The sequence below is a fragment of the Lutra lutra genome, chromosome 2 (assembly GCF_902655055.1).
Source record: "Lutra lutra chromosome 2, mLutLut1.2, whole genome shotgun sequence".
NCBI classification, from domain to species: domain Eukaryota; kingdom Metazoa; phylum Chordata; class Mammalia; order Carnivora; family Mustelidae; genus Lutra; species Lutra lutra.
The window spans coordinates 123,791,947-124,080,304 of NC_062279.1; the positions used below are offsets into that span (position 1 = coordinate 123,791,947).

The following is a 288,358-nucleotide window of genomic DNA, read 5'->3' on the forward strand; positions in this document are numbered from 1 at the left end:
TTAAATCAGTTGACTGAATAAAGCAGAATGCCCACCCTAATATAGGCAGACTTCATCCAATGAGTTGAAGATCTGAATAAAATGAAAAGCTGAGTAAAAGAGAATTCTTTTTGCCTAGCTGTGTTAGAGTTGGGACATTGTTTTTTCCTGTCTTTGGCCTCAAATTGAAATCAGGTTTCAGTTTGCTTACAGAAAGTCTTTGAACTTGTCAGTTTCCATAACTGCCAATCCCTTATAATATATATGTATACGTAATATATACATATAATTATACATTATATGCATATACACACACTTTGGTTCTGTTTCTCTCAAGAAACATAATATTTAATTAATTTTGTTTGAAGAAAATCAATGCTAAAAATTAAAATGAAGATGAAATTCAAATTCCTTCCTATGACCAAAATGATTCACCCCCACAACCCTGTTAGCTCTCTATCTCATTCTCTCTCTCTCTCTCTTTTTCTCATTTGTTTCACTCCATCCACCTCGGCTTTCTTGTTCTTTGAATATGCCAGAGACATTATTGTTTCAGGATCTTTGCATTTCCACCAGGCATTCACAGATCAGGTATCTGATTTTCTGCTAAATAGTCACAGGAGAAACACCAAATGCTTCAGATTTTTATTCAAATGTCTTTCTTTGTTGTTGTAAGATTCTCCCTCATCCTTCTATTTAATATTCCAAGAGACTAACCAAGAATTGACTTAATTGTAACCCCCTACCTTTGCTGCTTTATTTTTTCTCCTTAATATTTATCAGTATATAATATACTATGTGTAATATGTGATAACATATATAGTAAATATTAGGTAGATCCATAGACACATAGATTTTAGTGGAGAGACAATAAACTATATTTACATCTACCTCAATCTATTCTATTTTCTTTATTGCTATATGCCTAGTAATGAGAACGGTGATTGACAATGAGTAGACGCTAACAAATATTGAATAAATGAATGACTCCTCTATGTTGAAGGTGAGCTGTATGTAGGAAACTATGTACAAAACTATATACAACAAACAACAGACATTTCAATAATTAAGAAACTAAAAGAACAGTAATGATGATATTGATTAAAACCAATTAATGTAATCCCACACATAGTCTAATTAAGAAATACTAACTGATAATATCAATAGATGAAGAAAAAAACCTTTAATAAAATCCAACATCCATTCATGATAACAACTCTCAGAAAAATAAGAATGGAAGGACACTTCCTCAACTTGATTAAAAAAAATTTGACCAAAAAGTGTACAGTTAATATCATACTTAAAGGTGACAAACATGAAGCTTTCCTGCTTTAAACAAAGAAGTTCAAGGTAATGCAATAAAACAAAGAAAGGAAACAAATGGCATACCAATTGGGAAGGAAGATATAAAATTGTCTTTGGGCACAGATGACATAATCATCTAAGTAGGAAATCCAAAAGCATCAACAAAAAAATTCTTAGAATTAATACATGATTATTACAAGGTTGCAGGATATAACTTCAATACACAAAAAGCAATGGCTTCCTATATAACATCAATAAACACTGGAATTTGAAGTTAAAAACACATTACTATTTACATTAGCCCCATAGAAATGAAATATTTTGATATAAAACTAACAAAATGTGTTTAAGAACTATGAGGAAAACTACAAAACTCTATGAAAGGTATCAAAGAAGAACCAAATAAATGGAGAGATAATTCGATGTGCAAAAATAGGAAGATGTAATACTGATTCTAAAGTTTTTATGGAAAGGCAGTAGACTGAGAACATCCAACTCAGTGTTGAAGGAGAAAAAGAAAGTTGAAGGTCTAACACTCCCCAACTTGATGATTCACTATGAAGCTATAATAATCAAGAGAGTGTGATATTAACAGTAAATAAATAGACAAATTAGACAATGGAACAGAAGAGACAATCCAGAAATACATCCACACAAATATAAACAACTGATCTTTGACAACAGAGTAAAGACAATATTACGGAACGGAGATAGTATTTTCAAAAAATAATGCTGAAAAACTAGACATTCACATGGGGAAAAAAAAATGAGTCTAGACACAGACCTCATATCCTTCTCAAAAACTGACTCAAAATAGATTGTAAACCTAAACGTTAAACTAAGTTATAATACTCTTGAAGATAATGTAGGAGAAAACCCAGACAATTTTGGTAATGGTAATGACTTTTTAGATACAACACAATGTATGGTCAATGAAAGAAATAATTGATAAGCCATACCTTGTTAAACTGAAAAACTTCAGCTCTGTGACAGACAATGTCAAAAGATTGAAAAGACAAACCATAGACAGGGAAAAAATATTTGTAAAAGATTCATTTGTTAAATGACTATTATTAAATATACAAAGAAATCTTAAATCCAATAATAAGAAAATAAGTAACCCAATTAAAAAAATGGACCAAAGACTTGAACAGACACTTTACCGAGGAAGATACGCAGATGGCAAGTAAGCATATGAAAAGATGTTCATCATCCTATGTCATTAAGAAACTGCCAATTAAAACCACAATGAGGTACCACTACAAACCTATTATGGCTTAAATCTAAAATGGATTTAAGTTTACCCTCAATGGCTAAAGTCCAGAATGCTGATAACACTAAATGCTGATAAAGGTAGAAGCAACAGGAACTCTCAATCATTGCTGTTGGAAATATGAAAGGATACACCCATTTTGGAAGACAGTTTGGCAGTTTCTTACAAAGCTTAACATACTCTCACTCTGTGATCCAGCAAGTGCGCTTCCTGATATTTACCTAGACAAGTTGAAAACTTAAGTCCACCCAAAATTCTGCTCACAGCTATTTATCATAGTTTCATTTGTAACTGCCAAAAATTAGAAGTCCTTCAGTAAGTGAGTAGATGAATAAACAGTGATACATCCGGGCAATGGAATATCATTCAGCATTATAAAATAATCAGCTATCAGGCCATGAAAGACATGAGGAATCTTCAAAACATATTACTAAGTGAAAAAAGCCAATCCAGAAAGGCTACATATTCCAACTACAGGACATTCTGGAAAAGACAAAACTATGGAGACTGTAAAAAGATCTATGGTTACCAGGGGCTGGTTATGAGGGAATAAGAGATGAATAAGCAGAGTACAGATGACCAAACTATTGTGTAGGATACTACAGGGGTGGATGTATGTCATTGTACATTTGCCCAAACCCATAGAATATACATCAATAGTGAACCTTAATATAAACTATAGACTTGGAACGATTATGATTTATCAATACAGGTTCATCTGTTATAACAAATGTACTACTGTGGTGTGTAATGTTGATACTGAGGGAGCTTGTGCTTGTATGTGGGTGGAGAGTATGTGCCCTTCTCTCAATTTTGCTTCAGCCTAAAACTGCTCTACAGAATAAAGTCTATTCACTAAAAAAAGAGAGAGAGAGAAGACAGAGAGACACTATTGAGAAGCCATCAACAGAGTATCATGATTTTAGTTTCAAATGGTGACTCTGCTTAAAAATTGCTTTCTCTTTGTTCTTTTATTCTCGTTTCCTCATTTTCCATTCCAAGTGATCAGAATTGTTTGTAAGTCTCTGATATAGCCTTTTAGAATATTGATAAGAATCTTATATATAGCATAAATCAATTCCCTCCAAACTTTTTCCTATTTTTTCACAAATTCATTTATGTTGTATATAGCCTAGTAATTTAAACACAGTCAATATTTATTAAAATATTGATTGATTTTATAAGAGACTGATATACTTGATGTGTTCACTAATTCTATTGCTCAATACTAAATTATAAGTTAATACCCACATGAATTCTATACTGTGATGGTCTTATCTCACAAAGTACATTTTAAAATATTAGATTTAAAAATAAATCTTTATCAGTAAAATACAGTTATCTAAAGATCTTCTTATTTCTTTAAAACAATCTCAAAGAAGGTCTTTGCTTAAATTTTCTAGGTCTCGTTTCTAAAATTTTGCATCACCAACTCCAAGATTGCATTATGTGCTTTTTAAAGATAACCCTAGCTCCATAAAGATATGTTATTATTGTTACAGAACAGTTCGGGATCATTTTATTTGCTTGTTTGTTTATTTATTTATTTATTTTAACAAGTTTTATTTATTTGTTTATTTGCTACAGAAAGAGTGGGGCGGGGGATGGGGGGCAGGAGAGGGAGAGAGAGAATCTGAAGCAAGCTCCATGCTGCGCACAGAGTCCAACCTGGGGCTTCATCCTAGCCCTGGGAGATCACGACCTAAGCTGAAACCAAAAGTCCAACCTTTAACTGACTGAGTCACCCAGATTCATTTTATTTTTAGTTAAACAACTGAGTAATAATGATTTACTTCACAGGGCACCATACCAAGCTTCAGGATGCATGAATTCAAAACCGGTTCTTCGGCTTACTAGCTCTGTTGGCTTAGGTGAATCATTTTACTTACTTCAGTCTGACGTCCCTCATATGTTGGATTGGAATAGGTTATTTCCAAAGTTCCTCCCAATGCTAATGCTCAACTATTCCAGTTTAAGAGAACTGACATTTCTCGATACTAATCTTCAAACTATATCAAAATACCATCAACCCAACATAATAATGTGTATTTGCTAGTTTTAACCATCCCAAAGTTTTTACAAAAGTCATTTTTTTTCTTCTGTAGCATTCCAGAATTAACAAATTTGGCCTGCAGCAATGTAAAAAATAATACCAGAGAAACTTTAAAAGTGTGTTTTAATTTTCTTCCTTGGCTTGTCTGTTTGTCTTTGTCTTATGAAGAGCCTCACTTTTCTATCTTATTATAGACAAATCCTCTGTCCTCTGTTCCTAGTTTAATATCATTATCTGCTAAATGTTGCTTTTTAAAATGTTTGCTGGTTCATTTTGGGGCCCTAAGTTAAGTAAGAATTGGAGAACTACAAAGTGTGGTTTAAATAAAGATGACTTGCTTTAGTACAAAATACTTTAACCTGAAACATCTGTAAATATTGTGGGTTTATAAACAAATAGAAATAAATCCTTTTCAACACAGTTAACTTTTTTACAAAAATTTGTATTTTTATTTATTTATTTATTTTTAAAGATTTTATTTATTTATTTGACAGAGACCACAAGTATGCAGAGAGGCAGGCAGAGAGAGAGAGAGAGAGGAGAAAGCAGTCTCCCTGCTGAGCAGAGAGCCTGATGCGGGGCTCGATCCCAGGACCCTGAGATCATGACCTGAGCCAAAGGCAGAGGCTTAACCCACTGAGCCACCCCGGCGCCCCCCAAATTTGTATTTTTAATAGAAAACACTGGTTAACTAGTATAACTGAATGGTTCTAAACAGCATCCACTATTAATATATTTCTTATTAAAAATATATAGTGAGTTACTTTTATGTGCACAATGTTAGTTGGCAATGTGCTAAAGAAAAATAAAATGATATAAACCCTTCCCATAAATAAGATATAACCTGCTTGATGACAACAGTGAAAAATAACAATACATATGAATGACAGAAAATGATTAAGTGCCAAATGAATATTGTAGATATATAATTTTAGGCATTAGGAAAGGAACTTTTCACAATTGCCTTGGCCTAGGTTCTTTAGAAAGCAGACCCTGAGTGTTAGATTAAGTAGTGACCCTTTATTTGGGAGATATAAACAAGACTAGGATGATGAAAAAAAATAAGAAAAGAAAACAAGACTCAGATGAAATGCTATGTGTGTGATAAGCAGCATGATAGTACTGGCTCTTTCTTCAAGACAATCTCTGAGATACAGTAGGTCACTGGGAGCCATGTTTACCCAGCACAAGGGACATTAATAATTTGACAGTGAGGGGGAGCTACTCTCGGATCCATGGGAGAGAGAAAGGGGAAGGAATTTATCTCCTATTTTCAATCAGTCAAGCTTCACCCAGGGGGAGGGGGCCAACTCCACATTTCTGGCTTCCATAATGGTGCCCCTGAAAGCCAGCTCAGTTCCCAGTATCCCAAGCTCCTAGGGGTCACCCACGTCTGCAAGAAAAAGCAACTTAGCTTGGATGGTGTGCCAACTAAGAGAAAGAATAAGCCAGTTTAGGAAGTAAGTCTGAGAATATAACAGGTTTGAAAGGTCAGGGAAAACTTGTAAGCTTTGGGATAGGTAAAATTTGGAGAGAATTTTTTTTAAAAAAGAGAATGTTCTGACAGGGAAAACACTGTAGGTAAAGTAGTAAAGAGAAGAATGCACATAGAACATTATAAACAGACTGAGTAGCTAGAGAGAAAGCTTTGGATAAAGAAGTGACTCAACAGAGGGTTTGGTGAAGAGTTTGGATGGGATTGATTGTTAGGCCGAAACATTTACATTTGACTTCCACCAAGGAAGCTCTGCTAATCTGTAAGTTAACTAGACATGTGATTGGTGTGGGATATTTAGAGCATCAATCTGATAGTAGGGTAGAGGGCCAATTTGAGGAGTGAGAGTGGAGATGTCTTAAAACCTACCATTTATTAAATTAGCTTAATAGGATAGAAACTATGCTAAGCATTTTTATGTGTTATCTTATTTAATTCTATGCCATAACAATTGTTTTTATTCCCTCTTAAAGATGATGAAAAGGAGACCCTGAAGTTAAGTAACTTCTCACAGCTAATAATAATCCCATCCTGCACTCAGATACAGACCAGCTATGAAGTTTATATTTTAACTACTAAACAACTGTCTAAAATTTTTATTGCACACTGTTTTCAGTTTAATAAAATCCAAATAGGTATAGCATAAGATTTAAATGTGACATTCCCATTGTATTAAAGACTTACAAAAATCCCAGCTGTTGAGGTCAATGTACGAAACCCTGAAAACCTTCATATTCTAAAGTGAGGTAATGGGCCACCTATTCAGAACACTTTGATTTTATTTCTCTTAGCATCAGTGCATCACCCATACCCAGGTTACAGAAGAGAAGACCAGGAGCAGATTTGAAGTTGAATTTTGAAAAGTTCATTTGTCATGCCTTTCCCAGTACCCAACCTCCTCCACAGAGGTGAGTAGGGCTGTATGCCATTTCACCTTAGGTGAAGTCAGAGGGAAGGTTTGATGTGTGTGCTCCAGAATAAATAAGAAAGAGACAGATCTAGAAAGTCTGAAATTAAAGGGTTATTTATAGAGTGAGCATTTCAGGAGAAGTCCCTCTGGGATTGATCTATACATTCCCTGACAGAGAACAAGAGGTGTGATGGTCATGTGTCATTTGTGGACATCTGGGTGAAAGCAAGTATGCTCAAATAGGATGCATTCAAAAAGTTTTCCTGAGAAGAGGAAGATGACTTCAGCAGAGAGGGTATGGACATTAAGTGTGATAATGGAATGGGGGGTTGTAAGCGAGCAGCTGATAAAGGCAGCACCCACAGAGAACTTCAGCTGGAGGACCACAGCACAGAGTCTCTAAGGAGACCTGAGAGGGAGCTATGGACATCTGTCCCCTCTGATTGCAATTCTGCCACTTAAGAAGACATAAGAAAGGAAAGAAAGAAGGAAGGAAGGAAAGAAAGAAAGAAAGAGAGAGAGAGAGAGAGAGAGAGAGAAAGGAAGAAAGAAAGAAAGAAAGGAAAGAAAAGAAGATGACTTCTTTTTTAAAAAAGACGAAGACTTCTTTTTTAAAAAAGATTTATTTATTTGAGAGAGAGAGATCACGTGTTGGGGAGGGGCAGAGGGAGAAAATCTCAAGCAGGCTCTTGACTAAGCAGAGCTAGATGTGGGACTCAATCCCATAAGCCAGGAGATCATAACCTGAGCCGAAGTCCCAAGTTGGACACTTAACTGACTGAGTCACCAGGACCCTAAGAAGAAAAAGACTTCTGTCCTTCACTGCTACTCCTCCTCCCTATTCTCCAAACCTGGAGATAGAACAGCACAAATAGAATAGCATGAAGCAAAGAGAAATTGTCAACCACTACCTTCTCAGCACATGGCCAATGTATATATTTGAGGCAGACCCAAGGTAGGGCAGTAAGAAATGCTTTAAATTGGCAGATAGTCCGAAGATTTTATACTAAATTGAACTGTTTTTGAAAATACCCGAAACACTCCAACTCCTCAAGATTTTATTCAAATGACTGGAGAGAAAGTAGACTGTAGATGGGGTCCAAGGAGGCAGTAGATATGAAAAAAAGTGAAATTGTTTTCTGCTAGCTCTCTTCAGAGACCAGAACTTTCAGTGACAACTAATATCCTAATTTACTTTTCTTATAGCTGCTTTTCTAGTACTTTTAAAACCATACTAGCATATAAAATGCAAATAATATATATCTTCAATAAGATTGTAGAGAAGATTAAAATTAATAGAAACCCTAACATTGTAATTTCACTTTGGAACTTAGTCTACTGTATTAATTTCCATATAAGACAATGAGTATATATTCTATATATACTGTACTGTAACAATTTCCATGTAAGACAATGAGCATATTGTATATTTTGGTGGGGGCAGTGATGTGTAATAGGAGAGAGAGAGGACTGTTTTATACATATGACATGAAGGAAAAACGATTAGGAAAATTACTTGGAGTAATTTTCAAATTACTTTGAGTAAAAGGTAAAATCTAGACTAGTGGTGGACTATTATAATACATTGTGATACACAATCATATGTGAATTGAGCTTTTGAAGAAACGTTTAATAAAAAGGAGACAATTTTTTTTTTAAAATAGATAATAGTGAGTTTTTAGTAAAATGAGTTAAGGGAAAGAAAGTAAATGTTATATACTCTAGACAATTTTTTTCTAGTTTTTCGTGGTCATTCATGAAATGCTTGTACCATGGAGAAAGTGTTACCCTCCTTATAAATGCAACTTAATTCATCCTGTGCCACGTAATCAATTTATGAATTTTCAACTATAGCTAATCCTTTTTATTATTTTATATAATTGTTTCAAATAATAGGAATTTCTGTTCCTTGTCATATTGTTTAGTAATTACCATATGCAATGTGTTCAATTAACTTTCATCCTATTTCAGTTTTCCGTTCTCCCAGCTTTTCCAGTAGCTAAACCATCACATCCGTGTTTGGATCCATCACTAAACCATCACATCCATGTTTGCTCAAACTGCACACACAGACATAGACTCAGAGAAACCCCTGGCTTCTAAGTCACAACAGGGTCTCATGAATGCTTTTTGTATGAATAGATGGATAAGTAAATGAATGAAAGAAGGAAGAAATTAACAGTGTGTTTATATTTAACTCTCTCTATGATAATAAAAAGGCCATTCTAATTTAAATTCTTAGAGTCCATCTCAGGTGGGATAAGAAAAATGGAACAAATGTATAATTTCAACTGGCCATCTCTGTTCCTTAATGGCCATTCTTTTTGTGGCTTTTCTTCCCATAACTTCTGGGCCCCAACAACTATCTTCTTTTACCAATTATAGTGAATTCTGAGAAAGATAGAAAATTCTAAGTTCCACACTGATGTATTCCTTTCCATCTCTCTACGCTGAGAACACTGAGTAGAAGTTGAGAAAAGAGAAGATTTGCTATAGTGGCATTTTTTTTTCAACCTTCTTTTATTTATAGCTTAGACACATGATTCAGTATCTCTATTGGACAACTGTCTTTGTTTTTAAATTCTCACCATAGTATTCTTATTCTTTGATATTTCCAGATGCAATGCCCTATATTATTCCTTTTTTCAGCTGTTGTGTGCATACATGTGTGTCTGTGTGTCCATGAAGGGAGTCATGGCTACATGGGATGGGTATGAATGAGGAACAAAAGAGCAGAATGATAACTTGGGAAGGAAAAGGGAAAATGTGCTGGTGGGAGCTTTCCAGACACTGAGCTGTTCCAAAATTCTGTACATCAACTGTTTTCTGTGACATTTTCCTAATTTTCAGATATCTGTGATAAGTCTAATAGCCCTTCCTTCATTTCTTCCCATCCTTTCGTTAATGATAACTAATATTAATGATAATAACAGCATGCATTGTGTGTTTGCTTTATGCAAGTCTTTACTAAGTGCTCTGCGTGTATATTCAATTCCCACAACAAACCTTTGAGGCAACTGCTCCGGTTCTTTTTGTTTGCTTTTGTTTTTATTTTTTTAAATTAACATGTAATGTATTATATGCCCCAGGGGTATAGGTCTGTGAATCATCAGGCTTACACACTTCACAGCACTCACCATAACACATACCCTCCCCAATGTCCATAACCCAATCACCCTATCTCTACCCACCCACGCCCCTCAACCCTCAGTTTATTTTGTGAGAGTAAGACTCTCTTATGGTTTTATTCTCATTTTACAAATAAGAGAACCGAGGCAAGAAACATTAACGAACTTGCCTGAGGTCACTCAAGAATGTAAAGAGTAAAGCCAGAATAAGAACCTACTAATTTTTGTGATTTTGATTTTAATAATCATGTTCTTAAACACTTATAATACAATTGATTTTTTTCTGTTAGGCAGAACCTGTCTCCACTTTGTTTAAAAAAAAAAAAAAAAAAGAGATTTGGCGGAGAAAAACTATCCAGTGAAAGGAAATGAGTATCTTCTACCCTCCTGAGCAACCTCTGGAACACACGGAAGAGCCCTCTGCCACACCCAATCTGATACCAAAACAGAATTCTCCTTAATACTTGAAATTCTCTTTTTACATTTTGAACTATAAAGATGAGTAAAGATATAGCGTCTGTTCTGGGTTTAATTTTAAAAACTTTCGGCTTTTACAAATCTAAAGAAAAAGATGATATTGCAAATGGCTTTTATAGAAATGTCGTCCCTTTTCGGTTGAAGTCTGCCACCATGTGGCTACTTTGAAAAACAACATTGTTAGACGTTCTTTTTTTTTTTTTTTTTTTTTTTTTTTTAAGATTTTTATTTATTTATTTCACAGAGAGAGATCACAAGTAGGCAGAGAGGCAGGCAGAGAGAGAGATAGAGGAGGAAGCAGGTTCTCCGCTGAGCAGAGAGCCCGATGCGGGACTCGATCCCAGGATCCTGGGATCATGACCTGAGCCGAAGGCAGAGGCTTAACCCACTGAGCCACCCAGGTGCCCAAGATGTTCTTTTTTTTAAGCATTTAGATCTGTCTGGGAGGGAAGACCGCAGGGTGTTAATTTAATCAGCGTAGAGAGCCTGTTTGTGGGAACATTATTACTGTGTAAAGCACTATTTATCTCTTACTACCTGCTTTTGAGGTAGATACATATACCTTGTCTATGGCTTGCATGTACTGTTTCCTTCATCCGTCATTGAGTACTGACTGACACAAGCCCTGGGCAGGGATCTTTAGATTCCAAATGGGTCTCTAATGTCAAAGAACTGTAGCATCTGTGATCTGTAGCATCACATGACCACTACATGTCAGAATTGGATTTTAACCCACTTCTGCCTCACACTGAAACTAGGTATAGAGGGGCCTAACCTTTTTTCCCCCAATGACTTTAAGTTTCTAGGCATTTTTTTAGTATATTAATTATATTTGTCAAATAACCAAAATATCTAAGATTCATTTTACTAGGTTGACATAAACTAATAGTAGTACTAGTTTTAGTATAGTATAGTATGAATAGTGGAAGGACAAATATTATCATCTTTTTAAGAGTTAGTATCTAAGGATTTCAAAGTTGTTGTTTTTTTTTCACATTATGTCAAACCAAAACAAAACCAAAAGAAAATAACACCCATTTATCATATGAACTTGGTATCAACAAATACATATATTGTGTTTGTGTTGTGAACTTCCTACTAAAATAAGAAATCATTTTCACTATTTAAAATAGTATCAATAATACAATTAAGAGCAATCTACAGCAATCTACATTAATTAAGGATTATTACTAATTGTTAAGATTTATGTCTTGGACCCGCAAAACAAATCTTGTAAGGTGTGGTTGCCTATTTCTTATCCTCAGAATTATCTACACCATGAACCACAATGGTCCCCCACATTTCATAGAATGACATCATTGAAAGATTCTATTTCTATAAGATCTAATTATATATGTTTTACTTTTCACTGTAAACATTATTTTAATTGTTGAACAATTAAGGTAAAGGATCAGTCAAGGAAAAGATAATGTACTTTACCTAAAGCTTTTCCTTTTTCTCTTCTCTTTCTTTTCTGAGAAATTTGCATACTTTGTTTTTATAAGTCACACCAAAAAAATTACCAAATCTAAGACTTGCTGTTCTGACTTGATCTTCCACACTTTTAAGCCCATGCTTAAAAACTTAATGTACAATGCTCTTAGTATTTGCTATACTCAGGATTAAAGTTGATTTGACACCAGAGACATCAATTTCCCTCATTTTCTGTAGTAAAAAAAAAAATCCATTTTTGTTGCTCCTTCCTTGTATTCAATTTATACTACAATTTTCTATAACTGTCTACAACCATCATAGGAAAGTGATCTTGAAAGCTGCTTACATTGCAGGTAAAGAAGCTTCTCACAATTCAGGTGGGGAGGATAGAATTAGTAACGATATACTTTGTGCTTATTCACATGATACACGTTTGCTAAATATTTACTTTCAATGGTATTGATTGTTCTAAGTACTAGGGAGAGAGCTTCATTATGTTACAGTTTTCATCCACATGAAGCTGATGGTCTAGTGGATCAAACAGGTGGTCAACAGGTAAACAAATAGAATAACTTCAGGTAGTGACAAGTGCATTAAAGAATATTAAGTAAACACTCTAATAGTGAATGCCTATTGGAAGGCAATGTTAATTATGGTAATTATATAAGGGATTTCTGACCTGCTGGAGGATTAAATGGTAGGAAAGAGTGAGTTATAGAAGCCTCTGAGAGGAGGGCATTAAGCTAGAAAGAATTAGAAAGTTAAAAGAATCTCATTTGGTTTGGGGGGTAGGAAAAGAATAAATGAAACAAGATGGGATCAGGAGGGAGACTCTTAATCTCACAAAACAAACTGAGGGTTGGGGAGTGGGAGGGAAAGGGTGGTGGGGTTATGGACATTGGGGAAGGTATGTGCTATGATGAGTGCTGTGAAGTGTGTAAACCTGGAGATTCACAAACCTGTACCCCTGGGGCTAATAATCCATTATAAATTAATAAAAAAATGATAACAAATTATCTAATTTGGGGTGGTTGGGGTTGTGGGGAGACAAGGTAATTGTATCAAAGAAATGAATAGTGCATACATTGGCTTAACATGTGGTTTTTTTGCTTTACTAGTCACTTTGTCAATTGTTTTAAGAAATTCAACACTAAAAGACTGGACTGTCATTAAGAATTATATAGACCAATATATTTCAAAGTACTTCTCAAAGTTTTTCTCACAATTGAATGTACTTGGCATCATGTAAAAATGTAGTTTTGATTCAGTAAGTTCTGGTACTCAGGTAGTTGCTCCAAGATTGTTTTCTAATAAAACTCCTACTTGCCAGTGCTACCACTCTGTGGATCCTTTTTGACTGTAGGCTCTGTGGTTCTCCATCTTTTATGTGCATTTCTTAAAGGTGAAGATTTGGGTTTCTACTTCTGAGTTCCTGTTTCCATCAGATACAGAAATATGTATTTTTTTTAATTTTATTTATTTATTTGACACACAGATTGAGAGAAAGAGAGATCACAAGTAGGCAGAGAGGCAGGCAGAGAGATTGGGAAGCAGGCTCCCTGATGAGCAGAGAGCCTGATGTGGGGCTCGATCCCAGAATCCTGAGATCATGACCTGAGCTGAAGGCAGAGGCTTAACCCACACCCAGGTGCCCCTAGAAATATGTATTTTAACAAAGAATTCCAGGTAATTTTGATAAAGATGATCCATGTACAGTGTTGTGGAAAGCACAGAATTGAACATCATAAACTCTAATATTCCTTTTTTCTCTGATATTTATTTTCAGAAACATTTAGCAATATCATGAAAAACTACTTTGTCCTGGCCTATACCAGTGAATATTCATCCAAATAATATTTATTGAATATTTACTCAATAAATATTGCTAGGTGGCTTTTGCCTTTAAGAACTACACAGTTGGAGATAAGTAGCTCCAAGAATACAGCAGAATTAATAAGAATATGGATTTTAGGGGTGCCTGGGTGGCTCAGTGGGTTGGACCTCTACCTTCGGCTCAGGTCATGATCTTGGGGTCCTGGGATTACTCTTTTGGTATTCTCATCTATAAAATGAGTATCAATATTCTATAATCTTATGTAAGGATTAAATGGCATGATCTACGTGAAGTGATCAGTATACTGTGTAGCATAAAGTGAGTACAGAAATAGTATTGGGTCATTGGGTATTGGGAATCTGAAGATACTAACGATTATTTTTAATTTTGTTGAATGTGATAATGACAACCTGGATATGTAAAACTCAATAGCCTTTAAGAGTTAGAGATTAGAGGGGTAAATGTGTTGAATCTTGTGAATGAAATGATATAGCTGACATTTCTACCTGACAAAACTTGAAAGAATTTTTTTGAAGAGATAGACAAGATTAGGAAAATGCTGATGATTTTTTTCAGCCGAGTGACAGGTAATATCTATATTTTTGTGTACCTTTTTAAAATTTCCATTAAAAATTAAGAAAAGCATATTCAGCAAGCCAAAGTTGAATACAATAATTCTAGCACTTATTCACTTCTGTGGAGGGTAATAGCAGAATGAAAATTCTGTAAGATCGAAGGTAATGTCCAAAAATGAACTATTTAATATTAACTTAAATTTACTAAAAATTTTATTTAAAATTTGATGTTATATATATAGTTTCCTATTTTTGCTTACAAACAAAGTTCTATGGTTTTTTTTTAAGATTTTATTTATTTATTTGACACAGAGAGAGAGAGAGAGATCACAAGTAGGCAGAGAGGTAGGTGGGGATGGGGGGGGAGCAGGCTCCCTGCTGAGCAGAGAGCCCTTTGTGGGGTTTGATCCCAGGACTCTGAGATCATAGCCTGAGCCAAAGGCAGAGGCTTAAGCCACTGAGCCACTCAGGTGCCCAAGTTCTATGTTTTTGAGGAAAATTTTAATTCATTTTATTTTTTAATATACAGATTCTAGGAGTACCTGAGTGGCTCAGTAGGTTAAGCAGCTGCCTTCAGTTCAGAGCATGGTCCCATCAGTCTCCCTGCTCAGTAGAGAGCCTGCTTCTCTCTCTACCTGCTGTTCCCCTGCTGGTGCTCTCTCACTCTCGTTCTATCTCAAATAAATAATAAAATCTTTAAAAAATAATAGAACAAAATACAGATTCTGAACCTGTCCATGGAAAGAGCCTGGAGACAGTAACATCCAGAAGCAATGAGCACATGTACACAGAAACCTTTATTTCTAAATATATTTCACATTAAAGGGAGCCTGAGTCCCATGGGGAAATGGCAGATTAGGGTATCAGGGGGGAAAGTATAAAGTGAGACTTGACATCTTGGAAGTACCAGAAACTAAGGAAGCACCAAAGGAAGAATGTCAAAAGGACAAAGAAACCAGTTTAATGGGCTCCCACTGCCCAAATTTGGGACATTTTAAGCAAAGAAAATAATAGTAAGTGTATTTAATTATAAAATACTCTACTAATTAAATGCATATGTTCATAATGATACTTGTAGACAGAGGGGAATTGAAAGGGGTGGGGGAAAGGAGGGAAGAGAAGAGAAATCTATTTTTCCACCACCTAGAGGGACTATTATAATACTTTAATATAAAAATTCTTAATTAATGATTAAGTACTAGCACTTACTCTGACTTTTGGAGAAAATGTAGTACATCTCAAGTTGGTGAAGGAAAGATTTTATTCTAGAAGTATTCTCAATAATAAATGTGAAAAGAGCAATAGATTTAGAAAAATCACTTTTAGTGACACCCAGTGAAATAGTCAATTCAGGCAAGGATCATCTATGGATGCTGAAGTAGTTCCAAAATATTACTTTAAAGATTGCATGCTAATTCAAAAGGATAATTAACATTTTTTATAATTAACTTTTATAATGGATGAATCTGGTAGTCAACACCTTAACTTATCAAATTTAGCATCACTAATACCAAGAAATATCTGATATTATGTGCCCCCTATTGTGATGCATTATGATGAAACAGTCTGAAAATAATGGAACCTTTAATCTCTTTTCCAGTAGAGGTAAAATAAAAGGATAGAGAAATAAATATCAACAACATGACAACAAACAAATCAGAAAAATCCCAAAGAAAAATGGTCTTGTCTCTTTAATGGTCAACGACTTGAGACTTCTGGTTTCTAGTCCAAGCATGTAAGGAGCTTGGAAGTCACCACTTTGTCTTAACAAACAAAAAGCTGAACAAACTGCAAAATCAACAATTCCTCTTGGATCCATCAGAAGTGAGGTCACAGGGCAAATTATTGCCCTCAAAAATGGAAAGACAGAAGGGCTTGCAGATACAGAGAATCATAACTTACCTGAGCAGAAACTTACCTGGGAACCAGTACCAGGATAAAAAAACCTAAACTCTAATTGAGGAATTGTTGGAGGCTCAGTGTGGACAAGTCTGAGAGTTAAAAACTCCAGGGATTCCCAGTCATAGGGAGGTCCCCACCCACTTAAGAATTTTACCTTCAGGGCTTGACCGGGTTCTCACGCAAATATTGGAGAAAAATCTCTTCACCTTTAGCCGGGGTCGTGGAAAAGCAACCAATTTTGAAATACACCAGAGCATTCTGTTCTTAACAGAATTAAAGCTTGCCCTCAAGATAAACTATTTTACCAGATCCTAACCACAGCAATTTTTTCAGTGCCTAACTGACCAGGAAAAAGGGATATAACTCAACTCTAGCCCTTTCTGACTATCTGTAATGGACTTAATAGGGTTCTCCTAAAATTCATATGTTGATGCCCTAATCTGCAATGTGATTATATTTTGAAATAAGGCTTTCAGAAGGTAATTAGGCTAAATGAGGTCATAAGGGTTAGGTCCTACTATAAACTGAATACTTATGTCCCCCCAAAATTCCTATCTTGAAACCTAATCCCTATTTGGAGAATTTGGAGAATTTGTCCTTATAAAGGAGGCCCCACGAAGCTCTCTTTTTATTTCTGCCATGTGAGGACACAGCAAAAAGTGATTGTCTACAAACCATGACAAAGGCTCTCATCAGACATCAAATCTGTCAGCATTTTGATCTGGAACTTTCCAACCTCCAGATTGTGAGAAATGAATTTCTTCTTATGAGCCATCCAGTCTATGGTATTTTTGTTATAGCAGTCTTAACAGACTGAGGTGGGTTCTAATTCCATAGGCTTTTTGGTCTTGTCAGTAGAGGAAGAAAGAAAGAGATCTCTCTCCATGTGCACGCACTGAAGAATGGACAAAGGTGAAAACAAATCTCGTTTTCAAAAGGCCAGATGGTCTTCACCTGAAATCTTGAGAACAGGACCACTTTATGAGACTTAGAGGTAGGACTACCTGGTAGAAACATGGGGATGGAATAAACTGGAGTCATGGGGAAGGGACCACCCAGCAGTGCCTTGGGAGCAGGATGGCCTGGCATAGCTGCAGAGGCAGAACCCTCTCTCTCTTAGAGCCATGAGATAATACGGCCATCCCAGCTGGCCTAGAGTACAGAGCATCAAACCACAGAGGATTATTCTCAATTCTTAAGATCTAATGAAATTTGTAAAAAAAAAAATGTGTCTGCTAGGTTTTAGAGTTGCTTGGTAACTCATATTTCTCCCTTTGGAATGAGGATGTCTATCTTATGCCTATCCTATCGTTGTAATTTGAAAACATGTAACTTGTTTACTTTCACAGGTTCACACTTGGAGAGGAATTTTGCCTCAGGATAAATTGTACCTCAAGTCAGCCATGCCTGATTTAGATGATATTTAGACTAGATGATATGAGACTTTGGAGTTTAGGTTCTACTGTTGATGCGGGAATGAGCTAAGACTTTCAGGGCTGTTGAAATGGAATGAATGTAGTTTACATGTGTTGAAGACTTGAATTCTAGAAGACAAGGGACTGAATGTTATGAACTGAATTTTGCCCCCCCGCAATTCATATGTTGAAGCTGTAATCCCCAATGGGATTTTATTTTGAAATAAGGATTTTAGAAGGTAATCAAGGTTAAATAGGGTTGGGATCTCATCCAACAGAATTGGTACCTTAAGAGTAAGAGCATTCTCTCTCACCCTTACGCTCTGCATGTGTATGTGTATATGCACCAAAAATAGGCCATGTATGGACATAGAAGGCAGCTATCATTAGGAACGAGTAAGCCAGAATCTTTAACAGACTTCTAAGGCTCCAGAATATCCAGGGATCCAGGTTCAACCAGGTACCAGGAACCAGGTTCAAACAGGGAAGTTCACTTGATCCTTAATGTCCAAGGATTTTTTGGGGAGGTAAGTCAAGCAGGCATGAAACACCTGCATAACTGACCCTAGTTACTCAGTCTCCAGGCCCCCAGATGTCAGTCTGATACAGCATGACCCATGACTTCTGGCACACAAAAACCGGAACTCACTGTAAATCATATTGTTAGCATAAACTGATCAAACTTAAATAGTGTGGTCCTAGACTTTGAGCATACAAAATCACTATCATCAGAAAGGATATTATAAGCTCTTGGAGGTTATCTCCTAGTGGTTGGGTAACAACCAGGCCCTTCTGAAGACAAACCTTTCTTCGGAATGTGCAGGGTTTGAGTGATCTTCATCTGTTGAGTTAACTCTTTACTGCATGGTTATTAAGGTAATTCTGTCCTCATTGAATGTGCTAGAATGTGTTCCATCTAGTTTTGGAAGGTACTTTATAGAATTAGTATCATCTCTTCCTTAAATGTTTGATAGAATTCACCAGTGAAAACATCTGGCTCTGGGTTTCTCTTTTGTGGAAAGTTATTCATTGTTGATTCCTTTTTTTTTTTTTAACAGATATAGGCCAATTTATTTATTTCTTTGTATTAATTCTGATAATTGGTATCTTTCAATGAGCTGGTCCATTTTATCTAGTAAATAAAATCATGGGCAGAAAATTATTTGGCATTCTTTCGTTGTCTTTTTGGCACTCACAGAACCAGTAGTGATAACTCCTATTTCATTTCTAATATTGATAATTTATGTCCTCTTTTTTCTCTTTTAGACTGGTTGAACGTTTATCAATTTCATGAATTTTTTCAGAGAACCAGCTTTTGGTTATGCTGATATTCCCTATTTTGTCTCTTTTCAGTTTCACTGATTTCTGTGTCATATTGTATTATTTCCTTCTGCCTCCTTCAGTCTTCAGTTGCTATTCTTTCCCTAGCTTCTTAGGGTGGAAATTTAGGTCACTGATATTATATATTCTTTTCTAGTACATGAATTTAATGTTACATTATTTGTTACATAATGCTACATAAATTTTCTTCTAAGCACTGATTTTATTACATCCTACATATTTTGATATTATATTTTCATTTACATTCATGTCAAAATAGTTTAAATTTCCCTTGAGACACTTCTATGACTCATGTATTACTTCAAAGTACCTTGTTTAATTCCAAATATTTGATAATTTCCTAGCTATCTTTTTATTTTGATTTCTAGTTTAATTTCATAGTGACCTGAGAAAGACGTATGATTTCTATTCTTATAAATTTGTTAAGATGTCTTTTATGACCAAGAATATGGTATATTTTTTACAAATGCCATGTGAGCTTGAGAAAGTTTTTCAGCTATCATTAAATAGAGCATTCTGTAAAGTTCAATTTGATCATGTTGACTGTTAGTGGTTTTCAGGTAAACTATAACATTAGTGTTTTTATGCTTCTGAGATTTATCAACCACTGGGGGAGGTGTGTTGAAGACCCCAACTATAGCACTTGTTTGTCTGTTATTCCTTTCAGTTATATCACTTGTTGCTTCACATCTTTTGATGCTTTGTTGGTAAGTACACACATGTTTAAGACTGTGATAACTGGGGCGCCTGGGTGGCTCAGTGGGTTAAAGCCTCTGCCTTCGGCTCGGGTCATGATCCCAGGGTCCTGGGATCGAGCCCCACATCGGGCTCTCTGCTCAGCAGGAGGCCCGCTTCCTCCTCTCTCTCTGCCTGCCTCTCTGCCTACTTGTGATTTCTGTCTGTCAAATAAATAAATCTTTAAAAAAAAAAAAAAAGACTGTGATAACTTCTTGAAGAATTAATTCCTTTATTAGTACACGGTGCTCCTCATCATCCTTGATAATTTTCCTTGTCCTGGAGTCTGCTCTTTCTGAAAGTGATACATGTATTCCAGTTTTCTTTTAATCATTGTTAACACTGTGTATACTTTCCTCCATCCAGTAATTTTAACCTTGCTGAGTTTTTATATTTAGAATGGGTTTCCTGTAGACAACATGTAGTTTCATTCACTCTGACAATCTATGTCTCTTAACTGGTGCATTAAGACCACCATCACTTACATTGATTATTGATTGAGCTAGAGTAGTATCTACCCTGTATGTAACTTTTTAATATTACATTTGTTCTTTGTTTACTTTTCCCTGTCTTTTTCTGCTTTCTTAGGATTCCATTAAGCTTATTATATAATTTGAGTTTTCCCTCCTTTCTTGACATATAAATTATGCTATTTAAAAAAGGTTTAATTTTCCTGAGAGTTTGAAATATATATTTAAATTATTCAAAGTCACTTCCAAATATTACTATACCACATCATGTGTAAGATGGCTTATCCTATGAAGCGTATTCACAATTTTTCCATCCTTCCCTTCCCTTCCCATTTCTGTCACTCATTTCACTTATCTATATGCTATAATCACCAAATACCTTGTTACTACTATTCTTATAAACAGCTATATTTTAGATCTATTAAGTAAGAAAAATAGAATATTTTATTTTCATTCATTCATTCATTCATCCATCCCACAACCTTTTTCTTTATTTAGATCTGAGTTTCAGACTCACATTATTTTCCTCTCCTTAAAGAACTTCTTTTAAAATTTCCTTCAGGACAAGGGTTCTGAGGTGAATTCCCTTAGTTGTGGTTGTGATACGGGTGGTGTGTATGTACATACACGAGACAAAGGCACAGAAAGTCTTTATGTTCTTTGAAAGGACATCCTTCTGAAGGGTAATCTCATGGGATATAGAATTCTAGACATTTTTTTTCTTTCAATAATTTGAGTATTTCATTTTCCTCTTCTTGTTTGTATGATTTCTGATGTGACGTTCATAGTGATTCTTTTTTGTTGTTGTTTTGTTTGTTTAGTAGGTAGAATATTTCCTCTCCCTCCCTTCTGTCTTCTTTAAAGATTTGCTTCTTTTTCTTTGGTTTTCTATAGTGTGAATATATGCTTGGGTATAGTTTTAATTTGTTTGTTTGTTTTATATTTATCCTGTCTTATTCTCTGAGATTCCTGGATCTGTAGTCTGGTGTCAGCTATTAATTTTGAAGCTTTTCTGTCTATTATTACTTCAAATATTTCTTATGCTCCATAGTGTCTCTTTCTTCTTCTGGTATTCCTAATATATATATGTTAATTTTTGAAATGTCCCAAGTTCTTGGAGTTTCTCTTTTTTCTTTCTTTCTTTCTTTCTTTCTTTCTTTCTTTCTTTCTTTCTTTCTTTCTTTTTATCTTCCTTTCTTTCTTTCAACTCTTTGCATTTCAGTTTGGGAAGTTCTATTTTCCTGTAGTAAAGCTCACTGAATCCTTCCTTAGTGTTTCCATACTGATGAGAGATTTAAAGAATGAAGAAGGTATTCTTCATTTGTGTTACTATGTTTTTGATTTCTAGCATTTCCTTTGGAACCTTCATAGAGTTTCCACCTGTCTGCTCACATTAACATCTCTTCTTGAATATGGACTAGTGTTTTCAGTTGGAGCACTTAACACGCAATTCATAGTTATCTTAAATTGTTTTTCTGATAATTCCAAAATTTGTGTCATATCTGAGTCTGGTACTAGTGTTTGCTTGTCTCTTTGAATTTTTTTTTTTTCTTGCTTTTTGGCATCCTTATAATTTTTTGTTCAGCATGAGTCATGGTATATTAGGGAATAGGAACTGAGGTAAATAGGTCTTGGGGTGAACATGTATGCTAATCTGGGTAGAAGTTGAGCAGTGATTAATGTTTGCTGTGGCTGTACGTGCCAGTGGCTTTAAATTATTTTGTATCATGTTATTAATTTTGTCTCCCTCCTTCACTTGGGGCTTCCTAGGTACTCCCTCCTCAGAGTATGTCTGCAGTTTGCAGCTCTTTCTTTTCTTTTTCTTTCTTCTTCTTTTTTAAATTTTGTTTATTTATCTGACAGAGAGAGAGAGAGAGATGATAAGTAGGCAGAGGGGCAGGCAGAGACAGAGGGGGAAGCAGGCTCCCTGCTAAGCAGAGAGCCTGACACGAGGCTCCATCCCAGGACCCTGAGATCATGACCTGAGCCAAAGACAGAGGCTTAACCCACTGAGCCACCCTGGCGCCTCAGCTTGCAGCTCTTTCAACTATATTCTGCTATCATTACACTAGAATCCAGCGTGTGTGGGGCTAGGATGTGGGTCACGAGAACCATCCTGTCACGATTAAATCTTGGTCTTTCAGTGAGCCTGTAACTCTGAGCTAAGACCTTGATGGTGCTTCTGAAGTTAGCTTTTCCCCCACCACCTTAAGTTAAACTGGAAGGCAAGAGATAGCTGGAGTGGGAAAAATTCCCTTCCCTTATCCAGGATAAGGCTCTGGGTAGTCTTTTCCTCATGAAAAGTAGGACTTTGTTATGAAGAATACTCTAGGCAGATTTCACAATGATTATTCTTCCCCTCTTTCAGCTAAAGTCACAAGGTCAGAGAGCTTTTATGTTCACTGTGAGAACCTAGTGAAGCTCCTGGAAATAAAACCTGTGAAAGTGTGGGGGTCATCCAAGACTGCAGCCCCCTTGAGCTTCTTACTCTCACACTACCCTCCTTCAGCCTCCAGCAATTCTTCAAAATTACCATCTAAGCATCCTTCTCAGTTTACGGCTTCAGCAGTTTCTGATCCAGGTGAGCAGAGCAGAGGTGACTCTCCAGATTTGCATGTCTCTCCAGTTTTCAGAGCAGCAAGTTTCCTGGTAATCTTGGTCTCTGATGTGTCCAAGAAAAGTCATGATTTTCAGTTTGTTCTCCCTTTTCTTGTAGTCATAGGACTGACAACTTACAAGTTCTTTATACATTGGAGTTTGGAGTGGAACTCTCACATGATCACATTTATTGTGGTGTTCATCAGGCTTCTTTTTATGAGACAGAAGCATCTCTGTGAGTTCATCACATATAGAAGATTTCCATGGAGAAAAGCTAATTTGCCTAGGGTCTTCTAATTTAGGTTTATCAAACAAATAAACAGTGTACATAGAAGTGTCGTCAAACATTTTACATTCAGAAAGCTGAGTATCTCTTCATCTAGTGCTATAGCCTCTGGGTTTAGGAACTGTGCTGTTTCAATTCTCCATGGATTAATAAATACTTAACAACTACGTTTATGGTTCCACTTGCGTTTTACAAATGTTCTCTGCATACCTAGATCACCCAAGTTAGGATCAACTGGCTGTCAATGAAAGAAATATCAAACCCCTTCATGAACGGTCACCATCTGGGTAGTTACCACATAAACAGTGTAAACTGAAATATACTATCTTGGTAAAGCCCATATGAATGTTACTCCAAACTGCACTAATGAAGGGCTATAGAATGGCTACACATAGATACCAGGTAACTTCTCTGCAAGAAAAGAGTATTTCAGATCCAAGTGTCTGTAAAAGTGTGTGTGACATCTGTTTACTGCTGGAGTGGAAGATACAGTTTTAGTTGGGAGGCAAGCAGTTTTGAGAATAGAAGGCAGCTATATTTTTTGGAGCTGTGTGTGAAGTTCTGGTTTTCATGTCCTGTTGTAGTATTTTGCTGACTGCCAGATCATTTGCACACAGAACTTGTAGACAAGTTCCAGAAAATGGTTCAAAACATGTTTCAAACAAAGAAAGTAAATGATCTGTGTCACCAATTTCATTCAACCTCATCAACCATTTTTCCAGTTGACCTATGCTGCACCTCATCTTGATGCCTTCAATACAGTGCTCTTGGCACTTGATGGTCCTTCCTTATAGCTTATCTGGTCATAGAGCAAACCTGGTTTCCACCCACTCCCTTACCACCATTCCATTTTATATGAATTACTCTTAATTAACAAAAATATTTAAAAGATTGTCCAAAGCCGGGGCGGGGACATACTGAATATATCAAATAAACAGCAAATACTGTAATTAAGTCTTTATTTGGAACTTAAATGTGTTACAATATTGAAATTGATATTACTTCTGCCCTCCATTTTCTAGTCTGAAATAATAATATTCATAAATATTAATTTATTGTGAACTCTAAAGTGACATGCAAACCAAGATATTAACTCTTTCCAATGCTTTAGTACCGAAAAAATTTTTACAATAGAGCTTTTATCCCCTCAAATGTTTTAATAAGAAAGAACTATTTCTCATTATGAAAGGGTAACAAGAAAGATATTAGTGAATTTAAACAATGAAATACAGCTACTGTTTTGTGATTTTTGTTCTTACGGAATGTTGTAGGTAGACTCTAGGGTGGCCCTCATTATCCATGCCCCCTGATGTTCTTGTTTTGTCTAGTACTTTTCCTTTTAGTGTGGGTGGGACTTTTGAATTGTTTCTAATTAATAAAATATGACAAAAGTGACACGATGTGCTTACTAGATTATGTGTATATATTATAAAATACTGTAACTTATTTTCCTAGAAGATTCTCTTGCTGGATTTGAAGCAAGCTGTCATATTGTGAGCTACCACATAAAGGAGATATGGCAAGAAGCTAAGGATGACCTCTGGTCCACACTCTGGCAAACTACAAGGAACTGAATTCTACCAACAAGACTGTAAGTTAAAAAGTCGGGCCTCTTGCAGTCAAGTCTCAAATGAGATCACCACTTGGCTGACACCTTGATCACAGCTTTATCACACCCTAAGCTAAGCTGTGCCCAGAATCCTGACCCAGAGAAACTGTGAGGCAATAAATGTGTGTTGTAGGAAGCCACTAAGTTTGAGTACTATCATTAAACAGTAGCAGATAAAAAATACACTGAGTTTTAAAATGCTCTTTTTTAAAGACTGAATACAACTTCTGTGGATGATTTTATTCATTTGCTCTAAATGAACACTCTTGTCAAATTTTGTCATATAATGGGAATAATAACTAACATTTATTAAACTCTTCCTAGGTACCAGCATGCACTATCTACGTTATGGGTATTGTCTCATTCATTCTGTTTTCCAGCATGGAAGATCTGTCTCTCCATCATCATCTATTAAATCAATCAATCAATCTGAAAATCACAGTGTACCTCCAATACAGATAGAAAAAAAAAATACCTAATTCTCAGAAATATCTGGTGGACTGTAAGGATTAGAATTCACTGAGCACAAAACTAATAATACAGAATTATTGAAAACAAAAGTATCCATAAACTCTGGCAAAATTATGAAAGACATAAACAATTAAATCAGCATGACACTTAGATCATCTCATTCATCCTTCTTAATAACATCAATTTAATATCTTGAGTTATGAAATTATATGATAAGTATAATCATCAAAAAGGGATGAAAAACAAAGAGACAGATTTACCATTTGCAAACCTTAGTCTCCAATAAGGCAATAATACAACCACCAAGAGGAAAAGATGAACTACAAGTTATCAAAGCAAAGATATTTATTTCAAATCATAGTGTTCTTTTAAGAAAATGCTTTAAAAAAGAAACAAATAACATGTCACAGACCTACTGGGGATCAGAAAGAGTTTGGACCATCCCCTTAACATGCTTGAAATAAACATTACTACCAATCTCCTGACTAAAAAGCAACAAAACAGTTTCATAAAATATTGTTCAAATTACTACATAGATTATAAAAAGAACCTGGTGATATAATCATAGAGTAGTATTTTGGTTATATTCAGTGACATATTTGCTTTTACTAAAAGTATTAGCATATTAGAATTTCTTCAAATGTATTTTTTATTTGGAGACAATAAAACTTTTAGTTTTTTTCTGAAATATTTGTCATATGTAGTCTTCTGTTCAACTTTATATGGTTATTGTTTACTTTCAACTAACTTTTATTAACATGTTGTCCTGTCTGAATCTACTTCATTGAGATTCATTCAAATTCATTTTAAAAACAAATATATTTAGTAATTGTATTTCCTTTAGTATTTAGTGTTTCCTTTCTCACAACCATATTACCATGAGATTTTACTTACCTATAAATAATTCAATGTATTTTTTTATTTTTCTCATTTTGCTCCAAGTTTATGGAAATTTACTATAAATTTAAAAAATCTATATATGTACATATGTTACAGTTTTTAAATTAATAGAACTGTTTCCTTTCCATAAAAATTAGAATTATATCTTCAACTTTTCCCTAATATAGGTAAGATTAATCATCTAGAACTTTTTCTAATTAAACTGAGGTATATCTCACACTCTGGCAGATGGTAACTTACAGTGACCACATGAGCTGTGGAATATTCAAATGACTTACACTTGACCCAGTAGAGAGTAGGAAGCAGAGTCAGGATTAGATCCAATGATTGTGAGATTCTTAAAATTCAACTTTATTTAAGTGCAAAAGTTAAGAGTCTTGACTACAATACTATCTCATTTGTGTTTGTCTATATTATTTTGGCTTAACATTGTTTTATAAATATTAAACTGTCACTTTTTATTTGTTTGTTTCTCCAGAAACATTTCTTTAGTATAGCCATATGTAAATATTACAACTGAGAAGTAATTTATTTCCCAGGCCTCGTTTGTTTACTTTGTGCTTACAGTTTTCTTGCCTCTTGTTATGAGTTCATGGGTAGAGTGGAAAGGAAGGGGTTAATATGTTCTACCACTCCAAAATTACTATCCACAACCAAAATCATAGCTTAGTTTCTTCTCAAAACACATGTTTGCCATTTTTAATCACAGACTCAGTGATTAAGAATGGAATGAAAAAGAGACATGACTAAGGAGCAATTCAAATAAACAAAGAATTAAGATGTTGTGATATGTTTATAAAGACCAGAGACATCTGGAATATTCCAACTAAATAGTACAGATAATGCACCCTTTCTTTTAATAAGAGCTTTGAGTCCTATAAAATATCAAATTGCTTAAATATTCCTGAATTATTTTTCCTTTGTTTTCTAGTGTATTCCAAGTTCCAAGTTTTTTCTTTCTTCCAATGTGTATTGTGTTCACTACTTCTGATTCATGAGACTTGAACCTTCTTTATTAAAGAGAGTCTGTATTGTGTTCAAACAATATCATATTAATCAAATCTTGAATTAGATATGCTTGTTCTGTAGGACGATTCACTTAGACCACTCTATTCAAAAGGAAGATATGAGATGTAAATAGGAGGTAAACATTCCAATACCTTAGAATTTCTCTTTCACTTGAAAGAGAAATGAAAGTGGAATAGCTTTTATTACCTGTGATGGACTCAGTTAAGATCCAAGTGCAGGAACTCTGAGGCAGTTTAGCTGTTTCAGTAAAGACATGTAGGGAATGAGTGACTTTCCGAATTATTGTGATGGTGATAGAAACAGAAATGTCCCACTGTGGGCACTGTGACTTCTGCCACATCAATCAAAAGGTAGAAAAACAGGGGGCCACGTGGAATAATTAACTTCAGCAAAACACCAAAGTAAATGTGATCCAGAGGTTTGGAATTAGCTGCAGCTACAAATGATATAATTGTTGCTTCTCAATACACACAAATTAGATCCTGGCACACCAGTGTGGACATGCATCCATGGTTGTGTTGGCTAACAGATTCCATGTGCATGCATTTAAATAGAGGAACACTGTGTGAAGAACCATGGATGAGAAAAGGTCTGAAAAAAGGCCACTAGAAATGCATACTAAAGGTAGGCTGGAAGGTTTGAATTTGGAAAGTGAATGTCAAGCTATAATACCCATGCTAGTGTTTTGGTATTTTTGTTTTTTCTCATTTGTTGTACAGTTTAATATCGTCTTCTGAGCCCCTTAGATTTATCTGTGAGGACCAACCTTTACCACATTTTAGAAAACAATGTTTTAGACTGTAGCATTAAACCAATTTATTATTGCTTTTTAAAATTTTTATTTTAAATTTTAGGCATCCTTTGTGGGCTGAAATTTTATAGGCGTTTGTTGAAAACTACCTGAATTCCAGGCATCATCCTAGGTTCAGAGGAAACAAAATTATTTATTTTCCCTGCCCTGCCACTCAATACAACATAATAAAGACAAAAGAGTAAAAGGAAAAACAGAAAGAGGAAACTAGAATTAAAGATTTATGAGCATTTATTTAGTCTCTGCATAAGGGAAAGAATTATAAATTTTAAAAGGGTAGGTGTTTATAAAGGAAAACAAATAGATTTAACAACAATAGCAGTAATGACAACAACAAAAAATCTGAGACCCCCACTGATGAGGGCAACAAGCATGAATGATTTCATTAAAAAGCGAAAACAAATAGCTAATACATAAAATAGAATAGAAATGCATGTTGAAGGAAACCACACATTTTTACCTCTTAAATGGGTCAGGATTTAAGATGTTATATTCAAATATACTTGTTCTTTGCTTTTGCTGGGAGAATTCTGATATACTGTGGTTTTGATTATAAATTGGCATATCATTTTTGGAAAGTAACTTGGAAACAAGTATTAAGCGTCATTAAAAGTTCAGATTCTTGGGACGCCTGGGTGGTTTGTTAGTTAAGCATTGTATTCTTGGTTTCAGCTCAGGTTGTGATCTCAGGGTCTTGAGATCCAGCCCAGAACTGGGCTCTGTCCTCAGGAGGGAATTTGCTTAGGATTCTCTTCCTCCCTCCCCCCCTCCCTCTGCCCCTCCTCCCTATGTGCATGCATGTGTGCTCTCTCTACAATAAGTAAATCTTTTTTTAAAAAGGCTTAGATTCCTTTTTTTTATAATTTGACTCAACATGGTAGAAATTGTATATCTGTTTTCTCATCTCTGTATCTTGTCTTGCTTCTAAAGTACCAGACATGCAGTTATTTTTCAATAAATTTTGCTGGATGAATGAATTATGATTTATCAAAGCATAAATTTCAATAACAAGATAACCTAAAATTTTCCGATTGTCAACATTAAAGGAAAAATTAATTTTTGGCCTATTTATATGGCAAAATGTTATCCAGCCAATAAAATAATATGCATATAAACTTATTATAATGCCAAGGGAATGCTCATTAAGCAATAATACAAAATAAAGTAGTCTTATAGTAATCTATATTTCATTATCTCAAATAAATTTAAAATAGGAAATATGATAACATTTTAGCTGTGGGCCAAAGTTACTTGTGTTTTTAGAATCAGCTCTTCTGGAGGGAATCTCCTAATTCTCCACTTCCCTGCTGATGATGGAAATTACAGTTCGAATTGCTTAGTATTTTCAAAATTTTTCATTCACTAAAAGTCTAGTAAGCCTAGATTGATTATCATATTATTCTACTTAACATTTTTTTGACAAGACAAATATATATAAATTACCTGTAAATCAAAGACATCCATTGTTTTTATTCTATTGTTCACTGTTTTTATTCTAGCATGAAATTCAATGTCAGATTCATTTTAATATTAAGGCAGTTTTTTACTATTTCCCATATTAATATATTTTCAGTTTGAGATAAATTGGTAGTTATACCTGTAAAGATAAAATATGACCAACACTTGACATATTACGTATTTCAACAAAAGAGTAGATTGTCACAAGCAGTTGTTGGACTGAACAGTTTCTCCAAATTATGGTATGTAATTACTAGTTTGTGGCAAATGCCACAATATTGAGAAACCTAGTCTCACATTTAGTATAAGCAATTTCCATTCCAGTGGGTTTGCTCACATACTCACATGTACTATATTATGAAGGATTTTAAAGCTAACCCTTCATTTTGCTTCTCCCATAAGTGTGATGTTAAAAAAATATGATTTTAGTTTCCATCATGTAGTTTCAGATTTATTTACATACACTGGTGGTTCCACATAATCTTTGGAAATTGAACACTGGCCAGAATTTTTAAAAATGAGCAAACATACATATTATATAGTTGTGTGTGTGTGTGTGTGTATGCATGTGTGTGTAAAACACAGAGATATAGATAATGGAAAAAGAAAGCTAAGTACCAAATAATATAGGCCAAAAAAATTTATGAAAGACTAGACAAGATAAGTATTTAGAAAAAAATAATTTGTCTCTACCCTATGTTGACTTGAGGCAATTACTGCCCGCTTCTTACAGAAATTGGCAGCAACAGCCTAGACATCCATGTCCTCATGAAATAAGTATAGACTGACCAGTTGCCTTTAGGCACTGAATATCCCACTCTATTATCTAAAAATCCCTAGTGCTGTGGGCTACAATTTAGGGAGATTGTTACTTCCCAATCATACTATACCTCACAGTTTAAAATTCAAGACTACAGAGGGTCAGAAGGTAAAAAGAAAAAAAAAGTGCAATTGATGTAAAACAGATATCAAAATTTTGAATCATATTCAAAATATGACTTTATACATGTACACACATATATATGTTAAACAACAGATTACAATTGGGAACAATTAACAACAGTCATCTGGTGGAGTTTTCAGTACAAATCTTATCTCTCATGCTCTAAAACAGTGGCCAGCAAATGTCAACCTGCAGGCCAAATTGGGCCTACATCTTGTTTTTGTAAATAAAGTTTTATTGGAACATAGCCATACCCAATAATTTCTATATTATCTATAGCTGCTGTCACATTACAAAGCAAGTTTAATAAGTAGTGTGACAGAAATTGTCTGGTTCTCAAAACCTAAAATATTTACTATCTTGCCTTCTATAGAAAACTTTTGCTAATCCCTGCCCTAAACTCACGGACTGAAGCCTGGCTTTTGATTCCTTCTCAGCAAACATTACATGTTACACACACAGCCAACACCTACCAGAGCAAGAGCTCACAAGCCAAAATAACTAAACACATGAGAAAAAGCAGTACCTCAGAGAAAGTCAGACTAGACAAGACAGGCCATAAGAAGGAGAGAATTTTGATAGAGTAAGAATCTAAAATTAGTACATTAAAAATAAAAAGATAATTGATGGATATTGTCAATACCAAACAAGAATTAAAATTATTTTAAAATGAAATAGACAAGGGCCCCTGGGTGGCTCAGTTGGTTAAGTGACCAACTTTTGATCTCAGCTCAGGTCTTGATCTCAGGGTTGTAAGTTCAAGACCCCTGTTGGGCTCCAGACTGTGCATGGAACCTAGTTAATAAAAAATAAATAAAAATAAGTAAGTAAGTAAATAAATAAATAAAATGAAGTAGACGATATTAGGTATAAAAATATGAGTTGATATAAAGAGAACTGAAAGTTAAATAGTGGTAGATTAGATGGCTATATTTGAGTAGTGAAATACTGAGTTGGAACATCAGATTGAGGAATTTTCCCAGAAGGCAGCAAGAAAAGTTAAAGCTGGCTTATGGATAAGCACCAAGAAATAAGATTTTTCCAAAGGAGGAAAAAATGGAAAATGAAAAACATTCCAAGAGATAAAGGGGTTTGAGGGCATCTGGACAGCTCAGTCAACTAAACATCTCACTCTTAAATTCAGCTCAGGTCTTGCTCTCAGGGTCTTGAGTTTAAGCCCTGCATTGGGCTCCATGCTGGGTGTGGAGCCTACTAAAAACAAACAAACAAACAAAAAACAAGAAAAAAAATGTTTTTTGTTTTTGTTTTTATTCTATAATATGCCAGGTTATTATTTACTGCTAAAATTATTTTTTAAATTATTAAAATAATAATATAGATTAATGACAGTATTGAAAATAATTATTTAATAATTATTAAAATAATAAATAAATTATTAAAATAAAAGTTCTCCATTGAGATAACTAGATACCTATACCTAGTCACCCCACCTTCTCCAAAACACTGAAAATAAAGATGCTTTGGAACTGACTGGAATAGGCAATGGAGAAAGAAACATCCGTAAGAGTTGAAGTGACAAGGCACTTCTTAAAATCACATGGTAGCGTAGGGGAAAAACAAAACAAGCAAGCAAAAAAAAAACAAAAAAGAACAACAAAACTCTAGTTATGAAGTAACTGTATGTATTCCAAGATTCACTTTTCACTGTTAGAGGGAGGGCAATCCCATTTTAACATTTAGCAATTAGAATGTATATTATATTTGCTAAAGGCCCAGCAGCAGTTGTGACTTAATTATCATCAACTGTATAAGAACATCAAACGTGCAGTGTCAGCATGTTAGGAAAAAAAAAAATCAAAGACAAAATAATGGAGCATTTTTTCAATAAATATTCACTTTGAGCTGATTTTCAATGTGAAAAAAACTTAAGTATATTTTGTCTGGTTTATCTTGCTTATAGCTTCCTTTTGATACATATAAAAGATTGACATATAACAACAATCTAAATTAGTTTAAAGATGTCTTTAGGGGTGCCTGGGTGGCTCAGTGGTTTAAGCCGCTGCCTTCGGCTCAGGTCATGATCTCAGAGTCCTGGGATCGAGTCCCGCATCGGGCTCTCTGCTCAGCAGGGAGCCTGCTTCCCTCTCTCTCTCTCTCTCTGCCTGCTTCTCCGTCTACTTGTGATCCCTCTTTGTCAAATAAATAAATAAATAAAAACTTAAAAGATGTCTTTAAATAAAACCCAGTTATGGGAAAGCATTTTTTTTTTTTTGACAGCATTACTTAGGGATTTATAAAATACTACTGCTTTTTATTGTTTTTATTGTTTTATTTATTTATTTTTTTAACTTTAGCTTCAACGAAAACAATAGTGGTTGAAGACTAATAGTAACCCATATGCAACAAACAGAAGTATAATCAGATCTTTGTTATAGAAGCACACCTATCTTAAGCCTCAAGAACATCACAGATAATTTGCCAATTATAATGAACAGTTAAGGCCCAAACTTAACTAGTTAAATAAAGAAACAATTTACTATGAGCAAAAACTAGCAATAACAATGGAAAGCAGAAACAGATGATTACATATTTCTGATATTGAAATTGACACATATTTAAAACAGTATCAAAACTATGTTTAATATATTCAAATAAATAGAAAACAAGCTTGCAAACATCTGTGGGATATATTGAACTACAAAACACAACAGGATTTTAAGGTGTAAGAATTCAGTAATTAAACTGAAAAACAAATGGATGAGTTTGGAAGTAGGTTAGACACAGGTGAAAAGAGAATTGGCGAATTGGAATACAAGTCAAAAAAATCACTCAGAATTAAGCATAGAGAAGATGAAAGAGAAAAACATTAAACTGATATAAGACATAAAAGATATCATGAGAATTACTAATATATGTCTAAGTAGAGTTACAGAAGGAAGAACAAGGAGAAAGAAACCCAGAGTAATATCTGAAAATATAATGGCTGAACATTTCCCAGAAATAATGAAAGAGAGATCTGTATCATGTAGACTTCAATTTCCAAGCAGGATTACAAACCACTTCATATCTATATATACCAAAATAAAAGTGCAAAATACCAAAAATAAGGAGGCATTTTAACAGTTGTAAGTAAAAAATATCTCTTGAACAAGAGATAAAAAGAAATCAAAACAAGATTAACAGCAAAATAAAAGTCAAACTTCTGTATAACTGAACTGTGTTTATAAATATGAATAATGATTTTGAGAAAAGAAGATTCCTGTGAATTGAGTTACCAATGTATGGTATTAGAAATACTCTTAATTTCTTTTCTTTCTTTCTTTCTTTTTTTTTTTTTTTGTATTTTCACTAGAATGGCACATGACAAAAAAAAAAACTTCGTCTAAATGACTTTAAAATAATTTTGAATTTTGAATTTTATTCTTAAAGAAAAAAGTCTTCCAAGAACAGGGGCACTATAAAGTATTTTTACCAGCAGCTTCTATTTTAAAGGAAATTCAAAAAGATATATTTCAAACAGAATGCAAATGGCCCAGGATAGAATGCTTGTGTTAGAAGACAGATTGAAAAGAAAGAAATGCATGAGATACATTATTGTCTTTTTAAAAACAAAAATCCTGTGAAAGGTTAAAATAAAATGAAGAATTGAAAAGCAATATCAAATTAAGATGTAAATTGGAAAGTAAATGAATGTGTATAAAATGTATTGTTCAAGAAGAAGCCTCTTTTTTTCCTTAAGGTATTGAATTATTATAAAATTTGAGAAAATTTATTTTATAATTTCTATAGGTAAAACAAAAATAGACAAAATAGAACATATATCAGCCATTGTACTACCATTGTAGTAGAGGAAAGTGAAAGAAATATCTAATTAATAAAAAGCAGGTAAGAAACACAGAAATAAGCAAAAACATAAAATGAGAGAAAAAAATAACAAAATTACATAAGAGATAGAAATATAAGAGTAATTATATTAAATGTAAATAGATAAAATGCTCCAGTAAAAGATAATGATAATTAGAATGTTGATTAAAAAATGAACATAATTTCAAAAATAATGTTGTGCCAAAAGACATGTTTAAAACATTAGGGTACAAACAATAGTTGATGAAAGAATAGAAAAGAATTTTCCATAATGATACTAAAGAATACCAGTTACCTGTTCATATATTACACAAAAGTAGACTTTTAAGAAAGTACATTATTTCAAATAGAGAATCACATCTGAATTAGAAAACGTTTAAGTCACGAAAAATACATAAAAATTTTATACATAATATACATATATGATGTCTTAAAATGCAGAACAAGAATAGCTGTATAGCCATAAGGAGATTAAATTTTTTGATCAAAAATACAGATTTAACATTCCTCTTTTAGTAACAACACATCAGTAATGATATACAACCTTTGAATAGCATAACTAATAAACAACTTAATGGTTGTGGATGGAACATTGCACCTAAAAACTGCAGAATTCACATTCTTTTTGGAGTGTTACCAGTTTATTTGAAGTCTTGAGACAGGATGAGATCACCAAGGCACTGAGAGCTTAGAAAAGAGAAGGGAAAAACTTGTCTGTTCAACTCTGGGGTGCTAATACCAAAACATCTGAGACTGAAAACTAGTGGTCCATCAAACAGGATGGTGTCCTGAAAGGCAAATGAGTAAAGTTAATCATGGAGGAATAAGTGCTCATCAACTGCCACCTTGGTAGGAAAAAATTCAGTAGGGAGCCTGGGTGGCTCAGTCAGTTAAGTGTCTGCCTTCGGCTCATGGCATGAGCCCAGGGTCCTGGGATCAAACCCCTCGTTGGGCTCCCTGCTCAGGGGGACCCTGCTTCTCCCTCTACCTCTGCTCCTCCCCTCCCACTTGTGTTCTCTCTCTCTCTCTCTCAAATAAATGAATAAAATCTTTTAAAAAATAGCAAAAGTTAAATATAAAAAGAGAATCTTAAAGACATCAGGAGAAAAACAAATAGTCATATATGAGAGAAACTCTATGATTGTCAGGTGATTCTTTACCAGAAACATTACAGGCAAGAAGAAAGTGGCAGGGAATGCCTGAGTGGGTTGGTTGGTTAAGTGTCTGACTGTTTGTCTCAGCTCAGGGCTTGATCCCAGGGTTCTGTGATCTCAGGGTTGGGTGTTCAAGCCCCATGTTGGGTGTGGATCTTACTTAAACAAAACAAAAAAGCAGGGAGTGGCAGGATATATTCAAAGTGCTGAAAAAGAAAAAAAAAATACAACCAAGAATAATTTGCTTGGCAAGATTATCATTCAAAAGTGAAGGAGAGATAAAGAGTTTCCTAGAAAACCAAACCTAAGGGAGTTTAACACAACTAAACCAGCCTTATAAGAAATGTTAAAGGATCTTTTTTAAGCAGAAAAAAAAAGGGGGGGTCCTTAACTAAACATAGGAAAATAATATGAAAGAAAAAAAAACTCACTAGTTTAGCAAGTCTATAGTAAAGGCAAAGAATCAGCCTCTAAGAAAGAAAGAAAGAAGAAAGAAAGGAAGGAAAAAAAGTAAAGAAAAAAATGTCAATAGATTGCTTTAAGTAGGTTAAGAAAATATGAGAGGATGAAAATTAAAGATTTCTTTCTATTACAGAGTATCGATTTTTAATATAACACATTGAACAAATGATACAAAGAGATATAGATTCTATGTACCAAGGAAGGTGGTGAAAAGTAGCAGTGCTTGCTGAAGGAGAGAGCTCTTAATTAGTTCTCACATATTTGGAAACGTAATTATATATTAATATATAATCTTGTCCTACAGAGGAAACCATAAAATAAATTACCAAATATTTAAAAGTGAATGATAATGGAATCACTACACATAATATTTTATAATTAAACTTTGTGTGTCTGTGTTGGTGTGTGTGTGGAGTAAGACTAATTTAGTGCTTTGAGGGAACTTTATAGCTTTAAATATATTTATCAGGAATTAAAAAAATCTAAAATACTGAATTAAACATTTAGTGCAAAAAGTTGGAAAGCAACAGAACCAAACAAAGAAATAAGAATGAGACATAATACAGGTAAGGACAAAAATCTTGTCCACTTGTGTCAATGTTATCAAGAATTGGTTTATAAGTACCAGTATTAAGACCATTCCAAACCATTGTTAAATTCACAATTGTAACTGTACATCTGAAATTCAGCCTATTTGTGAAAACTGTAGTCTAGTAACTTCAATTCCACAGCTAAAAGTTAACCAGTCTCAAACTTCTCCTGTTTCTCAAAGTTTGTCATCTCTGATGGCCATGCTTTACCAAACCTCAGATCAGTTCTCTTCTTTGCTCAGAAATATAGTGTCCTACAAATGCAGCTCTCGCTTGTTCAGCAAGTAACCAGCTATATATTTTGGGTATGGAGTAGAAGCTTCTTCTTTGACATTATGTATCCTGAAGATATTTATTTCCATATGGGGGCAATTACAAGGGTATTCATTGCAGACTAATTTGTGATGTCAAGGAGTTGGAAGCAAACTGGATGTCTACAATTGTGTAAGTAGATACAGGTTAAGGGTAATGGATGCATTCCTAATAGTAAAAGGCAAAAGTCAGAAACAATAGTTTAAATGTACATGTACAATAACAACACATAGAAATCTTTAGAACATAGTGTTAGGCAAAAAAGATAAGAAATAGGATAAGACACATACAAAATATAATCCAAGTCATCTATCTCAGTCAAAAATACAGGACAATTATATAATACATATTTTTCAAAAATATGGAAACAAAAAGATACACTTTCCCCTCATTAGAATATTTGCCTCTGGGAGTCCTGTTATGAGAGTGAGAGTAAGGTAGAATAGAGTAAAATAAAGTAAGCCAAGTAGAGTGAAAAGTAAAGGGAGGAAAACAAGAGGGAGAGGAAGGGAGAGGAGAGGAGAGGAGAAAAGAAAGCCTAGGGGAGAAAAAGGAAGGGAGGGGAGGGAATGAGAAGGGAAGAGAAAAGAGTGGAAGGGAGAGGAGCAGAAGCAAGAGAGGGAAAGAAAAGGGAAGAGAACAACAGGGAGAGAAGGACAAGGAAGAGAGGGGAGAGGGGAAGGAAAAGGAATAGAAGAGAAGGGGGAAGAGAGAAGAAAAGGAGGAAGTAGGAAGGAGAATACTTTTCCGGACAGTGTTGCTAATGTGTTATAATTTTAAATTTTTTAATTTACTTGATAGAGAGATCACAAGTAGGCAGAGAGGCAGGCAGAGGGAGAAAGGGAAGCAGGCTCCCGCTGAGCAGAGAGCCCGATGCGGGGCTTGAATCCAGGACCCTGGGATCATGATGTGAGCCAAAGGCAGACGCTTAGCCCACCGAGCCACCTAGGCGCCCCAATTGTAAACATATGACTAACCTAAGCTCTTTTACTTGGAGTCCAAAATGTGAAAAAAAAAAAAATTCAGACAATTAATGAAGTAATGATGGCAAATGTGTGCAGATCAGAGTAACAAATTACTATAACACTATTCATTTTAGTATATATTCTAAGACTCAAATAAGCTGCATTCTTTAGTTTCTTTCATGCCTGGACAAAAAATATAATTCCCCATAGAGTCTATTAAAATTGATCAATATTTTCTCTCTTAAAAGCATCTATTTTCAGCTACCCTATGACCCAGTGATTGCGTTACTGGGTATATACCCTAAAGATACAAACGTGGTGCTCTGAAGGGGCACATGCACCCAAATGTTTATAGCAGCAATGTTCACAGGAGCCAAACTCTGGAAAGAACCTTTATATCCATCAACAGATGAATGGATAAAGAAGATGTGGTATATATACACAATGGAATACTATGCAGCCATCAAAAGAAATGAAATCTTGCCATTTGCAATGAGGTGGATGGAACTAGAGGGTATTAAGCTTAGCAAAATAAATCAATCTGAGAAAGACAACTATCATATGATCTCCCTGATATGAGGAAGTGGAGATGCAACGTGGGGGTTTGAGGGGTAGGAAAAGAAAAAACGAAAGAAGATGGAATAGGGAGGGAGACAAACCATAAAAGACTCAATCTCACAAAACAGGCTGAGGGTTGCTGGGGGGAGAGGGGTTGAGAGAGGGTGGTGGGGTTATGGACATTGGGGAGGGTATGTGCTATGGTGAGTGCTGTGAAATGTGTAAACCTGGTGATTCACAGTCCTATACCCCTGGGGATAAAAATATATTAATGTTTATTAAAAATTTTAAAAAATTAACAAAAAAGCATCTATTTTCATGTTTCTTGAAAGCTTTCACTAAGTAATTCTTTTCTTAAATGAACTTTTGGTGGAAAACCAAGATAAACTAAAATTTATTTTTTCATAAATACAGTCTCTATGTGTCTTTATTTTCTTTTATTTAACTTTTTTGGGGGGGCATCTTTATTTTTCATCATGCACTATATTGTAATTTTTTTTGTAAAGATTTTATTTATTTATTTGACAGACAGAGATCACAAGTAGGCAGAGAGACAGTCAGAGAGAGGAGGAAGCAGGCTCCCCGCTGAGCAGAGAGCCCGATGTGGGGCTCGATCCCAGGACCCTGGGATCATGACCTGAGCTGAAGGCAGAGGCTTTAACCCACTGAGCCACCCAGGCGCCCCTATATTGTAATTTTTGAAACTCAAGAGAATAAAATAAAATAAAGCTTTTATCCCTTGTCTTTCAGTATAACCTTTTTTCTATATTGTATTTTAAATTATGTACTTATGTATACATAGACTGTAATTTTATGAATAGGTGTTATCTATAAATGAATGTGTTACTTTAAAGTAATTATCATGGAAAACTTCCACTTATTCAAATAACAATACCATAGTATGGATTATTTTTGATAATCCTCTTTCAGAATTGTTCAAAAAGTTATTTTATAATACTGAATATATACACATTTACAGAAATATTACTTAATTGTGCCATATTTCATTTTTTAAAAATTAAAAACAATATATAATCCACAAAATGAACACCCCCCCATTCCACAAAATGAATGATTTTAACCTGTTCTCCCAAATTAAATCCACTTATAAATGACTAAATTTAAAACTATGGAGACTTGGGGCACCTGGGTGGCTCAGTGGGTTAAGCCTCTGCCTTCAGCTCAGGTCATGATCTCAGGAGCCTGGGATCGAGCCCCGCATCGGGCTCTCTGCTCAGCAGGGAGCCTGCTTCCCCTTCTCTCTCTGCCTGCTTGTGATCTCTCTCTCTGTCAAATAAATGAATAAAATCTTAAAAAAATAATAAAAAATAAAACTATGGAGACTAAATATGAAGATTACTCCACAGGTTCTACAAACAAACAAACAAAACAAAACAAAAGTACCTGTTCTCTTACAACAAGTATCTAAATGTTTTCTTCTTTCCTATCTGAGTGATTGAATTGTGGTGCATAAGCAACAACAATAAACAAACAAAAAATCCAAATATTCTTTTAAAATCATGTATCATAGCCATGGCTTGGTCCCACAAAGAAAAAAAGAAGCAAACAATAATATAGACTCTTAAATGTAAAGAACAAACTGATGGTTACTAGGGGGTCGCTTGGTTGGGGGTGAGTGAAAAAGTTTTAGGGACTAAGAGTAAACTTACCATGATGAGCACAGAGTAATGTATAGACTTGTTGAACCATTATATGATACACCTGAAATTGATATAACACTGTATGTCAATTATACTTGAATTTTTAAAAAGGGAAGAAAAAAACTTTTAGTTCTGCTTCAATTAATCTACAAATCTTTGTTGGCTTAATTACACCAGAAAAGTGGTATTTAGATTGTAATATGTTGGCAAAGATATGGGTTTGAGAAAAGGCTTAAAAATGTCTCTCTTAAAGGGGAACCCTCCTACACTGTTGGTGGGAATGCAAGCTGGTGCAACCACTCTGGAAAACAGCATGGAGGTTCCTCAAAATGTTGAAAATAGAACTACCCTATGACCCAGCAATTGCACTGCTGGGTATTTACCCTAAAGATACAAACGTAGTGATCCGAAGGGGCACGTGCACCCGAATGTTTATAGCAGCAATGTCTACAATAGCCAAACTATGGAAAGAACCTAGATGTCCATCAACAGACGAATGGATAAAGAAGATGTGGTATATATACACAATGGAATACTATGCAGCCATCAAAAGAAATGAAATCTTGCCATTTGTGATGACGTGGATGGAACTAGAGGGTATCATGCTTAGCGAAATAAGTCAATCGGAGAAAGACAACTATCATATGATCTCCCTGATATGAGGGAGAGGAGATGCAACATGGGGGGTTAAGGGGGTAGGAGAAGAGTAAATGAAACAAGATGGGATTGGGAGGGAGACAAACCATAAGTGACTCTTAATCTCACAAAACAAACTGAGGGTTGATTGGGGGAGGGGATTTGGGAGGGGGAGGTGGGGTTATGGACATTGGGGAGGGTATGTGCTATGGTGAGTGCTGTGAAGTGTGTAAACCTGGCGATTCACAGACCTGTACCCCTGGGGATAAAAATATATGTTTATAAAAAACAAAATTAAAATAAAAAAAAGATTTTAAATAGTTAAGATATTATGTATAAAATGTTGTACACTATTTTTCAGCTAATAATGTACTATAATTACTTACTACAGAAAGAAACTTTCTATACAAGATTCTTTGCAAATATAATCTTAAAGCAGGATGGTGTTGCATTGAGGGATGTGTCATAATGTACTTAATAAATTCTCAATGTCTGGAAAAAAAAATGTCTCTCTTTTAAAAGAAAAGCTTCCAATATTTTAAAAAAGGTTTTAAGTCCTAAAAATACAAAAATGTTGAAATTTATCTTTCTTGTCAGAAACGTTGTAATTTAACTTTCTTGTCTGTTTCCAATTCACTCATTATATATGCTACATATGTCATTATATATGGTAGTGGAATATGCAAAAGTGATTTTTTTTTTTAGTGCTCTAACCTAAACAAAGGAATTGGTGAAGGCAGTTATAGTCTTCAGATTTCCATGTATCAATCTCCAATTACAGACTGTCTACATCAGAGGACTTGAATTTGCTATCTGCTCTATTGCTCTTAAACTTTTTTTTTACCTTTATAAGGAAAGGCACTAGGAGATTCCTAAAGATGCTTTTTTCTTTGCCGCTATCCCTAGGCAAGAAGGAGGAATTAGCCTTATAACCAGATCTTTTTAGTCTCTGTATTTAATTTTAAGCAAGAAACCAGACGATTAAAGGTGTAAGGCTGACAGAGAACAGCAGAGGGCAGTATTTACTCATAGCTGAATCATGTCAGGTCTCAAAGTTTTAAATTTGGTAGGGTCACTGTGGCAGAAATGTATGACATATGCCCTATATTTGCATTCCTTGGCTTAAATTTGTATTTTCTAAATGGTTTCCCTTAAAGGGGAAATAATACTCACCTGATTCCCAGTAACTTTTTTTTCTTTAGTGAAGCAGTATACGCCACCACAAAAATTAGTTACAGTGAATAACAGAATTAACACGAGTGCAGTACGTGGCATGTGGGCATTTTAAAATTTTAAATTTCGTTTTATTTATTTCTATTTTTCTCATTTCTATCCTTTCCCCAGACCCCCCCCCCAAAAAAAAGGAAAAAAAAAAAGAGAGAGAGAGAGAAAAGAAAGAAAGAAAAAAAAAAAAAGACACAACTTCATCAGGATTCCTTTGGCTGCAATATGTCAAGGGGGAAATACTCCAACAGAGATCAAAATTCCAAACGTTGCGACAGGAAAAGATTTCCATCTTTCCAAAGGCCTATCATTGTTATTGTTGAAACTGTAAGGTTAGCTACTGGCACCTGGGATCCATTTGGGAAGGGTAACAAAACAAACACTGAGTTCCCTTGGCTTTTCCTATAGGAAATCCAAAGTGGGATTGGTACTGAGGCCTTGGTGCCCCTAGTCACCTAGAAGGGCGGGGAAGGGGCAAATGGGTGCAAGTTTAGAGTCTGGCTCGCCCTGGGCTTCAAGGAACTCATTCTGTAGACAAAGGAGGAACGAGGGCGATTTTGTTTGGATTCTGTCGGGTCGCATTGTACAACAGCTCTCTCCCTCTCCTCCCATCGAAAGAGAGGAGGCAGGAAATGGTTAAAGCAAATCTGCACTGTGCATTCCCAGACAGGCTTTGCTTAATCCTTCCTCCCCGCTCTAACAGACCCTCACCCCCCGCCTTTCTTTTATTTCTCTCGACCCCCTTACCCTTGAGTTATTACTAGCATAACAACCTAACGGTCTTCCTTCAGACCCCGCCACTAAAGTTATTTATCTGCAAACCTGACCCCACCCCCATCTATCCTGTGGCAGCTTTTTGCTGTTATTGCTCTGACGCCGGCCAAGATTTGACCAAAAAGAAAGAAAGAAAGAAAGAAAGAAAGAAAGAAAGAAAGAAAGAAAGAAAGAAAGAAAGAAAAAAAAAAAGAAATCATCCCCCTTCTCAGCGCCTCCGACTCGCCGGGCTCCCACACCCGACCGCCTACAGTCCTCCGGGAGGCTGGAGTGATTAGCATCCCGAGAAGCCAGTCGGAGGCTCAAAGAGCCGGAGAGCGCTCGCGGTAGGAGCGCCAGGCGGGCCTGCCTCAGCTCCGGCCCAATGGGGCTGGGGAGAGGGAGGGGCAGTAGGTGACAGGACCGGGAGCTAGGGGGAGTCCGGGCGAACTAAAGTGCGGGGATCAATGAGCAGCGAGCAAAGTTTCTGAGTCCTGCCCCAGCTCGCGGTCTTCCCTCCCCCTCTGTTTGTGTTTCAGCGACGGTCGCTGTGTGTGCGTGCGTGCGTGTGTGTGTGTGTGTGTGTGTGTGTGCGCGCAGCGGGGAAGAGGCGGGGAGTGTGAGGGACCAGCCGGAGGTTGAGAGCGGCTCGCTGAGCTCCGGCTCCACAGCGGTACAACCTTCATCCCGGGCAGGCGAGAAGGAGAGCGCTGACAGGCGCCGTCCGGAGCTGCCGCGGGCGCCGCCACAGCCCCGCGCCGACTTCCCCGCCTCCACCGCCAACCGCGAAGGAGAAAGGGGGAGCAACCGACCCCCGCCCCAAACAAAAAGGCTTGTGGATTACAAAGTGAAACTGACACGGGACAATAAAGGCAAAGATAACGTGGGCAGGGGCGAGGCGCACTGGAGTGGGCTTCTGACGGGGGCCGCCGGAGAACGATCCCCCTGGCATGGTGAGGGGAGGGGACTCGGGGACCGCGCGCCGTTCCTGCTCGACCCCTGCGAGGCCGAGAAGAAAGGGGGACGGACCTGCACTCGATTTGGATGTACAAATAATGAGACTGCAGGCACCTCGGCAGAGGTAAAAAACCAAAACCAAAACAAAAATGCTGAAGAGCCCTGGATGGTGCCTGCGCGCGACCACCAGCTCGAAGCCGCAGCAGGGGCGGCGGCGGCGGCGGCGGCTGGAGGAGAAGGGACGAAGCTGAGCGCTCCTGGGTACCGGAGCCCTAGCTCCAACGCGAGCGCCTGGAACGCAATCGCTAGCGGCCAGCGCGCAGACGCCGGCGCCCGGGCCTCAGCGGCCACTTCTGCAGCCGTGTCGAAGGGGCCTCGCAGCCTTGTTATTGAGGAGTGAGGACTTGAGGAGATCCCTCGTCTTCAGCTTTTGGGAAAGGAATTCTATAATCTCCCGGGTCGCACCGCCCCCTCTCCTGTGCGCAATTGTTCTTGCCACACATCTCTGCCGAGGTTCGTTCTTCCCTCTTCAGTTTCTTCGCCGTGGTAAGTTCTAAAGTTTCTGGAGACAATTGTTTGCAATGATTCCTCATATACCTTAAATACAGGCAACCGCTCCCAATCCACACCCACCCAGGCGAAAACGCTCAGACTCTGGATTCAAAAAACAAAGTGAAGGGGGAAAATGTAGGAGGTTGGAGAAACTTTTCTGGGAATTCATCAGCGCACAGGAGTGTCCCGCGGAATTCCTTGCGGCTTTTCGCCCGGGCATCTCTCTCGTACTGTAAGTCCAAATGGCTACCTGGAGCCTTTCTCTGACGCGATTTGCTTCTGCTGGGCTGGAGGTTCTTTGAAATAGCAGAGCTCTGAGAGCCATCGGCTGCACTTTTTGCTGGGGCTACTTAATCCCTGCTGTTATTTTTTTTTGCTTCACTCTTCCTTCTTTTTATCACACCGTTCCAGGGAACCAGGACCATGGACTTAGCAGACAGGGCTCCTGGACGCCCATGGCTCCAGCTGCCCCCTCTATCAGTATTTCAGCTCCTTCGAGTCTTTTGGCTGCTATCACAGCTCCCTGGGCCGGCCCAGGTCAGCGGGGCCGAACAGCGCCAGGTGTTCCAAGTGCTGGAGGAGCAACCTCCCGGCACGCTGGTGGGCACCATCCAGACGCGCCCCGGCTTCACCTACCGGCTCAGCGAAAGCCACGCCCTGTTTGCCATAAACAGCAGCACCGGGGCCCTCTACACCACCGCCACCATCGACCGCGAGAGCTTGCCCAGCGACGTGATCAATCTGGTGGTCCTTTCCAGCTCTCCCACCTACCCCACCGAAGTGCGAGTGCTTGTGCGGGACCTCAATGACAACGCCCCCGTCTTCCCCGATCCCTCCATCGTGGTCACTTTCAAGGAGGACAGTAGCAGCGGGCGCCAAGTCATCTTGGATACGGCCACCGACTCGGACATCGGCTCCAATGGTGTGGACCATCGCTCTTACCGCATCATCCAGGGTAACGAGGCGGGTCGCTTCCGCCTGGATATCACCCTGAACCCGAGCGGCGAGGGTGCGTTTCTGCATCTGGTGTCCAAGGGCGGGCTGGACCGCGAGGTCACACCGCAGTACCAGCTATTGGTGGAAGTGGAGGACAAGGGTGAGCCGAAGCGGCGGGGCTACCTGCAGGTAAACGTGACTGTGCAAGACATAAATGACAACCCCCCAGTTTTTGGCAGTTCCCACTACCAGGCGGGGGTGCCTGAGGACGCCGCGGTGGGCTCCAGCGTCCTCCAGGTGGCGGCGGCGGACGCGGACGAGGGCACCAATGCGGACATCCGCTATAGACTGCAGGACGAGGGGACTCCCTTCCAAATGGACCCAGAAACGGGGCTTATCACCGTGCGGGAGCCCCTGGACTTCGAGGCCAGGCGTCAGTACTCGCTTACCGTGCAGGCTATGGACCGAGGCGTGCCTTCCCTTACTGGGCGTGCCGAAGCGCTCATTCAGCTTCTAGATGTCAACGACAATGACCCCGTGGTGAAATTCCGCTACTTCCCGGCCACCTCGCGCTATGCCTCTGTAGATGAGAACGCTCAAGTGGGCACTGTAGTGGCTCTGCTCACTGTGACGGACGCAGACTCACCCGCGGCCAACGGGAATATTTCTGTGCAGATTCTAGGGGGCAATGAGCAGCGCCACTTTGAGGTGCAGAGCAGCAAAGTGCCGAATCTGAGCCTCATCAAAGTGGCCAGCGCCCTAGACCGCGAGCGCATCCCTTCTTACAACCTCACAGTTTCGGTCTCTGATAACTACGGGGCGCCCCCTGGCGCAGCGGTCCAGGCGCGTTCTTCTGTGGCAAGCCTTGTGATTTTCGTAAATGACATCAATGACCACCCTCCTGTCTTTGCACAGCAAGTGTACAGAGTGAACCTGAGCGAGGAGGCGCCCCCGGGAAGCTATGTGAGTGGAGTGTCTGCCACTGATGGCGACTCTGGTCTCAATGCTAATCTGCGTTACAGCATCGTCTCTGGCAATGGACTAGGTTGGTTCCACATCAGTGAACACAGCGGCCTGGTGACCACTGGAGTTGCCGGGGGCTTGGACCGTGAACTGGCTTCTCAGATCGTATTGAACATCAGTGCTCGGGACCAGGGGGTTCACCCCAAGTTTTCCTATGCCCAGCTTGTAGTAACTCTCCTGGATGTTAATGATGAAAAGCCAGTATTTAGCCAGCCAGAAGGGTATGATGTGTCTGTGGTTGAGAATGCCCCAACAGGGACAGAACTACTGGTGCTTAGGGCAACTGATAGAGACCTGGGTGACAATGGGACAGTGCGCTTCTCCCTGCAAGAGGCCGAGACTGACCAGAGATCCTTCCGGCTGGATCCTGTGTCTGGAAGGTTGAGTACTATCGCCTCCTTGGACAGAGAGGAGCAAGCTTTCCATTCCCTGTTGGTTCTAGCCATGGATCTGGGCTCCCCTCCCCAGTCATCAATGGTTCGCATAAATGTGAGTCTCCTGGATGTGAATGACAACAGTCCTGTGTTTTACCCAATCCAATACTTTGCTCATATTCAGGAGAATGAGCCTGGAGGAAGTTACATCACTACAGTATCTGCCACTGACCCAGACTTGGGTCTCAATGGAACTATCAAATACAGTATATCCGCTGGGGACAGGTCTCGGTTTCAAGTCAATGCTCAAAGTGGGGTTATTTCTACCAGAATGGCCCTAGACAGAGAAGAAAAAACAGCCTACCAGTTGCAAATAGTGGCTACTGATGGTGGCAATTTACAGTCTCCCAACCAGGCAATAGTAACCATCACGGTACTGGACACTCAAGACAACCCACCTGTATTCAGCCAGGCTGCCTACAGCTTCGTGGTCTTTGAGAATGTGGCTCTGGGATATCATGTGGGTAGTGTGTCTGCATCCACCATGGATCTCAATTCCAACATCAGTTATCTCATTACTACTGGGGACCAGAAAGGTATGTTTGCTATCAACCAGGTCACTGGGCACCTTACCACAGCGAGTGTGATTGACAGAGAAGAGCAATCCTTTTATCAGCTGAAAGTAGTGGCCAGTGGGGGCACAGTGACTGGAGACACTATGGTTAACATAACTGTTAAGGATTTGAATGACAACTCTCCCCATTTCCTTCAGGCTGTAGAGAGCGTAAACGTGGTGGAGAATTGGCAGGCCGGTCACAGCATTTTCCAAGCCAAAGCTGTGGACCCTGATGAAGGTGTCAATGGCATGGTACTCTATAGCCTGAAGCAAAACCCCAAGAACCTGTTTACTATCGATGAAAAGAATGGTAATATTAGTTTGCTAGGACCCCTGGATGTTCATGCTGGTTCCTACCAAATAGAGATCTTGGCATCTGATATGGGTGTCCCACAGCTCTCCTCTAGTTTCATCTTAACCGTTTATGTCCATGATGTAAATGACAACCCACCAGTGTTTGATCAACTTTCTTATGAGGTCACCCTTTCTGAGTCAGAGCCCGTGAATTCTCGATTCTTTAAAGTGCAAGCTTTTGATAAGGATTCAGGAGCAAATGGTGAAATTGCATACAGCATTGCTGAAGGAAATACAGGGGATGCTTTTGGCATATTCCCAGATGGTCAATTGTATATAAAAAGTGAACTGGACCGTGAACTTCAAGACAGATATGTTTTACTGGTTGTTGCTTCTGACAGAGCAGTGGAACCCCTTAGTGCTACTGTGAATGTTACTGTAATTTTAGAAGATGTAAATGATAACAGGCCTCTTTTTAACAGTACCAATTACACGTTTTATTTTGAAGAGGAGCAGAAAGCTGGGTCATTGGTGGGCAAAGTAAATGCTATAGATAAAGACTTTGGGCCAAATGGAGAAGTAAGGTATTCCTTTGAAATGGTGCAGCCAGATTTTGAGTTGCATGCTGTTAGTGGGGAAATTACAAATACTCGTCAGTTTGACAGGGAGTCTCTTATGAGACAGAGAGGGACTGCAGTGTTTAGCTTTACAGTCATTGCAACAGATCAGGGGCTCCCTCAGCCTCTCAAGGATCAGGCCACAGTGCATGTTTACATGAAGGACATAAATGATAATGCTCCCAAATTTTTAAAAGACTTTTACCAAGCCACCATATCAGAGTCAGCAGCCAACCTGACACAAGTTTTAAGAGTATCTGCCTCAGATGTCGATGAAGGTAATAATGGACTTATTCATTATTCTGTAATGAAAGGAAATGAAGAAAGACAGTTTGCTATAGACAGTACCTCTGGTCAGGTGACACTAGTGGGCAAATTAGACTATGAAGCAACACCTGCCTATTCCCTTGTAATTCAAGCAGTGGATTCAGGTGCAGTCTCCCTCAACTCCACCTGTACCTTAAATATTGATATTTTAGATGAAAATGACAATACCCCTTCTTTCCCTAAATCAACGCTGTTTGTTGATGTTTTGGAAAACATGAGAATTGGTGAACTCGTGTCCTCTGTTACTGCAACTGATTCAGATTCAGGTGACAATGCTGATTTACATTATAGTATCACTGGAACTAACAACCATGGAACTTTTAGCATCAGCCCAAACACTGGGAGTATTTTCCTTGCCAAAAAATTGGACTTTGAGACACAGTCTTTGTACAAATTAAATATAACAGCAAAAGACCAAGGAAGGCCTCCTCGTTCGTCTACAATGTCAGTGGTTATACATGTGAGGGACTTTAATGACAATCCTCCTAGCTTTCCTCCTGGGGATATTTTCAAGTCCATTGTTGAGAACATTCCTATTGGAACATCTGTCATTTCAGTGACTGCACATGACCCTGATGCAGACATTAATGGGCAACTCTCCTATACAATCATTCAACAGATGCCCAGGGGCAACCACTTTGGCATAGATGAAGTCAAAGGCACTATATATACTAATGCTGAAATAGATCGGGAATTTGCCAATCTCTTTGAGTTAACCGTAAAAGCCAATGATCAAGCCGTGCCTATAGAAACGAGACGCTATGCTTTGAAAAATGTGACCATCTTGGTCACAGACCTCAATGACAACGTTCCAATGTTTATATCACAAAATGCCCTTGCTGCAGACCCTTCAGCTGTGATTGGTTCTGTTCTGACAACGATAATGGCTGCAGACCCAGATGAAGGGGCAAACGGAGAAGTGGAGTATGAGATCATCAATGGGGACACAGACACCTTCATTGTGGATCGTTATAGTGGAGACCTGAGAGTGGCTTCAGCACTGGTGCCTTCTCAGCTGATCTATAACCTCATAGTTTCAGCAACAGACCTTGGCCCTGAAAGGAGGAAATCAACCACTGAATTGACCATAATTCTTCAGGGCCTTGATGGACCTGTTTTTACTCAACCCAAATATATAACTATTTTGAAGGAAGGTGAACCCATTGGTACCAACGTAATATCCATAGAAGCAGCTAGCCCTAGAGGATCTGAAGCCCCAGTGGAGTATTATATTGTTTCAGTTCGTTGTGAAGAAAAAACAGTTGGACGCCTCTTTACTATTGGACGACAGACTGGCATAATTCAGACTGCAGCCATTCTGGACCGGGAGCAAGGAGCATGTCTTTACCTCGTGGATGTTTATGCCATAGAAAAATCAACCGCTTTTCCCAGAACCCAGAGAGCAGAGGTAATGATTTTGTAGTCATTTATGAATTATTTGTTGATGTGCCTTTTAGAAAGATTGTTCTCTCATATTTACTTTCCATAATGATTTACCTTCATTGTTTCTATTACTGACAGGACCGTATAAAATGTTCTGTCACAAAAAGAACAAGAATCACATAAAATTGAGCTTTCATCCTGGTCAAAACCAAACAACAAACAGCTTATATGCTTTACCTCATAGCAATCATATGCATAAGGCCAGGGAGAAATCTAGCCATTTCAGAAGTGGAAAAAAAAAAAAGCTGAATCAATGCACTAACTAGACACCTCTCAGTAAGGAAGTCTGCTAGAGAATGGGCAATTTCAGACTAAATTTCTGTTCCAAAACCAAAAACTCTGGTAGAAATCAGCATTAGAGCAAAGCTTTCTGGGAGGAGTGGCAAGACAGTACCGACTGGCAGTTTACATCAGGATAGTATTAACTTTCACATCCTCAGCAGTCTTGGCAGTTTCTTTATAGACAGTGACTAATTTTAACGTGCTGAGCCAAGTTTGGGGAGATTCCTGATTTCATCTGCTTTCACATTTGAGGCACCATCTTCTGACTTAGGGTAATCCCCTCTCTTCCCTCTTGAAGGAAAGCATGTAATGTGCTATGAATTATCAGAGATTAGAGAGTGTTTCTTGATACAAATCTGTGTTCAGTGCTATGGTATAGGCACATGTTGCTCTGTCTGCTGATGGGTAAGAGATTAGGGTTTCTAGCATATGCCTAAAACATTCCAAGCCTGGCCTTCCCTGGGCTGTACTTTAGGCTACTACCTCTGTGTTGCATTTTCATTGAACTGCTTCCAGTGTTGTTTTGATAATCAACTAGAAATCACATAGCTAGACTCTGGAAAGCTCTTGTTCTCTGTTTTCTGAGTTCCTTTCTCCCTCCTCCTCCCCTCAAAGACATTCTAGTGTCACTCAGCCAAAAACACAAAATATCAAATGTCATTTGGGATACTTGGCAGTAACCCAGACACAATATACTAGTGAGATTGAGGTTTACGTATTTGTTTTCTTGCTTGCTTTATTTGGGGTGGTGGGGTGGTGGTGGAGGGTGAGTAGTTTTCTTCATTTAAAATATTCACTTATTATTATTACCCTTTTGAATCCCTTGTGATTTTTTTTTCATAATAGCTAGCTATAGCTATTCTTGAGATAGAGCAGCATATTCATGGCCTAGAGGATATTAGAGATATAATTAGAGATATAATTCTTAATAGAGATACAATTCTTAGCGGTATAATGCTAACTGGAATTCAGTTTTATCTTATATACATAGCCCTGAAGGGACTTGTAACCCAAATGTCCTCTTTTCCTAATTAGATTTTTAAAGATCTTAACTTGGGTCTTACATGTTGAGCTATTTGGTTTAACTTAGGCCATGATTTACATACATTTTTATATTGATATCTGGTTGTCCCTCAAGTTAACTGACCCATTTCTACCTTCCTTCTCTGGGACTATTTATTAGATAAAGAGATTTAATTAGTTAGGAAACTGAAATATTTATTAAAGATAGGCAACTAAGCTTTCTAGACTTTAGATGAATTTGCTAAACAGTGAAACAAATTATGTTATTGGTTGTTGCTTGGTTCAGTGCATTATATTTTATTAGAACAACATGGAGAATGAGAATAAATACCCATTGGTATCATTAGATTTATTTTGCCTTCCTATTTAATCATTAAATATGCAAAGATTAGCTTGGCTTAAATTTATTAAATAGTGCTGGCTCTGCAGTAGGCATGAGGATCAAAAAGTAATAATTGTAAGTCATTTTGCTGGTCATAGGGGATAGTATTCCTGTTACTTTTTAAATATCAAATAACATCAATATAAAAAATTGTTCATATTTACTACACCCTATTTATCTAAAAATCTGGGGATAATTCATTATGGTGATTTTTTGTTAAGAAAAAAAAAAAACAAAAAAACCCAAAAAACTGCCAGGGTATTTTCTGTGAACTAAAGTGCTGAAATTGTAAACCAAGTTTGAGTTTCCAAGCTCCAACCACTCCTATAATTAAAAGCAAATGTGTTTCTCCAAAGAATATTGAAAGCCGTGGTTGGGAGCTAGAATTTCATATTATTATTGGTTGTATCTTTCAAGTATATACAGTAAAGTTCTTTTTTCCTTCTGCTCAAACAATTAATTTACTGTGATTGTGCAAAAATAAGTTATGTTACCTCTGGTTGTCAGAGGTGATTTTTCAGTTGTTTGTTTTCAAGTGCAAACTTTGTCCCAATACTTTTTTTTTTTTTTTTTTTTTAATTCATGTGCACTGATAGGGCTCTGGGTTGCTTACTTAGGTTTCTGGCTAGAGTCATAGCTGATCATTCCATGGGCAAGCAGAGGGTCAGTGGGTAAAAGAGAAATGATTTAATCTGCATTCTTTTTCAAGCTCTGATGCGTGTGGGGAGAGCAGAGGCCTGTGGCTCTGATCTTGCTCATTCCAGAGATCTTTCCAATTGTATACCTTCACTCACTCTCCTTATCATATCTAAACCTTTGGCCTGAATAGGAATTCTTCAAGGATGGCTTCTGAGTTGCAGACACAAGGTTTATTATAGTTTTGTGTCTTTGTATGCTTGGATGAATCTTGATTATGTTAGAACAGCTAGAGACTGTGGACTCTGAGAAAGAAACTGAGGGATTTGGAGGGGAAGGAGTGGTGGGGGGTTGGGTGAGCCTGGTGGTGGGTATTAAGGAAGGCACGTATTGCATGGAGCACTGGATGTGGTGCATAAACAATGAATCTTGGAACACTAATAAAATAAAATAAAATAACAAAAAATAAAATGGATAAAAAAAGAACAGCTCATATAAAGTTTGTACCATTTTTCTGGGTTCAAGAAAAAATAGGGATGCAGTCCTTCAAAAGACATTTCTTTTTTAATATGTGTTGTATAGAAACATGCAACTTAGGGACTTCGTTGTACCTCAACAAAACCGGAGGTTTTGTTTCATTGATCTTTGTTATCTCAGAGTCTAGTATATACCTGTGGTATAGCAGGTGCTCTGTACATGTTTGTTAAATGAGACTGTAGAAGAGTTAAGACCAGAATATGTTTTCTTTTGTATCAGGAATAACTCAACAGAGAGAAGCTGAGGGAACCGAGGAAATTAGTAAACTTGATTTTGATCATGAATTGAACTAAGGACATAAAGACATGCTAATTATGTCTGTTGTACAAGTGAATTGAGAATTGTCAGAAAACTCAGAGAGGAAGGAGAAACTTAGGTGGGTGGTCTTACATGGAACTTAGGGTTTAATGGAAGGACATACTATATTACTATATATGTGTCCAGCTCACAGTTCTCAAATTTGTCAGTCTAAGTACCCCTGTATGCTCTTAGAAATTATTAAGGACTTAAAAGAGCTTTTGTTTAGGTGTGTCTTCTCTATCAAAATTTGTCATTTTGATCATAAAACTGAGAAAAAAAATAAATATTTATTAATTTGTTTAAAAATCATATTAAACACACATTTTTACTTTATTAGAAAACTTTATTTTCCCAAACTTAAAAAGTAATGAAAAGAGATATTATTTTGTATTTTCATAAACACCTTTAATAGATGTCTTAAGATAACACAGCTGGATTCTCAAATCTTCATTCCATTGCAATAAATTATTTCAGTTAAAGTAGATGAAAAGAATCTATCCTCACTCAGATCTATGAAATTGGATAAGGGAGATATACTTTGGTATTCTTTTCAGATAATTGTTGATTTTCTTTTTATACTACACCAGAACTCCACAAGTGGCACTTTCTTAAAATTTACTTGGAATGTAGAATTTGAAATCCTATCAGTGAACTTTTTATACTTTGTTACATAAAAATACATTGATCTATCTTGCATTTTGAATGGATTTTTTAAAAACTATTCATGATTTAGAAATATCAAGAATTGATCATTTGAAGATTTTATTTATTTATTTGACAGAGAGAAATCACAAGTAAGCAGAGAGGCAGGCAGAGAGAGAGGAGGAAGCAGGCTCCCTGCTGAGCAGAAAGCCCGATGTGGGGCTCGAACCCAGGACCTGGGATCAAGACCTGAGCCGAAGGCAGCGGCTTAACCCACTGAGCCACCCAGGCGCCCCTCAAGAATTGAACATTTGGGGGCGCCTGGGTGGCTCAGTGGGTTAAGCCGCTGCCTTCGGCTCAGGTCATGATCCCAGGTCCTGGGTTCGAGCCCCACATCGGGCTTTCTGCTCAGCAGGGAGCCTGCTTCCTCCTCTCTCTCTGCCTGCCTCTCTGCCTACTTGTGATTTCTCTCTGTCAAATAAATAAATAAAATCTTAAAAAAAAAAAAAAAGAATTGATCATTTGGAAAATATTGTTATAAGTGCTCGGAATCTTATAAAAAACTTTAAATATATATTGACTCTCAACTTCATGGCAATGGTTAGAAGTTTTTCAAAATTGGAATTTTTACTCAAAATCTCAAATTTCATTATCAGTAACATATATTATTGTTTTCCTTCAAGTGTCAGGTGCCCTTTGTTCATTTGATAACAAACAAGTATCTGCCACATACTCAAGTCTAAAAAAATATAGTTTCCCTGTCAGTTGTTCTTTCAAACAAAAACTGTATTCCATAAGGAAAACAGCTGGTTTAGCTTGCATTTCATTCACATGCATGCTTTTCTTTGAGACAACTATAGTCCTTAGGTAAAAATTAGTGGTTTAGGTACATTTTACTGTTTGCCACACAAAATATTTTAAAAATTCAGATTTAAGTGCTTAGATTTAGTAATTTTGCTATTTCTTCAAAAGATTTTCTTCAGTTTTTAAATGAAACTGGCATTTTATTTTTACTGTGAATACCTAGCAGTGAAGAATACAATTACTGCTAGAATACTGGAGAGCTACTGCTTTAATTTGTGCTAAGGCACTAGCAGTTTTACCCATCATTGTTTTTGCACCTCTGGCGTACATGTCAATACAAAGAAAAAGGCAAGTAATGTTGTTCATTATTATGAAGACAGTGTTGACTTCCCAGGCCTCTTTAATGGGTCCCTGGTATGCCTCAAGCCCCATGTTGCACTGAAGAGAACCATTGGTCCAGGTAATAAGATTTTTACATCTCAGTTTAAGAAAAGCCATTAGAAATAGTCTATTAGAAGTGTGTTTATAATATTAGGTGCACAGACTATGACAGTAACAGAAATGAATTTTAGCAATTGGGTAGTAAATTAATTTATTTTCACAATGAACACCATCAAGATTTCTAAGAGAATGAGAAGACATTTATAAGATTAGTGCTGAATACCAAGTTTAGAAATGATTGTCTTCTAGAGGGTTTAGAATCAGAGTTAGTGAACCTTATATTAAACCTCTCTGTATCTTGTGTATCATCCCTCACAGGCAAAAAATAAGCAACAGAACTCAGTAAATAATAATAATAGTAATTATAATTATAATAATAATAATTATTATTACAATAACATTTATCAACTATTGCTATGTTCATTCATTGAGTTAAGTGCTAAGTTCTTGGAGAGTTTACCCTTTGAGCCTCATAACACTGTTAATATCATTTCCACTTCATAGCTCTGGAAACAGCCTCCGAAAAGTTAAATGATTTGCTTAAATTCAGATAGCTAGAAAGGAAAATCACACCCAGTCTGCATACATCCACTATTTATACTCATACTTACTATTCTAGAAAGCCAGGGAAATCTGTGGTTTCAGTTAAGAGAAGGGCCCTTTACTCTGTAGATATGAGTATGTATGCTTTTAATAATCCTGTTTTCAAGCCCTTATTTATTGTTAAAAATCTTTGAATTACAATTCCCTTAGTCTGAACTAAGGGAAATGGCTTTTGCTTGCCTCAATCCTGGCCATCAGCAGATGCTGTACATTTTTATGGGTCAGTTAGTGGTGGTAACTGTCCCCAATTGGGATGTGTGGAAGTGTTTCTAGAGCAGGAACGAAGGGTCAGAATACAAGAGAGGGGGGCTGGAGACAAGTGAAGGGCCCAGGTATTGGTAATCCCTCTTCTAATCCACAGTACCATACAATTTGGAAGTAGATGCTGTAATTTATGAAGGTGGAGAATCCATTTTTAGATTAACAGATGATAAATCTTACTCTCCTAGGGAATATGATAAAGTTGGAGTGGATGGCGAATGAAGATTCTATTAAAGGAGGAAAAGATTTTATTGCTTTTTCTTCTTTTGATCTCCAGAGTATTCTTTTTAAAAAGCAACCTGTGATTATTTTCTGATTTTATTTTGTCTTACTGATATGTTTCCAAATTTATTAAATAAGATATTATGATTCCATTTTCAGGACATGTACAAATGTGTATTACAATCAGCAATATTGATGGCCAGTTAAGCTTATGCTCCTTATTTATATATGGCTTCAGGATGCTTGATTTGGTCTCCCTGTTTTGGTAATAGATTTCCATGGACATAATTTATCTTCTGATTAATTTATTCTTTCTTTTTTTTTTCCCCTTGCCTTTATTTAAACACTAATCATTTTAATTCCTTGTTGTTCCAATAGATTTTGAGGCAACTACTCCAGGATTATTTTGGAAAAGTATACTTAGCATTTTGTGGAATCAATTCTTCCTTATATTGTTTACAGCTTGCGCTTTGTCATCATTACAATGAAAAACTGCCTAGGAACCTCATTAGTTGTGAGCGACTGTGGAATTAGTGACTGTAAAGGATTCCACAGGACTGAAGCTGTGTCCTGTATTCCAAGAATTAATACATCTAAAGTTCAGCTCTTTATAATACCCTCGAAAGTAGGTAGTATTCAGAATTAGGAGCATGTGAGTGAAATTAGGAAAAGAATAACCAGCAAATAATTTGGGCCAAGATGAATTTTAAAGTACTTTAAAGTAACCTAGATATAAAATGTGGTAATTTTCTAATGTTTTCAGTCTTTAAGCAGTCAGTGACAACAGTGGCCAATTTTAGTAGAAGGAGAAGGAGAACGTATAAAGAATGAAGACAAGTAAAAGCAATTCTTTAGACAAGTATTTTTTATAAGATACAGATACACAATATATTATTTATTAACATATATAAGATCATATGTTAGCATATATCCAACCATTATACAAAGACTGTTGGATTTTCTCTGGTGTTAAGATATGAGACAAAATGAGACAATCAATTCATGGAGAAGAAACATAATCTAATTGGCAGATAACTTATATGTGGTAATCAAGAATTGACTATAGCTCCAGTCTTTTCCAGTTTCCAGACATATATCCATATTTGAGAAGCAATCAGTGAGTAAAAACCAAATTTTAAGGAACATTATGAAACACTGAGGAGGGACGCTTGGATGGCTCAGTCGGTTAAGTGGCTGCCTTTGGCTCAAGTCCTGATTCCAGGGTCCTGGGATCAAGTCCAGCAACAGGCTCCTTGCTCAGCAGGGGGAGCCTGCTTCTCTCTCTGCCTCTGCCTGCCACTTTGCCTGCTGTGCTCTCTCACTTTCTCGCTCTCTGAAAAATGAATAAATTAAAAGAAAAGAAAAGAAAAGAAACATTGAGGAAATTTTAATGGACATTGACAGACCCTGCTGGTCAACTGGTAGTTGGGAACCATGGTGTTGTTACTGATTATTTATTTCAGACTATTTGATATTTTTCTGAAATATTTTGTCATTTACAGATGTATGTGAAGTGCTTACATTATGTCAGACAGTGGTAAGTACTGGGTATTATCTTGCCTTCACAATACTCTTGGAGGTATAACAACATCTCATTTTTCAACAAATGACACTACTGAGGCTAGTGAAGGTTAAGTTTATGGAGCTGGTTTACAGTGAAAGCAAGGTTTGAACCTAGCGGTCTGAATCCACAGTATGTACTTTTAATCCTCACACAGTACTGACTAACATTTTAAGAATGGTTGATACTTTCTGCAGTCTCATAGGCATGCAATTTTTGCTGGGTAAAAGGTTGTTTTCATATTTTGATACTTCTTCATACTGGTGACTTAAGAAATACTGGGTAAATTTTAATTTAGGTAATGATCAAGTAGTAGCATTACTCTAGCTCCCTATTAATCTTTATTTAGGTTAGGCTTCAATGAACGGACCTACAATTTGTAAGGTGCTTAAAGTTGAGGTGGGAATATATTTCCATTTTGATTTCTTAAACTTGAGATGGGAATGTATTTCCATTCTTCCAGTTACTGCCTCATTTATATTCTTCCCTTTACAGCAAAATTTCTTGGAAAAGTTGCATATACCTGCTTTCTTTCTTATTATCTCTTAAATTTGTCTCATCAGACTTAACTTCTGCCACTGCAATGAATGTTGCTCTTGCCAAGGCCACCATGATAGCCACATTTCTACATCCAATGGTCAGTTCTCAGTGCTCATTGTATACTTACTTCTAAGTCATCATACTGTGGATTTTTCATCCTATTTCTTAGAACAATTCCTTCTCAGCCTCCTTTACCAGTTTCTCTCCATGTCCTTAAATTCTAAATGTTGTAATGTCCATGGAATCCTTGAAAATACTCCTCTTTTCAATGCACACAAATTCTCTTGAGAATCTCAATCTTATGATTTTAAGTAACATATACATTGATGACTCCAAAATTTTGTCTCTACCCTATGTATTTCCCCTAAACCCCATATTTATATAACCAACTACTTACTCATTATGTTTAATTAGTTTCTTAATAGATATTTTAAATTAACATTTCCAAATTTGAGCTTCTATTATCTTCCCCAGCAAAGATCTATTGCACCCCTAATCATCTCCTTCTCAATTGATGGCAGTTCCAATCTTTAATTGTTCAAGTCAGAAAATTTGGAATCATCTTTGACTCCTTACCATCCTATACACAATCTGATTAGCTACTCCTGGATATCTTAAAAATATATCCAGCTACTCCTGGATATCTTAAAAATATATCCAGCTACTCCTGGATATCTTAAAAATATATCCAGAAACTGGATCATTTCTCATCACTTCTACCATTAGTAGTCTTTTTTTTTTTTTAAAGATTTTATTTGTTTATTTGACAGACAGAGATTATAAGTAGGCAGAGAGGCAGGCAGAGAGAGAGAGGAAGGGAAGCAGAGAGCCCGATGTGGGGCTCTATCCAAGGACCCTAGGATCATAACCTGAGCCAAGGGCAGAGGTTTTAACCCACTGAGCCACCCAGGCACCCCCCCCCCATTACTATCTTGATTTAAGACACTTTCTTTCCTTAGATCATTGAAGACATTTTATTATTGATTTCCAATATCCTTTCCTACTATTTTCTTCCCTTGCTTGTCTGCTTTACCCATACTGGTGTCTTGCTATTTCCAGGACTTGCTAGGAACATACCTGCCTTGGAGTCTTTCCTTCTGTATAAAATGTTCTTTCCTCTAGATATCTATTCAGATAATTTTATCCCATTTGGATAATTTCCTTCCTTTAAGTATCTCACACTGTAATTGAGAATTAATCTTCCTTTACTAACATCACTGTAGCACCATCTCATCCTGCCAGATCTCCATTTCTATGCTATAGTTTTTCATATTCCTCTTCCATAGGATTTAGCAGTCTCCTGAACCAGCCTCTTCTTATCTCCCAAATGCTAAATGTTGGAATACCCCTGGAATCAGTTCTCGAAATTCGTCCCTTTCTAATCTATACTATTCTGTTGAGGAGCTCAATCAATCTCATTAATTTCAAGTATCATCTATCTATCATCTATCTACCATCTACAGTACATGTGTAAGTGTGTGTGATATAATTTACTGATCTTTAATTTTCATTATGTTTTACCTGTCTTTCTCCCAGTAGGTCACCCTATGTGACCAGCTCTTGTCAGTTACTTTTGACTTTTTCCCCTCCCATCTCTCCTTACTGCACTTGCTCAGCAGCCACCGTGAGGGCCCCAGGTCCCAGCCTCAGCTGTTCCTGGCTCTGAGCCTTTGTGCTAGCTGTGCCCTCTGCCTGGAGTGGTTGCTTCTTGCTTCCCTCCCATCTTTTCTTTTCTTTTTTTTAATTTTTTTTTTATTTTTTAAAGATTTTATTTATTTGCCAGAGAGAGAGAGAGAGAGCAAGCGAGTACACACAAGCAGGCAGAGAGGCAGGCAGAGGCAGCGAGAGAAGCAGGTTCCCTGCCGAGCAAGGAGCCGGATGCGGGACTCGATCCCCGGACCCTGGGATCATGACCCGAGCCGAAGGCAGCGGCTCAACCCACTGAGCCACCCAGGCGTCCCCCCTCCCATCTTTTCTTGAAGTCACCTTGCCAAGTTCTCCTTCCCTTAACCTTCCTTTTTCTCTTTTCTTCTTTTTTTTCTACTTAGACTCTGTCATCACCCAACATAACACATATGTTACTTCTTTATTTTGTTTACGATATGTCTTCTCTCTAAAATATATGTTCCACGAGGGGAAAGGTTTTCATCTGTTTATTACTGCTGTATTCCCAGTACCTACAGACATTCAATTCAGACATTCAGTAAATATTTGATAAACTAAGGAATTACTGTTGAACACATTGCAAATAAACTGCTTGATGGCTAGGAACTCAGTCAGAGATGCATGCTGAAGTAAAGGAGTCATGTTTCATATCTCAAGCCAAGCTATGGAGCTTCTTCTGAAATTAGTGAAGCTAGCTAATTGGCAAGGACTGATTTTTTTGAATAAAATGACAGTGGCTGTAGGAGTTGACTGGCTAAGAGCCTTGTAACCCAATATTCAGAAGTCATTAATGTCTGAGGTACAGTGAGATCACTAAGGCTTATTTTATAGATATGTCAGTGAAGTAGAACATTTTTTAATATATATCACAATGTAGCTACACTATTACCATGTCTTCTCATTTTCTTGGAACTCATCTAATTTTGCTTCAGAGGGAAAATCTGAACTTATCATAAACCATGTTGCTCTTGAGCAAACAAATGAATACATAGACACTTTAAGAAATCAGTACTTTCAATATTAATACAATTAGGTACTGTTATTCTTTTTTTTTTTCAAATTTACCATCCCTGATCAACATTTGACATCAGCAATATTAGTAAATTTGATTAATAAAATACAACAGAGAAAATGTTGCTTAATAATTCATCTTGACTGAGGATTAGTTGGCAGAATGTATGCTCTTGATTTGGAAGGATCTCAATTCAAATATTGTCACAGCTACTCTCATCTTCCTCATCTGTAAAATCTGAATGACAATACCAATTTCACAGATTATTGCAAGGAGGGGTGGAAGATGTACTCAGTGAAGTTTGTAAGTTTCCTCCTCTTTTCTCCAAAGTTTTCCAAATTAACATTAAGAAAAAAAAAAAAACTTTTATTTCTAAAGTGTTTTGGGGTGCTCCCTTTCTTTTTTCTTGATTTCCCTAACAAGTCTGTAAGGAGGTAATTCAGACATTCTCTCCATCGAGGAAAAGGCAGAGAATTTCATGATTTGTGTGTGGTGATAAATCTAGACCACATCTGGGTTTTTCTAACTTTGGTCAAACATGCTTGACATTAAGCCATATTGTCCAGTCTGTGGTTAAATTAATGTTATTTATCCATCCACCATCTTATTGTTGTTGACATAATTCAATAATAGTTATATTCCCTTAAGTGAAGTAATTTATTAATCCAGAAACTTTGTTGAGAAGCTTAGTTGCTTAAGAAACATTAAAATATTAGATTGTTCATTGTCCATTTCATTTTTGAAGCCTTATCTTTGAGTTAGATGGAGAATGTTCGTCTTGCCATTTTTCAGTGATGGTGGTGAAATATCAAGTACCATGAAATTGTGTGTTTATTTGTGAATCTATTTTGAAAATAATTATTATAATCAGCTACCTAATGCAGTCCTCTTAACTGAAGTCAAATTTTCCTCATCAAATGAAGGTTAAACACTTTTATTCAAAACAATTTTGATTTTTATGAGACATATAAATTCTGGTAACTTCCTAAGTGAGAGTTTTGTAATTCATAGTTAAAACATTTCCCTAAAAAGAAAAATATTTTGCTACTTACTGAAAATTTCAAAATAAGCACATGCCCAGAGACAATGGGCTTCCCTCTTGGTTGGTGCAGTATTCTATTGCATATAACTCTATGGTCAAAATAATTACAGTTTATATTTATGTATACCTCCCTTCTACTCTACAATAGATTTGAAGCAGTTTGCAATAAAAGAAAAAATAATTTAATGAATCTCTTATTTATGTATGTGTATATATTTTTTTCTAAAACTAGGGGCCTAAGAGGAATTTGTCTCAATATGCTCAAAAAGAAATCTTTTTTAAGAGATGATTTTTTAAAAATGGTACCCTCACTAGTACATTGACAGATTTTCAACATCTTTTTTTTTTTGTGATATCTATTACTGTGGGTTTATGGCAAATTGTAATAAAAGTATGATTCTGACAAATTATTTACTTATGTATCCGAAGAGAGTCCCCATTGGTAAAGCACTTATGTTTGGCTTTATTTCATGTGGTGAGTTAATATTTTATAGCCATACAAAGAACATTCCTGTTGGGGTTTTCACATTAACATATCTGCAGCACATTACAGGGAAAACCTGACTTACAAGGGTTTTCAGTACAATTTTAACTTAATTTATGAGGAGACTGGTATTTTTAAAGGCAAAATTGGTTAATTTAAGGCAATCATTTAAAACACTGGGCACACATCTAGCAATCTGTTTCATGGATTGTGTCTGTTTTTTAGAAACAGATTCAAAGTTACTAAATGTTACTTGAATTGACTGTATTGCTTTATTGTAGCATTTTCCCTCAGCAATAGCCACTTGTCCTTTACTTGCTACAGAAAGTTAATTCATCCTCTATCTTCTAAGATGGTACATTAAATTCTCCACTAAGAAGATTAAAATACTAATTCATGTGTACAACTAAGCAGGACAGAACTGCTCATATTGCAATGCCAACTGAATATTTTATTACTTTGCATAATAAAATAGGGAAAATTATTTGTTTATCCATTGAGGTTGTAATTGGTTACAAGTAAATAATGAGTCCTTAGTATTTGAAGACCAGAGCCTGGCAGATTTAGTACACCGCTTGACTTCTGACTTTCTAGAAAATGAAGGAAGTAGGAGTAAAATTTTTCTTTATAGGACAAGACGATTTGGGATGGGAGAGACAATACAAGGTTGCCAAAAATTTGAGTCAACCTGAACACAGATGGCTGTGGCTGATAGAGGTGTCTAGTATTGTATCTTTTTCTCAGCATGTTTCTTTGTGTCAGTGCATTTATACTGAGATGAAGAATATTTTGTTGCTCAGCAACCAAGGGAAAATACATTCAGAGAATCCATTTTTGTTAAAAAAAAAAACAAAACAAAAGGTTGTAGTATATATTAGAGAGTGAAAGATTGGGCAGTATTTCCAGGAGATTCTTCTGGAGGGAAGTTTTTGTTACACATGTCTGAAATTAAATAAATCACTCTGTACATTTTACTTCTTAGCTTGTCTCTACCTTCTACCTCAAATACTATTTGGAAACAATGGCCTAAATAAATACTTATATTAGTCAATAGTATAAGTTATAATGCATAGGGTAAACATTTGAAGAAGTAAAACTACACTTAAATTTCACTTTCATAACTTCAATTTTTCTATTTTCTTTTCAAACTTTGATTAAGGGACTTAATGTGTATTTCACTTTCTGAAGGAGTTTTATGTTGTTCTTAATAATTGAGTGCAGTTGTGCATGCATGGTTAAACACTAAAATAAACATAAATTTGGGAGTCAGAATAACTATGTTCAAGTCTTGGTTTTATCCTTTAGTGCTGTGTGATCTTGAGGCAGAGGTTAAACTTCTCTGAGCCACAGTGTCTTCATCTGTTAAAGGCAGGGAATTCTAACCACTTACCTTATTAAGAGTTGTAACAAAAATGTCCACTACACATAGCAGTGCAGATTTTCCTGAAAGACTGTTTGGTTTACTTTTATTGATGCTACATTCAGTTACTCCTTGTGTGGTCCAGAAGGCAATGATTAAAAAGAAAAAAAAAAAAAGATAAACAGCTACTGGTATGTAAATAGCTACTGTTTATTCAGGAATTAGGATGACATTTCTAATGCTACCAAGCAGAAAGGAAACAAAACTAAACTTCTAAGTTCTATTTCCTAGTTTTAGGAAAATTAATAAAGACGCCTATTAAAAATTATCTCTGTGGTAATTTTCTTCATGATAATATAACAGATTGAAAAATAATTTTTAAGTGGCGGTGGCTATTGAGCTGAAAGACATAACTAAGGAAAGAAAGATTATTAAGTAAGATAGGGGAGTGATATAGTTTTCAAAATATCAAGTTTGCCCATGATTTAGGTAAATTGCAGCATTCTTTTAAAAATTTAAATATAATACAAAGCCAGATAAGCATTATCCAATTTATACACTATGTTCTGATAAAAGTATCAAATATTAAAGTCATTTTCTCAATATTTGGAGCTTTTCCAAGCAGCTCTGCAAAATAGATTTCACAAAAGAGGACATGGATGCTTTCATACCTATTTCACAGAGCTGCTTTGAGAAATAAAATAAATGTACACAGCATATTCCCCCCAAATATGTATTAGGTCACCTTTTTCATCTCCACAGATGGTAATTTTGTCTTTGAGTAGCCAAGATATCAATATAACATTGAGGACTGCATGAATGGAACCTCGTCTTTTCATTCCTTCTTTTAAATGAGAACAAGTTTGAGAGCTTTCTTGCAATTTTTCCCAATAGAGAATTCAATGTACTTAGGATTTCTAGTTTTCTTCTAAGATGGAATATGGGCATAGAAACAGAAGAGATATGAATCTTTTTCCTGGCCATTTGTCCTGATGTATATGTCCACCTCGCTAAATCTTTTTCTGCACATTGTCGCTTAGGCACTAACCAAAGACCTCTAAATTAGGACCTTGTTCTTATTATTTTTTAAGTTTTTATTTAAATTCCACTTACTTGATGTTAGCGTAACATTAGCTTCAATTGTACAATATTGTGACTCAACACTTCTGTAGGTCACCTGGTGCTCATCACAACAAGTGCCCTCCTTAATCCCCAATCCCTATTTCACCATTCCCCTGCCCCCCGTCCTTTGTGGTAACCATCAGTCTGTTCTCTATATTTAAGAGTCTGTTTCTTGATTAGGACTTTGTTCTTATTTTTCATTGTAAACAATTTATTTGCCTTTGTATTGCCTTGTTATTCTTAACTTTCATTCCATTGTTCAATATGCCAGACATCCTGTTCAGTACAGGAGATGCAAATTTGCATTTTCCAGATGCGTGCTTTTAAGAGACAACAGTGTAATAGGTAGACAAACATCACATAAAGAAAATGTAGAAAACTGCTATGATGAAAAAAAGTCTTACTGTTAACTGTAGTAACTTGCTCCATGCAATTGCAATTATTTATCCTACTTAACCATTCAATTTGTGTACTTCATAAGGGGTTGTCTGCATATTTTAAGCTATTTGAAGTAAAATTATTTTCATGCTCCATGCTCTGAGAAAACATCTGTGAAACAATACTTACCTTTGTTATTTTCTTATTTAAAAAAATATTTGATATAACACTACTTAACTAAATGGAGTTTGAGTTAACATAAGCCCACCATTGGGCTCAACCCAGAGATCCTGTAGTGTTCCTGGTCTCTGGCTACTTCTCAGTCCTAATGTGTGTCCCCTTCCTCACAGTTTGGACAAGGGTCCGTTCTGTGCCGCTACCATCTCTGACCTTAAGAGCTACCTTTGCTCTAAGATGCCTCTGCACATGTTTATATTTGATGACATATTTTCTTAGGAATTACATTTAATCATCTGTCTTCCACATTATTTCCATCTCTGGTAATGGTTATTAAACAATAACAACACGTTTATTAACTAATAATTATTGAACAATAATAGCAACTACCTCCTAAAACAATGTGAATTATTTATTAAGAATGGATGGCAATTCATGCTTTTTAATTCAAACCTCAAAATAATTCTGTGAAATAGATGCTGTTACTATCATTTTACAGATGAGAAAACTCAGGCTTAGGAAGGACAAATTTACTCACTTTGAGTCATACAATTAGAAAGACAGAGAGCAGAGATTGGAACCCAGGCATTAACTCCAAAACTTATCCCTGCCAATATGCAATTCAACTGAAGTTGCTGACCAAGGTATCAGTTTGGGAACTTAAAAAAAAGTTTGGGAACTTAAATATCTATCTATCTATCTATCTATCTATCTACCTATCTATCTATCTCTCTATCTATGTGTGTGTGTGTCTGTGTGTGTCTGTGTCTGTGTGTGTGTATATATAATAGTATGGATGCTTTTTCATGTATCACTTTTAAGTCTTCTTGGAATGAGTCAGATTTAAAAAATGTAGATGCAGGATTTTACGCAAATAAATCTGGAAAATATTTTTTAAAATATCACTGGTATCACTGGATACAGGAATATATAAAAATATTATTTCCTTCATCATTTTTTGAGACCTTTTGTTGTTTCTATTTAGAAATACTCAACTGAAGCAAAATTTAAACTTTTAAAAATATTTCAATTTTCATAGCTACTAAAAGTAGTTTGACTAGTTCTCAAAACTTAATGCACATAAGAATCCCTTATATGGATAATTATTTGAAATGCAGATTGTTTTTCAGAAGATTCAAGAAAAATCCTTGGAACCTGTCTTTTTTTTTTTTTTTTCCTCAGTTCTGCAAGTGATTCTGATGCAAATGGTCACAGAACTCATTGTAAGACGCCATTATTCTTTACTAGGTTAGGTTTTACACAAGCAATTAATCACACTTTTGCAAATTTGGAAAACTCTTCTCTGAACCAGCAGTGGTAGTATTATTGTAGGATCAACACAGGAGCATTGGTGTATAGATACATTTTCTAATTTGATATCTACTGAAAAAAGGTATGACAATATGACAATAGTTGACAAGATATAGCAAGTATGTATAACAACTAGTGAAATAATATAATGTAAATTGAAATAAAAATGTACACTCTCCTATTTATTGGTTAATTAAGCTCGTGTAAATGTGTTATAAATAGCTACATGACTTTCAGTATTCCCTTACTGTCTTCTCAGAAATTACTTTTAACAATATAGCTTTTATCTATCTACCTACCTTTAAATTTGTTATACATTTAGAAAGAAGATGAGAACAATAGATTTTTGTTAGAATATGTCAAATTTTAAGTGGTTAAAACTTCTTAGGAAAACAATATTTCACAAAGATACACAAGGAGAACAACAATATGGAAGAACTATGTAATATTCATGTGTCCATAGAGCCATTCCTAGGACAGTATATTTAAAAGGAACTGAAATAAAGATCTTTTGCTGAGAACAGAATGTATGAAGTGTATTTAAAAGTACATCAGGTGGCCTGAGGTGGTAGATATATAGGAATTTATGGTAATATTAGAGATTTAGACTTTAAAAGTTAATGATATATTATGAGCTTTACTAATTTGAGGATGACCTCTTTGTTTTCATATTATACTTCAATAACTGTTCTATTACTATTAGTGTAGAGTCTCAAAGTGTTCCTTATTTCTGAAGTTTTCTGAAAAGTGAAATCATGGGAGCATAAAAAATTCAGTTACGAGAAAATTGATTAATCATTAACAGAACTATTAAAGAAATTTAGGATCCATCATGTACTCAATTAAATCCATCATGCTCTCATTATCTTTTTTACATTCTGACTTTTATACTGTGTAATGCATTTCAATTTTATGTATATTCTCCCTTATCTAAAAGCATTTATGTTTATGAATAAGAGTATTTTTACCTCCAGCAATCAAGATACAATCAGTAGCTATACATGTAACATTCTATATGTAACAGAGTAAGAGAACACTTGAAAAAAAATGTAATTTCACTTAATTGAAACATGTGCCCAGCCATCTGGAACACTCCTGCATAATATAGAGACATTTGGCATTTTAAAGAAAGGATTTTGAATTAAACCAGAAATCTTTTGTGTCTTCAAAAGACATTGATTTATTGAGCCTATGTGTGGCTTTCCCTCATATACAAAAGATTAATGATTTCCTAAATGTCCTTTCATTCTTTCATTTTATAAAATGAATATGTACAGTTAAGCAAAATGACATCTTTGAGGTTCTGTGAACAAAGATGACAGGAAATATTCCAAAGTATTTTGTTTGAAAAATTCATCACATGGTAACAAAATATATTTTTCCCAAAATTAAAAAAAAAGATCTTGACATTATTGAATGATGGTTGAATGAATGGATGAATAAGTAAATAGATAACTATCTTAATATTACACATGAGTGATTTATATGAAGCACATTAGAGAGTACTATAAAATCATTCTACCCTGTGATCTATAAACATCTTAATTTTCAGCATGGTGATTGATGTTGATAAGCTTAAACATCAAGCATATCTTACCAGTATGAAGTAGTTTATAGGAAGATGTCTTCGAGAGTAAAATTTATTTAAGTTCAAATCAAAATCTTGTAATTCACGTATTAAAAAATATCTTTAATGTTATCAATTATGAAATTGAAATTGTTGCTATACTAGCTCTTGGTATTCAAATTTTTATGTTATTTTTGACTTTTATTTAGATTCTGTAAATGAAGTTATGCATGTATTATTTACACTTAAGAATCTTGAGTCCCCTCTTCAGTGGTCTGTTTTAATATATAATGTTCATGTAGAATGGTTACCAGAGACATAGATTTTGGTTATTTCTTGTCCAGGACACACACAAATCTTCATAATCAAGTAAATTAAAAGATTTTATATAATTACATACATACAGCGTTGGTGAAAAGGGTTATAGCAACAAAAATAGGAAAATAAATCTTAGGATCACCAATGAAACCCTGAAAACTCACTTGAACATGAATAAATTTAATCAATTAGCTCTTTATTGACTGATCAGAACTCTGTTTCATTGACCTACAGTTATATATTCTGAATTAAAAATATAAAAAGAAATACCTAACTATGTGTGCATAAAGGCTTCTTATGGTGTCTAAAATTGTTAATAAGTAGTTTATCTTATGACAGGGATTCATTAAGTTTACCAATAATTATAATTGTAGTGATTTGAGATTTTATAATTTCTTGATTTATCATTTTAAAATTCTCTATGTGAGAATTGCTGATTATCTCTTTCACTATATGTTTTCATGAGGAACACATTAACTTTGTAGAAAAATTAATAACTAAATTATTTTTAAGGTAAATAATTAAAATATTTTACTGGTCTTACCTAAAGTAAATGCATTTTAAGGGTAGACATAATAAAATAATAATCAGGCAATTTATTAAAGTATTATATGATATTTTATTTAGTTTTACAGTGTGCTTATGATTCTAATGTAAATATATCTAAATTAAAAAACAAACTAAAAATAGTATTTTTAATTTGAGAGCCTGAAGTATGTTATATACTTCTAAAAAAGTATTTTGGTTAGCATATGACTTTTTATTCAGTGTGCAAAAGATTTCTCCTAGGTTTTTTTTTTTTCATATTAAGAAATTCAGATTTTTATGTTCTCACTTTTTAAGGCTCTTTTCTATTTCAAACTGCTATTTCTGTATCCATTAGATTATTATTACTGAATGATGGCCATATTATCTTCTTCGGATTTTTACTTTCTATATTAGGCAATACATTTCAATCTGCATTATAAATCATCTCATTATGCTTGCTAAAATACTTCTTTTCTTAAGAAATTTATTTAGGCTGCTACTACAGAGAGCAAGATCAATGGCCAAGACTTGTTAGTCAAACTTTTTCCTGTTTCATATATATACAGTTTAATAACTATACTGTTATGTTTTATAATGTGTATGCATATACATCCACTAACCTAAAACATATTGATAAGTTCTTTGTGCATAGTTCATATTCTAAGCCAAATAAGTATGTGTTTGCCACTGTATTTTATTTTAATTTAGGCTTCTGAATTAAAAAGATGTTTTTTAAAAGACTTTTTTCTTTTCTTATTTACTATGAATATGCCCTTAAATATTAAAAAATTCCTTAAACAATGTATTTGTTACAATTTAATGTGATCATGACTAGCACTTAAATATTTTGTAGATGTCATCATACCCATATAATTTTATTCTTTATAATAAAAATAGTTGGTTGAAGAGCAAGACAAAATGTTGTATTACTCCATACCTAAGAATACTAAAATGAAATCTGAAATGCCACTGTGTAAAACTTTGTTCATTCATTTCAATGCTCTTTTAATTTCTTTGTTATTAAATTAAATCAGAGTTTTTAAAGAGAGAATGTTTCACCTATGTACAACTCTTCTGAGTAAATATCTAAAGCAAAAGAATCAATGCTATATAATTTTGAAACTGTACATTGGGTTATAATGAACTATACTGACTAAAATTAATTGTATAACTGCTTTAGTTATTAGAGAATAAATGTTCTGCAGCATTTTTACATAATTTCATGTAGAAGCTACATAAGTTTTTTAAGAAATCAATCATTTTGCAGTTTTATATTCTATCCAGTGAGTACTTTGAAAAACACCTGTTGTTCTTATATTTAGGACTGAATATTTTCCCGTAAAAGCTACAGTATGTCTTTTAAAATCTGCAAGTCCTCTTCTGCATATTGATAGCTTGCTCTCCTTTGGTTAGTGCAAATATTTTCAGGAACAAGTCAGTATTTTACTCTAGGTATGTTGTCCTGTATCTTCACTGGTTTAAAAACAATGATGAATGAAGCAGCTTCAGTTCAGGTGGTGTTTGCTTTTCAGTTTCCCGGGGCTGGGGCTGGAATTTATAGCCTTAGGATCAGACCCTTCCCACTTTTCCACCGTGTAGTCATCTGCTGACTGTTCTAATGGACCCCCTGTAGTCAATCAGGAACTTTTATCTAATGTAGAATTCCATTTAGTTAGAAGATGAAACTTTAATTTTATCTCTTAGTATAGTATTACTAGCAGTTCTTAATGATTTTTATTTATCTCAGACTTTTGAAGATACTTTTTAAAATTTGAGTTTGTGTACTGACTACCTAGTATGTGAAGAACTTCACTGCTTAGAAAATTAAATAAAAAAATAAATATTGGCCCTTCTCTGATAAAAAAATTTGAGAGGCCACAATATAGAAAAAAAGGAATGTAGCAACAACTTTTTGAGAGCAGACAGAGTAAATTAGTTGACCACATTACTAGGTGTGTTAACTTGGAAGGGCTTTCAGAAGAGAGGTTTGACCTTGGACTTACAGGAATTGCTAAATGCAAGTGGGGAGGGAGAAAACACCAGGCACTTTCCAAAGGCAAACCCAACCCAGAACTGTATAAAATGGGGATCAAGTACAGTTGCTGAGCTGCTTACAGAACATGTTCTGTTGTAATAGATGAACAGATAGAGATTTGGATTTTGATGGGAGTGGCAGGAAGTGAGCAGGAGAAGTGCATTAGGCAGAGAGATTTTCTTGACATGTTATACATTTTTTTAGTTCCCAGGGATCTCTCACAGCTCAATTACTGCATTGAAAGAAAGTTCCTTATGTCTCACATTCAGGTTTTTAATTCTTTTTGTACTTATTTTTGTGTAAGGGGTAAAAAAGTAATTATTCTTTTGTAATTAGATGTCCAGTTTTCCTAACACTATATTGAAAAGACTGTCTTTTCCCCATTAAATATTCTTGCTTCTCTGTCGCAGATTAAATGACCATATATGTGCAAGTTTATTTTTGGGTTCTCAATCTTGTTCCATTGATTGTGTTTATTTTTATGACAGTACCATACTATTTTGATTAGTATAGTTTTGTAGTATATTTTGGAATCTGGGGTTATGATGCCTCCAGCTTTGTTCTTTTTTAAGATTGCTTTGACTATTCAAGGTCTTTTGTAGTTCTACACAAGTTTTAGGATTATTTGCTCTAGTTCTGTGAAAAACACTATTGGTATTTTGACAGAGCTTGCATTAAATCTATAGTTTGCTTTGGGTAATACGGACATTTTAACAATATTAACCCCAAACACATGAGTTTATCTTTCCATTTATTATATGTGGAATCCAAAAAACAAAACAAAACAAAACAAACAAAAAACCAGACTTTTAAATACAGAAAATAAACTGGTGGTTGCTGAAGTGGGGATATGGGTGAAATAGGTGAAGGGGATTAAGAGGGATGAACTTCCAATTATAAAGTAGTCACAAAGGTGAAAACTACAGCATTAAGAGTATAAGCAATAATATTGTAATAATGTAGGTCACAGATGGTGATAGGCTTATTGTGGTGAGCACCAAGTAAAGTATGGTATTGTTGAATCAATATGTTGTACACCTGAAACTAATATAACATTGTATGTCAGTTATAATCCAGTAAAAAAAAAAAAAAACAAGGAGTTCCTGATAAAAGTTGAACAGTGCTGTAAATTTTACCTGAGCATATCCAAGAGATATTAAGTGTGGACTTTGAATAAAACATCTTTAGTGTCTACAGTGGTGCCTGGTATAGGGCAATGATCAATAAATTTAAAGAAATGAATTCATTGAAGTGAATTTTATGAATAACTGGGTTTAGCTTTTTTGGTGCTATTGTAGCTATTGCCTTCAGATTATTTTCTCTTCTAACTTTAGGAGGTATGTTTGTAATTTGGTCATATTTCAATTTCTGATAGAAACAAAGATCATTCTCTAACCACAGTCCTAGAATTGCTGACACTTTCTTGTACACATTATAGGTGATCAAAGATTTTGTGAAATTGGTGAACTAGGTGAATGTCCAGGTGTCTCCTGGAGGGAATAGGGAATGAAGTAGGTCATTATCCTGCTTACACAATGTATTTTTACACTGGAGTAAGCAGTGGAAAATAACAACTCTGTAAAAGAAGAAAATTGGGCAGTGAGGTTGCTGACTTTGCCTTCTCTGTGTTTTGGACTTGGAGATTCTAAGTTTGAAGTGATATCAGTAAAATTCAGGTTTCTTCTGCTATTAATCTTGTGCTTAAGGCCAAAGAGAATGTCTAAGGACCTTTTAAGAACCATTAGGGGAAAAAGGGATAATAATAATAATAAATGTTATTTTCCTTTTAATAAGTTATTTTCCTCTAATATTTTTCTGGGATTTTTGTTCATGTTGTTATTATAACCATTTTAGCTAATCTTAGAGGTTGCCTTTGATACCACAAAAAATGATACATAAGTTATGTGTTGGTTTCCTTCACTTTTTTTATTAGAAGAAAATATAATATAGAAAAATCTTATCTTTCACGCCTATAGCTAGTGTGTAGATTTTTTTAGTAGCACTTAATGATTTTCCTTTCTCCTAAATATTGTCTGGCATGCATTATTAATGAACTTTGATTTGCATTTGCATATTGGAATTTCTTATTGGTTTATAATTAGATTCGAGTACACACAGAGTTTCCAAGGGTTGTAGTTTACATATATATCTTATTTATATTTTATGGTTTATAATTTATACATATACAGATAGTCCTTTAAATGTTAATAGGCAGATTTTCCCAGCTTCCCAGCCAGAGAGCACAATACTCAGTATCACAGTTAAGCTGAGCTGCCTTATCTATATGAGATCAATCTTTTGGAGAAAGCAATAAAAGTTTCCTTATTTAATTTGCTTTCAACTAGACTTTTTTTCAGTTTTAAGTAATGCTCTTAGTAGATCATTAGACTTTGAGAGTTATTCACTTTGTTCGGCCTAACACTAAAACTTTGTGTCTTTTAACTCTGATTAGTGACACTTTAATAAAGTCATTTGAAGTTCAGTGGACTGAATTTTCCAATTTTTCTGATGTTTCTATGGTCACCGAAAAGCAACCTGTTTTGAAGCTGGTATACAATCTTTTAAATGCAAATCTTGGAAAACTGTGTGTAATTTTGTGTATCTGACTTCAACACCAACTGCAAAATGTGAAGGATTAGAATAAAAGCAGTAGCAGTGGTCCTTAATTTTTGCACGTTAAGTTGGGGTACAGTAAGTGGTGGGAAATAGAAAAGTTGTCACTTGGCTAAACTTGAGTCTTTGAGGAGAAAAAAATGTGTGGGTAAAACTTTTATGGCTACACTCTTTTTTTTTTTTTTTTGATAAATCAATAGCACAAAACCTCGTTTTCTTCCACATGATTAGGTAAGGGCAATGCAAAGCTATTGAATCGAAATTTTCTTAGAGATAGATCCTTGAGTTATTTTTTTCAGAAAAGTAAAGTTAAAGTATGTCCAATTGGCTATAATTAAATCATGCACGGTGAACTCACTTTGGAGGAATTAATGCATTTTTGTATTGGATTGTGGACTTGAGTGAACATTTACAACACGTGAGAATGGAAAGGATGAAAAATTATGGTTGTCTTTTAGTTCACAAGAAGCCAAGGAGGCAGGTCATTGACTTGATTTTCATGGGAAGACCGACTCTAGCCTGCTCACATATTCAGGGGCCGAACAACCTGGTATTGACAGCCCCAGTTTGGGAGGGGAACATGCAGGAGCATTGTGCCATGGTTTGTTGAGAAAAAACAAGGGAAGATTTAAAACAAAGCTGTGAAAGGAAACAGTAGTCCTTGTGTCTTGAAGCTGACTTTTCTCCTCAGTAGTGCTTCATGAAAGTGTTACCCTTTCTCTAAATAAGGTCTATACTGTGCTAAGAAAAATGTTTAATTTTAATTAATGTAATTCAGTGACTCTCAAGAGTGGAAGCACTTACATACATTCTTGTAGGAAATAAGGTGGGGGGCTATTAATTGCAAATGCCATAAAAAAAAAGCATGAGCCTGAGATGTAGGCTCAGGGCTAGTCAAAAAATATGTAAATATACCAAGAGATTCATTTTTCCAAACCAAGTAGGCTTGCATTTTTTAATATTTTTTATATTTCTAAATCTTGATATTAATACATTTGAATATTTGTGGTTATATATTCAATTATATAGGAAATATAGCTTAGCATTTAATTATTGCCTCAATGAATTTTTTCTTTTATATCAAGTTAATTAATCCATGGGTATTTTCTATGAATTAATTTTATGGAAACAATAGAAATGTTATTATGTAGGTAGAATCTAACACCAGAGATATACATTTATTTGCTAGGGATTAATACATGCTTGCGTTTAACAGGTGAGAACATCAATAAATTATGACAAAGTAATGGAGAAACTAGTGGCTAACAGTAAATATAGAGCTTTTTTGAATTTTTAGTGAGTAATAAGGTATATTGTGCAGTGTTGAAAGTGAATATTGATTTGTAATGAAGCAGTCTTCTGAAGACTAATAAAAGAACAAAGGCTTTCTTTGAATTGGTATTTTGGGAGAATAACTGATATTTTGGTTATTTTGGTTCCTAAAGCTTTAATTAACAAACATCTATCATAAAAAATATTACCAATTATATATACAATAGTTTATATCATATACATACATAATGCACATAATATATAATATATATTATCTCTCTGTATAAATATTTCAATCATTGACTTACTTTATATGTAGAGATAAAAACACATAGGTAGAAAGACCAACCCATTAATGGTGCTAATTAAAAATTATAAAATAAAAATAAAAGAAGAAAGATAAGCAAATACCGTATAGTAACATTTACAAATATTTTTAGAAGTACAAGTAAATGTCAGTTAAACTTCCAGTGGAAAAATAGTTTTCTATGACTACTTCTGTTACCAGTAACTCTTCAGTTTGTTGACTTAAAGAGATAACTGCTGACATTTAACTGAAACTGCTATTTGATATATAGGGATTTGAATGTTATATAGAAAATCTGTAACATTACTAGATCATAAATAACTGCTACTAAGTTACAATTTGTAAGAATTCTCACTTTGTTATATTGCCATTGTGGTTTGATCCATTGTTCGCTAGATTAAAATAGTAATCAAATTTATTTTAAAAATTAATATATCTTACCTAAAATGTTCAGATTATTTTCATACATATTTCCTAATGTTTTGAAGAGAGCCAAGACTTTATTTATATTCATTGAACCTGAGGGATACATGACTGAAAATGAATTGACTTTTGCATTTGGATATATAACCAATTCACTTAACCATTTTATTTATTTATTATTCATTCATTCATTTATTTATTTATTTTCAAAGATTTTATTTATTTATGTGAAAGAGAGAGAGCATGGGAGTGGGGATGGTCAGAGGGAGAAGGAGACTCTCCACTGAGCAGGGAGCCTGATGCTAGACTGATCCTGGGACTGCTGGATCATGACCTGAGCCAAAGGCAAACACTTAACCAACTGAACCAGCCAGGCATCCTCACTTAGACATTTTAAATTGTGTATACCAGTTGCTAAGAGTTAGCAATTTTATCATAATAATCATAGTGATGCCTAATAACCTTTGCATCTACTATTTGGAACTTTTAGAGTTGAAAAGAGTTAAACACAATATTAAAAGAGCTAGAAAGATAATAAATTTTGGAGTCAGGGGGGCTCAGGGCTCAAAATTCACATCACTTAGCCCCTGAACTAGCTGTACGACATTGTGGAAATTATTTAAAAATTTCTGGGCCTCGGTTTTTTGATTCTAAAATAATTATGTTAGCACATACCTTAGTTAGTTACTGTGCATCTTAATTTATGAATAGAGTAGCACATCTAATACAGTACTTTCTATACTGTAAGCAATATGCTTAAGGAAATAATTGTTTATCACATAAATTGGACATATCCTTTGATATTATAAGATGGTCCAATAAAAAAAAAAAAAACTTCGAAGGTCAGAGAACATCACAACACAATGTCAAAGTACCCACACCTATAATAGAATGGAGCTCTCTATCTGGAGGTACACTTTGCAAAGGTGAGGGATCTTTTCTGTCCCCATTTTTATGCTCATCATTGTAACCCCTGCAGTGAGGCAAATGCCTGACAGCTAAAGTGTTTTCAATAATCATTGATTGAGGAAGTGAATAAACACCACAGAATTAGAGTGGGAGAAAATTAATTAATGTGAAAACTATATTCTTAACCTAGATTGCACACTGGAGGGGCTATTTTTTTTTTTACTGTATGAATAAATAAAGTAATAATCCTGAAGAACATATATAAATAATTCAAGCAAATAATGAAACTTGGAACCATATAATGTTGGCTCTATGGATAATATAAGCAAAAATGATTTGATAATGTTACATTTTACTTATGACTGAAACAAGGCATTTTTTTTTTTGCTAAGATAGTGTGCAAAGTTTATTATAAAATTGAGGATGGCTTGTATTAAAATGATCACATCCGAGACAAAATTGCAGACATTTTATGATGCTAAAGAATATAGAAGAATCTGGGAATTCTATATAGATAATTCTTGGAAAATTATAGTTGTTTTCCAAAACTCCAAACAATATCAGGAAGAAGATCATATAGGAAATAATCAATGTGCTGTGAATATTATATACAGTTTTGGTTGCTACAATTGAGAGTGATGCAGCAAAGAGGACATAAATTATCCAGAGAGGATTAGAAGAGTATAATGAAAATAGAAAAATAAGAGTTCCCAAGTCTAGGGAAGAAAATAAAAAAAAACAATTTTTTGTTGAAATTTGTTCAGAATTTTATAGTATATTAAAGATAATGGCTAACATTTGTAGCTTGAAAGAGATGTATTTAGGGAAATTAATATAATATCCAGTATTCTTTTCTATATACTGTATTAACAGTATGTTATGGATTGAATTACATCAATATCATAAGAGATAAAATGAGTTGAAAGTTTAAAAGAGGTTTAAATTAGTTTGTGAATGGTTTTCATACCCTTCCACAAATGGCCCTGTGCTTCCATAGTCTGAGATAGAATATTGGACCCAATGCACTGAAGTCTTTGCATTCCAGGTTAAAGGTCTCACCTAGAGAGATTTACAGGGACTTAAACAGGAAAATAACACATGTAGATTTATATATGTGATATATGCCGTGGTGTGATTTAAAGTAATGCCTACTTTTAAACTTCTAAATATATCAGTAATACATTTTGGGAATATAATACTGAATTCACTTATAATATTTTGCTTGACATTTATATGTCACAAACTAGTTTCAAATTATATAAAGATGTGCAAAGGCCTATTTGAAATAAAAAACAAATAATTGTGATTGACTTATAAAGTGAAAGACAATAAAAACTGATTAAAAATGTGTTTTAGTACAATTCAGAGAGATTTCATAGACCCCCAACCTCAGTGAGAAATTTCAGACATGCATATTGAATTGACAATTACTGACTATATTAAATTTATTTTGTAACATCAGGTTTTCCACGTGTGAACCTATTACTTCCAATTAAATTTGGATTCAGTAAATTTCTATCCAGTAAACCTTGGTTGTTTGGCTCTTCATAAAAATGCACACTTCACATGAGTGTATAATTTATATTATGATTTCTCTTGGGTAGGACAGTTTCTTTTTTTTTTTTTTTGGGGGGGGTAGGACAGTTTCTTGAAGGAACACAAAGGAACAGTAAATTTTGATTCCAGCAATTCATGCACTTTAGAGCCAGTTGAATGTGGAAGTAACTTGGTTGTGTTTATCTTTGGTCACAGCCCCTTTCTTTCTTCCTTTCTTTCTTTCTCTCTCTCTCTCTCTCCCCTACAAGAAGAGAGACTTGAAGCTTTTTCTCTATTGGGCTATGTAAATTCAAAGAAATTGAGAAAACCATAGATTTGCAGACTGGCCCTATATTTGCTGTAATTTTATCATTGTTTTTTTCCAAATACAAAAGTCAAGCCTCATCCTACTTTATTCAGATGCTCTTCCAAAGTCCTGTTCCTTAATGCTGATGATTTTTTTAATCAGTTTCAAAGACTTAGTTTCTTGTATGCAACAGAAAGCATCCAGTTTGGTCTTTGTAAGGAGTGAAAGACTAGGAAGGAAGTATGTGTTGTATAGCCAGTATTTCGAATTAGTAGTTTTTGCTTTTGTTTACTGTGTTTCTCATTCAGCCCAAATGTCCCTATCTGTAACAGCTTTGGAGAAGCACCTTTGTCCCCAGGGCTGGCCTCCAGGAAGGCTTGGATCCTTGCAAGTTTGAAGAAATGGGTACTGGCTGTCATCCATAGGAAAACAGAACAAGTTTACAGAGCTCCTGCTGATTTCCTTGAAAGTTCTTGCCCCTCCTGCACTGCAGTAAGCCATTTAATGTTACTAGGGACGGACACTAGGCAGAAAGATTTCTGAGGTATCTATTCATCTTTTCCAGTCAAGCAGTCCATTACATTTGAAGAATGCCTGATACCCTAAGGCAGGGTGGTTCAACATATTCCCTGTTCTGGCAATTTGTCATGAGAAAACTCTTAAAATATTATTTTTACTATCAGATTAGAGGCACAGGAATGGTGGCTGAGGTTTCTCCATAGTAGATTACTGACTTCAGGTATCACTCAGCAGCCAACCAGAGCCAATGCTTAGTGGACTTGAGTATGGTCATATGATGTGATTTTATGCAGGGCAATTAGAGTATTCTGGAAGATTTTGATTACCTAAAGCAGTGATTTTCAAACTAGAGTTGAAGAGGCCTAAGGGCCAGGAGAAACTTATAGGTGTTTCTCTCCCTTCTCAATATTTTAAGCAGAGCAGTTCCAAGTTTAACTATTTTAAATTTTTTCTTCCACCTAATATTTACTTTTAATATAACAATTAATTTTTCAAGAAAGACTAAAAAAATTTTTGAGCAGAATATCTAATTACTAAGTGTTTTATTTGAAAATTTACGAGCATGCAGGTTGCCAACAGATTTGGGAAATGCATCTCTTGTGCTTGACTATTCCTCTTAGAGTTATTTTCTAGCTGTTTCTTTTCAAGCCTATTTGTCAGTATTTCCAAGTATACTGTACATATTAGAGTAAGGATGATTTTTAAAGTGGGAGTTGGGGTCCCTGATATCAGAGTGTTTCTTCAGGTTGCCTCTCCATCTGGGTAACTGACGATAATGGACACTATCCTCTATGAGTGCTGCCAGTTCTGTCCTTTGTAATTCCAACACATATGAGTTGTCCTTCAATGTAATGAAATAGGGGCTTTCCTATGCTTCTCTAACACATGGCAATCTTGGCATTAGATGGAAAAAAAGCTAGCATCAACTGTATAGGCTGCAAGACTATATTGGATACAGTGGTAGTATTAGAAAAATGATGCATTTCCATATTGTTCTGTCTGCAGCAGAGTACTTTGCACGTAACAGGCCCTCGATGAATGTGTTTCTAATTCACAATTATCCCTCTTCTGTACCATAATGTTAAAATATGATTCTACTCTAACTTGAAGATGTTTTCAAATCCTTCTGAAATTTTAGAAAGACACAAAAGGTGCATTCTTAAAAACTAATAAAGATTTTAAATGACCCAAACCAGATCTTATTTTTCAAGAAATGTTTGGCTCCATAGGAAGTTTGGCATTCAGTTAGAATGACTTCTTTATTAAAGCAGTTTTACAATAATTTGAAAATGAAAACCAGCCAGCTTTTAGTGATGATAGTCTACACAAGTTTCACCAAAACATTACTTCATCACAAACAAAGAAACTATTCATTGCCTGTTAGGCATCATCTCAACATCTGTCCACTATTGACTTGTCAATTTTATATTGTTTAAGAATATGATGAAAATTAAAATTTTCATTCTTTTCTTTTTACTTTAAAATTGTATTTTGCCTCCTTGGAATTGGCCCCAAAGTGAGACAAATACATTTTAAAGTAAACACTTTTCATAATATGCCTACTATTCTTTGTAAAGCTATTAGTTGGTCTAAGACTTGACGTTATCTTTAAAAGCATAAATGACTCTTTATCTTTAAAATAAATTAGTGCCTTAACAAAGGTTATGGCCACAAAGATTTGGAAGGATCATGGGTCTAGGCAAAAAGTTTCAGTGATTGTATTATGTCATAAAACAAGTCTGCTGTTTTTGTAGTATGGATTACATGTAGACAACTTTACTTTTAAATGAACATATGATACATTTTACACTAAAGTAAATTATTTAGTGGCTGAGAAATTATAAATGAACACTACATAGACTATGCTTTGGTTGAGCGCTGTGGCATTTGAGAATTTGCAAAGTCATCAATAAAGAATTGACCCAAAAGTCTCAGAAATGTTCTATAATCAATCATTCTTTCTTCAGATTAGATTTTAATCATCAGAGGAAGATAAATATCTATGCCATTACTAAACAAATATTTCCAAAGTGAGTGTAATTCGTAAGTTAAAAAGTAAATACTGAAAATACTTTACATTAAAAAATAGAAGGCTATGTCTATGTTACAAAACAAAAATCAGAAATTACATTGCTTTTTACAATATTTTAGAAAAATTCTATAAACCACTAAAGTGGTTTTGAAAAATTTTGCCCCATTTTTTTCATAGATTACCTATGGAAAAAATAAATTAACATTTTCTCAAATCAGTTGTTGCTAAAATTAATGGATTTTTTAAATGATCAGGGTTTTTTTTTTTTAATAAAGATGTCTATTTGTAACCTTCAACATATATTTTATATGCTTTGGATATAGTTTTTTTTTTTTTTTTTTTAAGATTTTATTTATTTATTTGACAGAGAGAGAGATCACAAGTAGACAGAGAGGCAGGCAGAGAGAGAGGAGGAAGCAGGCTCCCTGCCGAGCAGAGAGCCCGATGCGGGGCTCGATCCCAGGACCCTGAGATCATGACCTGAGCCGAAGGCAGCGGCTCAACCCACTGAGCCGCCCAGGCGCCCCTGGATATAGTTTTTGATCCAAATGCAGAAAGCAATAACTAAGATACTTTGGGGTTACACATAGATAGAGTCAACTTTCAAAATTCTACACATAGACTCTTTTTATTATGGCTTGTTGTAAGTGAACTTTTGATTATGAGTATGCTTGTGGAATGGTGAACAAATTATCTCTCCTTTTTCTTATCTATTGTATAGTCATAGTGCCTGCTAAGTAAGAAAAGAGAGTCTCAGGGCAATTTAAACAGGGATGAAATACACCATTCTTAGTCCCAAGAAGCCAGTTCAGTTAATTTTTCCCAAGAAAAATTAAACCACATTTGAGAGGGTCATAGGGTGTAACTGGGAAATGAATATCAAGCCTCAATTCTAACAGAAAAATAGAAATCAAGGAAGGACAGATTGGTAGATGGGAGAGTAGTGAACTAGCCATGCAGAGTTTAATGAAAGGAACTGATTGGAACAATTGGGTAGGAGGGAAAATATATTTAAAGTTTAGTTTTTAAGTTGATCAGCCATGGATCAAACATTATATCCTTAAAGAACTGTTCAAAGCAGTATTCTCAGAATTGTTTCTGAGACTTTCTGCATTTTTTTTGGATTCAGAAATATTGGAGAAAGTCCTAATAGCTTTGCTTCAACTGTACCTTTATATCATGGCAGCCTTTCCCATTATCCCACATGTTTTTTCATTCAGATATGCATATAAAGAACTTTAGTATAGTCTCTACTTATTAATAATTTTGATGCTTCACTTTCCTCAAAAAGTTTTTGCATGTCAATTATTTATATTTTTAGTCCATTTAGTTTTAGAGGACTTTCATGTTATATTGATACTGATAAGAAAGTTAAAGATCTTTTTAGAAAAATCAAGCAAATTTTCAAGCAAATGATTGATAAATACATTTATTAATTTTCTTTAATCTTAAAACATACTTCTCTACAGTAAAATTAAATAACCTCTAAGATACCTATTAGAATTATCTAGCTATTAACAGAATATTTAAAGGGGGCTCTTAGTAAATCAATAGCCTCTACATATATTAACATAACAAGATATAACAAAAATAAATTCTTTTATCCATTTCATTAAAAAATCCAGATCTGGTTCTAAATGCATTTAGGTATATGGAAAGGAAAAATAACCTTACAGTGATATGATGGAAAAATATCAGAGATGTGGTTTGAATCTCAGTACTTTTTACAGCTTTATGCTCTTGGTCAAGTTACTTAGCTTTTGTGAAGTTCAATTTTCTTAGCTGTGAAGTAGGAAAAACACCTATATTTAGGGTTTTGTAAATATTAAAGAATGCAATTTATGTATTGCACATGTAGCAGTGCTTTTTATGTTATTACAGGTAATATATTTTACATCTTTATCTCATTTGTTTCTGGTGATGTGGAGACAGTGGTTCAGTTTTTGTTTTGTTCTACATTGATCCATGCACCTAACTCAGTTGGAATGGGTGGTGCTTTATGGCAGAGGAAAAAAAATGTGACAATAATGGTAATGATGATGAAACTGATTTCCAGGATCCTTTTCTTTTTTTTTTTTTTCCTTTCCTTTCTTTTCCTTTTCTTTTCTTTCCATTCCCTTTCTTTTTCTTTTCTTTTTTTTCCTTCCCTTTCCTTCCCTTCCCTTTTCTCTTCTTCTTTTCCTTTTTTTTCTCCTCTCCTTTCCTTTCCCATCCTTTCTTTCTTTTCTTTTCTTTTTTCATTTTTAACAGATCATCTTGCTATAGGACCATTATCAATGTACCCAACACTCATATGTACAAGCACAAATAGTCCTTCTTTCCCTCTCCCTAATATATTTGTGTTAGAAGATTTTTCTCTATCACAGCTGCATCCCTTGATTGACATAATAATATCCTGTGAGTAGCAGCCCTGCTGTTTGGATCATGTTTTGTTTTCTGTCAGCAGTGTATCACAAGTATTTTCCTCAGTGGGCTAAATAGACCCCGAGTGGGAGGCCGATAAAAGCAGCCTCGTCTTCATGCATCACTTTGAATGATTTCAAAGAGAAAAGAAGCAGCTGTGACAGTGTTCATACGAGCCACTCAGGGTGGTCTTATCTTTGTAGTCTAACAATAATAGTACACCCTGGCTTGCATTCCTCAGCTTGAGCAGAGCAAAGTCGCCTAAGAGTCATACATTTTTATTCCTTGACATGTCTTAAAATTGGATCTGTGATAAAGGGAATGACATCTTTACCTCCCTGGGTAATTTGTCTTCAAAGTAAATGTGGAGAAGTGCTGTTTATGGATTTATTATAGCATGTCTGAATCAATATTTATTTTATACAGATACTTGAACTAATATGTAACAGATTGGTTTATATATGCAGTCTGGAGGTTTTTTTTTTTTTAATTTGATTAAGGGAATATGAAAGAAGTCTTCTATATATGCAGGAGATTATTATAGTAATAACGTTTTATCCTAAAATTGTAGATCAAAGTTTTTGCTATTTTACAAATCATGAGTCATGTTTACATATTTGGAAATGTCCTATGAAAGAATTATTTTCAAAAGTGACTATATAATACAAGTGCAAAGATCAGCTAATATAAGTAAGATATAGTTGAGTTGAAGAATGTTTTATACATTGTACATACAAATGGAAGTCATTCACCAATTGACGAGGCAGCATTGCATGAAATCTCCAATAGTTCTATGTGGAACATTCATGAACCTAAAGCAATGAAAATTAAATTCCCTGAGGGTGTCACTATGTCTTTAAATTTCTCCTATTTTATAATCTCACCACCCTCCCCAACATCTCCCATTGTCTTTTATCATACAAAACACATGGCAGTAATGATGAATGAATAAAATAAAAAGTGAACACACCATATGATGTGCTATATAAAATTCTGTATAAAGCAATATTCAAGTAGACATTATAATTGATCATCATTGTGCGCATGTGTAAAAGTCTGTGTTTCTGAGCATCTGTAAATAAAAAGAAGCATTAATACTTCTCAGGTGTCACAATATTATAGACTAAAATGTTTAATTTGTTTCTAGTGAATAAATGTCTGAATAAGAGAGTCTTGACTCCAGTTTTTATAATGAATTTCAGCTAGTATGCAATTTCTTGATCTATAATAAACATTGTTACTTGCTCACTTACATTAATACAGATTCTTATAGCTTAAAGGACCTATAACACAAGATCAAGGATATATTTATATTTTAATCCAGACAATTTCAGTCATTCAAGTAATAATATCAAAAGAAATAAAATCAAATGGAATTTTGGTACAAATTATATTAGTAAATGCGCTCACTAGTATTAGTTAAACAAAATATATTTAGTATCCCAGCTATATTCACTAATATTAGCTTTTCACACAAAGACACAGGAAATTTCATTTTACTACTCAGTCTTGTGGTTTTTACTCCTTTCACTGAAGAGAAAATGTTTTCTCTCCTCATTGTGGCTCAGATTTAAAATGTAACAACTAAAGCATAAATTGTTGAACACTGCAGGCATGTGCTCCATGGATATGTTTGAATCAAGGGCTTTTATAAAGGGCTCAGACCTTCCTCCCAGGGGGCTGTCATTTGCCATAGACACTCTTTTTCATTGTGAGGGACTAGCCTCTGAGAGCCTCTCAACATTGTTTGTCAAATCCTATAGATTAATGAACTGGGCCATATATCCCTTCCCCTTCACTTATGAAAGGAATAGCTAACTAATTCATAGAGCTGGAAGATTATGTCCTTTTGCCCTTTGATACTAGTTTCTTTGTAGTTTTGTAGTTATTTAATCTTTAAATACATAAATCCAACTGGAGTTCTTTTAAGTAAGCCAGCAAGGGAAAGGAAAAACACTATTATTATGAGTGTGTAGTCAGAAAAAATGTAAATGGAATTTCATTTGACTGATACCAGCCTCTTTTTTCTTTAGAAGAATTATGTTTAATTTTAAGTGTCTATTTTTTAAATAATTGGGACTTATTATGAACAAATTTCCTGTTATGTTGTGAGGTTAAATGATTTTCTGTTACTATTTATATCCACATTTTCTGTCTTTTGTGAGGATTTAGTGTGTGGTAATGGATTTTAAAGCTAAAAATTATATCTTTTAGAAGAAAGAATGCAACTGGAAGTGGAAAGTACAACCCATTACTTGTACTTTCTTTAGAACCCACATTCTAGGTATTATAAATTACAAACTTGTTTGCTGGATGAAGCATGACTGGGTATTTTACTATGGTTTATTTAGAAAGTAGTTAGTTGTGTGTGAGTCACCATTGTTGATTTGCCTATATTAAATTTATGATCAGACTTAGTAGCTAAATATTCAGCAAATAATAGAAGCAGCAGCATAAACACCTATGCAGCATTTACCAGATTTTGCCTTAGGATGTTGACACTTGGTTGCATATTTAAACCCGCAAAAGTCCTCTGCGGTAAGTACTGCTACTCTCTACATTTTGCCAATGAGAAAATTGTCATTGACAGGTAGAGATAATTCACCCAAGGTCATTATGGCTAAATGAAAAAAAATCTTCTTACTGCAGCTAATTAGGTTATTTGTTAAATATCCTTGATTTGGGGGATTTTTTTTTAACATATAATGTATTATTTGCCCCAGGGGTACAGGTCTGAGAATCAGGCTTACACATTTCACAGCACTCACCATACCACATATCCTCCCCAATGTCCATAACCCAATCACCCTATCCCTACTCCCCTCTCCCTGGCAACCCTCATTTTGTTTTGTGAGATTAAGTCTCTTAGGGTTTTCTCCCTCCTGATCCCATCTTGTTTCATTGTTTCCCTCCATACCCCCCACAACCCCCTGCCCTCCCTCTCAAATTCCTCATATCAGAGAGATCATATGATAATTATCTTTCTCTGATTGACTTACTTCACTTAGCATAATACCTTCTAGTTCCATCCATGTCATTGCAAATGGCAAGATTTTGGGGGTTTTTGTTGTTGTTGTTTTGTTTTTGTTTTATTGATGGGCATAGTATTCCATTGTATATATATAAACTCTTCTTTATCCATTCATCTGTTGATGGACATCTAGGTTCTTTCCTTAGTTTGGCTATTGTAGACATTGCTGCTAAAAACATTTGGGTGCATGTGCCCCTTCGGATCACTGCATTTGTATCTTTAGGGTAAATACCCAGTAGTGTGATTGCTGGGTTTTAAGATAGCTCTATTTTCAACTTTTTGAGGAACCTCCATACTGTTTTCCAGAATGACTGCACCAGCTTGCATTCCCACCAACAATCTAGGAGGGTTCCCCTTTCCACATATCCTCACCAACATCTGTTATTTCCTGACTTGCTCATTTTAGCCATTCTGACTGGTGTGAGGTAGTATCTCACCATGGTTTTGATTTGTATTTCCCTGGTGGAAAGTAATGTCGAGTACTTTTCATGTGTCTGTTGGCCATCTGGATGTCTTCTTTCAAAAATGTCTGTTCCTGTCTTCTGCCCATTTCTTGATTGGATTATTTGTTCTTTGGGTGTTGAGTTTGATAAGTTCTTTATAGATTTTAGATACCAGCCCTTTATCTATAATGTCATTTGGAAATATCTTCTCCCATTCTGGCATTTGTCTTTTGGTTTTGTTGACTGTTTCCTTTGCTGTGCAAAAGCTTTTAATCTTGATGAAGTCCCAATAGTTCATTTTTGCCCTTGCTTCCCTTGCTTTTGGTGATATTTCTAGAAAGAAGTTGCTGCAACTGAGGTCGAAGAGGTTGCTGCCTGTGTTCTCCTCAAGGATTTTGATGGATTCCTGTCTCACATTGAGGTCTTTCATCCATTATTTATTTATTTTTATTTATTTATTTGACACAGAGTGAGATCACAAGCAGGTAGAGAGGCAGACAGAGAGAAAGGGGGAAGCAGACTCCCTGCTGAGCAGAAAGCCCAATGCAGGGCTCAGTCCCAGGACCCCGAGGTCATGACTGGAGCCAAAGGCAGAGGCCCAACCCACTGAGCCACCCAGGTGCCCCCTTTCATCCATTTTGAGTCTATTTTTGTGTGTGGTATAAGGAAGTGGTCCAGTTTCATTCTTCTGCATGTAGCTGTCCAATTTTCCCAACACCATTTGTTGAAGACTGTCTTTTTCCATTGGACATTCTTTCCTGCTTTGTCAAAGATTAGTTGACCATAGAGTTGAGGGGCCATTTCTAGGCTCTCTATTCTGTTCCACTGATCTGTGTGTCTGTATTTGTGCCAGTACCATACGATCTTGATAATTACAGCTTTGTAATAGAATTTGAAGTCTGGAATTGTGATGCCACCAGCTTTGGTTTTCTTTTTCAACCTTCCTCTGGCTATTAGTGGTCTTTTCTTGTTCCATATAAATTTTAGGATTATTTGTTCCATTTCTTAAAAAAAAAATGATGGTGTTTTGATAGGGATTGCATTAAATGTGTAGATTGCTTTAGGTAGCATAGACATTTTCACAATATTTGTTCTTCTAATCCATGAGCATTGAACATTTTTCAATTTCTTTGTGTCTTCTTCAATATCTTTCATGAGTACTTTATAGTTTTCTGAGTACAGATTCTTTGCCTCTTTGGTTAGGTTTACCCCTATGTATCTTATGGTTTTGGTGCAATTATAAATGGGATTGACTCCTTAATTTCTCTTTCTTCTGTCTTGCTGTTGGTGTATAAAAATGCAACTGATTTCGGTGTATTGATTTATGTCCTGGCACTTTACTGAATTCCTGTATGAGTTCTAGTAGTTTTGGAGTGGAGTGTTTTAAGTTTTCCACATAAAGTATCATATCATCTGCAAAGAGAAAGAGTTTGACGTCTTTACTGATTCAGATACCTTTTATTTCTTTTTTGTTGTCTGATTGCTGAGGGTAGGACTTCTGGTACTATGTTGATTAGCAGTGGTGATAGTGGACAACCCTGCCATGTTCTTGAACTTAGGGGAAAGTCTCAGTTTTTCTCCATTGAGAATGATATTCACTGTGGGTTTTCTGTAGATGGCTTTGATGATATTGAGGTATGTGTTGGGATCCGTTATCAAAGGAATGAGACTGAGACAAAGTGAAAGTTATGCAAAGCTTTATTCTATGCCAAGCATTAGAAGTCAGACTGACCGGCCAGGGCTGCCTCCAAAGAGAGCGACCCTGTCCCGATCTCACAGGCTGGTTTTATAGAGCATAACCGCAGAACTCAAGGTATGTGGCTTCTATTGTTAGGGCGTTTACTCCTGGAATCGATACCCGGAACTGATACCAGGAACTACTGGGGTGTTCACTCCTGGAATGAAGTCCGCGGATGTAAACAACAATATGGCTACCTAGGCAATATGGAGTCGCTCTGGCTAAGCAGGCCCTAATAGTTAAACAGGTTTTAACATTAAATTGGCCCTAACAGTATGTACCCTCTCTCCCTACACTTTGAAGAGTTTTGATCAAGAAAGGATGCTGTACTTTGTCAAATGTTTCTTTCAGCATCTATTGAGAGTATCATATCGTTCTTGTTCTTTCTTTTATTAATGTATTGTATCACATTGGTTGATTTTTTGGATGTTGAACCAATCTTACAGCCCAGGAATAAATCTGAGTTGGTCATGGTGAATAATCCTTTTAATGTACTGTTGAATCTTATTGGCAAGTATTTTGGTGAGAATTTTCACATCCGTGTTCATCAAGGATATTGGTCTGTAATTCTCCTTTTTGGTGGGGTCTTTGTCTGGTTTAGGAATCTAAGGTAATGCTGACCTCATAAAATGAGTTTGGAAGTTTCCTTTCCATTTCTATTTTTTGGAACAGTTTCAGGAGAACAGGTATTAATACTTTAAATGTTTGGTAGAATTCCCCTGGGAAGCCACCTGGCCCTGGTCTCTTGTTTGTTGGGAGATTTTTGGTGATTGCTTCAATTTCCTTACTGATTATGGGTCCATTCAGGTTTTCTATTTCTTCCTGGCTCAATTTTGGTAGTTTATATGTCTCTAGGAATGCACCCATTTTTCCAGATTGTCCAATTTCCTGGTGTATAATTGCTCATAATATGTTCTTATAATTGTTTGTATTTCTTTGGTGTTGGTTGTGATCTCCCTTCCTTCATTCATAATTTTATTAATTTGGGTCATTTTTCATTTCTTTTTTATAAATCTGGCCAGGGGTTGTCAATCTTATTAATTCTTTCTAAGAACCAACTCTTAGTTTTGTTTATTTGTTCTGTTCTTCTTTTGGTTTCGATTTCATTGATTTCTGCTTTGATCTTTATTATTTCTCTTCTCCTGCTGGGTTTAGGCTTTCTTTGCTGTTCTTTCCCCAGCTCCTTTAGGTGTAGGGTTAGGCTGTATATTTGAGACCTTTCTTGTTTCTTGAGAAAGGTTTGTATTGCTATATATTTTCCTCTCGGGACTGCCTTTGCTGTGTCCCAGAGATTTTGAACAGTTGTGTTTTCATTTTCATTTGTTTCCATGAATTATTTTTTCAATTCTTCTTTAATTTCCTAGTTGCTCCATTCATTCTTAAGTAGGATGCTCTTTAGCCTCCATGTATTTAAGTTCTTTCCAACTTTCCGCTTTTGATTGAGTTCTAGTTTCAAGGCATTGTGGTCTGAAAATATGTAGGGAATGATCTTTTGGTACCAATTGAGACCTGATTTGTGACCCAGGATGTGATCTATTTTGGAGAATGTTCCATGTGCACTAGAGAAGAATGGGTATTCTGTTGTTTTGGATGGTTGTTCTAAATATTTGCATGTTGTTCTAAATATTCCTGTCATACTGGTCCAGTGTATCATTTAAAGCCTTTATTTCCTTGCTTATCTTTTGCTTAGATGATCTGTCCATTTTGGTGAGGGGGTGTTAAAGTCCCTTACAATTACTGTATCATTGTCAATGTGTTTCTTTGATTTTGTTATTAATTGCTTTCCATAATTGGCTGCTCCCATGTTAGTGACATAGATATTTAAGATATTTTTAGATCTTCTTGTTGGACAGACCCTTTAAGTATGATATAGTGTCCTTCCTCGTCTCTTATTATGGTCTTTGGCTTAAAATCTAATTTATCTGATTTAAGGATTACCACCCCAGCTTTCTTTTGATGTCCATTAGCATGGTAAATTGTTTTCCACCCCCTCACTTTAAATCTGGAGGGGTCTTTGGGTCTAAAATGAGTTTCTTGTAGATAGCATATTTATGGGTCTTGTTTTTCTTGTTTTTGTTTTTGTTTTTTGTTTGTTTGTTTGTTTTATCCATTCTGATACCCTGTGTCTTTTGATTGGGACATTTAGCACATTTACATTCAGGGTAACTATTGAAAGTTATGAATTTAGTGTCATTGTATTTCCTGTATGGTGAGTGGTACTGTATTTTGTCTCTGTTCCTTTCTGGTCTGTTACTTTTAGGTTCTCTCTTTGTTTAGAGGACCCCTTCAATATTTCCGGTAGGGCTGGTTTGGTATTTGCAAATTCTTTTAGTTTTTCTTTGTCCTGGAAAGTTTTTCTCTCTCTTACTATTTTCAATGACACTCTAGCTAGATATAGTATTCTTGGCTGCATATTTTTCTTGTTTAGTCCTCTGAATATATCACGCCTATCCTTTCTGACCTGCTAGGTCTCTGTGGATAGGTCTGCTGCCAATCTGATATTTCTAACATCATATGTTATAGACCTCTTCTTCCAAGCTGCTTTCAGGAATTTCCCTTTGTCACTGAGACTTGTAAGTTTTACTATCAGATATCAGGGTGTGGACCCATTTTGACTGATTTTGAGTAGTGTTCTCTGTGCCTCCTGGATTTTGATGCTTGTTCCTTTTGTCAAATTAGGGAAATTCTCTATTATAATTTGCTCCAATATACCTTCTGCCCCTCACTCTTTCTTCTTCTTCTGTGATCCCAATTATTCTAATATTGTTTCATCTTGTAGTATTACTTATCTCTCAAATTCTCTCCTTTTGGTCCAGTAGTTGTTTGTCTCTCGTTTTCTCAGCTTCTTTATTCTTCATCATTTGGTCTTCTATATCACTAATTCTCTCTTCTGCCTCATTTATCCTAGCAGTAAGAGCCTTCATTTTTTATTGCACCTTATCAATACCTTTTTTTATTTCATCTTTGTTAGATTTTAGGTTTTTTTATTTCTCCAGAATGGGATTTTATTTCTCGAGAAAAGATTCTCTAATATCTTCCATGATCTTTTGAGCCCAGGTAGCACCTTGATGATCATCATTCTAAACTCTAGTTCTGACATATTACTAATGTCCGTATTGATTAGCTCCCTACCCATCAATACTGACTCTTGTTCTTTTTTTTTTTTTTTGATGAGTTTTTCTGCCTTGTTTTTTTTTCCAGATAAGAATAGATGATTGAGAGAACAAAATACTAAAAAGGTAGCAACGACTTCAGAAAGATATATACTAACCAAATCAGAAGAGACCCAAAACTGGGGGGAGAAGGAAGGGAGAAGAAAAGAAAAAAGAAAAAAAATATATATATATATTAGACTGGTGAATAGAACAGAGCCACACACTTGATTTTGGATGTATTTTGTTCTGTTAGAAGAAACTGCCTCCCAAAATTTTAAAGAAAGAAAAACATATATACAAAAATAAGGGAAAACACGATGAGTGGATAGAATATAACTGTAAAGATGAAAATTTTAAAAATATTCTAAAAAAGGAATTGGTAAAAAGTTGTTTGAAAAAAGAAAAGACAAATAAAGAGGAAAAAATGTGATCGGTTTGGAGACTAGATCAAAGCCGTGTGCTAGATTTAAGGTATATTTTGATTTATTAGAAGAAATTGAACCCCAAAATTTAAAGAAACAAAAACCTATATGTATACAAAAAATAAGGTTAAATACAAGGAAGGGATACCTGATTATAACAATGAAAATTAAAAAAAAAAAGATTTTTAAAAAGGTATTGCTAAGGTAAAATAGTTAAAAAACATTAAAATAAGAAAGAGGAAAATTTTTAAAAAATAGAATAAGAAAAAATAAAATTAAAAATATTTAACTTTGAAAGACTGAAGGATCATCAGAAAGAAGGCATGATTGTATGCATTGCTTTCCCCTAGCTCTGGAGTTCCTTTGTTCTTATTGATTGGTGAACTTGGTCTTAGCTTAATGTTCTTGATGATCTTCTGGGAGATGGGCCTGTTGCAGTGATTCTCAAATGTTTTTACCCCAGGCAGAATTGCACTGTTCTTGCCAAGGGCCGAGCTAAGTAATCTGCTCAGTTTGGGTCTCTTGGGAGCTTTTGTTCCCTGAACGCTTTTCATACAACTTTGGAGGTTGGAAATGAAAATTGCACCCTCCCCATCTCTGGCCCCGTAGAAGCTAAGAGCTCGGGGTCTCACTCCTCAGTGTGGTCTCAGAGAAAAATCAGTCAATCCTTCCTGTCTCCTTGGTCTCTGGCCACACTCTATGTTCAGCCAGATGTGACCCAGTGTTTCCATCTCTGGTGCATGGCTCCCTTTGGAGTCTCCAAACCCAGCTGATTCATGCAGTTTGCTCCCATGCCACTCCTCCTGGAGGAAGAAGGTGAGTCTCCCCTGGATCAGCTGCCTGTTGGGTTCCTGCCCAAAGAGCAGTGGTCTGACTGTGCCACTGATCATGGCTTAAGGTAACCCTGAGCAGAGAACCCACTCTTCAGCTCCGTCTCTGCTGCTGGCTTCCCTGCTCTGATAACTGGGAGCTCTGCCACACTCAGACACTCCCAGTCTTTCTGTGACCCCAAGGGTCCTGAGACCACACTGTCCCCGTGAGAACTCCACCTCCACTTTCCTCTGGAGGGACATCCCTCAGTAGACTTCTAAAAATTCCGATTTTGTGCTCCACTGCTCTACTACTTGCCAGGAGACAGCCCTTACCCCACGGTCTGTCTTCCTGAATGTTGCCTTGGTTTCACTACTCCACATGTCCTACCTTCTGGAAAGTGGTCAATTTTCCCTTCCTAGAATTGTTGCTCTTTTTCTCTTCTCTCTCCTGCTGAGTCTGTAGCTGTTCAGAATAGTTTGTTCAGATAACTATCTAGATGAACTCCTGGGAACTGATGCTTTTTAGGTCTCCTACTCCTCTGCCATCTTGCTCCTCCCTCCTTCTGATTTGGGGAATATTAATTGTTTTCTTCATAAGTGAGTTCACTGTATTAGAATGCTTAACTGGTAATGCATGCTGACTATGGCAATATGTCCATCAAATACAGTAAGCTCATACATCTTTGCTAAATGGGATATTTAGATAATACGCTGCTTATATATTCAAATGAAAATCATTTACTTTAGGGTGGCTTGCAAACTGCTACTCAAGATATTGACTAGTGGTTAGTAGTGTAAGATTTATCAGTCCTTAAAATATATTTATTTATAAGATCTTTATTTGTAATTCTATTATTATCCAATTTTCATTTTAAATTAAAAACATGTATTCTTGTTGGTATGAGTATAGTAACCCCAAAGAAAATAGGAGCTTCAAAGAAAAAAGTGAAATAGTGGAGGATAACCATGAGAGGAAAATCATACTTGCATATAAATTCATATTGAAGGGGCACCTGGATGGCTCAGTGGGTTAAGCCGCTGCCTTCGGCTCAGGTCATGATCTCAGGGTCCTGGGATCGAGCCCCGCATCGGGCTCTCTGCTCAGCAGGGAGCCTGCTTCCTCCTCTCTCTCTGCCTGCCTCTCTGCCTGCTTGTGATCTCTCTCTGTCAAATAAATAAATAAAATCTTAAAAAAAAATAAATTCATATTGAAGCAGTAGTGCAGTACCAGCATTTAGGGTATGAATGCCCTTATATTTTTCCCTGGGGTGTGTGTGTGTGTGTATGTGTATGTGTGTGTTTGGGTATTTATTTATTTATTTATTTCCCCCTGTTTCTCTTTCTTTTATTATAGGCTCTCACCTGAATCTCTGGGCAGAAATAATTCTAGTTTACACTACTTAACCTTAGTCGAAAAACAGTACTTACTGACTTTCCACTGGTGTCTACTCACCCACATTTCCTTGGATGTGTGGTCCTCGCGACTCAGTAACCTTAGTTGAAGTGTTCTAAACTCCTCTTTCCTCCCTCCAGTCTTTGCCTATCCCTCAGTTTCTTCACTTCAACTCAGCTCATCTTTTACTCTTTTCTCTTAACCCTCTGATATTCTGAAGCACTCATGTTCTTCCACAATGTTCCTCCCTCACACATTCATAACACTAATACTTCTGTCAATGTGGGGATTATTCCCTTATTCCTCTTTCCAAAATGGTAAGATTCTGTAGTCTGGATTCACATCCTGCATTTACAGTTTACTGGTTTCGTGACCTTAGCAAGTCAGTTTAATTTTATTAAGCTTCCATTTCTTCTTCATGGATAACAATATTCCCCTCTTAGGCTTTCAGGGAGGATAAAATTATGTAATGAATACAAAGTTCTTAGCAGCAAGCCTGGTGCTAGATTGCATATTAGCTATTATTATTGTTGTTCCCATACTACAAACCCACTCTTAACTCCTTATTTCTTATATAATTAACTAACTCAGATTCTATTTAATCAAGCTGGTTATGTCCAAAGACCTGGGAAAACAGATATTGTCCTCATGGAGCTCACAGTCTGGTAGGGGAGGCTTGACCACATGAGGGATAATTGTAATGGGCCTAATCCTATTTCCATTGAATTGCAGTATATATGCACTTAGGTGTAGCTGTCCACCCCAATATTCTTATAAAACTTAACATACCTTTAGGGAGGAGTATGGATTACAGACTGAATATGGGATGAATAACCACCTTTACTTCATTAAAATTTTAATTTTCTAACATAAAAATTATAAGCATGTAAAATATGGTTTTGCTTAATTCTGGGATAAATATTTATGGATATGAGTACAGTAATATGTATTGTTCCAAATACTTTTTATTAAATTCAGTGTCAAATTACTAGTTACTTTATGGCTAAATATTACATTTTTTCCCTATAGGGCAAAGTTCAATTTAATTAGCCACAATGAATATGTATTAGATCTTAATTCTCTCAGAGAGGTACTGTGTTATATGTTAGAGGTAATAGAAGTAGAATAAAAAAGTGTCTGTTCTTTGGGATTTTTGGTCAATTATTAGCTAAGCATATAAAGCAGTTACATATATGAAGCAGTTCAGTATAACATGTAAAAGGAAAAAAAATAACAAGGTGTAGTGGGAAAAAAGGGAATGTGATCCATCAGATTGCAGTAGTCTGACAGGAATTGTGAGAGAGATGGCATTTGACAGAGTAAACAAGAGATGAAGCATTTTTTATAGTGATGGAGTAGAGACCCCATGCCCATAAAAGGTTTGGGAAATATAATTATTCTGTTTGTTTCAAATCTAGGTTGGTGTGCAGGCAGTAATGTTGAGAGGTGAGCTAACAAGTGTTCGTTTAAAACTTGCTACCTTGAACAGGGACTGTATTTGATGAAAAAGACACAAATTTGACCTAATAAGGAGGACAGGCAACTAAACAGTTTATTTTAAAGTTGTGATATTTGCAAACTTCTAAAAAATTTTATTTAAGTTCAATTAATTAACATACAGTGTTATTACATTCCATACAGTATTATTAGTTTCAGAGGTAAAGTTCAGTGATTCATCAGTTGTATATAGCACCCACTGCTCATTGTATCACATGCCCTCCTTAATGTCCATCACCAGTTACCCCATGCCTCCATCCACCTCCCCTCAAGCAACCCTCAGTTTGTTTTCTAGAGTTAAGAGTCTCTTACGTTTTGTCTCCCTCTCTGATTTCAGTCAAAAATCTAGACACTTCAAGAATATATTATTGGAAGTGACCCGAAACTAGACTGTGGCTCTCTCAAGGAGTAACTATAGAAGTGATATTTAAACTCCAGCTTGAATGATCACTTGAAATTAATTAGGCAAAGTTCAGTGGTCAGGAGGCAGTGTTCCAAGTAGAAAGAATAGCATGCTAAATACCCTGAGGTGGGAAAGGATATGACTCAGAGAAACTGAAAAATGAGAAGTCTAGTGAGCTGGCAGGTTGAGAGCTGAAATGAAAGAAGTGACAGGTGATCAGGAAGAGTGAGCAGCTCCAGAAGCCAGGTTAAAAATTTAATATTCCTCATGACAAAAGGGGAAGCTACTAAAGAGTTTTCATCAACGTATCAATTTGATCATATTTGTGTTTTATAAACAGTCTTTTAGCTGAATGGAACCAGTCTAGTTAGAGGTTGGAGATACTACATCTTAGTAGTTCAGCATAGAAAACATGGAGCTCTAGATTAGGAAGCAGCAGTGAGGTGGGCGGTCAGGCATTGATTTGAGATGCATCGATGAGGTGGTAGTGAGTGGTTCTTGGCCATGAATTGATGTACCTGTGGAGGATGATGGAAGTGGCAAGATGGCAGATTGCTGCCTTGAGCAGCAAAGTGGTTGGTGAGTTAGGGAGCACTGGAGGAGGGGCCATAACAGGAAGGTGATGCCTGTAGTTTGTTAAATGAGGCTATTCTGTGACACCCAGTGGAAATATCAGGCAGGTCAACACGTGAGCAGTCTAGGTTAAAATTTAGATCTGGAGTTTAGTATTCAGGACAGTGACATGAGAGCAGATATGTTATCCAAAGGAGGCTGGGCTCTATTATGATATTAAACATTATCATTACAAGCTCAAAACTTCAACTTTATGCTTTGACTCCTTGTTCCTCTTTCTTGCTCCCTGTATCTAAGGTGATTGTTGAGTCTTATTAGTTCAGGTTCCTATTTTCTTTCTCATTCATACTGCTGTTTCTATTTCCAATAGTCTAATTAGGTTCTTGTTACTTCTCAGCAGAACTATTATATGTTTGAGGGTAGTAAGACTGGTTGCCAGGAGAGTAACAGAATATTACAGTAAACTACTAGGAGAGTTATGACTGTCATTTGTACAAGGGTATTAGTCGTGGGGAAAGAGGAAAATGGATGGATTTAAGAAATGTAGGATATGGAAAGAAGGAATGGAAAATGAGTATTTGACTAAAACTAGCAGTTACAGAGCATTAGAAGCACCTTAGCATATGTGCATACTAGAACTTTTCCCCTTCATTTTTAATAAAACAAATTTATATCACATCATATCAGTATATTTTATCATACTGCTCTACATAAGCCTTATCTAGCAATAACAATTCTTTTAGGTAAAATTGATTTGAAGTAAATTTTAGTAGAGCTAGGACCAAGTATTTTCTAGACAATTTTTCTATACTTCATATATATTAAACCATTTAATATTTATAAAAATTCTTTGAAACACTTATATTATCACATCTAAAAAAATAAGGAAATTGAGGAACAGAAAGGTTATGGTGGATCTATTCTTAGATCATACAATTTGTCACTATCAAAAATAGCTTTGAGTCTAGATGTTCTATTTCCAGAGAATGTACTGTTATCTGCAAAAATAGAGGGTTGCATATGTTTTAAGCACTTATTAATGTATGATGAACAATGAGGTTTATGAGAAATGCATGACTTAATATTTAAATGCACATAGATATATAAAATATCTATTAAATATCCATCAAAATACATATAATATTTAAAAACTCATTGGAACAAAGACCAGAAAAGTGGTTGCCAGGGGAACCACTGGTAATGGGGGAAATAGAAAGAGGTAACAGTAAAAACTTTCAGCTGTAAGATAAAATTCTGAGGATCTAATGTAAAATATGGTGACTATAGGGGCACCTGGGTGGCTCAGAGGGTTAAGCCTCTGCCTGCAGCTCAGGTAATGATCTCAGGGTCCTGGGAACAAGCCCTGCATCGGACTCTCTACTCAGGGACTCTTCTACTCAAGCAGGGAAGCCTGCTTCCCCTCTCTCTCTGCCTGCTTCTCTGCCTACTTGTGTTCTCTGTCAAACAAATAAATAAAATCTTAGAAGACAAAACAAAACATGGTGACTATAGTTGATAGCACTGGATACTATAACTGAAATTTGCTTAGAGAGTACAACCTATATGTTCTCATACACACAAAAAAAAAAGAAGAAAGAAAAATAAGTATGTGAAGTGATGGATGTGTTAATTAACTAGATGGGGAGACTCCTTTCACAGTGTATACGTATATCAAATCACCATGATGTACACTTTAAACATATCTTACAAGTTTATATGTTAATTATGCCTCAATAAAGCTGAAATAAACTTACATACATACATAAGTCAATATATATTCACAGATTAATTATCAGGTTGGGGGATAAAAGGACACACTGTAATTGGTTTTAAAACCACATATCATAGGAACTTAAGTTATTTAGTTGTTCAAAGTGAGTTGAGTTCAATAAGAGATGGTTGAAATGAAAAAAAAAAAAGGTTTTCTGTAGGGGAAATTCAAGGGTGATCCTTATCATTTATATTCAGACATCTAAAAACATTCACCTTTCTTAAGTAGCATGTAAGGAAATTACTGCAAACTGGAAAGTCAAAAATCAGCTTTGGTGACTTGTCAACAAATTTACCATAGTTTTAAATCAGAAAAAAGAGTGCATGTCTGTGTGTGTGTGTGTGTGTGTGTGTGTGTGTGTGTGTGTGTGTGTATAAATCCTACCCTGTCTCAGGTAGGTAGATACTCTGTACAAAAGGGAAAAAGGCAATTTCCTACCTGATGGTGTGGAACTCTCTAGATCTGCCAGTCCAGTTTTTTTTTTTTTTTTTCTTTTCTGTTTTAGGTTTTATAGGACTTTCTAAATAGTCAATTTAGTATTTGTTACCAGTTTGGAAATTATTTTTCTGAAGCCAGTATGAAGTGTTAAGTATTTATAGACAGGAACTTTGGCAAAGAATCTAGAGAATCTTGAAATGGCCTTTCACTGTGGCAGAAGAGCTTGTACAGATTCAAGTGCAAATCCAGATTTGTAGAGAGTAAGTGAGAGTTTGTGGAAGTAAAGTGTATGATTGAGAAAGCTGGTTTTTCCAGTGTGACTTAGTGATTATTAAATAGCTGTGTGTTTTATACGAATTGCTTGTAGGGAAGCTCCATAACATTTAGTAGTAAACAATTTATGCAGTTAAAATATGAAAAAGACAAAGAAAAGCAAAGAAAAAGACGTTTTAGAGTAGAATGGGAATTGAGCCAATAAACCTGACTGGTAGAGTCTTTGGAGGGAAGCCAGGAAGTCTGTGATATTTCTCTAGTTAGTATGTATATATGGTATTGGATAAAAAAAATGTTAACTCTTTCTATTGAATTTGAGACATTCCTGTTTCTGAAACTCAAAACTGAATGCAAATTAAGGTTTTTTTTAAGAGTATGATTAAAAAAATACCACTGCATCCATGACATTTGGCAATGCCTTAGACCTCTCTAAAATGTCAAGATAGGAAAATATCCAAAACCTCTTTTTTTTTTTTTTTTTTTGAGAAAAAGAGAAAGTTGGCTTCTAGCCAAATGCCTGCTGAGGAATTCTTATGAGAATTTCTGGAAACTGTATTTTTTAAGGTAATCATGTTCTCTATGCTTGCATAGCCCCAAATGTTACTTGAGCGAATTTAAAGTCTCATCAATTTGTGCCTTATTGTTGTACATCCTTTAGACTTCAGTGGTCAAGTTTCACTTTGGCGAGGTGACAAAAAAGTATATTGTGTTTGGCACCACACAATCTAAGAAACTTGAAGAATAAATATGCCAAGAAAGAGTCATGTTTAGTAGTTTGAATTACATTTTTTATGTATGATATCTGTGTAACCTTATGTTAGACAAATCTTTATCAGCCTTTTGCTTTTCTCATTAAAATAAATAGACATCAGATACCTGATATACATATGAAATGGTTGGAGGGCAGAAATGAGATATGATTCCAGGTAAATAATGTAAAATCATCAGAGCTCTCACCTGAACTTAAAAGTTTTAAATCTTATCAACATAGCTTTTGCGGGACAGGGAACAACTGTCTACAGTCAGAAACGGCCAAGAAGAAAGATGCCTAACTTTTCTGCAACAATTTGGGAGATCACTACTATCACTTGTATTAATTAATTCATTCTGTTATTTAATATAGATGGTACACGTGTGCCCATAGCACTGAGTTTTTTCAAGTTCTGGTAAATTGTGCATAACATAAAATTTACCATTTTAACCACTTTTAAGTGTGTAGGTCCTTTGTCACCATTCATTTCCAGAACTTATTCATCTTCCCAAACTGGAACTCTGTGTCCGTAAGACACGAACTCTGTGTCCATAAGACACAAACACTCCTTCTCCCCAACCCCCAGCTCCTGACAACTGGCATTCTGATTCTGTTCCTATGAATTTGATTACTCTAGAAGCCTCACATAATCATATAATATTTGTCTTTAGTGACTGGATTATCTCACTTAATATAATGTCTTTAAGGTTCATGTGTTTTGTAGCACTTGTCAGAATTTCCTTTCTTTTTAAGGCCGAATACTACTTCATTGTATGTATTTACTACATTTTATTTATCTATTTGTTTGTCCAAAGGGCACTTGAGCTGCTTCCATCTTGTAGTACTGTGTGATTGCTTTATGTTATATGATCATTAAAAAGGGGAGCTGGGAAAGAAGGAGTGAGGAAGGTGAATGATGTATCTCTTTTGGGAGGATCAACTGTGGAAAAAGATGGAAGATAGTTGGACAAATTTATAAATTGAATAATTTTGCAGAATGAAAGATTTTATGAATAAAACTAAACATAGTGATGAAATGGAGAAAATTTGAGGTATATGGAGAATACCCTTTTCATAGGGTCATTTAGAGAATGCCTTTATGAGAATGAGGCATCTTAAATGATGGTTGTTCAACTAGTCCACTCCATCAAGGTGAGGACCATGTTTTCCTCATTGGCTAGTATATCTGCAGTGCCTTGCCCAGAGCCTGACACTTGACAGCATTCACTATTTATTGAATGTAAGAAGAGTGAAGTGGAGTGTCAGTAAATATGTCTTCACCATGTGAAGGAGCTGCCTCTACCTCCAATAGTTCTTTCTCTCATATCTCATCTGCCTTGTATGGTCCTTTTCTACACCTCTCTAGGCAGCCTAGGGAGAGTGATTGGTCAGCATTTGACAGAGGGAAGACAAATAAATTATTAAGGGGAAAAAATTGATAGCTTAACAAAAGTGATATCAATAGTAATGATACTGATACCAAAATATAGTACGATGATGTTTATAAGTGTAAGTCACTTTTTAAAATATTTTAATAGGTATCATTTTATTTCATATTTATTTTTTAAAGATTTATTTATCTAATTTAGGGAGAGAGAGAGTGTGTGTGCACCAGTGGGGGAGGGAGTAGAGGGAGAAAGCGGGGGAAGCAGACTCCCGGATGAGCAGGGAGCCCCACCTGGGTCTCCATCTCAAGACCCTGAGATCATGACCTGAGCCAAAACCAAGAATCAGATGCTCAACAGACTGAGCCACCCAGGTACCCCTTATTTCATCTTTAGGACTACCAGAGACAGTGTGACAGGAATTATATGAGAGGTAACTTCTGAGAGTTGAGTTACTTAGATTATGCAAACTAGTGAATGGAGGGCTGGCTTTTAAAAAAGGGGGAGAGAGCTTCTCAAAGAGTCTTTATTTTACATATACAACACAATGATTCATGATTAATTGTGTTATTGGGGTTGAGTTTGGAATTTTTAAAAGAATGCCAATCACATTCATGTACATAATAGTAGTAGACTGATTTCAAAGTGTTTTGATATATGCTTGTATTCTTCAGTGGTCCAATGAGAAAGACAACATTATCATATTCATGTCTATAAACATAGAGAAGTTGAGACAAAATTGTCTTGATCAATATCATATATAGCAAGTGGTAAACCCATGCTTTTAATCTAAGAATCTATGTTCTTATGGATTTCTTTATCTAGTCAGAATATTTCTTAAAAATCTTAAACCTAACATCTTTCTTTTTAAAAATAATATATATTACTTTTTCCTTTTTACAAAATGTTAGGTTTTTATTAGAACAAATTTAGAAAATACACAAAATAATGAAACAAGAATGATCACCATTAATAATCATCAGAATAATTGAACTTTCTTCCTAAAAATACTATATTTGAAATGTGTTATTCAATTTGTGCAGAAGCTTGAGGATGATTGGATTTAAATCTATTATTTAAATGTATTTTAACAAAGGGCACCTGGGTGACTCAGTAAGTTAAGCCTCTGCTTAGGCTCAGGTTCCTGGGATCAGCCCTGTGTCAGGCTCTCTTCTCAGCAGGGAGTCTGCTTCTCCTTCTCCCTCTGCAGTGCCCACCTTTCCACTCATGTTCTCTCTCTCTCTCTTTCACTTCTACTTTCTTTCTCTCTCTCTTTCAAACAAATAAAATCTTTAAAAAATTATTTAGTGAAATAATAGTAATTTATTAATGAATCATGTGAATCAGAATAGCCATGGATATAGTTCCACATATATGAAGCAAATCAACATTAAGAATATTTCCTACACTTTCCTTTTTATCTTGATTTTATCTTAATTGTTCTAAGAAAGACACTTTTTTTTTTCCCCAAAAAGAGGTTTAGAGATGAGAATAAATGTATAGGTTAAAAAAAAAATTGACATTTATCACTGTGTGCCTAAAAAATGTTTCTTCTAATAAATGAAATTTTATTTCTATAATCTGTATGTGTGTATATTGAATTTTTGTGTTCTGTTGCTTACAAAAGACACTTCAGCAGCACACTGTTCAATAATACTAGTATTAATATCAGCTTAATATCAGCTCTCTTTTAATGAGCACTATGTGCCATCCAGAATTCCATATGCTTTATACCCTTTATCTCACCCTACTCATCACAACAACTATATGAATAAGGTACTTCTATTGTGTCAAGGTTACTAATGAAGAAACAGGGACATATGCAGGTTAAATGATTTTTTAATGTCATACAGGTGAAAATGGCCAAGCCAGGATTTAAACCCACCAATAGGATTATAGCACCCATGCCTTCCTTTAGAAATTAATTGAGGTCAAGAAACAACCCTTGTTTAATATCTGACTTGATGTAGTATCTAGATGAAGATAACAAATCTATTGGAAAATAATGGGGACTGTATCCATTCAGTTTTAAATTATTCCCACTTTAAATAAATTAGGTTAAATGGCATGTTTGTTAAAGGGTGAAGTGTTAGGAAAAACCTCTAGTTCTAGTCATAGGCCTCTACTAACCCTGAAATTGGGGACACCACGTTAACTCTTTGGCCTCAGATTCTTTATTCACAGGAACCAGATGAGATGATCTCTGAATTCCTTGCCAACTCTAAAATTCTGTTGTCACCTTCTGTGTTGTCACTTGGTTTGTGAGCCATATAGAGTAGTGATAGTTTCAGTTTCCTCCGTGTTTCTCCTGCATCCTTACTTGTAAGAGTGAAACTGAATATAATGAAAAAAATGTAAACCATTGGTCGCATTTGGTTCTCATTGAAGTTCTCGCAGCATTCCAGAAGTTTGGTGACAAGCTCCTGTTTTTAAAGTGATGAAACATCAGCTTAAATCCGTGGCTTGACAATATTCCAGAACAGATTTCTGAAAATAGTCTTTGGAAAAACTCACAAAAAGAGGTAATATTTATAAGGAGCTATCTTGGCTTCAGTTCAAATAAGTTGTATGAAATAAACATCACTTTCTTATTCTGTAGATTTACTGATTTCAAAAGGCCTCTTACCTATTTTTAAGGGATCTAACAAGATATAATTCACATACCATAAAGTTCACCCCTTTAAAGGGTACAATTCAGTGGTTTTTAGTATATTTACAGGACTGTTCAGATTGGTCCTTATTTTCTCTTTGCTTGTCCAGAGCATCTATCCCAGAAAAGTGTGCAGCGCTGGCATTCTATCAACATTTGCTGAATGAACCGCTTAATGACTATAAGGGTATATATAACAGAAGGAGGCAGAAAATCCCAGCTAAACTCAGATGAAATCACTTGTAGAAAAACAAGGAGCGATTATGTATTCAGATATAGATTCCCAGAAGCATGCAAATAAATGATTAAAAGAACATGTTTATATGTAGTATTAACACCTAGAAAAACAATGTAGGCTTGTTAGCATGAGATAAGTTGTCAAGTCTGACATTTGTCCCTTATATATCTCGAATAATTTTATGTAGGACTTAAATTTACAGATACATCTTGGCATCTTCAGAGCAAAATGAATTAACACTTTGGAATTTTTCTTGTTGTTTTAACAGATTAGCACTTGAGAAAGGCAGTATCATGACATTCAGTGGAAACGTTTGGAATTTTCCTATGGGCCTTTGTGATTTAGCAACTCATAAAACCAATGAAAAGAAAGTTTGATCACTATTTTATGTCCCTTCTTGGTTATTCTAAATTGAAGGTACAGCAAAAATGTTTTCTGTGGCAACATCTTTTGTCTTAAGATTGAGTGGCGTAACACATTTGTGAAGCAGCTAAATTATTATTATTATTATTAAAGATTTTATTTATTTATTTGTCAGAGAGAGCACGAGAGCACAGCAGGCAGAAAGAGAAATAGGCTCCCTGCCGAGGAAGGAGCTCGAAGTGGGACTTGATGCCAGGACCCAAGCTAAATTATTGCACATGTACATGCTTGGTTGAGGTAATCATTACTACAGAGAAGGCAAACAAAACTTGAAGATCTTATTTACTTCCCTGTTTCACCTGTAGTTGCGGTGGACATTACCCGTATGTTAAAATCACTGAATGACCATTCCTTATATATCTGTTCAGGCCTTGGCAACCTACTTGGCTGCCCTAATGAGCTGGGTTCTCTGATGTTTGGGCCTGGAAATGTGTAGTTAAAAACCATTGCACTTGGATGAACTAAGCTCTTTTTTAGATCTCTGCTCTGGGTTTGGTAATTTTCGTTACCCAGTAGCTATATTTTGCAACTTGACTCAAAAGATTTTCTTGACTTTGATGCTTCCCATAAAAGCATTTTAAGGAACTATTTAATTACTACTTTTAACTGATTAAAAAATTGTGTAAGAAAAGTTTTAATGTATGATAATTGTATAAGCTTTTTATTTGAATAAGTAATTACTTAGACTTACAGTCACCTGCACTACAATTATACAAAACTTATTTTTATGATTATGTTATATTTACCTGATATCACACAAAATGTTATTCATTTTGCATCTGGGAACCCCATTACATATATGAACAAGTTGAGGCTTAGAAAAGGTGACAAGTGTTTGGATAAATAGAGTAAAAAATGTTGGCGAGTCCTCACAAACCAAAGCAAACTTAGGACATTTTCCTTGATTTTAGTATAACTTTAGCAAAAACAAAACAAAAAAAGTTGGATGTTTTAAAAATACTTATTAAAAGAAGAGAAAATTTTGTTCATTTATTGACACAATTATTCTCTCTAGTAGGCAAGGGAGTGTAAGTTATATGTTGTTGGTTCATTTAATAAACAGTTTACTCAAACAGAAAGCCTAAAGAAATTGCAGGCATACACTGGGTTGGAACAGCTTATTGATACCTGCAGAACACGACACTCCTCTATCAAACAGGATTTCCTGCCTGCCTGCCTGCCTACCTGCCTTCCTTCTTTCCTTCTTTCCTTCCCAACCTCCCTCCCTCCCTCCCTTTCTTTCTCACTTCCTCCCTTTCTTTCTTTCTCTCCTTCTCTGTTTTCTTTTCTTTTTTTTTTTTTTTAAGATTTTATTTATTTATTTGAGAGAGAGACAGTGAGAGAGAGAGCATGAGCAAGGAGAAGGTCAGAGGGAGAAGCAGACTCCCCATGGAGCTGGGAGCCTGATGCGGGACTCGATCCCGGAACTCCGGGATCATGACCTGAGCCAAAGGCAGTCCTCCAACCAACTGAGCCACTCAGGCGTCCCTCCTTCTCTGTTTTCTTTCCTTCCTTCCTTCCTTCCTTCCTTCCTTCCTTCCTTCCTTCCTTCCCTCTTTCTTTCTCTTTCTTTCTTTTAGAAAATATATTTATTCTCTCTTTCCTAGATTTATTTATTTATTTATTTATTTATTTGAGAGAGAGAGCGAGAGAATGTGGAATCAAGGAGAGGAGCAGAGGGAGAGGAAGAGAGAGAATTCTCAACAAGACTCCACCCTGGAGTGTGGAGCCCAAAGTAGGGCTCCATCCCAAGACCCTGAAACCATGACCTGACCCAAAATCAAGAATCAGGTGCTTAAGTGACTGAGCCACTCAGATGCTCCAAACATGTTATTAAAAAATTCATAGATATGAGAATAGCTGTTGTCAGATCAAAAGTATGCCAGCTCTATCCCACAGTAACAGACCACTACTGGTTGCATGTATTGTATTGAGTTGAACATATAAAGGAATGAATTTAAGAATATAGTCTTTTAAAACCTAAACTGTGTGTAGTAAAAGTAGTTGTAAGAGCCCAATAATAAAGGATAACTTGAAGAAAGTCATTAGAAAGTAAGGTGTATGAGGTCAAAAATGTGATTGTTTTTGTTTATTATTATACATCTACCACTTAGAATGGTACATAGTAGGCCCTAAATAAATATTTGTCATTCCTGCTCACCAAAACACACAGTGGAATTCCTCAAATTGATATGATCATGTTCTCTAATGTTAACAACATTCAAAATACTACCCAATAAATTAAGAGAAAAATTCTATGCTCTAAATTCACCATTGTTTTGTAACTTAAATTATTTTTTTCAATTGCCATTATGAAAATTTTAAATGTAAGAAGTGAACTGAACTGAAAAGATTAAGTTTTTCTAAAGGATAGTTTCATTGGCTGTGAAGTAAGTGAGAATTATATTCTCTATTATAAAATGCTTATGAACACTGCTTGATTTGCAACTTCATTTGTTGTATTGAGAGTTCATTCTGTACAAAAAAAAAGCATCTTGTGAAAAGAAATGTATCTACATAATGGTAAAAAAAAAACTTGATTAAGTGAAGTATAAAAAAATGGCTGTAAGCTCATTCTAATTTCTTTGAGTTTGAAGTTATTTAAAAGCATAATGCTTGTGTCTTAGTTCTGACAAAGAGTACACTTTCTGAAAATTGAGAACAAATTTTCTCTTATTTACATGGTTAAAAACATGCTAAAGAGAATAAAAAATATTACCATGTTAAACTAACTTTTGAGAAGTGAATGTAATAGATTATAGAACTCCTAAAGAAATGTCCATATTTTCTAGTAAATAAGTTATATGTATTTAATCTTTCTCTTCAAATTTTGAACTTATTTAATATATTTTAAAGAACTAAATTTATAACTTGTACTTGTTTTCCATGTTTTCATGGAATTTAATTCTTAGGGAAATTAAGTGGGTGAAGGTAATTATTAAAAAGACATAAATTAAAAGAGATAAACTTTGGTTGTTTTGAACAGTATTAAGACAATCGAGTGATAGTGTTAACCTACAAAAGCCAGGTCATTTTTGTCACAGTTGTCTACATTGAGGTTTTCTTCAGAAAATACTTTTGAAAAGAAAGAACTGTACAATGTAATGTATAAATGTTTATGGTAGTTTAAGGGAAATTTTATGTGAAAATTTTCCCAATGTTTTTTCAGATATAATATATAGAATATTTAAAAATATTGTCAATAAAAACACTTTGACAATGCTTAATCACTCTTTAATATTAGTAAAAACGTTAATAATGATTACTGAAACTGACCTATTCTCTCATAAGAAACTATTCTCTGATTAACTGAACAAATAATCACAGGCTCTAATATATAAATACAATCACTAGAGGAAAGGGATAGATTTCCTGTAACTTTTATTAACATATGAAGACTGTGAAAATTCTGTTAGTCTAGACAAGAGAACTGCCATATTTCTTTTGCCTTCCTTATTTTGACAGATTGAAGTGTTTGCAATTCTATACTACCGGGTTTCCATGAATCCCCTACTTAGATATAGTTTAATTTTTGCATACTTACCAGATGTTTAAAAACTGTGATTAGTTTCTTTTTTCTGCCTTTTTTTTAATGACTTATTTATTTTAGAGAGCAAGAGAGAGGGAGAGAGAGAGAGATTGCAGGAGTGGGAAGGGCAAAGAGAGAGGGAGAGAGAATTTCTAGCTGACTCCACACTGCGTGTAGGGTGTGAGGTAGGGCTCTGTCCCAGGACCCTGACCCAAAAGGAAATTGAGAGTCCAATGTGCAACCCCCTGTGCTGCCCAGCAACCCTCTTTTCTCTCTCTCTCTTTATTTTTGTTTGTTTGTTTCCAGTGGAGAGAGTATGCTTTGGTTTGAAAAATAAAATCAAAACATCTATAGATACCATACTACTCAGAGTTGTATTGTCATGAATTGAGGAGTGAGAGTGTAGTGACAAAATAATCAAACCATATTTCATGGAGATGGTTAGTTGTAGTCAGTACATATTCATAATTGGCAAGTCTTTTTCATGACTCTTGAGTCTTATGTCTTGCATAAGTATACAGATATTTCCTTGTATTTTGCATGATTTTGCATTTTACTGGGAGAATACATTTCTGTAGCAATTTAAAGAGTTCTTGAGAGTGAAACATTTTCTAAAGTTTACTGAGTTTCTTTTGATATTGCTATTTTGTTAAAAAATCTTTGGTAGCTCAGCTCTGACAATGAAAAATAGAGGACAAATGGCCTTCTGTACTGAAAATCTTTTTCATTTAATTTGTTGTTTATTTCTTTATTCTTGAAATTTAATAAATTTCCCTTCTGTTAATTAGTTATTATTTTCATAGTCAACAGGAGATCATTCTTAGGTTTTCATTAATTGATATTTTTGTGACAGTTGATGGTTCATCCCTGCTCTGAATTTTGCATGTAAAACACCATTTTGGGGGGACTGGGGTGGCTCAGTGGGTTAATCATCTGCCTTTGGCTCAGGTCTTGATCCCAAAGTCCTGAGCTCAAGCCTCACATTGGGCTCTTTGCCTGGCAGGGAGCCTGCTTCTCCCTCTCCCTCTGTCTGCCATTCCTCCTGCTTGTGCTCTCTCTTTCTCTGTGTCAGATAAATAAATAAAATCTTAAAAAAACAAAACAAAACACTGTTCTCTTCACTTGTGTGTATATAACAACAAAATGTGTTTCTGCAATGAGCATATGGGTTTACTTTTTTTTACATTTTGTATTTTTTAAAGTTTTTATTTAAATTCCAGTTAGTTAAGATATAGTATTGTATCAGTTTCTGTTATACAATGTAGTGATTCTACACTTACATAACATTACCCAGTGCTCATCACGACAACTGCACTCCTTAAGCCCCATCACCTATTTCATCCATCCTCCCAGCCCTTCTCCTCTGGTAACCATCAGTTTGTTCTCTATAATTAAGACTCTTTTTCTTGATTTATCTCTCTCTCTCTCCCTTATGATTTTTTGTTTTGTTTCTTAAATTCTTAAATTACACATGTGAGTGAAATCATGTGGTTTTTGTCTTGCTCTGACTGATTTTGCTTAGCATTATACTCTCTAGCACCATCCGTGTCATTGCAAATGGCAAGATTTCATTTTTACAGTTGAATAATATTACATTGATGTGTATATGTACAGGTATATGTGTATGTATTTGTGTATATATATATATATATATAGAGAGAGAGAGGATATATATACAAAGAGATGATACATATTTAAGATTTGAAATATATATAAATGCCTATATAGATAGATAGACAGATAGAGAAGATGTGGGATAGGATAGAGAAGATGTGGGTCATATATCTCACATCTTCTCTATCCATTCATCATTCAATGAGCACTTGGGCTGCTTTCATATCTTAGCTATTGTAAATAATGCTGCTATAAACACAGAGGTGCTTATATCCCTTTAAATTAGTGTTTTTGTATTCTTTGGGTAAATACCTATTACTGCAATTGCCAGATCATAGGGTAGTTCTATTTTTAACTTTTTGAGGACCCTTCATACTGTTTCCCACAGGAGCTACACCAGTTTGCATTCCCACCAACAGTGCATGAGGGTTCCTTTTTCTCCACACCCTTATCAACACTTATTGTTTCTTGTGTTGCTGATTTTAGCCATTTTGATATATGCGAGATGATATCTCACTGTAGTTTTTGATTTACATTTCCCCAATGCTAAGTTGATGAAATTCTTTTCAAGTGTCTGTTGGCCATATGTATTATGTCTTTTTTGGAGAAATGTCTGGCCATGTCTTCTGTCCATTTTTTTAATTGGGGTGCTTTTGGGTGTTGAATGTATAAGTTCTTTATATATTTTAGATACTAACACTTTATTGGCTATATCATTTATAAATATCTTTTCAATAGGCTGTCTTTTAGTTTGTTGATTGTTTCCTTCATTGCTAGAAGCTTTAATTTTGATGTCATGACAATAGTTTATTTTTGCTTTTGTTCCCCTTGCCTTAGGGGACCTATCTAGAAAAAAGTTGTTACTACTGATGTCAAAGAAGTTCCTGGCTGTGTTCTATTCTAAGATTTTTATGGTTTCAGGAGTCCTTATATTTTGAATTTATTTTTGTGTATGGTATAAGGAAGTGGTCCAGTTTCTTTCTTTTTCATGTTGCTGTCCTCTTTTCCCAGCACTTTTTGTTGAAAACACTATCTTTTTCCCATTGGATATTTTTAATAGCTTTGTCAAAAATTAATTTACTACATAGTTGTGCATTTATTTCCTAGCTTTCTATTTTGTTCTATTGATTTACATGTCTATTTTTGTGCCATTACCATACTGTTTTTATTACTGTAGCACTATAATATAACTTGAAGTTCAGAATCGTGATGCCTCCAGCTTTACTTTTCTTTTTCAAGATTGCTTGGCCATTTGAGGTCTTCTGTGGTTCATACAAATTTTAGGATTGTTTGTTCTAGTTCTGTGAAAAATGCTGTTGGTATTTTAATAGGGATGGGATTAAATGTGTAGATTTTTTTGGATAGACATTTTAAGAATATTTGTTCTTGCAGTCCATGAGTATGGAATGCCTTTCCATTTCTTTGTGTCATCTTGAATTTCTTTTATCAGTGTTTTACAGTTTTCAGAGTACAGGTCTTTCACCTTTTTGATTATGTTTATTCCTAGGTATCTTATTATTTTGAGTCCAAATATAAATTGTATTGCTTTCTTAATTTCTGTTTCTGCTGCTTCATTATTGGTGTAGAGAAATGCAACAAATTTCTGTATCTTGATTTTGTTCCTGCAACTTGCATGAATTTGTTTATCAGTTCTAGCAGTTTTCTTGTCAAGTCTTTTGGATTTTCTATATATAGTATCATATCATCTGCAAATAGTGAAAGTTTTACTTCTTCCTTACTGTTTTGGATCCTTTTTATTTCCTCTTGTTGTCTGATAGCTGTGGCTAGGACTTCTAGGACCATGTTGAATAAAAGTGAAGAGAGTGCACATCCCTGTCTTGTTTCTCATGTTAGAGGAAAAGCTCTTAGTTTTTCCCCATTAAAGATGATGTTAGCTGTGGGTTTTTCATATATAGCCTATATTATGTTGAAGTATATTCTCTCTAAACCTACTTTGTTGAGGGTTTTTGTTTGTTTGTTTGTTTTGCTTCTACTGAAATAATCTTGTGGTTCTTATCCCTTCTCTTATTGATGTGACCTATAACATTGACTTACTTTGGAGTACTGAATCACCATTGCAGCCCAAGAGTAAATCCTACTTGATCATGGTGAGTGATTTTTATAATGTATTGTTGGATTCAGTTGAGCTTTGCATCTACATTCTTAAGGATATTGGCCTGTAGTTCTCTTTTCTGGTGGAGATTTTATTTGGTTTTTCTATCTGGGTAATGAGTATATTGGCTTTTAAGTCATTGAATAAGCATATATTAAGTGCCTCCTGTATGAAAGACACTATGGTGGAAACTAAACATTGCCATCAAAGCTTAGAAAAGAAGCAGTATTTCTGAGTTCATTTAAAGGATTTCTCAATATAATTAAAGCACAGTACACTGTAAAAAATATTTTTGTTTTGACAGTGAGTTCAAGATTTTCAGAAACTATATATTTCCCATTAAGCAAAAACTATATTCATTCTTACGTATTGAAGAGCTAATGCTGTTTCAAATAAATTTAAATTTTATAGTTTTGAAGTAAAATAATAATCCCACACAACTCTAAAATGGGTTTTTAAAAAAATTTATTTATTTATTTGAGAGAGAGAGTATGAACAGGGTAGAGGCAGAGGAAGCGGGGGAAGCAGGCTCCCCACTGAGCAGGGAGCCAGATGTGAGGCTCAATCCCAGTACCTGAAGATTCCAGGACCCAAAGATCATGACCTGAGCCGAAGGCAGACACCCAACCATCTGAACCACCCAGGCAGCCCTCTAAAATAGGGTTTTAATTTTATAGTTTGAGATAGTTGTTTAAGATCTGTAAGGAAGTATAACAAATATACTAATAAATTAAACAACTAAAATAAAATAGATTGGCTGTAAGTCAAAACTGTATGTCATTTATGTCAAGTAATAGAAATTTCTTCACAGAGAAGACTAATGTGCAATTGACTAAAGGTGAAATTGAGCGGAGGGGTTATTTTGACATTGCAGTAAGTTCATTAAAAAAAGAAAGAGTGGTGGTGCCTGGGTCGCTCAGTGGGTTAAAGCCTCTGCCTTCAGCTCAGGTCATGATCCTAGAGTCCTGGGATCGAACCCCGAATCGTATTCTCTGCTCAGCAGGGAGCCTGCTTCCTCCTCTCTCTCTCTGTCTGCCTCTTTGCCTACTTGTGATCTCTGTCTGTCAAATAAATAAAATAAAATAAAATCTAAAAAATATATAAAAAAATAAAAAATAAAAAAATAAAAAAGTATATTTTTATTTAAATTCAATTAGCCAACATATAGTACATCATTATTTTTTGATGTAGTGCTCAATGATTCATTAGTTGTGTGTAACACCCAATGCTCTTCACACCACATGCCCTCTTTAATGCGCATTAAAAAAAGAGTGTAGTCAAGTCTAATGTGGGTACTAGAAAGCCACTAAAGATGGAGTGTATATATTTGTGGGAACTGCATTCTCTAATTGTAGTTCTGCCATTATTGTTCTCTTACAGATTTCCCATTTTTTCATAATTTTCTACTCTTCCATTACATTCTACTCTTTCTTAGGGCAATCTGATTGACTCAATCCAGTCATAATTTGCTCCTCGTGGGTCAAGTAGTCCTACCTTCCTCCCCCAGTCTTTGGTTTGGGTGGGGGAAGATTTGAAGGTAACATCTTGTTTTGAGTTTCCCTTCTAAAAGTTAAGGGTATGGTATGTGAAGTGAGAGTAGGAAGTTATACAGGTTAGGAAAATGTATTAATAGATCCATAGCAATAAAACTTAGCACACATTATAAGGTATATCACAGATTATAGATATTAGTATATATAATCTTTTATCTTTTTGCCTATTAAAAATAGTAATCTCTTATTTACAAATGAAGATTAAGTAAAATATTAAATTAATGTAGCCATTGTTTTGAATTGTGTATTTGTTAACTGTTGACACAATAATGTTGCATAATAACAAGCCACAAAAGTCTCAAAGGCCTACAGGAATGCACATCATTCTTGTGCACCTGCAGGTAGGGTGCATTTTGGCTGATCTAGGCTTGGTTCAACTGGGAGGCTCTGCTTCAAACCATACAAGTGTCTTAGCTGAGACTTGTCAACTCAGTACCTGTTGTTTTCATCCTGATACTAGAGGGACATATTGTTCTAGTGACCACGACAGATGTATAAGAGAGCAAGCATATTTCAAGTGCCCACCTGTGTCGTATATGTAAATATCTCATTGACCAAAACAGTTGGCCATTGTGGATGAGTCCAAAGCCAAGGGGTAAAGAGAGAAAGCCCACCTTTAGTGAGAAGCTATAAAGTTGCTTATAGAGAGGGGTGAAGAATCAGGGTCAGTGATTCAGTCTGACACAATTTCTAACTCAAATATAAGTCAAACTACTTTTCTGTTTTTAAGCAGTCTGAGTAGGAGTCTTATACATTTTATAAAATCCCTTGCTATAGGACAAAAATAAGTGTGAAAAGTGAAGAAATAAAAGGGTGGAATACTTTTATTTGTTTGTTTTATACTATGTTTTCCTTTTGATATATGTTTACCACATTCAGATTAACATCTTTTGAAAAGTATACTACAGGATGCTTCTGCAGGGTATTTGTTTTGAAGAATAGTATAAAAATTTCCATAAGTTTTGTATGCAACCACACATATTTCAACTTGATCCTTTATTCTGCATTTACTTTTGGGCGTCCTTAAGAATCTGTTAAAAGTCTGAAATTATGCAGTATTGATTTCAGGAAAAGTTGAAGTGGTTACACATGATTGCCTCTGCCTTAAAAGAAATCCTTATTTGGTTCTAATTTGAACAATATTGAAAGCACAACAAAACTAGCTTTCTATTATGTCACCACACATTTAGCAAGTTATGGAAAGCATTTTGTTTCAAGAATGGAGTTAACCATGTCTTGTCCGCACTTCTAGCCATTCTTGTCATTTCTGGCTACTCTCCAAGCCTGCCTGTTAACTCATACAGATTTCTTTCCTAGTTAGAAATGCATCGAAATCCCAGGAACATATGCTGCTGACTGCTAGAAGACTTCTAGTGATGAGAGATTAATGTAATTGCTTTTGTTTGAGAAATATAATTGGTCACAGTTACATACATGTAGCTTATATGAGAAATATGTTTTGTTTTAAACCTCATTATGTTTATTTTTACTTTGCTTTTAAAATTAAACTAAAAAGAAACTGAAATGTGCATGCTTCCTTCTTTTCTCATATTCCAGAACATTTGGAATAGAAACAGTACAAGTTTGTGTGAAATAAACACACAGGTATCTAAATATACACATAATTTAAAGTTAAAGTATAAAGTTTAAAATGACAAAATATTTGCTAGCCTAAGATTCCAAAAAGAGGAGATTATAATTCCCAAATTAAGTGTCATTTTCTTAAATATTATCATTATATCATGTTTACTTTACTAAATTGTTTTCTGTAAAACAATTTAATAAAACAGAATTTAGTGTACATATATATATATATATATATGGCATGTAAGTGCTCCTCTTCTAGTAAAATACAATAATTTTCCTGCTTTTTTTCATTCTAAAGAAAAACTATGCCTAAATACATAGATTTAATTTCTGATAAACTGAAACCTCAGCAAAGTTTGAGCCTGCAACAGACCTGTGTCCTCTAGAGTTCTGGTTCACTTACACATACATAGTGGTGGTGGCTCTGTTGGTTTTCCCTAATAGGTTCTACCCAGCCCCTGCCTGGCTTTCATAACATGGAATCATAGATCTTTTCTCCAAAGTCCCATTTCTCCCCTTTCTTTGAAGATTTGCATTTCAAAAGTTCAGAAATACCACCAGGTTGAGAGAGCATACTATTAGTACAGTTACCACATACTCTTTTGAATTAGGTCGAATATACATTATAAATAAGTAACTACCTAAAAACATTGTTCACAGAATATGATTAGACCTTGCATACCTACATAGTCCAAACATTACATTCCTGACATTTAGGACTTTTAAATGTAAACTGTTCTTTGCTAAGGCCTTCTCATAACTAAAATATGAGTCAGTCACAAACCATAATAGAGTTTGGCTCAGCAGCATGATGAAGTGTTCTGGATGTAGTGAAATGTTTCGCCCAGACTCATGGCAGCAGAATTCCCAGTGGTCACCCAAAATAGGGAAAGAAATGAAGAACAAAATTAAAGGAACTATGCAAACCCTGGCACTAACCTTTCATGGCTATACAGCGTTTTATTGTTGTTAAGAAATGAAAGTACTTAAGAGACTAAACCCATAAATAATAGTACATGTTGAATTTTCTCTTTCCTAATGAATTTAGCTCTCAAGTTGAAATTTTGAAAAAGAGTATATATGTATGTTCTACCAAATGAAATGATATAGTTAGTTCAATAAGAAAACGAACATAGAATGTCAACTTTCTGTTGAAATTTAATTAGAACTTCTGCTATGTAATCCTAGTATACATAGGCTTTAACATAAATTTACTAAATAAAACCTTGTTATTAGAAGACTGTATAGCACATAAAATGTGTCAATCTCATTGAATTAAATGAATCCTGTAATAGTCGACTTGAACTGAACAGTGACCATGTGAAGCTATTGCCAAACATTTAAAATATAAATTCGATTATTTATTTGAGCCGTGGTTTTGACATTTTTTCTCCTGATGTTTTTCTTTAATGAATGTTGTGCTCGAGTTTCAAATTTCATATCAAGTCCCAGAATATTCCTTTTTATACACCACCCGATGTGGTGACAGCAAGCTGTCCCCTAGCACGGAGCCTCTCACTGCACTGAGGGCAGACCGCTACTTTGCACAGTCTCCTCTCAGGCAGGAAAGGTGGAGTTTTCCTTTGCCAGGGTCAAAGGAAGTGACCGGCCAGGCATGATGGTTTTACTGATCATCGTGGGGATTTCAGCTTGGTTAATTTGGTTTCAACTTCAAGCCCTCACTTGAGCATGCATACAGAAAATGAAGTGGTAGGTGTCAGCATCTTGTTTTCACTCTGATGAATAAAAGTTGTTTTGAGTGTAAGATTAGACTTTTTCCCCCAGTGAATTTCAGTAGCCCTACACAGTATAAGTAGAGCATCATGTAGTAGAGTGCTCTTTGAGTGACATCATAATGACCTATTAAGGGTAATGCACATTTGAATGAGCTTAGTTATTCCTTCAGGTTTACTCATGATTTGTGTGGTGTTTTGTGTAGCTGTTTCTGAAGTAGTGATGGGTGTCTCCCAAGTGGGAGATTTTCTGAACAAAACATACATATTTGTCTGCGGCTCTTTTAAGTTATCATTCTGAGTATGAAGTTATTGAATTACCATCCAATATGGTCTCCCAAGTGGGAGATTTTCTGAACAAAACATACATATTTGTCTGCGGCTCTTTTAAGTTATCATTCTGAGTATGAAGTTATTGAATTACCATCCAATAGGATTTCATATCATAAAATTTACACATGATGGCATGAGAGGCAAACAAGAGCTAGGAAATCAATAGGATTTGGGTTGATTCTAAATATCATTGTGATATAAGGCAACTTTGATCAATGCACTTTTTTTTTTTTTTCCTGTTCTATTGCTTGGGGTCCTTTGTTTATCTTGGAATTATACACCAAGAAACAATGATGTTGCCTTCCAAAGCAATTGCTCTTATTTTTTTTTTTTAGATTTTATTTATTTATTTGACAGAGATCACAATTAGGCAGAGAGGCAGGCAGAGAGGGAAAGAGGAGGAAGCAGGCTCCCTGCTGAGCAGAGAGCCCGATGCGGGGCTCGATCCTGGGACCCTGAGATCATGACCTGAGCTGAAGGCAGAGGCTTTAACCCACTGAGCCACCCAGGCACCCCAAAGCAATTGCTCTTATTGACAGCTCTACAATTTTTCATTTTCTGTTAAGAAGTATTATCATTAAAGAGGACTAATATGCAAAGGGAATTAAGGTGAGGTGAACTGATTAGCAGATTTTCTTTTCTTTTTTTTATTATGTTCAATTAGCCAACATATAATACATCATTAGTTTTTGATGTAGTGTTCAACAATTCATTAGTTATGTATAACACCCAGCGCTCATCACAACACATGATCAATGTACTTTTTTTTTCTTTAAAGATTTATTTATTTATTTGACAGACAGAGAGAGAGAGAGAGAGAGATCACAAGTAGGCAGAGAGGCAGGCAGAGAGAGGTGGGGGTCGGGAAAGCAGGCTCCCTGCCGAGCAGAAAGCCCGATGTGGGGCTCGATCCAGGACCCTGAGATCATGACCTGAGCCGAAGGCAGAGGTTTAAGCCACTGAGCCACCCAGGCGCCCCTCAATGTACTTTTATATACTAGTAACATATCTACTGTATTAAATTTGCTGAACTTATGACTCTGATAAAAATGCAAAAATAACCTGGGTTTGCTTTTAAAAAATGGAAATCTCTCTAGGGTAAAAAGTATATGCTAGGCATGCATAAGTTGTAAGAATGAAAATCAAAATCTCAAGAGTTTAAAAGGCACTAATTTACTGAGCAGTATAAATGATCTTTGTAACATGAAGAGATTCTCACTGACCAATTCCTGTAATATACACCTTTTTTTGAAGAAATCAGAGCAACAAATTACTGTTGTTGAAATAATTTTTTTTTTTTTTTTGGCAGGACTGTTAGTTAAATAAGAGGTGTATTGAAAAACAATCTTTATGGGATTGTCACATCTTTGGAAACCATATGCATGTACTCTAAGCATCATTTTTGGTGTAATGCTCTGTCACAGTTTATGTGGTCTAGGTAATAATATTACTTGAGAAACTTAATTTTGGGGTGTCAGTTTCACAAAAGTAAAAAGACAACAATGTAAGTATTTTTGCCACTAAAAAAGCAACTAATCAAGTACTGTATGTCTTGATGCATCTTTTACTATTTTAGGATTTTGTGTACTTCATGTCTATCTCACCAACTATTTAGATTTTAGTCATTTCTGAAAAATGGATATTTATGATTGCATCTTTTAAGAAAAATAAACAAATTCTTTGTAGACATTTTTTTTTAAAGCGAATTTTCTTTTTTTTTAAGATTTTTTTTAATTTATTTATTTGACAGAGAGAGATCACAAGTAGACAGAGAGGCAGGCAGAGAGAGAGAGAGGGAAGCAGGCTCCCTGCTGAGCAGAGAGCCCGATGCGGGACTCGATCCCAGGACCCTGAGATCATGACCTGAGCCGAAGGCAGCAGCTTAACCCACTGAGCCACCCAGGCGCCCCACTTTGTAGACATTTTTAAAGCAGTAACTTTTATTGATATCTATAGAGAATTTATCTAGTTTCCTTACTTGTTATATATTCCTACCACTTTCCTACTCAATGATTAGTAGTTTTCAGTGGCATTGTTAAAGCAAACCTTCACAGATTATTTTCCCTTACTGTAAATAAGAAGAAACTTAAAAATGAAAAAAAAAACTGTAGATAAAATAGTGTTTGTAGAGTAGACATCAAATCTAAATTTCTTCAAAGTCATTTTCTTATCGATATCAAATGCATATTTTGTTTGAAAGCTCATTGTCTTCATGCACAGATTAGATGCTTTGGTCTAAGATATTCAGCTTGCATTCTAGCTCTGGCTCTGGCTCTTTTCACACACAGGTCTCTGGAAAAAATCAATGGACTCGAGATACGAAGCTGACCATTGCTTTTCTTAGATAAATGACTTGACATTTCAATGCCTTAATTTTGACTCTGTGTAAAATAAAGGAGATGGACTTGATGATATTTAATGTTCCTCCTAAAATTTTAATACACCTACCTGCAAATATATGGATTTCTGAGCTTTTAGTGTACTCTAAACTCTACAGTTACCAAAAGGAAAAAAAATGGGTTGTTTTTCATTCTTATTTATTAAGAACCATTTTATGTAGTTTGTAGGAAGGTTTGAATTAAAAAAAAATATGTTTTAGATATGTGTTCATCCTTATTCACTAAGAACCACTTTATTTATCTTGCAGAGATGTTATGAATTTAAGAACATGCTTTCAATTGTGGTTGATCTAGTAACCACAATGAAATTACTGATTTATTAACTGGGGGATCAGTTCATAAAGGACTCTGATATTTTAGTCAATTCCTTAACCTTGACTATAACATATTACCTTTGTTATTTCAATTTAAATCAGTGATATGCCATGTTTTATAGTTAGAGCTATATGTATGACTGATCTGATAATTGATATTGCTAATTAATGATTACTTACTGAGTATGCTGATTTATTCACTTAAAAATTAAAAATTAATACCCAACTTATAATATCATTCTTGATTCACTGCAGAATAAAATGACAGACTACATATTACCAAAAAAGGTTGAGAGAAGCTTTGTACTCATTTCATAGCAACTATTTACACAGTTTATAAATAATGAAATTTTTTCTTTTTAAATATCTATTTAACGATTCAGCAGCCAGAATATCAAGTACTCTTCCTTCAGCATAAAAAGTTTGGTGACAATACTTAAAGCCATATTTTTTTTAATTTAAATTTTACCTTTATTAAACCAACAAAAGACAGCCTGTTTTTAAGTTAATTGGTCATGAGCCTCCTTAATCTCAATCATGTTTTTGTTTCTAAATATAATCATTCATTTAGCAGGGTTTCACTGGGTAGGGATCAGGTGTCTCAGCCAAGAAAGTCATTATTCTGCAGGTCTTTAGAGGTGGTGGCATTGGACAATACCTATGGCTCAACCACTAGCTGCAGCTGATGTTTTGTTATGAGTAAGTCAACCACAAAGTTACCAACTGCCCTTGTAATTGTAGCAGGTGAAACCACATATGTTTTTGAAGCATCAACTACCTAAGCACAAAGGTCAATATTTGATAGGTGGCATAAATGTGCAAGTGCCTTATCTTCATGGTGTAATGTTTCTTTAACCTTTAAGAGTAAATTTTCACAAACTTTCAGAATAGATACCTTGAAAATGCCCCCTGGACTTAAATTATGGAAGCTGTTGACAGTTTCTGTTTTGTTTTTATTTTAAATAGAGCCACTTGTGAAGAAAGTTTTTGAGTTCAAAATGAGATTTTTATTTTATTTATTTTATTTTAATTTTGAAAGATGATTATTTTATTTTAATTTAGAAAAATGAATATTTAAATGCAATTATTTTATTTCAGGTCTAAACAATTGTAAAGATAAACATAAAACACTGAGTGGCAGTGCTAGGACTAAAAACTTAGCTGTGCAGTAGTTTTTGATTTGTCTCTTTAAGAGAAGAATGCATTTTTCAACATACACATTTCTTAGCTTGGGAACGATATTGTAAACTATTTTAAAATCTTAGAATTTTAAAACAAACTACTAATAGCCATTGTCTGTATTATGAAAGTGATCTCGTTTGTACTGAAAGAAATCTTTAAAAATTATAAAGTCTTAATTTTGTTTCCAGATATCTTTTCTAAACTATTAATGTTTCACTCCTGTGTTTTATATTTATATGATACCATATATCATATGATAAATGATATGCAAACAATTCATATCAAATCTGAGTCTGAAGAAAGCATCATAATGGAATAAGACTTTTAGGTTAGTGGCTGATCTAAGAGTTAGCCAAGCACATGTTAGGCTCTGGAGTCACTGGGAAGGTGGTAACTGGCAAGGGCAAAATGTAAGGCAGTTCAAAGAATTATCCATGGTGTGGGAGATAAACTTTTTGAGATCAAGATGTCGACAATATTTCTATTATCAAACCCCATTCCTTTCCTGCAAGGGATGAGACCTGTCTTGTTTTCTTCTGTAGTTTTAGTGATTAATATATGCCTGTTGTGTGATAGATTCTAAAATATTGAATGAATAAATAAATACTGGAATCAGTGAAAACCTCATCACAAACAGGGTCCATGGTCCTGAAATTCTTGGTAGGTAGAAAAATGGCACAGAGGAGCAGGAGAAGTGAAGGGATTGCAGGATGACACCTACCTGTGCTAAGGAGTTTGTTTCTCCTTTTCTACATAATTCATTACCCCGGGCTATTGGGAGAACTGAGAAAAGTCATGCTAAATACTTTTTGAGGATATCTGAGGAATTGTGGAATAAAAAAGAGATACAGAGCAATTAAGAGAAATATCTATATTTCAGTCCCCCCAGAAAGCAATAGGAAGTTCTTAACTTTTTAATTGGTAAGCTGACACTGATTTTAAGAAAAAGAATGGCCTGACATTAAATGAATGACATGGGGTATCTAAAAAATAACCTTTCCATATATCAGATGCAAAGATGAAATGTTCTAAATCTATTTTTATAATTGGTTGACTATAGATACATTCAGAAATGTTTAGTTTTGGACTGATTAATATTAAACTAAATTTATTCTTTCTAATAAAATAAGAAACTCAGGGGCACCTGGCTCATTTGGTTAAGTTAGTGTCATGATCCCAGGGTCCTGGGATTAAGCCCCGAGGTCCAGCTCCCTGCTCAGCGGGGAGTCTGTCCCTCTGTCTCCATCTGCCTGTCCTCCAGCTCATGCTCTTTCTCATTCTCTTAAAAAAATAAATAAAATCTTTAAATAAAATAGGAAAACTATTTCTATACCTAAAATAATGAAATTAGCCAAAATCTCATAGAGCATACATGATCAAAGACTTCTAGAGCTGTATCTAAGGATCAATAGAACAGTCTTCTTTTCTATTATTTCTATTTTTTCTTAAATTCTGACAGAGAGGGGCACCTGGGTGGCTCAGTTGGTTGAGCGATTGCCTTCAGCTCAGGTCATGATCCTGGGAGTCCCAGGATCGAGTCCCACATAGGGCTCCCTGCTCAACAGTGAGTCTGCTTCTCCTGCTGACCTTTCTCCACTCATGCTCTCTCTCTCTTTCTCTCTCTCATTCTCTCTCTCTCAAATAAATAAATAAAATCTTAAAAAAAAATTCTGACAGAGAGAGATTTATTGACTGACCCATGATTATATGGCTAGTTAGTTCATATGTAAGTGATTCAGATTTCCAGGCAGAAATAATATGTGCATTTGGTTGTGACATATTTTTCAAATATGATTCGTTGTGTTTATTGAACATACACACTTAGACATGAGAGAGACAAGTTTGCATGGCATTAGAGAAAATTACTTTTGAGCTCTGTGTCGTTGGGCAATTACTTAACCTCTTTACTTTTGTTAACTAGTTTCTCTACTGGGAACATAACGATATTTTCCTCATAGGGCTCTTTAGAGAACTTTTAAAGTGTGTGTATGTGTATGTATATGTATGTATGTACACACACATATAACTTAAAACTATGTCTAGCATTTAGCATATTAGTTACTTTGTTATAATTATTAAAATACAGAAGGGGCTTGTTCAATTCATGCACTCACCATTTTTAATGAGGTAACTTTCTGGAATCCCCAGCATGTTTCTAGTGCATGGTACTGTTTCCCGATGCATCTTTGATGTCATATTTAGTTGGTGCCAATATGGATTTCCCTTTTCCTCAACTAGTGTTCTTTCTTAAGCACATACACATGCACACACACTCCACACACTCACATCCACTTTGATAAACACACACATTCATATGCATATTCTCTCACAAATACACTTATAAAATATCTTTCTCTCTCTTTCACACACACACATGAGCATAAACAAGGTTGGCGTTTTGGTTTCCAATTAGACCAAATCATAAAACTACAGATGAAAGACAATTTAGAATTGAGAAAAAAATCTATTAAGTTAAAATGTCAGAGTTGAATAATGAGGTATTTCCATCCATTATCTCTTATTCATTTATTTTTCTACTGCGTTTGAAGGATTGTGTACACATATATGAAAATTTAGGCATCTACAATATGAAGATAATTATTAATTTCTAAAGACATTAATGGTTATATTTTTGGATGACCATTGGGTCATTGATTCTTAAATCCATATTTTTCAAGCTTTTGAAAAAAATATATCTATATATCTATATATATCAAAGCTCTTCCTACATGAAAACTTCATATGTACTCAGTATGTTCCAGAGATGAAATTATAATTTTGACTTTGGGTTGTAGGACCTGGAATTCTGATTTATAAAATCCTTTTCCTCAAAGTCTCTCCCTAGCTCTAAGGAACTCCTAGGTCTGTGTTCACACCTTCAAAACCAAGATTAACTTTTTATCAAACACTTCCCTACTATTAAGAGGTGGAATTAGAGGTATCATAATTCTTTAGTACTTAATTTTATATATTGTTTTCTGGGTTTTTCTTTTTATCATTTGCTCATCCATTTATTAGTCTAGCTATGTTATTGTTCCCATTCATTCCCTGTCAGAGAATAGTGACAGTCCTACCTCTTGCTTCCTCCTCAACCCCAACTCCACCTCCTCCCGGAAAAGAAGAAACCAGAATTCTTTTACTCTCTTCTCTTTTCTCATATTCATCTGCATTGCTCTGAGATCTGATGGAGTTTTTACAGTTTAACTATAAAATATGACATTTCATCCCATGAGAAAAATGTCTTAGTTATATCCTAGCTAAATGGCTGGATAGTTTTTCTCCATGACTTAATTTTGTGACCCAACTGGGGAAACTTGCAGTTTTATTAGCAGCTGTCTTCCCTTTTCTGATCAGATATATAGCTTTTAGCACCTAGCTCAAAAGAGAAAACACATGGTTTGAAGTTCGTATCTAGACTTCACAAACCCTTACTTCTAAACAATTTTTCTGAGGCAGAGAAGCAAACAAATAACGCTGACTGGGATCTTTCAAACAATACTGTTAATATTTGCAGTCTATATAAACAGTACATTTGAAAGGAATGATTAGCTGTAGTCACATTTAGAAGTGCTGATAGGAGGGGAACTAAAAAGAAAAGAAGATGCACGTATTTTTCCCCATGAGTTGGGAGTTCACTTTTTAAAGGGGAAAATGGTGAGTCTCTTAAAACTAAATGTGGACGTCTTTATTTCTCCCAGACATTGCTAATATGTAAACATTTCAGGAAGAAATTCTACACCCCCTCATTTGTGTGTCTGGTGACATTTAACGGTTGAATGGCAGGTGGTCCTAAGTCTGGGCAGTTCTTCCGTGTTGCACAAATCTGGGGATTAAATTAACAGTTGATCAGTGGGCCTTTTCTTGTATAAACTCCAAGGCGCCCCTGTAAAGTCAGTTACTATCAATAAGTCAAATGATTTTTACTTGGATTTTATAGTTTTTGTGAAGATTTCACAGCTTCCTTTAGGATATTTTCTGTTATTTGGGTGTTATATAAAGGTTCTGATTCCTTTTGGAAGGCTTAGCTGGCCAGTGGGGTCCTGGTATACGTCTTAACTGGTACCTTGCAGGCATGTGGGACATTCCTCTGTTGTTTCTTTCTCTCCTGGTAGGTTGAAATAACACTTCAGGATATCAATGACAACCCGCCAGTATTTCCAACAGACATGCTGGATCTTACTGTGGAGGAGAACATTGGAGATGGCTCTAAGATTATGCAACTGACAGCGATGGATGCTGATGAGGTAACTCAGAGCCTGAATTTGTCTTGAAACCTAATATTCCAGGGATCTATCGAATTTCTACTATATGTTGACCACTTTTGGTATCCAATAATCAAGGTTAAGCATTGTATGCTCTTTTCCAAAGAATGTTAATTGTTGAAATGTGATATAAGAGGGCTAAGATAGAGACTATCGAGAGGTAATTTTGCTTTGATCAGCAATTTATTCAGTTAATTGCTGGTTGCATTTAGACTTCTTAGTCAAATTATTTTCTCAAATAATAAAAAAAAATCTACAGATATAACCATGTATTTATGTCTTTATCATTCCAATTTGCTCTCATAGCAGCTAAAGATTGATGTTTTAATTTGCATTTGAAAAAAATAGGTTATTTAAAATTAAAGTATTTTAAAGTCTATCCTATAGTTTTTCACTTAATTTGCATATATCTGTAAAACAAAATAAATGATTTAATAATAGCCTTATATATTTTAAGGAAATTATCTAGGCAAGCTAATAATTTTTTCAAATCTGTTAAAAACCAGAAATTTCTTAGGGTGCCTGGGTGGCTCAGTCAGTTAAGCATCTCACTCAGTTTGGGCTCAGGTCATGATCTCAGGGTCCTGAGATAAAGCCCCACATTGGGCTCCGTGGTCAGTGCCGAGTCTGCTTGAGATTCTCTCTCCCTTCCCTTCTACTTCTCCCTGCCCCCACCCTGCCTCAAATAAATATTTTTTAAAAAGGAAACAGAAATTTCTTACTAATGGTGAATGTGAAATTTGGGGCACAATTTAGATTACTATCTTCTATATTTCTATTTCAAATTTAGCTATTTAATCACAGTGTTCTCAATGGCTAACGATTTATATTATTTGCAGTTTATGATTTTTCTGTGAAAAAAAAAAAGCCCATTGCCTGTTTTTTTTTCCTTCTTGCTAGATGAAGGAATTAATTAATGTTATGTAATTATGGAAAGAAGGATAACTTTCCCTGAACCAGCATCTCTTTTCACCTTAAGCTAAGCCCAACACACATCAGAGGATTTATTTTTTTAAATTTCCCTCCCTTAACAATGGTGTGGGAGATACTGATGATGGCATTATCTTTCCAGGCAAATGCCAGAGTAAAGGGAATAAAGAGAAGAAGAGAGGGTTTTATGTTTTATGTTTTATGTTTAGTTAGAGTGTGAAGTCTTGATCTGGCACCTTAGGAGGAAAGTATCTGCCTTGATGTCTGCTACTTCTCTTTCTAGTCAGTTGGACTTGGAGGTTTCCAGCATTTGTACAAGAACAGATCTCAAGTGGAGTTTTCTCTAACTGTGAGATGTTATTCCACAAGTCCCTGCAGTTTGGCTGCCATCTGAGTAGTGAGAAGGACGTGGTACAGTCTTTTCCAAGGAGATTGAAGGGACATCTTTGTTCTTAGCAATTCCAAATCAGAGTGATGAGAGAAAATTGGAAATGTTACTTTGGTGAGTTGTGGTCAGATATTAGATAAAGCTAGAATTCAGGATCTAGTCCAATGTACAGGTATGTAACAAAACATGAAAGACAATTAACAGATTTAGGATCTAGTATCTAAAAAGGTACAAACATAATTCTTTCTACAAAACAACACAGGAGGGGCGCCTGGGTGGCTCAGTGGGTTAAGCCGCTGCCTTCGGCTCAGGTCATGATCCCAGGTCCTGGGTTCGAGCCCCACATCGGGCTTTCTGCTCAGCAGGGAGCCTGCTTCCTCCTCTCTCTCTGCCTGCCTCTCTGCTTACTTGTGATTTCTCTCTGTCAAATAAATAAATAAAATCTTTAAAAAAAAAAACAACACAGGAAATTATTTTGATGAAACAGAATTCTTGTTTTTTAGGTATATTACTTTGAAAGGTAAAGAAATCCTTTTATAATCTCCATTGAGAGCAGACCAATGGACCAAGAACATTTTGTCCTTTTAACAGATAGAAAACAAAATTCGGATTTTGCACCAGCTTACTTTGATAATAGGACTCATTTGTTTAATTAAATTCATTCTGATCTTAGCCAGGGTTGATCACACATAAAATTCCTTTTCCTCAGTATCCTTACTGCTTTTAGCTACACATATTAGAATTTTTCACCCTTAGAAGCCTTTGATTTCTAACAAAAGCTAAGAAGTAAGCAATTATAAACTGTCTTTTATGTTAGCATTCTGTGGATTGGCAGACCTATAAATTCTTTTTTATAATTTCTAGAACATGTACTTTCTCATATAAACTTTCTCAACATGGCATTAAACATGTTTACGAATGGACTATCTTTAGTTTCTCTGTAAAAGGAAGCTAAAAGTACATAAGCTTATGTTCAATAACATGTTTCAATATTTCATTTTATTTGGAAGTGATCTGGATATTCAATGGCTATAACTTGACTCATCACTTAACATAACCTAGCAAAACTTTAAGGCTTTAGTTCACCAAAAAGATTTGGGGAAACTAAAAAGTTTACCTAAAACTTCATATACTACTCATACTTATTTATTATTGTTAATAATTATATTTGGATTACTTATGAAAATTTCAAAATGACAAGTTATTTTTATTGCTGACAAATTTTATAACAGGGATAACATAAACTTTATTTGATTAATAAATCCAGGTTAAATAAAAATTGTATGACTACATTATATTCAATGCTGAAAACTCTAAGGACATGTATATTTTAATTAGGACAAAAAAGTTGAATTAGCTTTAATATTGAATATTTTCCCAGATTACATGAACCCAAAAAGCATTTGGGTTAGTTTGCATTATATTTTTGAGAATTTTTATGAATATTAAATTTATATAAGTTCATATTTATTTAAGCCAATTAAATATTGCTCTTCCACAAATTAATTTTAGTAATACCATCTCGAGGTAAAGGTGGTAGAAGTTTCTATGGCCAGATGGTATTATTAAAATTAATTTTAATATATATTATTAAATATAATATATACTATATACAATATATTTTATATAACATACATTGTATATATTAAATATATTGTACATAACATATATAATATATAAACATATATAACATGTATATAACATAAATATATATACATATATAAATGCACTTACATAAATATGTGTATATATGTATATACACATACACACAGACACAGACATACACACACACACACATACATGCTTACATAAATATTTAGAAAGAGAGACATTGAGACACCTGGGTGGCTCAGTCGGTTTAGAAACCAACTCTTGGTTTCAGTTCAGGTCATGATTTCAGGGTTGTAAGATTGAGCCCTGTGTCAGGCCTCATGTTCCATATAGAGTCTGCTTGAGATTCTTTCCCTCTTACTCTCCCTGACTTTCTCCTCTGCCTCTCTCTCTAAAAGAAAGGAAGAAATCTTTTTTTTTTTTTTTTAAAGATTTTATTTATTTATCTGACAGACAGAGATCACAAGCAGACAGAGAGGCAGGCAGAGAGAGAGAGGGAAGCAGGCTCCCTGCTGAGCAGAGAGCCCGATGTGGGACTCGATCCCAGGACCCTGAGATCATGACCTGAGCCGAAGGCAGCGGCTTAACCCACTGAGCCACCCAGGCGCCCCAAGAAAGGAAGAAATCTTAAAAAGAAGAGAGACATTATACCTTCTGTATACTCAAGATTTCCCATTAGTGCAAATTCTAAATGACCTTCCCCTCCTTTTTTTTTTTTCTCATAAGGATTACCTTCCCAAAGTTCATACATTAACATTTACATCTCAAAGGCACAGTGAAGAATACAAGTTATAAGCTTTTAAGATAAATAGGAGATGCTTTGGGATTGGTAAAAAAGAGTAAATGAACTTTCAACTGCTCTAGAGCTGGAGTTTTAGTTTTGTAAAGATTTGTAAGATAAAGACAGTTGCTCTCAATTCCTCAAAGAATTGGGTTGCAACTTAAATGACATCATAGGTTGATTCACCCATAAATCCTTTTACAAGGGCTTTAGAAGGTTTTTCTTTCCTTCTGGAGTCATAGTTTTATTTTAGCTTAGGGGAGACAGCTTTAAAACAAAACAAAACAAAACAAAAAACTTTAGGCTCTGCAATTTAGCCAATTTCTGACCACAGAGCTACTTTGTAGTTTTAGCTGGGACAAATAGTATATATTTCTGGCAGTATTGAATAACCCCTTGGACTGAAGAGGTGTCCCCAAAGAGGATGCATAAGATATTTTGTTTACCTCCTTCTACTGGCACTACAGGCAGAGATCTAGGAGAGCTGACTCTGGCAAGAATTCTCACTCTTAGTTGGCTTCCACCAGTTTTTTCAGGATCCCATCTGTACCTCTGGTATTTACCAGAATTTGGCTAGGTTTTTCATTATTTTTAACTTTAGTTTTCCCTTGGTTGTTTAAGAGAATATCAGCAGTTTACCAGAGAATCCCTTAGAGTCCCATCAACTTTGGGAGATCCCCAACAGCAACGAGCCCTTCTTCAAGAGTTGATGTGTAGTGTCTATAAGGCCATTAACTTGGCAGACTTTTTGCTTACAGTCATATAAAGGGAATTCAGACAGAGGATTACTAGAATGAGTACTCAAATAGAGGATAGAAGGAAGCAGTAAGACTTACATCAGCCATATGTTTTTGTTTGCTTGTTAGTTTTTAAGTGCCTTTTAAACTTGAATTTTTCATTAGCTTTTTGAACACATCTTTTATTGAAGGTATTTTGGAATTTGAAGACTTTCAGAAGTTTTTGTATGCCAGTTAAAATAGGTATTCCATTCTGTTTCTTTGATTTGAGAGTCCTTGCTTTTAAATGCACTTCTTACATGATCTTACCTTACTGGAACATTCCTCATAATGACCACTGTAATTCTAGGTTATAATTATTTTGAAGGCTAGCAGCAGTTTGGGAGAACCCTAGCCACAAATGAGGCTTAACCCACTTTTCTGTCCAGCCATATCTAGGCTGCTAATTGAATGTGACTCACTTATGCTTAGCCATATTTTGGGTCCCCAAGCTGACAGTTACCAAACCAAGTTCTCAGGACACAAAACAAGCTTAGGAAGATTTTCTATTTTTGTAAATATTTATTTCTTCCAGGACTACAATTCTTAGGCATATAAAAACCAGGTATGTAGGAAGACAGCAGAAATTCTCTAGATTTTAAGCAACCTATTTTATTAAAATTACTTTTTTCAGCTAAGGCTTTGGGTCTTTTAGAACCAAACTAATACGTAGAAGGGATATGCATCTGGGTTGGTGATTGGACAGTGTATCACAGGCTACTTCACTGCATGGAAATTTGCTTGAGATTGGCAGATGACCTACTGTTAGTTTCACTCATACCATGACCAATTTATTCTATTACAAGAGTCTTTGATTTAGGTGGTAAGCATCACAGCAGCTTTTAAGTGTTTGACAGGTGCCCACCAATTTGTGCAGCTTTTTGGCCCCTGAGATTTCTGTTAGCAATAGTATTTATCTACGTAAAACAAGACAAACATGTGCCTCTTAACATGCCGGCAGCAACCAGAAGATCTTATTGCAGACTGGCCAAGAGAAGGCTGTGTGCACCACCATAACTCCAGTAAATGGGCACTGCAGATTTTAAGTGGGGTAAGGGATTCTAGTCTACTGGGGGATTGAAGACTAAACCAAGAGCTAGGGACTGAGGTTCTGGATGGAAGCCTCTGCCTAGCTCAAGCTGACTCCGTAAGTCTTAACAGTGAAAAAGCAATTAGGTTGGGAGCTCAACACAAAGAGAGCCATGCTCAAAACCAAGAGTAACTTACCCACCATCCTCAGAAATAGCTAGAAAGACTGAACTCAGAGGAGTTCCTAGGGTCCTACACTAGTGTTTGTTGTCCCTGAAGCTATTAGAAGTCTTTTTTCAGTCTTGCCACTGCCACCAAGTCTGTTATACAACACAAATTCAACTGAGTAAATTAACAAATTGGCTTTATTCAACAATTCATGAATCAAGTAGAATCCCATCTAACAACAGAAAGGAGCTCTGCCAGTCTGTAGAAAAGAAAGGTTTTTAAAGCTAAAAGTGGGTAGAAAAGTGAAATTATTAGCAAAATGTATTTTTTAGGTAAGGTCACCTTCCTAAGGGGAAAAGAAAGGTCTATTGAGTAGATTATCTCACTAATATTGACCAAGTAATTCTATGTTGACTGGTTAAAAGTTACATTCCTCAGAGTTCAAGCTGTAATTAAATTAGGTTTTAAATCTTGTTTTGTTGACATGGGGCTTAGCACAAGGGACTCCATTTTGGGCCAATCTCCTTTTTAACAATTGAGAATGCTCTACTAGATATTTACCAAAAGAATACAAAAATACTATTCTGAAGGGACACATGCATCCCAATGTTTATAGCAACATTATCAACAATAGCCAAACTATGGAAAGAGCTCAAATATCCATTGACTGATGAATATCCATTGACTGATGAAAAAAATATATATATATTCATATATATATGATGCATGAATATATGAAATTGTATATATGTATATATGTAGAATATATTATATTTATATTACACACTATATTTATATATATAATATAATATAATATAATATAATATACAATATTATAAATATATTATATTTATATTATGTATTATACCTATATACATATATATGAAATATATATATATTTCATATATATCCATGCATCATATATATATATATGATGAATGCATAAAACAGTTGTGGCATATTCTATGTAATTATATATATATGTGTGTGTGTGTGTATATATATGGATATATATGGATATATATATATTTCTGTACATACATATAATAGAATATTACTATATTATGTAGTATAATAGATATTATGTGTATAATAGAATATTATTACTCTATTTTATATATACACATATATATAAAATAGAATATTACTCAGCCATAAAAAATGAAGTCTTCCCATTTGTAATGACATGAATAGAGCTAGAGAATATTATGCTAAGCAAAATAAGTCAATCAGAGAAAGACAAATACTTTGATTTCACTCATATGTGGAATGGAAGAAACAAAACAAATGGTCATAAAGGAAATAGAGAAAGGAAAACCAAAAAACAACCCTTATCTTTAGAGAACAAACTGAGGGTTACCAGAGAGGAGGGAGTAAGTGGGATGTTAAATAAATAAAATAAGTATTTATTTTATGTTATGTTAATAAGTATGTTATGTTAAGTATGTATAATATTAAGGTATAATAAAATAAGTATGTATGCTATGTTAATAAGTATGTTAAATAAGTAAAATAGGGTGATGGGGATTAAGGAGCACACTTGTGATGAGCACTGGGCATTGTATAGAAGTGCTGAATCACTAAATTTTACACCTGAAACTAATATTACACTGTATGTTAACTAACTGGAATTTAAATAAAAACCAAAAAGGAAAAAACAAAACAAAACAAAATGAAACAAAAAGTGAAAAGAGAAAAAAAATTAAAAAGGAAAAACAGTAAAAAAAGAAAGGGGAAAAAAGCACCTATTCAATTGATATAAGACAATTCACATTAAAGAATTTTAACTGTAGTGACTCATTGGTTATACTTGCTATAGGAATAGGACAAATAAACCTCCTTTTTAAGTGGTTTATTCAGAGTGAAGCAATAATCATGTTAATTATACTAAATATATATCCTGATGGGATATACTCTTCTTTTAAGAACTGATTATTTCAAAGAGATGCCAATTTTTCTCAAGTTTCTCTATCTACATTTTTGTGTGTGTTAGTATGTGTGCACATAATTGCATTGCCTTCAAGTTTATCTTGTGAGATATATTTATCTTTACAATGAGATCTGAGGAAGGCTGGAAAGATCCTTATGTGTCTAAGTATTTATATCAACATTGTTTTAGTGCACTTTGTTTTATTTTTATTGAGCTTTATTTTATAAGTTTTAAAGTAAGTCTAAGTAACCATACAGGTGTTATCACTTAGACTTCCTAATATAAAAAACTACTGAAATGTAAGATGGTGATATCTAGGATATTCAAGAAGTGCATTTGGCATGAGACAAGGTGTGGAGTTAAAAGGGAAGGAAAGTGTAAGGTTGTGCGGAAGAAACAGACCAGGGAAATGGAGGAAGGGTTGTCTGAAATTCAGGTGGAGGTAGGGATGGTGACAATTTGTACAAAGTGTGACTGCCTGAAGGCATAAAAATCACTGAAAGGAGGACATTTTTGTAAAATTGCTTTTGAATTTTTTTTTTAAATTAAGCTCATGAGGTTGCTGTCCTTCTTGAATACACTTTCTCTTAAAAATTTTAGTAGTTTGGGACGCCTGGGTGGCTCAGTTGGTTGAGCCGCTGCCTTCGGCTCAGGTCATGATCCCGGCGTGCTGGGATAGAGTCCCACATCAGGCTCCTTGTTCTGTGGGGAGCCTGCTTCTCCCTCTGCCTCTGCCTGCCACTCTGTCTGCCTGTGCTCGCTCTCTCTCTCTCTCTCTGACAAATAAATAAATAAAAAATCTTAAAAAAAAAATTTTAGTAGTTTTTAAATGATCACTATTTCAACTCATAATGTGAGGAATCAACATTTCTTTGGCCCTATGCCCAATGGAATGGATACCTCAGCCTTCTATGGCATTCAGAATCATTAGCTGTTTCCTTTTTGGGTAGCTTACGATGAATTAGTATTAATGCTTTTATTTATTTATTTATTTTTATTTATTTATTTATTTAAAGATTTTATTTTTATTTATTTGACAGAGAGAGATCACAAGTAGACAGAGAGGCAGGCAGAGAGAGAGAGAGAGAGAGGGAAGCAGGCTCCCTGCTGAGCAGAGAGCCCAATGCGGGACTCGATCCCAGGACCCTGAGATCATTACCTGAGCTGAAGGCAGCGGCTTAACCCACTGAGCCACCCAGGCACCCAGTATTAATGCTTTTAGATAAAACTTCATCTTATTTTCTACTCTGTCTTCAGCTTTTTACCTTTTAGTTGATTTTTTTTTTTTTTTTTTTAAGAAAGAGAAATGGGGGAGGGTAAGAAGGAGAAGGAGAGAAATCTCAAGCCGGCTGCATACCCAGGCCAGAGCCAATGTGGGGCTTGATCTCAGGACCCTGAGATCATTACCTGAACTGAAGTCAAGAGGCAGATGCTTAATGGACTGAGCCATCGAAGTGCCCCTCTTATTTGAATTTAGAAAAACAACAAATATATATATATATATTTGTACATACATATATATATTTGTACATACATATATGTATGAATTTGAAATGTTTTCTCTCTTAGTAAGTCATGGCTGTTTTCTTTCTTCATCTAATTTGAATAAGACTCAATATTGAATGCAAGTGTTTTCTTTTACTTTGTAGTCAGGATTAAATTTTTCCACAACTATCCAGTGGACTGGTTTTAAAAAATTAATATTATTTAAAACACTAATAAATTGTGGTTATTAGTAAATTATGTATCAATACATTCTTTATTATTTATACTCTTTTTCTCAATTACTAAATCAAACATAAAAATATTAGTATGTTAGAGAAATTGTAGTAAGGCACTGGAGAATAATGCCTTGGTAAAGGAATCAGTTTTAGGAAGCAATATGTACATGTTGAACTTAAATATCATTTGAAACATATGCTGGATCAAGGGACACATCTTTCAGAAGCACATGACTTTGTCAGTCTCTTGTTTCCTTTTATAAACAGAATTATTATGCTTGTAATGGGCCAGGATACTCAAGCTTTGTTTCATGGTACCATACTTGTTTTTGAAAATACTACTTAAGGTTATAAAATGCATTTGCAATTTATAGCTATTTACTTTTAGAATTCCTTCCACGTGCTTTTGTCTCTGTGGTTCCTCAGGAGAGTAGAATATTTTTAACCAGCATTATTTCCACCACACTGCAGCTGAAATATGATATTTGTTTCTTGCGGTATTGCTGATACTGCATATTTTGGATATTAAATAAATAGACTTTTCAAAAGACCTAATTAAATCATTACTCTTGGCCAGACATTTTCAGACATTCATTAAAACTATTAATTCACTGCATCAGCTGATTTTGAATATAAAAAGATTGTTTTATCAACATAATTTGATGCCTTTGCTTCTGTTCAGAAGAATTATCATAACTTTAGGAGCATTAATTATGACAGTTATTTTGTAGACAGGACATCTCTAAATCTCTAAATTTCAAACTATTTGTATAATAGTTTTAAATTTGTTTTTGTTTCTTTGCCTTCCCCTAATTTCCAAATACTTGCCATTTTAATAGGTCAAAATTGAATGTAGCTGTTTTCATACCTGGACTGCTTTACTAGAATAATGGAACGCTTAGTGAAACAGAATAAATAGTACAGAATGTGGTCAGATTAGGAGTCTAAAATTCTTATTGAATGTTTTTGTTAAACCATACCATTACAATAAATATGTTAGCTACTCCATGTACACCTGAATATACAAGGTACATGTGGTATTTTGTTAAACTCAGCTATTCCTTACTAAATTAAAAGGTGCTTTGAGGCATTCACTTTACTAAATTGTAAGATTGGCTCAGAGAATGCAGTACAAAAATATAGCAAATGCCACTAAACATACATTTTGAAAGAGTGCTTTTGTCTTTGTCTGTTAGCAATCATACCCTTATGTGTTTGACCATGAAGGATAAAGCATGCCTAATCTATGAAGGAAAAGTATGGAAACCGTGGGTGCCATAATCTCCTGGCATGCTAGTCTTATGGTCCTACACATCCTAAATTTATGTTCTTTCCCAATATCTTTCTTGAGAGATCTTAGCCTGGATATTTTGATAAATAAATTTCTAGTCCTAAAAGCATACTTACTTTATGTAAGTATAATTAAATCAAAAAATAATTTTTGTAAGTCAACAATTCCAACACTAACCCTATTATTCCAACACTATTATACCCCAGTGCCAAAATGCAACAATTACATACAATAAGAAATCAGAAAACGTGTTTTTCCTGGGATATATACCAACTCAGTTGTATTCTGTTTTAAAGTATTCATTTACAGGCATCTATTATCAAATGCACTTAACCCATCACACAAAAACAAGAATAAAAATAGCAGCTAACATTGTCATATGCTTTCTGAAGGATCATTCTGGGTTTTTTATGTGTATGAACTCATTTAATCTTCACAACAGCTCTATGTGGCAGATAATGTTATTGTCCGGATTGCCCCAATAAAGAAACATCAGCTCATAGAGGTTAAGTATAAGGCCCAAGGACACACAATTAACAAGTGGTAGAGCAGAGATTCAACCCCAAAAGTGTCAGATTTCAACCAGTGCAGTGTATAATATTTAACTCAGTATTTTAATTATAATATACATAATTAAAAAATATATAAATCAAACTGCTTGTAATTTCAGCACTGGACTGTCAAGTTTAAATATATTTAATATATAATATATTTTAAAATACCACATTAGCAAATGTATTTTAAAACAAAAAATATATAAAACATATTTTAAAATGCTTTGAGGTTAGAATTTTCTATCATCAAATCCAGATGGGTTCTTTACTTTTAATTCTTCTAAATTTATTTTTCTTTCTTTCTTACTTTTTTTTTTTTTTGACTTTGCTAAGATCTACTCTTTCTTGAAACCTTCCCTTTAACCTCAATTAGTGCCCATGAAGTGATGTGCTTAGATAGTGTTGGGCACTTAGTAAAAAAGAATGTTCTGTTTTTCTCAAACTTTCTGTGTCCTCTGCTAACTTTCTAATTTAGATTTCAAAGTTTTGAGGACCACAGCTCAAAGAGCTAAAAGAGCATAAGAAATCACTCCTGCTTTCATTTTACAGAACATGGACTTGGAACCTGCAAAGAATATAGATTGTAGAAAGTTTGACCTTGAGGAACTGAAGCCCCAGCCTCTTGGGGCCAAACTCTGCTCACTCTCTCCCTTCTCTGGCCTATCCCCACTCTAGTTCTTCCTACATTATCAAGACCCTTGAGAAATTACTTCCAATTAAGAAATGATTGGTATTTTCTTGGCCATAAAATTCAAGGCAGTTTGTGTTGCAGTTGAGATTCTCAAAAATATACCTGTAACCTAACATATTAGTTTGACCTTCTTCTATTCTTCATTTAAACTCCCCACTCTGTTTAACAGTGAGTAAGCCAGACATTCTCCTTCCCTCCGCTTTTTTGCTTAAACTGAAATGTTTCCTTAGTCTTCCCTTAAAAAAAAAAAAAATCTACAAACCCCAATTCAGCTCCATATATACTCTCCTGTATTACTTCCCTAAAGAAATCAACTCAAAACAACGCAAGCTTCTCCATTTAGCACAGGCCTCATTTAATTACTTTCTCATGCTGAATCAGAAGGACCACGAGCTGAGTCAGGCAGACTTGGGTTTGCAATCCACTCTAACACTTGCCGTGTGACCGTGTGTAAGTTAACTAGCATCTCGGAACCCATTGTCTTCGTTTGTGAAATGGCACCTCATGAAGTTGTGAATTAAAGTGAGAGGATGCATACATAGTGCTGTCACAGTGCCTGGCACAGAGCCACCCCTTCAGCAAATCTGGTTATGCGGTTAATAGTAGTAGTGTCATTTGTATTTTCTTTAGTGACAACTTGACTCCTTTCTACATGTACATTTTATGAGTTAAAAAATAGATATAGTTAATACTGACAGCTGAGATTTTTCTGTCTTATTTAATGGATGAGTGGTGAAAGATTCTGTGATAAACTGCTTTGGTCTGCTCTCTTTTGAAATCTTTTAATATCTTATAAAGTAAAGCCAAAAGGCTCACTTTGTCAAATACATACTCAGCATAAGGAATGGTGCCCTTAAGTGTTCTACTTCTAACAATTCAGATATGGGTCTTTTTCTCAGGGTGCAAATGCTCTGGTCACCTACACTATCATTAGTGGAGCTGATGACAGTTTCCGCATTGACCCTGAATCTGGAGATCTGATAGCGACCAAGCGGTTGGACAGGGAACGCCGTTCCAAATATTCTTTGCTGGTTCGGGCAGATGATGGTCTTCAGTCCTCTGATATGAGAATTAATATCACCATCAGTGATGTGAATGACCACACACCCAAGTTCTCCAGACCTGTGTACTCTTTTGATATCCCTGAAGACACAACCCCAGGTAAGTGGGCGCACCCTTAGGTATATTTCACAAAGATCACTTTTGACTACAATTACGGACTATGTATTGGCTGCTCTTAATTAGCGACTAGTTTTGCATAGAACATATGCTACTAAGTATAAAAATATATGTGCTAGGTATTTTAGTCTACTAATTAACCTTCTTAGATACAGTTCCCAAATGAATTGCTAGACTTCTGATAGCAAATGAAGTTAGCAATTCATCTGATTACCAATTACAAATATTTCTGTTTCTGAAAGTATTTGGGATGAATTGTTAATTTTTCTGGCAACAAGAGTTTTGATACTGTTTTCCACTTTATACTCTGTGATATTTTACAGCCCATTTAAACATTTTATGTATTAATATCATTTCTAAATGCTGACTTCTGAAAAACTGGTCATATAAAATGTTGTACTTTGCTACCTCTGCATCCATTCTGAATCAATGTACTTCAGAAATGCATTTGCAAGACATGACTCCATCTCTATTTTTAACATATTTTAATTGTTTACAAAAGTTAAAAGTAAATGGATATTAAAAAATGTCTAATATGATTATAGTGCTATGTAGACAAAGCAGAAAGAAAAGCACATGAAAATCTGTGAATACTAGCTCTAACACTTAGAATCTGTGTGGCCTGCAGAAAATTAATGCATTACTCTTAGTTTCAATTTTACCTTCTGTAAAGTGGAAGCAAATACTTCCTGTTAGAATTAAGGTGAAGGTTAATTTATCATATATACTGTAGCTAACATGGGGCTTAGGAATTAGCATGAACTCAGTAAGTGTTAGTAGAATCTCAATCCTGAATTGTCAGCTTGCCTCTTTGAACATACTATGTTGTGATTGTTGAGTTTGAGTACCGAATACCATATTTCTGGTGTGTGTGCTTCATTTCCATTATTGGAAATTCTTATCTAAAATTGAAATTTTATTCCGAATTACATTTGGAATGATTCTGTGTAATAAGACATATGTTACGGAAACTCATTTGACAAAGAAATTAAATATTTATAAACTACTTCTCACTGCAGTTTTCCCTTCACTCCTTAACATGAGTTATGCCGGTCGTTCATGAAATTATCACCATATTTATTTCTGCCTTAATTATAACAATGACCACGTGAGCTAATATTCCCTGAGCATAAGTCTGCATTATTGCTGGGGACCCCTAGTTCCTGATGCTAGCAAAGGACCCCAATATATGTTCACTGTAATCACCAATATGTTCAAGAATTGGCAGTGCCAGGCAGAAAAATAGTGTCAGAAGTATTATTTCTCCAGAACATTTCCACTGCAACATAAAACTTACTGAGTATTTAATATGCTGTATGTTTTGTTAATATTTGGGAAGGTTGGTATCAATGTTAATATAGAAATCTGTAGAATGTTGTGTTCACTATATTTTCATAGTGATTATCTAGTTAAAATATTTTACTGTACAAATAAAATTTGTTGGTGTCTGTATGTATTCTCTTAGTGATACCTTTATCCCATTAATTTTAGACTATTAATTTATCTTTTGATAGGTTCTTTGGTAGCAGCTATTTTAGCCACAGATGATGACTCTGGTGTGAATGGAGAAATTACATATATTGTGAATGAAGATGATGAAGATGGCATATTTTTCCTGAATCCAGTTACTGGAGTCTTTAATTTGACTCGAGTATTAGATTATGAAGCACAGCAATATTATATCCTCACTGTTCGAGCTGAAGATGGTGGGGGACAATTTACTACCATTAGGGTTTATTTTAATGTACTAGATGTAAATGACAACCCACCTATTTTTAGCTTAAACTCATATAGCACATCTTTAATGGAGAATCTACCTCTAGGATCTACTGTTCTTGTGTTTAATGTTACCGATGCAGATGATGGTAGGTACTTTATTTTATGCACTTACAAATTTATTTAAAATGTCTTCATGTTTATGTTGTATTCATTTACTGTGTTCAGTTGTCGCAAAGAAGGACAGATTAATGATTTAACTATAGAGGATTAAAATTAAGTGCTTTATCAGTTAAATTCATGTTTGTAATAGTTATACAGCATGCAGTGCTATCATTCTATAAACTTCATCTTCCTTTTTTACAGTATCACAGATTAATAATGTAGAATAATAAAACAGCTTTTTACTAATTTTTGTCACATTAATAAAAATATTTGTTTACATATATTATTTTAACATAAAAAGGATAAAATTTGGAAGCAAAAGGAAAAACATCTTAAAATACGTAAGAATGCATTATTAATTTTATATTTCTGACTGAAAAGTTCTAATAATATTCTAGCAAGCTTTCATACTTTGATTCAGACAGTCTCAGATCTCTTTAATTTATGCTATATAATCAAGTTGAGATTTTTACTTAAATCTAGACTTCATATGTGTTTGATTTTATTTATTGCAAAAACATTTGACAAACTTTCTTTTAAAATATAGCTCTCAAAAAATAGAATAAAATAAAATACAATATAACTCTCCTGGCCTTTCTTCTGAGATGTATTTGTAAATACACATATCAGATAATACAGCACTAGAAATAACATTGTGCAGATTATCAGTCTTTAACTGAACTGTTTGGAAAGTTAATACCTTGTTTCCCCTTGTATTGGATGAGTTAAATGTCTATCGCTTGAGAAAACAAGGGACAGAACTTTAAAGAGGAAATAGGTTTCTAGCCCAAGGATATGCCTAGTGACATAGGCTATCAACCTTAATTTAGAATTTCCTGATTCTTACTGACTCGGGTGAATGATTAAAGTAATTTTGGAATACCATCCTATCTCAACATTCTCCTCTATACTTAGTTTCCTTTCAGGATTGTCTACAAGTGTCCCTGAGAAAGATATGAGAGGCAAAAAGCACAGTATTTTACACATGTTTCAATTCACAGAATTGGAAATACTTTCTTCAGAATTCATTAAGTGCATGTTGAAATTTTCCTTTTTTACGTTTACGTAGTTAATGCTGGTCACAGGAATATATCAATAATAGAAGTATTTGTAATACTAAGACAACTACTGTTGCTTAATTTGTGGCACATTTAGTGTGTAACCAGTCTTGGTCCAAGATCATTGCTCCCCGTTTCACGTACATCAGCCCAGCCCAGCTCAATTAGACTTTGTATACAATTGAGCTTAATCTCTATTTTGGGAGTTGGATTCTCTATTACAACCTTAATTAGTTTATCTGCTCCCTGGATATGAATATCTTATTTGTCCTTGTGACTCGTCCTGAGTTTTCTGTAGTGAATTTCTGCCATGTTTCTTTGTAATTTATTTATTTCGTATTAGAGAGACACAATTGTTTTGTAGGATCGTGTGCTCCTCTGGACCAAACTTCATTTATCCTCATACCTTCAATTATTAGGAACCGAAAAATAGCAAATAAGAAACTCTTTATGAAAATCTGCTGGAATATTCCACACACACCTACACACAGACATGCATTAGCCATTGACTTCTACTTACTTTTCATGCTTTTTTTTTTCCTTTAATTGTGTTTGTCTTGGGTAAAAAGTGTCAAGCTACATTTTTCCATTGTTTTAGTTTTGAATACTTTTATCAGTGTAATTTCCTGTACCTTGACCTAAAATATAGGACATGGTTCCTATTCATTCTGAATTTCAAGGATAATGATAAGACTGTACAGGGGTAACCTTGTTTGTTTAAAGTTGCCAAGTTTGTCACACTGAATAGTTCTCAAAGTATTTCACAAACAGTAATATTTAGACAATTTTTTAAAATAGCAAATTCATCTTAATCTCTGATCAAAAGGTTCCTGCTGAGGGAATATTATCATCTGAAGAAATTTTATATAAAAATAAAGTTATTACCTTCTTTTTTTTTTTAAGATTTTATTTATTTATTTGACAGAGATGACAAGCAGGCAGAGAGGCAGGCAGAGAGAGAGAGGGGAGAAGCAGGCTCCCTGCTGAGCGGGGAGCCCGATGCGGGGCTCGATCCCAGGACCCCTGGATCATGACCTGAGCCGAAGGCAGAGGCTTTAACCCACTGAGCCACCCAGGCGCCCCAAGTTATTACTTTCTGTTCCCTATATTTAGATTCTTTCAGAGTTCAACATCAAACCTGAGCTTACAGAATCTTTTAATAAGAATAGGTCAAATATCTTAACTATTTTCACAAGATAAATAGTGTATGTATTAATCTCAAGGCTTTCCTGTACAAAGTATAAAAAGTATTATAGTGAGGCAAACTACTATAAACTGAACTTCATGGAAATATTCTGGTTTTATAATTATTACATTATACTAGAAATAAATTCGTACGCTCTTCAAATACGGGGAGTCATAGATGTTCTGAGAATAATGCGATGGTAATGATGCTGAATAAGTTCACCTGTCCATGCTTGGTACAATTGCAAGTCATTCAAATGAAAGGAGTTTCATATCCCAATGACTTGATGACCTTGGTGGAACTGCTTCATAAAGATGAATGCTGTCTGAAGCAATTCCCTGGGTTACAGCTGTGTGATAAGTTGACAAATGCTAGCTCATAGTAGCATAATTAGACAATGTTTACAGACTGTGAATAAATACACACATTTCATAACAAATCTATATACCTATAGTTATGTGCTATATTTCCTGGAACTAAATTATTCCTGAGACTGAAATTAAAAAAAAAAAAAAAAAAAAAAAAAAAAAAAAACCAGCACAACCACACACACACAATAAAACTGCCAGAGGGAATCATGTGACTAAACCACTTTCAGAACATTGAACATAAATGGTTAGAAGTATGAAAAGTTTTAAGTTTAAAGACATGGTGGGCTATAAAACACCACTAAACTCAAATCCCAATGCTTATGGGTAGATTACAGAATTTTAAAATACTGTAGGTCCTGTTTCATGATTTGAATATTTGATGCAAAGAGCAGAGAAAGACAAAAGTTCTGACCTCTTTATTTTCTTGGATACTACAAATGTTTAGGGAGAATTTTGAGTTTCTATCTATCCACATCTCTTTTTTAGCTGTATAGCACATGCCCAAAGTCACTTAGATTTGTCAGAAACAAAAAGTCCTTTTCTTTACAGTAAAGTAAATATAGGTGGCTTTTGTGGCCTGTAATTGCAAAAGTAAGGATTCATGAAGTTCCTGAGATGAGAGCTGTTTCTTCGATGGTGTGGCAGTATTTGTGCAAGAGTTGTTATATTTTTATGTTTATTTTTTCAAAGATGATTGTTATCGTGGTTCATTTTAATGGTGTCTAATATCTATATCTGCCATTTGGAATTTGAATATAAAATCAATTTTTTTCTTTTTCCATAAGTCCTTTTAAAGTTTAATACTTATTACTTATCCCACCCACCTACCCTACCAAACTTTTTCCCTTAAAAAAGAGGTGGCTCTGCTGTTTACAAAGAGGCTATAAAGTCTTGGTATCATGTTCTCTTTTTGCCTCTGAAATTTAGTTGTTTACTCAGGAAGTAGCAAACACTGTGGACCGAGGGTATTCAGATCCTTGCTTTAATTGCTTGCATTCCAAGTGATTTATGTAGAATGCTAGGCTATCACTTTGTAACCATGTGCAATTTTGTCAGTTTTTCTAATTACTTTTGATCTTGGGCATGAAAGATTTTATATGCTTTCATAGAACTAAATTTTATATCTCCTCTTGCTGGTATTGTTTTATCCAGATGTTTTCATAACTTTTTCTCAGTAATAATTAGATCTGAATTTGTGCCTCCAAGAATAGGACTTCAATATTTGCTGATGGATTTAGCCATAAAAAATGCAGAAAATTTCCTTAGTAATTTGACTTAAAAATGTATATAAAGTATAAATTTAAATTAAATTTCTTTCTAGGAATATATGTATCCCTATATATCATCTATATAAAATTTCCATTAATTGCACCAATTGATGGAACTTTCCTTTGCACCAGATGATGGAATTTTTTCTTCCCTCATTCCTGTGGAATTTTAAGTCAAGGGTTGAAGTAGGCAATTGACCTTGCTCAATCCAGATCTTAAAATCCTCTTTATCTCCTACTGATAAATTGACCTGTGGCCTCCATTAGCTTTATTTATTCATATTTTTCCTGATCTTCAGAGTCCTAATTATCCTGAACTTCACACTGCTTTGTTCACTTGTGAATAGTTTTAAATAAACTATAAAGATTAAAAGTCACAACTCATAATGAGGGGGAAAATCCAACCTTTCAAAGATCTACTCAATCCTTGTTTATTTTAGAAATTTTTGTGAAAAAACTAGTATCTGAAAGTTATTTTCATAAATATTTCTTCTCTGTATCAACATATAGACAAAGAATATTAGATGGAGACCATAAAATCATAAGAAAAGAGTAATTCTAGCATTTTTAAAAAAAGAACAGGCAAGACTTACCTGCTAAAAAAGAAAATCCCATTACTCTACTCAAATTTGCCTGTGTAAGGAATCTGACAAGTTTCAAGGAAAGGTAAAAGCTAACTCAAGTAGTCATAGAATCCTGAGAAAGGGTATTTTGCAAGAAAAAAAAGAGAAAAAGAGTGATTAGATTGGTCTAGAAAACTCTTGGCACAGAGCGGACATTGTTTCTGACACCTAAATAATTTACATAAAAATTTTTTTAAAGATTTTATTTTTAAGTAATCTTTACACTCAGAGTTGGGCTCAAACTCACAAATCCATAAGCAAGATTTGCATGCTCTACTAACTGAGCCAGCCAGGCGTCCCTGATGCCTGAATAGTATAAATTAACTTCAGAAAGACAGGGGCTATTTGTAAGCAATTAATGTAACTCAACAGATTGTCCCTAGCATAAAATCTCAGAGTATAAAATCTTTATTAAGAATGAATTATTAAAGGTACCATATATTTTTTAGCACACTTATAATATCCTAACACTGTACCAACATCTTTAGGATAAGATATAAAAATGTACATAGCATTATGCACAAGTGAAGAAAACACTATTCTGGGATAAGAAATCAGTTTTCTTTTTGTTTTCACTGCTTATCCATTTATTGACTTTTAAATTATTTAGTAAAAATGATTGGCCAATCCACTCACCATTTTTTTTTAGAATATTCTCCACTCATTTTTTGAAATGAGAAATTATATATATATTTTTACAATTAAAAAGTGGCACATATTTCTAGGAAAAATAGATAAAGTAGTATCTAAATATAGCTCAATAAAAGTGTGAGCATTTATATTCGTAGCCTTTTATGTATAATTTTACTGCTAACATTTCCTTCAAAGAATACTTTTAAAACACATTAAATGTATATAATAAAATTTGAGAGAGAATTATTTTCACAAAGGTCATTAGCCAGATGCTTAATAAGAATTAAAAAGTATTTATTGGTTCTGACAAGAAATGTAAAAGTAGACTTAAACTATCCATGACTAATGCCATACATCAGAAAATTTTATTACCCTTCTCTGAAAATTGGTGTCAGCCTCAATAAATTACTGAAGTTCTAAATGTTTGGCTAACAGTATAGAGTGTGGCACTGTTAATGTTGAACCCTCAGGAACTATGTGACAGAAATAAGGAAATGTATAGGAAAATATCCACTCCCTGGCATATTTTTCTCCTCTTTATTTTTGTAATTTAACTTTTCAACATTGTAGTAAATAGCAAGTAGTATATAGATCATTTGTTTGCTGGTTGTAAACATCTTTTCACATCAAAAGTTAGCAGGCAAGGCATTATGTGTATGTATGACTTACAAAAAAATTTACTGCAGCTTAATCATCCATAAGATGTGTTTCAGGCATCATATATCAAATATGCAAAGTTTTATGTTAGAATTTTTGGTGCACCTTGTCTGTAATCATGCATTCAAGAATATTTAATCAAGCATACATTCAAGAATATTTAATTTTTTTCCCTTCCATTTCAGGGATCAACTCCCAGTTGGCTTATAGCATTGCTTCAGGTGATAGCCTCGGTCAGTTTACAGTTGACAAGAATGGTGTACTGAAAGTCCTTAAGAGTTTGGATCGGGAAAGTCAGTCCTTCTACAACCTGGTTGTTCAGGTGCATGACCTGCCACAGCTTCCAGCCTCCAGATTCACAAGCACTGCCCATGTCTCCATTATTTTGTTGGATGTAAATGATAACCCACCAGCATTTCTTTCCCCTAAATTGACATACATTCCAGAAAACACACCTATTGATACTATTGTTTTCAAAGCTCAAGCAACAGACCCAGACAGTGGCCCAAACAGCTACATTGAATACACCCTACTGAACCCTTTGGGAAACAAGTTCAGTATTGGGACCATTGATGGTGAAGTGAGGCTCACTGGAGAACTGGATAGAGAAGAGGTTTCTAATTACACTCTGACAGTGGTGGCTACAGACAAAGGTCAACCAGCTCTCTCTTCATCTACAGAGCTTGTAGTTATGGTACTTGACATCAATGATAACAACCCTGTTTTTGTGCAGGCCTTGTATAAAGTGGAGATTTATGAGAACACACTTACTGGAACAGATATAATTCAAGTGTATGCAACGGATGGAGATGAAGGTACAAATGGACAGGTTCGCTATGGCATTGTTGATGGTAATGCCAATCAGGAATTTCGGATCGACTCTGTCACAGGTGCCATCACTGTGGCTAAGCCTTTGGATAGAGAAAAAACTCCCACTTACTCTTTAACTGTTCAGGCAACAGATCGGGGCAGTACCCCCAGAACTGACACCTCCACTGTCAGCATTGTTCTACTGGATATTAATGATTTTGTTCCCATGTTTGAGTTATCTCCATATTCTGTAAATGTCCCTGAGAATTTAGGGACACTGCCCAGAACAATTCTTCAGGTCAGTATATTTCAGTTAAACAAATATTGTGTTCACTATAAGACATCTAATTTAAAAGTCCTCCCACTCCTATATCTACCACTTCTTAATTCTTTTCATAAGTGTTTAACTGCAGATATAGAAAATTTTGAAAAAGTTTATGAAAATTATACTTAAGAACCTACTGATTTCCTGATAGTTTGAAATGTTGTATTTCAACTATGTTCTTCTGTGTGTACTCATGTTGCACACATTTGCATATTTGTGTATTTTGAATTTTGTTTCAGTATGACCATAATATCTAAACACAGTGAGAAAATAAAATTATGTAAAAGCTTGAAAACTTTATTACAAACATTGTTCTCACTTCCCTTTTTACAAATCCAACTACCTAGATGAAATTGCTGTCAAAAATTTGTGTGAAACCTTCCAAAAATACTATGCTTTGATTTTATTCATATTTTTACATGAATAACACATATTTACCCTGTACCATTTTTATTTCTTACTTGAAATTTTAAAGAGTGTCTTTGGAGCCTTTTTAGGCCTCGAACTCATTATTTTTAATGGCACATTTTACTTTGTGGTAGACCTGGTATTAGTTTTACTCACATTCCTGGGATGTCTTATTCTCTCTTATAGGTAGTTGCAAGAGATGATGATCAAGGTTCTAATAGCAAACTCTCGTATGTTCTGTTTGGTGGTAATGAAGACAATGCTTTTACTCTCTCAGCTAGTGGAGAACTTCGAGTAATACAGAGTTTGGATCGCGAAACAAAGGAGTACTTTGTCTTGATGATCACAGCTACAGATTCAGGTAAATCTTACCTGGTTGTGAAGAATCTATTCACAATATGATGAGAGTTTGTTTGTCTACCATGAAATTAAATATTTGTTGAATTGTGCTAATCCTTGGAACTCTGATTATATTTATATGATTTATAGCACTATATCACTTTGTCAAATTTGTGTATAAATAAGTAGTGGTAAGGGCTTGAGTACAGAGCTCTATTCCTGTAAGACAAGATGCATCCTTGCTGGGAAAGCCATCTGAGTACCTTTGAGGATGACCTGATACTCTACCACTTGAGCTATAAGGCATTTCAAATATTTTAAGATTTGAAAATATCCAGATGGTTCTAACTAGTCTAGAGATAATAGAGTGAGTACAGAATTTTATATCATTAGTACTCTAGGTTTTGTAAGTAGCTATAATAGGCATTTGATGAAGCCCCACAGAGCTCCAAAAAAGAATATCAATGAGAGCCCAACATTCTCATTCAGTTAGCAGTGTAATGGACTAGAAATAATGAAAAACAAGATATGTTAGTTAGCTTTTAGTGTCTAGAAGTAGTAATTATGCAAATTTTCAGAGTAGGTAGTACAAAATATAACCTATTAAAAAAGATTTATTATTATTTTGTTTTGCATACTGAAACTTTTTTTTAAAAGATTTTATTTATTTATTTGACAGAGAGAGACACAGCGATAGAGGGAATACAAGCAGGGGGAGTGGGAGAGGGAGAAGCAGGCTTCCTGCCGAGCAGAGACCCCAATATGGGACTTGATCCCAAGACCCTGGAATCATGGCCTGAGCTGAAGGCAGAGGCTTAACCCTCCGAGCCACCTGGGCACCCTGCATACTGAAACTTCTAATTCAAAGTTGAAATAATTAAAAATTTGTCCAAGAAACTTTAGGCCTTGAAGAAAGTATATATTGCTTATCTGATGAATAAATAATTGAATGGATTAATTAGTCATTGATTTCCAGGAGTATTAATGAATTATGAAACATTGTCCTATAAAACATTCATTTATAAGAATAGTCACAACTTGGGGCACTTGATTTTGGGATCATAAGATCAAGCCCCGCATCAGGCTCCATGCTCAGCATGGAGTCTGCTTGGGTTTCTCTCTCCCTCTCTCTCTGCCCTCCCCCTCAAAAAAATACAGAAATCTTTAAAAAATATAGTCACAACTTATTATTTAAGTATTAAAGAATTTGATAATGTTGACATAGTGTAAAATTTTGTTGAAGTTGTTTTAAGCTAAGACACATTTGTTAGAACTTTAAATGCCTAAAATTATGTATAATTATGTGTGTGTTTATGTATATATGTATTCATGAATATTATATGTATTTATATAATTACGTAGATGTGTGGATACTGATACAGAAGAACAATTGTGAGTTTACAAATGAGCTATTTTTTACTGTTGCTGAAATATTTTTGATGAATATGATTTACTAATATTTTTGTTATATATGACCAATTCTGGAGTATACAATATATTGTTTCATGTCATCACTTATAAGAAAGCAAGAGATTTTGAGGTTATAAGTCCTAATAGATTTATGTTTAGTATTCAAATGATAGTGTTGCTGATTATTAATTGTGGGGCTCATATATTATTTGCTATTTGCTTTTGGGAATGTAATTATCTGACACCTACAGAGAGAACAATATTCTCTGTACTTTTTTTTTTTTTTGATATGTGTGAATCACCATGTTACATTTTATGTAAACTATACAATTCTGAGGAATGATGAACAGAATATGGTGTGATAACCACATAAAGCTTAAACCAAGTTGATCTTAAACCGAGTTTATTATGTGTGTAGGCAGTATTTTATGCTTCATGGTTAGTAGGCACAAAGGGTAAGCGTCTGCATATAAAAAAAAATGCAGCCACTACCACATTATTCATATCAATCCAGTATTTCAAGAGTTGCTTGGAAAGAAGGGAGGATGAAACTGAGTAGAAACTGGTATTCAGATATTTAGAAGCAATGTGTTTTCTAAAATATCCCAGTCTTAGCTTCCCTCTCCAGTTAGTACTGAAAATGGGTGGTCAATTCTAGGCATGCAGGAAAACATGGCTTTTGTTGAGGTGAAGTGGGGGAGGATAAACCAGGACCAGAAATCTAGTTGGCTAAAGCATCAGTCATTATAAAACTTGCTGCACAGAGGTGTGTTACACGGAAGTCATCCCCAGGTGGGAAGGAGGATGTGATTGTGAGAGTTAGGCGTGCAGTGCAGGGTGATTTGGGATGGACAGGCACAGCCCACAAGTTCTCCATCAGAAGATTTGTACTTTGGAACATTCTAAGTCAAAAGGCATGAGAGAGAAGGAATGTAATCGTGTAGACAAGAGTGCCTGTTTTCAACCACATAATTCTGAGAATTTCAATTATTTTTGTGTGTCTATGCAGTCAGAAGGTAGATGATATTGTGAAGAGGAAAAGAATGTTTGTTTGTTTTTTTGATATATGGCCATCTATGTCATGCAGTATATCAGCTTTTATAGACATTAACTCATTTCTACACATCACTTTTCTTTATCATCTCAAGGACTTAATGTGTTATTTTTGAGTTTATTTAGAGTAAACCCAATCTCAGAGTGGTTACCTAATTTGTTAAGGGGGTGACTGGGTGGTCAGTTGGTTAAGTATCTGCCTTGGTCTTAGGTTATGATCCCAGGGTCTGGGGATAGAATCCCACATCAGGCTCTTTGCTCAGCAGGGAATCTGCCTCTCCCTCTGCTTCTCTCTCTCTTTGATAAATAAATAAATAAAATCTTTAAAAAAATAATTTGCTCAGGATTACACAGCTTTGTGGCAGAGTATGGTTCAGACCTCAGTCAATGTAACTGACTTTCAAGTTCAGAGTATACTGTGTTTCTAGTGTGTAGGTAAAGTAAAATTTGAAAAAAGTAATATCGATTTCCAAAATTATTTTATTTGCTAAGCAAGCCCAGTTATAATCTATATGATATAATGATAAAAGCTTTTAATTTGAATTTATCTCTGTTTGAATTCTGGTTCTGTCATAATTTTCTTTGTGATTCGGGCAAGATGGATCATCCTTCTCAATCTCAGTGCCTTCTTCAGTAACATGGGGATAATTAACTATAAAGTAGTCTATTATGAGGTTTGATTGATATAACTTATGTTAAATCACTAAATATGTCTATCATAGTGTGTAGATGATGATTTTAATAAGAATTGTAATTAATACACTTTAAGTACTTTAAGGTTCTTAGAAATATTTGCCTTGTCCCTCACTACATAACTATTCTTATTAAAAGATGTATGGATGCGTTAGTTTAAAAAACATTTTTTAGAAATTGCAGCTCACATTAAGGTTCATTTTATACTTTACTACTTTAGAAAGTTTTTTTATTTGTAGCAGAGACTTCTTTTCAAGCTTCCAAAGACTATATTATATAGTAAGTGTTTCGCCATTCAAGGAGACCACAGATTTTTAAAACTGTAGTTCAGCCAAATCATTATCAAGGAGGATTTTGTGGACTGAGCAGCAAACTTAACCACTACTTATAATGCTGTTTCTCCACCAAAATGACAATATGGAAGTGACATTTCATTAGGGGGAAAAACAAAAAAGAAAAAGAAAGAAAGAAAGAAAGAAAGAAAGAAAGAAAGAAAGAAAGAAAAAGGAAGCCTGAAATGATAGAGCTAAAAGTGTTTTCTTCTAATAGACATGGGTGAATGACCCTGTTAGGAGGAACTTTCACGAAGAGGAGATAAATAGAACATTATTCTAAATGTGCAGACTGTGCAGGAATCAAGCTGGTTCCACGGAGCCAGACTATGTGAGTTCCTGGTGCCACGAACCTTGAGCCTGAGGAAAGATAGGGACCTAGGATTCTTAATGTAAGGACAAATAATAGAAGTATAACTCTAATTTCTATGAAGGATTATTGCTATTAAATGAGAAATGTGAAGACCAAGTGTATGTTGATTCTGCCCAATACTGAAATACAGAATTATGAATTACAGAAATTCAGATTATCAGTAAAATTAAGGTATTTGAAATTTTGTCATTCAGACCCTTAAATATGGTGTTAGGGAGCATGATGGGAGCCACGAATGAGATCCAGTGTTTTGGCATCCCTAGAAATAAGAGAATTGATTGAACTTTGTCCCGAAGCATAGATTTGTTTATGAGAGTTTTTTTTTTTTTCCCCCTATTTTTTTTGAGCTGCTCTGCAATGGACTGATCTGTCTGAGGCTAATGGAGAATTATTCAGTTAGGTATCTGAAGATCACTTAATACAGATTATGTAGAAAACAATCAGAAATTGTGTAGGAAAGGACTAAATTATTTTAAAGTCATTAAAGCTATTATGTGACTATGATTTTATGTTCTATTCATTTGCATACTTTGGGTAACACAAATAAACCACTTTTATGGAAGAATGTGAGTTTGAGATACCAGGCTTCAGAATCTGCCATTTAATCGTGTATTCCAACAATGAAGTTTCTGACACAGGATTTAAAATACAGATTCACTGCTTTGATTTAAAAGTCAAATTGGTAGGTGACATGAGAAAATTCAGAAAAATATGGCAGATTTTAGATCCCAGATGCCATGTTATTCTCAAATTTGCAGTGTTCTAAGGACCAGGAAAATATCAAAGTATTCTAAATAAGAAAAAAAGTTTGACAGCTTTATTCTAGGTCACAAATCATTTTCCTTTGCTTTTTAAAAATTCTTACCTGATGGCAACCCAAAGATGGGTCAACTTTGGCAATATGGCAATAATTGAATAAGCAGGGTTTACTTATTCATTTTTATTTATTTATTTTTATCAGCAAACCTTTAAATCTTTGAATATTTTTTTGGAGAAAATATTAGCATTCCACTCCCATTATATTTTATTTACTGACAGCACAGTTATAAAGTAGCACATCTGGAAACTCTAACTACTCCTGTCTACTGCTTAAAATGAGCTACAACCACACTATCGTGGAGCTGAAGGTTACATTGCTAAATAACAAAACCAGAACAGAGTGTAATAATTTTACCTCATTTTTTCCTATAGAATTAAATTATTAAATGGTAGTCGAATGGGTTAAGACTATAACTTAATAAAAATAATATTGTATTTAACTATAATTAAACTATATATATAATTAAACTATATATATATAATTTTAACTATAATTAAAAATGTAAACATCCCCCTTCATTCTGTATTTCTTCTTGTTATTTTTTCCAGAAATATGTACTGTACCAAGTACTTTTTTTTAAAGATTTTATTAATATGTTTGAGAGAGTATGAGCAGAGAGGAGAGGCTGAGGCAGAGGGAGAAGCTGATGCCCTGCTGAGGAGGGAGCCCATGTGGGGCTCGATCCCAGGACCCTGAGATCATGACCTGAGCTGAAGACAGATGTTTGACCAATTGAGCCATCTAGGTTCCTCTCAAGTACAAACTTTTTGAAGCTAAAATTTCAACTTTTTGGAGCTAAAATTTCAATTTTTCCTCCTCACAGTAATGAAGGTCCTACAGAGAACCCATCACTATGTGGTTCCTTCTAAGATGGCAGCTAGCTCTAAAGCAGTTAGTGCCCTTCACATGGTTTGGCATTCTATTCCCAAGTAGCCTTCCTTAGAGGAGTTTTCCTTCGTACATGTTCAATAAATAAAATAATATGATTTTAAAATATAGCAAGTTTCACAGAATTATCAGGGAACCTAGAGCAATATATTTAAAACATTAAGTCAGAGAATTAATTTGCAAAACGGAAGTATATCCTAAGGTAAATCGATAATTTTGTAGTTAAACTGGGGTTCAAATCTTTCCTCTGCCATTTCCTAGCTATGTAAGCTTGCATAAGTTTACCTTTGTGTTCCTATCGATAAAATGAATGTGCTAATTTCTACACGAAAAGCTTATTGGCAGAAATAAATAAGAGAATGACTTACTTTAGTGTTTACTATTAGTCAGCATGTTTGCTGGACATTTGCAAGCCCAGAAAAGCCAAATAAAGCTTTTTGATTCTGACCACCTCTCTACCCTCCATAAATTGCTCCATATCCAGTTTCCTAATTGTTGTTATGATTCCTTGTTCCTCTTTCTCTCTATCCCACATTGAACAAGTCCATTGACGAGTAGACTCTGCCCTAAAATATATCAAAAAATGTCCTAAATTTATCCACTTTTCTTCCTGTGCATTACCACCACTTGGTCTAAGCCAGGGCTAATATAATAGCTCCCTAACTTCCTAACTTTCCTTCCCAAAGTACATTCCCTAACAAGCAGCTCATGAACTTTGAAACTATAAATTAGATCATCATGCCCCATCGCTTGCTTAAAACCCTTCAGTGGTTTCTAAGAATAAAGCCTGAATTTCTCATCGTTGACCCATGGCATTAAATGACCTGGCGTCTGTCCACCTATCTGACTTCATTCTTCCCGACCCACTGCCACCTTCATCGGGTGCTCAGCCCTGGGCAGACTCAGCCATGGTCACCTCCCAACTCTGCATTCAGTGTTGTCATGCTGATGGGTTGAAATCGGCCTGTGGGGAATATTTGCCCATAGAAATCAGCAAATGCTACCAGTCTGGTGACTTGCTTCTGGAGAGTTCTTGTCAAACATTTATTGCAAATTTAATGCCAGTTAATCTGACCTCTTTTAATTTATTAAAAATGCCAACCATGTCCTGTCTTTTCCTCTGTGCACATGTACTTCTCTTTATCTGGAGTGTTCTACTCTAAGCTAGCTTTTTTGTTTTTTTTTTTAAAGGTCAGACACATTCTTGGGCACCTGGGTGGCTCAGTGGGTTAAGCCGCTGCCTTCGGCTCAGGTCATGATCTCAGGGTCCTGGGATCGAGTCCCACATCGGGCTCTCTGCTCAGCGAGAAGCCTGCTTCCCTCTCTCTCTCTCTCTGCCTGCCTCTCCGTCTACTTGTGATCTCTCTCTGTCAAATAAATAAATAAAATCTTTAAAAAAAAAAAAAAAAGGTCAGACACATTCATATCTTGGTCATTTTGTTGTTACATCTAGGTGAGATGTCAACTTCTCAGAAACAATTTATCTGATCACCAATCTAATATAATTCCCTTTCTCCAGTGTCACTATCACTTAACCTTGTTGTGATTTTGTCTTAATATTAATTATTGTATGAAACTATATGCTTATATATGATACATGAGTATGTGCATTTTGTTTACCCCATCAATAGTTATCCTTCTTCCAGTAGAATGGAAATTTCCTAAGTCATGTTAAGAAATGAATTGCCAGAACCACCCAGAACAGAACCTGTGACATAAAGTACTTAATAAAATTTGGTGAATGAAAAACTAATTTAATGAGTAAAAAATGATGATAATTAGTAAGCAATCACCATTCTGTTATTTTAACATGCAACTATTATTTCATGCTTATTCACCATAGTTTCAGTTTATTCTTGTATATTTATTGCTTGCAGATTTTTCAGAGGGCCTACTAAAAGGAAAAGCGTCAGTCTTTTTAAACTCATGGCTGAAATTCCAGAAGTTTTTGCTACATTGGCTGTGGTCATTCAAACTGACCTCTTCTTTGAAAAACAGCACAAGTGTTTAAGGCTCTGGAGTGTTTAGTGTGATGTGATAAATTACAGTCATATGTAAGGACCCACTGAAGCATTTTATGGCTTTAATTCAGTTTCAAATAGTTAAAATACTGTTTGAACTATGTTCTCATGACTTTCCCCTGAACCTTTTGGATCTTATTCAATTCTGTTATCTGTCAGTTGTTTCTAGGTAGGACTTGTCCTACCCTGCGCTATGCCACCTACCTTTTCTTAATTTGATTCACTAATTCAAAATCTGCATAAGAAGAAACCATGTGCTTTTGAAGTGTTACCATTTGGCAATTCTTTTGTATGTGGGCTTCCCAAAACAAGAAAGGGTGAGCCTTCCGTATCTCTCAAATACTCAAAGCACCTTTTTAGCTACAAAAACTATATCACACATATGGTATTTAGTTTCACATGGCTTAATAATAAAAGCCTATGACTCTTCACATAACTGTAATATGAAAAAGTTCACTTGTTTTGAGTTTTGTTATGGAAATTTTGGTGTTCAGATAAACCATCCCAATAGACATGCATTGATGCAAGTAATTTTTCCAGGTCTCTTTGATATATATATATATAATATATATATATTTGATATATATATATTTATTTATATATATTTATATTTATATTTATATCAAATATATATATATCTCAAATATTTTCTCAATATATATCTCAAATATATTTAATTCAAGATGATCTTCTGCCTTCACCTGTAAATTTTGAATCTGTGAATCATTAATATCTGCCACCACTCTTTCAGGGAACTGCATTAGTGTGTGAGAAGTCAGTAAAACAAGGCGATATGACAATAGGGGGATGTTAGTTACAATTCAGTGTGTAATATGGAAGGATTTTGAAAGAGAACTGCCTATGAAAAGCTTCCAGATTAGAGAAACCTAACCTAAAATGATAATTTTATAACCAAAACACTTCTTGGAGATGAGTCAGTCCATTTTCTTTATATTTGAGATAAGAAAATTGAGGCCTGGAAAAATAGGCAATTTGCTAGAACTTGAAGACCAAGAGTGACAGAGTTAAGAACAGTATCAAGGATTTCTGCCTCTCAACTGAGTTCTTGCTCACATCTACTGTGTATATGAAGCAGGACTGACTCTCTGCATAACATAGATTTCCAAAAACACTATTTTAAGAAAACTTCTCTTATATGCTGTTCACTGTATCCTCCTAATGAATAAAATGTTTAACTGTTGTTTTTTTCCTAAATAAATTAATGTTTCAATATATGTTTAAGTGAAGTCAGATAACTTAGAATCAGTAATTTCAATATTGATCTTTTGAAAATAGGTTTAAATTTAGCCATTGCTCAAATTAAATTGCTAAGTAGGAGAAGATAGAAGAAAAAATTCATGAGGCTTTCTAGGCAGAAGATGATAATATTACCAATTATCCCTGCCAGTTGTCATTTTGCATTTATTAAAATCAAACCATGAGGCTGATTTAATAGACCTTGTAAGTGAATTCTGAGTATAGTCAATGAGACACTTATGCTTTTATGGACTACAATTAATGTATGACAAGTATCTTGATATTATTTTGTCAGAAAATATTTGTGCAGTCTCTTCCAGCTTTTCTAACTATGGGAAATACAATGGTGAAAAGTGAAGATTTCTGTTCTCAAAGATAGACAAAAAACAAAATGTAATAAATAGACCAGAAGTGATATGAGATGCTATGAAGTTAAATAGAGCAGGTTAAGTGGCCAAAGAGTGAGGAACTGGAGGTACTATTTTTGGTTGTATAGTCAGGAAAGTGAAATGGAAGATCTAGGGAAATCATGTTGCTTGCAGATGAATTAGCCCTGAGACAGGGATCAACTGACCACACCCAAGGAACTGCAGAAGGTCCCGGCTGGCTGGACTGGAGTGAAAAAGAGAAAGTCTGGGAGGATGAGGTAGGTAGAAGCTAGATCACATGAACATTTTAGGGCAGGGTAAAGAACCTTAATTTTGTTCAAAAAGAGGGGTGAAGCCTTATTAGGGTTTTGAACAGGGAGTGATAGGGGACTTTGGAAAGATCTGGCTTTGTGGAGAAGAGATCTGGCTTTGTGGTAGTGTGGTGCTGAAGAACAAGAGCAAAAGTAGAGATGGTGTTTAAAAGACCATGACAACAATCCTTGAGAGAGACAATACTGTTTAAAATTAGGTGGCAATGTGGAGGTGGGATGAAGGAATGAAATATCTTATCCATTTTAAAGATTGAGCCAGTTGCGGAGCGGTGTGCCTGGGTAGCTCAGTTGTTAAGCATCTACCTTTGGCTCAAGTCATGATCCCAGGGTCCTGGGATCCAGCCCCATGTTGGGCTCCCTGCTTCTCCCTCTCCCGTTCCCCCGGCTTGTGTTCCCTCTCACTAGGTCTTTCTCTGTCAAATAAATAAATAAAATCTTAAAAAAAAAAAAAGAAGAAGAAGAAAGAAAGAAAGATTGAGCCAGTGGTACTTGAAAATAAGATTGGAGGCATGGGAAGTAAGGAAAAGAGAAGTCCAACAGGAGTCCTAGAATATTTGCCTTGGAAATTTGGAGATGGGCAGAGAAGAATTTTAGGATAAATTATCAAGAACTATTTTTTGGATATAGTATATTTTTGATGTGAGATAAACAGTGGAGATGTCAGGTAGATAGATTCAGAAGTTTAGTTCTTAGGGAAACACTGGGGTAGAGACAACATGGAAAGTCGTAAACTTTTTTTTTTTTTTTTAAGATTTTTTATTTATTTATTTGACAGAGAGAGATCACAAGTAGATGGAGAGGCAGGCAGAGAGAGAGAGGGAAGCAGGCTTCTTGCCAAGCAGAGAGCCCGATGTGGGACTCGATCCCAGGACCCTGAGACCATGACCCGAGCCGAAGGCAGCGGCTTAACCCACTGAGCCACCCAGGTGCCCCGTAAAGTCGTAAACTTTAGGTGCTATCCGTTCTGTGCATACTGAGTGCTTGTATGTGCCAGAATTTATACAATATCGTCTCATTTAATCTCTTACCAGCCCTGTAAATTAGATACTATTATTCCAATTTAAGAATTAAAAGAAAAACAAAAGCCCTGAGTATCAGAGAAGGTAAGCAACTTGGCTTACCTGTTACCAGCTGTTTTTCAGTGAAAACAGGATTCAAAACTGATAAACCTGGGCAGGGAGAACATTTCTAGTCCATTACTCATTGCTTCCCACATATTAGCTTATTTACTTGTTATATGTTTTGTATAGACCATGTTCATAAGAATTTCTTCTCTTTGAATTAAATGTTATTTTAATATTAAAAATTCACTTATTGGGGCACCTGGGTGGCTCAGTGGGTTGAGGCCTCTTCCTTCGGCTCGGGTCTTGATCCCAGGGTCCTGGGATTGAGCCCCGCATCCGGCTCTCTGCTTAGCAGGGAGCCTGCTTCCTCCTCTCTCTCCGCCTGCCTCTCTGCTTACTTGTGATCTCTGTCTGTCAAATAAATAAATAAAATCTTAAAAAAAAATAAAAATTCACTTATTAAAAAAACTTGTGGTTTTCAGCCATTAAAACAGCTTGCGAAATAAGAATATTCATACATTTGAAATCAAAGGGTTGATATTCTCATCAAATCAGGAAATGTATATCTAAAGGTTTTATAAAGTGCAAAACAAATGTTATATATTTTACTAAGAATATATAATATCCATGATACACATGTACACGTACATACAATGAGTCAGTTGGGCTGTGTGCGCATGATTGCATTTAATTTGGGGGTGGGAAATTAATCAGAGCACAAATTAAATACATTATTCTTTATCTGTTCTTAGTCTAATATATAAAAGAGATACAGAGATATTGTGGATATAGATTTGGCCAAAAAGTTTCGTTATGAAGCATCTATGTGTCAGCATAACTAATAGGTCTGAGGGGAAAAGTTCAGTTATTAGCATTTCTAATTAAGGGCATTTATCATCTGACTGAAAGAAGGACTAAACTTCATTCTTATGCAGGGATAGAAAATTACTTTTTAATGGAGGGGAAACATGATGCTTTTGCGAAAGTTGATTCTGAAAGCTAAAAGGGCTAATCACCATGCTTTATTTTCTTGGTGAAGATATGATGACATTTGAATTAATGCTATCTGTCATGTTGTTTAGTTGAGACAGTCATTGCATTACAAATGGCTCTATAATCAAAAGAGAGGTCAGAAATGTGGAATATGACATATTACATCTGAAGATAGTTGTTTTTTAAATGTTCCAGAAAGATGGCATTTTGTCAGCATTATTTGTGGGAAAATGTTAGAGAAGAGCTTGCCTTGTCTGTTACAATGAACATTTTTAATAATGAAAATTGGTTGAAAACTGTCCATAAGACACCAGTGATTCCATAAAGCAGACAGAGCCAGGATTATCTTCAATTACTAAAAATAAATTACATTAACTTGCTTCCATATTTGAGTCTAAGGCAGTTTTGGTTATTTCCACCTGGGTTATTGAAAGAAAATATTTCCACAAACAGTTTACTGATCTAGTAAGCTTTTATTCAGCAATTCATGAATCAAACAGTACCTAGTCTAATAGAGGGAAGCTTCACAGAGCTGTATAAGGCAAGAGACTCATATCGACTGGGTGAGCAGGAGCAAGGACATTATACTGGGTATTTGCTGACTGATTAAAGCAAGGTTATTTTCCCTATATGGAGCATAAGGAAGATGTGGAGTCCAGCTGAGGCAATTTGTGCTGAAGAGGCAAGTGCTGGTTTGTTGCCCTAGGCCTCTGTTTCTTGGGAGATCCCCAAACAGAAACTTAGTTAAGTTCTGGTTTGCTGATGGTAGGCTTAGCATGAATGACTCCATCCTGGGCCAAATAAGGTTACTTCAACAAAATCTTTGTCCTAGGTGAGAATTTTACTTCCAAGGTTGATAACTGATGGCTATTTTACTTCCTCTTATTTCTAGTAAGAATTTGTACCATATCTGTTAGTGACATAGTATTATTATAAATTATTTATTTACATAATTTTCTTTAATCAGCTACTCTTTAATAGGAAAAATTCTTCCCATGTAGAATTTCATTTATATATCCATAGGTTACAAATACAAAACCAGATGATTTAACCTCCAAAACTCTATTAAATAAGAGTTAGAATTTTCATTATGTTGCATAGAATTAAAATTTAATAAAATAATTTCAGTCTATATTTTATTTACTCATATAAGCCATAAATATAAGTAGACAAGGGGCCCAATGTTGAAATGGAAATAAATTATTTGCAATATTAAGAAAAATATTTGTATAACTTTAAAGATAAACACTAAGTATTGTAAAACCTAACTTGATCTCATTGTTAGTTTTTCTTTTCAATAGTCTTTTAATTTTATCCTGTTAAAATATAATCATTTTGTAGCCTATTTTGATAATTATTTCATTAATATATAATTCAGTATTTTCAATAAGTAGCAGAAGGAAGGTTGTGTTTAGCATTTGAAGGCAGCCTTTGGTGTTTCAGAGTTTCAACAGGTGTTGACTTATTTTTTCGAGAATTTTTTTTTAATATCTTCTGAAAAGTAATTCTGCAAAACCTACTCTTCATGCAGGATAAACTATTTTTTTAACATTTTTATTACTTTATAAAATTTTTAAATTATGGCAAAAATATGTATAACATAATTATCATTTAATTATTTTAGGTGTACATTTTGGCAGCATTAAGTATATTCACATGGTTGTACAATTTTTCCATGTCATTTTCATATCATTATTAAATAGTTGCTTTAGTTTTATTTGTCACCTCTATTTAGTATAAGAATTTATCAAGGAAATACAGTGTTTTTGATAAGGATTCCTTATCAAGATAACATATATATATGCATGTAGATATAGATATAGATATGCTTATATATATAAGCATATATATATATGCTTAGATAACACCTGATTTTTAAGTTATCTCTTAACTTATATATATGTTATATATATAACATATATATACATACATATATACATAATTGATAAAATATATTTGTAAAATTAACAGTCATAAATTACATTATAAAATGTAATTTCTAAAATATTAAACTTCCAGTCATATTTAAATGTTCCATACTTATTTGCTTTATACATTTGCTGAGTTCAAATTTAAATCTAACCATGTAAGTTACAATGTTAATAAAGAATGGCTGACGGGGCGCCTGGGTGGCTCAGTGGGTTAAGCCGCTGCCTTCGGCTCAGGTCATGATCTCAGGGTCTTGGGATCGAGTCCCGCATCGGGCTCTCTGCTCAGCAGGGAGCCTGTTTCCCTCTCTCTCTCTCTCTCTGCCTGCCTCTCTGTCTGCTTGTGATCTCTCTCTGTCAAACAAATAAAATCTTTAAAAAAAAAAAAAAAAGAATGGCTGAAATTCAGAACATTTTTTAGTGGGTGGCTTACAAACTGTGAGAAAACTGTGTTTACTTCATGGGAAAGGAAAAAAAAAGCTAATACTTTACTAAAACAAACACACACCCAGTCAGAGGACCCATTCACCAAACATTTGATGTCAAGAATGAAATAGGCTTTGTTACAAAGCAACAAATTTCAGTTAAGCAAAAATTTAATTTCTGTAGAATATTTTTTTGTGTTTCATGAAAGTATCTTTCATTTATAAGGACTAACATAAAAAAATGTAATCTGCCTGCAGTTTGAACATAATTGCTCATTTAGATTCATACTAAAGATGTATTTTCTGATAGAGCAGTTGCCTGAAACTTTTTTCTTTTCAAAATCTTATTATAAATTATCTTGAACTTTATCTTGATATAGTTGAGCTTATTAAGCTACTGGTGTTAAAAGGCTTAAAACTTACTTAATTTACTTAATAATTTCCCAAATTCAAAAATAGAGAATATGACTCAGACAAAGTATGGAACTCTCCACAATAGCATGGGTTATCAGATTAAGCTGTGAACATTCTTTCTCTGTGTGTGTGATTTACTTTCACACATTTTAAAAAATGCCTTAAAATGCTTTTCAAAATCACGTGCATTGTTTGCTATTTCCTCTAAAAATTCCAGGTTTCTATCAAATTATTCACGTCTACTTTACATTTATACATAAATGTACATACACATATACGTATAGATACAGAAGAATGTGTATCTATACAATATACATAAAATTTTACAAAATGAAATTTGAAGTTCCCTTTATTTTCTGACTTATAATTTTATTTCAAATGTCCACTGCATCACTCCTAGCCTCTACAGTTAAAAATTTCTGATAACTTAACTTTTTATCCCATTTGTATTTTTAACCCTTTTCATTGCCCCCCTATTAGCTACCAGGAGTCTGTGTCATTACATCTTGCCTCTTCTTTTTGATTGCATCTGTTTTTCATAAATCAATCCCAGATGAAATTGAAAAATCTTACCCTATTACACCACTGCCTAAATAATTCATCATTATCAGATCTATTCAAACTAAACACTGGCCCCTGGTATTTGGATTCTTCTCCTGGGACTCAGGATTAATTGGGACCCTCTGTTTATAAGTAGTAGACTATCTCCGAAACTTTGACCTTTGTCTGCTGTCTTGTTCTCTGACCCCAGCCTTAGGCTAAGGCCTATACTCTCAGATGTACATTTCTAGAAGTATTCAGGTCATTGAACTTATAGACAGTCACGAGACCAGATTTACATATAAAGAATCAAAGGAATAAGACTACAGAACAAAGCCACGGCCTAATGGATTGCATTATAGGTTTATATAAAGATGAAGTAAATAAATTTATTCCTTCTCTCAATTAGCTTATAACTTAATAGAGGATATGGCAGAAGTACATCGATAGTAATAATAATATAGAGTAAAACCTCTGAAATAAGAATGGCATAGTTTTGGGGCGCCTGGGTGGCTCAGTGGGTTAAAGCCTCTGCCTTCGGCTCAGGTCATAATTCCGGGGTCCTGGGATTGAGCCCCACGTCTGGCTTTCTGCTCGGCCACGAGCCTGCTTCCTCCTCTCTCTCTGTCTGCCTCTATGCCTACTTGTGATCTCTATCTGTCAAATGAATAAATAAAATCTAAAAAAAAAAAAAAAAAGAATGGCATAGTTTTATCTGAGCTCAATGAACTAAAAAAATATATTTTTTTTAAGAATTCAAAATTGGGTTTCTCTTTCCACTGTGGCTGAATGTAAATAAATTTCTTAAATTCTTTGATTCTAATTTTTCATAAAAAATTAAATAATACCTACTTCATGGAATCTGTATATTAAATAATTAATACATATGAAAGATCCATATATATATGTATACATATATATATACACACACACATACATACACACATATATGGATTAAGTTATACCATATATGTCTGATTTCAAGCAAGTGTTCAATAATATCTATATACAAATATATGTATATATACATTTATATTTCCATTTATAGGTAAAAATATGGACGAATTTATACAGAATAAATGATATTTCAGTTTTTGATAGGCTAATGTTGAAATGTTTTTGGCAACTTGCAAGAGGAAACAACAGGTAGTCAGTTGCATGTATCAGCAGGGAGTCAACAGAAAGTTCTGGACTAAAGATAAAGTAATAATAAACATTGTGCAGCACTTCCCAAGGGATATAACAAAATATAACAAAAAGATGTTAGGAAACAGGAACATAAGGACCCTAGACCACTTCTTCACACAGTTAAGAGGTAGAGTATAAAAACAAGCAAACACAGAAAAGCAACAATGAAAACATGACTTTATCATTCAATTAGCAGATAAGAGGACGTGCTAAGATTTGTTTGAGCCGATGACTGGGGAATTTGTGTCTTTCATCTGAGATGAATGATGTAAAAATGAAACTTATTTGAAATCCAAGGGGATTCCATATTTCTCTTTTGATTTCATCTTCCTGCTTAAAATTGAAAGGCAGGGACTTCCAGAGCTCACACTGTCAGTAGACAAGATGAGGCAAGATCTGGGTTTATGGTGGTAGGCCCCATTCCCAAGAACAAAAGTAAAATATATTGGAGGCAGAATTCAAATTTAGGGTTAGTTAAATCTCAGTAAAAGACTTAGAAGTTTAGAACAATGTGTTTATAAGGTTTCCTTGTAAAATTGAAAAAAGTAGATGAGACTTGCATGCACACCCTTTGGGGCAACAAGAAAGGGAGACCACTGGAGAATCTGTGGTTCACCCTATCAATTCATAAAGAAAATAAGAAGAGAACCCCATGTACTTAAAATGGGCTGTGGCAGCTACTAAGGGGAGAGAAAGGGAACCAGGATAATTCTTTGCTTGAGAAGAGTCCCCGTGTTGATATGATCTCTACTGTTTCTATTTAGAGAAAATAAAATTTGAAATATGATTTTGAAAATGCATCTAAAGGCAGTTGATCTGATTTTTAGGTGTGGCACAACCCACAGAATCTAACCAAGTTAAACCACCTATGGGGCTATTTTCAAGCCAGAATCATCTGTTGTCCTCTGTGTGCTTTTAAAATCTTTTGGAAAATTAGACCTTCTCTGGTCTGAAGACAATGAGATTGAATTTGCTGAATTTTTTCCTGTGTAAACAATGTTTTTTTTCTTTTTGCTTACTAATTCAGAAAATACATCAGCAACAATATTTATGCAGTTTCTAGACAAAGGAAGAAATCACATGTCTCTGACCAAATGAGTTAGTCATCATTTTATGTGGTTTTCCTTATGTGTGTCATCAGACACTTTAGAATACCAAAGATAAAACCTTTGGCTGGCAGTTACTGGGTTATTTCTTTAAAAGTTTAAATATTTATTGTTGATTAGATAGCCATGTGTATACCAGAAATATGTAGGTCTTCTTTAAACTCTGACTGTAAATTATCAAATCTCTTATTTTTAAATTTCCAAGCAACATGTCCTCTGCAAAACTATGTAAGTTTTGAGAGCTAAGTGTCTCATATTGTTAGTATGTTAGTAGTAACAAAGAAATCATTAAGAGGAAAGGATAACTTAAATTTGTTTTCCTAAATAATATTATTATAGAACTGACTCAGAAGTTTTGTTGGGGAACAAAAATCCTGAGAAGTATGATATTTAAAATCTGTAAGATTTAAAAATGAACCTTCTGTAAGTCAATTTTTCATTTTTCTTGTTTCTAAAGCAAGAACAATAATAAGGAATAATAAAGAGTATATTTTAACCATGTGCCAGTCACTATGCTAATTATACATATTACATTTCCCTCAATACTCCTTTGGGGTTGGTTCTATGCTTATTATTCCCATTTTACAGATAAGGAGACCAACATTTAGGGAGTAGAGTTCAATGTCAGTAAAAGATGTGGAAGAGCCCACCATCTCCTCCTATCCTTTGCTTCTAAGACCTTGATTTAGTTATTCCCTCTCTCAGTTCATCATAATATACACACTTGCTTTCCCATGACAGCTTATTTCACCTTCATAAAAGCATCGATATCCTCTATTTACATTTTTTAATGTAACCAGTGAAAGAGATATTAACATGATGCAGATATTTAACTTCCATTTCACCAAATTATATATAATCAAACACACATAAGGATTTAGGCCAAACACCGGCCATCAATAATACTGCTGAAGATATTTAGTTAGCTTTAGCACAACCCTTGTGAGAAATTCAAAATCTCTGACAGGACTGTTTTCTCCAAACGCTGCACAAATGTCAACTGACAAATAACTAAGGTCCTTCGCAGATGGACCTTTTCCTCCTGCTCGTGTCTTGTGTTGTTCTCTGGACCAGATTGTCCAAAGTCCCAGCACATCTTACTGAGTGACACCTGTCCAACTATTAGCAACACCTTCCAGCTTTTTGCCAGTGGCAAACATCTTCACATCTAAGTCACGTGGATTAAATCCCAGCTTCCTCACTATAGCTGTGGCCTTGAAAAAGTCACTTAACCTAATTGTCAGCTTATTTAAACATAAAACAGAGATAGAGAAGAACTATCTGATGAGGATTAGACAAGATAATCTATGAACTCCTTAAAACAGTATTTGCATACCTAAGGACTCAATAAGCATTTGATATAATCATTATTAATGTGTTAAGTGAGATTTTTAAAAAAAGTTTTATTTTGATATGCTTCTCCCGTGTTTATAACACCTCCAAATCTATTTTGTGTGTGAAATATTTGTGACACCATTTTACCATTATTTATATTAAGTGATTAGTAAAAATGCAATTATATTATTTTCTTAAGTTTGTAATTAATTTTACATATAAACAATAGTGAAAACAATTTTCTTTCCTTTAACAGAAAATCAAACATCTAAAAGGTAAGACTTATGCCTGACTGAAATGAGTCAGTTAAGTTTCTGACTTGTGACTTTTGGCTCAGGTCATGATCTTGGGGTCATGAGATCAAGCCCTGCATTGGGCTCTGTGCTCTGTGGGGAGCCTGCTTAAGATTCTCTGTCTTCCTCTCCCTCGGCCCTTCTCTCACCATGTATGCACTCGTTCTCTCTTAAAAAAATAAATAAATAAATAAAATGAAATAAAAGATAAGACATTGCCAGTCATGAATTTAAAAATATGTTGATGTAAATGAAATGCTTAATGTAAACTATTTTACTGAGAAAGATATATATGGTGGTAATTATCACCATGTAGCCTACATTTAATTGCATAGGTTTCTGCGAGTGATCATGCTTCATTACAGTGCCCAGCTCAACTGGTCGTGCACATTTTCATCTAACAAAGAGTCTGAGCTTTCTTGTAGAGAGCACAAAAATAACAGATCATCAAACCCACTGGGGTCCATAATTTTCTAGTCTGCTGATTTTGGTTCCTATACATTTGAGCATAAAACCTGCTTGGTATTGGGCCATTAGTACTTACAATCTGAGAACATAGCAAAGTTTAAATAGTAGGAAAGGAAATATTAGCTAATCACAAGATTACTAGAAAAAAGAATACAGAAAGTTGTGATCACAACATCATTCTGTGAGAGTAAAAGTTCACACCATAGACATTTTACAGAGAAATGAGTGAGTAAATGAATGTATGGTTTTTTAAAAAAACTGTTGAGTTCCAGAAATAAGTAGAATTTAAACTTCACATAAGGAGAAATAATTTTACGGGGAAAAAGTTTTAACATTTTAAACAGAAAAAGAGAGTATTCAGGGCTTTATTTTAGATAAAGACAGTTAAAAAGATATCTATTGTTTCTATTTAGAGAAATTAATTTAGAGAAATTTGAAAAAGATTTTGGAAATGCATCTAAAGGCAGTTGATTTGACTTTTAGTTGTGGGACAACCCACAGAATCTAACCAAATATGACATCTGATCTTCCCACAAAGAGTCTGTTACTTTTGCATAGTACAGACAATGTATGCCAAGGTGTTATTAAATGTTGGCTTTTCATTATATGCTGATAACAAAACTGGAACAAGAAATAACAAAGAATTGCTTCACATTTATAATAAATAGTAAATAAATGTAACAAAAGTAATTCTAAGTCAGCTAATTGACATAATGTTATTTCCAGCAAGAGGAAGATTATGGTTTTGAGACATAACTTGAAGCTTTATCTTTTTTCTTTACAAACAAATACTAGTACAGAAAAGGGGATCTAAAGACTTAGAAACCCAAATTTTTGATATTAGCATTGATAGTCACAACTAGGAATTTCATTTTCTTGCCTTGTCAGTTGGCCAGCTATTCAATGCCCATGGTATTCTCCAACTCTGGACTGAGCTATTTTAATGGAATTTCAGAGAAACCAGCAGTGCCTCTTTTGTGGTGTTTAAATGATATTGCTGTGTTTTACATTGCCGAATCAGCACCTTTAAAATAAAGTAAGAGGTTGACATACTCTTTTTGTGCAGTATCACCAGAAAAGATTTGAAATACTAGTTCATAAATGAAAATACTTCTCTCTCTTTTTAAAACACCTTAATCATTTTTTATTATGTTCAGTTAGCCAACATATAGTACATAATTAGTTTTTGATACTTCTCTTATAACAAAATTAAAAATCACTCCATCACTTGCAGTGCTTATAAATTTCACTTTGAGATTTTTTTTTAAAGGTTGAAAGTTTGTTTATTTTTTAGTTAACATATAATGTATTATTTGTTGTAGGGGCACAGGTATGTGATTCATCAGTATTAGACAATTCACAGCACTCACCATAGCCCATACCCTCCACAATGTCCATCACCAGTCAACCCACCCCTCCCACGTCCTTCCCCTCCAGCAACCCTCAATTTGTTTCTAAAGTCTCTTTGGTAGTACTATCTACAACCAATTATTATTAAATTTGCTATTATCTTTGTTATTTATGAGCATTAAAAACTTGATTTTCTTTTCCTTCTAGGATCCCCTGCCCTGACTGGAACTGGAACAATCAATGTCATAGTAGATGACGTCAATGACAATGTCCCCACTTTTGCCAGTAAAATGTATTTCACCACAATTCCTGAAGATGCACCAACTGGAACAGATGTTTTATTGGTAAATGCCTCAGATGCTGATGCTTCAACAAATGCAGTTATCAGGTCAGTACATTTCCTTTTGTAAATTTTGATTGTTTTTCTCATCAAGGATTAATCTTTGGACTAAAGGAATATAATGCTTAATTTTGCTAGAAATTCTGTGACATTAACATATAGCCCTATTGTGACGACCTACTGTTAAATAACCAACTATGCCTAAAATGAGGATTCAAACAATGATTTAATTGTTCTAAAATTTTAATTAATTAATTTTATTTATATTTTTTATCATATCTCATGATTTTGTAGGTCATGTATTTGTTTGTAGGGCAGAGTTCACAGGGAGAGTCTTCTGCTTCATGTGATTGACTGGTATCACTTAGTGGTATTTACCTGGTCACTAGGTGGTCTGGAGGGTTTAAGATGTCTTCACTCAAAGCCTGGTGTCTTGGGAGGGATGGCTCAGCTGCGTCCCTATCTCTGATCTTGTGGTCTCAGGGCTTCTCAATGTGGTTCTTTAGCAATAGCTAAAATGGGCTACATGGTAGCTCTGGGTTTCAAGAACTTCAAGTGAAAGTTGTCAGTCCTCTAAAGAATAAGGCCTGGGAGTAGCACAGCATCACTTCCATAATAGTCTATGTGTTGAAAAAGCTGTGATCTGCCCAGATTCACTGGAAGGAGAAATGTATATCACAGTTGATGGGAGGAGTATCGAAGAATTTTGGCCATCTTTAACCCAACTGCTAGTCTGGATAAGAATATTTATATTTTCAAAGTTTAAAAAGTTTATTTTACTCTACTTACATCTATTCAAAATGGAGAAAACAATATGGTAACTTGTTCAGGGAGCATGTAAAAGCAGTTGGGTTGTAACATTTGGTGGATCTAGCTGGGTCACATTCTTCCAGGCCTATTCTAAACTTTAAGAAATGAAGATTTACAAATTTTCCAGATAAAGGTCTCAAAGACATAAACACTTCTTACCCACACATCACCCCCACCCTTTATAGGCTGATAATGGGTAAATGAGAGTGGATAATTTGAAAGTTCAGAGGAGTTATCAGTCAAGGGTGGCCTGTGCATGTTGCTATTGTGATAATTTGGTTAGGGATTTATTTTGTTTGTTACTAATTTCCTATTTACAAAATTACTTTGGAAAATGGCATTAGTCTCTTCCTGCTGGTAGAAATGACTGTTATGTAGAAGGCCTCAAGTTATTTTTCATTTAATAAACATGCATTGAGTTGCTAGTATGAGTAACAAGGCAGCATTTCTACTTTCTTCAAGCCTGCATTTTTTTTGAGGTAGATAAACAATTTAATATGACATAAATAAGATTACTTCATATGGTGAATGCAGCCTTGAAAAGCCAAGAGGCTTATATAACAAAGAGTGACAATGGACTTTTAGGTATGGTTGTTATGGGTGGCCTCTCTAAGAAGGTGACATTTAGGCTGTAAGAACTGGATTGTGGGATGGAAGTAAGCACTGTGTGTTTAGGAAGTTTTGTGAGTGTGGACCAAAGTGAGGAAGGGGCCAGAGAGGTAGGCCGGAATCAGATCATGTAGGCCATCTGAAAGCTCCTGGGTCATGGTAAGAAACTGAAGTTTTTAATTTTATTTTTATGTGAGAAACTATTGGACTATTTCAAACACAAACCAATATAAACTGATCTGTTTGGATTGGATTGAAGGAGGCAGGACTGTAGAAAGAAGCCATTGGGAGAGAAACCAGTAAGACCATTTAGGTGCTAATTAATATAGTGATTCAAACAAAAGATGGGAGTGTCCATGTACTAAGGTGGAGAAATGAAAATTGAATTAATGGATTTGGAAAAATATTTGAGATTTTAAGTGGGAATAAGAGAAAGAGAAATCAGACTCATCTACTAAGCTTTTGTCTTGAACACCTGGGCAGATGGTACCACTGAAGGTAGGGTTGGAGGAGTAACAGGTGTGAGAGAAACCAAGAGTTTTTACTTGAATACAACTTGACATGACTATTGGTCATTCACATAGAGATATCAGTTTGGGCATTGAAGATACCAGTGTGAATCTTAGGTTAGGGTCAGGGCTGGAGATACAGATTTGGAGTCATCAATGCTTAGAGCACATTTAAAACCAAGAAAATGAATAAGAATGCTTAAGGAGAGAGTATAGAGCAACAAAAGAAGGTCAGAAATTGGTTCTCTGGAATTCTCCCAATGCTTGGAAGGCAGGTGTAGAACGAAGAGTCACCTAGGTAGCTTAGCAGCTCTGGCCAGAGTTACAGGAGGAAATCCAGAAGAAGATGGACACTGACATGCACTGTAGGAGGGAAGGCTATGGATGAACTTCTTTCAGAAGCCTGGGACCTACTTTCAGGAAAATAAGTTTCTTCTTGAATTCTAAGAAGTTTATACAGTCAAATCATTAAGGATGGGGAAAATTTCTGCCCAACATCATAGCTATGTGCCTCTTGGGTCCCTGCGCTTAACTTCACCTGAACAAAGGCAGGTACCATTTACCTTCTTCCTGGTATGAGGTTCAAAATGCTGGTAAATACCACCGCCTTTGCTTGTCCTACACCAAAGCACAGAAATCATGGAATCCATACCCTAAGAATTAAGTCTTAACTTAGTGTTGAGAGCACAACTAGGAATGAAGCTGACTCTACTATTAATTGTGGGGCAGCTTATTTAACATTTCTGGGGGGTCAGTTTTCTTATCAACAAAATAGACATACTAAATAATAAAACTGATTTGATAGAATTATTGCAAAGACAAATAAAACACGTAAGTGAACTGCTTAGAATAGTGCCTAGAACGAAAAATATCCATCCTAACCCTGCAAAGCACTTTTCCCTTTGCATGTCACCTGTTAGTGCTCAGTAAGTTTCTGACAATTTTGAAAGAGATACCCTATCCATTGTAGTGTTGTAGTCTAGTAAATCTTTATCTGCATACCAAGGAGTCTTTCTCTAAAGATCTCTTACCAATCAGTGGCAGAACAGTAACCTTGTCTGAGGTGTTTCAATTTCTGAAACAACTGTGAAGCCTCATGCTTACAAAATCAATACAAGTACTAGAATAAAATGCTATGAAGATATACTGTTTTCTTCCGGAGTATGCCAGAGTTGCACTGCCAAATGTGACCCTACATTCGTAAGCAATGGTAATCAATGTAGAGTTGGTCTAGAAAATCCTGTCTGTATTTCCAGAATGTTTGACACAGTTGTCCTGGTAGCTTTGAAATGATTGTTTTGATTTGATAGTATATATTTCGTTTGTTAGGTTGACTGGTTGAATTTTCTTCTTCCTTTAATATCAGAAAATTAACTTTATACTTGTACATTTGCTGATATCTATAAAATACATCTGCAAAATCTTTAAATGACTACATTGACTGTCATACAGTGATATAGAAATTGAAGCTGTTTTTATTTTGGAAAAGTAATTAAATTAATTTACCTTAGGACAGACAATTATTACAACCTAGATTTAAAATACTTTCATAGATAAAGTTAAGTAGTTATGCCAGCCTAAATCTTATTTACTCTGGCCTGATATCTTTTTAATGGAATATTATACACTTTTATATTAGGTGTTAATCCTGGCTTGGTAATCATGGAGTTGAGAGAAACCCATTCTCCTGGCTATTGGATCTATTTTATATTAATTTTATATTGTTTTATATATATGAAAGTCATTTACCCAACTACTGATGGGTTCTTTAATAGCACAACCCATTCCGTGTCATATAATTCGTTAGTTTTCTCTTATGGTCTACTGTAATCTTGTACACAGCAGTCACCCAACAAATATTTATTTATATTTTTGTTTCTGCCCACTTGCTCAAGCTATACAATTTTTTGGATGGTGTACTGACTTTGAGTTATACACTTTATTTTACTCATAGTATTCTCCCCTCTAGTAAACTCATCTACATTTTAATCTATCATCTTTGTCGACTTTATGTATCTGCATCCCAGACAGACACCCATTCCAGCAGTTAGCTTTGAAGCTTTTTTCTCTTGACGACCAAATCTCCATTTAAACCTCACTTCTAACTTTCATGTTATAACACTGGAGAAACTCATAAAACTATGTTGACTATAAGGCAGGTCCCTTACTCTGTGTTCTTAATCCCATCCCATTTAGTGTCCTCCAAATCTTTAATTCAACAATTTTTTCATTTCTCCCTTGGATCTTCAAATCATCCCTGTTCCCTGGATCGTGCATTGATTTTTGTGGAAATGCTCAGAATATCTGGTATTGAATACTGGTTCCTTTAATCACCTATACCATGACTTAGAAAAGTCATGTTTCTGTCTCTAAGGCTCAGTATATCCATCAGTAAAAGTGGAGTAAGAATTGTTAATTTACAATTTGTGAGAGTTAAATATATATTGATCACTACTATCTGCCAAGTAATATATACATAATTCTCTAAGATGCATAAATGTCTCGAATACAATTATCAGGACACAAAAGTCACTAAATTGAAGTGAGTTTTTTTTTCTCTTTATTCTTCTTATATCTATTTTACTCCTAATATATTCTTCCTTGCATGATGTCTGCAACATAGTAGTGACTGACAAATACATGCACTGAATTAATGATTCCATTATTCTTAGAGCTGTTGTTTTTACTCACCTTTTTTTACACCACATTTTTGAGAGAGTAGGTCACTTCTTCACAGTTTTCTCCAACCATTTATTCCTGGAAATTTCTCAATCTGATTTTCTCTTCCATTGCTTCATTAAAAAATAATTTATCAAAAGTTTCTGCTGAAATTTTTCAAGTCCAGAGATTTTTCTGAGTATTGTCCTTTACCTTTTGCAATATTTGCACTACAGGTCATCCCTTCTCTTGGCAATTTTTTCCCCTCCTCAATGTCTATGTAAATGTTATCTCTTATGTCTCACTCTGCATCTCTGACCACACTTTCTAATTTACCTTCTGATTTCCTCTCTCCAAAATAATTTGGATATTTCCTAAATATTTTTTCTCAGTCCTTTTTTCCCCCTTTCTTTGTGTGTGTGTGTGTGTGTGTGTGTGAGAGAGAGAGAGAGAGAGAGAGAGAGAATAATTCACTTTCTCAGCTGCAACCACCCAGAAAACTATGCAGAAAACTCGATATCTGTGCTACCCATTCTGACTCCACCCCTGAGATCCTTGCTGGTATTTCTAACTCTGTAGTGGACAACAACCTGGAGGTTCTGTTGGCATCAGAAGCACAATGTATCAGAAACTCTTAAGTTTTCCCATTCCTCCTTTTGGCATTCTGCTTTCTTTTAATGGTATTGCCTTGCTTTCTTCATCTCCGTGTGCTAGCCAAGAGTCATCCTCTCCCTCTATACTCAGTCAATGGACAAGTTCTCATGTTTCTTCTTGACTAATGTCTCTGGCACCCATTCTTTTCTGTGCGATCTTCCTGCCAAGATTTTAGTTCAGCCCACAATTACATCATGCCTGCACTATTACAATAAAAATTAACTTTCTTCCCTGACTCTGGTTTCTAATCCCTCCAATCTGTATACCACACCGTATTGTATGATTTTGGAGCCTTCACTATGTCCCAGGCACCCTAGGTCCTGAGGACATGGGCCGTCTAGCTACCACAAAGAGAACAGTTCAGTATAGGAGAGAATTTTGTAATTTTGTAATTATAGTATAGTGACAAGTGTGTAGTTTAAGCACAGAAGGGGTGGAGAGAACGACGTACGCAAGGCTATCTGAAGAAATCAGTAGAAGCTTTGGGTAATTAATGATTTTTGGAAAGACTGAGATGCAGCTGATCAACGAAAAAGGGATGAAAGACCTTCTAGGCAAAGACAATAGCAGGCGTAAGGTCAGGGAATGTTGCAGAAGCATAGTGTCAGGGAAGCAAAGCTGCTTGGCATGGTTGGTGTGGGTGAGGAATGGGCCTCGTATACCACATGAAAAATTCACACTCCTGTCTGTATCTAATGGGAGAAAAAACCGAAGTGTTTAAACTGGGCAATAACATGACTAGTTTACATTTTATGGTAATTCATCACTCAGTGTTGTAGGAAGTGATCTGGAGGAAGCCAAGCCTGGGTCAGTGCGTGAAAGAGCAGTGGCAGTAATCTGAACCAGCTTGGGCGTCCAGAGGCTCAGATTTAACAGTGATACCCCTTCCTCAGAATCTTTCAGCTTCCACTTTGCTATGGCATAATGCCCAGTCTCCATATTCCGGTCACTCCATAAAAGGCCCCAGTTTATTCTGCCCCAGTCCTCAGCACATAGCCTAACTTGCAGGTTCCTGGATCACTTTCTGCTCCTGGGAAAAGAATCTGTGCTTTCCCAAGCCTATGGCCTTGTTCAGGTTCTTCTGTGTCCTAGATCAGGGTTCTGTGAACTGTAGTCCGCAGGCTAGATTTGGCCCAGTGCCTGCATTTGTAAATAAAGTTGCATTGGAATAAAGCCATGCCCACTCATGTATGTCTTGTCCACGGCTGCTTTTGTACTTTAGTGGCAAGTTGAGTATTGTAGCAGAGCTCTTCTGGCCTCCAAAGCCATATGCACTAACACTGGCCTTTTACAGAAAAAAAAATCTGCTGACTCCTGACCTGGAATAGCTTTCTCCCTTTTCACCTCTATTGTAAGATGGGTAGCCCCTTTAAAATCCAGCTTCAATTTTGCCTTCCTCAAGGAAAGCTTTCTTTTAATCATTCCACTCAAAAGCGGTCTCTGTGGCTTTTGAAGACCTAGAGCAGTGCTTCTGGACAGTTTCATAACACTCAAATGTATTGCCTGGTTTTGTACTTATTTTTCTTTCTCTCTTTCTTCTATCTAGGATGTAAGCTTGAGGGCAAGATTTGTGCCTTCTAATCCATATGTCTTTTAGTCTGCCTATCCATTTAACTCAGTATGTAGGTGGATTATAATAGATTATATATGACAGATTATTAAATTATAACTACATATGTATATATGCTCTGTTATGTGTGTAATCTTAGACTTTTAACTCTCAGAAAGTACCAATTACAATTCCAAATGCATTTCACATGATATTACATTCAATATTCAAGACTACGAAGTGAAAGGAATGTATATGTGATCCACACTTTATAGGTGGAAAGAAAAGGCTTAGTAAGGTTGAGGAATTTAATGAATTGAAGTGTTATGAGTCAGGTGAAAATTCATGCCCAAGTGAATCGTGTTTCAAAGTACAGTCTCTTTAACTATTACTAAATTATCATACTCTAGTAACATGCTGCACAGTGTTGTATGATTCTAGTAGAACTCAGAAAGAGGCAAAAAAAGGTTAAAAAATCAAATTGGGGTATTTTAGCTTTACAAGTGCAAAAATTATTGATTTAGATTGTAGATAATAATGATGTCTGTTTACACCAATAATTTGAAATAACATTTCTTATTCTTTAATCAGTAAGTAACATATTTGTTGACTTGCATTGAATCAAATCTATGTAAACCAATGCTACATTGACATGCCTTAAACAAAGAGTCTCCTTCAGCCTTAGCCTGCAGTAATTTCTTGTCTCCATTGGGTCTGTTCAGGCTGCTTTTACCTCTTTTATACTGTGGTCCAATGGAGCAGGTGTGTGTTGACATCATTAAGACAGAAGTTCCAACTCTACATTTACCATTTTTAGGTGGTATGTTTTGTTGTGCAACTATATGAGTCTCTCTTAGACTCAGATTCCTCATCTATAAAAAATCCAAAACAAAACCAAAGTGTCAGGATTGTTTTGAAGTTAAATGAGAGCATATATAAAATGCCTTGTAGTGTGCTCAGTACACACTAAGAGCACAGTAAGATGCTGCAAATCTTTAAAGACTAACATAGATGTTTAGATGTTAAAAAGATAGCACAAAACCCAATCTAATAGAGTTTATTCCTTAGAAGAAATTGATGTGGACCAGAGAAAGAAAGATCTCCATGTAGGGATGAGAACCAAACCAAGACGGAAGTGATAGAGGGAAGGCAAACCTGGGCATTTATCTTGGCCATCTATCCATTGTGTCCCTTCTATCTGTGTGTGTATGTGTGTATGTGTGTGTGTGTGTGTGTGTGTGCGTGTGTGTGTGTGTGTGTTTTAACTTATAAGTATAAATTGCATGAAACTGGTATTATAGATATTATGAAACATTACAGAACATTTCATAATTAAAATCAACTTTTGATATACCTCAGAATCAGGTAGTCTAGAAAAAAATCACATTTTAACATGACAATTTATTCTTTAATGTTCAAAAATAGTAAAGATGCTAATTACTTTTACACAAGTAATCATATGCTCCATAGTGTGTATAATAGCATAAAATAAAGAATAAGAATTTATAGTACAAGATTTCATTATGCATTATTTCATTAAACCTGGACAAGAACTCACATCATTTACCTTTCAGCACATTGCTCTTTCTTTATACACCATGGTCTTGTCATATACAAAAATCCAAATCTAAATTTGAATGCATTTTTCATTACTCTAATTTTATTTTTATTTGTGAATGATTGAAGGGATATTTAATTGACCCTGATCTTTGCTGTCAAAGAGCTGTAAAAAAGTTTATGATGCTGTGAATTACTCTTTTTACCCTGTGAAGTTATTTGGCAATTTCTACATCCACTGATGTAGGGAAACAGGATTCCCCAGAATAAAATCACTCAATTCTCATAATTCAGATTCTTACAGAATTTATTGAAGAGGTAGAACAATTTGGTTACCTCATGAGTCTGAATTTCTAACTTTAAGAATTCAACTATAAGCCTCGGATATTTTTATTTTGACAAAGGATCTAGATGTCTAGTGTGTAAGGGCAGTAATTATACTGTATAAAGAGTCACTTCTGGTCCAGGAAAAGCTGTTCTTATTTACTCTTGAACCTGGCATGTGGGTGTGCCAAAAAGTGTTAAAAATCTGAGTGATATCAAGTACTTTATAAATACTAAAGTCATTTCTCAGCCAAAACTCCCTCTCTACTTTTTTTCTTCCATTTTGCTACCATTTTATAGGACTTCTATTTTTTAAAAAATATCAGCTCCCCAACAGTTCATTATTTCTCTAAAAAGGGATGAAAATGCTGAAATGTTTGTTTTAAACTGTGAGCTTAATGGAAGGAATGTACACTCTACTTGCAGCAATGTAGGCCTTTTTTTACTGTCTCTGGTAGATACTTACTGTTGCTATGTTTTCATAGGCACAAACCAAACTATAGAAGCATGCTGTAGATTCCAACAAGGGCATTTCTTTGTTGGCATCAAGGAGAAAGCTTTTAAAGACATCCATTTCCTTGCCACTCTCCAACCTTAAAAACAATGGGCCACAGCCAGCTTCTAAACCTTCAAGCTTAGCTACTTCTTTTCTAGCTTCTTCTTTATGAAGAAGAGGGAAGCTATTCTCAGTGGAAACTCTTGCCTATTAACCAATGTGGTTAGCATCAGAATACCCATGAAAATGTCATACCTCTCCTGACAACAGGAAAGAAAAGCATAGCCATATGAGGAATGACAAATGAGAGAATTAGTAAGTAGGAATGTCTGTATAAATAATCTGTTCTTTAGTTGTTCTGGGTAGTCAATGGACGTCAAATAGTGTGCTTTGTCTTTAAAATAAGATCTTCAACTGATCTCTGGTTTATTATGGTACACAGCAGAAAAATATTTTTTTAGATTCATTTAACAGATGTTCATTTGTGATCCTGGCCACTAACCACAATATTAGAGCAAGGCCCTGGTTTATGCTTTCAGGTTCACTTATTTATAACACAATAGTCTTCTGGGTATATTTTGGGGCCTTGCATGATCCAAGAAATTTATAGAACTTGTGAGAACCTGCTTGAGCTCACTAAACATTTCACAGTAAAGATTGTCAATTAGATGTTCACATAAAATTTGAAATATTTATCTTCTAGCCATATTCTTTAACTGTTGTGTGATCATACATCGAGTGATTAATTTTTTTACATTTCTGTCTCAGTTTTTACATTTTAGTGAATAGATGCTACAACATAATAACCAGAAAAAATCCACCCATCTCTGCTCTCTTTAGTTATAGGATCATTGGTGGAAACTCTCAGTTCACCATCAACCCATCTACGGGACAAATCATCACAAGTGCATTGCTAGACAGGGAAACAAAAGAGAATTATACTTTAGTTGTGATTTCCAGTGATGCTGGATCCCCAGAACCTCTTTCCAGTTCTACCAGTGTGCTCGTCACTGTGACTGATGTCAATGACAATCCGCCAAGATTTCAGCATCATCCATATGTTACACACATCCCGTCTCCTACTCCTGCAGGTAATGAAGCCAACTCCAAGGTCTCATGGATTAATGCAAACAATATACATTGGGCATTTTCTATAAATGCATTTCTGTTACTTTTACATGAATATTTCTGATATAGCCTAGGTTTGGAAATCCTCTAAAATCTGGCTTGTTTCAACTAATGAAATTGAAGGAACATTGAATCTCGAATTAATTCTTTTATCCTATGCCAGTTGTGTTTAAAGATTTTATAATTGCTACAGCTTTCCTGGTACTTATTTTTTAATATTACTTGAATATTTTCAGATGACTAAAATAGCCACTTTGTAGTAAGAAGAGTTCTGCCCTGAGATATCATTTGTTTGTAAATTCCCTGAAAGGAGGGATGTTGTTATGTTTCATTTTGTCTTTTTCTTTCTTTCTTTCTTTCTTTCTTTCTTTCTTTCTTTCTTTCTTTCTTTCTTTCTTTCTTTCTTTCTTTCTTCCATATCCTAGCACTTGAAACATATGGGAAGTAGTAAGCATTCAACTATATTTGTTGATAGAAAATAAATATTTGGGGCGCCTGGGTGGCTCAGTGGGTTAAAGCCTCTGCCTTCAGCTCGAGTCATGATCTCAGGGTCTTGGGATCGAGCTCCACATCAGGCTCTCTGCTCAGCAGGAAGCCTGCTTCTCCCTCTCTCTCTCTGCCTGCCTCTCTGCCTACTGTGATCTCTGTTTGTCAAATAAATAAATAAAATCTTAAAAAAAAAGAAAAGAAAAGAAATATTTTACTTCAATCCCTCATAGATAGGTTTTCAAAAATATTTAATAAGTGAATACTTCTAATGAATTATTCTTATTAATATTTTATTGCAGTTTTGGTGGATGAAGGTTTTATGTTAGTAAGTTTATAAAGACATTAATGACCACTTTCATATGACAATATGCATTTCTTTTTCTTCATTTAAATTCAGTTTGGTTTTATTTGCTTGTTTATAAAGAATGGCAAGCTCTCTTAAGAACTGCACAAATAATCTGCCATTTGTAATATTTGAGATGCATTTCCAAACAGGAAAATATACAAATATAGGTCAAAATTAATTTGATCTGCTTTGCTTTAAAATATTTTTAATTAGAAGGAAAAATAAATGGATCCAGGATTTCTCCTCTCATTGATCTTTGATCTTATATTCACTTGAGAATGTCAAATTGATATCAATTCAAAGTATGAAATGCATAAATTTTTGTGCCAATTTTTTTATCAAAAGGAAATGTCAATATCAAAGTCATATATGCTTGATGAAGGCCTTTAGCTGAAATGATGCTGGCAGGCATGATTCTAATTACATCTAATGTGTGGTGATGCAATGTAACATCCCCTATAAAGACTGTGTATGTAATGCTGAAGCATCTTTTCCTCATTAGACTTATTATAATTAATCAGAATCACTAACCTTAATAAAAGTCTTTTCACTTTTGTCACAAACTTTACTGTAGGGGTATGAGTGCAGGTTTGGAAAAGGTTTCTGAATGAGTACATCAAAAACATGTCCTTATGGCAGTTTTTCTGCATATTCCTGTTATAATCCTCCTGTTACAATCTGTTCTTTTGGCATTCGTCCCAAGCACTAACTTTTGGAATCCAAATTGAGTCCATTCTTCCTCAGTTCTTATTTTATACTACTTTATAATTGTTCTAATTGATTTCTGGATTATATATATATATATATATATATATATATATATATATATATAATCTCCATGTGATAATAGCTCACAGATAAAAGAATGCTACTAAGAACAGTGGATATAAAGAATCAAAATAATTTTCTAAAACAAATTAAAAATTTTGTTGATGTGATTACCTATATGGCAATTCAAAGATGTTTTAAGACATAACAGAGCAATTATCTTTTCTCATTGGGTAGAAACAGAGCTTTTAACAGAGCGCCTCTAGTATCATGTTTGTTGGAAGTTGTGTTATATACAGATTTTCCTCCAAGGAACTATAATTCTGAATGATTAGGCATTGCTCTTCCCTGTGCTTCTCTCAAAGGCGTACTGAAAAATATTAAATCCAGTAGACCATATGGGTTTTAGTTAGAAAATGGCAGGTCAGTCCCTGAAGACTACCATTACATAGATTTGACTTGGGAACTTTAGAGATAATATAGGAGTTACTGTTCTCCCCCAGTAATCATGAGAAAGTAAAGTGATATTAGGGAGCAATATAATATTTTGTATACATTAATCTACTAGCAAATGTTTTATTTGGATTTCGTGTGATTGTAACTGCACACTTCCTCTTTTCATAGGTTCCTTCGTCTTTGCAGTTACAGTCACAGATGCTGATATTGGACCCAATTCTGAACTGCATTATTCTCTTTCGGGTAGAAACTCTGAAAAATTTCACATTGACCCACTGAGAGGAGCTATTATGGCAGCTGGACCACTAAATGGGGCTTCAGAAGTGACATTTTCTGTACATGTAAAAGACGGTGGCTCATTTCCAAAGACAGATTCTACAACAGTGACTGTTAGATTTGTGAACAAGGCAGATTTCCCTAACGTCAGAGCCAAAGAACAGACTTTCATGTTTCCTGAAAACCAGCCAGTTGGCACTCTTGTCACCACCATTACAGGGTCCTCCTTGAGAGGAGAACCTTTGTCCTATTATATTGCAAGTGGAAACCTTGGCAATACATTCCAAATCGATCAATTAACAGGGCAGGTGTCCATTAGTCAACCTCTGGATTTTGAAAAGATACAAAAATATGTCATATGGATAGAAGCCAGGGATGGAGGCTTCCCTCCTTTATCCTCTTATGAGAAACTTGACTTAACAGTCTTAGATGTCAACGATAATTCCCCAGTTTTTAAGGAAGATCCATTTGTATCTGAAATATTGGAAAATCTTTCTCCTCGCAAAATACTTACTATTTCAGCGACAGATAAGGACAGTGGACCCAATGGACAGTTAGATTATGAAATTGTTAGTGGTAACAAAGAACACAGTTTCACTATTAACCATGCCACTGGTGAAATTAGAAGCATTCGGCCATTAGACAGGGAAAAAATATCACAGTATGTGCTTACCATAAAGTCTTCAGACAAAGGCTCCCCTTCTCAGAGTACCTCAGTAAAAGTCATTATTAACATCTTGGATGAAAATGATAATGCCCCTAGGTTTTCTCAGATATTCAGTGCCTATATTCCTGAAAATTCCCCATTAGGATACACAGTTACACGAGTCACAACTTCTGATGAAGACATTGGTATAAATGCAATCAGTAGATATTCTGTAACAGACACAAGTCTTCCATTTACAATTAATCCCAGCACAGGAGATATTGTAATAAGTAGACCTTTAAATAGAGAAGATATGGACCGTTACAGAATCCGAGTTTCTGCACACGATTCTGGGTGGACTGTAAGTACAGATGTGACAATATTTGTGACGGACATCAATGACAACGCTCCAAGATTTAGCAAACCCTCTTACTACTTAGATTGCCCTGAACTTCCTGAAATTGGCTCCAAAGTGACTCAGGTATCTGCAACAGATCCTGATGAGGGATCAAATGGACAAGTGTTTTATTTTATAAAATCTCAGTCAGAGTACTTTAGGATTAATGCCACCACTGGAGAGATTTTCAATAAACAGGTCTTAAAATACCAGAACGTCAGTGGCTTCAGTAATGTGAACATCAACAGACATAGTTTTATAGTGACATCTTCAGATCGAGGTAATCCCTCATTACTTAGTGAGACAACAGTTACCATCAACACAGTGGACAGTAATGACAATGCACCACAATTTCTTAAACCTAAATATTTTACTCCGGTCACCAAAACTGTTAAAGTTGGTACTAAGTTAATCAAAGTTACTGCCGTAGATGACAGAGATTTTGGTGTGAATTCTGAGGTGGAATATTTGATTTCTAATGGAAATCAGTTTGGAAAATTTAAGTTAGACAATAGTACAGGGTGGATTTTGGTGGCATCTTCGCTCATTTCTGACTTGAATCAAAACTTTCTGATCACTGTCACTGCAAGAGATAAAGGAAACCCTCCACTTTCATCCCAAGCCACTGTTCAAATAATTGTCACTGAGGAAAACTACCATACACCTGAATTCTCTCAAAGTCACATGAGTGCAACCATCCCAGAAAGCCACAGTATCGGAGCCATAGTCAGAACTGTTTCTGCAAGAGACAGAGATGCAGCCATGAATGGCTTGATTAGGTACAGTATTTCTTCAGGAAATGAAGGAGGCATTTTTGCCATCAATTCCTCCACAGGTGTATTAACACTAGCCAAAGCTCTTGATTATGAGTTATGCCAGAAACATGAAATGACGGTTAGCGCGACAGATGGAGGATGGGTTGCGAGAACTGGTTACTGCAGTGTGACTGTAAATGTGATTGATGTGAACGACAATTCTCCGGTATTCTTCCCTGATGAATACTTCCCTACTGTTTTGGAAAATGCCCCAAGTGGAACAACAGTCATCCACTTAAATGCAACAGATGCTGACTCTGGAACCAACGCTGTGATTGCATACACTGTACAGTCATCTGACAGTGACCTGTTTGTCATTGATCCTAACACAGGAGTCATCACCACTCAAGGCTTCTTGGATTTTGAAACCAAACAGAGTTACCATCTTACTGTGAAAGCCTTCAATGTCCCTGATGAGGAAAGGTGCAGTTTTGCCACTGTTAATATACAATTAAAAGGGACGAATGAATATGTGCCTCGTTTTGTTTCCAAACTTTACTATTTTGAGATCTCAGAAGCAGCTCCTAAAGGTACTATTGTTGGAGAAGTGTTTGCCAGTGACCGTGATTTGGGCACTGATGGGGAGGTACACTATTTGATTTTTGGTAACAGCCGAAAGAAGGGTTTCCAGATCAATAAGAAGACTGGACAGATTTATGTTTCTGGAGTTCTTGATAGGGAAAGAGAAGAAAGGGTATCTTTGAAGGTGTTGGCCAAGAATTTTGGTAGCATCAGGGGTGCAGATATCGATGAAGTCATTGTAAACATCACTGTGCTTGATGCCAATGACCCACCCATTTTTAGTTTAAATATCTACAGCGTTCAGATCAGTGAAGGGGTCCCCACTGGGACTCACGTGACATTTGTCAGTGCCTTTGACTCAGACTCTGTCCCCAGCTGGAGCAGGTTCTCTTACTTCATTGGATCAGGCAATGAAAATGGTGCCTTTTCCATTAATCCACAAACAGGACAGATCACTGTCACTGCGGAATTAGATAGAGAAACCCTACCTATCTATAATCTCACAGTTTTGGCTGTTGATTCAGGGACCCCTTCAGCTACAGGAAGTGCCTCCCTGCTAGTTACCCTCGAAGATATAAATGATAATGGACCTATGTTGACCATCAGCGAAGGTGAAGTTATGGAAAACAAACGGCCGGGAACTCTGGTGATGACACTCCAGTCCACTGATCCCGATCTCCCTCCCAATCAAGGTCCCTTTACCTATTACTTGCTGAGCACAGGTCCTGCTACCAGTTATTTTAGTCTGAACACTGCTGGAATTCTGAGCACAACCAGAGAGATTGACAGAGAACAGATTGCAGACTTCTATCTGTCTGTGATTACTAGGGATTCTGGTGTTCCCCAAATGTCTTCCACAGGAACTGTGCATATCACTGTTATAGACCAAAATGATAATCCTTCCCAGTCTCGGACTGTGGAGATATTTGTTAATTATTATGGCAATTTGTTTCCTGGTGGGATTTTAGGTTCTGTGAAGCCACAGGATCCGGATGTGTTAGACACCTTCCACTGCTCCCTTACTTCGGGAGTTACAAGCCTGTTCAGTATTCCAAGGGGTACTTGTGATCTAAATTCACAGCCGAGGTCAACAGATGGCACATTTGATCTCACTGTCCTTAGCAATGATGGAGTTCACAGCACAGTCACGAGCAATATCCGAGTTTTCTTTGCTGGATTTTCTAACTCTACAGTGGATAACAGCATCCTACTGCGTCTCAATGTTCCAAGAGTAAAGGACTTCCTGACTAACCACTACCTTCATTTTCTACGCATTGCTGGCTCCCAACTGACAGGCCTAGGGACTGCTGTGCAACTTTATGGTGCATATGAGGAGAACAATAAAACGTTTCTTTTAGCAGCCGTGAAGCGGAACAATAATCAGTATGTGAATCCCAGTGGTGTAGCCACCTTCTTTGAAAGCATCAAAGAGATACTTCTCCGGCAGAGTGGAGTAAAGGTAGAATCTGTGGACCATGACTCATGTATTCATGGCCCATGCCAGAATGGAGGGAGCTGTATAAGAAGACTGGCTGTGAGCTCTGTATTAAAGAGCCATGAGAGTCTTCCTGTCATCATTGTAGCAAATGAACCTCAGCAGCCTTTCTTATGCCAGTGTCTGCCAGGTTACGCTGGTAGCTGGTGTGAAATAGATATAGACGAATGCCTTCCATCACCTTGCCACAATGGTGGGACCTGTCACAATTTAGTAGGAGGATTTTCCTGCAGCTGCCCAGATGGCTTCACTGGCAGGGCCTGTGAGAGAGATATCAACGAGTGCCTGTCGGGTCCGTGCAGGAACGGTGCTGTCTGCCAAAATGTTCCAGGAAGCTTCAGCTGTGTTTGCAAAACTGGATACACAGGTATGATGGTGTTTGGCTCTTTCCCTAAGACTTTAGCTGTGTCAAGTATAACAGAAAGCAGTGGATTTTGTCATTTTTTTAATGATTTTCTCTAACAACGGGCATAATCGTAGCTTATGTTTCAAACGCTTACTACTGGCCGACGCTGTTGTAGGCACTTTATCTGTATTTATTTTATTTACTTCTTACAAGAAACCTATGAGGTTAGGATAATTATTTTCCAGTTTTTACAGAAAAGAAGCTGAAGCAGAGGGCAGGTAAGTCAGTTTTCTGAGGCAACCCAGATTTGCCACAGCGTCAGGTGGTAAGCCTACACAGTTATTTCCAGAGTTTGAGCTCTTAGTCAATCTGGTAAGTGTCTTGTACAAGAGCAAAAAGGGTATAATATCTTCAAATGGGAGTGTTCCAAAGTTTAAAGGACATACTATGTTTAAAGCCTAAGACCCAGACAAAGCCTAAGACCCAGACTACTTTATGTCCTAATTAACTGTTAACAATTAGTGCTGTTTGATTCTTCTATCATCACCACTTTTATGATCTTTTAAGATCATTGTCATCATTATTACTGAAATATGATCCACACTGTCACAATAGAGCAAAAGCAGTGTTTCAAGATTGAAATTAAAATGCCTTGTTATTTCTACTGTCAGGTAGAAAGCATAATAATAGCCGACTTCTTTGGTAAGCCGCAACAAAACTGAAGCATAATTTACCTTGGCATTTTAGAAGCATAATAAAATATAGGACAGCAAATACGTTTCACTAGTCTTTGGCATCTTAATAAGATATGGTGTGCAAATTACAAATATCTCTATTGGTTTCTACATCTATCATCTATCTACCTACCTATCATCTATCTATCTAACTATCTATCTATCTATCTATCTATTTATCTATCTATCCAAAATCTGTCTGTTAGCTGATCAGTTGTTGGTACACCTCCAAATGTGTATAAATATTATGCTGTTAATAAGCTTGAGGAGAGAGAAAATTTCTTCTGTAATTTGCGCACTCTACAGTATCGGGCCATATATATTAGATTAGATTGTTCTGCAGTGTTTACAAACACAATTTAAAATACCAGTGAGATAGGTAAAACTAGGATGTATTTTTTAAAATTTGGTAAATAGTTCACAGAATAATACTTCAAAAGAAGTTTTTATAAGAAAATACATTTGGCATGATGCTTGGGTGGCTTGGTCAGTTAAGTGTCTGCCTTGGGGTCAGGTCATGATTCCAGGGTGCTGGGATCAAGTTCTGCATTGGGCTCCTTGCTCAGCAGGGTGCCTACTTCACCCTCTGCCTCCTGCTCCCCCTGCTTGGGATCTCTCTTTCTGACAAATAAATGAAATCTTTTTTTTAAAAAGAATATATATTTAGCTATTTTATTTTTTAAAGATTTCTTTATGTATTTGAGAAAGAGAGCATGCATACATGGTGTGGGGAGGGGCACAAGGAGAGAATCTTCAAGCTGACTTCCAACTGAGCATGGAGCCCAACCAGAGCTCAATCAGATGACCCATGAGATCATGACCTGAGCTGAAACCAAGATTTGGACACTTAACTGCCTGAGACACCCAGGTGCCCCACTATATTTTTAAAAAGGTGCCCATCATGTATATACTTATGGTTTCATATTTGAAGAATCGAATTGCTTGATGGTGACATAAAGCAAATTTGAATAAGTCAAAGCAGAACATGCAAGTTTTGCCTACTAATAAAATAATATCCTTGAAATATAAGTGAGGAAAAGGAGCAGCAATAACATGTAATGAAAAGAATAAAAGGATTTTATAGTGTTTGATTTAGCTACAGCTTTTGGGAAGTCATTTAACCTTACTAACCTTCAATTTCCCTATCTGCAAAATGAAAATAATCATACTTACTTATCTTTTAAGTTTGTTGTAATAAATAAAGATAACGCTTGTAAAAACACCTACCAGAGTGTCCAGCATTCGATAAGTTGCAAAGAAATTTAGTAGTATTAGTAGTCATGCTACGTAATGGTAATAATATAGGTGTAGCACAGAATTTCTACAAAGACAAGAAACCTCAGTGGCACAATGTGTGAATCTTTCCCTAGCTGTATTCTTAGCATCCTGAACAATAAGGCTGGATCCATGTAATCAGTTCAGAATTTCTAGAAAAATTATTCTTAGTCTTTCCTGCTCCAACCCAAAAAATTTCTTGAGAATTGCTGAGAATTCAGCAATGAAGATTATCTCTTTGTCCATTTTAGTACAATACACTCATTCACACTTAGATTTAAAATGAGTTTATACTTAGTCCTAGAATGAAAAATGTGTGAAGGCATTTGGTAGTAGATAGAGAATAGGGGAACTACCAATGTGTGAGAAAGGCCCCATATGCTGATTTCAGCATAGATATTGCTTTGTGATTGGGCATAGAACAAATTCTTTAACATAACTTCCCTCTAGTTTGTTACTTTCATTGATTTGTTACATTTAAATGTACATTGCATACTTTTCTAAATGTAGTAATTGAAACTTTCAGGAATTCCCCTCTTTTCATTATGAAATATGCATAACATTTATGAAGTTGCTATTTAAAGCCCCGCTTAAAGTTCTTTACATCATAGACATTATTATTCATTTAGTAATTCATTTAGTTCTTCTCAAAATTCAATGAAACTGTATTATTATTATTATTAAGGCACAAAATATTGTGTCTCTGATGGGTTAAAAGAGATTAAATAACTTGCCTCCACTATAGCACAGAACGTGGTCTAAATAGGTTTTCACTGTGAGCTTGGCTCTAGAGCCTCTTTTTATACATATGTGATTCTTCATCACACATTGGTTTGTATTTGCTATGGAGTATTATGGCAAGCCCATGATATCTTTTAAGAACTTTTGTCCACTATCCTACTGGATATGCACAAAAAGCATATGGGATAGTATATTGGTATGAGATTGGTCAAGAACTGAAATTACTTCCAGACTTCCAGGTAAGAAGGTACTTAATGCTAAGAAATAGCTTGCAAACTCTTTAAACTGACTAAGAATGAAGTTTGGGAAAATTCACCAATAACCTCAGCACTAGGAACACTGTAGGTATTTCAAGAAACCACTGCCAATCATCTTGTCTACCTGCAGTCCTGCAATGAGCGAGTTCCAGAACGATCCCTGCTTTGTCTTCATTCTTCAAATGTCATTCAACTCTCACCCACTGGCAGAATCTAAGCCTGAGCCCTCCTGGAAAAGATAGTTTTGTGTCTTCCAGGTCGTGCAATACAGGATAAGAATGATGCTGAGTGTCAAGAGATAATATCTGGTATAGAAAGAATGTAGAAAATTCAGCTTACATTCTGTGACTCTAGAGCCAGAGCTGCCAAACAAAGATTGTAGATTGTAACCTCTTTCTGTTAGGAAAGTTATTGGAAGTTACAAAAGTAAGTTGAAATTACTATGGTAGTTTTACATACTGCCCCTCTTCAGAGCTCATTTTAGTCTTCATTCACATAGTTGGAGATAATCCAGCTGATCAAGAATGATGTAAACAAACAAAGTTGAAAGATTAATACAAATCTGTTTTTTGAATTCATATAATTCATAGTTTTAAATTCTATGTGCATAGTCCATCCAGTAAAACTAGCAGATAATTCAAGTCTGATAGTTTTATTTATTCATTTTGTTTTATAGGAAATAGTATAACAAAAAGCATAGTGACAAAATCTTAATCCATACTGAATGTATTATTCAAATGTCTTTATCTGTTTAATGTACTTTGTAAAGGTAATCCCTGAAGAATCATTTTGAGTTTGTCCTTCCAGGTAGTCTTTAACAGCTAATGTCACTCAGAAAGATGGAGTAAATATGTCAAGACATCTTAAAGTGGCTAATCAGAGCTAATGAACCATAAAACAAAACTCTTACTTAAGCATATGTGTACCTCATAGAATGAACTTTTAAAAATATTCAATCTAGTTGGCTTTACTTTTATTAATGCTAATTAAGTGCTAATACTTTAGTAAAGCTTTACCCAAGGCCTGTATATACTGAAATGTTTTTTGGACATCAGAACTATTTCCAATCATCTATCTTCTATTTACTTTTTTGAACTTTTACCTGTACTTTTTCAAGGATATTTAAAGTTTGTGGCATTACAAACTGGAACTGTGAGATTTTCTTAACTTTATGTTTTAAATAATCCTTAGATATTACCCCATAAGACACACACACAACCACCACTACCACCACTGTGTATTTCACATAAAGTTAGAAACTGCTCGAAAGACTGGAAGAGTGAGTGGCTTATGCACTGATGAAAACCAAAAATTTTATCCTAAGAATCCTACAGGGAGTGATTGTTAGCTGAACAGAGATTTTAGTGTGAACATCCTGTAAGGGCATAAGTACAAAAATGAATATTACAGAACTACAATAAAAAGATATGAAGGGATATAGTTATTACCACATTGCCACCAGTATATTCCTGAAATATGAATTTATCATATACATTTTTAAAATTTTATTTTAAGTTGGTAACCATAGGATCACATAATACATGTGAAATAAGGAGTTTTTTAAATGAATGAGTGATTTAGAAAGGACGAATTTGTTTGTATAACTTGTGTTTCTGATCTCTTCTTCTTAATTACTGGAAAAATAACCAAAAGGAAATTGAAAAAAAAAATACTGAGACTTCACATTCAGTAACAATCACTTTATGTTTCATTATTAAAAAACTGTTCTATAATTTAATTTTATATCATAAATGGAGCTTTGATTCACTGTAATACAGCATGTTAGAAAGAATGAATTGATTTAATATAGTATAGGGCATGTGAAAAATTACTTTCGAGATTTTCACAAGGTTTAATAATACCAGAAATTACATTATTGTCAACATACCTTAGTAAATCAAAAGAAAATATCTTTCATATTATTCATGCCTCAGAAGTTCAGGGGATTCCGGAGAAAATTAGCAGCTTAATAACTACAAATCCAGTATTTCTTTTCCTATACAAATGACATTTCTTGCACTTAATAGAACACTAATTAGAAAGCACGGTTGTAGTCAGTAACCAATTATCATTTCTCTTCCTGCTCCAGGTATCCACTGCTTGTAGCACAATCCTGCATTAAGTCTTTCAGAGGAATTGATGGTGTTGTAAAATGCAGCATGTAGATAGAGCTTATTTTCAAATCTGGGTCTCTCCTAACAGAATTAGTTCATAGCCCCTTTAACCTTTCCCATCCACTTTCACACATCTGGATGCATTTTAGGTGTGTCTTTTGGAGTAATGCCAGGGTTTATTACCATATGGAGAAGTTTTCCTATGGTCTCAAGTAAGTCCTGATATTTCAGGGGAGGATGAGATTTGTCCATTCATCACTTTTATGACATTTGACAGTATAAATAGGAATTTTTTTCCAGACATATAAAGTTATATACAGGTTGTGCATAGTAATTTTACTGAGAAACTTGGCAAGCATTTGCATTCATGAAGATGGGAGTCGTAACTGAGTCATTCTTTTAAAACACAAGTTGTACGTGAATGTTGTCCGTGATCATGTGATCAGAACACCATAGAATATAAACAAAATCTAGTGAATAGATAGGAAATGAAATTTTCTGTGAAATACAAAAGAGTGGCTCATTTCTTATATTCATTGCTTTTCTTTAAAATACAATTTTCAATTTATGAAAATATTAATAAGAGGCTTCCAGAAGCTTAAATTCTTTTTTCTGCAGAAAACATATTTGTAAGCTTATCATGGATTGTGTGAATGTCATTATACATAATCATCTGGAGTATCATTGAAATTGTATTTTTACATGTTTTAAAATACAAAAGGAAAACAGTTTTTTTTCCCTTTTGTTTTTCTTACTAGCTCCTCTTAAACATGATATTTTTGCTTTCTTTTGCTGTAAAAAACATAATACTATTCGATTAGGATCTTTAGATGAGCTATCTTCATAGTTCTTTGCACAATAATAGGAAACATTAACAGTGTGAAAAAAGCTACTTTCTGCTAAAATAATAAAAAAGTTTGTAAGCATAAATATTCAGAATAAATATCATATGTTAGGAAACCATATTTATTAATAATATAATCAACTTAGATATAAATTGAATTTTGATAGTTTCAGTCTCCCTTCTATCTATGTATAAATACAATAGATCCAAAAATAGTCGTTGTTGTGATCTATTATATGTAATATATTCTAAGAATTATATGTAATATATGTAATATAATCTAAGAAATCATCATATTCCCATAGGTGTTCAAATTTAACAGGTGAGAATAAATTTAGCTCTGCTCTACATAATCAGCATTAAAATGTTCTCTTGGAATGAATGGAATTCAAATGTACAGCCTTTTGCAAAGACCACAGGTGATCACAACAGATTCAGTTTATGAACTCAGCATACCTTCTGCCCCAAACATGAAGATAATATGCTAAATTTCTTTTTTAAATTTAAACTGTAACCTCGAAAGTCTGTGGATACACTGGCCTCCCATGATCCATTCATTTTCTTTTTCAGTAGTTCCCATTCTCCAAGTTCTAAGAGCTTATACTTTTCGAAGCATACCTCCTTCTATCTATGATAAAAAATTTATATCAACACATTAATTGATGAATATCAGAGCAATGAGACCAGTTTATTCTTGTAAATGGCTGCTATTACAACACATCTTAATAGAACATGGCTTTTTGTGTTCCAGAGATATGGTTACATTTCATTGTGCAAGCCCTATCAGTATACTTGCAAGCCTCAAGGCTCTGACAAATATTGTTAATTGACTTGCAGTATTAATTAAGTTAATGACCTAATTTTGCCTTCATGGTGCACCAACACATCAGATTCTTTTTAACAGAATTACTCTGTTAGAGTAATTCAAACTGCTGCATTTTCTGATAAACATTATGCCATTAACATGAGACTTTAAGTAGATAGATATGTGGAGAACAATACAGAATTTGCTGCTGACTTCTTACTGGATAATAGAGCATGAACTTTCCAAACCCTAGAAATTTGCATTTCAAGGCTGTCCTTTAATTCTTTGTAAAATTATGACATCTTTCCTTCTTATAAAACAGTCTTTTTAATAATAACTTAAATTACAAGACTGGATTTTCAAACTGTGTCTTTGAATCTGGTATGGCAACCTCTTTGAAATTCACTAATTAAAAAAATATATTCATCAAATGGAATACCGAAACCAAATTTTTTGAGTGGTAAATAATTTATATACTCTAACACCAGCATATAAATATGATTATTTTTCTCAAACCCAACAATAAATTGATTTATTTAACTCCTAGCAGAGTCATTTTTTTTAACATTTTTTTATATCTATCTTCTAGAGAAAAGTAAGAAAATAAAGCCCTGGCTTAAATTAAAATGCAAAATGGAAGGTTGAATTTTTTTTTCTCTCACTAATGTCTATTTATTTTGTTGTATACTGGAAGAATCAGATTCCATTGAGAATCTATTTTAATTTTCGAAAGAAATTCATTCTCAAACTAATATTTTCTTAGTCTGTAGCTTCTTCTGCCATTTCCATAGTTGTATGTTTTAATATCCAAGAAAGTCTTACTTAATTTGGGTTTCTTTCCATCCTTAATTTTGGACTAACTGAAACAGCCTATAGTCTATATTTACATTAAACACAGGTGCCTATGTTAAATTCTAATTTTGGAAGAGTATGATAACCAATTTATACAAATTACACGAAACTTCCACCTAATGTTCTTTTGTTGTTATTGTTTAAAACAAAATTTTAAAAGGCAGTCTTTTTCAACAGGATTCAAAAGAAGATATATTTGAGATTTATGGTATCAAAGGCTTGTGATTTTATACACATATATTTTTTTGTTAGCAAACATGTATGTCCAAATATTTGCATGACTGTTCATGACAGTGCTCCCTGAATTGGTTACTCTCTATTCCCCGTTTCAATCTTCCAGAAGTAAAGTTGTAATTTTGCAGCCCACTAACTTGTTTTCATAGTATTAGACTAACCACATAAAAAGTATATTAATCTATGTCCAGCTGATCCTTGAACAACACAGGTTTGAACTATGCAGGTCCAGTTATATGTATATTTTTTTGATAAATACAGTGCTACAGATGTATTTTCTCTTCCTTATCATTTTCTTAATAGCATTTTATTTTCTCTAGCTTACCTTATTGTAAGACAGTATTTAATACATATAACATACAAAATATGTGTTAATCAACTATTTATGTTGTTGGTAAGGGTTCTGGTCAAAGAAGGCTCTTTGTAGTTAACTCTTGGGGGAGTCAAAAGTTATATAGGATTTTCAACTACGAGGGTTGGCTTCTTTAAAAACTCAGCATTGTTCAAGGACAACTGTACTCAATACATGCTACTTTTAATATAATTCTAAAAGAAATTTTCAAAATAGAAAAATGAAACCTTACTTAGTCCAATAGCACATGTGAATGCTCTTATGTGGAAAAAAAAATGCAAGGACTGGATGTGACTTTCTTGATAGCAAATAAGTTACTAAAAGTACAGCCAATAGGTCTTATTTATTCTCCATTGGGCAATACTAGTACTAATGAAAAAACTCCACTTCTCTAGAGGGATCTGTCAGAAATCCAGTTGGAAAACAACATAGGAGAGAGTTCTATGACAGAGCATCTCTCTGGTGTGATATTGTACAGGCTTATAATAAAGTTGTTCTTCCTGTTTCTCAAATGTAACTCATTGCTACAATACTTAAAACCTAATTTCTGTGCCTCTAGATTGGTAACTTGTTTATTTTCCTTATTTCCCCCTAGAATGGAAAGGTATTCTAAATATGTTACCATTTTGCCTTGTAAGGAAGTTCCCAATTTTGTTTATAAAGAAAAAAATGTTGTTTATGACACTGTGATGTAGAGAAACATGTTTAGTTAACAGTGTCATGGGGTCTGACTCATGCTTATAATTTTAAACTAGAACAACTGTGGCTACATAATCAAGCCACAAAAACAGAAATGAATTAAACAAAACTTTGACTATGTTTTAAGCATAGTAATCATGATGAGATGAATTATCTATGCTCAATATTAAGTCTAGTTGTGCACATAAAACTTACATGTTTGCATAAGATATTTAATAAAGGCATTAGTGCAATCATGCTAAGAAATAGAAAATAACTTTACAGAAAAAAACTATTTAATTAAACAATTAACCCCCATATTAATTAATAGAAATAAACAAAGAACTCTATAATGTCTCATTGTTTCTGGGATTTGGAAAACTAGTAAGTATTCTAACAAATAAATTATTGAAATAATCTAAAATTTATAGAAAAGTGACATTAGAACACATTTAGATTTACATTAAAAAATGACCACCACCACCACCGTAGAAACAAATAGAACTGGCCATATACTCTACATTGGCCTACCTAGAGGTTAACTATTCAGTTAAAGCTTTGCAAAGCCTGGATATGGGAGCAGACCTACACTTGTCTGTGCCATAATCTTATAATTTCTTTGGCAAAATATTAGCCTTCAAAAGACTTTTCTTCATCTATGAAATGTAAATGTTTTCTGTTGCTTGGATTAATCTCCCCCACCGAAAAGGAAATGCAATGTTCTGACACTTACCTGGTGTGTGTGTGTGTGTGTGTGTGTGTGTGTGTGTGTGCGTGTGTGTGTGTTTTGACTGCCATACCCCATCTTCTAGCCTTCCTGGCCAGTAATAGGCACTCAGTCAATATTAGTTGACTCACTTGAGATGACCTATGAGAATATTTTATAAACTGAAAAATATGCTGGTTAGGTATTAATGTTTTAGGAAAAAGACAAGGTATACATAACCTGTAGCCAAGAATAAATCTTAAGAATTTGAAATATATGATGTGTTTCCCAATTTCTTACTCTGTTTTATAACAGATATGTGTCAGTGAAGTGATATTTCTTGAGAGTGAAAGTATTTTAGTTTGACAGGCTAAATGAGGCCGTTGCATACCTTTACAAAATCTGAGTTGAGGAAATCTCTACAGTGAGAATTTTACTGCAAAATTTCAAATCTCATTATAGAATTGAAAAAGGAAGTAACATTGACAAGAGAAAATAAATTAAGTGAAAACATTTAAATATGTTCACCATTTGTGATTTTCCTGAAAATAATAGTTCCTTCCAAGATGTAAATTTCCTAACTATTTTATGTAAATTATGTAAATTATTATAATATGTAAATTATTTCTTAACTATTTTAATGCACATCTTTACAATAGGATAATTAAATAAGATTTTGAACTGAGAGGTATTCCAATTTTCTCATGTCAAGTAAAATATTCTTACATTTCTTTTCTCCAAGATATGATCTCTCAGAATAAATTTTTTAAATTTTTTAAATTTGTTTTCAGTGTACCAGAATTCATTGTTTATGCACCACACCCAGTGCTCCATGCAATATGTTCCCTCCTTAATACCCAGCACTAGGCTCACCCTTTTACCTATGGTTATGAAGTAATGGTATTAATATGTTTATGTGTAAGATTTTTTTAATGAGTTTGATACTTTTCAGGTAAAATGTGTGAATCTTCCGTCAACTACTGTGAATGTAACCCCTGCTTTAATGGTGGTTCCTGCCAAAGTGGTGTGGAGTCATACTATTGTCATTGTCCATTTGGTGAGTATAGTTTAGGTGTTGATACAAAATATCAATCTGTTTTGGCTCATGGTTTAGCAATTTTATTTTATCGTGGCCATGAGTGATTAAGAAAATATTAGTTGTTTTACACAGGAGGTTTTAGCAAAATGAAATTACAAATGTTTAATATTGTTTAAAAAGTTTACTATGGAAATGCCATTGAATATATTGCTTCAGTTACTACTAGAAAAGTAATCAACTCAAGATAATTGAATTTGATGTTGTCTCCTCAGGACATTTCCCCTCAAATATTTAAGGATGACTTCTTTTTAGCTTGGGACCTATCAAAGAAAAAAATCTTTTAAGCATTATCTGACATCACTCTCTATTTAAAATCTTTAAGGATAATTAACCAAAGTGTTTTCTGTTTTGTTTTGCTGCTTTTCGTTTTTACATTAATTCGACCACTTCTAAAAGAAGGATTCAGTAACTAGACGTGCAGTTTTCATGATATGCTTTTTCTGATACTACCAAATAACTAATCATAATTCAGACTAATGTGTTCTTTTTGAGAAAGAGAGTTATTAGAATTTTTCTGTACACATTTATATTTATCCACCATTATGTAATGGACTAAAAGATTCCTTTCAGATCTCACTTAGATGTTGCCCAGCACTGGGACAGCCAAGGACTCAGAACAGCTTTGGACAGAGCTTTGATTTTAGCTTGGACTGTTTCATCAGTTTGTGATTACTACTCTACAGTTTGAAGGATACTTTACCCTACAATATATTATTCATCTCCAGATGTCCAACAGTAATTAGAGACCCCATCTCTCTCCATAAACAAGAGAGGAGAAAGATGTTTTTCTAGTTTTCCTTGAGCCATCATTGAGCTGTATGGACTTTCAAAAGCGACTCTCAATGTACAGTTGCAAATAGAGCTTAAAAAGAATCTGAGGTTTCTAGTAATAGTAAAATGTAGTGTTAATTCATTTTGAAATAATTCCGTGACTGTACCTGGTTTTATTTTTATGAAGCACAACATCAATAGAATGATAAAGAAAAACAGAATTTTAGTATCTAATTGTGACAAATGCATTTAGCAATGGTTCTGAGGCCCAGAAATAGAGAGCTTTGTCTAAAGTCAAAAAATGAAAACAAAGCAAAACTACCCCAAGATGATATAGTGACTAGAATACAATTTTATTTTCATCCAGTATGACATTTACAGTATCCTGCTTTTTAAAATTTCTCTGAGATACTCACCAACAATGCGTCTTAAGCAGTGAAAAGCAGATTAAGGTCAAAATAAGCACAACTTTAGATCTCCCAAAACTTCTTTCACTAATCTCTTATAATCCTAAAAGGTGCTGCTTTCAACAGATAACCACAAGCAGGTTTCATGGTTTAACTTGTGTTTGGAATGAAAGATAAAGGAGTTGGAATAGAAAGTGGACAAAATTAATTTTAAGTGAATGAAGAAAGGTTTTTACATTTTTAAAGATTCCTTTACATTGCAGTTACAAATATGAGGATTTAAGATAATTGTTATCAAACAGAAACCAATCATTGCTGCAGTGTAGCTGAAGCAATAATCATTGCCCATTGGGCAAAAGTATTTTGGGGTCACCCTACCAGAGACCCCCAAGGGACTAGCTCAGCAATATAAATTAGAGATGGATTGCATGCAACTGGCAGTGCAAAATTCTCCCTCCATTTCTTCCAGTGGCAAAAAGCAAACAAACAAACAAAACCCAAAAACCCATGATTTAAACTTTTACATTGTCAGTTGGCAACAGAAGATTTATAAAAGAAAAGAAAACAGAAAACCTTGTAACAATAATACATGACTTGAGACCAGAGAGAGAGAATTAAAAGGACAAAGTATTTTCCTTTTCAAATTGAATGTGGGTGAAACAGGCAAATAGAAATGACAGCTGGAATGCCTCAAACGAATATCTGGAGGTACTTACACATGCATCCTATAAAGCAACATCTTAACTATAATTCTGAAGTTGGAAAAAGAATTAGCACTGTTTACTTTCTCATCAGTGAAAGATTTGTTGTTTGGATTTTTAAGATTTTTTAAGATTTTTATGTTTTTAGATTGTAATTTAGAAAAACATAAAGTGCTTACGATCTTATAAAGGGAGCCTGTATGATGATAACTTCCTATGTATGTATCTATATATGTGTAACTACCCACACACAGAATATTCCTTATTAGAGTAATTTTAATTAATTTCTCTTGATCTTTATGTAGTTTTATTTCCTGGTATTTCATTTGAAGGGCTATTTTAAAATCTTCCTTAGTTTTTATTTTATTTCAAAAAGAAAAATCTACCTTTCTCTAGAAATAATAACAAAACTCTTTAAGAAGAAAAATATTCTATAAACAAATACTTTCATGTTTGAAATATCTGAATCAATTTGTATCAAGAATCAATTTGAATAAAAATAGAGGACACCTTGCCAGAATCTATATTCTGTCTACATATATTTATATTCAATTTTTAAAAAAGATTTTATTTATTTATTTGAGAGAGAGCACAAGTAGGGGAAGAGGCAGAAGGAGAAGCAGACTTCCCTCTAAGCAGGGAGCCCAATGTGGGGCTCCAACCCAGGACCCTGAGATCATGACCTGAGCTGAAGGCAGATGCTTAACTAACTGAGCCACCCAAGGGTCCCATATTCAATTTTTTAAAGGATTTATTTATTTATGATAAAGAGAGAGTGAGAATGAGCCAGGAAGGGGTAGAGGGAGAGGGAGAAAGAAACTTTAGCAGACTCTGCACTCAGCACAGAGCCTGATGGTGGGCTCTGTTTCATGACCCTGAGATCACCACCTAAGCTGGAACCAAGAGTCAAATGTCTAAACCACTGGGCCACACAGATATCCCTATATTTAATTTTTAAGCCCATTTTCATATTTTTATTAAAACTTAATCAGGAGAGGCCTGAGAGAACACATAGTACAAATTTATTTTTCCTCAATAATCTATTTCTTTGTATAGTTTATCTTTGCTTTTTCTTTAACTTTGGTTATGCTTTCTGTGTATATAAGTAAGGCATATATGATATAGCAAATGTATATTTAATAAAAATAAACTTTTAAATTTTGTTGTATATATGTTTTATACATTATATAAATTAGAAATACAATACCATGTGATATATAATATATATTTTTGATATACTATATAAATAAATTTATGGCATTTGATATACATAATATATATAATTCCTATAATTTCTTTGCTTTTTAACTTCAGTTAATGTTTAAAAATAAATAATATGCATATTTCCTACACATTTATAACGAATATTATCTCAGCCTTAACAAAGCAGGAAAAGATAAACAACACAAGCTTTTATAGCAGCTTCTAGGCCTCTTTAATTTAAAGAATATTCAGATATAAGATGTGGTGCAGTCAAAACAACTACACAATCAGGGGATTTGGCCTAAAATTTTGGCTCTGTCGCCTATAGTTCTGTGACCTCAGGCAAGTTTTAAATATTCTGTAAAATGATGGTATTAGTTTCTTCTAGCTGAACAATTCCCTGACTCTAAATTTAATGCATTTATGAGAGATGTACAGCCAAAATTAAGGAATGGAACCTTTGCAAGTTAATGAGAATCATACTGTATTGGCATGGGTTAATTTTCCAATCATTTGCTACAGTCGACTAATATTTGTGGGAAAAGAATTTTGGCGTAGCACTGTAACATCAATAAAACTCATTTTTCAAGTAAAAAAGGAACCAGCCCAAATAAGTGGGAATGCTGGATTTCAGAAAAAGCAGAAGGCTATTTTAAAGTAGCCTGTTGTAAATCATACCCAAAGAAGGTATAAAACAAGAAAGAGATAAAATCTTGAGACAGTTATTTCCTTCTTTAACAGCAGTGATTCCCTTCCCTGATCTTACAGCTCTTGAAAATACCATGAAGACAAGGACTGATATTTTTCAAGGTCAAAACAAAATTTACCATCCTCAATTGAGTTGAAATTGTTTTTGAGAATTACATATTATAAAGGAAGTATCAGTTGAAAATTATAGCATGTTAAAATTTTGAAAAGTTTGACAAACTAATTTTGAAAGGTTTCCTGGAAAGACATCTCTTCAGACATAATCCATTCCATTAATTCTAATTTTTACAAATGGGACCTACTTAGATATGTTCCTAGTTGGCCAAAGAAAAATACAGCAGTTCTCACAGCTTGTGTGCTTTAAAGATCATTAATTTGTTCTATTTTAATTTAATTTAGACAGTTTTTTTGGGGACATAATATTAAAAAGTTTGTTTAAAGCATGATTCATTATTGTAACTTGAAATTATCCTAATCAAAGCCATTTACTAACATTTCACTGGAATTTCATGTGTCAATTTATCAATTCTCCCATCTACAGGTGTCTTTGGAAAACACTGTGAGTTGAATAGCTACGGATTTGAGGAGTTATCATACATGGAATTTCCCAGCTTGGACCCCAATAACAACTATATATATGTCAAATTTGCAACTATTAAAAGTCATGCTTTATTGCTTTACAACTATGACAACCAGACAGGGGACCGGGCTGAGTTTTTGGCCCTTGAAATTGCTGAAGAAAGATTAAGATTCTCTTACAATCTAGGCAGTGGTACATACAAACTCACCACCATGAAGAAGGTGTCAGATGGACATTTTCACACTGTGATCGCCAGGAGAGCAGGAATGGTAAGACATTTCATTCTATATTAAAACTTGTTTAATTGTTGTATATCGCTCAATCAAGCCTTCAAGTTAAAGCATGAGTTGAGGTGCAAATTTGACCAGTTTTGTTATGAACTATAGCAGCAAAGAGGTAATTTCTTGCTTTTGCTAATGACAACTATTTGTCACAAAAAACAACTTGTCTCAAAAGCAACAGAAGGTAAAAAAATAAAGAAAACATCTTATTGCGTAAACATTTCATTTTATACATTTCCTATATATGTTTAAGGCCACGTCAGAACTGTACTTAAAAAGGCTACTTTTCGGGGCGCCTGGATGGCTCAGTGGGTTAAGCCTCTGCCTTCGGCTCAGGTCATGATCTCAGGGTCCTGGGATCAAGCCCCGCATCGGGCTCTCTGCTCGGCAGGGAGCCTGCTTCTCCCTCTCTCTCTATGCCTGCCTCTCTGCCTGCTTGTGATCTCTCTCTGTAAATGAATAAATAAAATCTTAAAAATAAAAAGGCTACTTTTCTAAGTATCCCAGCCCTAACTGAAGAAACAAATGAAAACAAACAAATTTAAAAAACAAATGAAAAAACTTTTGTACAAATAAATTATTGAAAAAGATGTTGCTAACACATATTCCAATATAGTAATTAGCAATCCTTATTGTACTCCCATTTCAACGTGCTGTCATCCGTGAGGTCTATGACATGGTATAAAAATGAAATTTTGTTTGTTGATTATCTAAGGTATTTTCAGAACTATAAACTCAGTAATATTAAAGATTTCCATATTACATGCTATTTAATTATATGGCTCTCATATTACAATAAGATGGTACATATTTACTTAGTGTTTATGTTCATTAAACAAGTATTTTCCTTTATAAAGGAAAATGCATGATATATTTTCCCTATTAGTGTTTGAAAACATTTGATATAGAACAATAGGTTGGAAAGACTTATTTATTTATGTATTCATTTATTTACCTTCCCAACTATCTTTTCATGGATTCCCCGTTTTCAACAATAATCAAGGTTTTTTGAAAAAGTAAATGCTAACAAAACTGTTTTAAAATATTCCTGGATTTCATATCAAGCTTTTAAAATTATAACTGCTCTTTAAAATTTACATTTTGGGGTGCCTGGGTGGCTCAGTGGGTTAAGCCCCTGCAGTTGGCTCAGGTCATGATCCCAGGATCCTGGGACTGAGTCCTGCATGGGGCTCTCTCCTCAGCAGGGAGCCTGCTTCCCCCCCCTCTCTCTGTCTGCCTCTCTGCCTACTTGTGATCTCTCTCTGTCAAATAAATAAATAAAATCTTTAAAAAAATATATAAAAAATTAAAAAAAAATAAAATTTACATTTTACACTTCAAAAAAATAGAATTAAAAAACATGAAGTCATGTGTTAAAATAAAAATTAGCCAAAAGAACAAAATAAATGCTCTGATATAATTTTTAAATGAAGACACTTGGGATCTAAAGACTATAGTTTTATCTCATAGCTTTGTGGCAATCTTGAAAAACATAAAAAATATAATGAGTTATGTAGTTCTGAAACTGATCAGACGAATCATGTGTTTGTCTAATGATATAAGTATTTTTAACACTAACTTTTGGGAACACTGTATTATTGGACTATATATAAGCAACTTGCAGAAAGAACATAGAAAATGTTTTTTTTTTTACGATGTTTTTGTTATTTTTTCTGTGATCCATAGTTTTAAAAGAATAGTTTTTGTGTCCTTTACAATTATAAATTTCATAAAGACATAAGACTGAAGCAATCTTATTATATTATTTTTTCTGACAAATATAGATAACAAACAGTCTTTATCAAAAGACAAAATTCTCTTTGTTTTTAGGAGTACTTTAAATCCATGCGTTTAGGGACTTTTTTAATGACATCAAATACAATGGCTTTTCTCTCCTCTAGTATAAAGTAGGAAAGAAGATTTAAACAATGTTTTAAATAAAGAAATATTTTCATATAAGGAAAGAAAAAGAATAGTGATGGGTCTAAAGATGACCAGATGATTGTATCATCACCATCAAGGTTAGATGTTTGGATATTCATCCACGGATATCCCCATATCTGCTGTGTTGCATTCAGGGTTCTACCAGGTTGTTAGATGAGTCTATTGAAATATATGTGAGAGGGGTGCTTGGGTGGCTCAGTGGGTTAAGCTGCTGCCTTCGGCTCAGGTCATGATCTCAGGGTCCTGGGATCGAGTCCCGCATAGGGCTCTCTGCTCAGCAGTGAGCCTGCTTCCCTCTCTCTCTCTCTCTCTGCCTACTTGTGATCTCTCTCTGTCAAATGAATAAATAAAATCTTAAAAAAAAAAAGAAATATATGTAAGAAAACAATAAAACTCTTAGTGAAAATTCGGGAATCATTTTCAATATGTGTTGTCTTCCTTTTTCTTATAAACTTGGTGTTAATGTTCTATAACTATAACTTTTTTCTAATACATTTAATTCATAAAATGTTTACTTAACAAAGTTACCCCAACAATCTGAAAATGAGATAAAAAGAGTAAAATTTAGTAATAATAATTATAATATAAAGCTGTGATATATGAAAAATAATTTATTTAAAAAACTCTACTTGGAAAGTACTCATTTGGAGCCTTGATTTGATAGTAATTCAAGGAGGCTTTGTTTATTGGAAAGGGGTTGAGCAGAAAACAAAAACTTGGTTTATAGATGGGAATAATATCTCTACCTTTTTTATATTAATGCAAAGATTAATATAAATCATATCTAAAATTTTATGTATTTGATATTAAATAAGTGATAAATGTTAGTCATCCTAAGTTTCGAACAATACTGACTCATACAGCCTTTTGGGGTTAAAAAAATGTTTTACTTAATACAATAAAGTTTTAATTATGAGTAGTGCCTAAAAGGTCACACCGAATTCAGTGAATCCTAATAGGGGTATAACAAACAAAACTTGGAAATAACACGTTTTTTAGACTAGTATTAAGTCAGTATGCTCATTTCTGCCTGAGATTTTTAAAATCAGCCTAATACCAAACTAGTTTGCTCAGAGAAGGACCTCTAGGAGAATACATATTTAGAAAATTCCAAAACTCCTGATTATCAATTTACCCCAGCATTATTGAACCTGACAGAATTAGAACAAACATGAGGTCTGCTATCTGTGTTGTGTGTTAGGTCTTCCATGAGCTGTAATGATTTCCTAATAATGACGGGACCCTAATGGGGCATAGCAGGTAGCACCTCACCCCGATTCTCCAAGCATATGTGAGATAACCATTTTGCTAAGATGTTGTCAACAGACTTTTATGTAGAATAGATGATTTTATCTGATGACCTCCCAGGTCCCTTTAAATTTCGTGAAGATTTAATTCTATCAAACTAGCCTTTGGGAGAAGAGGGAAAGCAAAGAAAGAGGTACTGTGTGCCTGCCAGAAAGGATAGAGAACAAATGCTTTCCTTTCATTTGCACTATGTGCCATAGTCTTCCAATTTTAAAGGATACCAAATGTGGAAAAAAATACCTTTGTTATTAGTTCTTCGGTGAGAGGAAAAAAAATGTCTTCCTTTTTAAAGAACATCCAAAATAAGGTCCCTACTGGATTTTGAATCTGTCATTTTCTGCAGTTCAAAGGGATTTTGTTAGAAACTGGCAAAATCATTAACTTCTCAGCTTTGAATCATTGAGTAGACAGGATAGAAACATCTCAACTTACAGCAGTATTGGTAGAAAAATTCAACGGTAACAGAAAGCGCATTTAACTCTGAAGATTAAATTGCACAAGTTGCTATTCAAATAAAACTTCCCCTCCAGCATTCTTTCTTTGTACTGTATCGTGAAGCTTTTAGAAAATGGGAAAAATATATTAACTATTAAGATTGACCAAAATATGATGCCATTATGTAAGGTGATTTTTTTTCCTACTTGAGACATTCATAAATATCTATGTGAAATTCAGTTGTTTGTGATAGCTTTAGGGATCTCTAGAATGGAGGGACACTTTGCATGGTATACAGGAATATGTTAACAATTTTGTTTTAGAAAAAAAGGGAATTGTGCTTGAGTCAAATACTCAACCTAAGCAACACAAGTTGTATCACAAAAACCCAGTATTGCTTTTGGGATCGAATGCCACTCAGTTATTATAGAACACTGGAAAAAAAAAAAAAAAAACTATTGAAAGACTTAACCAAATAGGGCATGAATTCTTGACACAGAATTGAAAGAGTAAATGTTTCCTAAAAATGTTAGTATTTATTATAATTGCCTTGAGTATGTGGCCAGAAAAAGATTTACATGGCTCATGAGAATTTATTATATGGAGTTTATAGTTGGTTCTAATAATTAACTGATAGAAGTATTTTTGAATATTTTATTCAGTAGTATTTGATGCACAAAAACTATAAATTGACCCCATTCTTTATTTTTGAAATGCAAGATATTTAAGATATACTTTTACAAGTCTCCCATCCAAATATAAATTGTTATGGACAATCTCTAAAAATAATACCCATTGTTGATAAACATCTAAACATCGGATGTTAAGGAAAGGAATCATTCCCATATGATATAATTCAAGAAAGCAGAAAACCTGATGCTTTCATATGTAAGTCAGGTGTAATGTTAGTCAACTTGTTTAACCTCCCTGGGCTGTTTCGGACATTTGCTTTGCTTTCATTACAATTAACCTCAAATGAAAACCATTCTTATAAATTAATACTTACATAGTATTTATATTTTTATTATAATGGACAAAGTGGGATTAGCCCCGCTCTATGGCATTCAAGTAAATTTAAGTAGAACCCTTTACTGTCTGCCTTGGGAGAGACCCTTAGTCCTTCTGTACTTCTGGATTTGGCGTTAAGCATTCTCCTGTGATTTACTGGCCATGTTCTGAAATACCACATTGGGAATATCATCCTTATAATTTTACCAACTACATTTTGCAAAGTTTTGTCAGTTGCAGAATTTTACTGCAGTTTAGGGAACGGAGGAGGGGCATCACAATAGCATTGCAGAGCACAGAATAATGTGAATATGCAACAACCTCGGTCTTAAACTGGACCACAGCCATCTCTGGCGACCATTGCTCAATATAGACAACCATGACTTCTGTCATATTCCTGAACCTTGTGATCATGATTTGATGACTGCATTTACTGATCAAATAGAGTATTCAGCATTTGTATATTCTAGTGGACAGAAGACTTTTGTCTCAAGGATATGCATCCCTTGGAATGCAAAAACAGTTACTGTTAGTTGTAATTTAAAGATTATTGGGGAGTTTCTACTGTATCATAATAGATGACAATGCATTCTGATAATGCATAAATACACTGTAATATACTTTTTATAAATTAAGATTCTTATCATAAGTGGAAGGGGCATCTAACTGACTTGTTTACTTTGTCTCAAACCTTATCTTTAGTACAAGAACAACAATTTTCATAGATTGCTGTAATAATACACTATGCTTTGAAGATATTTTTGTATATATGACTAAAATATAATTGAAATAAGACTTCTGAAAAATCAGAAATCTAATGTCTTTTCATTTGTTTAGAATAGCTGGGTAATACCTTAAAGACATTTCTTAAGATTGTAATCCCAAGAAGCTGTCCTCTATGTCCCATAAGTTTCCCGTATGATATTGTAAGAGACATTAATGGCATTTATAGTTATTCATTTGTGAAACAAAGGGGCTGGATAAGATTTTTCAAAGTATGTTCCCATCTCTTATATGTAATGATTTCATAACTTTAGACATGTAAAAGAAATATGTGCTCCAAACTTGATACTATAATTGTATTATGTCATAATATACTGATTGTTATCACAATTTCAAAAAAAAATGTCCATGTAGATATAAGTGCTAGGTAATGTTGGCTGAAAAGGACAATAGGGATGGCAGAACTCAAAATGACTATTTCCTTCTACTTTATAGGCAGCTTCCTTAACCGTCGACTCTTGTACTGAGAACCAAGAACCAGGGTATTGCACTGTCAGTAATGTGGCAGTTTCGGATGACTGGTGAGTAAAATTATTAGCTTGATCTTTATTATTAATTGACATTAAAAAGGAAATTAAACAGGGGTGCCTGGATGACTCAGTCATGTGAGCGCCTGACTCAGTCTCAGCTCCAGTCTTGATCTCAGGATCGAGTTTGAGTCCTGTGATAGGTTTTTTTTTTTTTTTTTAAGAAATTATACATTTAAAGATAATTATATTATGCTGAGTGTTGCAAAAGTTTACAATAGTTTATCCTCTCCAAAGTAATTTTCATGTTGTAAAATGAAAAGTTAATAATTTGTATACAGAATATATAAAAATGGTGTGAAATGGAAGTGGTAGAGGTGAGGATAAAGCCGGAGGAAGGAAAGAGTAATATAGGCCATACTCTTTGAGATGATTTGTGAAATCGTTGCATGTGACCTGGGTCTTGCAATGTTAGGCTAGGGACTGAATTAATTTTAAATACCTTCTCTGAAAGCTGCATGTGACAATTATTCACAGATACTTTTCAACAGTGCCTCAAGCTGAAACATAGCATTATGCCATCTAAAACATAAGTGATTTTAATAGAAATAGCAACAGAGAAAAATTAATATCAACACAACATCCATGGCATTAATTAACTTATTGGCGTCATTATGATCTTGTAGTGAAGAAAAACTATACACTAACATTAATATTAGAGTTGTCACTATTTATACTGCATGGTATCTTCTTTCTGATAATATGCTTCCTCTTGCGAACTCAACATTGTTTTATACATCCCATTTGACTAACTGAAAATGTCATTTCCCTAAGTTTTATTATTTTTCATGCCTTGAAAACCTAATAATCCTGTAGAAATCTGTCAGAAGATATGCACCAATAGGTAATATTTTCCATTCAAATTTACCACGTTATAACACATGCCAGAAAAAGTTATGTTCAGTCTTTTTAAAACTAAACATTCTACTGAAATCTATCGTGTTGGAACTAATATACTTATCTTTGCTTTCTTATGTAGGACTCTTGATGTTCAGCCAAATAGAGTCACAGTTGGAGGTATCAGATCGCTAGAACCGATCCTTCAGAGGAGAGGACATGTGGAAAGCCATGATTTTGTCGGGTGTATAATGGAATTTGCAGTCAACGGAAGGCCTCTGGAGCCCAGCCAAGCTTTGACAGCACAAGGCATCCTAGATCAGTATGGCAATTTTACTTCTTACTATTTTAAAGAAAAAATGCACAAAATTTACATAATTGAGCATCCAAAGACGAAATTATTATGCCCAAAGCCCTAAAAAGCATCAAGTGTTTTACATTGTTTTGCATTTTAAATATTTATTTATAGTTGCAAAATTTTGTTTGGCATAAATGTGATATTTAGTTGGAAAGTTAATGCTTATTGTCTGAAGTCTAAGAAAGAATATATGTATGCACGTATGCTTGTATATGCTTCACATTACCTTAAGCGGTTGTTGGGAAAATTATAATGACTTAAGCAGAGAAAATCTCACAGGAAAGAAACTGGCACATAATAATATATAAATGTTTGTGATAATGTATGCAAAACCATTTGATATTACATAGCTTTATATACAAATGTATATTTTCAAAAATTGATACATCTTTAACAAGCAATAATTTGATTAATTGTAAGACATTTGATTTTCCCATGTAATTATTGGTTAGGTTTCCCGCAATGATTTAGGAACTGTGAAAATAACATTATTTATTGTAAAAATTATTATTCTTATTCATAATGAAAATTGGAAAATTCAGAAAAATATGAAGTATCCTATAACCTAATCACATAGAGACAAACACTCTTATCTTATTGTCACATTCATGACTGTCCGCTCTTCCATAATATGAACATGCCCTACTTTAACTATGAATATACACTTTACTTGTTTCCAATTTTATTGATATTTTAATAGCCCTGTGGTTAATGCTACTCTTAGTATTTTACTGTATTCTATTTTAACCTTTACAACCATTTTATTAGATAGATATTATTATTTTCTGAGTTCCTCAGAGTTTTAAAAGCTTGCTTGAAATCAACCAGCTTGTGAGCAGCAAAGCTAAATCGTGAAGTAGGTACTTGGTCAAGGACAAAGCAGATCTTTGCTCTTGAGAAGTTCATAGTCCCTTTAAATTCATCGTTATTAACCTCTTCTGTGGCCATGATTTTGTCTGGTGACATATTCTATTCCCTAATTTAACCGTTTTCCCACTTTTCTCAATGACAATCCTGCCTCCGCTTTTCACAGACTTCAAACATGGTCTCCCGTATCATCTTTCCCAACTAATGAATTTGCTTTCTAAGTTGCTCAGAAAATTGAAGCAATCAAAAGAAAACTCCCAAAGGCTTGTCCTGCCACATTTGCCTATGAACACATGCATCCCAAATTATACCTTATATCCTATTACTATGAATAAACTGCTCCTATTTCCAAAAAGTCCAACCCTTTTTATGTAATGGGTTCAATCCCCAACACCTTCTAAAAACAACGTTCAGCTGTCTCATCAGTATTTCATTCCTCATTTCAATCCATGCTGTTATTTCTCCCTTTTTATTTTTAAAAACCTTTATTAATCCCATTTCCTCCCCATCTTTTCTCTTTTGAAAAATTATTCTATCGTCAAAGTGATCAATAAGCTTTCCGTTGCTAAAATCAATGGTCAGTTCTTCTCTTATTTGAACTTTGATATTCATCACTCCCTCCCACTAAAAATACTTTATTAGTTTGTCCACCAGCACATGGTATACCCCTGGTTTTCTACTCTGATTCTTTGTCTCATCTGCTTGACCTTATCTTCTTGATGTTTTATATCTATATTCATTCTTTGAATTATGTGTTGTAGTCCTTGGTTTTAAGTAATGTCTCTAAAACTCATGACTTTTCAATATTTATCTTCAACTTGGCCTCTCTGAACTGTAGACCCTAATATACCACTGCCTACTCAATATCCTACCTATCTTTCCAATAAATATCTCAGACTGAAATTTTAAAACTGAGCTCCTGGCCTTCCTTCCTGACTTCTTCCAAATCTACTTGTTCCATAGATTTCCCTATCTCAGAAACTGAACTCAATCCACCCACCTGTTCAGCCAAACATTTTAGGCTTACCTTTGACTCTTCCCTTCCTGACATACCTCATCTTCCATTGTACCAGCATCCAGAATGACATTGAAAAAGAGATGTAAATTCTAAGCCTAACTTAAAGGCCTTCATGATACAGCCTCTCTCTTAATTTTCTCACCATATTTATATATGCTTCTATTTTTTTTTTTTTTTTTTTTTTTTTGGTTCACTCTGCCCCAACCATATTGGGCCCCTCAGTGTTCTTCGAACATACTAGGTACAGTTTCTCTTCAAGGCTTTCTTACTGTTTCCTCTGCTTGGAATGATCTTCTACCAAATATGCTTTTTTCTCTCAGTTTGTTTAGGTCTTTACAAAGATGGGTCCTTCTTTTACTGGTGAATCTAGAGGATCCAGCAACACTGCCCCTCCCCCCAAAGCTCCCAATAGTCTTTGTCTATGTTAATTTTCCCATAGAACTTTCTTCATTGTAACATATTACACATCTACCTAATTTTTGTTTTATTTTGTTTTTTTGACTGCTTCCTCCACAAGAAGAAATAACTACTCCATGAATATATGGATTTTTTCTGTCAATTTACTCCTATGCTTAGAATAGTATGCTTATAATTGGCATATAGTAAGCAGTCAATAAGTATTAGTTGAATGAGTTATCTGGGGAGGAGATGTGTAAACAAATAAATAAGTGGCCCATTAGGTAACATTAACCAAAGATGTCCAACTCAAATGAAAATTAATTTAAAGAAATTTTCACCTCTTTTTCTGTATTGTGTATCTGTATTTTCTGTACTGTGTGTTCTGTATCTGTATTGTATCTGTATTCATTTGTTTCATTTTCTCTTTTATGAACAAGGTAGAGAATGTGTTACAGAACAGCTCCTTGTTTGATTAGATGCTCCAAACATAGTTGTAACTTGAGTTTCAAAGAAGTGAGTTCATGAAACTCAGCAAGTTAATAAAAGTTTATATCTAATTTTAACAAGTGCTTCCCCACATACTTTATTTTGTGCCTTATGGTTCTTTATTTTGATTTCACTTTAGATGTCCTAGACTGGAAGGTGCTTGTACTCACAGCCCCTGCCAGCATGGTGGCACATGTACAGACTACTGGTCATGGCAGCAGTGTCATTGCAAAGAAGGACTAACTGGGAAATACTGTGAGAAATGTATGCAAGCTGTTTTATCTTCCACTGGAAATTATAATCATCATGAAAAGTATAGATATATGCCCTTAAATATGTAATTATATTCCAAGAATTATTTTCATTCTAAGTGCTGAAAATATTAAATGGTAATAATTAGTAAAAATGTAGTGACATTTTTCTACTTATTTTTTAACTTGAAGAAGAGCGATGTTCTTCTACAATTATTTACTAAATTTTTAATTTCCATTTTATGAATTTATTAATTTTGTGAACCTAATTTATAGGAATGTTACACAATTTACAAGGTTGAGGGCTATACCAGGTTTTGGCTTATTATCTGCCTTTAGGGGATATTTCTCCAATAAATATTTTGTATGTGGCAGAAAATATAGATACTAAATGACTGAACACTGACATCATAAAATGTCAGTATAATCTATTATAATTAAGAGCAATACTTGTATTTTATTTTATTATTTCGTTTTTTTTTTAAGATTTTATTCATTTATTTTGAAGAGAGAGAGAATGGAGGGGCAGAGGCTGAGGGAGAGAGAGAATCTCAAGCAGACTGTCCACTGAGCACAGAGCCCATCACAGGGATCAATTTCATGACCTTGAGGTCATGACTGAGCAGAAATCAAGAGCCAGGCACTTGGGTGCCTGGGTGGCTCAGCTGGTTAAGTGTCTGCCTTAGGCTCAGGTTGTAATCCTGGAGTTCCAGGATCTTTCTCTCAAATAAATAAATTAAAACAAAAAAGAAACACTTTGAACCACCCAGACCTCCAATATTTGTATTTGAATTTACAGTTATTGGATTTGGTTTTGAGTCTTTTTAAATCTTTTTAGTAGTTATTTGCTTTTAAACATTAATACTGCTTTTCATAAAACATTAGGGACATTCAAGCCATATTTAGAACATGGCATTCTATAATTTTAAGCTGTGTATCTCCCTAACTAACCCTAATGGGGTTTCTTTCATAAAATTTGCTTTATTTTCAAATATGTGGTTACTATACTTTACTATCAATTATGTGATTACTACTTAAATTGTTGCAGTTATTTGACCACTTCTTAAGAAGTCTTGATTCTATTAAAGTATGAGAATGAATAGAAATTCATGATCACATTAAAGATATAATATACTCAAAAAGATCTCACTAGCAGAAGGTATAATTATATTTAATTTTTAAGATAAAATCAAAACATAGAAAAGTATGCTGTCACATAATATTTGTTATAGTAGTAGGCATTTTATAAGTAGGAACTCAATTATATCTGGAATATTAAATAAGTCATTGGCTTGAGAAATGCCTGAGGTTCGTTTTTTAAATTGAGATATTACATATATTATAAAATTTACCTTTATAAAGTATACTGTTCAATGTTTTAACCCTTTTGAGTTCATTTGCTTTATGTCCTTTTTTTTAGCTACGTTCACCATCACTATAACAAACTTCTAAACTTCAGTAATATGAACACTTTATCACATTATGATAAATTATAATTATACATGACAATTACATATAATGATAAATTCTATGTGATCATATGATTATTACTACTACTAATAAAGTTGCTACAAATATAAATATTTGATTGTGCACTTCTTTGGCCAAATTTGTAATCTGCTAGAGGCTTAAGAATATAAATCACTTAATTATGAAAACATATTCATTTATGAATTTTGGAAGCACAGTAAAACTTACTATGAACACATTTTTCAACTCAATTTTTAACAGGTGATATCTCTGTAGGTATTCATGATTTATATCATATATCAAATATGTTAATGAATATTTCCCAAATGATTAATGTTTCTGAATTGGATTTAAGCATTTGAAATTAACTTACACAATAATTCACAAGTGGAAATATTTTTTTTTCCCAAGGGGAGGATTGGCGAATATTGATTCTGAAATTTTTTATAATGTTTGTCATCTCTAAAAACTATTTAAGAAGCTAAATGGACATATTCATTTTTCTCTTTCTTTATTGACTTTCAGCTATTACTCCTGACACTGCCTTATCATTAGAAGGCAAAGGGCGCTTGGATTACCACATGAGTCAGAATGAGAAGCGGGAATATTTGTTAAGACAGAGCCTACGAGGTGCCATGTTGGAGCCTTTTGGTGTGAACAGTCTGGAAATAAAATTCAGAACAAGAAGCGAGAATGGCATTTTAATCCATATCCAAGAAAGCAGCAATTACACTACTGTGAAGGTAGGATAAAAGCTAATGGTGACTTCATTCGCTAGACCGCCTGCTGTGTCATGGTTTAAATCACTTTGCCCATAATTTCTGTCCTTTTCTTTATAATCCATTAGAGTTCTGACTAATGCTGGGCACTATTCCAATATCATCTATCTTAACTATTCTCCAGGCATTGGCCAGAGTAACAATGATCTGAATAATTTGGTTTCTAAACATCTTTGTCTTGGTTTTTGAGTAAAGACCACTGCTAGGTAGGCCAGCATAGAAATAATTTGTTGCAATTTACTTTGTCAAATAAAAATTCATATTTCTGTTATTTCTCTATTTTTAAACAAAGTAAAACAAAAAGACAATGTGTCTTTGAAATTTTAAAAAAAAGTCTCCAAAAATTATTCCAAACACTAATATGTTTATATTAATTGGTGGGACTAGAGTAAGGAAAATCATTTTTAAATTATCTGGCTTTATTCTGGAGCATATAGACAATTCACTAATTTCACAGGGTATACCCTATGAAATTAAGTATCTTTGGAATTATTGTCAGTTAACACAGCTGAGTTCTCCAAATAATTTCTAAATAAATTACTTTTAAACATTCTATTTCACGAAAACAATGTACTGACTTATCATTAGGCTTTTACATAATATTTTCACTATAAATGAGATGTTAAACTGGTGAATAATTTCCTTAGATATGCACTTTCCTTCAGCTCTTAGCTTTCTTAATCTCTAAGACTATCAGTCTGCTTTCTTTCCCACAAATAAGACTTCATCTTTTAGGGCGCCTGGGTGGCTCAGTGGGTTAAGCCACTGCCTTCAGCTCAGGTCATGATCTCAGGGTCCTGGGATCGAGGCCCACATCGGGCTCTCTGCTCAGCAGGGAGCCTGCTACCCTCTCTCTCTCTCTCTCTCTCTCTGCCTGCCTCTCCATCTACTTGTGATCTCTCTCTGTCAAATAAATAAATAAAAATCTTTAAAAAAAAAAAAAGACTTCATCTTTTAAATCATCAGTTTCTTCAGTATCTTAAATCATTTCTATTAATGTCACTTTGATATTATAATCTATTCATAATTTTACATGAATTTTGTTAAATTCTGAAGAACATAAAGCCAGATTTTCTATATTATTTTCACCTAAAATTAATATTTTGAAAATTACTAAAAGCTTAGTTCATGAAGATAAAAGGCAATATACATAGCAAATTACTAGGTTTAATTCACATAAAATACTACTAATAAAAACAGATGTTTGCCTCTAAACTTCAGCCTCTTTTTTCTTAAATTTTCTCTCCATCCAAGTCAACTCTGGTTGTTATGGTGCATGCACATATCTTTAATAAGTAGTACAAAAACTTTCTAGAATTTTCACAATCCTCATAGTTCAATCATTTTCAATTGGGGTTCATGTTTACCTGCCCCCGCCCCAGGGGTTGTTTGACAATGTCTGGAGGCAATTTTTTCTTGATGGAATGGTTTATTAAAATGCTAAAAACTTTTTTTTTCTTCCTTTTTCAATCTGGAGGCATTTTTATTGTTGCAGTGGGGAGGGGTGCTACCAGCATCTAGTAGGGAGAGGTCAGTCATGTCACTGAACATCCTACATTGCAGAACACAGCACCCCACAACAAAGAAATTTCTAGTCCAAAATGTCAAGAGTAATGAGGTTGAGAAACTCTGCTCTAATCCAGTACAAAAGAACATCTTCAGGTTATAACTTTACCTCAGTTATTGAAACAAAGAGCCCGGTTAGGAATTAATAAAGCTACTGCAAAACAAAGCACACATGTCACTGTATTATGTTATTATTTAGTGTTTGTAATTTGCACTGGAAAGTGCATCAGAACCAAAGAAAGTAATGATGTCCGGAAAGAAGTAAACCTTTACAGTTTAGGAGAAACACTTTATTGTATGTGTTGAGAGGCTTTGACATTGAGGTCTGTGCATTATCTGTTAAGCTGCTTCCAAGTCCTCATGCCATTTAAATGACATATGAAATATTTCTGTACATTATCTCTTTAAGCCAAGAGATACAAAATACAATGTGGTTGAAGAAATCAGAGACAGAACTCTTTTTTTTTTCCCCCTTAAGGAAGAAGCTGAATGTCAGGATCCATTTTTGTCACCATAAAATCTTGCATTTCCAACAGGACAGCAGCATGTGACTTCTCCAGATTTTCTTACATTGGTAGCAAGCACTTAGAAAGAGGTTTTTTTTTTTTTTTTTCCTGGAAGAAAAGTAAATGCTAATGAATAAAAATAATGACTAATGCAGACCAAAATGCACATTTCTTTTGTATGAATATTTTGAAAAGCAGCTTTTCAGAGATTAAAGGGCTTGGCAAGTAAAATAAGTAGATTAAAAAACCAGTGAATAAGGAGAACAAAATAGACAGGAAGCGAATGGCTGTTGTAAGTAAGCAGGCAAGTTATTTGGATGACAGGAATACGATCTACTTACACAGGCTAGGAAGCTGGTCAGGAGGGGACTGTTACTTTTCATTTAGCTTATCGGTGACTAAGGCCCCTGGTTTTCTTCTTTCTTTCTTTTGGCTCACTTTTGACAGTTTCTTTCTTTCTCTCTCTCTTTTTTTCGCCCCATCTTTTTCTTTCTCTCTTTCTTTCTCTTCCTCTTTCTCTTTCTTTCTTTCTTTCTTCCTTTCTCTTTCCCTCTTTCTCTCTCTCTCTCTTTCTTTCTTTCTTTCTTTCTTTTCCTTCCTTCCTTCCTTCCTTCCTTCCTTCCTTCCTTCCTTCCCTCCTTGAATCAATCCATCTCTCCTTCTCCCTCTCTCTTTTATACAAAAGGCAGTTAGATGATATTTTTGAAAATAAAGGGGAGTTGGGTTTGATAAACTTCACGGTTTGAGGGGAGAGTATCAGGAGTGGGCAGCAATAACAATGTAAGGAGAGAGGCGAATATGTAGAATATTAGATATTAGATATATATTAGATATAATAGAATCTATTCAGATAAAAAAGAAGTAGGTAGAAAGCATTTTAGATAGAAAAACAGAAAGAAGCATACTTATATATAATTGTGTTGACGGTATATTTAAAGTGTTTCACAAATCTCCTTTCTTTTACCGCATATTGTGTATCTCCATATTTGGAGTTCTGTGATAATGTCAGATGGACCTTATTTTTTTGTTCCAAATCAATTCTGTTGTTTTGGCATGTAGGTTTTGTTTTTGTTTTTGTTTTTTTGAGTGAAGACCAAAGTACAGAGTTGGGATGAGGGACACAGAGCTCTAGGTTAAAAAGAAAGTAAGGAAGTAAATAAATGAATAAAAAAATCTGTGGGTAAATAAACCAAGCAAAAATTAGCGTAAAAATGAACATAATGTTTTCAAAGTTAGAAAGGATAAAAGAACCAGGTACAGTATTTGGGTGAAATGTTGGAATGGGAACTTGTCTTCTCATTCACCAGAGTCCATGTGTATTCTAAAGACTCTCATGTCAGAGCAGATGAGTAAAATGATGGCACAGTTTGATCAGGTAGGAGGGAAATGCAGAGCGGGAAGAAGGCTCTTCCCAAGGCTTCTTTGCAAAAGGACTCTGGCTCTCACCAAAGAGAAGTTGCTGTTTTTACTCTGTGTTTCATGAGACATTGCCCACTTGATGAAGTGCTATTGTCATTTAACGACAACTTTCTTTTCTTTTCCTATCTGAGTTTGGTACTAAAATATACTATTATCTAGAGAGGCCGCTTTAATAAAATGTTACAAGATGAATAATGTATGTAAATGTGTTAGGCATATTTTCCACAAAACAAAAATGAACTGATATTTAGCTCTACCAGATGTGTTTGTTGCATGTAGAAATGACATTTGATCCCAGTGACAAAATAACTGATCTGCCCTTTCATCCCTGTCATCTGATACACGGTGCCACTTCATCCCCTGGCCCAGGCACCAGCTCTGTCTGGCAGCATGGTGGGATTATGCTCTCTGAACCAAATGTTCATCTTGCCTCATAAATTATTTCTTTTTCTAAAGTACTCAGAATACTGGAAACTTGGTAGCTGGAAACTGGAGTAGGAGCATCCTGTTACCCAGTGTTCTACTGGGCAAAGTCAAAGAAACCAAATATCCCTTAGATAAATTATAAAAGGCAGCCAAAGTGAAGACTTGCCCAGACACCTCATTATTAAGAACTCACTCGTTATTCATCATAGTTTTCATCTCAATAAATGATATAAACAATAAGCATGCTTTCTTCTAAAATTCCAGTGCGTTAGAGATGACAGATGAAAGAATTTCTTTTTGTCTGTTTTCCCAACTATGTTTCATTTTTCCCTGAGCATTGATGTTTCCTTTTGCAAGTAATTTTAACCTCTTTTGATCACCCTGGACGTTTTACTAAACTGACAGATTTTTTTTTTTTTACACCTGCCATTGTGATGATAAGTAATTACAAAAAAGGTGTACTTTACTTGAAATGGGTTTTCACTCTGTCATTACCTCAGATTCTGGAAAATAATGTTATACATCTTGAAAAATTAGGTATGACTATAATAGCACCTTGAAAACTATTGAAACAATCAAATGTGAAGGTATCTGTTGCTTAAATTTATAGAAGCAGTATGGGTAAGTATACTCTGATTCAGCCAGACTCTTCAGCTAGTCTCTTGGATTGATTGATTAGAGACAGAGAGAATGAGTGAGATCACAAGCCAGGGGGAAAGGCAGGGGGTGAAGCAGACTTCCTGTTAAGTGAGGAGCCCGATGTGGGACTTGATCCCAGGATCCTGGGATTATGACCTGAATCCAAGGCAGATACGTAACCATCTGAGCCACAGAGGCGCCCGAGTCTTTTGGCTTTAAATTGATCAATATTTTAAGATTTTATTTCATTTTGATTCTGTTTTATTCAGGCATACCATAATTTAATTATACCTTATTTTTAATACATTTTACAGATTAAAAATGGCAAAGTCCATTTTACATCAGATGCAGGAATTGCTGGGAAAGTGGAGAGAAATATTCCTGAAGTGTATGTTGCAGATGGCCACTGGCATACTTTTCTAATCGGAAAAAATGGAACAGCCACAGTATTGTCCGTCGACAGAATATATAACAGAGATATTATCCACCCTACCCAGGATTTCGGTGGCCTCGATGTGCTCACTATATCTCTTGGAGGAATTCCACCTAATCAAGCTCATCGAGATTCTCAAACAGGTAAATGCTTATGTTGAGCAAAGGAACGGTAAAATTATTCTTATCAAAGTAGTTGGACTTCTGATAGTACCCATTCTGCATATTCTGAGACTCTCATAACTGTCTTTAGGAAGCCTGTAATGAATTGTTGGCCATAACTTACTTTAGCCATTTGGATTTATTCTAGCAAGTTCATAATTCAGCCCATGGTGCTTCTCTTGTCCACCAAATATTTATTCATTAATTCACTTACTCATTCATTTGTTAACTCACATGACAGATATTTACTGAGCCCCACCCTTGGCATGGGAGTACAATGGTGGATTAAATAAATAGCTACTCTCCTCATATGACAAAGAGGACAAACATCAATGAAATCATTATACAAGTGAATATATTATTTTAGAATATGATAAATGGTGTGAAGAAGGAATGTAGAATTCTAAGAGATTTTCAAAAAAGGTGAGAAGGAAACCTCCCTGGGAAATTGACATTGGTACTTCAAACTGAACTATGAAAATGAAGATGGGAGAGTATGAAAGCCTAATTTATATTGTTAGGAACTTAACAAAACTAGGAACTTAGTTCCTAAGTAGTTCCTACAAAAGTAGGAACTTAACAAAAAGTAGATTGAGTCAAGGTCACAGAATCTGGCCTATTGGCTTATTGGAGACTGCTGTCACAGGTAAAGGATGAAGTTGAAGAATGAAGCAGGGCCTTCTAGACCTGTCACATTTTTGGTCTTACTCTCAGGACAATGGGAAGTCACCAAAAAGTTTCTCTTAGAGAAGTCTTAAGATTAGATATGCAGTGATATTAAATATCTTTCAGGTTACAACATAGAGAATGCATTGGAGGAGGACAAGAGTACACTTGCATAAGTTAGCTGGGATGATACTGTTATGATCTAGGCAAGGTATTGTGTGAGTTTTAACTAGTGTGGTAGTAAAGGAGTTAGTAAGAAGTGGATAGGGAAGAAATACTTTAGAAATTAAAATAAACTAAACCATTGATGCTTTGAGTGAAATTCAGGAAGGTTTCTGACCTATCAACTAGAAGAAGGACAGTACCACTGAAAGAGGAAACTGCAGAGAAGTGCAGGAAAAAGTGTGTCTATGGGAAATAGCAAGATAGTGGTGTGGGACCTTTGGGGTTTGGACCACCTTTGCAAAAGACTTTTGGATGGGTGGACTACAGTCAGGAGTGGACACTAGCTAGAAATGCATATGAGGAGTTAGCTGAGTCAAGCAGGTGACTGAAGTCCTGAGTAGAGTAGTAGTGTGGAGGAGAAAGAAAGCCTAGAGCCTTAACTTAAGCAACCCTGGGAGTCAATGGCTGTTTAGAGGAAAATGAAACGTAAAAGAGACTAAGTCGTTGAAAGAAAATCTGGAAAGTAGGAACAAAAGCAGATGTTACAGAAGCTCATGGAAAAAGAGTGTATCAGGGATGGAAATACCACTACAGTGGAAAGATACCAGGAAAACTGAAAAATGCAGGGAGAGGGATAGGCTTAAGACACAAAGTAAAAGTCCAGGTCATAACTTGTTCTTATATACTTAACTTCTTTGAGAATATGGACGCTAATTCTTTTGGATGCTGTAGGAAACAAACCAATGTAAATCATAGTCTTGTATTAGTGTGAAATGGATTCTTGGGCTCTGTGACAGGAATGTTAGCAAATATTAGCACATTCAAGTTCAACAAAGAGTTTCTCAACTTCAAAAAAATAATAATAATTATTGGCCTCTAAGGAGCCATTTAGATGTTTTTTTCTAACTTCTGCCGTTCCCACCTCATGAAGTGATCATGCTGTACTTATACTCGATATCCGTCCTCTAGGGGACCACAAAACTTTGTAATAGCTTTGTCTTTTGCTCTGCAGTAGCCAGTGTTCAACTCCTTGAGAGCAATATCGCCTCCATGGAGAATGTATGATATCTAATGATTAAAGCTTTTAGTCTATTTTTTTTTCTGTTTGCTGTTTTTGTTCTTTGTAAGTATTTTTAAATACCTTTTATTTCTATGTATGCAATCTCGGTATGTAGACTATAAAAATAAGACAAATAGATAATTAAATAACTAAAAAGAAGAAGAAAAAGAAAATCCAGCCTGGGTCATTCATAAATCTTCAGAAAGAGCAATATCTGAGCAATTCTCTCCATACTTTTGTCATGGAAATCTTCTAGATCTTAAGTTACATTGTAAGACACACAGAGTTACCATCTTTGGACTGGGCAATGGTACTGAGAAGGTGGCTTCTTTTTACCAAACGTGATTGTGCAGCTTCTTTTTATCAGAGTCCCCCAGTGCAGCATTTTAAGTCTTGATTTCCTCTAAAATGCCTCACTGCAGGGCCCCTGGGTGGCTCAGTCGTTATGTGTCTGCCTTTGGCTCAGGTCATGATCCCAGGGTCCTGGGTTCAAGCCCCACATCGGGCTACCTACTAGGCAGGAGGTCTGTTTCTCCTCCCATTCCATCTGCTTGTGTTCCCTTTCTCACTGTGTTTCTCTCTGTCAAATAAATAAAATCTTAAAAAAAATTTTAAAAAATAAATAAAATGCATCACTGCTCCTTCTTTCTGCTGCAGGTTTTGACGGCTGTATTGCTTCTATGCTGTATGGTGGCGAAAGTCTTCCTTTCAGTGGGAAACATAGCTTGGCTTCCATCTCTAAGACAGATCCCTCCGTGAAGATTGGCTGTCGTGGCCCCAACATTTGTGCCAGCAACCCCTGCTGGGGTGACTTATTGTGCATTAATCAGTGGTATGCCTACAAGTGTGTTCCTCCTGGAGACTGTGCGTCACACCCATGTCAGAATGGGGGCAGCTGTGAGCCAGGCCTGCACTCTGGCTTCACCTGTAGCTGCCCAGAGTCCCACACCGGGAGGACCTGTGAGATGGTGGTGGCCTGCCTCGGTGTCCTCTGTCCTCAGGGGAAAGTGTGCAAAGCTGGAAGTCCTGGAGGCCATGTCTGTGTTCTGAGCCAGGGTCCTGAAGAGATTTCCCTGCCTTTGTGGGCTGTGCCGGCCATCGTGGGCAGCTGCGCCACAGTCCTGGCCCTCCTGGTCCTCAGCCTGATTCTGTGTAACCAGTGCAGGGGGAAGAAGACCAAAAACCCCAAAGAGGAGAAGAAACCAAAGGAGAAGAAGAAGAAGGGAAGTGAGAACGTTGCTTTTGATGACCCAGACAATATCCCCCCCTACGGGGATGATATGACTGTGAGGAAGCAGCCTGAGGGGAACCCGAAGCCAGATATCATTGAGAGGGAGAACCCCTACCTCATCTACGATGAGACCGACATTCCCCACAGTTCAGAAACCATCCCCAGCGCCCCCTTGGCCTCTCCAGAGCAAGAGATAGAGCATTACGACATCGACAATGCCAGCAGCATCGCCCCTTCAGACGCAGACATCATCCAACACTACAAGCAGTTCCGCAGCCACACGCCGAAATTTTCTATCCAGAGACACAGCCCTCTAGGCTTTGCGAGGCAGTCCCCCATGCCCTTAGGAGCGAGCAGTTTGACTTACCAGCCTTCATACAGCCAGGGTTTGAGAACCAGCTCCCTGAGCCACTCCGCTTGCCCAACCCCCAATCCCCTGTCTCGCCACAGCCCAGCCCCATTCTCGAAGTCCTCTACTTTCTACAGGAACAGCCCGGCCAGGGAACTGCATCTGCCTATAAGAGATGGAAATACTTTGGAAATGCACGGGGATGCCTGCCAACCTGGCATTTTCAACTATGCCACAAGGCTGGGAAGGAGAAGTAAGAGTCCTCAGGCCATGGCTTCTCATGGTTCTAGACCAGGGAGTCGCTTAAAGCAGCCAATTGGGCAGATTCCTCTGGAGTCTTCTCCTCCGGTAGGACTGTCAATTGAAGAGGTGGAGAGGCTAAACACCCCTCGCCCTAGAAACCCAAGTATCTGCAGTGCAGATCACGGAAGGTCTTCTTCAGAAGAGGACTGCAGGAGGCCATTGTCCAGAACAAGGAACCCAGCGGATGGCATCCCAGCTCCAGAATCTTCTTCTGATAGTGACTCACATGAGTCTTTCACTTGCTCAGAGATGGAATATGACAGGGAAAAGCCAATGGTGTATACTTCCAGGATGCCTAAATTATCTCAAGTCAACGAATCTGATGCTGATGACGAAGATAATTATGGAGCCAGACTGAAGCCTAGAAGATACCATGGCCGCAGGGCGGAAGGAGGACCTGTGGGCACACAGGTGGCAGCCCCAGGGGTTGCTGACAACACACTGCCCTTGAAGCTTGGGCAGCAAGCAGGGAATTTCAACTGGGACAACCTTTTGAACTGGGGCCCTGGCTTTGGCCATTATGTAGATGTTTTTAAGGATTTGGCATCTCTCCCAGAAAAAGCAGCAGCAAACGAAGAAGGCAAGAGTGGGACAACGAAGCCGGTCCCCAAAGATGGGGAAGCAGAGCAGTATGTGTGAACTTTATGTACTGGCATTATAAAAGTCGAAAAACAAGGGACACTCAAACCGTTGTAAGGTTGTCGACTAAGGTGGGTTCCATTTGCAAAACAGGCCAGTATGGACTGGTGTTGGAGGGAAACTTTAAAAAATAATAACCACAATGCTGCTGAAACAGACTCAATGCAAGTCTTTAATTTAAATATGCTTGGCTGAATTTATTTTTCTGCATGCATCGTATTTTGTAACTAGTTATGTGGCATGCAGCGTTTGGAAAATTTTTCCTTATTTACCAATGTTTGATTTGTGATTTTTAAAAATTAATACCGTTGCCATTGCAGAAATGAATTTGTGCTTTCACAGTGGGTATGTGTATCGTTTCCATTGTATTATCATTGTTATGTTTTGCATCACAAGATCCTTGAGGTTTAAGCAATCCTTGTAAAGTGTAGGAAGAGCCCTCCTATCCTTGAACGAAAGACTATTAACACTTTCCAGAATTATAGATTCCATATTAGATGTTGCTCAGAAATGTCTGATATTTGAGTTAAGTTTTACATGACAGTGGGTACTAAAGTTAAGTCATTTTGTTCAGCACTTTAGAATTTTCCTACAAAATTGTGTTAAAACTTCTGAATCTCTCTCTCTCGTTTTGTTTTTGTTTTTTTTTTTTTTTTTTTGTTAATAAACCGTTCTGGTCTTCTGACCTTCATCAGGCTTCCACTAGGAACAAAATGACTGTATATTTTCCTTAGAACTCTGCTTCCCTTCTTACTGTGGAATGATGTTCTCATCAGCGCTTCTCAGAGACACTTTTGGAAGTTATTTATTGAAAAATGTTCTATGCTTTTAAAATTTTAAAGAATCAACCTAAAGAAAGCCTATAATTGGACTTGTTTTTCAACCATTTAACATCTATCCCAAGTACCCAGTTTTTATAATTTATATAAAGTCGAATTTCAACTCTCCTTTCTTTCCGCCATTTTGTAGATCATTTTTTAATACCGTGTAAAAACTTTTTTTTTACACTTAAGCTGTGTTTTTGATACTGATATTTTCCTATGCTGAAAAGTTTTCTTACTTTCAGGGAAGGTAAGAAAATACTTTTTTTACATTTGTTACTTATGTAACGTTCATATTTTTCACATTTTGATATTTGTAACATACTGTATGCTTTCTACTTGTAAATGCGAACAATAGAATTAAAATATTTATTTAAAATACTTTGCATCCATCGTGTGATGTTAAATTTTCGTCGTTCTATACTGTTTTTATGCCCAACTTGAGTAACCTCTACTTGTCAATAGACAAGGTGAACTATGAATGGGCGACATCATTTTCTTCTAAAAAACCTCAGTGTGGTAATTGCCAGGACAGATATTTTAAGGTCACTTTAGTACATTTCTATCTGTCAGAGTTCTTGAAATTCCCTAGGGCATAATGAGTCTAGACGAGATTTCGTCTTTGGGGTTAACTTTGTTATGAACCTGGTTTAAGCCTTCAGGCAATAAAAGTTTGGAAGTTCCCAGCAGAGTATGTTCACTGAAGGCCAGCTTTAGACCAGGCTTATAGTTATAGGAACAGCAATGAATTAAACCTAATTATGGAAAAATGTCTGGGTCTCATTTTCTCCAAGGACCCAGCCCAAAATGTTCTAAGTCAGATGGTAGATAGGAAGAATGACAGTGAGGTCTCTGCTATGCATACCTGTCTTTAATTTATTGATCACTCTGCTGCATAAATTCTAAACACATTTTACATGCTATCCTAGCCAAGACAAACCTCTATTTTCAACTATTCACCTAAGAATGAAACAATTCAGAAGAGACTAGTCCAGAATAAAATTCATTTGTGTATAAAAAGTTACAACTGAAATAGGATTTCTGCAAATTATCTCACAATCTCAGAACTTTTTATGATTAAATATCTGCCCCGTAACTAATATTTCTACAGAATATTATCCTCTAATATTGGCTGTGCCATATTGAATAGGGATTTTAACAATATGTAGACGTTTTGGGTACATAAAATATGTAAATGTTTTTAGTAAATACAGTATTTTTAAATTAATACCAACAGATTGACATACATGCCAGAATTATTTTGTCATTTAATAATGATGAGGGGTTTTTTGTTGTTTCAGAATAGGAAATAAAATGTGGATTTAATCTAAATTGTAACATTCCTACAGTGTAGTTTAGAGACTGAATGTAAGATACTAATCTGATTTTTTTCTTGTCACCTGTGATGAGCCAACATGTTTTAGTATTTCCCTATGAATTTAAGTATTATGAATTTATGTGCCAAATATGGGAACATGCTGATTGCTTTGCATAACTCAAAACAGAATACTTTTTTCTCAGAATCTCTGAAGCAGCTCAAGATGTCTTCAAGGATATAAATTCTGTAATTGAGAACAGAGCTAAAAGTAAAAATGATAACCATGATTATGGCTAAGGGTTAAGAGGGCCAAACCTGATGCCAAGATTCTGTATGCTATTTCTCTAAGAATTCTTTGTGAGGTAGAGAATTATTATCCCCTTGATTAATCAATCCCAATTTAGGAATATGATAGGAGTTTTATAGGAAAATTTCTAGTCTTTGGTTCTTCTTAGAAATTTTTTCCATTGAAGTGAGAACAATACTTGTAGCAAAACAAATCGGAAATGTATGGAATGCAAGTCTCGCTTCAAATGGAGACTAATGCTTAGTTTACTGAAATAGAGACGTGACAAAGCATGCACTATGATGGAAGTAGGGGAGGGATCATAGGTAAATTGATAAGGTAACACTCCCCAAAATTAACGGTGAGTAGTGACCTGCATGTTCACATTTAAAATCATGACCTCAGAATTTTAATTCAGCCCCTGCTAGTGTTTGTTGGATTGCCTGCAATACAGTCACTCTGGGGCTTTTTCCCATGTGCACACTGAAGATGCCTCAGTGAGCCTATTGTTAGGAATGGTGTGTAACCACGCCCACAAGAGACCCTTCGGGTTAGAGTAGCAACATTTTCCAGGTTTCCAATCACTTAGTTCTTACTGTTGGTCTTGTCTTCAGCGTTGTTTCTTGAAATTTCTAAGTTGGTGGGTCTGGTCAGTGGTTCATTCAGATATATTAAAATCATTGTAAGGAAATGAAGATCAAAATGAAAAATGGAAAAAAAACTTCTCTTTTCCTTGTTGCTATCACAATGTTTGCCAACACCGAGGTTGGTGAGAAATATAACTGGCCTAAACAATTGGGAGTTATGCCCCTTATAAATATTTTATTTACAGTAGAAGATAAAACATATCACCATGCAACTTTATTACTTCCAAACTTTCCATCTAAGAATAAAACACTATTTTAATGAAAATGCATTTTTATTTATTTGGATTCAACATTCTGGTAAAATCAATCTGTAAAAGGTGAAAATGGCTTTAAAATTTTGAATCAGTAACTCAGCAATGCGATTTTTTCCTAATTTATTTTGTGTCGTGTATTAATTTTAAAAGGACTAGCATTTCAAGGGGCGTCTGGGTGGCTGGCTCAGTGGGTTAAGCCTCTGCCTTCGGCTCAGGTCATGATCCCAAGGTCCTGGGATAGAGCCCTGCATCAAGCTCTCTGCTCAGCAGGGAGCCTGCTTCCCCATCTCTCTCTCTGCCTGCCTTTCTGCCTACTTGTGATCTGTCAAATAAATAAATAAAATCTTAAAAAAAAAAGGACTAGCATTTCAAGAGGACTAAATTTGCCTTTCCCTAGGAAAAATGAGACTGCAGATGAAATATACTTTAGCATACATTTATTAGAGTTTTCAGCATGAAATAAAATATTAAAGTGTATAATGAACCTAGTAAATATTCCTTAAACATACTCTGAGTGAAATGTCACAACATTAATAATGTATATCATTACTACTACTGAGCCAAGCCAATAGTTTGGAAAGTTTATCACTCACAAAAGTTATAAGCCAATGTTATTATGATTTCAACATTTTCATTTATTGTTAATGAGGGAAAAGGCATTAGGTTCTAATAAATGTTGGTGTGAACAAATGAATACCAATAATCCAATCCTAACATCATCTATGTATCTCTGAAAATCATTGCCAATAAATATATTCTGGACTTAAGACCATGAAGTACAATATTCTCCTTCAACAGAGAAATAAACTGAGATATAAAGGTCAGTGTCCTGTGTAAATCCATTTAATCACAAACAATAATTCGTGACCTTTACATGCCAGGCCCTTTTCTAAATCATGGGATATGATAGTGAAGAAAACAAAGTATTTCCCTCGGTGGAACTTACATAGGAGTAAAGGAAAGAGACAATCAATATAGAAATGCAGTAATAATTTTTCAGTGTGATATCTAGTGGAAATAAGTGCTGGCAAGCCAACTAAAGCAGGGGAAGGGCTAGATATTGATTTGGGAATGAGTATGCTATTTTATTTTATTATTATTTTTTAAAACTTATTTGGTTGATTTTTTTTATTACTATTTTCAGTTAGCCAGCATGTAGTACATCATAGTTTTTGATGTAGTGTTCAACGATTCATTAGCTGGGTGTAACACCCAGTCCTCATCCCAACACATGCCCTCCTTAATACCCATCACCCAGTTACCCCATCCCCTTCTATATGTGTATGCTATTTGAGACAGATTGGTCAAGGAAGACCTTTCTGGAAAGGTGACGTTGGAGCAGGAAGCTGAAGGAGGCACAAGAGCAAGCCATGGACTCTCATGGATAATGGTGCTCTGGGCAGGGCAGTGGCATGAGGAAGCCCAGAGGAGGAGAACATTCTATGTTGGAGGAACAACCAGAGAGTGAAAGGCCAAATCTTTGTCTACATATCAGCAAAAGCTACACTACAAGAATCTTAAGGATGAATGGTAAAAAGTAAGACTATAATTCAGAACAGGACCAGAAAGAATTATTGTGGAAGCAAAATTTCATGTATGTCTACTACCAGATGAAATAAGAGCATCTTTAAATGCAAGGGGAATCCTGAGAAGGCAGCTATGCACTCTCTCTGCACTGGTGTCCAAGATCCAGAAGACAAAAGGAGAGATGTGTATAATGGAAGTAAATGTCTATGCTAACATTGATTGATTCATGCTATCCTGGATGACAGAGCCAAACCTATAGGCATATTCACAGGAAGCATGTTAAGATGTACGAAAATAAAGCTGTTGGTTTCCTTATTGCTGAGACACTAACATGTCCAAAATAACAGATATCTACGATTAGAAAGTTGCAGAAATTTGTATTTAAAAAATAAACTTCTATTTTTATGAAATGGATCATTTGCAAGAAAAATTTTTCAAACAGAATGATATTTATATTGCTGGAATGAGTGATGATGAGCAAAATATCTCCAAGACACAATAAGTCTATGTCTGAATTCAAGGTAACTAAGACTTGTCCAAATGTCTCTTACTGAGTCCATAATAATTGAAGTTAACCTCCATCTTTGCAATGCTAATAAACCTTTTTAAAATCCAAGTGAAGTGTGATGAAGTAGGATTAAGATTTAAAGACATACTTTTGGCATTTACCATAAAAACTCTTGGAGGAAGTCTTTATGTACTCTACAGTGTGCATATGTCAGACTCATAATTATGTTAAGATTCATGTAGGCAATTCTGACGCAAGTGACTTTATAAAGGTAACCTAAGGACTCTTTGCACTTATTAATGGAACATGCTGAGTGAATAAAAGACTCTTCGAATCCTTCTGTAATGTGTGAATCTGTCAAGGTAGATACACTGAAAACATTTGTGAAAGACTCTCTGTATCTGAAGATACATAATTAAAATAAAAAGTCCCACAGAATGTCTAAAAATGCACTGCATAAAAGCAGATAATTTCCAGGCGACCCATTTGGATGATTCTAATTTTATTAGTTTACGAATCAATTTACCAAACTCCTAAATCAGGTTGCAAACTATAAAGTAGAGTCACTGTGGTATTCTGGCAAAAAGTTAGGATCTTAGTCTATGTACCATTTTAGCTCAAATAAAATAACCAATGAAGTACTTAGTTCTTTGGCAATGTCACGGAGTTCCCGATTTCAGATTGAAACCATATCGTGTACTCTACAGATGTTGATCAAAATAAGACTCCATTTTGCTAGAGCAATCTGCTCACTCAGGCCATCCTTTTCTTACTCTATTCACATTGTCTTAAGGCAGATGGCTGTCAAAAAGAGAGTTACTGATACTTGACTTTGAAGTCTAAAGTAATACATTGAGGGAAATCTCTCTTTAGAAAAGCAATATGAATAAGACAATGAGGGCAGCATCACCTACCCCAGAAATGGGATAATTCTTTTGCAGCTATGAGTCTGAAGGAAAGAAAGTTATCCTGTATTAAATCTGGGGCAATTCTAGTAGGGAAGTCAAATGATGAGATGGACTCTCCTAGGGAAACTGATAAATTTGGGAAATGGCTTTGGGTGGAAAAGAAAATGGAAGAAAAGAGCTTGCCCTCTTTTGCCTTGGCAGAACTGTCATCAAGAAACTTGAGTCAGGATACCTGGGTGGCTCAGCTGGTTGGTTGAGCATCTGATTCTTGGTTTCGGTTCAGGTCATAATCTCAAGGTTGTGAGATGAAGCCTTGCTCAGGCTCTGTGCTGGGGGTGAAGCCTGCTTGAGATTCCCTCTTTTCCTCTCCCTGTGCCCCTCCCCCCATGCATGTGCTCGCGCTCTCTCTCTATCTTATTCTCTCCCAGAGTCCCTAAAAATAAATAAATCTTTAAAAAAAAGAAACATGAGTTGTCAATCATCTGCTGTACAACAGACAACCATTAATGTCTTAAAAGTATTTCTTCTAATCCATGAGAAAAACTTATGACAGCAGATGCTGCATATAGTGATACAGGCATCTAGAGAGGGAATCAAAATCAGATTTTTGTTTTGTTTGTTTTGTTTTAAATTTTTAGGCAGTGAGTAAATAGGAGTGTTCTCTAATAGAGGATGATTCGGACTGTCAGTATTAAACACACAAAGTACATTTGCATTTGAAATCTTCTCAATTCATACAACTTCAGATCAAGAACAGAATGAGTCCAAGAAATGCTCAAAAGACTTTAAAGCTGGGGGACAGAGTATCACATGGAGGGAGGCGAAGGACCAAGTCCCTCACCATGGGCAGATTCCTGTGTCGGAGCTGAAAAGTGCCAGGGTGTGTGCACTGTGGTGAGGGAATGAGAGGGGCTTAAAAGGAGGGAAGAAAAGTAGTGCTGAATGCTGATAGGACCATTTAATCTCACCTGTAACTTTAGTTTCTCAAAGTAACACTTTCAAGGATGACAAGACCATTTACTCTCTTCTGTAAATTTCGTTGCTCAAAGTAACTTTTTTTTTTTTTTAATCTTAGAAGATACATAAAAGGTTCTGATGACACAGATTTCTGGCATTAGGCTTACAGCAAACAAGCAGAGGATTCATGAATCAGTTATTTATGTATATCTTTTTTGAAGAATGAGCACTAGGAACCCTCACAGCAAGCATGCCTCTTCCACACTCATTACATATTCATTGAGCGTTCGACCTATGTAAGTTACAGCACCACCAAACCTTACAGTCTTAATAAAGACATATTATCTGACATCTGATTCCTATTGCAAAATTTCTAAGATGCATGAAATTAAAGTATACCTATGAAATTATATTCAACGGTTAATTTGCTTTATAATTTAGTTTGTTCAATAGTTGAGATAAATCTCTTCCCGGTAATTGCAATAGACGCACCAATATCATTATAGTTGTGTAAGTAACACTGTCCCACGGTTTACCCTATGATGTTTCTCTGTTCTGTAATTGTAAGCCATACTCTTCAATCTGTCCTATTACTGTCATTTTCATCACCATTTGTGACCCCATCTTTTACATTCAGCATCATTTCGGATCCTTTGGTTTAAAGTGGTGAACTAACGTCTTCCTGCTTCAGACCAACCTGGCTTGTCAGCTCTTTTTGTTCCTCGGAAGTCCACAGCCAAGCCAGCGTTTGCTGCTTGCCCTCATGGCTGGCAGCCCACCTGTTTCATCCCAGCTTGTGATAGCTGCCTGGACCTTGCTGTCATCCATACTTTACACAATTGTAACGCAATGACATTGTGTCATGGTAAATGAATTTTCATTTTTCATAATTGTGCTACATAATTAAATCATCATGGACTACCGAAGTATCTCCCTTCATTCTGATTTTAAGACTCCAGTGAATTTCCTTCCCTTAGCATCAGGAACCTATTAGAATCAGGGTAGATAGTGACAAAAAATTTGGAGAACAGTGATCACTATGCTACCTGGTTTTATTTCATTTTGTTTGTTACCATTTTTGTTTTTGTTCTTCATTTACTTACTGTATGTTGGTTTGTGTTGGTCATAGTGGAACATATGAGGTTGCCACAAAGAACATCCAAGTCCTAGGGACAGCTTGATTTATAGGTAGAATATACTTCTGTCAAAATTAAAAATTATACATTTGGCAGTAAGATTTAGTAAAACTAGCTATTATTCTTCCCAAATTTAGTTATAAATGCTGAGGATCAAAGGGTTACATGACTCCTAATTGTCACAGACTGATAAGAACCAGAGCTAGGACTTGAGCTCAGTTTGAACAGGATTTTGAAATTCACTCTTTTTCTCCTACTATCTCATATGTCTATATGCCTTTTCAGATTTCAAAGGATCATCCAGTGAGTTTTCTAATTTGAACATTATAACACACCTGTGGGGTTGATCAAGAATGTCACACTTTACCAAGAGGAATTTGGAGAGAATGAGACTTGCTCAAAGCACAGTTAATAACTGGTCGAGTTAATGCTTCTCTCTAAATAGACTTATTAACCCCATTTGTTTTCTTCCAGTTTATAATGATAACATGTGGACAGGTGAAATGCCAGAGTGTTATCTTTGGCATTAAACTTTAGCCATTTTAGAAATGTTGAGCCAGGAATTGTCATGCCAAAACTAATGATGTTGGAATTTGAATCTGGAACCCATGTTAAAGAAGTTGTAAAGAAAATATGACACCAAAAAGCTAAAAATAAAGAGCAATGTATAGAGAAGTCCATCAGAAAAAAAATGGGATGTCTGGGTGGCTCAGTCGGTTGAGAATACTCAGATACTCCTGGTTTCTGCTCAGGTCATGACCTCAGGGTTGTGGAATCGAGTCCCACCTTGGGCTCCGTGCTCAGCAGGGGTCTGCTGGAGATTCTTTCCTGGCCCTCTCCCTCTACCTCTCCCCCTGTTCGCACTCTTTCTTAAATAAATAAATCTTTAAAAAAAAACCCACAAAACTTGCTAAGCAACTTACGTACATTATTTAATTTATTTGTTTTCATTTATCCACAACTACCATAGTTTGATTTTCTGATTTGCATATGAATAAAGGGAGGGTTAGGGCTTTGTTCAAAGTCATGTAACTGATGAAGAGTAAAACTGAAATTTAAATCCAGGTTTCTCTGAGTTAAAAGTCAACTTTAGGGGCACCTGGGTGGCTCAGTAGGTTAAGCATCTGCCTTCAGCTCAGGTCATGATCCTGGGGGTCCTGGGATCAAGCCCCACATCAGGGTCCCTGCTTCTCCCTCTTCCTCTGTTTGCAGCTCTGCCTACTTGTGCTCTCTATCTCTCTGCCAAATAGATAAATAAAACCTAAAAAAAAAAGTCAACTTTACTACTAAATATGCCAATCACTTTCCTGTTAGTAGAGGTTTCCTCCTTGTTAGTATACTTTCACTTTTGCCCACCATTCATTTTTTAAGATTTTATTCACTTATTTGACAGAAAGAGCTAGTGCATAAGTGGAGGGAACAGCAGACAGAGGCAGAGGGAGAAGCAGGCTCCCCATGGAGCAAGGGACACGATAGGGGACTCAGTCCCAGGACCTGAGATCATGACCTGAGCTGAAGGCAGCTTCTTAACCCACTGTGCCACTCAGGCACCCTTGCCCACCATTCATATCATGTTGTGCCTTTGCCATGTTTTCCCACAACATGGCTTATATATCTAGGTCTTTTTCCCTTATTTCTTTTTGCTTGAGATGCTGATCTCTCAGTGTGCTTCTTACTTCTTACTTCTCAGTGTGCCATTACTTCTTCTTTGCTATTCTTCTATGTGTATGAGAATGATAGTTATACTTACTCATGAGGTGGTGCCAAGATTAAATGGATTAATTTATATAAAGCACTTACAACATAAAGTGCTCACACACAGTCAGACCCTGTCGATAATGAAGATGAAACAAATCATTTTTCTCCAAAATTTTAGTGAGCACTATAAGGATTTTAATCCTGAGGCTGGGGTTTCTGTTGTCAGACTGGCAGAATCTGATCCAACCTCTAGTCAAATGAGTAGAAAATAAAACAAATTAATCTTTTAACATTCTTGATATGAACATAGAAGCTCTTTACTTCACAGAAGAGGCAAACAAATTTGAAAGACCTTTCTGAGATCACTATGAGCCTCCAAATGCAAGGTTCTAAGTAGACAGCGTTAAGGGTTTGTAATCTAGAATCTGAAATAGTCAACTACGATATATCATGGTCAGTCCTCTTAATTAGACTGGAGGTAATGAGTTCCAATTTTTAAATATTTCTTGTCAAAAGTCTATTCTCTTCAGAAAGTCATTGTGGATGCATTGTTTTACCTTTCTAAATCTAAGGTTTCTCTTATATTGAAATGAGTTGGTTTTTCCTTGCAGTTTGCAGCCAGAAAATTTGCAGTCGAGGCATAAATGAGAAGCCAGTTCAGTTAACATAATGATTTCTAGAGCAGCCAATTTAGCATCTTTCTCAAGTACCAGGGTTATAAATCATCATAGGGTCTCCGGGTGAATCATTGGTCTTGTGAGGAAGAACTGCACATATAAGGTTATTGCTCATCAATTATTGTTGCGAAATAATAGAATACTAAAAAAGCTTCAAGTGAAATAAGTCAGACAGAGAAAGACAAATACTGCATGATCTCATTTATATGTGGAACTGAAAAAAAAAAATGAACTCATGGAAACAGAATAGTGGTGTTTGCCAGAAACAAGGGCCAGGGGGTAGGAAAAATGAGGGAAGGGTGTCAAAACTTACAAACTTCCAGTTATAAAGTAAATGAGTCCAGGAGAAGTAAGGTACAACATGGGGACTATAGTTATAGATACTGGATCTATGTGAAAGTTGCTAAGAGAGTATATCTTAAAAGTTCTGGACACAAGGAAAAAAAATGTGTAAATATGTGAAGTGATGAATGTTAACTAAGCTTACTGTGGGGAACATTTTACAGTATATACATGTATCAAAGTGTTACATTGTACAACTCAAACTAAGGCAATATTATATGTTAATTATATCTGAATAAAATGGGGACAGAAGGAAATACCGTAATGCCTACTTAAATAAAACCAGGGCATTCAGGTGACTCAGCTGGTTAGGTGTCTGACTCATGATTTTGGCTCACATCATGCTCCTGTGGGTCCTGGGATCAAGCCCCGGGTCAGGCTCTGCACTCAGCAAGGAGTTTGCTTCAGATTCTCTCTCTCCCTGTGCTCCTCCCACCAGCTTTCATGCTCTCCCCTCTCAAATAAATAATCTTAAAAATAAACCCTACAGATGAATCTTCTCTGAAATTTAAAGTCTCAAATGGATTATAAGACCTTTTCTAAATAGTAAAAAAAATACAAAATAATGAATTATTCATACATTTATAATGCCTTGTCTTTTTCTTGATGTATTTTATGTAAACATGGTCATCACTTAAAAATGTAGCTTAACTTAACCTTTAAAACTGAAGAACCCTGATTTTTAATAAACATTGCTATCAGAATATATTATAAAAACAAGGTAGTGGCACTCTGAAAGCCGAAAAGCCCTCCTAAAGTTCTTCATGGTAATTGGGCAAATAAAAATGCCTTAGAAAAGTTCATTTTAATTTTCTAAAATGGTTTTCCTTTTATAATAATCCAGATTTTATAAATAGGTTCTAAGGAATAGAAATGTACTGAAGAAAGACAAGGAAGATTTTCAGGCAAGTCACAAAAGGAAAAATTAATAAGAGGTACAAATTTTTCATACTTGAAAGTACTTATTTTGATTTAGTTCCCATTTAAGTAATGCTAGATGACACTGTGAAGTCCATCCACATTAGTAACTCCACTTCAGAAGCCACATTATTCAGGGTTACTGGGAACAAATACTAAAATAGCATTAGCTGGCCTCTGTTTATAATTTTTTTTTCCTGTTTCTGTGAATTACATTGCATTGTCTTCTTCCTTTTAAGAAAGAATAGCTATTCCAGTGAAAATTCTGTGGCCTAGAAACAAAGAAACAAATAAAACTTTATTTGTTATAGAGCATACTCATTGAGGGATCTGTGTTGTTATAAAATCCTTGGTGTCCTTATGACCAATGTCTACAAATTTAAAATGGCACCATATACTAACATCATTGGAAGTCAGGTTTCTAAATAGAAAGCAGCATCTATCTTCTATGACTTTTAGAATAATATTACAGTGTTGAACTGAAATGCTCATCCCTCTCTCCCCTATTTGATTACATGCATACTGGTATTGATTTATTTTGTTCTCATTTCCTCCTGGGTACAGTTTAGTTCACTGATGTTTCTCAGCAATTACAGCTACACCTAAAAAGCCCATCAACGGAGAAGAAAGAAAGAAGACACTTGGTTCAAATGATTTTTGAAGCACAATACACAGAACACATCAATAGAAAATGCCAGGGCTCCTCCTGCTAAAGCTTCTGTCTTGGGTGTAACGGCATAGGAGGGCAGCAGAGGCTGGAGGTGTGTGAGGTGCATTCCCTGCACACTGTCCACTAAACCCCTGTTACACTCAATACAGCCTCTTAAGGGTTTGGGTTTGGGGACAAACCCTCAACTCGAACTTTGATCTCATCTCACATCTTTTAAAAATTATATTGACACCATATCATATTGCTCAAGTTTTCTGAATGACAGTGTCTTCAATCCTCCCAATGACTGAGAGATTTCATATAACAATGTGGGAAACTACGTATGCAGACTGTAAAACAAAATGCAATACGTTCAGGATTGCCGCACAGGCACGTTCTTTTCAGCACTCCATGCTTGCGTGTGTGCATTCTTTGTTCTGCATCTTTCTGAGGACTAGATAAATCACTCTTAATGGAAAAGAGAATAATGTAAGAAGTTTAATTAGAATTTTCTCTAAAATAACGAATGATATTTTTTATTCTGATTTCTTGGTGTTAAGAATAGAGGATAATACAAAAATGTACGAACAACATAATTCTTAGTGAATTCTACTTTTCAAGTTATATAATACGTGGTCTGGACATGCCAGGAGAAGATATTCTGAGGTAGAGTTACCATATTTTTTTTTTCTTTTTCTTTCTGTTTTTGGCTAGAGAATATAATTAAGGTCCAGTATCCTCAGACAAGAAATAAAGCAGATGGAGATTGGACATAATATCAAAAACAAGACTTACTGGGGTAGTAAAATGATTTTAATGTATATAATGTGTTATCACTTTAAAATTTAATAAATTTTACTCTTCTTGTGAGTTTAAGGAGTCAGAAAACATCTCTCAGGCATTGGGAGTTAACTTCTGGGGTCGTGTTCTGACTTAAGCAACAACCGGTTGCCAACTCCACTTCTTTGGCTTGGAGCTAGTCTTGATTGTGTTGGGTGATGAGTAGGTGAGCTCTATGGATGATTTCATTGCTGGAACAATATCTTTCTGCTCTAACATTGCTTTGGTATTTAGTAAACTGTGAGCTGTTCTTAAAATATTGCCAGTGATTCTAAAGGAGCCCACTCCTAGGATGGAAATTTGGGTTTAATATAAAGATTTCTTATCGCTATCTCTTTCTGTGGAATAATGGGCAGCCACATTAGTGACCTTATTTCCAAAACTTTTCATCCCCTTGATACGTGACACATAAATTTACTTATATATTTATCATTGCATTTCTCTATGTTACTGATGAAACATTCAGAATAGAATGTGAATGAATTCTCTCTACAATCTTTTTGTTATAGCCTATAAGTCTTTGATAAGAAAAAGAAGAAAAATCTAATAAAAAACCCATGCTTTTTATGAAAGATATTTAAGTGATAATGTCAGATTGTTCTGACTTTTAGCCAGACTAAGAAACACATAACTAAGTGGCAGCATGTTTTATAATCAGTTGTAATATTTCCTCATTTTTCTGTCATGTCTCCTCAAAGTCTTTCTGCAAGTCTGAAGAACTTGATTTCAGGGCTCTTTCATACCCTTACAAATCAGTCTTATAAATTGATTTTAGAAAAAGAATTCTGGTATTGATTACATTATCAACAAAGTTTTTGCTGCATCTCCTTTCAAGGACTACCCCTATAGGATAGTTTGATTTCTCATTTTATTGACATCAGGCTCTGCCAGGTAAATTATGTTTGCCAAAGAAAGGTAAATGTCTAATATATGACACTTTGAAGCAAATGTACAAGCAGCTTATGTGAGATGAGGTTGCCCCTTCCACCTGGATATTGGTATGGTGAGCATATGGAGAAAAGCTGCAATGAACATTCACATGAACTAGAAATAAACGTTTTTTTGTTGAGAGCCATTGAAACATGGGGTGATTTTTTACTGTAGCATAGCCTACTGAAACCTGACTGATGCAGAGAAGCTCATGAAACAAAGACTTGAATAACTGTGAACTTCAAGTTTAATAGCATGAAATATCTTTGGAAGTAAATTGCAATGAAGATATTAATTGTTGTAGAAATTGCAGAAAATCCTTTAAACTCTCTTATTACTTGTATCGGATTATTTCACTAAAATATTTTGGCACATAGTAATATAAATATTTTAAAATAGAAAGTCATAATTCTGCTTCTATTTCCCAGTAGATGAGAGCAAGTGAGAATTAATTTGTCTGTTTTTCAGAGGTACACTTAGCCATCTGTTGATTGAATTATTAATACTCCCTCTGAATTCATGCATTGTTGTTACTTTTCCTTTGGTAACAATTAAGAAGCACCAGTTTGTAGATTCTCCTTCTTCCTGTAATACAAGTTTAATTTATTCTCTATCATTAAAAATTGTATTACAGAGGAACATATTAAAATATTCAACAGAGGGTGATTAGCTGTCTATGTTGTATATGCAGTAATAATGCTTGAAACTCCTAAATTTAGAAAGTAAACTCAAGCTGAAGCAAAACAAACTGCTTCTCTGAGGTTAACAGTTAATTCAGACAAACCAAGAGACTTAAGGTTCCCTGTAGACATTTCTGCTTTCCCCTAATTCTCATATTGCTCAGTTCTCTAATCAATAACAGAATCAAAATTACAGAATTTTCTTTCCCTGAGATATGAATTTCCCCAGTGACTCTCACTGAAAGGTGGAAGAATCAGCAATGGTCCAGAAAATCTGATAGCAGATACTGGTGTTTCAATAAAATAGAATTTAAGTTTGTGAATTAATTTTATTATTTAAAATTAAAATTAAAAATTAATTTTTTTATTTCAGAGGCAGCTCTTTCTGGCCCTGGGTCCTGTCCCCATGCTTTAATAAAACCACTTTTTTGGCACCAAATAAAATAAAATAAAAGGTCAGGGACATTAAGGCATCAAAAAAGGCTTGGAACAAAATTTCTCCAGAAGAGTGACTTCAGAATATTTGATTAACCTGTCTCTGCTTACTTTTTTTTTTTTTAAGATTTTATTTATTTGACAGAGAGAGATCACAAGTAGAGAGAGAGAGAGAGAGAGAGAGAGAGAGAGAGAGGAGGAAGCAGGTTCCCTGCCTAGCAGAGAGCCTGATGTGGGACTTGATCCCAGGACCCTGAGATCATGACCCAAGCTGAAGGCAGAGGCTTAACCCACTGAGCCACCCAGGCAGCCCCTCTGCTTACTTTTTAAAAACCTGGAGGGGCTGGGTTACCTGGGTGGCACAATCAGTTAAACCTCTGACTCTAGGTCTTGGCTCAGCTATTTATCTCAGGGTCATGAGATTTAGCCCCAAGTCAGCCTCTGTGCTCAGCCCAGAGTCTGTTTCAGATTCTCTTTCCCTCTCCCTCTGCCCCTTCTGCTTTTGCTCTCCCTCTTTCTCTCAAATAAATAAGTCTAAAAACTTGGGGGAGAGGACACAATTTAATGCTGAGGCCAGCTGATCGTTCTTTCCCCTTAATTTAGCAGCAAATGAATCTCCTGTTTTATTTCCAAGGCAGAGATATAATTTGAGTCAGCTGAAGTTGTAGAGCTTAACTAGATAACTTTTAAATGAATGGCTGTGCATTTAGTACAATCTTTGCAGGTTTTGGATTTAAGTATCTTCAACTAAACTAGACTTCTTGTAGAGAGATCTAATATTTTTTTCTTCTGAACAATTTAGAAAGTTCCAAGGGTTTTTAAGGAAAAAGAAAATAAAGGTGAAGGAAACCTAACATTTTGCATAATGCTGATAGAATATAGAAAAAAAGTTTAGAACAGCACTGAAAATCCATTAAATGTTCTGTATTCCAGGGATAACCATTGCTAATTTTGAATGATCAGCAAAAGTTTTTCTATTATAAGCTTTGGAGAGATGAGTATTTTTTCTTTAACAGTAAAATGGTTCTCTGTTCTCCTGTGACTCTCATTAAGCTACTCAAAGAAAACACTAGTTCACTGTCCTTTATCATTACCCTTCTTAGGTAGAAAAGTCTAGGTTTGAGTTGTTTGCTACTTATTTTTGTACTGTGGCTTTATAGTCATTTTCTTTATCAAAAAATCAATATGAAATATCCATGATCTCTTTAATAGAATATACCTAAAAAGATTACAGTATCTTCTTCTTAAATGGGGAATTTCTATAAAAATACTATTTTTGTAAGACTGAACCAAGCAAAGAGAGGTTCTGGAGTTTTCTAATAATGTTATGACAATGTCCATAAATAATCGTGAAAAATTGAGTCCTAAATTTTAGTTCATTAATTAGAAATGGTATAATATAACTTTAATAAATATAAAATATTGTCAAACTAGATAAAAACAATGTTTTTTCATAAAAAATTAAGTTGATATAAAAGCATTCTTTTCAAAAGAAGAAATATGGCATAATTGTGAAAGAAAAAAATTCTACATTTTTAAATCTGGCATAGGTACTACTTATCAAATAAAATAATATGGCTTTACCAGTCAAACATTGTTCAAAATGTATTTAAATATTAAAATTGCTTCTTTGCACAGAGTATAATTCACCTTTTAAAAATAATCAAGTGGATCTTTAACATAGCTGTTCAAAAACAATAGCAAATGAAAGTTATTTGTCAAGATATTTAATCAGAAATAGTCAAGATTCAAAAGCTTGGCTCTTCCTAATGTATTACACAGGAAGGAATAGCATATGCATTTTCATGTAGGCATTCATACTTGGATATGTTAAAATATGGTTTGTAAACTGAGACAAGCTCAAATTCATCACCTTCGGGTAGTGATAGCATAAGCTAGAGAATTTTCTACAAAGAATGTTGCATGAAAAATTAATAAAGAAGGCTAATGTGTTGTCTGATGGAACTGAATGAACAACAGGAAGTTATTTATCAAATATGATAAGATTATAGGAGTAGGTGTAAGAGAAGACCCATGGGACAAGTTGGTTAGTTGGTCATAAAACCAATTGGGATCAATTTGCGTCATTTTTGAAAAGCATGAAGTAATTCCTCCGTGTAATATTTTCCCTTGTCAAAGCTATATCTGATAGAATAATGACCACTCCAATCCTCTGAGAGCTCAGCAGTTGGTGATATCACAGTTAGTAGCATGAGTGGGTGGCTCATGTTTGCAGTAATCAGGATCTAAATTAGCACTTTTGGAGAAAGAGGGATGATTCATCTCCCATTGCTTTCATTTTCCTTTCTATATGTGTTCAGTAAAGAACATTATGTATGGAAACAAAGTGAGGATAAAAAGGCTGAGAAAACTTCCAGCAACTTCTATAACCTGGGTACATAGTAGTTCGTTGCTTACACTCCAATCAGTCCTGTGTGGAACAAGAAAAACCACACTGCTGAACCAGTTCCAAGTCAGTATATTTACCTTCGGATATTCTCATCCGATCATTCATTTATATAACAAATACATACTCAGTGCCTTGTTTATTCAGGAGACAAAGATGAAGAGATGGAAACTCTCCTTGATACAGCTTAGAGTCTAGAGAAACTGCAAATCTCTGAGTCAGGAAGTTTTGTGTTTGTTAGAAAATGACAGTAGGCAACATGCCTATATTCATTTCCTATTACTGCTGTAACGAATTAGCATGCAGGTAGCGGCTCAATGCACCATAAGCTTATTAACATACACTTCTGGAAGTCGGAAGTACAAAATCCGTTTCACTGGGCTAAAATCAAGGTGTCAGCTGGCCTGAGATCTCTAAGGGAGAACTCATGTCTTGCCTTTCCCAGCATTTGGAGGCGGATTGTCATTCTTGGCTTGTGGTCCCTTCCTCCACCTTCAAAGCCAGCATCACAGCATCTTCTCTGCTGGCTGAAATCTGCTTCTGTCCTTACATGTCTCTCCAACTCTCTTCCTTGTTCCTTCCGCTTCTAGAAATATATGGGATTGTATGGAGCCCAACCAGATAATCCAGGGTAACCATCCATCTCAAGATCCTGAATTTTATCACATTTTCAGAGTTCCTTCTACATGTCCACTGATAGCCTCAAAAATTCCTGGGATCAGGATGTGGACCTTGGGGACCATTATTCAGCCAATAATCTGAGACTGAGGCTTGAACAGTGGCACAAGCAGGGATTGACAATAGGACAGAGATCAGTTCTTCTCAGCTGTTTAGGCTTCTGTATAAAGTGTGGATTTATTATTAACACCATGAGGAATTCTTTCATTTTTCTTTTCTTATTTTTCTTTTTATTCGTTTCAGAGGTAGATAGAGTTCAGTGATCTATCAGTTGTATATAAAACCTAATGCTCATGACATCATGTGCCCTCCCTAATGCCCATTACCCAATTATCCTTTCCCCCAACCCCCTCTCCTCCATCAAGCCTCAGTTTGTCTCCTAGAGTTGAGTCTCTAGTGATTTGTTTTTCTCTCTGATTCCATCTTATTTTATTTTTCTTTCCCTACCCCTATGACCCTCTGTTTTGTTTCTTAAATTTCACATATGAGTGAAATCAATATGACATTTGTCTTTCTCTGACTGACTTATTTTGCTTATCATAATATCTTCTATTTCAGTCTGCATTGTTGCAGATGGCAAGATTTCACTTTTTCTTTCTTTTTTTTTTAAGATTTTATTTATCTATTTATTTATTTTGAGAAAGAGAGCACAAGTGAGAGGGGGCAGAGGGAGAAGGAGAAGCAGACTCCCCACTGAGCAGGGAGCCAGATGCAGGACTCGATTCCAGGACCCAGAGATCATAACCTGAGCCAAAGGCAGTGATTAACAGACTGAGCCATCCAGGAGTCCTTCATTCTTTCTTTCTTGATAAAAACTCTCTGCAGTGTAGGGGAAGATAAAAACCATATACAAAAAGCCCACAGCAAATATCATCGTCAATGGGGAAAAGCTCTCAGTTTCCCCCCTAAGGTCAGGAACATGACAGGGATGTCCATTCTCACCACTCTGTTGAAATGGTACAGAAAGTCCTAGCCTCAGAAATCAGACAACAACAAGAAATAAAAATCATTCAAACTGGCAAATAAGGAGTCAAACTCACTATTTGGAGATGACATGATACTCTATGTGGAAAACCCAAGAGACCCCACCCCCAAAATTGTTAGAACTGATACAGGAATTCACCAAAGTGGCAGGATATAAAATCAACACACAGAAGTCAGTTGCATTTCTATACACTAACAATGAAGCAGAAGAAAAAGAAATCAAGGAATCGATTCCATTTACAATCTCACCAAAAATCACAAGCTATCTGGGTATAAACCTAACCAAAGAGGCAAAGAATTTGTACTCGAAAACTATAGAACACTTAAAGAAATTGAGGAAGACAAAGAAATGGAAAAACATTCCATACCCACGGATTGGAAGAATAAATATTGTTGAAATGTCTATAGTACCCAAAGCAATTTACACATTCAATACAATTCCTATCAAAATATCATCAGCATTTTTCACAGAGCTAGGACAAACAATCCTAACATATGAATGGACCCAGAAAAGACCCTGAATAGCCCAAGGACTGTTGAAAAAGAAAACCAGAGCTGTTAGCATCACAATTCCAGACTTCAAGCTGTATTACAAAGCTGTCATCATCAAGACAATATGCTAGTGGCACAAAAACAGACACATAGATCAATGGAACAGAATAGAGAGCCCAGAAGAAGGATCCTCAACTCTATGGTCAACTAATCTGTTTTTTTTTTAAATATTAATTAATTAATTTATTTGAAAGAGAGAAAGAGAGAGAGAGAAGGCAGGGGGGAGGGCAGAAGAAGAGGGAGAGAAAATCTTCAAGCTGACTTGGGACTGAGCTGGGACAGTGAGACAGGACTTGATCTTACAATTCATGAGATCGTGACCTGTGGGGGAAACCAAGAGTCAGGCTTAACTGACTGAGCCACCCAGAGGCACTAAATTTTTCTTTTTTGTAAGCAGGAAATTTGCATGGCCTAATTTATGTCACTTCTTCTGGGAGGAAGGGACTAGAGTGGAGCGAGTAAGAATAAAGGCTTCCTTGGTTTCTATATTATCATATATTAATTCAGAAAATAAAATCAGTAACAATTAGGCTGGTGTTTGTGCGATAAAATGCTTTATTTTACTAACTTAGTTCACCATAAAAAGGAGCATAGACTTTTAGCCTCTGAACTGGAAAAGTTATTAACTGTGAAATTGGGGAAATTAAGGCCCTACCACACATTAGATCTTGCTTGAGTCAAGAGTTCAATGATAAAGTCTCAGAAAATGCGTGGGTTGCTGCACACAGTTAATTGAAAAAATGAGTTCGGGCTTTATGACACTAAAATGATGACTCTCAGAGTCCTAGTCACAGCGGTTCACCGTAATTGAAATTACCTCTTTAATTGGAAGGAACATGATTGTTCTGACTCTGTTACTCTGTTGGTGCTCATAAGATTTTGAAATGCCCTCTTAACTCTTCTTCACTTAGTTTTGTGATGAAATAGGGTCCTAGCAGAGGCTGACACTCCCAAATACCTAGGCAATGCGATTTCTTCGAGGGATCTATTTGGTAAACACATTGCTTAAAATTCACAGTCCTAAAAATCCTTGATGTGGCTATCAAGAGTTTTTAAATCCAGGTTCTTAGACACAGGCCTGTCAGGTGGTAGCCCCTGTTCTTGAAAGATCTGGAGCTGCAGGGTCCCTTTGGCTCCTGCCTTCCAGTGAGGAATGTTGTGCAGGGCTGTAAGGAGGCTCTCCCCTGTGGTTCTGCCACCAGGTGATTTCTCCCAGGAAAAGTTATGCTCACTTCCAGGGCATGGGTTCAGCTCTGATCTGTGTCAGTTAATCTGAACCATGCGAAGGCTGATGGCTGACCTCTCTTCGAAGAAAATCAAACTCAGTAGTTTGGAAACAGTTTTGCACACTGAAGCTGAGAAGGCTAAGGAAAAGGCAAGGCAGGTTGAACCATAAAACCTGACTGAAGCTTCTCCAGAGCCCCACATCTGCCCTCTCGAGTTTCTTACCAAACTCTTGTGGTTGTGGTCCTGTCAACACTGTCAGGAGTGTGGCAGTGAAGTGTCCTTGCCCATCTTGATGCATTTGAGGCAGTATAAATTTAGTGACTTAATTCGTGTGACCTCATGAATTCAGTCCCAAATAAATGTTCATCTTCATATGACATCCATGTCAGTAACTGCGTGCCTCGGAAATGCCACTGAGAAAGAATTAACATTATAAAAGAAAGGCTGGGCATGAACAGAAGCAATTGCATTTGTGTTGGGAAAATTTTGCTTTATTCAGCTCTTTAAAAAAAATCAGAATAATTAATAAAGAGGTCAGCTGGGACAAATTTTTTGATACCTATAAAATTTCACAAATGTTAAGTCCGTTAATACAATTTCTTTTTACCGCTCAAGAAACTTTAAGGCTCTTACAGAAAGAGGGAGCTTAAGAATAATACAGCTTCTCTTAGTAACCAGCTTTTGCCTGGTGATTAAATAGTCTGGCTCCAAACCACCCAGCTCATTGTTTTTTTTACCCACAGTGTGAAAGAAAAATCATCTTTGTGCCAACCCCACATCATATAAAACCCTAACAATGTGTTGAGTGTGACTTAAGAGCCCATAATGCATTTTTCATGAAGGTAAGGAAAATCCATTAAGGAGATTAATTTGTGTTTGGAGAGCTACCTCTCTATAGCCAAAAATATTTATTCTGTTAACTGTGGTTTGCTGATATACTATGATAGTATTGAGGCCTACTGATGGCATTGTTATTTATACCATTATATCTTCTGCAGATGGATCACTTATGAATTATTAAAAACTTATTTCTCAAAGGGAACTATTTATTGATTTGGTGCTAAACTTTCTTCTTTCTTTTTAGTAATTATTACAGTTAGAGGTTTAAAAAAAAAGTGTGTTGTAAGCCTAATAATTTCTTTAGCAATGTTCACATTTCAAAAAGCTGTACCTTTTAACCAGGCAATATTCACTTGCTGCTCCTCTGCTAGAACTTTCTGGCGGGGGGGGGATGATATAGCTAAAATTCATTGCTTAACAATAGCCTAGCTATTGTTAGCAATAGCCTAGATTTAACCATTTTGATAATCTTGTTGAAGAAAGATAATTAACTGGCTTGAACTGAATTCCATAGTTAAATTTTTTGAAATCATAAAGTGAAACTTTTACATTTTAAATAATGGAAGTCATACAAACTCATTACAGTGAGGTATGGTTTTAAGGAAGGGAGCAGATTATCCTTACACTACCTCACAGCTCAATTACTTTTTCCTATCAGCATTGAGTCTCAACTTTGCTCGTTGGAATCACCTGAAGCACTTAAAACACTCTACATGCCTGGTCCTACCCTCGGAGTTTTTGATCTGACTGCTCTGGCCTTGAGCCTAAAGATCAGTTGTTTTCCAAGTTCTCCAGGTGATTCTGATGTCCAGCCAGAGTTGAGAGCCATTAAGCTAAAGGAAGCATAAAAGATCTAAAAATGGAATGCCCTTGCTAGAAATGGGCAGGAGAAATAGAAGGAAGCAAATTCTATTTTCCCCCCAAATATTTCCATCAATCATCCTGGTTTCATATTTCCCACTTCAAGGTATTGCTATTATAATAGTGTTGTTGACCAGAAATATAAAGCATCTGAGACTTGTCCTCATTTTTGTGGCTGCTTTAGTCTGCATAAGTAGCTGTTGCATAAGTTTGTGCAAAGTGTTTACTGCACAAGGACAGACACCTGGTGGTGAAATCTAACCTGTGTTCCCCACTTCTTGTATACCAGGATGCAGAGCTTTACTTACCAGGGGAAGGATAACATTTTCCCAGTTCGTACAAAGTGCTTCACAGGATGGCGGTAGACCTGGAAGGAATGAAAGACTCGTGTTTTGATTAGATTTTTGGGGTTGCCAACAGAAAGTGCCCTGTACCACACCATATGCTGTGATCTTAGAGGGAAAGGTGGAGCCTCGGAGCAAATAGCTAGATCTAGCTGGCTAGATCTAGCCTGGCCTTGAGTGTGACATAAGACCCATCTAGCAGCCTACTCAAGTGGACTCCAGTGGACAGGAGGATGGACAAGAATTGTACAACAATGGCAAGAAAAGAAAGAAGCTCAAAAAAAAAAAAAAAAAGCTTTCTGAGACAACACTAGCTGGGACTTGAGCTTACTGTATAGGTACTCTAACAATTTTCCTTTTCTATATGAGTAATAACCTTCATATTTAAGAGGTAGGTGTTTGAGATGGCTACTTTTGCTTTGGATAAACTCATAAAGAAGAAAAGTGATCCTACAGGGTCTTGACAGGAAGGATTAATTTAGATATGTAGAAAACTGTAGGATTTATGGAAACATACACACACTCTCCACCCAAACACACACCACATGTGCACAAGCTCACAGAACAAGCACACATTTATTTTATTAGAATTCCTGGATGCTCCTACCAAGCTATGTTTAGAACCTAGAAAAATGAGAGAGAATGACAGAAAAATAATAGAAAAGATAGGGTCTATAATTAGATTAAATAAAATTTTAATTCTGTATGACCTCAAGAAATTCACCTAACTTCTTACTCTCTAGTCTCCTCAATTAAGCAAAGAGGATGATACTAGTAAAGGGACCCCCTGTGCATTGTTGTCGTGAGTTTAATGAGTTTAATCTGTATAGAAAGCAGAACTCAGAGCTTGACACATTTTAAGTACTAATAAGAATTGGTTATTGTACCTTCTATTAATCCGTTATCAACTTGAGCTTAACAAAGAGTAAGCACTTGAATTATTTGACAATATATTACAAAATGCTTCACAATTATCTTCATAACAAAGTAGTCTTCTCCACTGATGGAGTTCTTCCTTTTTAAAAATTTGTGGTTAAATAAAATCTTAAACTTGGAGAGGGACAGGTTTTTAAAATATTGGCAGGGGGCCTGGAATTTTTTAAAATAATAATTCTTATCACCCCTTCAATCATCTGAACCACTCCAATCACTGCCAAAACATTTCTTTGTTACCATAGAGACCCATAGAGATATTCATATATTAAATAACAAACATCACTCAACAAGAATAGAACTAAGGATGAGACACTCATGCTTAAATTTCTGAATTAGATTTAGTTTTGTCAGAAAACAGGCATGCAGAAGATTTGGACATACGGAAGATTCTTCAAGTTTTATTATAAAGAAAATTTTGTTCCTTGAAATACAGTATAATCTGTCCATTGAATAAGTAAGACTCACTGGTGTAATTAGAAGTTCTATTTTCTTCTCTAACGATTGCTCCTGCGTAGCCATTCTCTTCGGGGTTCATTCTTGCCTGCTTTTTTTTAATACAACTGAGAGATTTTTCTGGATGTTTTCTGATAATAAAATACCTTTTGTGACTTTAATCTCCCTACTGGTCTCAAGGCCTAGTATATTTCTTTTTATGTTAACATGTTCAGCACTCTAAAATTGTCAAAATTCTGCACTCCTTTCAAAGGAAAATCTCCTGGGTCTACTAGCTTTGGGTATGTGTTTGTTGTATATGTATCTGAGAGGGTGTCTAAGAGCACAATAATCTTTTTTTTTTAATTATTTTTATTTATTTGACAGAGAGACAGAGTGAGAGAGCACAAGCAGAGGAGAGAGAGAGGGAGAGGGAGAAGCAGGGTCCCCGCTGAGCAGGGAGCTGGACCAGGGCTCGAACCCAGGACCCAAGGATCATTACCTGAGCCAAAGGCAGATGCTTAACTAACTGAGCCACCCACAGGCCCCCAGGATGCACAATAAGCTTACTTGAAAGAAATCATCTAAATTCTCATTGCTCCTGCCCTCTCTGTTTTATCCTCTGTTACAGTCTTAAAAAGCAAAGGTGTTAAGAGTCAGGAGCCATAAAGCAGTTTGCTCCCTTCCTTTGCATGTCCTGCACAGGTGTTCTTGAACCTCCTATTAGATCTGGGGGGCAGTCGGTGTTTAATGCTGTGGGGACTTAGTTGAACTACTTTTTTCGTTTTAAGCTGCTATGTCTGTGCAGCATATTCTTAGATAGGACAAGGGCCAGTATTTTAAAGCAGTTTTTTTTTTAAGGTTTTGAACTCCTGAAGTCTTTAGGATAGCCGTACTAACTTTTGTTTGTGTGTTTTCTAATTAATAAAGTGTCATTTAATACAATGGAACCATTCTTCACTCTGTGATTGTTACCAACAATGTGAGATGTTACCAGGAACGTTAATACAGTTTCCCAAGCCACGGAGCGCTATAGATATTTTAAATCTTCCACTTTCTCCTCCCCCTCCTCCTCTTCTTTCTCCTTCATTAACAGAAGTAACAGGAACAGCAACTAGTAACTTAAAACTTTCTGTGTCTCAGGCAGAGTTTCAAGTACACATAGTTTCCCTTGAAATCTGGCTAAACAGAATAGTCAGCAACATTAGGCATCCCATTATAATGAATTTCCAGAGAGTAAAACCCCAAATCAAGCATTATAAATTTCAACCTGCATTTCAGCAAACTGATTCCTCTAAACCCATCCTATCAACACCAGTATTTATCAGCTCCCATTTTTCAGAAGGCACTCTGGGCCAGTCTTGCAAAGCTGCCATGAATAATTCTTACTGTTTCACGAAAAGTGAAAAGGCATTATGTTCTGGTAAGAATCTGGGAAATGTTTTTGTTCAACTGAAAATATTCCATGCTTTCTTCACAAACTGCAGCAGCAACACCTCCCACCTGTCAGAATTATATATACACCAGCAAGAGGGTTTAATCATTTTCCCAAGCTTGGGTGGTGGGCTCAGAGCCCTCCCCATCCTGTGTACAATGTGGAAGGAAGTACATATGCATGAGGAAGAGACTCATTAACTCTATGGCAAGGCTGTGGTTCAAAGTATCTATTCTGTGGAGGGTCAAAAAAGGTTACGTAACTCTCATTTTAATCAACATTTCCAAGATGTTAAAGTAGACTTGTTTTCTTTTTAAAAGGACAGGGGAGAAAAAAAGTAGAGATAATTCCTCTAATAGTATCCAATACACTTACAGACAGACATTTGGGAATAAAAAATGTTATGTGCAGATTTTCAAGGGCTTAAAGCTTTTCAAACAAATGTATGCACCATTAGCATTCACTCAGCTATAAAGGCTATAAAGGCTTTGATCTTCCTTTAAAAGAGGCAAGAGAAAAAAAGGAGGGAGTAAAAGAAAGAAGTGAGAAAGCGAAGCTGTCGGCAATTTGAATGCTGCCAATTATTACACCACTTATAAAGAGCTAATTAAACACGATTGCTTCCAAGAAGAATCATTTTTACTCTTTTTGTGTTCTCTTTTTATTTGTACTGTAAAGAAACTTGATTATTGATAAGACCCACGTTGCAAGCTGAATTGGCTTGTCTTTCTGCAATAATGGTACCATTCCTTTCGTTTCCTCGAATCCAGTCTATATGGCATTTCTGGTCTAGGAATTCTATTCTCATGACTTCAGCCTGAATTTCAGTTTCAACAGTTTGCAAGTAACATGTAGGATTATGGAATTTGTAGGTCTAGTTCTTTCCCTATATTCATAGCAGGACATAACTATAATCTATTTATTTTTATATCTAGCAATTAATAATTACTATCCAGCCATACTTTCAAGGGATGTATGGAGCCATTTTCAGCAGCACATCTCTTCCTCTGCCTCACCTCTTCATCTTCAATCAGTTCTCAAGGCTCGTTCTGAAATACTTCCTAAATTCTCTACGGTGGTTTCTCTCCTGTGTCTGTCAACTTCCATCTCATTCCTTTTCTGGGACATTGTTGAAATTTGTTCTCAATTGCAGGTTCCCCCTCATTTTTGAAAGAACTTCTCAATAAATCTTTTCTCATTGGGACCTAAATACTCTAACATTTAAAACCCTGTAAATGAAAATATAAAATAAAATAATAAACTACCCTAATAACATGAAAATATTTTTTTGCAATAGTACACTTGGGAGCTATACTTTTTTTTTTTTTTAAAGATTTTATTTATTTATTTATTTGACAGACAGAGATCATAAGCAGGCAGAGAGGCAGGCAGAGAGAGAGGAGGAAGCAGGCTCCCCGCTGAGCAGAGAGCCCGATGCGGGGCTCGATCCCAGGACCCTGAGATCATGACCTGAGCCTAAGGCAGCGGCTTAACCCACTGAGCCACCCAGGTGCCCCTGGAGCTATACTATTTTTTTGGATCATGATTAGATCTGTAATTTACGGGGCACCTGGGTGGCTCAGTGGGTTAAGCCTCTGTCTTTGGCTCAAGTCATGATCTCAGGGTCCTGGGATCAAGCCCCGCATCGGGCTCTCAGCTCAGCAGGGAGCCTGCTTCCCCCTCTCTCTCTGCCTGCCTCTTTACCTACTTGTGCATTCTCTCTCTCTCTCTCTCTCTGTCAAATAAATTAAAGAAAAAAAATCTTAAAAAAAATCTGTAATTTACCTCAAATTGATTTTTATCTATGGTGTGAGGTAATGGTCATGTTCTTCTGCACAGATTTCTAATAGTCAGTGCCATGTATCGAAAAGACCATCTTTTCCCAGCTGTTGTGCAGTGTTAAGTTTATTTCACATCCTGTCCTTGTACCTGTGCATCCGTGGCTGGGATCTCTCTTTATATATTGTTGAATTATTTGTGTATTCTTATAGTACAATATCATAGTTACCATAACTTTATCACATATTTTAAAATCAATTAGAGTGCATCCTTCCAACTTTCTACAAACTGTTTTCTTCATTATTCTTAATGCTTTCCTATATACCACTTTTTTTTTTTAGGATTTTATTTATTTGACAGAGATCAAGAGTAGGCAGAGAGGCAGGCAGAGACAGGAAGGGAAGCAGGCTCCCTGCTGAGCAGAGAGCCCGATGAGGGGCTCAATCCCAGGATCCTGGGATCAAGACCAGAACTGAAGGCTGAGGCTTTAACCCACTGAGCCACCCAGGCACCCCCTATATATCACTTTTAATCAACTTACCAAGTACCATGCTAGTAAAATGCTAGTAAAAGGCTATGATAAAGCCTTTTATCATAATAAGGAAGCTCCTGTGCATGATTTGTATTATTATTTTTTTATTATGAACAGTTGCTGAATTTACCAAATGCTTTAACTGTATCTTCTGTTGGTAGCATGATTTTCTCTTCTGTTATGTAAATGTCATGAATATCCCATTTTTTTCTTTCAAATATTAAAGTAAACTTGCATTTCTAAAATAAAGCAAGAATAGAGGCACCTGGGTTAAATGTCTGACTTCAACTCAGGTCATGATCTCAGGATGGTGGTTTTGAGCCCCATCTCAGGCTCACTGCTCATTGGTGCATCTGCTTGTCCTTCTCCCTCTGCCCTACCCCCTGTTCATGCTCTCTTTCTCTCTTTCCTATGAATAAACAATGTATTTTGAAAAAGAAATAAAAATAAAATAAAATAAACCCAGAAAAGTAAAATAATAGTAACCTTTAAAATTATTTACTAGGTTTGAGTTAATATATTAGTCTAAAATGTTTGCATCTAATTAATGCATAGGTGGCTGTATAAATGTTATTTAAAAAAATAATGCATTTCAGATTTTGATATCAAAGCCTAGCTTCACAAAAATGGTGAGTGTTTCTCCTTTTCTATTTTCTGGAAGAATTTGTGAAAATGTCATTATTTATTTTTTTAAGATTTTAGTAGGAATTGTTAGGGAAGTAATCTAAGCACAGGGTTTCCTTTGTAAAAGTTTTTTTTTTTGATCTTGACAAAATCCCAAAAGTTCATTTTTGCCCTTGCTTCCCTTGCCTTTGGTGATGTTCCTAGGAAGATGTTGCTGCGGCTGACGTCGAAGAGGTTGCTGCCTGTGTTCTCCTCGAGGATTTTGATGGATTCCTTTCTCACATTGAGATCCTTCATCCATTTTGAGTCTATTTTCGTGTGTGGTGTAAGGAAATGATCCAATTTCATTTTTCTGCATGTGGCTGTCCAATTTTCCCAACACCATTTATTGAAGAGGCTGTCTTTGTTCCATTGGACATTCTTTCCTGCTTTGTCGAAGATGAGTTGACCATAGAGTTGAGGGTCCATTTCTGGGCTCTCTATTCTGTTCCATTGATCTATGTGTCTGTTTTTATGCCAGTACCATGCTGTCTTGATAATGACAGCTTTGTAATAGAGCTTGAAGTCCGGAATTGTGATGCCACCAACTTTGGCTTTCTTTTTCAATATTCCTTTGGCTATTCGAGGTCTTTTCTGGTTCCATATAAATTTGAGGATTATTTGTTCCATTTCTTTGAAAAAAATGGATGTTACTTTGATAGGAATTGCATTAAATGTGTAGATTGCTTTAGGTAGCATAGACATTTTCACAATATTTATTCTTCCAATCCAGGAGCATGGACCATTTTTCCATTTCTTTGTGTCTTCCTCAATTTCTTTCATGAGTACTTTATAGTTTTCTGAGTATAGATTCTTAGTCTCTTTGGTTAGGTTTATTCCTAGGTATCTTATAGTTTTGGGTGCAATTGTAAATGGGATGGACTCCTTAATTTCTCTTTCTTCTGTCTTGTTGTTGGTGTAGAGAAATGCAACTGATTTCTGTGCATTGATTTTATATCCTGACACTTGACTGAATTCCTGTACAAGTTCTAGCAGTTTTGGAGTGGAGTCTTTTGGGTTTTCCACATAGAGTATCATATCATCTGCGAAGAGTGATAGTTTGACTTCTTCTTTGCCGATTTGGATGCCTTTAATTTCCTTTTGTTGTCTGATTGCTGAGGCTAGGACTTCTAGTACTATGTTGAATAGCAGTGGTGATAACGGACATCCCTGTCGTGTTCCTGACCTTAGCGGAAAAGCTTTCAGTTTTTCTCCATTGAGAATGATATTTGCAGTGGGTTTTTCATAGATGGCTTTGATAATATTGAGGTATGTGCCGTCTATCCCTACACTTTGAAGAGTTTTGATCAGGAAGGGATGCTGTACTTTGTCAAATGCTTTTTCAGCATCTATGGAGAGTATCATATGGTTCTTGTTCTTTCTTTTATTAATGTGTTGTATCACATTGATTGATTTGCGGATGTTGAACCAGCCTTGCAGCCCTGGAATAAATCCCACTTGGTCGTGATGAATAATCCTTTTAATGTACTGTTGAATCCTATTGGCTAGTATTTTGGCGAGAATTTTTGCATCTGTGTTCATCAAGGATATTGGTCTGTAGTTCTCTTTTTTGTTGGGATCCTTGTCTGGTTTTGGGATCAAGGTGATGCTGGCCTCATAAAATGAGTTTGGAAGTTTTCCTTCTATTTCTATTTTTTGGAACAGTTTCAGGAGAATAGGAATTAGTTCTTCTTTAAATGTTTGGTAGAATTCCCCCGGGAAGCCGTCTGGCCCTGGGCTTTTGTTTGTTTGGAGATTTTTGATGACTGTTTCAATCTCCTTACTGGTTATGGGTCTGTTCAGGCTTTCTATTTCTTCCTGGTTCAGTTGTGGTAGATCAAAAGCTTTTGCACAGCAAAGGAAACAGTGAACAAAACCAAAGGACAACTGACAGAATGGGAGAAGATATTTGCAAATGACATATCAGATAAAGGGCTAGTGTCCAAAATCTATAAAGAACTTAGCAAACTCAACACCCAAAGAACAAATAATCCAATCAAGAAATGGGCAGAGGACATGAACAGACATTTCTGCAAAGAAGACATCCAGATGGCCAACAGACACATGAAAAAGTGCTCCATATCACTCGGCATCAGGGAAATACAAATCAAAACCACCATGAGATATCACCTCACACCAGTCAGAATGGCTAAAATTAACAAGTCAGGAAATGACAGATGCTGGCGAGGATGCGGAGAAAGGGGAACCCTCCTACACTGTTGGTGGGAATGCAAGCTGGTGCAACCACTCTGGAAAACAGCATGGAGGTTCCTCAGAATGTTGAAAATAGAACTACCCTATGACCCAGCAATTGCACTGCTGGGTATTTACCCTAAAGATACAAACGTAGTGATCCGAAGGGGCACGTGCACCCGAATGTTTATAGCAGCAATGTCTACAATAGCCAAACTATGGAAAGAACCTAGATGTCCATCAACAGATGAATGGATAAAGAAGAGGTGGTATATATACACAATGGAATACTATGCAGCCATCAAAAGAAATGAAATCTTGCCATTTGCGACGACGTGGATGGAACTAGAGGGTATCATGCTTAGCGAAATAAGTCAATCGGAGAAAGACAACTATCATATGATCTCCCTGATATGAGGGAGAGGAGATGCAACATGGGGGGTTGAGGGGGTAGGAGAAGAGTAAATGAAACAAGATGGAATTGGGAGGGAGACAAACCATAAGTGACTCTTAATCTCACTAAACAAACTGAGGGTTGATGGGGGGAGGGGGTTGGGAGAGGGGGTGGGGTTATGGATATTGGGGAGGGTATGTGCTATGGTGAGTGTTGTGAAGTGTGTAAACCTGGCGATTCGCAGACCTGTACCCCTGGGGATAAAAATATATGTTTATAAAGCTGTTAAAAAAAAAAAAAAAGAAAAAAGAAAGAAAGAAAGGATGAATACCCAAGTTTTGTAGCAACATGGACGGGACTGGAAGAGATTATGCTGAGTGAAATAAGTCAAGCAGAGAGAGTCAATTATCATATGGTTTCACTTATTTGTGGAGCATAACAAATAGCATGGAGGACAAGGGGAGATGGAGAGGAGAAGGGAGTTGAGGGAAATTGGAAGAGGAGGTGAACCATGAGAGACTATGGACTCTGAAAAACGATCTGAGAATTTTGAAGGGGTGGGGGGTGGGAGGTTGGGGGCACCAGGTGGTGGGTATTGTAGAGGGCACAGATTGCATGGAGCACTGGGTGTGGTGCAAAAATAATGAATACTGTTATGCTGAAAAAATAAAAAAATTAAAAAAAAATAAATAAAATCTTTAAAAAAAAAAGTTTTTTTTAAGTGTTTTTGTTAATTATTTGAATTGAAATAAAATAATAAAAAAGATGTTAGTTGAAAAGTTTTTAATAAAGCCAACAAATACTTTTATTTCAATAGAAATGCTCATATTTTAATTTTATACTTCATAAATATTGGTTACTTTTGTTTTTAGAATTATTCAATTTCATCTAAATTTGCAATTATACACAAGATAATGCATATATACATAATATAATAATTGCTATAATAAAATATTTTATTTTCTAGGTGATTTGTAGTGTTCTCTCCTATTCATTACTGATAGCATTATTTGTGACTTTTTCTTTCATTCTTTTAGTAGTTTCTTAGGAGTTTAACATTTGTAAGGCGTTTTCAAAAAAACTATTTTGCCTTTGCTGATTATTTATTATATGTTGTTTTCTCTTTACTAACTTCTGTTCTTATTTTCTTTATCTTTTACCTTTTTGGATATAAGTTGTTTGTTTCTTCTTCTTTTTTTTTTAAGATTATTTATTTATTTATTTGAAAGACAGAGCAAGAGAGGAAACACAAGTAGGGGGAGCAGGAGAGGGAGTGAAGAATGCCTGATATGGGGTCCGATCCCAGGACTCTGGGATCATGACCTGAGCCAAAGACAGACGCTTAACAAACTAAGCCATCTAGCCACCCCTGTTGTTTTTTTCTAACTTATAATTGGTTTTGGGGATTCTTCTTTCCTAATATGTGCATTTAAGTCAGTAATTATCTTTTAACATGCAGGAGTGTTGATATGTAACATTTTATGTGCTATTATTATTTGTTCATGAATAATTTCCACTCAATTATAATTTCTTCTCTGACTCATAAGTTATTTAGAAATTTACTGTTTTATTTTAAAAATATGGTATTTTGTAGTTATCTTTTGCTAACGATTTCTTGCTTTATTTTATTGTTGTCAGATTAAATCTTCTGTATGATTTCAACTTTGAAATTTATTGAAACAAGCTTTGCACAAGCTGACATAGGGTCATTGTTTTGTTTATATTTTATGTGTTCTTAAAAATAATGTGTATAGAGGCACCTGGGGGGCTCAGTGGGTTAAAGCCTCTGCCTACGGCTTAGGTCCTGATCCCAGGATCCTGGGATCAAGCCCCACATTGAGCTCTCTGCTCAGCAGGGAGCCTGCTTCCCTTCCTCTTTCTGCCTAACTCTCTGCCTACTTGTGATCTCTGTCAAATAAAAAAATAAAATCTTAAAAAAAATAATGTGTATATTGCAATTTAGGAGATTAAGTTTCTTTATATATCAGTTCAAATTTGCAATCATGTTGTTCAAATATAGTGTGCTCTTCATACTTACATTTTTCTACTTGTTCCACCTATTACTGCTGGAAATATCTCAAAATTTCCTACAGCTGTGCAAATTTCTGTTTTTCTTTTAGGTTTGTCAGATTTTACTCTACGTGGTTTGAAATCATGCTTTTAGGCTTATACAAATTTAGATTTTTTATGTTTCTATTGAACTATTTTTCAAATGAACCATCTCTCTTATTTCTTCCAATGAGTTTTACCTACAAGTCTATTGTATGATTTATATTAATATATTGATCCTTGGTGCCTTTTTTTAGTGTTTTCATAGTATGTTTTTTCCATTCTTTAATTTTCAGACTTTATATATATGTTATTTTATGTATGTGATATAAAAACATTTAACATTGTTGGATTTTGTATTTTTGTGTTTTATCCAACCCAACCAATCTTCCCTTAATGGCAACCTTTCTTTTATTTATATGTAATAATTCACTAAACTGAAATCAAGTTGCCCAGTTTATGAAATCAGAATGAAATTGGATTTATATCATAGCAGAAACTTATCTTTATGATCTAACCCCGTTATAGACCTCTAATCTTATTTTCCCTCTTTTCCCCCACCAGTGCATACATCTTGGTTTATCATCCCATCTGATTCTGAATTCCAATTATATGTTCAGTTTGGATATATGTGTGTGTGTGTGTGTGTGTGTGTGTGTGTGTGTGTGTGTATTTCCGTTTCCTAATTCTATTTCAATAGCATGTATATACATAAGTTCATATTGTTCTAAGCTGTTTGAGATCAGTAATAGACTGAAGTTTTTTTTTTTTTACAACACAAGAAATCAATATAAATCAGGACTGCATAAATTTGTACCAATATGGACACCTATAAAGGATATTTAAAGCTAGATATCAAATTGAATAAATATAGTACGGTAACATCACTGCTCCTTCTGGATTATTTATGTATTTATTTATTTAGAGAGGGGGGAGAGAAAGAGAGACAGGGTGGGGAAGGGAGGGGCAGAGGGAGAGAGAGAATCTTCAGTACTCTCCATGCTCAGCCTGGAGCCTGACGTGAGGCTTAATCTCACAACCCTGAGATCATGACCTGAGCCAAAATCAAGAGTCAGTCACCTAACTGACTGAATCACCCAGGGGCCTCTCTTTCTGGCATATTTAACACACATGTGTACATAGCTATGAATGTAAACATACAGCTACAAAGAAAGTTAAGATGTTTTACACCAATCCTAAAAATTTGGTCTTTCCTCACACATAAGAGAAACTTTTCAAGAGAACACACAGAAATAAAGCTCAATTTTAATAGATATTTTTAGATATATAAATAAATATATGAAAAAGAAAATATTTATTTGTGCACACTCATTTACATTATGTAATGGCAAATAGCCAGTGTGAGGTGGGCAATGAGAAATGGTTCAAAGAATGTTAATTATAATCTGCAAATTTAGGGAGGGGGTATAGTGCCATTATATTTTCAACAAGATAAGCCTCTGCTGAGAAAATGAAATGGTATTCTTTAAACAACAACCAAATCGGGGCGCCTGGGTAACTCTGTTATTTAAGCATCTGCCTTCTGATGGGGTCATGATCCTGGAGTCCTGGGATGAAGCTCTGTGTCTGGCTCCCAGCTCAGCAGGGAGTCGGCTTCTCCCTCTTCCTTTGTCCGTCCACACTGCTCATGCTCTCTCTCTCTCAAAGAAATAAATAAAATATTTTAAGGGGCACCTGGGTGGCTCAGTGGGTTAAAGCCTCTGCCTTTGGCTCAGGTCATGATCTCAGGGTCCTGGGATGGAGCCCCACATCGGGCTCTCTGCTCAGCAGGGAGCCTGCTTCCTCCCTCTCTCTCTGCCTGCCTCTCTGCCTACTTGTGATCTCTGTCTGTCAAATAAATAAATAAAATCTTAAAAAATATATATTTTAAAATATTTTAAAAAACAATAAAAATCTTAGCAGCATTTACTGATTGAATGCTCCTTATTTTCTGGGTATTTGGCATTATTTGCCACATTCTTTGTGTGCATAAACCAATTGTTCCTCTCAATGGGTCCTAAGTTAATATGTTATTATTATTTTCAATTATGAAGTTTTAGAAAGGACAGGAAAATTAGGTAACTTGCCCAAGGTCACAAAGATAGTAGGTATCAGAGCTGGGGTTAGATCCAAGGCAGACTTATTTTAAACGCTTTGAAGTCCAATCTGTTGAATATTATACTAAGTATACTCATAGTAATCAAATAGTTTGCATTTGTATAGTTTGGTGGTTCCTAAAGCAATGTCATAGAAGCTCAGAAATTTCAATGGAAGCAGTGCATGTCTCTGAACAACTTTCTTGCTCCTAAGTAGCATGATTATTACTTATACATTATCTTGTGATAAAGAATCTCTATGTCTACTTATTTTATAAATATTTCTAGGTATGGGACTCTTTTCTAGACCCTGGAAACAAAACTGTGAAGAAAACAGAATTCCTTCTCTCAAGGAGCTTGGATTTCAGTAGGGGAAGAGAAATGACAAATAAATAATGAGATATAATAGCATTGTGGAAATATGGTAAATAAATAAGTAGAGATAAAGACAGGCCTGGCTCCACCACTTTCTAGATGTGTCATCTTGGGGAAATTACATAAACTCTTTGTATCTCTGTTACTTGCTCTGTAAGAAACGAGATAACAGTATCTACTCACTGAAGTGTTATGAAAATTAAATGCATAAATGTTTGTAAAAATCTTAGAACTGTGCCTGGTGCCAAATAACATTATAAAAGTGTATGTTAAATAAAAAATTTGAAATTTGTTACTAAATGCTTTAAAATAAGCAAGATTAAAGCAATTAGATATTAGGGTAATTAAGGATGGAGGAACTTGGCATTTTAAGGAAAAAGAAAAAACTATCGGGGAAGGTGTCTCTGTTAAGTTTCCATGTGAACAAAGAGCTGACAAAAAATTAAGAAAACAAGCCTTGAGGAACTTGGTGACCAACATTTTAAGCAATAAAAATAGCAAACACAAAGGCTTTGGACATGCAGTTGAAGGGCTGGAAGATCAACAGTCAGGGTTTACAATGCTTGGGGCATGGGGTTAGGAGAGTGTGGTGACATATCAGTTTCTTGTTGGCCAAAGGAGACCATGGTCAAATCTGCTTTCGTGGCTAGTTAGTTTAGAGGACACAGGAAGGTTTGGGACAGTAGGAGTGATATGGTCTGACTCACTGCATATAATTTTAATACTGACGGCCACTGAGAGCTGGGAGAATTCATTGTAGGAGGCAAGAATGGGAGAAAAACTTTAATCAGGAATTATTTCAATAATCCATGGAGAGGTGATGCTGGCCTGAATTAACATATTACTGGAGGAGGGCATGGGAAGTGATTGTTTACCAGTAGATTTTCTACTTTAGACCTAAATGCCCAATCCTAATTCCTCATAAGTCTCCCACTGTCCCCTCCCTCCTAACTACACCTTTATTGGTCATTCTCATTTCAGTTCTTCATTGGTCATTCTCATTCCATTCTTCCAGTTATTCAGTTCAAACATCTTGAAATCATCCTTGACGGCTGTCTTTCTCCAACACCTTGTGTCATGCTTCTCAATGACTCATATCAACTACCTTGAAAACATTCCCTTCCATCTAATTCTCCCACTGCCCTCTGAATCTAATCTGCCATGATGCTCTTGCCTATATTATTATTATAAAATAACATCTTAATTAGTCTCCCTTCTACAATTCTTCCCCCTAAATATTTTCTCAATAGAATGTATAAATAAAGGGAGAACCTGTGTAGATATATCAGATTTTATCAGTCCTTTCCTTCAAATCTTATATCAGCTCCCCACCTTACTAGAAAGGGAAGCCAAAGTTCTGCTGATGGATTCTAATGCTCACATGAGCCTCTCATTTCCTGTACCTGGTCTCCCTTTTCTCTTACTTTCAGTGCTCAAGATTCCTTCTGTTTCTTGGTTGTTCTAGACACCACCTTAGCCTTCGGTATTTCTTTTCCTCTACCTGGAATATTCTGTCCAAAGAAATCCACCTGACTGGAGAGCATGGATGTCTCAGTCAGTTGAATGACTGACTCTTGATTTTGGCTCACGTTATGATCTCAGTGTCCTAAGATTGAGCCCTGCATCAGGCTCTGCATTCAGTGGGGAGTCTGCTAGAGTCTCTCTCCTCTCTTCCTGTGCCCCTCCTGTGCTCTCTCTCTAAAATAATATCTATATATAATATATCTATATATAAAATATATATAGATGTAATAACACATATCTATATAATAATATATTATTAATTAATATAGATATAATAATATGTATTATTATATCTATCTATCTATATATCTATATATAAAATAGAAAAAGAAAAAAAGAAATCCACATGACTGGATCTCTCACATCCTGCAGGTCCTTACTCAGAGTAATCTCCATGAAGTCTTCCCTGACAACCCAATCTAAAATTCCAAGGCCCTACATCTACACACACACACACACACACACACACACACTGCTTTTCTTTTTAGCATTTAACACTATCATTACTTAATACAGTATGCATTTTGCTTATTCATGTCATTTATTGTCTGTCTTGTGTTAGAATCTAGATTCCAGCAGGCCACAGGTTTTTTTGTTTGTTTGTTTGTTTTATTAACTGCTGTCTCTCCAGCATCTAGAACAATATCTGGCATATAATTGATGTTCAACAAATATCTATTAAATAACAAGTTAATGCTAATGGGTCCAACTTTATAAAATAGATCCTGACAATTGTTGATATATCTCTTATTAAAATAATTGTCTTGCAAACCATCAAAGACTCTTAATCTCACAAAACAAACTGAGGGTTGCTTGGGGGAGGGGGGTCGGGAGAGGGTGGTGGGGTTATGGACATTGGGGAGGGTATGTGCTGTGGTGAGTGCTGTGAAATGTGTAAACCTGGCGATTCACAGACCTGTACCCCTGGGGCTAAAAATCTATTATATGTTTATAAAAAAAATAAAAAGAAATAAAAATTAAAGAAAAATTGTCTTGGGGTATCTGGCTGGCTCAGATGAAAACATTTGCCTTCAGCTCGGGTCATGGTCTCAAGGTCCAGGAATTGAACCCCGCATTGGGCTCCCTGCTCAGCAGAGATCCTACTTGTCCTTGTCCTTTTGCCCTATCCCCCACTCCCCATGTTCTCTCTTCACCCTCTCTCTCAAAATAAGTAAATAAAATCTTTTAAAAATTTTAAAAAAACCCATAAATGTCCTATTTTTCAGTTCAGGAAAGAGAAGTAAGAAATTTAAAATATACATACATATATATTTTATTTTTATATATGTATATATACATATATATACAAATATATATTTATATACACACACACATAACTATGCAACAGAAAAATAATTCAAGTAAGCCAATATTTATTGAATACTTACATGTCCCAAGTTTTTTGCTGGGAGGTGACAAATATGAAAATTAATTAGTTATGCTTCTGCAACAAGTGGTTCAGAGTTTCTATTTATAAGATACTATTTTGTGAACATTTCAGGTATACTATGAATAAGGCTATTTCAGTACTTACATGATACCATTTTATATTCTCAACAGTGTCATATGCTATGGTAAGCATTAAGTTGGGGTATTCCTACATCATCCTTTAGTTTAGTGAATTTGAGCATATTATTTACATTTTTAGACCTCTCTTATCTCATTTGAGTAATGAAACAGAATAATTGAGCATATTCAGTACATTGCCACCTAGAAATTACTTAGTATAGTGGTGGTATAATATAAACTTGTACCTTAAATTATATAAATTTCATCTTACATGTATTCTTATTTATCATTAACAGTCTGGCAAACTAAGCAGTTTCTGAGGACAACTATAATGCAAAAGTCTAATGAGAAGATGATATTACTGACAACACACAAGATTATGCAGTTTGGGCAACGATGTATGGAAACATGTTTAATGCTGGTGGGAATGCTACTTCTTATAATACTTCAGGAAAAGATTGGCCAGAGAGATCAAGAGGCTTAAAACTGTGAGATGTACTTATGGGTGTCCAAGAAACTCAAATGAAAGCTTGTTTGGAAAAAAATTCAAAATAAATTTAGTAATATAAACTGAGACTCACTTGAGGAATAGTTTTAACACAGAGACTAAAAGTTATGGTGCTGATCATAGCTATTAAAAAATTTTAAAAGTTTATCCTCCGAAGACTTCATGTTTTGTATTGGAAAAGAGGGACACTGAAGGAACGGATAGCTTACTAAGAATTTATAGCAACTGCCCAAGTACTTAGTGAAATGACATTGAGCTAGTGGTAATGAAAATGTTTATAAGTGAAAAATTTGAGAAATATTACAAAAGAGGTGTTAAAAATAATTCAAGATTTAAAATGTATTTTTAGGGGCGTCGGGGTTGCTCAGTGTTTAAAGCCTCTGCCTTCGGCTCAGGTCATGATCCCAGGGTCCTGGGATCCAGCCTCGCATGGGGCTCTCTGCTCAGCAGGGAGCCTGCCTCCTCCTCTCTCTCTCTCTGCCTGCCTCTCTGCCTACTTGTGATCTGTCTGTCAAATAAAAAAAAAAAAAATCTTTAAAAAAATAAATAAAAAATAAAATGTATTTTTAGTTTTTATGTTCCAGTAACTGAGCTTAAACTATGAAGCATTTTCAACTTTTTCCTCTTTCCTGAAATTTGAGTCTTTTTAGACTAAAACTTATTAGATAGATCAATGTCTGTTTAATTAAAAGCATATCATCAAAAGCCTAATGAAAACAAAAACCTTCTAGACCATTCTGAAAATTTCACTAACTTTAATGTAAACTTTAAAAATAAAAAGTAAAATAAAATCATAAAAATAAAATAGTGTTATATAGAGTAGTCAGCTGAATTAAAGACATTAATTTGATTTTGAGAAACTAAATTGAATTATTGAGTTCACTAATTTAATCCAGAAATGGCTTTTCTTGTCATAAAGAAATTATTCTCCTTTTTGAATAGCATAAATGTTTCCTATAAATTTGCATCCCTTAATATTGTGTGCACATAGAAATTTTTATAATGTTCAAAATATTTTTAAATTTTATATTTAATTGATGCTTATTGCCACTATCAAGTAATTAAATATAAAATGCATTTTGTTTGAGATGCTGGTGATTGCTTATTACAAATGGAAAAATTTAACAGAAGCTTATTCTTTTAAGTCTCTTCACTCCAATTTTTCAGTTTAATCAAACACAGATGGTTTGTATAAGACTAAAATGTTTATCTTTTTTTCTTTGGTGTTTATTAGATTCTAAACCCATTGCTTATCAGTTGAGAGTTTTTCTTTAAAGCATGAATTTGAATAATAAACTATTATAACATAATGGGACAGATGGATGTTTACACCTAAACTGAATGATACATAATTTTCATGGTCATCATTTTTCCTTTTCAAAAATCTATTTTGGCTTTTTTCCAATTTCTATCCACTTCATTAGTCCTCCATGAATTGTCCAACATGACAGTTATTTGATTTAACCAATTCAAAGGCATCCTACTGAGTAAGTAATCAAGGCCTGCTGATTCAACATTATACTACGGGGAATAAATGTTTCAAACTGTATTATCTCTCAGTATCTAATAAAGAACACTTGTATTTTAAAATTGAATAAAACCTGACCATTTTTTCAAGTGAAGCTTCCAACTAAGTAAAGTTGTATCAACTTATGATGAAAAGTATTAAACCCTAGCCACTTGCTTAGGAGACAAATACACGCTCTGTTCATTTTATGTTTTCAAATTTTATGCACCTTGAATTTTTTTTCAGGAAAAAGCATTCTAGAAAATTTATCAAACTACTGTTGAACCCTGAACTAATATCAGTATCTAACAATTATCTTCAAAATGAAATTAGGATTTTTTGTTGCTTGCTTTTTTATTATTATTTTTTGTGTTTTATTTTTGTTTTGCTTTGTTTTGTTAGCTTGAGGTTCTGGGCATTGTTCCACTGTTCTGCACAGTTCTAGCAAGATGTTAAAACTGAGATGTTTCCAAAGCAACAACTGTATGCATATTATCCTTTTTCTTTGAAACCAGATGATGGAAATGATCTACATATGAATGTATTATCTTTCTATTCAAACCACATTAAAAAAAAAAAAAGTGTAGAATGTCATGACAATATCCTTTTCTTCTCTATCAATTGGTATCCAGAACATGATGTATAATTCCAACCTTGAGTTCACTGTATGGTCCTCTTGCCTCCTAAATTGTCGTTCAAGTCATTGACCATAGGTTTCATTATCTTTATCAGAAGAAAAGAAATTTACAAGTATCACTGAAGGAGCAGTGTTCTTTCCTTTTAGGATCTAGTTCAATTAGGCACTGCCCTTCTGATAAGAAGTGATATTACACTAAGAATAATATTAGGCCTATTTCCAGCATTCTCATAGACTCAGAAAATAGAGATAAACAGAAGAGATGTCACCACCAAGAACAATAGGAATAATATTTTAGATAGTAGCCAAAATATTCCTAGGGTATTTTGAGTCAGAGGTGTAATGGAATGTAATTAGTGTTAAAATATTAACACAGGGGCGCCTGGGTGGCTCAGTTGGTTAAGCAACTGCCTTCGGCTCAGGTCATGATCCTGGAGTCCCGGGATCGAGTCCCACATCGGGCTCCCAGCTCCATGGGCAGTCCGCTTCTCCCTCTGACCTCTCCTCTCATGCTCTCTCACTCTGTCTCTCTCTCTCTCTCAAATAAATAAAATCTTTAAAAAAAATAAAATAAAATAAAATAAAATATTAACACAAAAAATAACTCCACCTGATCTATATAAGACTACATTTATCTTATCTCATATGGTTTCAACAGAACATGACCCAGAAAAGAAGAGAATTAGGAATAAATGTGGACAGAAAAAAATGTTTATACCCATAAATATCTTGGGAATTAACCAGTTCCTTTAGAGTTGATGTACAACAATTATATTTAAATATTTGTAGAAAATAGATTAATCATTCTAGAAAAAGTATTTTGTCACTCTCATTATATCCTGCCCTTATAAAGGCATAATTTAAAATACTTTTTCATTACTGATAATATAGATACACATTTGGAGCATGAAATAGCAATGGTAATCAAACTCATGTAGTCAGAAAAGACAGCCATAATAGGACTCATTGAAGTATTTTCAACTAAAATTTGGTATTATTAGATCTGGCTTGGGTTTGCATTCTCTGAGGATTATTTTTTCTTATCTATGTGCAATAGAATGGAAGTATTCTTAGCATTAGTCAAAATTGTATGAGGAAATGCACCTTTCCCATTATAGACTATACTGAAGTTACTGCATAACTGATGTGTTTCCATCATTTTTATTTTTTTTTCTCTTGCCATAACATACATAAATAAAGCATATTAGGCATATGGTCATCTTATCATGCATACCAGTAAAGGGGATGTGCATTTTTGTGAAAATATTACTGAAAAACATGAATTTGAATACTTGTCTAGAAATTTGTAACCCTGAAGGGGAGGAAGTTGAAACAAACAACACTTTCTTTTAATATTACATGATGATTACATTAAGATATCATACTGTGAGATATAAAAAAATCTTGAAATGTAAAAAGAGGAAATGGTGATTGACAGAACAATCTACAGAATGTTGAACTCAAAGACCTTGAATCTGGGAATGACTCAATCTGTTATCAAAAGAAAATTAGTTGACTACTAAGTTCTAAAAATAAACAAGACACCAATGGATCAACAACTTGTAATTTTATTTTAAAATTATGGAACATTTAATCCATGTTTTTATGATTATTTTCAACTGTTAATTCCTTCTTTCATTTGCTAGGGGATAACATTAAAATCAGTTTTTCATCTATAGTAAATTTTTTAAAGGGGCATTTTCAAATACAGACCCCCCCCCCCAAACAAAAACATAAACAACAAAAAAAAAAAACCAATAATGTAGAAAGTCTTTATATTTGCATAACAAAAATTCTACTTCTGGCATTTTTGGACTTGACTATCACACAAAGTTTTCCACCAAATATGACTAGAAAATCTATCATGTTGTCCAAAGATCAGTATCTTCTAAGAATGTAGAACTGATTTAACATACAGAAATCTAGGTAAAACATTGCATTAATAAAATAAAGAAGAAAAATCATGGGACTTTCCCAGTAGATGCTAGGAAAATATTTGATCCAATTTAACACTTCTTTATTACACAAACAGAGAAATAAAGCTTTTGGTAAACCATTAATAAAAGGGAACTTCCTTAATATTATGAAGAAAATTACATCAAAAATCAAAAAAATACTCAATGGCAAAATCCTGAAATTTGTCTTAATGAAGAATAGGAATGAAGTAAGAATGCAATCTACATCTCTCTTATTCAATAGTAAGCAGGAATTCTTAACCGGTGCTAAAATATAAAACTGAGAAGTGAAGGTTTAGGGACTGGTTAAAAAAGAAATAAAATGCCATTATTTATAGCTATGATTGGAGACAGTAAAATCTAAATAGCCTACAAATAGAATAATATAAATAAATGTGGTTAATACTATTTTTGTATAAAAGGCCAATATACAAAACATATATTTTCATATCCCAACAAACAGTAGTTGAAAATAAAATTTTAAAGATGGAATTCTATACAGAAGTATCATAACATAATAACTAGGAATAAATATAATGAAAAGTGTGTAACGTATCTACACAAAAACTAATTAAATATTATTGAGAGCAATTTAAAACAACAAAAATTAAGGGAAAAGCATTCCACCTTCATAAGACAAGAAGACTCAATGTTCTAAAAATATCTGCATTTCAGAAGATTTTGTGTGGAATCTATGAAATCCCATTAAAACATTTACAAATTCTTATATGAGTTCACAAATAAGTTCTAAATTGCATATAAAAATTCAAAAAGTTAAAATTAGGGAAGATTATTTTTTAAGACCTACAAAATGTAAAACATTATAGAGTGTCATAACTTCTAATAAAGCTACAGAAGTTATGATAGTGCAGCACTGGTATGGTGAGAGATTAATAGACCAATGGACCAAAATAGAGTCTGGAAATTGACCCATTCATATTTAAATACTTGAGTTTTGACAGAAGTGGTACTGAAAACCCATGGGAAGAATTCTTTTTGTTAATTCCCTGAATAATGGATATAGACAAGAAAAATAAATAAAATTTGGTCACATCCTTCATACTTCATCCTTACTCAAATCATTTGTATTGGATTATAGAAATAAATGCAGATGGTATAATAATTAGCCCTTAAAAATTAATAAAGGAAATATTTTTATGAGCTCTGAGTAAGGAAATATTTCTTAAACTGAAAGAAATGTACTAACATTAGAGAAAAGATTGATAAAATGAATTACATTAAAAATAAAAAAATCTGTACATAAAAAGCATTTTTAAAAAAGTGTAAAATTGCAGCACATACAACAACAAAAATCTCATATAATCTACAAGGCAAAGAAAAAAAAAGTGAAAAAATCCACAGCAAGATAAAGATGGGATTTGAATAGACTTTCACCAAATTTATCCACCTGAACAATAATGTTGAAAAAGGTTTGTTTGTCTTCATTAATAATTGAGAAATGCCACTTAGAACCAAAATGAGATACTATTACACACCTAGAAGAATAGCTAAAATTAGAAAGACTGCCATAACCAAGTTTTGTCATCATTACTGGTGAGGTGTAAATTGGTAGAACCATTTGGGACAGTGTTTGGCTGCATGTATTCCATTTGGAGATAATACACATATATTATACATAATTATGTAATTATATTTTATAATAGGGAGTATTTCTCCTATGGGTTGCAAAACATATATGTTGCATGTTATAATTACATATTATTTCTATATGTAATTACATGTATACATATATGTATGTGTATATGTGATTACACATATAATATATAATTTATATTACAACCCATAGGAGAAATATTCCTTTTTTACTCCAAGAAATGAATGTTTATCTATATATAAGATGTATAAAAATATGAAGAGTAAAATTATATATTGAGAACATATTAAAACTTTATAAGGAAAAAGAAAAGAAAAAGAAATATGCTCCATGGGAAGTGAGTTTAGGGAAGTGAGTTTAGATTCTTCAGCTTTGTACACAAATAAAGTACTAATCTAGACTTTCATAAGAAGAGTACAATTTCAAAGTAGAAGCAGTTATATCTACCAAAAGTGTCAGAAGTATAAAATTGTAAACTCTACCTCTGAGTGATTAAATAATTACTATTTAATCACTTCATGTGCCTAAACATTTTATATGTCACAATGAAAAGATAGGTGTATGTTTAAATACACCTCATCTTTGAGAATGCCACATACTTTTTGTTGTTGTTAGTATTGTTAAAAAACAAATAAATAGACAAAAAAACACATGGTTTTGTTGGTGATCAAAAGAGGAATATTTTATCCTTTACGGGTCAGCGTGTAACATTGTTTTCTGTAAATATAAATATGTTAAAATGTAAAGAAACTTTCAAAATGTTGGAAAGAGAAAATTGAAGGAGTTTTCTGAGACTTTTTCCCCTCATCCAACCTCAAGTTCATGGTGCTGACAAGATCCTTCCTCCGGGTTGGTTCCAAGTGTTGGCTTGAAATGATACAGGGTTACCATTCAAATGGAAAGGTCTGAGCCTCCAGCAGATGGCTTGCCTGCAAAGTAAAGATAATCTGTGTCCACATTTAAAAAAATAGCAAATAGTAAAGCATCTTAAGATACCAAAGGAAAAAAAAAAAAAAACAAATTTTGTCTTTCATTTAAAATTATCCTAACAAAACTTGAGTTTTCTCCATGCATTTATGCATGGTTATTTATGCATGGCTTTAAAAAAGAAACACCACTTTTTAAAAAAAAAATTATTAATTTATTTGAGAGAGGGAGAGAGAGAGAAAGCAAGTAGGGTGAGGGGCAGAGGGAGAAAATCTTCAAGAAGACTGCCCTGATGTGGGGCTCAACCTCACTACCCATGAGATCATGACCTGAGCTAAAACCAAGAGCCAGATATGTAACCTACTGAGCCACCCAAGGGCTCTGAAAGAAACAACATTTTGAATTAGTGTGCGTTTTATTTTATGAAAACTCTAAGTATACATGGTATTATAGACTAAATGGATGAATGTTACTCTATGACAAATATAAAATAAATAATTTACTTCAAACTTGAGATTTTCTTTCACTGTTTTTTATCTAAAGTTACACTAACATCCTCCAAGTATATAAAAGAGAAGATCTAACTAGCTCTTTATAAGTAAAGTTTATTCAGCCAGAAGTTGTGATTATAAGATGGAAATAGTCTTTGCTAGCAGTTAGTGCTAAAATCTTAATTTTTAAAAAAATTCTAAAACTGACAGCAGTAGAACTGAAATAACAACATGATTTCAAATACAGTAATTTATTAATAAGCTTGGTACAATTTTCGATGCTTGGCAACCTTAGTGAATTTTTTTTTAGAGGGAGACAATTGAAATGAATTTATTTTCAAGTAAATTTTTCAATACTTTTCTACAACTCTTTCACTTGTTTCTACCAAACACAATAACGTACAAATTTATTTCAGAACTCATTTCATATTAGAAAACATCAACATATTCCTTAAAAGGTTTTTACTTATTTTGCGGGGGAAAAAAAAGAAAATATAATATCTAAAATTCGGCTTTTAAAATTTAACTTACTAGATTCTAAGGAATTTAAATAAAGACTATAGCTAATTAATATATTCATCTTCTCTTCAACAAATTGGAAATATTTTCTATGCATCTGTCATTGGGTTGAGTGCTAGAAATTTAGTTCCTTGATGTCAAGATGTTAACATATTTGCTATGGTCTGAATATTTGTGTTGCCCCCCAAATACATTTTGAAATCCTAACCCCCAAAGGCAATGATATTAGGAGGTGGGGACTGTGAGAGGTTTTACCCTCCTAAATGGGATCAGTACTCTTATGAAAAAGACCCCACAGAGTTCCCTAGCCTCTTTTGCAATGTGAGGATGCAGGTTAGGGCCCTTACCTGACAACATTAATACACTGACTGGATTTCTAGCTTCCAGACCTGTGAGAAATAAATTCCTGTTGTTTATAAGCCATCCAGTCTGTGGTATTTTGTTAAAGCAGCTCAAGTGGACTAGAATAATGATGAATGAAGAGGTTTATTCATCTACTTATCATAAGGTAAGAAAAAATAATGCACCAATTCCAGCGTGGCAGAAAAGATGATAAAAATTTGCATGTGGGAGCAAGGGGCTTCTAGAAGGAGGTGAGAATTTGACTGGTCCTTCAAAAAGAATGTTTTTCTGAGCAAAAAATAAATAAAATAAAATAAAATGATGATGAGATATTCCAAGCAGAAATTAAATTTGGAGCAGAGACATCATGAATTAGGAAGGGTAATTCATTTCTGTTCACATTTAATTGGTTAAAATTATTTCATGGACACTTCTGAATCCAAGAAGTTCAGCAAAATATGCCCCATGGCTGTGCAATTACTTCTAGCAAAATGATACACAGTTTTGAAGAGATTGTGGAAGTTGTTGAACAGCAACAAAATAAAATAGTTCATTTTTCCATTTGTCTATTGCCGTGTAACATACCTCCCCAAAACATAGTGGCTTAAACTAGAATTTATAATAATTTCTCATGGCACTGAGTTTTGACTAGGAACAGATGGTTGGTTCTTACTTGGGGTCTGTCACAGTTATAGTCAATTAGTGACAGGGGATGAAATTATGTGAAGGCTGAAGTGGGCTGAATATCCAAGATGTATCACTCAGAACTGGCAGTTAATTCTGACTGCTATTTGGAAACTCAGGCCTATTGACTGTGGTGCCTACATGTGGCATTGCCATGTGGCTTTGGCTTCTCACAGCATGGCAACTAGAATCTAAAAGCAAGTCTCTCAAAGGATAAGAAACACTCACTCTCAGTGTCTTGAGGACTGACACAAAAATTTAGCACAATCCTCACTTCTATCTTACTCTGTTGGTCAAAGCAGTGATCAAGATCTCTCACAGTTAAGGGAAGGAGAAGCAGACCCCACTTATTGGTGGGGGGAGTTTCAGATTTTATTAAGAATCTCTTCTAGGCCCATTCAGCTTTGCTTACCACCTGGTTCAAAAGTCAGTGATATTTCCCAAAAACAGGAGCCCAGGACCAGATGGCCCACAGGTGAATTCTACCAAACACTTAAAGATGAGCTAATACTTACTCTTAAACTATTCCAAAAAATACAAGAAGGAAAACATCCAAATTCATTCTATGAGCTCAGTATCACTCTGATATAAAAACCAGATAAAGACACAAGAGGGGCACCTGGGTGGCTCAGTGGGTTAAAGGTTCTGCCTTTGGCTCAGGTCATGATCCCAGGGTCCTGGGATCAAGCCCAGCATCAGGCTATCTGCTCAGCAGGGAGCCTGCTTCCCTTCCTCTCTCTCTGCCTGCTTGTCTGTGTACTTGTGATCGATGTCTGTCAAATAAATAAATAAAATCTTCTAAAAAAATTAAAAAAATAAATTGTATTTATAAAAGAAAAAAAAAGACACAACAAGAAAAGAGAATTATGGACCAGTATCTCTCTGAATATAGATGCAAAAATCCTCAACAAAATATTAGCAAATTAAATCCAACAATACATTAAAAAAACCATATACCACAATCAAGCAGGATTTAGTCTTGGGAAGCAAGAGTACTTTAATGTTTGCAAAACAATCAATCTGATACATCACATCAACAAGAGAAAGGATACAAACCATATGATCACTTTAATAGATGCATTTGACAAAGCACAACATCGATTCATGATTTAAAAACCCTTTGCAAAGTTAGGTCTACAGGCAACAGTAAAGACCTTAGATGAAAAGCCCCCAGCCAACATCATACTTAATGGGAGAAAATGAGAGCTCTTCCCCCAAAATCAAGAACAAGACAGAGATGTTCACTCTCACCACTTTCATTCAACAAAGTACTGGAAGCCTTCCCTACCCATAGCAATCAGACAACATAAATAAATAAAAGGCACCTGAATTGGTAAGGAAGATGTAAAGTTCTCACTATTTATTTATGAGGTGTAGTAATTAAAATAGTATGGTAGTGGCATAAAAATAGACACATAGATCAATAAAATAGAAAAGAAAACCTAGAAGTAAGCCCACAATTATATGGTCAGTTAATCTTTGACAAGGAATGACTATCCAGTGGGGAAAAAGATAGTCTCTTCAACAAATGGTGTTGAGAAAACTGGAAGCAGCACACAAAAGAATGAAACTTTATTTCACCATTCACAAAAACAAACTCAAAACAGTTTAAAGACCTAAATGTGAGACATGAAAATATAAAAATCCTTGAAGAAAGCACAGGCAGCAATCTCTGGTATCAGTAGTAGCAACATTTTTCTAAAGATGTCTCCTGAGACAAGGGAAGTAGAGACAAAAATAAACTATAGAGAATACATCAAAATAAAAAGCTTCTGCACAGTGAAGGAAATAATCAACAAAACTAAAAGGCAAACTACAGAACGGGAGAAGATATTTACAAGTGACATATCTGATAAAGGGTTAGTATCCAAAATATACAAAGAACTGATACAACTCAGTATGCCCAAAACAAATAATCAAACTAAAAATTGGTAGAAGACACAAACAGACATTTCTCCAAAAAAGATATACAAATGGCCAACAGACACATGAAAAGATGCTCAACATCACTGATCATCAGGGAAATATAAACCAAAACCACAATGATATATCACATCACATCTATCAAAATGGCTCAGATAAAAAAAATATATATATAAGAAACAACAACTGTTGGTGAAGATGTGGAGAAAAAAAGACCCCCTTGTACTGTTGGTTGAAATGCAAAATGCAAATTGGTGCAACCATTGTGGAAAACAGTATTGGGGTTCCTAAAAAATTAGAAATAGAACTACCCTACAATCCACGAATCACACTACTGGGTGTTTATTCCAATATACAAAAACACCCATTCAGAGGGATACATGTACCCCTATATTTATTGCAACACTATTTATGATAATCAAATTATGGACTCAGATTTTGTCCATCAATACATGAATGAATGAAGAATATGCAGTGTGTGTGTATATATATATATATACACATACACATATATATATAATGGAATATTATTCAGCCATAAAAAAGAATGAAATCTTGCCATTTGCAACAACACTCATGGAGCTAGAGAGTATAACGCTGAGCAAAATAAATCAGTCAAAGAAATACAAATACCATTTGATCTCACTTATATGTGGAATTTAAGAAACAAATGTGCAAAGGAAAAAAAAGAGAAACAGACGAGAAATAGGCTCTCAACCATAAATTGTTGTTACCAGATTGTTATCAGAGAAAAAGTGGGGGGTGAGCAATAGAGGAAGTAGGGGATGGGGATAAAAGATTACACTTACCATAATGGAAAAAAAAATCAGCGATATTTTTAGATTCCAAATTCTGTCTTTTGTTGCATAACAAATTACCCAAAAAATTAGAGGCTAAAAACAATAACAATTTAATTTAATCTCATGATTTTGTGTATCAGAAATTTTAGCAGGGATCATCTGGCCAAATCTTCTGCTCCATGTGGTGCTGATTGAAGCCACTCAATAGTATCCTGCTGGTGAGTGGTGTCTAGAAGGACTAGAGTCACTTCACTCATATTTCTGATGCCTTATCAAAGATGGCAGGGAAGATAGACTCAGTTTGGACTGTTAACCATAATACACATGGCTTTCAAGCATGGTTGTCAGGATAGTGAGACTTATATATGGTGGACAAAGAAGACACCTGGAGAGAAAATTCTCAGAGGTAGTCATGGAAGCCGCCAGTCTATTAAGTCACAAGTCTGAACTCTGGGATTGTGTTACTTCACCATTTTGCATTGGTGAAAGTAGTCACAGAGCCTATCTATCTTAAAGGTGGGTGTGTTCGTGGGGGGATTTGTAAAGGAGTCAGCACACCTATTTTAATCAAACATCTGCATATTGAATTTAGGAGTATATTATGAGTAGTAGATGAGACTAGAATAAGCATTGAAATCAGAATTAAAGCAATTTTAAATATCATGATAAAGAGCTTGAATTTTAATTGTAAGAGCAAAGGGAAGGTATCAGAGATAACTTATTGTCAGAGAATTCTAAATGATGATATAATTAATAAATTTGTTGATGAAGGAGTGCCTAGGTGTCACAGACTGTAACTGTTAAGCCTCCCACTCTTGGTTTCAGCTTAGGTTACCATCTCAGGGTCATGAGATGGAGCCCCCAGTAGGTTCTGCCCTCAGTGTAGAGTCTGCTTACAACTTTCTCTCCCTGTCCTATGCCCCTCCCCACTGCTCTGTCTAATTAATTAATGAAAGCTTTAATAAAATAATTTGTTAATGGAAGAAAAGAGAAATGGGACAGAGTCTGGATGGAAAGGTGAATTTGAATCAAGTTTGGAAGGTTTTTGTTGTTGTTGTTCTCTGTTTTTTAATGACAGGGGAGATTCACACATGATTTTAGGCTTTAAGGAGGAGCAAGTATGGGAGGAGAGATTACACATAAAGGGGATAATAATGGGATAAGGTCCTATGATGAAACCACAGGAAATGTAATCAGGAGTATAGGGTGCTTTGATTAATTTTGCAAAGAAGTTAGCTTTCTCTTATCCTGGAGTCCAAAATAAAGTGCTAATCCTATGAATGTTACTTTATATGACTAAAAAAGAATCTTGGCAAATGTGATTAAATTAGAATTTTAAGATGAAGAGACTACCCTGAATTATCGGGATGGGCCCTAAGTACAATCACATACATCTTTATAAGACAGAGACTCTACACAGAGAAATAGGCAATGTGAAGATAGAACAGAGAAATATTTGAAGATGGTGGCCTTGAAGACTGCCATGATGAAGCCACAAATCAAGGAATTCTGGAAGCAAACTGAAGAAGAGGCAAGGAAGGGATTCTTTTCTAGAGTTTCCAGAGGGAGTGGAGCTATGTCAACACCTTGATTTTGGCTGTCTGGTCTCCAGATTTGCGACAGGATAAAAGTGTCATTTTAACACAACATGTATGGCCATTTGTTACATGAGCTGCAAGAAATTGATCCAGAATGGATTAGAATTATATGATTACACTTTGGCCTTTCAGTTTTTGAAATCCCTCAGATAGAATCCTGCACAGATTTTCGTTTAAAAATATCCAGGGACAGCCTTAGAGCTTGGTTAGGAATGAGACAGTAGCACTCAGTAAAAAGTCAGGCTCTGAGTCAGAATGCACTGGGTTCAGACCTTGACATTTGCATTTATTCATTTACTGATTCTAAACAAATTAACCTCTCTAAATCTTAGTTTTCTCAATTATAAAATGGGAATAAAATAATACTTATTTTACAGTTACTGGCAAGATAAAAAATACAATGTATATATAGCAGCAAGCATAGTGACAAAAATGTTATTAAAAATAACTGTGTGTGTGTGTGTGTGTGTGTGTGTGTGTATGCCTGTGTATGTTTGGGGAGGGGTACATATAGTCTAGAAGCAGCGTGCATGTCATGATTGCTTTTGGGGTTCAGAGTCAAATTCTCTGTGTTCAATTTCTGGGATTACTACTTTCTGGATTAGTTACCTTGGACAAATTATTTCACTTCTCTGTGCCTCAGTGTTATTCTTTGAGAAATTGTGATAATTATAGAATCTCTTTGGTGGAATTGTTTTGTTGATAAGGCAATGTATAGTTGTAATCCATTTATAAAGTGCCTGGAGCTTTGTAAGAACCCAGTCTGCACTTGATAATTTATTGCAGTTTAAAGAAGGTGAGAAAGTTGCTTAATTTTTACAAAGATTCTTTCTTCATTCCAGAGTTTTCCATTTTAATTGAATAATCCATCATCTATATGTTAAATTTATTTGTTCTGTTTCATATGCTATTTTATAGATATAGTCCAGGCCTGGGAATAGAAGAAGTCTTACTATGTACGTAAGCCAAGTTAAGCAATTGATAAAGTCATTGTGAAATATTAATTCATTATTTGACCATTCTGTACATGGCAAAATGGTCTTCATCAAAATTTAAGTTGCTTTTACAGCTACTGTGAGCTGAGAGGTAAGGAACCCATGTGAGAGTTAGGAATTTGTGGTTAATTCTTCAGAAACCTATAGTACTAAATATAAAATCACTCTCATTCTTGAGAAAAATTTTTCTCATTTTATCTTCAGTCATATTCATTATGACCGAATCACCAGGAAATCTTTAAAAAGTATGTGGTTTTTCTTTTATTTTTTTAAAAATACCAATCCATAAAGATATTTTATTTGAAATGAAATCAGTAAATGGATATCAGTAAATGGATATGCTTTTATATCCAATAAATGGATATAATTTTATCACAACTATTATCACATAATTAAAATATGTATGTTTCATCTTATATGTATATATTTCTTCATAATGAAAACAATAAGACTTCAGATATTGAAAGAGAGCTATGAATTTATGAAAAACACTACCTCTGCAAAATTTCAAGCTTCATTTTTCATATTTCCCTGCTCACTCTTTTAGAGCACCTTGTTACTCCATTCCACTGGAGGAAGGAAATGTAAACCAGTAAAAATCTCAAAAAAATTATCTACATCAAACAGTAAATCTAATCTTCTCATTTCAGGAAGAGTCCTGGGAATGAGAAAAAATAGTAATAAAAACAGGGAAGAAAGAAGAGAAAGAAGTTTAAAATCGTAATGTTTACATAGATACAAACACATGAATAAAACAAAGAGGGCAAAATAATTCATAAAGACTGTTCATTATAAATTATACAGTACAGGTTATTAATAGCTTATTAATGAGAGTGGTTGAGGGAGAGCACAGCCCAGTCTTCTAAACTATTGGAGAAGTTTTCTCTGAAGGAAAGTGGCGGCCAGAGGGATACATGAAGCTGGAGTGGTGTGGGTGGTTGGGCGCTAACACAAATGAGTTGCTTTAGCTAACATCACTGACTTTTCAAATATCCTGGTAAGAGGAAGGACCAAATAAAAGACTTGTGAGCTCCTGGGATCTGGTGATGAAGAGTAAGGAGTAAAAGGGCCAGAAATACATGCTCTTTATTCCTCAGTCTTAAAGTTATATTAAATTTTTGTTTGTTAAATAAACATGAAAACGCATAAAGGAAAATAAGATTTAGTGTTCATTGTTTAGGGTAGCAAATTAGTTAAACTTAATTCTTCAAAAGGAAGGGACAGAAGGAACACTGCATAGTACACCACCAAAAGCTAAATCTTTCGTTTGTCCACTTCTTTGGTTAGAAGACCAAAAAAAGGACAGAGGAGAACTTGGTTCCAACACTCTACAAGTGCAATATGCTATAAGCATTTTTAAAGGACAAGATTGTGTGAAAATCCCAGCCTCTGATTGAAAACAGAAATAGGTTAATATCACCAGCTTTGAAAAATATGACTTTCTTCCCTAATTTCCCATCTACTTCCAATGCAGTGTTTTAATGCATCATCTTTTCCAAGCAAAGGAAAGTCTCAAAAGTATGTATGTGTGATCAGAAGAGAGTAATATGTGCGGTGGCTTGTCAAAAGGACAAATATCAGTTCATGCTTTTCTCTTTCTTGCATTATTATTCTTCCTCAGTGAGATGGTTCTTTCACTTTTATAGTTAAAAATTAATGCTAAGTTTAGTACTTTTGGGATAAAAGAAGCAGATATTCAATTTTGAGGAATTTACATTTCATTGATACAAGGGTATTACATTGTGAGTAGTACTCAATTAATTTTCAGAGCATAAATTTTCATTACATACTCAGAGACTGGTATTCTCCTTCCATTCAGTAAAACTCATAAGCTACAATAGGATAATTCATAAAGACCTACTAGGTACATGCACTCAGCTAGGCTTGAGAGTTATAATAGTGTATATAAGGGTATATAAGTTTCTTGGCCTCATGGATCCTATATTCTCATGAGGTAGAGAAACAATAAACAAGTAAATACATCAATTAAATTAACAGAAATTGCAATTATAGTTATGAAGGAAACAAAGAATGTTGTGATAGGAAGATTGAAGTGGGGTGACAGCTTAGATTAGGTAATTAAGGAGGGCCTCTCTAAGAAGTGTATTATACTGGGAAAGTGTATTTATACTTGAAGGAAAACCAAACATGAAAAGAGCTCAAGTAAGCTCCCAGGAGATGTGACAGATAGACACAAGATCCTGAAGAGAAGGTTTTGTTTGACAAATTCATGGTAGGCAAAATTCTAAGATGACCTTTGTGAGGTTCTCATCTCCTATTTAGCCAATTGGGTACTAATCTGGGCACTGCTGGGAAGATTTTTCAGACATAATGGAAGTTCCAAATCCTTGAATCTTCTACTGCAGAAATAACCTGGGTGGGCTTGATGCAATCGGGTGAGCCCTTGAAAAGCAGAGGTTTCTCTGGCTGGTGGCAGAAGTCAGAGGGATGAGCTCTTGTGGGCTTTGAGCAAGAAAGCACGTAGGGAAATTCTGAACTACAGGTGATGAGGGAGGCCTCTAGAAGATGAGTGGCTTATGGTCTAGAGCAAGCAAGAAAACAGGAACCTGGTCCACGAGCACGGAGAAATGAATTCTGCCAAATGCCAGTGAGCTGGAAGAAGCATCATTAGCCTCACATGAGGATCACATCCCTGATGGCTGTTCAGTTTCCTGAGAAAAGCATCTAGCTCAATTATACTTGGACTCCTAATCAGTGGAAAATGTGAAAGGATAAATATGTGCTGCCTGGTGCCACTAAGTTTGTGATAATTTGTTACCTCAGCAACAGAGAAACTCTGTTTTATGAAGCTCTAGATACCAATTATGAAGCTCTAGATACCAACAAGAGGCTACTGTGACTAGAGCTTCCTGAGAGAGGATGTATAGCCTAAAATAATAAAGGCAAGGTGGATGGTGAATAGCAAACAAATCACATAAACATACTTAATGCGATGAGTATGCACTTGGCAGACTGCATAATAGTGTTGAACACTATATGGATTATAACCCATTTTTGTCATCCCAAACAATCAAGCCTTCAATGTATTAAACATTGAAGACACAAAGATGGTGAATGCGTAGTCACTGGTCACTAAGATGCATGACTTTATAATCAAGGATAGCAGAATGTGCACAACTGTTTTCATTGGTAGAAAGAGCTATTGACCTGTGTTTAGAGCAGTGGGGAGAGACTTCAGGAAAATGCCCTGGAGGACCAATATGAAGGCTGGGCCTTGTAAAAGTGAGTTGATGTGACTCAAGCAGACATTTTATTCTTCTTGATGGAAATACATGGGAAGTATACAACACTACCTTTAGAATAGTCTTGCCAGGAAAGAGAAAAGGGAAAGGTTGGGAAGGGGAAGGGAGGGCAGGAAGGGAAAGAAAAAGAAAAGAAAAGAAAAGAAAAGAAGAGAAAAGAAAAAATGGACTTAAATATGGTCAAGATTGTAGAGCTTACCACCCATGTGCAGGAAATACAGGGGATGGAAAAACATTAAATAATGCCAGAGAGAATACCTTCAGCCAAATGTAGAATGTTGAAAATTTCCAGAGCAAATGATGCAGATTACAAATAAAAATAAAATAAAATTACTGTAAAAACAAATTTTAGAGATATACCAAGCAATTGCAAAAGACCTTACTGAGATCCTGATTCAAAAATATCACCATATAAAAGTATTTTTTAGATAATTGTGGAAAAATAAAAACAGAATGGCTATAAGATGATATTGAGGGACTATTCTGATTTTGGTGGGTAAGTTAATATTAAAAATATATCTATTAAAGATACTTAATGATATATTTCTGATTAAAATGACTTGGCACCACATCTATTCATTTATTTACTGTATAATTAGAAGTAATTAAAAGGGAAAAAGTGATGAACTAGAGATAGTTTTTTGGGTCTTTTTAATGAGATTTCTAAAGACATGACAAGTTGTTGAGGAAACAGTTTCACAGACAGTTTATTGATAGAGAGTTTTAGGAAATTTAAAGTGCCTATAACATATAGGCACTCCTAAATGTTTGTGGAAAGTGTATCATTTCTACTGCTCTGGAAGGACTTTTTCCTCTGGTGAATGAATGTGCTCCTTCAAAAATCAAAAGCAGTCTTAGCTCATTTGTAAACACTCATCTGCTCTCCATAGCACTTGGTTTCTGTTTCTCTCTCAGACCCTGAATCTAGGCATTGGTAAAATTTTTACCCTCATTCATTTTCCGATCTAACTTCTCTTCCTCAGAGAACCATCTGCTGCTACAACTTTGAGCATTACTGAAGTTGTAGTTTACAAAATTGAATCTGAAAGAACTCTGTTCCCTCCAAAATCTGCTCTACTCTGACTCTGTCTTTTCTACCTCTTGGGCAAGAAAACTCAGAGCAACTAAATAATTCTGTTTCTGCTATTTTAGTCCCACATCTAATTTACTGTCAGTTACTGCAGATGTTAATTCCAGTGCTTCTTATACATCTTAAATCTATTGTCCTGTGGCTGTCAACAATTTCCTTGAGATATCTGATTTTTTATTGCAAGAAGCTCCAAACTTGTCCCTCTCCTATTTTTCCTCAATTTTAATTTATGTTTCTCAAATCTCAGAGATCTCTTTTTAAAAGTGAACCTCATGGTTATATGTTCATAATGCCATAACAACTGGGGCCAGATTTATTGATTTAAGCACAAACCCACTGGCCCTGACATTCAAAAAGCTCCTAATTATTTCCCTATTTCTTTCTTTCTTAATTATGTTCTTGTAAAGACTAAGCAAGCATTTACTTATACTTGTAATAATAATAATAGTAATAGTGCTCGTACTAAGAGCAGTACACTCACAACATTCCCCTTTATGTATGTGTTCAGTTCCAAAAACCCAAGTATAGTATTTCAAATATACCTATCACCTTTTAAAGAAGTGTTTATTTGAGAGAGAGAGAGAGAGAGTGCACACAGAGGGAAAGGCAGAGGGAGAAGCAGACTCCCTGCTTGAGCAGGGAGCCTGACATGGGGCTTGATCTCAGGACACTGGGATCATAACCCGAGCCAAAGGCAGATGCTCAACCAACTGATTCATCCAAGTGCCTCTGCCTGTCACTTTGAACCAAACTTCAACCAATCAGTTTTCATTTAATTGTTTGATTATGTAGGTTGACATATGGTTAAGTTCCTGATAGTACCCTCTCCTTTCCTTACACCTTCCAGCTTCTCCCAAGAGCTCACTAGGCATCTTCTCTGAAGTTTTAAAGGTCTGGATCACATTTTAAAACTACTTATTATAATGTTATGGCCCTCCCTTTATTAGTTGTATTCGTTATTTAGGCCATATACTCCAGGTTCAAAAACATCTCCAATTTTTTGTACCATCTTAATGGAGAATAGCATGTTGCACATCATAAGGAATTGATAAATATTACTTGTAATATTTCATAAATATTAAAATATGTATCATTTGTCATATTTCCTCCCATTTTACAGCAATTTTTCTAGCTAGACAGACCTACTGACATGTAAAAAGGCAAGGCATTACTTCAAAAATTACTCATTTGATCAAAATCTATAATTTCTTCACATTAGTGTGCATTTAACTATGTGGAAATGCACCTTCTACAGATGGGAAGATTTTATGGAGGTCTCCTTCTTCCAGATTACTTATAACAGTCTTAAATAAAACCAGGTCCAGGATCATGTATAGATGATATCTGAGGGAAGTATATCAAGACAAATTCTTATTTATTTTTATATTTTTCTTTCATACATGTTAGATAATTTTCTGTCCATGAAAAAGATCTTCTTCTTCATAGCTTCATGGTAACTTGGTTATATACTAGGTCTGCAAAAAATTCTCAATATTGCCTTTGGGTGGTTGCCAAACGCTTTTAAAAATAGAAATGGTGATTTATAGTTTACACTTTTCTTTAAATGGACTGCAGCTACCAGAAAAAAAGTTACCATTCTATATCATATTATGAAAAACAGAGTTGCATAACAAGGAGTAATTGAATATCAGAACCACATGAAGGAAATGTGGGGAAAACTGAGTCACATTTTAAAAATGATTTTCTTGTGTAATGTTTTCTAATAGTTAATGCCTCATAACAGGAAATGCCAAAATTTCCTAAGAATTAATTATGTTTGAACTTAAGTCTATTAGTTTAAGTCTTAAGTTTGGTTATCATATGCCATCAGTCATAGTACAAAAAAATTAAAATTTATGTAAAAGGTATTTTTTTGGTTCTTACAGAATACAAATTTAAATATTTAAATGTAGAAAGCATAATTTCTGTTTTTCATTAAAAATTAGATTTTATACACTTTAAGGACCATTTTATAGGAAAACATTAACCCTCTGTTAAAAAGATTTTTTTGCATGTGTATATGAATTTTTGTAGTCAAAAAGTCTCCAATAGTTAATGAATGTTAGAGTTATTATTATTATTATTGTAACTTTATGGCTTTGATATCTGCAGATTAATTCTTATTTCTATGTATTCTGTGTAAATTAACACCAGGTAATTTTTATGACCTTACACATTTTATAGTAAATCTTTGTTCCTCAGTTTTCTCCTCTATAACATATGAATAATATTACCTACCCATTATCATTGTGAGGAATAAACAAATTAATACATGTAAAATCCTCAATATGATTCTTGAGACATAAGCTTTCAATAAATAGTATCTGTTTTTATATATTCTAATATGAATGATAGGAAAAAATGTGTCTTCCAACATGTGCAGTGTGTTTTGAACGTCTGTCTTCCTTGCTGCACAAAAAATACTGAGAGATGTGTCCATGTCTGTTTAATTTATCCCAGAATCTCCTGGCCTCCCAAAGTTCCTGACACAGAGAACTCCTAATGGCCATTCACCAAGTCAATTAGTGGTTTAAAGACCAAACTGGCTAGAGTATGACAAGATGGAATGACTTAGTAAGGAGTTGCCTCTTATGTCCTGTGAATCCAAGCCAGTATTAAATATTGTTTGTTTGCAATTAGTATTATATATTTTATAAATTACAATTAAATTAATTTAAATTGGGGGTTAATAATTTAAGAATAGTTTTCTGCACTTTGATTTAGACATATTAAGACCATAAAGAACCAAAAATGTCAATAATTGCATTTCACTGCAATTTTTTCTGATGCAATTTGATGAAAATCTAGAAGACATTTATAGTTACATTCAATGAGTATTTTATATTTTTGGTGAATATTTGTATTTTCATATATATATTTATATATAAACTATATATAAGACAACAATGAAATATTATTTATGCCATTTATTTCAAATATGCATTAGGATATATAAAGGAGAAGAATCTGAATAAGCTTATGCCTAAAACTTTATATTCATTTTTCATTCCCCACATTTAAAATCTTTTCTTTAGGCTTATTGTACTTCTAAGTATTTAACTTTTTATAAGATTATAACATAGGACAAAATTTTTTTATCTTTTATTTACCGAATGTATGCTTCATTTATCCTTTGTGATTATTAATAAATCTTTCAAAATTTGTCCCTTTTGTTATCATTAAAAATACATTATTAAACAAAGTACTGTCTTTTAAAGGGAAATCCTTTATATTGCTATGCCTCCAAAATTAATGCATGTCTCATAAGCAAAATATTTATGTATGATATATAAAACCAAGAACTTTCATTTTCAGTATCATCCACATTATATAAGCCTTTTATACAGCATGACGCAGTATATGTATGTTTGCAACGTTAAGATCTGCCAAATATTTATGTCACATTATACAGGGTTATCTGATTGTGTAATGGAAAAACGTTGTCACAGCACATAACATCAGTGCTAGTTTCAAATTGCTGTGAGAACCCAACTTTTGAATCTCTTGATTTATGTAGGCTTCAACATCTCAGCTTAACACTGATAGAACTTTTTTGCATTTAGACTTACAAGCATGTGATCTGTTAATGGGAGTACGTGTGTGTGAACACATACGTGTGTGCTCACATATATAGGAGCCCTAAAATACACATGCACAGCCATGAAAATCCATGTGTGGATTATCACCAGCAATTGCAATTGCAGGAAAGATAGTTTTATAAGAGAACTTGGATTCTAAGGTAGGTATTAAAGCTAAAATAACATGAGTCAAAGAGAAGAATAGCCTCATATGCTGTTTTTACATATGGAACAGATTAATTTTAGTAAGTTGGCAACAAATGTATTCTTGCAATCAACTGTCAATCTACTAAATTTTTATTAGCTTCATTAGAATTTGGCTTCAATTAGAATTCTCTCAGGAGAAGAGAGCCATAGGCCCCTAAAACTCAATTTTCTAGCAAATATTTCAATATATTCTAAAATTTAAACTAAAAACTGTATTTCATTGATTGAGTATGCCCTTGAATTGGAAATGTAATTTGTGAATCAGAGCCACATGCTGCATTCTCCATCCAGTTACCAGCAAAGTAGCAATAAAGCATTATAGAATTATATTAAATCAATTTTTCCTCAGGCAAATTTGTCATCATTTAGGTTCCTGTTTCTAAATTCCAATAAGAACATGGCCTAGAAGGGGAAGGAATGGTGATAGTATTTGGATTTTTATTTTAAATGATTTGCTTATAGAACTGAAAAGCAAAATCTGAGTCGTTATTCTGAAAAAGTAATAACCTCAGGCTAATTTCTAAAGGAAATGAAATTTTACTTAACACAAAGCAGTCTAAAGACCAGATTTTTCATAAAGGTTTTGTTTACACAGTTTATTTCAACAAATATTTCCCGAGAGTCCATCAGGGAGGGGGACTACTGCCCAAGTAAAGTCAGATTCAGGAGGGCCCTCTTTAGAAGTGAAGGGAGAGACAGTTCTGAAAGGATGGAATGGTCAAAAGAGCACTTACTTTTGGAGACTAAGAAGATTTGACTTTAAAAATCACTAGAACAATGGTTCTCAAACTTTGATGTGTCTTAGAACCAGCTGCGGGCTAACTGAACATTAAAAAAAAAAAAATCCCGGGGCGCCTGGGTGGCTCGGTGGGTTAAGCCGCTGCCTTCGGCTCAGGTCATGATCCCAGGTCCTGGGTTCGAGCCCCGCATCGGGCTTTCTGCTCAGCAGGGAGCCTGCTTCCTCCTCTCTCTCTGCCTGCCTCTCTGCCTACTTGTGATTTCTCTGTCAAATAAATAAATAAAATCTTTGAAAAAAAAAAAAAAAAAAAAAAAAAAAAAAAAAAATCCCACCCCCCCAAATAAAAGAACCAGCTGCAGGACACACACAAATACAGAGGCCCTATCTTCTTGAAGGAACTTGTGCCTTGGTATTCTTTATTAGGTCTCCAAGTAACTTTGTTACCCAATGCTGAAGAACCAGTAAATCAAAGCGCCTGAGCCCAGTAAGGAGCTGGAGCAGAAACACCAGCATGAGTCTAAAAAGTGACCAGATGTTTGATCTGTCAGCAATGTAGATAGCCCTTTCAACATGAAAGTCAGTGAAAATTAAGAGAGAGAAAGAATGACATCATGAAAAAGTAGTTCAAGTCAGGTGGAAAAGCATGTGAATGATGCCATGATAAAATTGTCCAGTCAAAGATGGGTGTACAATGTCAGGAAAGAGAGAGTAAAGAGAGAAAAAGAAAGAAAAAAAGAAAGATACAGTGCTAGAAGAGATGAGAGGGAATTGGATCCAAACTCCACTACAATGATTAACCTGAGGAAAAAGGTGATATCTTCCCTTAAGGAAAAAAAGGAGAAGATGAGTAAAGGAAGAGAGCAAGTTTGAGAATGTGGGGGTGGGGGCAAAATGTTAAGAGAATTGTGTAAAGGTTTCTTCATCTGCTTAAGGTGAAGGGAGTATGAGCATGCCAGTTGTTAAGTGAGTAGAAACATAGATGGCTGGATTAAGAAGTTGTTCAGTGATAACAGCAAGAATTAAAACAATGTGAAAGTTCGAAGGAGACTATTTTGCATGCTAGTGAGAACATTTCATTAGGCATTTTACACCATGCCTAAAATTTACTGAAATGAAAGATACATTAAATAAATATTAGTTTATTTCCCAGTTTGGAAAGGATTGAAATCTGGACTGATAATGTTTTTTATTTTTAGTTATCGTCTGAGACTGTTCTTCAGATCATTAACTCTTATGGATGTCAGATGCATAAACTTCATAAAATAAACAAGAAAGGGGAATGATAGTAGAATTTTTACATTATATGTGAACAGACATAATGGGGATTATATTTTAGGAATTAAAATTATTTAATTTTCTTCCTTGATTTGTATCCCTTTATGCTCACTTATTATCAAGGCTGATATAAGCATTTTATTTGCTCTGAGAAGTAGACAGTGATCTCACTTGGGACAAAAATGTCAATGATCAGCTTGGAATCTCAATATGACTTTCTAGAGTCCATAAATGAAAATGTTTTCCAGGTTTCATTGAGAAGATAATTGTTTTTCAATATTATTTCCCTTTTATTTACCATATCAAAAGCTGGGATAGAATCCTACTATATGAGAAAGAACTCAGTATCTGATACTCAGTTTTGATCTTCATCAATATGAGAAATGCAAACTTCCAGTTCAAGGGAATTATGGGAAGAAAAAGGGGGCAGAAAATGAAAAGCAGGGCATCATGAAGGTAAGTAAGTGAATCATGCAACTAGACTCCTATGTGCCTCCTCAGTGCCATTATGAAAAGATTGAGAGGGGATCCAAGACCAGAGTTTCCCATTTGGGCTTCTAGAAGGAGTCCACTTTTTGGGATTTCCTACTTACTCACTGGTATAAGAATATTTGAATAAAAGCAATAGTTGATATTCTTGGGAAGTGGAAAAAATACGAATATGATTATTTCCTAACTTTCACCCACTAACCCCCACATTTGCATACACAAACTTTTGAGTGGCATGAAAAATTCAGAAGTCTACATATGTCTTGGTACTTGGTACCAGCTTGGTAATAGATGACAGTGTTGGGCTGGTGAGTTTACCAGGGAGATTAGTGACTCTGAAGTGAAATGATTCTATAGGAAAGGTCCAAAACAGCAAAACAGAAGCAGAAGAGAACTACATAAAATCTCAGGAAGGGGGGGCGCCTGGGTGGCTCAGTGGGTTAAAGCCTCTGCCTTCGGCTCAGGTCATGATCCCAGAGTCCTGGGATCGAGCCCCACATCGGGCTCTTTGCTCAGCAGGGAGCCTGCTTCCCTCTCTCTCTCTGCCTGCTTCTCTGCCTACTTGTGATCTCTCTCTCTGTCAAATAAATAAATAAAATCTTTAAAAAAAAAAAAATCTCAGGAAGAGAAGGACATCACCAAGATGGCAAAATAGGTCACTTCTGACTTTGTTTCCCTTCACAAGAACAATTAACAACTGTTCAAGAATAAGACATCACTGAGAGAATCGTAGAACATGGGGATGAGGTTAAAGCATCCCTGCACCACGAAG

At 35.1% G+C, this 288,358-nt stretch overlaps 1 protein-coding gene across 2 annotated transcripts; it reads left to right on the forward strand.

Moving 5' to 3' along the window:
- Positions 1-44,170: 44,170 nt before the first annotated feature.
- FAT4 (FAT atypical cadherin 4) lies at positions 44,171-224,303 on the forward strand. 2 transcript variants are annotated; one of them, XM_047718390.1, is made up of 18 exons: positions 44,171-44,312; positions 44,492-49,675; positions 125,130-125,261; positions 138,049-138,310; positions 139,843-140,193; positions 146,191-147,113; positions 147,735-147,909; positions 168,746-168,926; positions 178,885-179,135; positions 181,400-185,749; positions 196,273-196,377; positions 200,751-201,058; positions 206,984-207,069; positions 208,055-208,234; positions 211,180-211,304; positions 213,287-213,504; positions 218,411-218,672; positions 221,239-224,303. In XM_047718390.1, the coding sequence occupies exons 2-18, from the start codon at positions 44,504-44,506 to the stop codon at positions 223,101-223,103; spliced, it is 14,946 nt and encodes a 4,981-aa protein (XP_047574346.1). In that variant the 5' UTR covers positions 44,171-44,312; positions 44,492-44,503; the 3' UTR covers positions 223,104-224,303. The 2 variants fall into 2 exon arrangements, with proteins under 2 accessions (XP_047574346.1, XP_047574345.1); XM_047718389.1 differs by lacking the exon at positions 44,171-44,312 and having other exon boundaries at positions 44,483-49,675.
- The last annotated feature ends 64,055 nt before the right edge of the window (positions 224,304-288,358 follow it).

Bases quoted from the DNA above. Each gene is read 5' to 3' on its own strand.
- FAT4 (XM_047718390.1), top strand. From the start codon at position 44,504: ATGGACTTAGCAGACAGGGCTCCTGGACGCCCATGGCTCCAGCTGCCC. The intron at 168,927-178,884 runs GTCAGTACATTT...TGCTCTCTTTAG, and splicing joins TCAACAAATGCAGTTATCAG to TTATAGGATCATTGGTGGAA. The intron at 185,750-196,272 runs GTATGATGGTGT...GATACTTTTCAG, and splicing joins TTGCAAAACTGGATACACAG to GTAAAATGTGTGAATCTTCC.